This window comes from Copadichromis virginalis, linkage group LG14 (genome assembly GCF_057382275.1).
Source record: "Copadichromis virginalis isolate Kocher_CV1m ecotype Utaka linkage group LG14, C_Virginalis_male_GT1.1, whole genome shotgun sequence".
Classification (NCBI taxonomy): domain Eukaryota; kingdom Metazoa; phylum Chordata; class Actinopteri; order Cichliformes; family Cichlidae; genus Copadichromis; species Copadichromis virginalis.
Genome location: NC_140631.1, coordinates 35,872,642 through 36,158,662, shown reverse-complemented (window position 1 = coordinate 36,158,662; position 286,021 = coordinate 35,872,642). Strand labels below are relative to the sequence as shown.

The 286,021-nt window shown below is 37.7% G+C and overlaps 5 protein-coding genes and 1 long non-coding RNA gene across 11 annotated transcripts in view; 4 read left to right on the top strand and 2 right to left on the bottom strand.

Annotated features, from left to right (window-relative positions):
• Positions 1-32,609: 32,609 nt before the first annotated feature.
• LOC146694475 (uncharacterized) lies at positions 32,610-33,470 on the top strand. Its single transcript, XM_085430670.1, has one exon. The coding sequence runs from the start codon at positions 32,755-32,757 to the stop codon at positions 33,448-33,450; it is 696 nt and encodes a 231-aa protein (XP_085286796.1). The 5' UTR covers positions 32,610-32,754; the 3' UTR covers positions 33,451-33,470.
• A 37,472-nt stretch (positions 33,471-70,942) lies between these two features.
• Positions 70,943-72,470, top strand: ttc36 (tetratricopeptide repeat domain 36). Its single transcript, XM_085430669.1, has 3 exons — positions 70,943-71,147; positions 71,354-71,542; positions 72,134-72,470. Exons 1-3 carry the CDS (start codon positions 71,042-71,044, stop codon positions 72,400-72,402), a joined length of 564 nt encoding a protein of 187 aa, XP_085286795.1. The 5' UTR covers positions 70,943-71,041; the 3' UTR covers positions 72,403-72,470.
• Positions 72,471-72,512: 42 nt separating this feature from the next.
• LOC146694473 (F-box only protein 40) lies at positions 72,513-77,327 on the bottom strand. 2 transcript variants are annotated; one of them, XM_085430667.1, is made up of 4 exons: positions 77,262-77,325; positions 77,044-77,076; positions 75,060-76,931; positions 72,513-73,435 (listed from the first exon to the last, which is right to left on the bottom strand). In XM_085430667.1, the coding sequence occupies exons 2-4, from the start codon at positions 77,044-77,046 to the stop codon at positions 73,253-73,255; spliced, it is 2,058 nt and encodes a 685-aa protein (XP_085286793.1). In that variant the 5' UTR covers positions 77,047-77,076; positions 77,262-77,325; the 3' UTR covers positions 72,513-73,252. The 2 variants fall into 2 exon arrangements, with proteins under 2 accessions (XP_085286793.1, XP_085286794.1); XM_085430668.1 differs by having other exon boundaries at positions 73,252-73,435; positions 75,056-76,931; positions 77,262-77,327.
• Positions 77,328-122,317: 44,990 nt separating this feature from the next.
• LOC146694472 (uncharacterized) lies at positions 122,318-126,292 on the bottom strand. Of its 3 annotated transcripts, none has more exons than XR_014914891.1 (5): positions 125,941-126,292; positions 125,164-125,229; positions 124,664-124,819; positions 124,119-124,211; positions 122,318-123,829 (listed from the first exon to the last, which is right to left on the bottom strand). It is a non-coding gene; the product is annotated as an uncharacterized LOC146694472 (long non-coding RNA). The 3 variants fall into 3 exon arrangements; XR_014914892.1 differs by lacking the exon at positions 125,941-126,292 and adding an exon at positions 125,773-125,813; XR_014914890.1 differs by lacking the exon at positions 125,941-126,292 and having other exon boundaries at positions 125,164-125,815.
• An 8,155-nt stretch (positions 126,293-134,447) lies between these two features.
• On the top strand, positions 134,448-246,326 carry cntn5 (contactin 5). Of its 2 annotated transcripts, none has more exons than XM_085430666.1 (24): positions 134,448-134,923; positions 169,578-169,695; positions 183,753-183,959; positions 192,945-193,068; positions 193,180-193,355; positions 204,119-204,214; positions 207,380-207,583; positions 212,223-212,325; positions 218,572-218,753; positions 222,080-222,216; positions 222,379-222,508; positions 224,974-225,118; positions 228,884-229,011; positions 229,392-229,567; positions 230,982-231,102; positions 233,693-233,851; positions 236,586-236,735; positions 237,417-237,487; positions 243,131-243,365; positions 243,450-243,559; positions 243,668-243,854; positions 244,018-244,130; positions 244,781-244,949; positions 245,415-246,326. In XM_085430666.1, exons 2-24 carry the CDS (start codon positions 169,641-169,643, stop codon positions 245,516-245,518), a joined length of 3,282 nt encoding a protein of 1,093 aa, XP_085286792.1. In that variant the 5' UTR covers positions 134,448-134,923; positions 169,578-169,640; the 3' UTR covers positions 245,519-246,326. The 2 variants fall into 2 exon arrangements, with proteins under 2 accessions (XP_085286792.1, XP_085286790.1); XM_085430664.1 differs by having other exon boundaries at positions 229,392-229,579.
• Positions 246,327-264,268: 17,942 nt separating this feature from the next.
• arhgap42b (Rho GTPase activating protein 42b) overlaps positions 264,269-286,021 on the top strand; it is an 80,374-nt gene continuing 58,621 nt past the window's right edge. For both annotated transcript variants that reach the window (XM_085430660.1, XM_085430659.1), the window contains exon 1: positions 264,269-264,552. In XM_085430660.1, the coding sequence (XP_085286786.1) occupies positions 264,399-264,552 (154 nt within the window). In that variant the 5' untranslated portion in view covers positions 264,269-264,398. The remainder of the gene's footprint in view (positions 264,553-286,021) is intronic.

Genomic DNA, 286,021 nt, shown 5'->3' with positions numbered 1-286,021 from the left:
AATTATGATCCAAAGTTATCCATGCATACACTGCTAGTGAGGTAATGGCTCCTAAATTAAAAACAGAGGAAGTGACAGTGGAGGAATCTGATTTTACTGCAAAAAATGACTCACCATGACTCTGTGTGTCTGGTGGGGTGGGGGTAGAGAGCTAGTTTATATCATGAAGCAACTGTGAGAGCTGACTAACCACACTCAGTAAACCTTTTCCCTTCCGTCTTCCATACTTTCTCATCCTACTCTCAAGAGCAACCAAACAGGAAGGTACTGGCTGTAAATGATTTTGGGGATGAATGTGATAACACTTCCCTCTTGTGGACAGAAGGTCTTTAGATAATTACAACAGATCAGGAGTAACATGGTTAGAATTGCAGATTCGACTGTGTTGTTTGAAGGGTGCTGGTTTGCATGTGGTCCAAATCCTGTCTTTGATCGTGATCTAAGATCAGCTCCACAGAATAATCTGCAGAACAGCAAGAGAAATTGTCTGGCACGACAAAAGAATACCGAGCCAACTGCTTATTAGGGTCAGAGTGGTGGCGACATTATTCATTCTGTATAAAATGGAAAACTACAAACAGCAAAAACTATTCTCTCTAGGTGTACAGTGTGCAGTTTATATACATGCCTGCAGTTCTGTTAAATGTAATAAGAGTAAGACAAGGCATTTCCACAGGGAGCATGCAGATAAACTAAAAAGTTGACATTCTGTTTCGTCAAATAGAAAGAAAAACAAAAGACTCGCTGCTAAAAATTCTGCACACATTTCCTGTGGTAATGGTTTTTACAAAATGTAATCATGCCATCAGAATGTACTGTGTAGTTTGCAGCTAAAATGTTTCGCTGACTATTGATGAGGCACATACTGAAGGTGGAAATTCATGGGTATCACACGAGATAGCAGGAGTATTTTCCAGGGTTATGAATAAAACATGTAATATGAATTAACAATGTCAATTTAACATTACATTTTACCATTGGGAAGATAATCATTTAACTTAATATACCTTGAAAGGTCAGAGCAGCAGGAGAAGCCTGGAGGTATACTGTAGGAATTAGTCTAAATCTGATAGACCTGGAAAATCTGGATCTGGAAGGGAACATAAAATCCTTCCCTTCAAGGCCAACTACCTTAACTTTGCCCTTGAGCAAGGCATTTCATTACTGCAGGTGGCTAAACTTGCCAGCTTGAGTGTTTGTAGCTGTGTGAGTCGAAACTCAGCTGTCAGAAAGCTTCCACACTTGGAACTTCCTACAAGAGATAACAGTTTAAAAAAAGCAACAAAAAAACCTCCGGATTTGCCCCTTGCCTTTGGTGCATTAACTCCGATGCCCCCTTCATCGAGCGGCCGAGGTGATTGATTTACAGGCAAGCTGATGAAATTTGATAAGCTTATTCTGAACTACTGCTTGTGTCAGAGCTCAAGGCGAGGTTTGAGCTGCTGTCGAGACTTAGGAACTGCCCTGCATAATAATTTATGTATGGAGCTGAATCAGAAAAAGTAGCGATGGCTAAAGTACTGAGTAGGTCCAACAAAGGTAACAAGGAAAAAGTTTCTCCACCAAATAAATGGTGATTTGTTTGACTACAGAGACAAAATAATTGACATTATCACAGAATTTTAAAATTGGACATATATTGAGAGGCAGTGATTAATTCAGCTGGACTTTCCGATAAAATTTTCAGATTTAAATTTCACAAGAGTATATAAATGGACAATAGTTCTTAAAACTTGCATGTAAACAATGTAGGTAGTTGGTCCTTTATAGGAGTGTGCATTCTGTGAATTTTGGGCTGATACCAACAGCCAGTGTGGCCACTAGAAGATGCTGATAGTGGTAGTTTTCAACCATAGATGTTAGTCAGTTCAATCGTAGTTGCCAATATGTCAGAGCAGTCAATACCAGTGTTCAGTATTGGTGCGTCCCTAAGGTTTTGTTTCTTTTATGTGTTTTTTCTCAGTATCTTTGTTATCCTTTTTCAGTGTTTACCTTTATTTAAAAGTTTTTAGAAATGACTTAAAGACCCCAAAATTCGTATTCATAATGCTATGGATCAGAATTTGAGGTAAAAACATTCATTTAACTCATAACCACCCAATGATATTCAATTTGCCCCAATTTCAAATTTAAAACCATTGAAAAAGAAATCATTCACTTACATTGTGCCACAGATCAGTACACTATGCACAGGGTGTGTTGCATTTATTTAATGCTTCAATCCCAAATACTGTCGGCACCTCAGGAAGTGATGCAAACACTGATTTATACAGCAAGACATGTGCCGTATTCGTGACCTAATGTAGGCTGTCACAAACTTGCAATTGTGAGCACGAAAAAATATGGCAGCGCATTGGCAATGTGCTGATGAGCAAAACAGAATCCAGGTTTTCTGCAGTCCGTAATAGCATGAAATCTGCATTGGGTCCGACCCAAGTCGGCTTCCCTGGAGAGCAGACAAGTCTTTTGATCCAAAGCTGTTAGTTTGCCTGGCCTGAAAAAAACATCTGATGGAGACATTTTTGCCTAGAAGCAGTCTGAACAAAGGCAAATCTACAGTGCTGCTTTAACATGTGGAAAACTTACATTATATTGTCAAGTAGGATCCGCATGCAGCCACACAGGCAGGTATTCAGGCTGAATACAGCATACTAACATCTGGAAATAAAAAACGCACCTGCTAGGCATCCGTTAACTGATTTCCTTCAAGATTTAATACTGTTCAATTATATAAAAAAGAAGATTATTGATGCATTGCATGATAAAATACTTGAGGAAATAATGACATCAAATCGACATTCTCTAAGCAGAGATGTCCAGGTGGGTATGTTGATAGACAGGTCATAGTGATTATAAATCATTTGTATGTATGTGTATAAGGAAAAAAAAGGCAACTTCCAGAAATCTGTGCTACAAATAGAAAGAAAATACACATAGAACAACTCACTAGTTGAACTTACTTAAAATATAATTCATACATGACCATAATAGAAAGTTTATATTCATGTGCTCTAAAAATGTCACACACCAACACAACATGAAATAAAACATAAGAGGAGAAAAGCTAGCAATGGACATATGAGGCAGCTTATATGTTTTAGAAAAGGTGGGTCAATCTTATAATGTCTTTATTGACAATGCTTCATCTAGTTCTTCAAATATAAACCAGTGGGAGGAGAAAAAGCATTCTCTGGTATGACAAGCATGTAATCCAAATCACTGGGAAAAAAAGCCTTGAAGACTTTAGTTCTCAGCTGAGAAGCCCAGAGAATATCAAACAAGTTTTGCGATATGAAATATGAAGTTAAAGCTGAGATATTTACTAATATGTTTTATGGAAGTCAAAGGAAATGGGACAAAATAAAATCCCAATAGAGAGAAAAAGGGGCATTACAAGATTTTTCAGAGGAATAGAAACTATAGCTCCTAATACCAACCAAAGTTTTCATTCCTATGAAAAATATGGTGAGTTTTCTTTATCAAGCTAAACTCAGTATTCTTCCATGAGGTTGTAAATGTGGCAAGCTTTACCAAAAAACATACAAACAAAAAAAGACTATCCAAAGAAAACAACCAGCCTACAGCATTTCATATTGTGTGTGCCGAGCAGGTATTCAGCCTTTTATTTATGAATCGCGATGTCTTCCATTTACTAGACAAGAAAGGCTGCTGTAATTGTGCACGTGAATTTGCCAATGTGTCCACAGAAAATATAGACTTTGGATTATTCTTCCCTTCAGGGAACATTTAGGAAAATGCCAGCGTTTCCAGCTTAAAGAAGAAATCAATCTCGAACAAAGAAGGCAAATTCATATCCTCTCTCTCACCTAAGATGAGTGAATAGCTGGCAAATGGTAAATGGCAAAACAATGTATCCTGTCACAGACACAAAGTAGAGTGGAAATTATACTTTCAATTGGGTTTCCGAAGCAAACACTTGATTTTTAATACTAATATCCTACATATTACTTACTCTAAAACAATATTTATATATATATATTAAATGATTCTAACTTTAAACAACCACAATCCGGTCCACATTTGTCCCTTAACATTTCTTATTGTCTATATATTCTAATACTAAAAGCTATACTAATCCATTTACGGCTGACTTTTCTGTCTCTGAGCACTAGATGAAACTATGTAGAAGTGTTGTGGATTGCATTATCTTTGGAAATGTGGATCCAACAGCTACGTCTCAGCACGAAGGCGCTTTTGCAGTGGCAGCAGGATAAAATCTCTGCTCTGAGGATAATGAGATGGATCACATGCATGGCAGCACTTGCTAAGTTACATGGCTTTAACTATCTATCAGCACACTCATTTTCAAGCCACTTCTTCCTCCTATAGCTTAGATAGGATGTTTCCACTTTGACTGTCTGCCTTGTTAAAATGTGGCTCTTTCTGCACTTATACACAAGCGACCTGACTTCCCCCCCGACATGAAAACTAAATTATCATACTAAGGGTGCTATCAAGCGTCCCTAAATCACTTGTGGTTCCATAATCACGGCACCTTCCTGATGGCAATAAGCCACATTTATTTCCCTCATCAGTGCTAAAAATAGGCGAGGTTTAGCATAACTGTTTCATCTAAAGCTGTGGAAGGCAGGTTACTGTCAATGATGTCCATGTGCACCAGACAGGGATGATTTGCTTTCAATCCAATCATTGCAAATTGTAAATAGAAACTGCCTCATTTGCTAATGGTCGAGCATTCATTTTGATATCCCCTGGTTTTGTATGACAACCTTTTCATGCCAAAAGCTTTTCAATTTTTTGAATTTTGAAGAATACCCACTTCCCTGAATTGATTGCTGACTGGAGAACGAATTGAATCCAGCCTTTGTGGCAGCATTTAAAGCCGCGGTTTAGCACATGTGCTTTACAAATTTGCAGAAAATGCTCCAGGCCTGTCCTGTCTGATAAAAAGACCTAATATAATTGACATCCTTCTTGCTTCTATACAACAAGGATTTGCTGTGTTGGGAAAGAAAAAACAGCCCCTGTTGTGCTTTAAAATTCCGTGTAGAAAATGGTCTCCATTAGACGCAGTATACCACAGAAATATTTAAAGACAATTTAAAACCGGTTACACCCACAAACTACTCTTCTAGACCCATTATCTAGAGAGCAAAGGAATCAAAGTCAAAAAGTGATGTGAAAAACTTTCACAGTGTTGTCAAAGTACAGGCTACATCAGCAATTTTACAAAGTGATAATGGAAAGAGAATCTCTTTCTCTGAGACTCTGAGGAGGACACCTGAAGGTGACACAGCTGCTCTGTCACCATGCAACTATCACAGTCTCAATCCTCCAGTCGAGATGCTTGATGAATCAGCGTTAAGTTAACTAAATTTCTTGTTTATGTAATTATATTGTCTATCATCTGCTGTGCCACCTATACTGGGATCATTAAATTAGGCCCCTTGTTGAGTGAATGTTTCCAGAGCATTGGACCTCCAAAGCATAATTCTTAAATAACAAATATCAGCTAGTTTGCTTTGCTGTTATATCTTTGACAGGATACCGTTTTTCACTGAAAGCATCCACACACACATACTTGGGCATAGACTTAATAAACCTATAAAAAAACAGACAAAATTGGGCAATGAGAGAGAAAGAACTGGATTTATAAGAAATTTTGTTTTCACTGGACTATGTAAATTAAAGCAGAGTAAATGTACACAAACCTAGATAGGACATTTTGAATGCTGACTGCATCGAGCTCAGGATATTCCCGACTATTGCCTGAGGCGGGTGATTTCATTTTATTTCAAAGGAATGCATCATTAAAAGTGTTTGCAGAGAGACATATGCTTTATGCTGGTGCCTATTAACTTCTATTTATATTTCATGATTTATTTACCAGGAGCTGATTAGCATAAATTTATCAGGGAGAAATGACACAAAAGACTACTTTTGGTTTTCCACTAATGTAAAACAATACCAGCCTAAATAAACTGACACTTCAAAATATAAGAAGTGTATGAAAATGATCTTTTAAGCCCGTCACCATATAGGTAGGGATCATGAAACAGATACCACAGAGGTAAGAATGGTGTACAATGAATGTTCTACTCTTTTTTTTGTTTTTCAGAACTTTAACACCACGCCGTAGAAATGTAGCCTCAAGCTGTCTTTGCAGCATACTCTTGAGCAAAAGTGATAGAACTTTACTTGAATTATAAATGATCTATCTTCGACACAGAAGCATACCTTAATGTAAAATCAACATATTATAGCTTTAAAACCGCAAATGCGTTATCACCATGCGTTCACCTTGTGCATATGTTACGACAGACGAACTCGCTGCGAGCAAGGTTTCTATATGTAAAACTACAAAATTATATGTGCATTTTAATGATTATTATTTTCATTTTTCTATATGGTCGTTTCTGCATTTCAAACAGTATCAACGTGTTTGGTGTTTGTCGTACAGATATGGGATTTTAAGCAATGCATTTTCCAGGGCATCTCATAATGCCATTCTGTCAGTTGCTCATAAAGTGTCTTTTGGCTTGAGTGCTTCGATCCATTAGCTACAGTAATATTAGACATTGAGAGATAATGGTCCTTTTTTAAAGTGTGATGAAATCCACAAATCCACACGAGGAGGTTGGAGGGGTGCCAGTGGAGTAAATCAAGGAAGTCACAGTTTGTGTCCATTTGGGAGCTTTTTTTTTTTCCATCTTTGTTCTACTTTCACTTGCTGCTTTGTCATGTTTAAACACTAAAAACTGCTTGATTACATTTTGGAAAAGATTTCAGTTTTGGTTAGTTTTGGTCCAAAACATTAAGACTGCTGTTTGGAAAAATGCCACTTGCCTAGTGCCTTTAAACATGATTCCAAGAGGTGAGAAGTGGATGAATGGAATGAGAGAATAGAATTTCAATAATCAGATATTTTATATTAATAACAATCTGTTGTTTTGTGCGTGTAGTGCTTTTTAAATCCAGTGTTACAGAATACAAAAACACAGAATACACAAAATCCACTACAATAAAATCATAGGCACAGCAAATAAAGCTTAAAAGGTTAAAATTAAGATGAAACTCTAATGATAAGTGATAAATAGCGTATCAATTTAGCTAGACTATCCACCTCAAGTCCAATTCAAAAATGTCCAAGTCTAAATGTTATAATAAAAGTTAGAAGAAGAGTCTTAAGGTAGCATGCATGTCCTCGTATATCTGCATGGCATCAAGCCACAGTCTAATCTCTCTCTTTTGTTTGTCTCGTTTTACAATAATAACATCATCAGGTTGGGCGAAGGTAAGGTAAAGGCATGATCTGACTTTTTAGAGGCTGTCATCTTGTAATTTATACACATAATAAGGAAGATAGACAATATCTGCACTCCATAAATACTCTTTAATGCTTTTAACAGCATGGCAGCAGACAGAAACTAATTTCACTCCTTGTGTTCTTGCAGATTTCAATGTAATTTTCTGCACCGGCATCAATATTAACAATTACAAAAGCCATCAGATGTGCACCCAAATTCAATCAATAGCTCTTATGTTTAGCTTTCAGGAAATGATCTGCATGCAAGAGATATATTTTATTTTGCCATTTCAGTGGGATTATTATCTCGTGTTAGGGGTTGGAAAGTCAACATATAACAAGGAGAACAAAAAGTTAGTTTGTGCTCATCTAGCCAAAACTTTTAAATTAAAAAACAACAACAACATACTTGTAAAAATTATCATGTGCTGCATAAAACATTTTAGCAGATATTCATTATGCCAACATACACAGTGTGTACTCCAAACACAACCACTCACTTCTGTATTAAAACATGTTTGTAATACAATGAAGTGAATGAATGAAGTGCTATTTAACTCTTTGAAAAATGTAAAAATATTGCAACTTATACTTGTAAATGCTACTGTGCAGAGTGTGTGGAGTTGAAGTGCTAAGTAAGATGGAGAAAAAAGAGTAAAGTGCTGCAAGGAAAGTATTATATCTGGAGATCTTTAATTTCAGTCTTGTGCTTCAAAGGCCTGCTCTGAGAAAATGAGAGAGTCTGTGAGTGACCAGTAGGCTATCAGCAAATGGGTGGGCAGTGACACAGGGCTCATCATTGGTGCTATTCTGGAGGTGCACACAGGACAAAATTACTCTGGCTGTCTGAATAAATTCTAGCTGTAGGCAACAGGAGTTAAATAATATATTTTATTACAGCTGAACCATCAGAAAGTCATGGAACTTATATAATTATAATTTATAAAATGTAATAAAAACCACCAAAGGTAACACATTTATCTATTTATTTTATAAAAGATAAGGAAAAGCACATTTTAGGGGCAGGGATAGCTCAGTAGGTAAAGTGGTCGCCCCATGATCGGAAGGTCGGCGGTTCGAATCCACTTAACGGCTACCCTGAGGTACCCCTGAGCAAGGTACCGTCCCTACACACTGCTCCCCGGGCGCCTGCTTAGTGGGCTGCCCACTGCTTCACTGAGTGAATGGGTCAAATGCAGAGAAAAAACAAGTAATTTCCCCATGGGGATCAATAAAGTATCCATTATTATTATTATTATTTAAGAGAAGGGGGGAGAAGGCTTTTTATACCTCATAAAGTGCATCTTGTTTATTTTCATATTATCACAGAGGGGGCAAGAAATCAGCTCAAGATCAATCCCGTTTAATGCTTATGTGAGAGAAACATCTGGTTTTCAATTAGATATTTAGCAAGCCCCGCAATAGGGAGTTACCTCAAAGTAGCTGTAATGTCACTGGGCCTGCAATAATGATGTGGCTAATGAGCCTATCAAACAACACGTGGATGGAGAGCTGAGCCTGCTGCAGTATCTTAAGATAACTCTGCACAGTCTGTTTCTCCTGATAAGGTGCAATCTGATTCAAAGAGATCAAGCATGCTGCAGGAATATAAGTCATCTAACAGAAAATAAACCCCAGTCAACAGCCCCAGATTAATAAATCCACCTCCCCCAATCACAAAAACATCATCCTGTCATGTTGGTCTCATATTCCTGTTTGAAACCTCAACAGTTCAGGAGCCTATCTCTGCTGCCTTGTGCCTGCATGAGTTTGAATAATACCCTCTGAGCATGCCAGGGGGTTATCAGCATTCACCTCCTGGTAACAACCTGTCTTATAAAGTTGTTGTGTAAAAAAACAGTTTGTTTGGGTTTTTTTTTTTTCAGTCAATGTAGCAACATTTGAGAATACAAAGATAACTGAAATAAAAAAAATTGGATCTGCTGTAGCTGATAACACTTCAGGATGTGGAAATTGATTATAGCCTGTTTTCCTCTGCATTTGGATTTTGCTGATTTAACTAAAATCTACGGGAAAATACTGTAGAAACGGATGGATTTTGACCCGATAACATCCTGTATCTGTGATAGTCAAGTAGCTCAGTTCAAGGGCCTCTTTTGGGACAGAATAGGAACTGAAGGCCAGCTGACGAAGTAGTATCACAACAAGGCTTTAAAACGTATTCTATAGTTGTTGTTGTTTTTTTATTTTGCCATTTGCCGGAAGAAACTCAATTTCTATGATCAACACAGGACTGCAGCAGAACAAGTAGAATGGTGATGTTTTCAATGACTGATGCTACACTGCATCTCTCTTCAGGCATGTGTTTGACACAGGAGAAGTGAGTGTCCCTCAGGCTTGAAACATCAGGAGCGTAAAATGTGACAGTTTTCACATCAGCCTGATATTATGGCCTGATAATAGACTATCATAGACATGTGTTGTCTTATATGCACTGATATGAATACTTGTTTTAAAAGCCCAAAATGGAGAAAAGAGTATAATGCAAAGGAAAAAAATAAACGGTATGAGGATCAGCAGCAAAAAATTTGCAGGCTCTATTTAAAATGCTCATTTTTTCTCACTGCATCGATCTCGATTTGTCTGAAATAATCAGCTCTTGAGATAACAGCAAGATCCAAAAGAAATTTTGTTTGGCTTATAAATGAGCTTGCACATAATCAGAAATTTGTTTCAGTGATGAAATTCAAGTCTCAGCTCCTAGTATTTTATCTCATGCTTTTCGCTGTTTTTCTTGCTTTTCTCAAAGTGGACAGGATAATTTGTCTTATATTGATTTATTCTATGGCTCCTTATTTCTCCTAAAGGGGCGAGGAGGGTGTTCAGAGAAACAGGGAAGAATCCAGTAATCTCCTAATAAGAACATCATTTATTTCTGATGGGACAAAGAAAATACCATTGTGAGCAGCAAAATTTTCCGCTGGGTACTAGGCTCACTCCACTCATCCCAATTTACAGTTGTTTTTCCCCCCACAAGCATTCTTTTTTCTCTTGACTCTTTCTATAAGGTTGAAAGTTGCATGACCCATAGTTTCACAACAGCCACGTTTATGAGGACAATAAATAGATTCTCCCGTTAACTTATTTCTACATTAGTAAGTCCTCCTTCTGCTTTGCCCGACAGCAACCTATCCCACTGAGCTGCCCATCACTGGTGACTTGCTAACCACACAGGCGGTAATAGGTCTGCTGATTATCTTGATGTAGAGGTGAGTGGCTAAAACCTCTTTCCTGTTAGAGAAGGTGCCACTTCCTTTTTAAAACAGACTCTACTTCTCAGTAAAAACAACGTTTTAGACCCTGTATGATAAACGCAGGCATCCTGTCTGTGATAATTGATTGAATAATTTGCAATGCATCATGCTGTGTTTCCAACTTGTTGAACAGAAATGTGCATTTAATGCCTGGTACTGGCATAAAGGGAAATTGGACCATTTTTCTGTAAACACAGAGAACTGTTCCCTGATGGACGATGAACATTTTGTCCTAATGCTTGGATGAAATCTAAAAAATAACACTATTTTATCATTCTTGTAAAATGAGAAATATTGGAATTGATCTAAAATGATTTGAGAAAAAAAGAGAGAAATAGAAGAAAACATTTGTAAATGTAATTTCAGTGCATTTCAATTCAGGGCTTAAAGCAATGTATGAGGTAATACACTGCATATACATTACATAAATGCTTATAGTGTATACAAGGCAATAGTAATTGTGTAAGTGAAAAATACTGCATAACGTCTAGCAAAGTCCTGTAAGTAAAATAAAACCGTGCTGATTAATGAAGCAGTAATTTTAGCTGCTTGTGTGTCTGCAGCAACAATCTGGGTACGACTATAGATCTTCTCAAAAATGGCAGGGTCTTTTATTTGGAAAAAGTAAGGCCCATGTAGAATACTACTAAAGATTTTATACAGATGTCTAAAGGGAACAGTAGACACCATTTACCTCTAACGATAATAAAAAGTAAAGTGGGAGAGATTCTCGTTTGAGAAACAGACAACAGTCACCCTTAAATAATAGCTTCATTAAATGGTACATGTCAGCAATAAAGACATTGCTCCATGATGCTAGCACTTGTGCAAAGAAAAGACCTATGTCAAACTGACCAATAAAGGAAAAAACAATAAGATAAGAAGAAGAACAGAGTGTACAGAGGATGATCCAAATAAAGTGACAGGCAAATCTAGGATATTTTTGAAGTGTTTGGATAAAAATCTAAGAACATTTGTGAGTCACAGAACACCAAAAACATGCTGGAAGAGTGCTTGATGCCATCTTTCAAACAGGGCGGAGGAAATGTGATAGATGCTTTGGCTGCAGTAAAGTGGGAGATTTATAAAGGATGACAGAGATCTTGAACAAGGCTGTAACTTCTTTTTTTTCTATGCCATCCCGTGGAAACCTTTTAACTGAACCATTTTCCTCTCATAATAGAGCAATAACAACAATTTAAGCTAGAAGAAGTGTTTGATTGCTTGATGAATATGGTTGTCATAGCAAACAGAAAGCTGAAATAGCTACAGGGGTCCTACCAGCCTGCCACACTCTGGTCTGAGGTTCTTTTTGATGATAAGCCGACCTGACAATATTTTTACTGTCCCCATAGAAAAAGGAAGAAGCCATCACACTGACTTGATCAAACAAGATCTCAAACATCATTTCACTGCTGGAGACAGGATGGCTTACATTTGAAAACAAAATCTGCTTCGTGACCTTTAAAACCACAAAGAGACTAAAACAGGTATGAGTAAAGTTAAAATTCCCATTATACGAACCAGCAGAAAATAATAAATGCTGATAGCTTGGAAAACAACAAATAAAACAAACGTAATTGCAAGATAGAAAAGTGCAGTTATTTTTGAAAATATGAGAGAATATATTTAAAACGCGTCAGTGCTAATGTAGCAGTCTAACGATCAACATGTACAATTAAATGGGCATATTCTTAAAAAATATATCTATAAATAAATACAGCTGATTACAATTTTCATGTTTTATCCTAATTTCAATTATCAGCTTTAGTTGCTAGTGAAGCTTGAAATACCATCTTTTACTGAACAATAATTCTAATGACAATTTATAACAATATTTAAGTAAATTGCAGCAATGTTTGTAAAAGCTTTGCAAAGTGCTGTACATTTCACTGCAGCAATGCTTTGATGAGTACACACCATGTGCTTATGTGACATGCTATTTGAAGGAGAGGGAACCTGAGGAATCGAAGAAGGTGATGAGCTGCTGTCTGAGTTAAAGCCAGCTTTTGGATGTGTAGGCTATATTATCTATTTGGCCGCCAGAGCACAGGGCTGTGCTTGTGGTGTGATAACACACGACCCACACATAAAACAGGCTTAGTCTCCTAGAAAAGTTCTTTAATCAGCCTGATGCGCTTAGTGAGCAAAGACTGTGGGAATTGAAGTGAAGAAACTCAGGTCAGATAATGAGACTTACATCTGTAACATAGAGAATGTGATTTCCTTGAATCCAGCAGAGGAAGAAGAAAAGCTCATTATCCTTATCACTTGTCAGAGAGGCAAGATATCGATATTATGCATATTTTGTGAGGCTCTTGTCGGAAATTAGCTAAATCCCTTTTTTTTTCTCCACAGTTTGCATTTTATGTGTCCATTTTCATATTTCACGCCTTCAGATGCACGAGGCCACTGTTTCAATTTGTCTCTTGACTTCGTCAGTGTTCTTCATTTTTGCAGCCTGTTCATTCATTTCTGAGAAAGCTGATAGTTAATTGAACAGCTGGATGATAATCATGTGTGTTGCAAATTCTCCCTGGAGACCATCCTCACCCTCTGGAAGGGAACGGCCCAGTTTTTGGTGTCCTCCCAAGCAACAGACAAAATAAAATGTGATGGATGTGGGGGGAGATAGGAAAACAGTTTATCAAACCACGAACACACATTGCAACATGTAATTATAGCTGACATTGATTAGTGCTTAGATTAATCATTGCAACAGTCTGATGCGATTTCCACATTCTCACAGAAACCTTTTCATATTTGAGAAAGATTCCCTTCCATGAATTGAGCTTGGCTGCAGACTGTATATTTTGTATTTTATTCATGTATTATAATAGGAAAGCTGTCACAGTTTGAATTTTCTTTATGCATGAGAGGCTACAGATTCTTGAATAGGAAACTATCTTTTTATTCTTTTCTTTTTTTCTTTTTTTTTTACAGAGGTCAGACTGTGGCTCCAGCTACAAAACAGCATGCCTGGAGCAGTTACAGTGTATGCTCAAGGACACTTCAGTATCTCACATGCTTGCTATTATAGGGACTTGAAACTATTGCAGGGGTGTTCTCCTAACTTGCTATTATGCAAATTTGCCGAGAGACAATGTCATGGTCACTAGAGTCACATCATCAACGCTTGCTGTAAATAAAATGCAAATAAATCTTATGTGTATGCAATTGGGTAATCGAACTTTTAGTGATGTAAGAATGGAGGGCATCATAAAGGGTCAATCAGCAGCATAATAACACTTCATCTACCATAATTTAAGCCCCCTTCTCGCTGATTGGAGCGTACCTTTTAACAAGTACGGGATTTAAAGTTTTACACCAAAGAGTTTCAAAGTAATTTCTGGTTGTTAGTATGTGATTAATGTTATGTTACATTCACAGGCACAGTTAGAGAGCCTGGAACTTCAGATAACAGCTTAACAACAGCACTCGCACAATACTGTATAAATCCATTGACACAGGGTGTAATTATAAACTACGTTTCTGATTTGTCTCACCTCTTTGGGGTGGAAGTCACCTTTATTAAACAAAATAAAAAGGCTCTTTTTGTTTTTATTTACTTCAAAAAAAAAATTGGGTGGATATATAGTATATCATCAGTGCTGGTTGCCCTACAGTTTTGTTGAGTTCAAACCTCCATTTGGCTTTTGAATGAATGTTTTGAATGAGTGCATTACAACCCACACTCTGATCCTGCAGTGCAACATTCAAACACAACCTGCAGTCTTTAAAGAAAATGCCTACTGCGAAACCTGATTTGGGAAAGTGCCAAAAAATTCGATTAATTTTTTTTAGAAGTTTAAGAAAATATAATCACTGTTCCAGTAATGTTCCAGCTCAGGAACTGAACCAAATGATGCTTAGCATGCTGGTCTGAGAGAAATCAAAGCCTCTACACTGTGAAATGTTATTTTTCATCTGTTCCTGCTTTTATTAATTCATGAAAGGCACCATAATGAAACAGTCTGAGAAAGCTACAAAAAGTGCTTAGTGTCTGCTTTAGCTGGGGTTTTGTTTGCCAGTAAAAACACAGTTCTTTTTACAACACAGTCAACACCTAAGGCTCTTCACAATGCAAATGCAGCTTAAAATCAATGATGCATGTGTAATGGATTTCCTACATTCGAAATAACTGACTGAGCAATGAGCACTATGTGCATCTGGTGCAAAGGAGGCGATGCGTTTAAGTCCATTTGGGACACGGGTCGTTCATTTTATTTATGCAAAAAAAGAATAATAAAAGAAATACAGACAATGCAGAATTACCGGGGAGTGGAGCTGGAATATTCTTTATTGAAATAGCTGTGCCCAAGACTGGTTAGAGCCCAACGTAGCGCTCCCTTTTAGCATTATATAAGAGATGTCAAGGCTGGCTTAGCTAACACTCCTCCTGATGCTGCGAGCTACTCATGCTTGTTTTACATCCTGTTATGCTGCTGTGAGATTGGTCTTTAGAATCTCTGGAGACCAAGTGACTTTTCTTGTAGAGGTCAGTGCCTTTGCTCTACATAAAAAAATTATATAATGTATACAATCACTTGCTTGTCAGCATGCGTTTCTGTGCCAGTGGTTGCAAATAGCTTTTGTTTTAAGTACTTAGCAAATGAAAATGACATGCAACATTTGCTATTTCTCTCAACTGGAGCCTCAATGTTGCTCTCAGAGAAACTGAACTGCTTTTTTTTTCAGACAAAAAGGAGGCATAAAAAAGTTCATATTTTTTCTACCAGGTGTGGGATTAGAGCTCTGGGTAGCTCCCCAACTGGGTCTAGACTGGGTCTAGAGAGTATTTTAAATTCAGGGAATTTAAAATAGAAAGTAGCTCGTCCACAGAAGGACTGGTAGCTCCCCTTACGATAAGGGTTCAGATCGCGCGAACAGGTGTGAAATGTGTGTGTTTAGTTAGTTTGTTTGTTTGCTTGTTTTAATTAATTTTAAATCATGCTTTTTATTTGTTTTTGTTTCTAATGTCTCTGTAAAGCACTTTGAATCACCTTGTTGTTGAATTGTGCTATACAAATAAATTTGCCTTGCCTTGCCTTGCCTTGCCTTACCTATATATCTGTAACAAAGACTCTTTCCTTGTGTAGGCTTTGTGGAGTGTTCCAGTTACAGTCATGTCTGCTGCTTTGACATGAAAGAAATTAAGACTATGAGACTAGAGCATATGGGGCAGCAAATATGTCATTTCGAATAAACACGGCTCTAGTGGGGAGATCATATATATTTATGTCTGTGTATGTGTATGTATGTACATATAAGTGTGTGTGTAGGTGTGTGTTAATTCAGTAATGCTGTCAGATTCGTGCAGTTTGGAAAGAATTTAACCCATCCTGCACTCAGAGCCTGTCACAGACTCCTGGTGTGTTTTTATATATACATCTACCCTACGCATCCTCAGTGTATGTGCAGATACTGTGGATAATGAATTACCTCCAGCCAGAGTGGCCACTTGAAGTCTTTGTTCTTAGTTTTAACATTTTGAACCATTTCTTGAACAACATGCTGAATAAGATTTTAGGAGAAATGAAAATTGCAGATGTATCATTAAATATTAAGGGCAGCAGAGTTTTTGAAGGTTGATTTAAGTTTTTAGTTAACTGGGTGAAAGCCTGAAAGGATCAAACTGAAAATGATTCCCAAATCCAACCAATCCAGTTTAGGCACTAAAGTCTCTCTCTCTTTCTTGGCCTCTCTCTCCCTCTCTCCCTCTAAAATACTCTGGGAATACTACAAGCAAGAACGCTCACCTCACTTAATAAGAGACAATCTTTCTGCAAACAATTGCAGTCTGACTTGGATTGACTGCAATCCCTCTCAAAATTTTGCGAACGATTGTTGTCTAGTTTATAAATGCAGTCAGACTGACAACATGTTGCCATCACTGTGAATGAGTCTTTGTCAGTGAGTGCAACTTGAATTGACTCAACCCAACTGGCTGCCAGCTGGTTGTATTCTGGCTATATGACTAAATGTTAAATCTTTGTTAAATGTGAGTTTTTGTCTATGTAGACAGCAACAGATATGTGATTTTATATGATATAACCCATTTAATTGCTATGTTATCACAAACAGATTGCATGTAATTACCAAATTGAAACCATTCAGACTGATATCAAGTCTTGTGGCAAGATTTATGGCAGGTTTTAATGACAGTGTTGGTATTTGATAATCTTATTTTGTAGCAAAAAATTATAAAAAACACTCTGACCAAGTTTAACTTTGAAGACACAAGTTGCAGTTGTAAAAAAGGTGAAAAATCACAAAATGTTAAAAATCACAATGATATCATAGTGTGAGTGAAGTATTGTCAGAATATCGTGTTGTGGAATGTCTGGTGATTCCCACTGCAAATATATATTAAAAAAATATAGTTAGGATCAATTTCAGGTGACTTTTTTGCCTGTTTATAATTGGAAAAAAAATCTACACTATAGCTTACCTAGAGGAGAAATTTCTAGATTCCAGAGTAAGGATGATTTTCTGGCTGCAGATGGCATCAAACTTAATCACGTTATTATTATTATTTATTTCTTTATTTTCTAATTCTGCAGCATGTAATCCTGTCCTCACAACTTTGCATGTTTGGATTTCAAGCTCTTGGTACCGAATGGATTAATACATAAAAGTCAACTCCCACATCAGCCTGAAAAAACACAACTTTTTTGATGCCAGTGAGCTTTTACACTGAACATTTTCAGAGTCTGTGGGAAGCAAAATATCTCTTTTGTTGGCATCAGCTCTGGGTGAGGAAAAGGATAGTGCTTAATGTCATGTGTGTGTCCACCGCTTCCTCCCCGTAGAGAGCTAAGTAATTTTATGCTCTAATTCTTTCCTTTAAATTAGGCAGGAGGCATAAAATATGAAAAAGACAGAGATATTTTAAGAGGTCATGTGATTTGTGGCATAAATACTTAACATCCACTTCAAATGAAACATTTTATTATGTCACGTGGGCAAATAATGTTCAGCTCTGACTTGATTAAATACGATAGTAGTCTCTAATGTGTTCTTGATCCTTTATTTACCCGTGAAATAAGATGTGATGCAGCCATTGGATAATCTGCCAACTGGTTTTGCATGAATCTGGATGTAATCCAATATTCAATCCCCTAACCATTTCTGACAAAAATGAAAGCAACATAACAAAGAATTAAGGGCTCGTCTTATTATAACAACACCTTTAGTAGAAGCGTGTTGTCATTTTAGTTCTCATACATGTTTCTGTTTAATTATGACACTGGGAAATTACAGTACTGCTATTACTAGATGAGTAAAACCACATTTTTTAATTACTGCTTATCTTTGTTTTGGAGATGTTTTCACTTATTATTGACCTCATTATCTGTTTTTACAGTTGATGGTGTGTTTTTTTATCTAAAGGTGTCATATCCAACATCATCTCTCTTTGTTTTGTCTCTTATTTTTTCCTGTTGCGACATGATACACTTGAAAAAGCCTGTTTCACACCTTCTTTCTGTATCATAAGCAACGCGTTGTCGGGAATAAATTAATCGTTGTCAAATATACACTGTCTTCGCCTTACCTACCGACATTTATGAGGTGTTATTTCTCCCATGTATTAATAAATTGCGTGCATGCAATTCATTTCCCCTAAGGCACCTTGTCGTTTTTCTCATCTGAACGAAGTGACTAGGGCAGTGAGCTATATAGGAGATATATTAGTGTCCAGGAGCAAAGCACCGAGAGGGTAACGCCTGTCTTGGTGATTTATTCCAAATCCGAAAGCCCTGCAGGAACGTGTTGTCAATCCCACTGGCATCACCTGAGGGTCACATCAAAGCACTGAGATGGAAAAAACAGAGACAGTTGTTTACAAATTCCATCGCCTGTTTTGTTCTTGGTTGGAAAAAGGAATTAAAAAGTAAATTGGGCTGCTGGTATTAAATATGAAAAGGAGATTGCATGTCTGAGAATCACAGAGCTTTGCAATTAAATCAATCAGTAATGTTTGATTTTTTTTTTTACATTTACATTTTACAGCTAGAATTTCTTAATGCTTTATGGTGATTTACTGAAGAGTATTTTCACGCATATAATGGATGTATGCTGGATTAGGCAGGATACAGTGATTTGTAGAGATGAGCAATTTAAAGGATGGCACGCTTAAACACATATTATAAACTAACAATGCAAACAGGATATTCAGTTCACCCTTAGAGTCACAGTATGCCCTTATTCATCATGCTTGAATGCTTGAGTCATCACATTTTTTTTTTCACACAATGATACCTAGGGGTCAATGGGCTTATTAATCACCACAAACAATACAACAGTGCCTCAGCATTGCTTTTGCTTAAGTCACCACAGCTTAGTTTAGAGTCAAAACAAAATGCTTCAATACAAAGTGCAACTTTAAATAAGGGTTTGGCTGACACAGAGCTTTCAAAGGCAGATAGAAATCGTTACTATGTTTGGGCCCTTTTAGTCGATATCTTGAATTGTTTTACATACTTGCAACATTCTTTGGATGTTATATATTAATGTGATAACAGGAAACCCTTGAAAATACTGTTATTGCTGGCAGAGGATTTCTTCTATTGCATCACGCTTTGCAGAGGACTCCCCTTTGAGTCTGTCTGCTCTGTGGGAGACAAACTTGCATAGAACAGGTCAGAGAGTTGGCATACAGAGTGCTCATACAGAGGTGTGGCAGGTAACTGGAATCCAATTTTCAAGTTATCCAATTAATTCTCAGACTTTTCTGTTGTAAAGTATAAAACAGACACAAAACCCCACAAATTCTTACTTGGCCAAATAATAGAGTTACATTTATGCAGTAATGAGCAACTTTATGATAGGCTACTTTTAATTTATTAAAAAAAACATAATGTATCTTTATTTTATTTTTTGGCAACTGTATTTATTAATAACCTTTTGTCACCTCAAAAGATAAGACTAGATGATTCCCATAGCTTTTTGAGGGGATGGTCTATGGGGAAGTTAGCCAGCAAACTATCCTGTTAGTAAATGAAAAATAAGGAAAATTTAACTTACAGTGGAGGTGCACTGTTCCATTCAGTTACACTTACATAGTGAAAAGTTACAACAACAGTCTCCTCAAAGCATTTTATATCGTAAGGTAAAGACCCTTCAATTCTAGACATAAATACCAAGGGTCAAGAAGAGTCAGTTATTTATGGGGATGAGGAGAAAGCGAAGACAGAAGAGAGACAAGACAAATTATAGAAAAAGCCCAGGTTTAATGATTATTAATGATTAAATACAATAGTGGTATAAACACACAAGAAGTGAAAAGGGGCTGAGGGAAGAAGAACTCCTCAGTACTTCATGGGAAGCCCCCAGTAGCCTAAGCTGGTTCCACTGAAGAGGAGCCTGAAAGCTAAAGGCTCTGCTTCCCATTCTACTTTTAAAAGTCGTAAGAACCACAAGTTCTGCCCAGCTCTATAGTCTGAGAGCTGGGGTGATTATGATACTAACAATAATTAATTTACAATATTACAACCTACAAGTAAGATTCCTCACAGTGAACTAGGGGCCAATGCAATGTCATATAAAGTAAATGTCTAGTTAGACACACTGATTTTTAGGATCAAGTCCACTAACCTCAGTTTCGTCTGAATTTAGAAGTAGGAAATTAGAGGTCAAGGATGTTGCATTTTCTAAACCCCATCTCATCTTTCTCATCTATTTTTCAGTGGTTTGCTGTTTGTCTTACCACTGAAGTCACACAAAACTAATGCATGAACAATTTCATTGAACATTAATGTTGACTGGCTTTTATTGGAACATAGTGTATTATACTGCAGCCTGGATACAAGATGTCACATCATGTCACACAAAATCATATCTACCCTTAATTGGAAAAACTAACAGCTGGACAGGGCAGGTTTAAAAAAAGCGCCTCTTTTTTCTGTTTTTGTGCTTATTCTGCCACTACAAAATTCTGGAAATGTGAGGTGATGTTGGTCATAAAGATTAAAACCTTTTTTTATCATAAAAATTCATCACAACTGTGTGTGGTGTTTATGGCAACTACACATATATATTAACAGCAGTGGGATCCTGCTTAAGCATCCCCCTTTCTGTCATCTCTGGCTCACAAATATGGAGTGCAGTATTGATTAGGTTTTACTTAGGACCAATCTGAAAATGCTGTGAGCAGGACACAAGGCCAGACTGCAAGCAGTAACCAGTGAAAGTCAAAGCTCAGTTGGCTTGGGAGGATAATTGATGAATTAGTCTATGCTGAGGAAAGCTGGCCCTGCTATATAAGTTTTAGGATAAAGTCTTAAAACAAGACATATGTATAAGATAAAAATACAATGTAATGTATTCTTTTATTTATATGCCGTTACATGTAATCATACATGAATTTCAGCATTTAGAGACATGGCCTAATGTGGGAAAAATAAACCCAGTGCACAAAGTAGTGTAGTGAGGCAAAGGAGTCAGCGTTATGCAACCCTTGAAGACCCCCTGGTCACACACAATGTTATGGAGACAGTGAACAGTGCAAAGCTTTGGTGAGCTTGCAGTTACAGAATCAACATACAGGGTTTTCACATGCTGTAAATCATGGTAATAAGATATTTAAAAAAAGGGAACCGCATACAGTTTGTTTTAAATATGAAATAACAAACCTTGTTTATGTTTTAAGTCATCAATAACTGATCCACTTGCAAAAAAACCAAAGGAAGGGTACATGCCCCACCAATTTTCCACCTAAAACACCAGCTGACATTATCCTCCCATTCACTCCCATACTGTAATCCCAGTGGGAAGCATTCATTCCAGTACAGGTTATTCATGAGGACAGGCAAGTGCCCCATGCATTATAAATAGAACTGAGCTCTCAGCCCTCTCAGGATCTGTCTGCATTTCGCCGGTCACTACAGGTTTGCACTCTAAAATGTAGCAATATTGCGAACACATTAACACATCTTAATAAAACAGAAAACAATAAGTTTTGTTTACTGTTTTTCTCAATTACAGATTAGTGATGCTTGATTCGACAATTTGCTCGCTATCTGTGGATTTCCAAATTTCAGTCAATATACAAGTAGTGACATTCACAGTCTCGAAATTATGTTTGCTTTGCTCACATAAAAGCAGATTTACTGTCGGCCCTGTTTATGTTTGAACTACCTCTGTTGGTAATATTTTCTAGTTTTGCTCCAATGATGTGATGAAGAACATTAAAAAATAAAATAAACTCATCCAGAATTCAACACTCCAACATTACAGCCTTCAGTATAAGTGACTGCCTTTGATGCACGCTATCTCAATCTCTAATTTTCCCGCGCTGCTAAAGAAAAGAGAGAGAAAAAAAGGTTCAACTCCAATCTGAAGCAAAACACAGAGCTTTTCAGAAAAGCCCCTTTGATTATTTAAATTCCACCCTGTTTCTTTTAAATGCCAAAAGCTGGTTTTAATCTTCAAGCATATTTTATTCAAATGGTCGTGTCACCAGGACCCTCCTTCTCTATCAGACCTTCAGACCTCTGAAAGACTCCTTTGTGCTGCGTTCTGTGATTTAAACTTTGATACTGAGTCAAACTGATTGCACCATGAGAAACCAAAGGTGATTATCCTGATGGACTAGATAGAAAAATGTGGCCTATTATGTGTGGTGAGAAAAGGTTGATTAAAATGAGTTTCAAGTGAACTCTGCTTTTTTTTTTTTTCCCGAACCTCTCTTTGCCTGATCACCTCCTAAGACTTGAATAGATCAGACACACTTTATATTTCCAGATTATTCACCAAACTGGACAATAATTGAAGTATGTACAACTTGATCAGTCATTTAAACTATTCAGCACGCCTTCTGGCAATGTTCTTGAAGATGATTTTTTTTATATCACAAATGAATTCTGCAATGTTAGTGAAAATGCCACTAACCTCCTGAAATGCAGAAAGAAATTCGTTATCATTTTGTGATCATTCCTAAAAAATGTGCGGATGTAGTGCTATTTTTGCCACTGGACATCACAATGGAAAGGGACCACTTTTTTGTAATGATTACAATATTTGTAGTCTATGCATTGTACTTACAAGTTCCTGTACATATCGTTGGTGGATGTCCAACCTTGAGCATTTGAAACTATCCTACACAAAGCCCCTGTGTCCACAAATAAATAATATTCAAGTGACTGCTGGTCCTCATTGACTTGAAATCCGATTTTGACATGAACTTGTGTTAGTTAGTCATGGTATCTTACATTTGCTGTACTATTTTCTAGTTTCTGAAACAAAACTCCTGTGTCATATATTTCTTATTGTTTTGATTTGGTAGTATATGATTAGGTATATGATTTATTCCAAGTAGTGATGAATGTTGACAAAATAATTCAATTTCTCACTTGCTTCCTCATTAAAGCTTTGAAATTCCGCTAAATGATTTATTTACTCTACACTATCAATTTTGTTGCTGCAAAATACATTTTACTCCCTTTCACTTCTCAGAATTTTATTTCATATTTTTATTTATTTTTTCCTTCCTGAGATAAATAACGGCCAAAATGCATCAGTGAGATTTTCTATCATGAGTAATACAGAGGAAGTGCTGCCCCTAGCAATGTCAGAGTAAGTTACAGTCATCCAGAAATAGGTACTGAGGATAAGAGGTGAACATGTCATCCCGACTTAGGTCAAGCCAACAGGAGCTCTGCAGAAAGAACAAAAGCAGCCTAACTGCTTCCCACAGCCAAAGAAAACCTTTGTTTTATGTAGCAGTCTATAATCGCAGCTCATGTGATCTCCAATCTGATCAAGGTTTCAAATGTCTTATCATTCCCAGACCGCATTTCAAGGGGCATCAATATTTCTGAGACTGGAAAAAAAATGGTGACATTACATTCAGACATTTTACAATTACTTTTCCTTATAGGTGTGAAAAGTTACAAAAAAAAATGTAAGCTAAATGATATATTCACTCTCATTTTTATAATGGCTGTGCGATTGCATCATAAATCTCCAGATATCTGCGACTGACAACATCATGACGGTCCACTGAAAAACTGTCCAAACAGCCAGATTAGATAAAGATACCCAAAACGGAATTATGCCATGTAGAATTTCTATCAACTACTAAAACATGAAAAATAGCTAAAATTTTCCTCAAATATCACGAGACATATACTGTAGGACTCAACTGAAATTGGTTTTCCTTGCCTTTAAAATGCATTACGTTACAGTTACATTTACACTTACACAACTCTTGTAGTTTATTTATTGCTTTTAAGTGTAAAAAATGCCAAATAGGTGTTACACATCATTGTAGCAGTCTTGAAAAACATTCAAAGATAAACGCACTGTGCTTTTGTGCTATACAATGGCAGCGATGTCTCCACTTTTTTAAAATGTGTATTTTGCTCAAACATTACAGCAGTCACATAAAAATATGCTGCAGGTAGTGAGTTATTATAGTTTTATGACGTAAGAATGTATCGATAATTCAAAATTACATGTCGAAGCAGTGTGCGATGTGTTTTCTGATTCAGGGGATATAAAGTTCCTGCTTTTAAACACTGCCAAAACATATCGCTGCCATCCATCATAATCAGAGTGATGCAGAGGTCTAGACCACTAAAGCTAGTTAGCTGCTACAGGACCAATCAAAACAAGTATTCAAAAGTAACTTTGTTAATATAATTACATATTTCCATCCATCATTATCTTAGGGGGGGGGGGCTGGAGCCTATCCTAGGGCGAGAGGCTTTACTCTGTACAGGTCATCAATCATATTATTGTTTCTATTGTTTCTTTCATTTTGGTAGTAGTAATAATGGACATTTGTATTGCTTGGTTGAGTGGGTTGCACTTATGTCACAAGATGTGATATTTACATTGTTTGATGCTGTGGATGTGATACATCCACATGGACTACTGTTAAACTTGTGCCTTTCTGAAAATAAATTAGATTCTTGTTTTTCCTTTCCAAGACACTGAAGCATATTCCCCAGCCGGCAACCCATGTGTGGGCTGCCTAACTCATCTGGTGTGAAAATCTGATGTGTTAAAACTGACACAGTGATGGTTAGAGTAGTATGTTTCTCTAGCAAATAAGCTGATGGCAACTTAAAGCAAAATCAGATGTATTTGTGCTAAAGTAGTCCCATGTCTAATAAATTTAGTTGAGACAACAACGTTGTCACTTTGTTTAGAAATACAATTAGGTGTTAAAATCCACTGAAGCTAGGATCTGAGTGCTTCCAATATGGCTGCCAGAAGTGCATTAAATCACCTGACACTAGAGCACAGCAACAAAAACGAAGAAATGCCAACCTTACTTTATTCTCTCATACTGTTGTCGAATATAATCTTCCAGCTGTAAGTTATTCGGCTAGAAAATAACAGCCACATGATCACAAAACCAGACCCCCTTTCTCCCCTCTCTGTCTCTGACAGCACAGATGCTCAGATGGGCTGGGCCCAGTCATAGAGTGTCACTCACAATCAGCCTGTGAGTGCCAAAGTGCATTCATCCAGAAAATGCCAGATTCCACTATAATCATTTTTTCTTATTCTATCTCCATCTCTTCATACCTTGGCTATCTCAAATTCTGAAGACGGGCTATTGAAAATCTTGACCTTCAGGATGACAGTTATCACTGCTCAGAAATTTGTGTGCGCTGTGAGTTTGTGAAGTACAAATCCTGAAACACAGTTTACTGAAGCTTGCAGATATGTTCGGTATTATTTGGCTTAATGTTGATGTTTGCCCTCAATATTTACATTATGAAAACAACCCCTGGCAATACTTCTCTGTGACGTTTGTCTTTATTTTGTTGTTCGCTTTTATTTATAGTGCCCAATAAGTGTAGTGCAGATCCCTCGATCAAAGTCACGATAGCATCATTAGTTTGAGATGTCATTCATTGGAAGTTTACTTATAAGCTATGCCTCTATGTCATTATATCTGTTTGTTGAAAAAGTCCACTTCTACCACTTTATTTGAAATAGGTTGAAATAGGTTGTCGTGAAAAACCACAAAATGGGCGTAAATTTATACAGAGATTCCTCATTTTTAATGCAATATTAGAACATGTAACCAATTTCATGGGATGGGGGATCATATTTAAAACCAGTTTGGCATCACTGACAAACCTTCTTTCAGAGAATTCTTGCAAGGAATGGCAGCTGAGAGGACATTTTTAATGTGATTATGGGTATGACAGTGATGCTATGAGGCAAGGTTTGCCTGTTCTGACTACATCTAAAGTACTCCCTGAACACATATACTATGTATATTCCAGTTTTTCCTTACAGGGTTACTTTGTGTACCTTTTATCCAAACCTCCTTCAGAAAAGCACTGTGTCTTAGCAATGATCTCATTAACTCTAGCTGTATGAGCTAACAATTCTGCATTGTACTGATACACTATTTGAAAAGGACATTAGGAGGGCAGGGAATTTCATGTTTTTGCATGGATAAATTATTGGAGAACAGTGTCTTAAGCATTCTTCCAAGGTCATTTCCTTAAAAAAAAAAAAAGGGGGGGGGGGGCATTTAAAATGCATAACTCTTGAAACCAAACAGATTGCAATGATCTCTGCAGCCAGGCGTTGCCATGAGTGCTATCCATTCATGTTTAAATGGCCAGTGAGGATGCATGCTTCTTTATGTGATGTCAGGAAGTAACCCCCAGCAGTTACAGTGTGCTTAAAACTAAACTGATGATGCTCCTGCATATTTGATGTTGAATATCTGATGGGAAATGTGAGGATAAAAAAACATGTCTATGCCTGTAACCCAGAATTTGATCAGCATATTAATGCAGGAAAGTCATTATATTTTGTTGGCAATACCTCAAGGCTGGACATCTAATGAAAGAAAGCAACTGACCTTCCAGCCAGGCAGAATCCTGTTTTACCAAAACTGGGGAGTTCACTATCAGCATTAAATCTTAAAATAAAATCACGTTCATTTACATAATTAGAATCTGGATCACCAGAGGAGTCTATCCGTGCAATTTCCTGTTTAGTAATATGTGCTGAGGGACATCAGAAACCTCCACAGAGGACAAGTAAGAGGTATTTTAAAAGGGAGATGAGGCACCATGCTGCAAAGACTTACACACGAGTTCAAACTGAGGAGACACCTTTCTGTCGAGAGGATGCGATTTAATGCAGCTGCTGGGGAGAAATATACTGCCTGCCACTTGCAGTATATAACTGCTGTGTAATTTACCACTTCTTATCTACCCATGTCGCACATGCTGATCTGGGATAATGGCAATGTTTGATGAGGCAGCCAAGAGAGCAGACTGCAGAGTCATAAGATAATGTACATCCTTCACACAGGCCCCATGTGGGGACTGTTTGTTTTTGTTATTTATTTATTTTCTTTCAAATCAGACAACAACACAAGAGGAAATGCCATTTAATATCGCTATTCACTGATTGCTTTGAGTTATCGGCGATATTTTTTTACAGATTTATAGACTTGCCTCAATCTTAAACTACATTTTTGAGTGGCTAGGATAAAAGAACATGTTATTTTCTCTACCCCGAGGAATACTGTGCAGCGGAACGAATCCCATATCAAATCACAAACAAGGTTTGAATAGTGATTGTGTTTGTAACCTTAAAACGTTTGTAAATATATTTTCACAGGCAGGAAATAGTAGAACAGGAAGTCCGCTGAGTTATTGTGGAATAAAAACAGGAGGGTGAACTAAAAGCCTTTCTGTGCTGCATTTTGATGACAATTTATGTGAATTAGAGTAGGCCCACCTTTTCAAATATATAAATGAAATTAATTAATTCCTGAGAGACAGCCATATGGCTCTTAAAATAACAAGCCAGTGCACAATTTATCATCCCATTAAAAGTGGGCAGATTCAGGGCAGATGTTATTAAATACATTATTTAATAGTGCTCATCAACCTGGACTGACTTGCTTTGTCCCATATAGTGTGGAACTATATAAAGTCATCCAACTGGTTTATGTTAGCATTGTCAGGCTAATGATATTATATGCCACTGTTATAAGCATGACTAAAAAAGCAGGAAAGGTGTTAAAACCAGTGAAAAATCACAGTCCAAAGACATGCAGCTAGTGGGGTTAGGTTAACTGGTGAATCTAAATTGCCCATAGGTTGTCTGTCTGTTTGTTTTAGCCCTGGAAAGACTGATAATCTGTCCAAGGGTGTATCCCACATCTTGCCCTGTGGTAACTGGGATAGGCTCCAGCCTTAGCAACCCTGATTACCCAGATTGTTTGCAGACAAGTCATTTTTTGTCATTTTTTAAATAATATCGTAAAGTATAAGTGAAAGTATACCTTAGAAAACACATTCAAATGATTATGCCGTACACATTCAATGTATTGCTGTTCTGCTGAATTACAATGATGAAAAAACTATTAAGATCCTTGTACACGGTGTGGTATGGAGGTGAAGATAGAATTGTATTGTAATCATTTGGAAACCAGGACTCAGAAACTACAACAATACACTACAAAGGAATTACAGCTGCTTTCCAATATTCCAGAGCAGAGCCAAGAACAGAAAATATCACACTGACAGCGGGGTGGGTACTGGTGCGATATAAAAGGAATTTTTAAAACTGGGTACAACATTTCCAATTCCATTCCATCACTGTTATCACAGGTTTGTCATATTTGTATATCATGTCCCAATACTCTTTAATCCCTTGTGACAAGGTCTGCAAAATGTACTTTTTTACATTCCCTCTTATTTCTTCAAAGAGGCACACAGTCAGAGTAAGGAGCAGAAACTCTGACTCTCATGTATTAGACGTGTTTTTGTTTTTTTTCCATTTCTATACTGCAGTCGAGAAACTAAGAAGACAAATCTTGAAGTTTGTTTCTCTTTTTATGTGTAGTGTCAGAAATCATGGTTTCAGGAAAGTTTTACACATTGGTTGGACTATACTGGGTAAACCTTCCTATGGGCTGTCATAACCGCTTGCCTTATACCTTTTTATAGGTTCCTCTGCAATGCAGGACAACAACAGAACAGTCCACCCAACAGCAAAAGCCTTCTAAAGGAAAAGAACAAGGAAGAAATTGAGTGAACGCTCTTAACGGCTAATTTGACGGACACTTGATGGTTTAACTCACTTCAGGCATGTACGTTGTTGCTCCTCTATTTTCAAACATCATTTTCCTCTGGTACTTCTTTGGAAGGGCACTCTTACCATTTCACTGGCTTTGTGCCAGCAATTATGGTGATGACTAAATAACGTCATTTGTTTTTTTAACATGATCAAGTCACAAAAGTGAGTTCTCCAAATTACTCTTCTATGCCAGTACAGTGAACATTAAGTTAATATAGGTTAATACTATAGACGCATTGGACTGGTCCCTCATTTTCCAAGCATACACCACGGCAGATAGAGTCACATATTTGATTTGGCACAGGTTTTATATACCAGATGCCTTCCCTGACGTAATCCTCGGGTTTAAGTGATCCTGGTTTTGCGTCTCCTCCCCTCCCAAAACTGATCCAGGGCTCTTTTGCAAGTTAGGTAAAAATGTTAACGTCATGGAGTAACTATATCATTGCTATTTCACATAGCAAAATGGGTACAAATAAACACTCAAGAATCAACTTAACAAATGCATTTTTATGCTCAATTTACTGTGCGAAATGTTTTCAAACCTGAAAAGGTGCAGGCAGTTACCACTGGAGCAGAAACACTTCATGTGTTAAAAAAAAAAAAAGCAGAAGTGGTTTTCTTCAGGGCTGAGAAGATGAATCTGTTTTATCCGCTTTTATCCTGGCTGTATACTAAGCAACAAAATTGCGCCCAGATATGTTATGTGTTTGGGTTCCACTATTCATCACTTCAAACACATCCTCAGCTCACTGCCAATATAGTACCTGATCCATGATGCAGCTCAAAAGTGTGACTGCCCCCAGGAGCCAAAGCCAGTGATTTACTATCTAGCTGTATTTTGTCTCACTTGGGTGCACTCCGCTAGCCTCACTTTTGCCCTGTCACAAGCTGCCTCACCATATTTGTAATTCTGTGTAAACCTGTACCTGTGAGGTGATATCTCCAACGCATTCATCAGAGGACAGTCTAATCTGCTTCTGTCCTGTCTTGCTCTCCACAACAATGAACAATATGAGTGTGATGAAGCAGAACCAACAGAAAGTTTTGTTTTTTTCTTCTTTTTTTAATATGTGATTTAGTTTTACTTTTAGCTGAACGACTGAGCAGAATGGTCAGGACTACGCTAAATGTCCTGCTGACAAGTCAAAAACTGTGATTATCCCTTTTAACACTTCTGAAAACGTAATGGGTTTAACTATTTATGAAAAGTGTTGAGTGGCTTGAATGCCATTAACTGGCAGCACAGACGCTTTTTCTCATTTCACCCTTTGCTTTTGTCTCCCTGTCTTTTATGCTAACTGGAAACCCAAATGAAAACATGAATGAAAGTGTAATAGGGGTTCTGCCATCTTTGCAAAGTGCATTCTGTACTCAAAATGAGGGATGCACGTTTGAAAAAGCCATTTCATAATTTTACACGTGGACTTTGTTTAATAGCATTTGTAAGTAGTCCCTTTCATTCTAACTTCAAGGGGCCAATTTAGAATTTGATGTAAAGATAGACGTTTTTAGGAAATCCGTTTCTGAATAAATTAAACTTGAATGTTGCAAAATACTTGGTAAACTGCACACAGTCTGCTCATGTTTACCAACCTGAATGGTCTCTGATCACTTTATACCAAAAGATGCCACAAGGCCTCGAGAGGGAAAGAAACTGACAACATCTAAAGTAATCGCTCTAGGCAGCAGTTTTGGATTTCACTCTTTAGTTTTGATTTATTTATTCCTGTGCCTGGAGAAGAGTTCGAGCTTCTCAAGCTTCTCGTGTTCCTTATTCCTGATGTTGTTATGTGCATCTGTCACTACGGCCGTCTTTCTCTGCTTGTCCACCACTACGCTGTCTGGCTGGTTAGTGAACACCAGCTTGTCTGTCTGTATCTGGAAGTCTCACAGGATCTTAGCTCGGTCACCCTAGGAGGTGTATCCCATATTGACTTTGCGATTTCTAGGCCATACTTGGGACAGGTGTTCCTTTAAACTATTCCAGCTGCTTGGTTATGGCATGCCATGTATGCCCTGCCTGCTAGCATCTTGCAACCTGGTGTTATGTGATAGACTGTCTCAGGGGCATCCTTGCTCCTGTGCGGTTCCTGTGCTGACATGATTGTTGATTTTGTGCTGTCTTTCAGCCCAGCTCTGTCCAGCTATTGGTAGAATTTCTCAGTATCATCCCCTTCTTCTATCTGCTGGTGGTACATGGCATGCAGGTACCCATCCTTCTGTAATGGTGCCTCTTCTTCCTCCTCTTTTTTTTTTGGGGGGGGGGGGGGGGGGGGGGGGTTTCTGTTGCCTGAGGTATTCACAAAACATGAGCCAGTCATGGCCCTCTTCCTGATGTACTCATGGATCTTTGTTGTTTCTTGGATTATGATTCTTATGTCTCATCCATGCATGGTAAGGAGCCTCCTTATCTTGATGTCAGTGGCTTCTATCTCCTCCTTTGGCCAGTGTGTTCTTCCCATTGAGCTAACTTATCAGGACTTGCCTTACTCTCTGCAGGTATCTGGTGGTTGTGTCTTTTCTAGCGGCCCGTTCATGGTTCCCCTTTGCATGTGGGATTCCCAGTTACTTGCAATATTGCCTTCTCTGGTAGTGCAATCCCCTCAGTTCCGAGTACCATCCCTTGCGTCCATACGACCACACTTCCACACAGGAATGACATTCCAGTGTCGTTTGTGTAGGATATATATTTGCTTTGGAGTGTAAATATGTGTGCGTGTGTGTAAGGTGTAACTATGAATTTTGCGTTATTTGTTGTTAAGTACTGTAGAACTTTTCATTGCTTGCTATGTCCAGTTCTAATAGAGACATAAAGTTTGTCAGGTCTTGTACATCAAGCGTGATATAAGTCAAACACTTGACTTTTTTCTTTTAAAAGCCTCACATTATGTCCAGCACTCTCTTTCTAGTTTCACACCTGCATACTAACATATTAGGCCATGAACTGTTGAGTCAGAAAAACCCAGGTAATAAATTAAATTGTGTTACTGGTTTCTGAATAACTGAAATGGATATTCAATCTGCAGTTCCTACAAAACAGAGCAAACACGATTTATCCTTCCATTTAGATCTCAGTGTTTTTAATCAGTCAGACTGCAGCCTCCCCACATAAGATGACGTCCGATACATCTCAGGGCAAGCAACTTACATGGATAAAGTTTTGCACCAATAAAAGATAGATAACATCAATATTTTTCCTTTGTCATTAGCTTTGCATCTGGCAAAACTGCTGGCGCAGATAAACAGATTTTCTTATTTCAAATGAAAAACAAAATACATTATTTCATGATTTCCTCAGCCCAAAGTGCAGTGCATCATAAATCATGTCAAATTACTAAACTGTAGATTATGCTCAAATTAATGAGGCAGCTGCATTTACACTGCATATTCAGTTCTTAATATGCCTCTGTCCTATTCAAAACTAAAATGAACTACCTGCTCTTTGCATATCTGTTGACTCACTCTGACAGGCCCAGGCTCTTCCAGCAGCCACTAGGCCCAGGATCCTACTGCTCCACCAGGCCCAGGCTCTTCCAGCAGTCACTAGGCCCAGGATCCTACTGCTCCACCAGGCCCAGGCTCTTCCAGCAGTCACTAGGCCCAGGATCCTACTGCTCCACCAGGCCCAGGATCCTACTGCTCCACCAGGCCCAGGCTCTTCCAGCAGTCACTAGGCCCAGGATCCTACTGCTCCACCAGGCCCAGGCTCTTCCAGCAGTCACTAGGCCCAGGATCCTACTGCTCCACCAGGCCCAGGATCCTACTGCTCCACCAGGCCCAGGCTCTTCCAGCAGTCACTAGGCCCAGGATCCTACTGCTCCACCAGGCCCAGGCTCTTCCAGCAGTCACTAGGCCCAGGATCCTACTGCTCCACCAGGCCCAGGCTCTTCCAGCAGTCACTAGGCCCAGGATCCTACTGCTCCACCAGGCCCAGGATCCTCCAGCAGCCACCAGGCCCAGGCTCTTCCAGCAGCCACTAGGCCCAGGATCCTACTGCTCCACCAGGCCCAGGATCCTCCAGCAGCCACTGGGCCCAGGATCCTCTAGCAAGGCACCAACAAGTAAATCAACAGTGACAAGACGGTGAACGGAGCGAGCAAGACAACAAGCTCAATGGGGCCTAAGAGAACACCGAGCGCCGATGAAATTGAGGACATCAAAAAGTCATTGGACTTTCTAACTGAGGAAACATCGGCTATCAAGCTACAACAGAAATATATCCTAGACTTAGTCGAGGAAATAAGGTCGCTACGTAACCAGAATGCAGAGAAGGAGAAACGGATCGTCTATCTGGAGAGCAGGGTCGCGGACCTGGAGCAATATACCAGAATGAACGACGTGATCATCACAGGGCTGTACATAAAACCCCGGTCATATGCTCGGGCTGTGACTGCTGGCAGTAAAGAGGAGCAAGGAGATCTGGATGGGAGCTCTGCGGAGCAACAAGTAGCTGGTTTCTTGCAGTCGAAAGGGATCGACCTGGACTGTAATAACATCGAGGCATGCCACCCCTTGCCCAGGAGAAATGCTAGTGATAAACCAGCTATCATCATAAGATTTGTAAACAGGAAACACAAGAATGCACTGCTGAAGCAGGGGAGGAAACTAAAAGGATCGAACATCTACATGAATGACCATCTAACCAAATCCAATGCTGACATAGCGAAGAAAGCACGATACCTAAAGAAACTGGGTAAAATTCAGAACACCTGGACTGCAAACTGTAAAATATTTATAAAGCTCAACGGTACGCCGGAGGAAGCCAAGGTGCTGGTCATCAAATGCATCCAGGATCTGGAAAAATATTAACAGGTCACTTGACTACAAAGGCAAGGGGCGGGACAAACAATCTACAGTCATCAAAGCAGGTAATAGAAGACAACAACGGAAGCTAAAGCGTAACGTATTCAAGGATGAAACAATCAATTAATTCATTATCTGGGAATTATACATTGCTACCACAAAGGATTGCTAATCAGGAGATAAATTCACCAGTAAACACGGAATACAAAACACACTTCACAGAGCAGGACATTGATCCAGAACTGAACTTTTTTAACATCAAAAATACCTGCTACTATCATACTGAAGAACAATTCAACAAAACTGTCAAGGTCGACGGCAAAATATCTATAATCCACTTTAATAATAGAAGTTTATATGCAAATTTTCACAAAATAAGGGAATATTTAAGCAAATTTACACATCCATTCAGTGTGATTGCAGTATCTGAAACATGGATTAATAAACAGAAAGGAGAGGACTTTGTAATAGATGGATATGAATTAAATCTTACAAATAGAAAGAATAAGAATGGCGGTGGTGTGGCCTTGTTTGTGGATAAAAATTTAAAATACAAGGTGGTAGAAAAAATGACGATGGCAGTAGATAATATATTAGAGTGTGTAACAATAGAAATTAGTATGGGAAAAGAGAAAAATGTCATTGTAAGCTGTATATATAGAACACCAGGTTCTAATATTGAAATTTTTAAGGAGTGGGTAGATAAAACATTCATTAGGACAAATCAAAAAGTCATGTTCATTTGTGGGGATTTTAACATAGATCTACTAAATCCAAACAAGCAGAGAGCGACAGAGGAATTTATTAATACAATGTATAGCTTGGGACTTTTTCCAGTGATCACTAAGCCCAGCAGGATTACAGCACAGTCGGCAACCCTAATAGACAATATATTTACTAATGAAATAGAAAATAGAACCATAAGTGGTCTCCTAATTAATGACATCAGTGATCATCTACCTGTTTTTATAGTGTATAACAGCAATTACAGGAAGGTTAAACAGCAAAACACAATAAAATACAAACGAGTGAGAACAGAAGAGTCAATAAACGCATTCAAAAGTGATTTACTCAAGCAAGAATGGGAGATGCTGTATAAGGAAAAAAATATTGATAAAGCTTATGAGATTTTTTTAGGAAAATTTAAACTGTTATATAATAGTCATTGCCCAGTAAAGAAATATAGTAAAAAACAAAAATATGCAGAGTGCCCATGGATTACAAAAGGATTGCAAAATGCATGTAAGAAGAAAAATACCTTATACAGAGAATTTATAATGAACAAAAGTACAGAAGCTGAAAATAAATACAAGAAATATAAAAATAAATTAACGAGTATTTTAAGGTCATGTAAAAAGGAATACTATGAAAAATTACTGATTATGAATAAAAATAATATTAAAGGGATCTGGAAAACATTAAATACCATCATCAAAAAGGGCTCGGGGCAGGCAGACTATCCTTCGTATTTTGCAAATAATGATAGAAATATTACTAATATGAGCGATGTGGTAAATGATTTCAACAAATTCTTTGTAAGTGTTGGGCCAGACTTGGCTGAAACAATTCCTGATATAACAGATTCTGTAGAGAAAGAAACTAGACTCATTGACCGCAATCCTCATTCAATGTTCTTAAAGGTGGTGGAAGAAATGGAAATCATTGATATTGTTGGGAAATCACAAACAAAAAACTCTACAGACTCTGACGACATTGATATGGAAATCGTTAAGAGAGTGATAGAGGGCATTTCCAAACCCTTAACACACATTTGCAATTTGTCCTTACAAACTGGTACATTCCCAAAACAAATGAAAACAGCTAAAGTAACACCACTGTTTAAAAATGGTGACAGACACCAATTCACAAATTATAGGCCTGTCTCTCTACTTTCTCAATTTTCAAAAATACTGGAAAAAGTCTTTAGTAATAGACTTGACAAATTTATAGATAAACACAAAATAATAATGGATAGTCAGTATGGTTTCAGATCAAATAGATCAACATCATTGGCATTAATGGAACTGATCGAAAATATCACCAACAATATAGATAAAAGACAATGTATAGTTAGTGTATTCATTGACCTAAAAAAAGCTTTTGACACAATTAATCATGACATATTACTTGATAAACTGGAGTACTACGGCATTAGAGGAGTGGTGTTAGAATGGGTAAAGAGTTATTTGAGAGACAGGCAGCAATTTGTGAAAATTGGGGAATATCAATCAGAGTGTATGGACATTGTTTGTGGAGTTCCGCAGGGGTCAGTATTGGGACCAAAGCTGTTTATCCTCTATATCAATGATATATGCAGAACATCAGATATACTACAGTTTATTCTATTTGCAGATGATACAAATATTTTTTGTACTGGAGAGAACTTACATCAGCTTTTGGAAATTGTCACACAAGAAATGATTAAACTGAAAACATGGTTTGATAGAAATAAGCTATCATTAAATTTGGAAAAAACTACATTTATGTTATTCGGAAATTGTAAAAAAGATGCAGGAGCAAAATTATTAGTAAACAATGTTGAAATAGAGCAAGTTTCGGATACAAAATTTCTGGGTGTGATAATAGATAACAAAATCTGCTGGAAACCTCACATAAAGCATATACAAGCCAAACTGTCAAGAAGCATCTCCGTACTAAGTAAAGTTAAATATTTTTTGCCTTCCAAATCACTCCGGGTACTTTATTGTTCACTTATATTGCCATATTTGGAATACTGTGTGGAAATTTGGGGAAACACATATAAAACTGCACTTCAACCAATATGTAAAATTCAAAAAAAAGCAATCAGGATGATTAATAAAGCAGGATTTAGAGACCATACTAACATCATGTTTTTGAAATTAAAAATACTGAAGTTTATGGATCTTATAAAATATAAAACTGCAAAAATTATGTACAAGGCCAGATACAATATGTTACCAGGAAATATACAGAGGATGTTCTATGACAGAGAAGGAGACTATGAATTGAGGGGGAAATTGAATCTAAGGATTCTTAAAGCACGGTCAAAGGTTAAAACCTTTTGTGTCACTATTTATGGGGTAAAACTGTGGAATAGTTTTACTATAGATCTACAGCAATGCTCAGGAATTAGTAAGTTCATGAAAATACTTCGAAAACTGATTTTGGAAGAATATGATACCGATAAAGATGATCACCCATTGTATGTATAAAAATATCAAATTATATCCAAATTATATCAATCACGGTAGCCAAGTTTATATAGGTTCTCCTCGTGTATCGTGTGGAGTATGTGATGATGGGAATTAGGTGGATTATGTGGGATCAATAAGATGTTGAGCAGGGGTAGGAATTAATAAGTATGTTCATACTTCTTCCTACTCCTTTTCAGACCAAACATTGTTACATTATGTCAGACGATTTTGTTTTATTTCATTATACATTTTTTGTTTATCTGAACACATACGTGTGTGTGTGTGTATATCTACATATATATTCGTATCTGTAAATGAAAATATATGTAGTGTGTATATATTGTTTTTTGTTTTATATGTCTGAAACAAATAAAGATACAATACAATACAATACAAAAGATGCACTGTGTTCAGAGGCAACAAATAAATGGAGATATAGTGTTATGAAGAAACATCCACTGACCGGTATCCAGAAATATACCAGTATCCATTGTTCAATCAATAATATTCATTTTAACAGGGTCAAAACAGGCTGAATGATGTGAAATTAAACAGTTGTTAAATATTCTCTTTCCTTCTTCATGAGCTCAACAGCATCAATGATTTTTCAGGATGCTAAGATATTGGTAGCTTTGAAATGTGGTTTAAAAACAGAAATAATCATAGAGCTCAATATTCAGCCACTTTGTACATAAAGTAGGAGATAATGGAATAGTTAGGTCATCCAACAGAGACACAGTGATATTTCTAAGGTTTACTGTCATAAATGCTTCATTAAATCTTCTTTTCCCTTTGTATCATAAAAAGATAAACCTTGTAGAAACATGCTGTAACTCTGAAAATGGTACGAACTCTGTGAATTCAAAACACTAAAGGTCCAAAATGTTGACTACCCTTGGCTCTTCACACAGAGGACAATCTGAGTAATAACAATAATAGCAGTAAGATATGTAATAACAGTAATACCAGTATTTATATGGTAAAAGCCAACATGTTAGACTGTATGAGAAGCCTGTGGAAAGAAAATTGCGTGTTCCTGTGGAGCATTTTAAAGTTTCATAATGCCCTTTTCTTTGAGGCTGTATGCAAACTTCGACCTCATCTTCACTATCACATTTTATTTTCAGATTTAAGAAGATATTTCTTGATGACAGGTTCTGGTATCATGGATCAGTGCTATTTAGACTTTGAGTGGCTTCCTGTGGATAACCAGTGCACAATAGAAATAATGGAAAACAACATCTGTCCTTGCAAACTGTATAAGGGGATAGTAGCCTGCCACATGCTGTGCTACCCACACACACACACACACACACACACACACACACACACACACACACACACACACACACACACACACACACACACACAGCCTAAAACATGCTCTTTCTTATTGTCCTATAGCCAGTGAGTGTAGTTGTTATTCCATTGACAACATGTCCCATATGCAAAGCTTTTCTTTTGAGTTCTATTTTAATAATTAAGTCTAGCTGAAATGTGCATCAAATAAAGGGACTTCAAAAGCTTCCCATAGCTGAGATTTTAAATCATTTGTGCTGAAGTGCTAAACTTCAACTACAAAGGAAACACAATGAGAAGGCAAACAAATTATTTCTCCACAGATAATGTCTTTTGATGGAGTTCAGAAAAACTCAGCTAAAAGCTCAAATTTGAGCAAAACTGCATACACATCTGCTGATTGTATGACGACCACTGATTCATGCTGACAATCAAATGTTAAAGTTGTTCCTCTACAAAATCTAAAGCCAGCATCTCTGTGGGAGGTGACAGGAGCAGAAAATTGATAAACAGTGTTGTTATATGATTGCAACTGACTATATTAAATAGCTGTCTATCACACATGGGTTATGTTTACACGTTAGTTTCATTTAAGCTGTACTGACACCCGCATAATGACTTTATTTCATGTTCTACTTATCTGGAAGCTTGGTGAAACAACGTAATGATCCTTCCTCACAAATGGGGAAATAAACAAAATTTAAAAAAAAAAACCCAAATACATAAGGCAGTTTTACTGGGTAGCAAATAATTCAATATAAAGTATAAATAAATAACTGTTACACAAATGTTTTATTTTGGTGTTCAAAGAAGCTTGCAAAGTGTTGGTGTTAATCTTGCTTACTGACTTTGTAAGGCTTTATTTTCAATGAAAAATAAAATAAATTTTTGGGACGAACAAGGCAAAGAGTACTGGTTTTCTCTGTAGTTACCTATCAAATTCTCCTGGGCCAACTGCTGCTGGGTAAACAAGCAATGAAAATGATCAAAGAATCAAAAGTATCATCCCATATGAGTCAAGCTTTAGAGAGTTGTATTTTGAGCGTGAACAACTCTTCATATTCTCCTGGAAGCCAATAATTCTTAATTTTTAAAGAGCTGATGTGAAGCTCTCGCTCTCCCGGTTACAAATGGCCTGGGATGTTAAAATGAAGACCTTCATTCTAAAAATCTATTTACTGTATGCAGATGTGAAAGAATCTCAAAAGTAAAATAAATGCATTGCTTGTCTCTTAGAATGAAGAGTCTGGTCTTTCAGTTTGTCCTTTTCAGGTAAAAGTTCAACCAGGTTCCTTCAGCCAGCATGATTTTTATGGTGGTTATTACATTAACTTGGTTCGGCTAGAACGATGTCAATGCAGACACCAAGAGTCACATTTATACATTCATATTGTAGCAGCACGCAAATAAGCTACTTCCAGTCCTTGCTCACAAGGGGTCGTGCGATTGTTGGGGTTTACCTTACAATATAAAGCATCATGAGGTCACTGTTGTTATGATTTGGCACTATATAAATAACATTTCATTGAAAACTGAACCTTTAAAGCATTTTTAAAAATTGCATTCAAATAAATATACCCAAAATAAATATATAGACTGGTGCTTCTCAATCTATGGGTTTGCAACAATCTATCATTATCTATTACCACCTAGCTATTATTAAATCCTTGGATTTTGTGTTTAAATTGCACAATAAAATTATGACTTTTTATTATTGTTGGGAAGTCTACACACTGTGAATCAAAGACAGGAATCCAAAGGGAAGACCTTCAATGAAAGCAAAATCCAATGAGGACTCTCACACGGAACTGATATGAAAAGATTTCCAGTGATAAAATAATCCTTAGCTTTATTTTTTCCATAGCAGAAATTACAATAACAATGTGTTAACTTTATTTAAACATTGTTAATCACACTGCAGCCAATTCAGACTGCACACAATTCATTTGACTTGAACCAGGCAGCATTCAGACAACCTATATGATTATAAGTGTTAATATTTGAGGCAGATTAGGTGCAGATTAAAGGAGAAAAGAAACTAATATTGAACTAATCTAGTGGTTTATGTGGCCTTGGCAGAGCTACATATATCTATGCTTTCCAGTTTTCTTCTGTTGCAGGGCTTTGGGGTTTTGTCAAAACACTCAGTGGAGTCGCTTTGAAAGGCATACTGCTATATTGTTCCTTTTTTCCCTCTTCCTACCACTGCATCTTGGCTCTTGGTTCCTACAAGGTTACTTCATATAATTGCCTGACTACAGGGAAGTCTTCTAGATATCTCTGAGGGTTACATGTGTCAGCAAGTTCATTCTCTTTTCTGTCACGTTTAACAGCCTTCACCACATTCTCGGATATCACTGACAAGTTGGGGGCCACACAAATTAGTGACCTAAATGCCATCTATCTTTTTCTGAAAGTAACCTGATTTATAGGATTAGTGTTTACTTTGTCTGGAACAGTATTCCATCTTTTAGTTACCTCTGTCAGTTAAAACATACTGTATATCTGCTAGTATAATATTTAAAGGACGTGTAAATATTTGTGCTGCTCAAAGAAAGTATGTGTTAAATAAGGTTAGTGTATGACTAATTAAATTCCCTTGTCATGTTTTAATTAAGGGGAATGCAGCAGCTTTACTAGACCTAAAGTATATATGCAATGTCATGAGAGGACTGCCCCTCTCAAAGATAAAAAGGCATAATTAAAAAAATATACTGAAATAAAATGTAATACTTTTTTTTGTTAAAAAGATATATAAAACATATAAAAAATAAACGAAAGGAAATATAAATAGGTCAAACAAAATGACAGGCATTCAGCAAATGTGTACAGCGGCCTTCATGATATTCCTGTTTCGTATGCTAAATGTAAATAACAGAGACTACTCAAGGACAGATTAATTAAAGATGAATCTAGTCCTAGATATCTTAAAAGAGCACTTTTGCTTTGATTCTTTGTGACTTTTTTCATTCAGATGAATAGAGGCCAACACAATAATAGTACGTCTAAATCACAGTCACACTTGAAGACCCCCCATCATAAAACTCAATTAGTCAAATTCAGTGAGTCTCACACTGTTTCCATTATAAAAGTACTTCAGTATTTCAGCACATCTAACAACAGTGTATTTTCCGCCATACTTTCTTGATCACATCCAGACATTCAAATTTGCCACGCCAACACAATCCTGACAACGGGAGCTGACAGCGCTAAGAATGAAACAGGTGAAAATTAGCAGAACATCTAAGCATGCACTTTCATCATAGAAACAGCGCTTTAATCTCAGCGCAGATGATGTTTATGCTAGCTTTGCCTCAAACCACTTTTCATCTTGTTAGCTTAGATGGAAATTTTTTTGAAAGTGAGATCTCAAAAAGGGCTCTCGCAGGAAGACGACAAAACACTGCACATCAAAAGAAGGAAAACGACAACTTATTTGACACATCATACAGGTAAAAGCTTGCTGCACTCGGGTTTTGGGAGAAAATAGTTGGCATAAAAAGTGTACACACTTTCAGGCTTCAGTCACAACCATTGAAAGAGTACATTTTATCTGTGAGCTAAGTTATTGCTGCGAAACCCATCTTTATGGAAGATGACCACTCGTATATTTATTTTGATTTATAGTTTTGAAATAGAGAGATGGAAGATAGATTTCTGGCCAAAGTTAGATGAGATAGCCTCATACAAATGTGTAGCAAAATTTACCCCCCCCCCCCCCTTTTTTTTTTTTTTCTTTTGAGATATATATCATTCAATAAATCTAGATGTTCTCTTTTGTTCTTGGCAGCTCCTGCACCATCTTTCATTTTCAACAGTAAATCCCAGACCCTAATCTTCTCTCCACATTTGTCATTCTTTTTAATAAGAATCACACATCCACATTGTCTGTGCCACACAGCATGTGTGGGGTTTCGCAGGATGTGACAAATGAAAGAGAAAGTTAAGCATCACAAATGAGGACATACTATTGTTCAATTTTGCAAATTTCTTACAAGAGCGCTCCAATAAGCTTTCCAAAAAATATACATATATACGGCTGAGATACTACAGGACCAATAAGGGCTTCTTGGATTGGAAACTATAAAGGGAAAAATGTATTTCAAATAACCTTTATCTTTCACTGTCAAAACTTAGACACAGTCAATCCTTTGAAGTGTAAAATTTCCCTTCGAGTGTAAACAACTCTCTCCCATCCATGACGTTTACCTCTCCTCTTTGTGCTTGCAATTTTCTACATGAATAAAGAAGCTGTGCCTTTCTCCCACTGGCTAGACCCTGACTGGAGTGCAATCTGTTATAATATCAACTCAAGCCCCTATTGGCAAGCACCATTAGCCACCGCTCTCACTTGCATATTTAGTGATGGTAACATTCATGTAGCAATGGATGGCATTGCAATCAATTGTGTAGCAAGACGATTAGTGTTTATGCTGCTGTTCTTTACATAAAAATTTAACTCTTAGCTGACCATTACAATCATCCCGTAAGTTTAGTTATCACTGAAAGGATCTTTTCTTAATGTGAAACTGAATCAAATCCCCAACTCTTTATTTTATTATTGCCAGGGCTCATCCTTAGCTTGTTTTGACACAGCTTTGCTCATAAAAGATAGGTTATTCCTTTTTAACAATCTTGCAGGCTGTAAGTGAAGAAAGCTGTGACAGCGTGTAAAAAGGAAATGCCTCTTCCTCTGCCAGTCAGCTTACTACCCTGATAGCTCTACTGCACTATAGGTAGGGAGGCTGGCTTAAGAATTCACACACATCCCTGTCATGAAAGATTGAGCATGTGGGAGTCATTGAAATGTATTCATGCTCACAATGTAGAAGAAGCACGGGGCCACAGTAATGGTTGTCAGGGGCTGGTATGCCTCAGTGAACTGAAGACGACATTTTCTATCTCACTGGCTTCAGGGATGTTTGAGTTATATAACCCTGCAGGAGGGCACAGATGAGAATATCACATGTGAGCTTAATAAAATGCAGCGTTTAGTCTGCGTGTCGTGAAGAGACTCAAATAGTCCGAGTGATTAATAAAGATGTTTTGTTGCTGCATCTGTAAGAATACGCTAATTTCATACAGAATCACAAGGATTATTCCACGTGTCTCCTTTTGTTTCTAGTTGAGAAACTAAATTGACTGACCAATGTTAAAACACAGAAGCATCTGGGAACTTTTGCTATATTATTACTGTAAACCTTACCTTAAGCTTGGGGTATGTTTTGGCCATATGTGGTTTAGACTTTGTGGACCAGCACAAACCTGTTTAGCAGTCAGAGTTAAAGAGGTCTCAGATAACGGCTAATTTATCCTTTGCAAGAGTCAACAAATTCTCAGCTGAGGGTTGCTTGTCATTTTCAGAGATACGAATGTTGCAAAAATGGGATTAATAATCCACTTTTATTAATGAGGTATAAGGAAGCACATAATATCAGTGATGTATTTTGAAATGAAATAGTCGAATATGTTACTGAAGGTCATTTTGTGGTTTGGAAGGGCTAAAAAAAAACCTATATTATTATAAAGATATTGACAATCAGTTTACAATTTCCTAAGCACAATATCACTGTGTCCTCTAACTGATGAGAGCTAATGAGTCCTTGTTTATTCAACACCCTTAAATAAAACTGGCGGTCCTTGGAGTTGTCCTGACAATTGTCCTTCTGTTTTTCTACATGAAACATCCAAATATAGTTTGCTTTAGACTGATAAGCATGTTATTAAGTCAAATAAAATATATATATTCTCACTTTTGGACTGAAATAATTAGCCAATCATTTGAGTAGTCAACAGAAATCTGATTATTATCCGAGTCCGACAAGCCAGCGGAGATGTCTTGTGAATCTTACTGAGAAGTATTATTACAATATGGCTTCCCCACGGCTAACATAGTAATTGTACTCGCTTCTGTTCCTGTGTTGCATATTTGGAGAAGTTTATTAACAGATAAACCAACTACGTTTGCAATACTGGATTGGATTTAGCTACAACTGCCGGTGGTGATGGCTTTAGATTAAATTTCTGCAGTTTAGTTCTTCTCTCACAAATTAATGTTTTCAGATATTCCCAGCATCTTCCACTGTTGGAATATGGGAGCGGCTAACAGTGGATCTTAATCCTAGCTTGAAGAGAGCGCACGGCTTTAATAAACGGTTGAAACATTAAACTCATTGTTGCTTTATGAAGATGTTCTGTTAAATATTTAAACCTTAAAAGTTAAACTGTGTGCTTGGATGTTTCCCTGCTACCTGTCTCTTCTGTGCTGATACAGTCTGAATCTCCCTGAATGGCTTTGTCAGTGCAAACATTACCCTGCCTGGTGCTGCCGTGCATTTTCTTAAGTACACATTTAGTCACCTGAGTTTCTCTGAACATTTCCATTGCCCCATCCCTGAACCTCCAGGGCAGCTGTGTACTCCTCTTCAGATGTTTTGCATAACCTTTGCTTGTTTAAATAAAACTTAAGCAGTTTCACTTTGGCTTACTGAAAAGGCAAAAGACCTTTTTCTTCTATTTGATCCTGTCCTGTTCCTTTGAATCAGAGTACTCCAAACCTTCGTCCATTTTTTCCCTAAGATCTCATGTGAAATGTCTCATTATGCTAACCTATATAACTCTCATGAGTTATATAGGTTAGTATAATGAGCAGGGCTGCTGACAAATGAAAGCATAATCCTACAGTTAAGGGAATCCCCGCCTGAGTGTTACAGCTTAATGTTGCTCCTATCAGGAGGACAAACAATCTAACATAAAATGATCTACGCACACACTTGCAACAATAAATTACTCTTATTATTGTTGTTTAATCTAGTAATTAGAAGCAGTATCACTATTCATTCTTGCTCCAATTGCATCATGTAAATGCACCATGTGTAAATCCTCATCAAATCTAATACTGTAATAGGCTAGACAGCAGGGTAGTGCTGATGGCCAGAATGAGGTAAACTGAAAAAAGAAAAAAGAAAAATGAAGAAGACAATTGAACCAATGTGGAAGACCTTTACTGAGTTGGGGTCCTAGGCTCCTACACCTCACACCAACCTTAGGTTAAAGCAACCCTAAAGCAAGCCTTAAAGCAAGGAACTGCAAGAAATGAATTTTGACAAATATAACATGAAAGCAGCACAAGAGAGCGATCAGACAGGAAAGTCATGAATGCATGAACGTCCCAGCTCCTAAGTGCAAGAGTGCAAGATGCACAGGGAACATGATGTTTTTTCTCATTGCTTTGCAACTATAGCCTGAAGCACTGTGGCTGATCTAACAATGATACTAAAGTCACTGACAAGGACGTAGACAAGGGAAGTCGTGATTGTTGTGCCTTTTCTCATGAACAGCGTGTTAAAGTTTGATTGTCTCATTCAAAAGCCAAATGGGGCAATCTGCTCTAAATAAGACGTAAATAATTAATAGCCAAGTACATCCACTGAAACCAGGGGCCTAAAAACACCAGATAAAAGTTCACATTCATTCAGGTCATCTATTATAGGTGAGTGTGTTCTTTGAGCTGGTTTCTGACAGTAGGTTTCTGCGTAAACACTTGATGAACAGGACAAATTAAACTTTGGGAACACCCTGAACTGTCAGCTCTTTTAGGGAGAGATAGCTTCTAAAAACTTGAGAAGGTAATTCCAAATCGCATAGAATCTTTCGTTTGATATCAAAATTCAGTGATGTATTTCAGGATATTTATTTATTTATTTTGCTCACATTTTTTTGGATTCCAGTTGATCAACTGTAGCATTTATGAACATTCTGCTTCTACAGACAGGTTTCCTACATTTCTTTTTTTTTTTTTTTTATCTACACAGTGCCATCATTTCGTGCTACACAGCTCGCAGAAAGTTTATTTTAAATTCTCTGCAGACAGTAGGAGAACTCAAGTTTCTGAATCTTCCTGTTATTCACTTTGCCTGAAATAGCCCAGAGATTAATTGCAATCATGAAGAAATCTCTCCCATAGCAGGAAATAAAGCACTTTTGTGTGAGTCAAACCTGTGATGCCATCAGGCTTTAACAGCATAGTTGCTCATTAGAGACAAAAATGCCAAACATTTTTAAAGTGACTGCAAGAATGCCAAGGGCAGAGTCTGGGAATAAAGGAATATTCATTTGGTACAATAAAACAGTCAAACCTGCAGACTCATAATACACACTAGAAACTGTGGCTACCCAGCAAAGCATCCACAAAATGCTAATTATTGGGCCATGACCACAATTACCACAATGCTAACTAGCTTTTATAGATTTTGATTAAAATGAATTTTAAGGACTGTGAGAAATATGTATGAAGGGAGAAGTAATGGAGTAAAAATTGACTTTGCTTGACTCCAAGTTAAAATGCATTGCCTGCAAGCTTTCAGGCATCAATGGATGAATAATCAGATTAGCCTTGTACACTAAAATGTTCCACATGGATAAGACCCAAAACAGGAGAAGAGTTGAACCTCTGTGATGAAAATGATTATTCACTATTCATTTCGACAACCGAATAGTAGGACATCGTCACATCTAAACTCACATCATGTTGCTTTTACAGATCTTTTTGACATTTCTTTTAAGGGTTTTTAGCTGTTCTGATTTCCAATTCTTTTTATGAAGGAAGTTATTATTTTCTGAGATGATGAAGTACAAATTAATTGCATCAAATCTTGAAATCTTGGCGCAAATATCCAATAATGTGCAAAGCATGTGCACATCACAGTCCAAATCAGTGCAACAACTGTTGAAGTCAAACTGATTCACTCACACTGTAGTTGTTAAGAATGCAGTGCAGAGATGTTACAAATAGGTCAGCATGCTCGGGAAGCTATCTTAAACTAATGCTCTGAGAGCAGAGCTGAAGTGAGACAATTCTCAGGTGAAAGTGCCACAATATGAAATCTAACGGCATCCACATAACTGCTGGACACATACTTGACATTAATTTACCAGGAAATATATCTGTAGCTCATCATGGAAGACCTTCAGACAAATGGAGGCGATGCATCATAGTGTCATTTTAATGTATGCCATCAAAATTTTCCACATTATTATAGAAAATGAATCATCATTTCCCATAAAATTCTAAAATAGTATTAGTAGTATAGTGCTGCATTTTGGGTGATGGTAAAATCAGTGAATGAAAGGTCCCACTATTACACAATAGAAAACTAGACATGTGAACTCTGGGCCTTCCTTTCAAGGATTAGCTGTCTGAATCCTGTGCTTTATGGTCAAACCATCAGTTGAATCCACTACTTTGAACACCTGAAGCACTTTTGCATGTTCTTTTTAATATTGCAATAAAATATTGCCATCTTAAAAAATATATAGACTCACTACAGTTTAAAAGCCTGCACCCCACGATTATCTGCCACAATGCCTGATCTCCAGAGGACTACTCTACCCCTCACTCCTCACCTAATGATGCTTGGCATATATTCACTGAATTGGAATCTGATATATTGCATGTTACTTGAACTTTTCAGGTTATCTGTATTCCAGTGAACCAATGGTGTTCTTCAGTCTCGCTTACTTTTACTGAATGTAAAAGTAAGCGAGGCTCCTGAACTCTCTGCCCCCCTCTCACGGACAATAACCATATCCAACTTCTTAATAGCAATGAACTGGTCTGCATTGGTGCATCATATCTTTATTCTCTTCCCCCTCCTGCCCCCCCCCCCCCCTCTTTCTTAAATAGATAACTATCATATCTGATATCATATCTCACAGTACAATAATATTGAATGGGTTGCATTGTTGTATTTTGTCATGTTTCTCAGGTCTTTGTCTGAATTTCTACGAACATTATTGCTAAGGATTGCCTTATTGCATTGGAGTCACACTGGGTTAAATATGTACACTTGGGTTTTGAGGGGTATTTATTATTTTCTTCTTTTTTTTCTTTTTTTTTTTGGGTTGTATGGAAGCCCCAAACGCAATTTCATTGTTCTTGACAATGACAATAAATAAATAAATACTAAATCATGCACATCTCAAACCTCGAGTTCATGACCACTTCACCAAGCAGCAACTTTATTTCTATCCTTTCTCTAATCTCAGTCTGCTAGGGTTTTCAGGTGCTTCATTGCGATCAACACGGGCAAAAAGGCAAAAAGGCCAGACAGGGCAACAGGCAGACTTTCCCTGCTTCTAAGAGGACAGGGAGAGTTGTTCATTATAAGTCTATAAAACTCTATCCTATTTCTCAACTCTTCCAAAGACCTTCATAGACTTTGAGGGGATTTCAAGAGATGATGTGAAGTGCCTGGGCAGACACTTCACATCATCTTAAACATGGTTATTTGTCATTTACAGGACCTTTACAGCACTCTTCACCATTGCAATGACTGCTACAAAATAAAATATTACGTATTAAACAGGAATTGAAGAGCACAACGTGAATAAATGATCAGTGAATTAATAAAAGACCAATTCCATCTAAATTCATGACTTTAAGTTGTGAGATTTTACATCTGACATTTCCTTCTCTAACAAAATGCAAGACACTAGATTTAACTCATCATTACTGCATTATGCACGATGCTTGTGCAACCAGGAAATCAGATGAATCAGAGGAAGCAGGGAAGCAATTTTCAAATGGCACAAGTTAAGTCACTGCAACGGCTTCTTAAACCAACTTGTGTGTTAAACTTTGCAACTGATGACTCCACTAAAGTGTCTAAAGAGAAGAACTATTGATTTGTGTTCACTATCCAAACAAATTTAAATCTTTAATTAGCTCAGTGGCACGAGGCCAAATGTAAATTAGACATTTGACTTGTGATTGTGTCAAGATGTTGATGAAAGGTTCCAATGTTAGCTTCTGGTGGAAACAGCATGGTCTATGGTGAAAATAAATCTGATTACTGAAATTGAATTGCAGGTTTCGTGTGTGTGTGTGTGTGTGTGCGCGCATGTGTGCATGCGTGTGTGCGTAAGAGAGCGTAAGGGGAAAGTAAGGAGAGCAACCCAAATGCAAATCTAATGTCACTAAAAGCTAAGTCATTGCTTATCTTGACTGTAATATTTTAAGTTTAAGTACAGGAAATACATTTGATCCAGTCTGGGGTTTAATCTCAGATAATCTCAAATAAATAATGTTTCCTACAAAGTAATCTACCACTGGCTGCTACACTCCCATTTTGGCTCATTTGCTGTGTTAATGTTATTTTTGATTGGCTGACTAAAGACTGTTAACTTGAATATCTAAAATGCCACCTTTGTAGGCATGTGCAGTCATGTGCCTATAAAAACACTGACTTATCAAATATTTAGCTCCATTTTTAAAATAGAATATCTAATATGTAATAAAGTATTTTTTATTTATTGTCATTGTACAGCTGCCTCCACAGCAAAATTAGCTAGCAAGACCACAAAGGTGCACAATGTGCAAGTTACAAGAAACATTGAGGGGGTGTATACAAAGGCATCATAAAATGAAGAGACTGCTTCTGTGTTTAGAAAACTGTGCAACCTTTGTAAATCCCCCATAAAATACCTATGAATGCTAGTGGAGGATTGTGGTCACATGTTATTTTACCCCATTTAGTAAATCTTCCTCCAACTTTTAGTAGGTTATCTAAATGTAACCAATTACCTAAAATCCAACCAAGTATTTCTGAAGTGCTTGCGTAGCCATACATTTTTTTTGCCAGAACTTTACCACCGAGTAAAAGCCAAAGTAAAATTACAAGGCGAATTTTTGAATATACTGCTTGGTGCTGTTTGAAGTCCTTAGCTGTACAGAGAAAATCTGGCTGCTTCTATTTTTTTTTAATAATCTGTTTTTCTATTGAAATATTAATCCACTTTTGGGACGTTTTTAACAAAGGACTGGACTGGGAACTTCTTGTATGAACCTGTGTGATAGAGAAGTCTAAGGAGAAAAAGCTTACTGTGCATTTATGAGGTCGCCAGCCTGATGGATGCACCTAGGACTAGAGGAAGAGATTGAGAGTTGCACTCCTAGGCCCTAGCCAGAAGACTTCAATGGATTTTATACTTTCTGTGTCTGTGAGTCTGCTAGGGTCCACTTGGGTCGCTGTGATGTAAATTTCATTATCAAACAGTGAGCGTGAGGGTGCCTAGGGGATCTCCTTGGGCCATGGACTGCAGGCAAGAATCACAATCCTGGCCCACTAGGTTGCTTTGAAAAAAAAAAAGTAGTGTAGTGTTCCCTATTACCAGACCGCGTGTCGTGATTTTCTCCTGGTCACTATTAGAATTTATTTGCTTCTTATACCGAGGCAATTCTCACCCTCTTTTTAGCATTGAAACAAAGCAAAAAAAAGGTGCTTTTACATAAAAGTAATCTTATTGGTGCATGACTCATCAACCAGACAATTTGGTCCTAAAAGGGCACATGTAAAGGCAAACCAGTGAGACTGAGTAAACCTAACTGAGCAGCATGTTACATTAAAGGCAAACAGGGACTAAAAAGAAGGGCAAGTTTAAATATAAGAAAAAGGTGAGACTATAAGTAGAACGTGAAATGACTGTACCACACAGGAAACACAAACAAACCGAAAAACTAAAGCTGAATGAAAAATATTACAAAACCAAAACTTAAAATAACACAAAAATAGTAAAGCTACAACAATCTTCTTGTCCTAAGACGGAAGGCAAACAATAAGAGAGAAATACGACCATCTGCAAAGACACAGAGATACTCATGGCCAACTGATAAGTGTCAGTTTGGCAAACAGTAGCTTCAGATTCAAACAAAGAGGAATGAGATTGAAACGGTCTTTCTGTTTGGACAGGATTTCACAAACATCAACACTCTGAATGCAACTGGAGGGCATAAATCTGGGGGGTTAACAAAACCGAGTAAAAAGCTAAATATCCTCATAAACGAGAATCAAACTAAAATATAAAACAAAGAACAATATTTATATACATATAAAAATCCTGTAAATAAATCAATTTATACCATGAGATACGATGACAACACTACCCTAACTTGCCATTTTGGATTGGCCCAAGCAGCTGACTGAGCTAATTTCACTCCTTTGCTTCATGTCCTGCTGAGAAGAAAGGTGAGAACTGCTAATATCTATATCAACACACACTTTTAGTAAACTACTATATGAAACCCAGTATTACAGTCTACAAGACAAGTAATTGCAAGTTGTGAACAATTTTGATTGAGGTTTTCTTTCTGACAGTCGTCCTCTCTGCTATTTTTACCTTCCAAAAACTGCCACTTAAATAATACTCTCAAAATAAACAATAAAGAATAGCCCTAATAAAATGTTGGGCCTTACATATTTAGCTTCCAGGATCAGTCCATCAATCATCAATGAATGAGTAAAATATAGGAACCCTGCGTCTCCATTACAATAAAAGTAAGCAAAAAACCCCAAAACACACAAGCATGTCACAGTTTTAGAACCCTCCCTGTGAAAACGACGTGTTTTGTGTTGTTTACAATCCTAGCTATTACACATTTTAATGTGAGGCAAAGTTACTGCTTTACACCCTTCACGGAGCCAACACCTGTCCACAAATGACAATATACAACCAGCAAGTAAATGTTATCTGACACACTATTAAAGCACTTTACAACTAAGTGCTGTTTTGACATGAAAACAACCAGACCCAGCCACTCAGCCCATTTAATCAAACCCCAAACCCTCAGATGTTTAATAAATGTCCCTGCCAAGTTTCATAAATGGGGGATCAATTATAATTGATTCCACAGTCTGATACATTTATTAAAGTGACATACATCATGTGCTTACCTGTTTTGCCATCAGCCCCTGTTTGCGGGGCATGAGCTGACTACCTCATACTTTATTCAAAGTATCACTTTCAGATTTTTGTTACACTAAAATAATTTCTACAGCGCCAAGGTGGATTCAGCACATGCAGAGGAGCACTTAATTTCTCACACTGGTCAGCCAATGAGACGTCTCTATAATTTGCTAACTACATGATATGTACTGCTGCATGTGTCACAGACAGATGAGAAATGGAATTTCTCTTAAGAGCAGAATAAATTAGTTCCAGGGTGTCACCTCCTGTCACATTAGGTGGCATCCCACGCAGATGAAACCTGCCACTCAGCTGAGAAGGGCACAATCAGAGATTATCTCATCTTATCTCACCAAGGATGCCACCAACAAACTGAAATAACGCCTGAGTAAAAAGCCTCTCGGGGGCTGACTAGTAGATGTTTCTTTTCTTAACAACTTCAAAATTCTGCTCATTGCATCATGTCAGAAGATGTTACCATATATGCTTGTTTGTCCTTTTTTATGGTTTTGTGTGTGACAAAAAACTGGCTACAAGTGAGTCAAGCTACTTGCATCTCAAGGACACCCAGTCTAAGGTTTGTTAAAGAGGGTTGATTTAGAGTAAGTAAAATCACTCAAAAAACACTTTTTGACAAAGGGGATACCTACCTAAATACCTAAAGCGACATGACACAGACCATTCTCTCCTACAGTACAACCCTCATTTTTATTAATATGTGTGCTAATTCAGTCTCTAATCGACCAGCCAGAAGCTAGTTTTCCACAGCAGTGGAAATGATGAAAAAAACTACTCATTATCATAATTACAAAATAATGTACAGATAAGCTACAGTGATAGAATTCCAAAGTTAATGGAGTCGCAAAGGCCCAAGCCACAATAAATGAAAAACTGCAAGCTGACCTGTTGGTCAGATAAAACCTGGCAATGTAGCATCAGTGGTGGCACAGAGATTGAACTTTCCTCACACTTTCTATGAAAGAGAACTGGCTGCGTTTGACTACAGGGAAATAATTCCAATAGTGCTGTGCAGTCATCACATTTACATTTGTTGTCCTTGATGCCTCACCTTCTCTGATTTATTGTACATAGTCCTCTAACTTTTATGTTGCTTGTTCTGCAACCGTAGTCCTCTGGCTCTTATTGCAGGGTCACTTGCTGCTCTGCCCATTAGCATTGTTAATTGTTTTTAAATGTGTGTCTGTACGTATGTTGCAGAAGTTGTTTCTGCTAAATCCAAGTGGTCCTTCATTAGTGTTTCAACACTATGCCATCATCAGGAGCCTTAAGTTAATTATGCCAATACTAAAATATAACTTAATGTAACTTAATTATGTACATAAGTCTATTTTTGCAAAAGTACTGCATCCAAAGGTCTCCCAGATAGGTCCACCTAAATTTCCCTTTTACAGATTACTGCTAGAATGGTGGTATTTGCAGTCAAGCTCTGAGAAGTCTGAAAGAGAATCAGACGATGGATTTTCATTGTTGGAAACCTAATTTGAATCAGGTCTGCTGCATAAGCATTGACTTCCATTACAGATAAAAAGCAAAATGACAAGAATTTAATGAAGAAAAAGTATCAGCTTGAAATTCAGAAATATAAAACTATGCCAAATATGGAAAACAGTGAGTAGCTTTTTTATTTTAAAAAATACGAAGTAGAGCACAAGGTGATGCTTGGCTGATTTTCAGTTTCTTCTGTCTTCTTCTTTTTTTTCTTGCACTTGACAGTGTACCTCCCCCCCTTTTTTTTTTGTTTGCTGTGCACATGGCAAGTTGTATTTTCTCTATTTTCACATCTCCAAACAGAGTACACAAGACAACTGTGAAACAGATGGTTATTTCTCCTGGAGATTCGCTGACCTTTGAAAAACAGACTTGTGACTGGAAGGACTACAGTTTGAATTTAAAAGAAGATTGGAAACTAAATAAGGAAATGTCCTCCTCTCCTGCATAAGTAATGCCTAGGTGAAAGACAAAAAGTATCCAGTGCAACTTCTGGAGCTGCTTGTTGGCAGATTAAAGGGTTGAAGATGTGCACCTAATTACATGAAAGTTAAATCATCTTCAGTATTGCCCTCAGTCATGCCTAAATGACAAAATAGTTTGTCATTGTGTTTAAAAATGACTTGTGCAAGTATTCTGCTAATGTGGCAAGTCACACCAAATGACTTGATAAATGTTGAGAAAAGTTTGTGGTTTGGCAACCAAAACTAAATGATTAGGGTTAGAAAAAAAAAATCACAGTTAAAATAAATCAACAGTGTAAAGCCCACTGTTCCGTTCTGTCCCTTAAAGCTTGCATCATGCTTTAAGGGAACATGCTGGAGCATTTTATACACTGATCATGAATTATTTCTCAGACTACCTTGTGACATACATTAAAAAATAGATTTTAATGTTAAGTAAAGCATAATATACTGATATATAACATCCATTCGAAACATCTTTTGTAAACAATTTAAAATCCTTGGAGACTGTCCCTGTTGTCATAGCAACAGAGGTGGAGGTACACCTTCGACAGTTTGCCAATCTATTAGAAAACAGATTGGAAGAAGCTGGAGTGCCTGGAGAAAACCCATGCAGGGACAAGGACCCTCCTGCTGTGAGGCAACGTGGCTAACCACTGCACCACTGTGCTGCTGCCCACATAACACCATTTTTTTTTGTGTTTTGTTTAACTGTTAACTAAACAAGACGTAAAAGCATTTTTGTTTATGACTATTTAAGAAAACTGCTTTTGAGAGTACAGTCTCCAATGTAAAACAAAAACAGCCTAAACAGGACAAGTTGCTTGCTGGAAACTTACTCTGATGTAACAGTTGAACCAACAGTAGCAGCAGAGGCTGAGTTTATAAAATCACTGGGCTTTATCTCACAGGTCTGGCTTGTGCCTTTTATGATTGTCTCACTCCTAAAAAAGGTTAATGGTGTGGGACGTGGCACTGCTCTGTTGATTAATTAGATTTGGACTGAGGTCAGTGCCTCAAACCTGCAGCAAGAACTATAGCTCATAACAAACAACTGTATTTACATGGGAACTGCAAGTGGGCGGACAGCTCCAAAAAGACCTGCGCCAGATGAAAACAGTGCAGCCTCCAGATACAACTGTTATGAGTCACTAAAGAAGAGACCAGCAAATTTGCCCTTAATGCTTTTCCTTTTTTGTTTCTATTAATACCTTGTTGACTTATAATAATGGAAACTACCTTGGAGCTTTCAATTACCACAATAAAACCTGAGATCTTGCTCTGAGTGATAAGCCCTTGGAATACTCTAATGTGGAAAAAAGAAATCAAATGCAACTTCAGCTAGACGGTGATGAAATGAAGGCTCAGTGCTGTTGTATTGCTGAAGGTGTAAGAGAGGCATCATGTTTTATTCAGTCTCCGTGCATGAACCTCACAGACTGTATCCCTTCAAGTGACCAGCAGCAGGCCCAGGAAGCTCTGTCTTTGGGCTCCATCCTTTGGTCAATATGCATAACTGCATCAGCACACAGGCTTGTTAAGGCTTTCCATAGAACTGAGTAGTCTTGGTGGGAAATAGCAATGAATATGATCTATTTCACAGTTACTACTTTTATGTATATTGTGTATTTATTGCAAGCTTTCTGAGGATAACATAGATTGAACAATATTGCTTTGAAATGAAATGTTTCTCTGAGTTCTATACAGCTATGCCCAGTTTTTCAAACAATCCAGCCTGACACATTAACTAACCGTTTTTGCACCCGGTGAACTGGCTGACAAGAAGTAATCTACAAACCATACAATATTGCGCCCGATTAGATCTCACACATCATTCCAAGGGACTTTTCATTTTCCAAATGAGTTATCCCGCCTGCACAAATGGTGTAGCCGCATGACATCAAGTGTTAAATAAGCTTTGGACCAAGGCTATCCATTCTACTTTGTGGCTAAACTGTAATGTCTACTCCACCATAAAAATCTTATTTTCTATGCAATTCAGGTAAATAATCTCCAGGGATATTCATGTGCCTGTTTAACTTTCTAAAAGGGTACTTTAAAGACATGCAGATGGCACCTTACAAAGATCAACTAGACCTTCTCAAGTGCATCCTGGCATGAGAACAGTTGACTCTAAAAAATGCATGAGAAATGTGATGGTAGGATGATGTGTGCTTTCCAGGGAAAACTGCAAGTGGAGGAGCGTTTTGTATTTATTTTCTGCCTCTGATGTTAAAGGTACAATGTAATACATTGTAGATAAACACTGGAATCAAACTGCAATATTCAGTATCACCAATCTTACCTTAGACAGCAACAGAAAATATTTGCTTGCATACATCTTCTAGCAATCTCGTTCTGTTGTTACTCAATTACAGTAATTTAGGAATGACAGAAGCTTCCGCTTACGTGTTTTGATTCTTAAAGGTGCGTTGCCCCTTAGATTAGATCTTTCAGAATATTTCTATCTTTTCCTTTTTCAAAATAAGCACCTATATAAGTATCTGCACTGTTACCAAATTCATGAACTGACAGAATATCTAATTGTGATGTAACTGTTTAATATAACACTGTTTATTTCACTGTTCCACAGTCAGAACCACCGACTATTACTCTTTCTGCTAAAGAAACCCTCAGCACCAATCAAAATGTCAGCGAGTGCAGTGAAAAACTCTTACTCATGTTTATAAACCCAGACAGAGCTGTCAGATGAGCAGAGGAGTAACACTGATTGAATAGTGTTATATGTGTTCATTGTCAATGCGGTGGAGCGAGCATAATACCTGTTTTGTAGAGGAATACATTTAATAGCAAAATGTAATTTTCTTCACAAATGCAGTTGATATTGCATCATTAATGTGTAATATGAAAAAAGAAAGAAACGCAAACACAGTATAAAAGAGAATACACCCCAAATATACTGAAAATATTATAGTACAAAAGGAAATAAAGATAAAGCATCTTTGTTGCCAAATTTTGAGACTAGAAGTGAATTTGTGGATTATGTGTTCATCTATCATTTATATTTTTCATGGACAAACTGTAATGATATTCCTCTTTGAGACACTGCCTCTAACTATGATATAGTGTTTAATTCCCTGCAGATATCAGACTCACATGCATCAGCTGGAATTGATGTTACCAACTTATCAAGGTTTATTGTTGCCAAAGAAAATGCAGCTACAGAGCTTAACACACTTAACACACTTCTCTGTCTCTCTAAGAAGAAGCAGAGTGGTTTGGGTATTGTTTTTGTCACTGATTTAAACAGGGCTTGGACTTTTGGAACAAAAGGTGGCGTTTCCCTCGCTCCCAGTGGATGAATTTCCTCACTTCCCTTTGAGCTACATACCTTGGTTTGAAAAGAAGAAGCCAATATTACTTAGTGAACCTCAGTGGAAACCATTTTTAAGCAACCAAAACAGCAGACTGCAATGCATCTGGTACTGCATTACCGATTTCCAAGGTAAGTAGTTAAACTATCCCTTCCTTAGCATTATTGGCAGTGGACCTTTGGATCACATGAAGAGTACCTCCATGACTCAGTATCCCAAATGGCTGTACTTCTAGTTCCCTGACTTAGTTACACAATTTTGTATTTTGGTGATTTGTACAAAAGCCTGAAATGTTCTAAAATATTGTAATCTAAAACCTTGTAACCAGGAATTTGGATAGATGGATGGATGAGTGGATACTGATTGGTTGTTTTAACTTTATTTATATTCATACATGCATTGGAATAATTTGACTTATGATTTGCAAATACATGCACTAGCACATACTAGTGCATGTATTTGCTCTTTTGTACTAGCACGTACAACAGAGCTCTGTGCACTAATCTAACATTAGACATCAATAGAAAAAAAATTGAATACATCATTAAGCACTGGTATGTTTGTCTCTCAATAAAGTTAATTATTTAGTGACAAAAGCTTCCACTCATGTTCCTTGTTTAATGTCCCTTCTATATTCTAAATATAGATAGATTACACTTTTAAATTGCATGCTAACACTGTATTAATTCAAGTGCATGCGTTCAGATGTGTTAAATTTCACCTTAAAGACACACATCTGTGCGCATGCACTATGACTCCAAACCGAGATCAAATTTCACTCAACATCTGCAAAACAATCCCAGAAGGGTTGAAATGTACATTAGCCTGGGGAAATCTGTTGGAATGGCTCACCTCACTAGTTTTAGTTCTGTCCTAAAGTTTCAGTGTGTTGTTTTATATCAACAGCTGAGGTGTACACATCACCTCTCTAACAAAGCAACCTGTTCCTCTTAAATCCCACTGTATTTCCCCCTAGTAAAAACCATAAATCATCCTTGGTTCGTTATGACAGTTCCGGCCACGCTCCACCACTTTACTTTGGGAAAACATTACAGTTACATGTCCAGATATCCCGAATCCTAAAATTGCTATTTGGATTTAGTTTTTCCTCTGTGCCTCAGTTGATGCAATCATGATTTTAATCATAGTTGGTTGGTTGGTTGGTTGGTTGGTTGGTTGGTTGGTTGGTTGGAAGCATGAGGGAATGTGTATGCCCACGTGAATCTAATTTTGTTTTAAAACTCAAAAGATAGAGTTGCATTCAAAACACAAACCATGATGGTTCTTAGTCAGTGTATGTCTTGTCCAACATTATATTACAATGTCAATTCTACCATTTAAAAATATATACTCTGCCTATTTTACAGTCAATAATGAATTAGGCCTGGCAGTTTAAAAGTCGAACGTGTGATATACGCTAATGAGCCACAATATTAAAACCACCCCTGTATACCGTCAAAACATCTCCGACCTGTTTGTGTATAGATATGTGACTTCAAATGATGTCTTGTGGTGTGTGACAGACAGCATTATTCAGAAGGCAACTTCTGTGGATTGTGGGGATATCACACGTGTTACAGCAGTCTTTGAATGCCCATGATCTGCAGGATCTGGAGAGTTTGATCGCTGCCTTGAGCTCTTTGTCGTGTTCCAGTTTTGTAGTGTGATGGGACGTGTTGCTAGTTGAGGAAGCAAGTATTCTGGAGGGACATAAAGCAGTGTGCTTGGACTACAACAACTTTCAGGTAGCTGTTCCATTTCAAAGTACATTCATATAAGTGTCAGGCCCCAAGATTGTTACAGCACACTACAACAAGGTGATCAATGTTCACTTCATCAGTTTGGGGTTTTAATGTTTTTACTAACCCATTTATAAATGACATCTCATACAAGAATGACTTGGATGGTAAATGTAATGCATCTCAGCCTGATGGAAGCAGTGCAGTGACAGTTCTAAATATATTAATTTGCATAGTGGAGATGATGTTAACAAAAACCTGGCTAATTAATGCATATGTTTAAGGATTAAAATTAGCATTTAAAATTACTATTGTGTGCCATTTTTGTCAAGTTGCAGCAAATGCAGTAAAGATCTGTCTGCATCACACGTCAGTCAGAGAATAAATATATGTCCACGAGTCCATTGACATTTGCCTATGAAATACAGCATTGCAATATTTAAATCTAAACATGCAAATGGTTTCTTGTCTTATAATCACCCTGATGGTAAAGAGACACAGTCTATGGTTGCTTTTCAAGGCGAGGAGTCACATCATATAGTCGCACAATCACACAAAGAGCCATCAGGGTCATACTATTTTATCCATTTCCTTATCCATCCACATTCTTAACAGCTTATCCAACTTGCTTTGCAAGAATGCTTAAGCTTATCCTAGCTGTCAGTGGCCATGACGCAGGTTACAATCTGGACAAGTTGACACTTCATCCACATCTTCAGCATATTTAGAAATCACCATTTAATCTAACACACAAGTCTTTGGATTCATCAGTTTGGGGTTTGAAAGTTTTGAAACTAGAGCACTCTGAGTAGCCTCTTTGAATAGAAAAACCAAACCACAACATCAATATGAGCTGGTAATAAATTATAATGAGCTTGAATATGGATTCCCCAACATGCAGCACGTTTCACACGTTGTGGGAGACATCAGTGGCGCCTGACAGTGTTTCCACATTGAGCCTGGCTGAAACATGAGGCAAACAGAAGGAATTTCCACATCGGAGCATGTTTATTGGAGCTTGTTTACAAATTCACAAAAGGTCATAGAGTACACAAAGAAGAGTGGATAACTTGATTGAGAACATGGACAACCCATTACAATGTTCAACAAAAGGGCTTTAAGCTGTGAAGTGTTTTCATATTGGTGTTCGGCATTTTGTGCAATTTACAAATTAAAAAAAATGACAAAGGTGGTGGCTAAATTGGGTAGCCATCCATTTTTAGCTTTAAATTAAGCATACAGGATTCAGAAATAATGGATAATATTTTCCCTGCAATTCTGAGACAAGACGATGTAGTACTTATTGAGCTGCAGCACAGACAATGTTAGCAAAGATTTCCCATAAAAGGCGTACATTGTTTATTTACCTAACACAATAAATACCACTGCATTTATTCCCTAACTCTCCGCAGAGCAGATTATTTTGTTTTAATCCAGCTCAGAATGCCCCTGCACAGCACGCAACAGGCCAGGCCACAGAGGCCCCTGTTTACCTCCATAGGGCAGAAGGATTATGAGCACAAGCTTTGATGTCAGATTTACAGACAGTAGTGGAGCAAAGCTAAAGCCTCTCACAGTTATTAGGTTATCCAAGTCAATTTCTCTACCAGACATTAAAAATGAAAGAAGCAGAAGAAAAGAAACATTTCTTACAAAATTTTAATCATCTGTATTTAGCTGCTCAGCTAAACTCAGTGGATATCTTGTAAAAAACAAAATCTCACTGGTGGTGGAAATTTCCATTTTACTAACAATTAATGAGCATTCGCTTTAATTCCCTGTTAGCGCACCAGTTAATGCTGCTCCATTATTTATTCTCTGCTTTTACAGTCAGATTTAATCTATTGTCCTTGCAACTGCTCAGAAGAAATACAAAGAATGCACTCACTGCTGTTTATGTGTGGATTTTACCGCAGTGCTGCCACTGTTGGTCAATGCTTTTAGATTATCTGGCAATTTCCCTGTTGGTCTATGCCAAAGACACCACCACCCTCTGTCTGTTAATACTGTCAATGTGTTTCTCTATTGACATAATCAGGCTAAGTGGTGCTGATGCAATGACATTTGTGGTAATAGGAGACCGATAATCCGCACACAATTGCCTTTCTGCTTTTGCACTATAAGGGAGACCATGGGGAACACACCATGGGTCTGCAGAAAATCTACTTCTTATTGAGTGACCGTGGACATGATAGCCCAGCCCTTACTCTTTAACTTCTATTACCCTGTGGAAAATGGGAGTCCTGCAGGATCAAGCTATGTGTGCTGACTTGGTGGAAGGAGAGCAGGAGGCCCAGCTGAAATAAAAGCAGCAAGAGCTCTCTCAAGTGGCTAAAAATGAAACTTCTCTCAGCTCAGCAATCAAGTCTTTATTTCTCACAGATTTCCCTCATCTAAGAAAGTAACCTTTCTGCCTAAAGGATTTAACTTCAGAAAAAAATGCAGAAGTATAACAGACGTTTAAATCCAGAGCCTCAACTGCAAGTATTTGAATGATTGCTTTTCTTTCTTTCTTTCTTTCTTCAGGGTATGTGCTACAGCCATTCTAACTGAATTAAAATGATAGATATTAAGTACCAAATCTAACCTTTAATTTAAGCATATTTAAATCAACATTCAAAGAAGTGGGAGATGGATCGTTTTGTCCAAAATGTGGAAAAACCATTATATAATCTGCAAACTCTTTGCAGCCATTGCCCTAAATGTTTAAAGCATAAACAGTACATGCTTAAAACTTTTCTCCCAGTCACAGCAGCCACTTTAATCAATGACATGCCACCTCTTTACCCTAAAACAAACTTTGGTCCCTCTAAAAACAGGAAAAAAAACTCCCTAATAATATAATGTTATCAGAGAGTTTCTGGAATCTGTGCACATCCAAAGCTCTTATATACTTCTGTGTGCATCCCATTTCCTTGATCAGCAGTGAATTGAAAATGCTAGTGTGCCAGTTCTACTGGCAGCTTTTAAGCTCAAGCTATCGTGAGATATTCTTGCTTTAGATTTTATCTCATCAGTCTACAGCACTTTGTTCCAGAACTCTAATTCTGTATTTTTTTGTATTTTTTAAATAAACCTTAGCCTGACCTTTCTGTTGTGAGGTCTCCCAGAGGTAGTCTGCCTCTGTGGCTCAGGTCATGAAGTCTTTTCTTGATCACTAATAAATAGGCAAATACGCCTACATCATGTAGAGCCAACAGTAGCCATTGCCTTGCAGCCACAATATTTCACAACATGCACGATTTTGTACATTTCATTTCATTTTTAATACATTAGCTAAAGGGTAAACCTTGTGGATATTCTTTGAATAGAAGCATGCAGCAAAATCCTATACTCCTAGTTGATAATAAATATGTCAGCATAATGCAGCACAACAAGAATATCAGAAAGAAGTGTTTAGCTACAGACCTCAACTCTGAATGCCACAGGATCTGTGTGCCAATTGAAACAGCCACATCATTTGAGTAAAGTAAGATTCACAAAGCTAAAAATGAACCAAAAATGCAGTTCATAATAACCGAGGACCCCCTATCAAGACAAACATTGTGTTTCATCTACTACAGTTCAATGTCAGATCTGCCTTATCCTTTTAAAGGTACCAGAAACTCATACCTCCACAATCTCCCTCTTGTTCCAGATCACTGCTGTCAGTAATTGGAAACCACTGGAAAAGGCTTTGAGCTGGAACCATTTTCATCTCTGGGACTCACTTACAGATATTTGTGGAGATACTTGCAGTTACTTTCTAAGCCAATGAGAACCTTGACAAGCCACAGTGTTTCCATGTTTGATCATCTGGGTATTCCCTGCTGCTGTTATCACCCATTTGTAACACAACGGCACCTCTATTTGAAGCTATTACTTTCAGTCTCCCTATACCCGAGTCTGCTCAGTGCTCTTCATTTCACCAATGACAGTAGCAGTGACATTCTTTTGATACTGTAATCATTTTCCTGCAGTATGGGTATAACCGTTGGTGAACAAGGATGTGCACTACATATTTTTTCCACTTTTAAGAGCTGAGTGTCCCTGATCTGATTTTAGACTAAATGAAAAATGTGCGCTTGGTTATCACCTTTTTTATTTTGCTTTTATTCTGGCTAAATAGCCTGCCCATAGTGATCACAGGTTGTTTAGATGTCACAGGTAAATTACTCATTTACAGGAATTCAGATAGAAAAACAGAGACATCAACTCTGAGACATTTCCAAAGTTAAATTCAAAATCAAAGAGCATACAACTGGCATTGAGAGTATTTGTAACTGAATCAATCATTTGGTGGTAGCCCTAACCTTAGATTTTCTCTTTAAAAAAAGGTGAATAGTTTGTGATGTGCCAGTTAACTATTTTCTTTGTTCCTTTTGCGAAGAACTGAGAAAACAAGTGTGACATTCAGCACTCTTTAAGGCTGTAGTACAATTTTATGAACACGCTAGAAACTAGAGTTCACTCTTATCAGCTGTGCATCTCAAACTGTGGTGAATTCCACTTTCACTTCAGCAGTAAGTTCAACTACACCACTCAGTGCTCCTGTCTAGCAGATGTACTGGAGCAGCACAGAGAACTAGATGAATCTAACCACAGAGCTGTAAGTCAAAATAGCAATAAAAGATCAAGATCAAGTTAGTTTTATGTGTTCAAAGCTTATTCGTGTTTATCAATAACAGATACAGTTTGGCTTTAATTTGTCTGTACATTTTTTGAATTAGCTAAGTTTCAACAAAGGGGTTTGATCATAGCTGATGAAGCTTCAGTATCCTCTTTGCAACTTTGTATTTGTAAGACTGACTATAACAGTTAACATATCACTTCATGACACCCCTTTAAGATAATTACTGTTATCAGCCCTGATAAATCCACTGAATCTATTGGGAGAGTGGGTAAATGGCCATGACTTTAGACCAATATGACAGTCAAAAACAGAACTGAGCATGCAAAATAAAGTTTACATTGCACATTTTAAACAACTGCACCAATTTTCTCCCCTCCCCTCGCTGAACATTTCTATTTCTGTAGAGTGCGCTAATATCTCCCACACAGCAGCTCCATTGAGCATGTCAGTTGAAAGCAATTCAACAGCAGAACTATTACACTGTTTCAAATAGAAAGTTCTCTGTTATCACATATCCATAATAATTATATACATCTTATACATGGTATAAGATGTATATAACCTTGGAGTCATTTTTGACCAGGACATGTCCTTCAACGCACATACTAAACAAATATGTAAGACTGCGTTCTTCCATTTGCGCAACATCTCTAAAATTAGAAATATCCTGTCTCAGAGTGACGCTGAAAAACTAGTTCATGCATTTATTACTTCCAGGCTGGATTACTGTAATTCATTATTATCAGGATGTCCAAAAAACTCACTGAAAAGCCTTCAGCTAATCCAAAATGCTACAACAAGAGTCCTGACAGGGACTAGAAAGAGAGCAGATTTCTCCTGTTTTGACTTCCCTTCATTGGCTTCCTGTTAAATCCAGAATTCAATTCAAAATCCTGCTCCTCACATACAAGGTCTTAAACAATCAGGCCCCATCTTATCTTAATGACCTTGTAGTACCATATCACCCCATTAGAGGACTTTTCTCTTGCACTGCAGGCCTACTTGTTGTTCCTAGAGTATTTAAAAGTAGAATGGGAGGCAGAGCCTTCAGTTTTCAGGCCCTCTTCTGTAGAACCAGCTTCCAGTTTGGATTTGGGAGACAGACACTATCTCTACTTTTAAGATTAGGCTTAAAACATTACTTTTTGCTAAAGCATATAGTTAGGGCTGGACCAGGTGACCCTGAATCCTCTCTTAGTTATGCTGCAATAGACAGGCTGCCGGAGGATTCCCATGATGCATTGAGTTTTTCCTTTCCAGTCACCTTTCTCACTCACTATGTGTTAATAGACCTCTCTGCATTGAATCATATCTGTTATTAATCTATGTCTCTCTTCCACAGCATGTCTTTTATCCTGTCTTCCTTCTCTCAGCCCAACCGGTCGCAGCAGATGGCCGCCCCTCCCTGAGCCTGGTTCTGCCGGAGGTTTCTTCCTGTTAAAAGGGAGTTTTTCCTTCCCACTGTCGCCAAAGTGCTTGCTCATAGGGGGTCATATGATTGTTGGGTTTTTCTCTGTATCATGAAGCGCCTTGAGGCGACTTTTGTTGTGATTTGGCGCTATATAAATAAAATTGAATTGAATTGTATAGGTTTCAAATATTTGTATTTGTCTTCTTTATTATCAGTAATATAGTAATCAGCCCCAGATGGTGCATATCAAGCCCTAGTGTATAGTTTTACTTTCCCAGTCTTGTTTCTGCAGTCAGTTTCAGCTATGTTCCCGGGTGTTTGCATATATCATTAGCACAAATAAACTGCTTGTCTTTTTAAATTCAATCTGCATCTCTGTATTTTGGGCCTCACTCGTTAACACTTGATAATTCCTCTTTCTATAAATGAACTAAGAAGACAAATATTAAACTGAATACTTATACTAAATACTTACTGAATTACTAGACAAATTATAGCATTATTAAAACTCAGAAAAAATAAACTATATGAAGTAAAATAATAAAGTATATTATCTGTCATATCAGTATAATATAAACTAATAAAGTCATAAAAAGGAGCAAAATCACACCTTTCACTATTTATTGCTTGAAAATGTCCAAAATTAGTTACATTACATACATTTATTCCTAAGTATGGCTTAATAGATGCACATGGTATATGTTGAAAATCGGCCTACCATCATTTGCTGTAGTTATAGGTAAACAGGGCATATGATCAAATATGGTGGCGTCATTTTTCATTCCTCAAATTTCACCAATTTCTAGGAATCCTATGCAAACAAAATCTATTTCAACTTTTAGAAGAACTATTTAACCATGTAATGTGTTAGTTTCATCAACTTACCACAGTTAGTTTTGATATTATGACCTTAGGTGTAGGAGTATTGGAAAAAGAACACATTTTCTGACACCCAGAAAAAGTTTGCAATGCTTTGGGCAACTGTTGATGAGCCAGATGCATACTGCTACTTTCTTTCACATAGTCTGATTTTTTCTGATTGGCTTCTGCTGATTGTAGAACTACATGGATTTTTCCATTTAGTTCTACAGCCACAGACAGAGGCGTGATGGAGGCCAATTTTGATGTCTAGTTACCAAATTGCTCCTGTATGCTGCAAATTGAGATTGATATATTATCTTAACTATTTTGGAGAAAAATGTACAAGATCATTATTTGAAATTTGGATAACTTTAATTGATAAAAAGAGTTTAAACTGTGCTGTACTAAATATTGCAATCAAGTGAGTTTTTCCATTTTTTGATTTATTTGATTCACATTAAGTGTATACAATATAAAATATTTAGCAGGATAGAAAAAAATCAGTCAGGGTTGCATAAAGTTATGGTAATTTATTACTGTGCAGAATGAATATTTTCCTTTTATCTCTGCTGCTTCTCTTTGTGGAACATTGAAAAATGTATTCACATGAAACTCTTTGAGCAGGCAAAATCTCCCATTGGTTACACTGTTCATACTGCGACAAAGGTTTTCAAATGGATATTGCTTTGATCGAAGGGGGTCACGAACCACTAATGTTTTTTTATTTGCTATGTTTTATTTACAGTATTGGAAATGATAGTTTATATTGCAAAGTACAGCAAATTTCTGCTGTTGATGTTAAACGATACTATAGGGCTGGGGTCGGCAACCCTAGGCACGCGTGCCACAGTTGGCACACGAAGGGTTAACTGATGGCACGACCATAGCTGGACTGGCCATCGGGCATACCGGGCATTTGCTCGGTGGCCCGGTGACTTTTTTTTTTTCCTTTGTAACAGTATAAATAATGAAAGGTGGTGGATTGGCCAGGTGCTGGCTGGTGTGTAAAATAACTCAGTTGTTTGGTGGTGGCTATGGCGGAGCTTCCACAGATTCAGTAAAATTAACAAGTGGTGGAGGCCAGCAGGTGGATGAGGGAAGGGGAGGCAGGAGAAGGAGAGACCCGAGGCAGCTGCCGGTCCGAGTGTCAGGTGAACTGAACTTCAGGTAAGAAGTTATGACCTGCAGTCTATCTGGGTCAGATATAAACTAAGTTTAGGTGGAGTTTATTTTCGTTGTGCTGACTTTTTACAGTCAGTTACAATAACTCGTACTGGGTACTAGCTAGCATGACAGAGTTTCTATACAGCTGGGTGGGTGCTATGATGTTACTGATAGTGAACTTTATTTTATTCATAAGGTTAGTTAGTAGAGTTGCCAACCGTCCTGTAAAAAACGGAATCGTCCCGCATTCAGAGAAATTATTACGCGTTTCGTGTTGAGCTGAGAAGGGACGCAGTTTGAGACACAAATGTGGATTTATTCTGTGGTTAGGCTGCATAGCTGCCTCTTCTTCATTCTCTCCCCTCTCTCTCCTTTTGCTACTTTAATCATGAAACTGATCAATGATCAGCTGATCGGCTTTTCTTTCTCGTTTGTTTATCGCCCACTTTGCGCCACAAAGAGGAAACCGCCGGATGTCGCGCTAAAAAACAGCAGCATGTTTAAGCTTGATCAGCTGTTGTTAGAATTTATTTAATATTAATTTCTAGTATCAGCTGATGTTTGCTGGAGCCACAGCTGTAAAAGCTGCTGGTCATGATATCGGTTTGTATATCTGGTGAGAGGGAAACATGAAGATGTAACCAGGAGATACTGAATCATCAGAGCTGAACAGGTGATGGAGAAACAGGTTTACCTTTTAGGTGACATGAATGAGTTGAAGGGAAGTTATGAACTGTTTCTGAGAGACAAATAACACCAAGATCCTTTTCTACGTAGCTGACAGCTGGTAACTGTGCAGGGGCGGGTAGGGCATTAACAGGGAAAGGGGGGCACTAAGAAATACTTTCTTATTCTCATTTAAAATGTCTGGCTGTTATTAAATAATTATCTGAAGCTTACAACCAAAGTTTTTGTCAGACATAAAATGTATAGCAATCATACATATACCAACAAGATTGTACATCACTGTCACAACAGCATTTGTTTTCATTTAATGGCTTTAATACCTGGGGGGCCGGTCTCTAGTCTAAATGCCCGGGCCGATTTTTTGTCTCAGTCCAGGCCTGGGCACGACACGCAGTGAATTAATCTGAGAAGGTGCATTAAAAATATAAATGGCCGCGCCAGCGATGCACATCGCAAATCAGCTCGCATAGACACATTAGTTGTACCTCTTCTTAATGACAGTATCTTAACTAACAAACCCAACTACTAGATTCAACTTGTAATTGGCTAAAAATAACTTGGGACGTTGTTAGCTTTCCGCTAAGCACAGCATCAGCACCACGGAAATATATGGATAAATCCGTAGACTCGAGACACAATGCATTTTTGGGACTTTCAGGCGTATGGACCAATGTTTTATTTTCTGATCAAACCAGAAATCTTTAATGAGCAGCTAGATTTGACTCACATTAACTGGCTGAGTTAATGCCAGTTAATGCAACATTAAGGCAGCTGGAATCCATAGCTGTGCGTGTTCATGGAGCTTGCATTTTCACCTGCTGGACATCACTACCTGACAAGTTTAACTGTCTTCAGAACATTGCAGAGGCCTTATTGACAGTATTTGGCTCTACATGTCTGTGTGAGCAGATTTTTTTCTCACATGAGTATCCTCAGGTAGCCATCTGAATGCTGGACACTCGGAGACCTGTGTCTCTGAGTGGGAGACCAGATATCAGATTAACATGTGTGTCTCTGTATTAACAGACATGCCATATTGGCTTAGTTTATTTTTCTTATCATTGTTGTGAGGAGACCATAAATAGCATTTGTATTTTCTGTTGTACAGTTCATTTGCTGTTATGGAGTTCTTGTTATGGATTTGTTTCAAATAGCTGATAACTATTCGCTGATAGCTGCCAACATCTGCAAACAAATCTAATTCTATAAAGTGGTTCTTTATATTGTGTGTGACTTCTGAGGAAATTTTAAATGGCCATCAGAAAGGTTGCCTACCCCTGCACTAAACACATGGAACCACTAACAGAAAAATAAAACAAGAAGTCACTAACACAGAGACGAGGACTGAACACAAGAGAAGACAGAGGAGACAGGAAGGAAAGAGAGACTAACAAACCTGAAGAGTAGAGGTGCAAATAATAAAACAACAGGAAAACATATGATCAATCAAAGTGGTAATGAAATTCATGAACACAAGGAAACACAAAAAACTATTTTAAAAAAACCCCGACAAATATAATCCACTTTCAAAACTAAAAGAAATTATAAACCAACCAAAACTCCAAACTCTGTGTCATTGGCCCACACTGCTGTTGTGCCAGTACATTAAGTACCATAGATTAGCAGAGCTTTATTTGGATATCTACACATGCTCAATTTAGTATTTCTGAAAGCCTTTTGATGACAATTATAAATGTTGAGAAGGTCAGAACTGTGGTAAAACTTGTGTGCCCCAATGTGGGTACATGTGGTTAAAGGATCATTACTGTGGTACCAGCCTGTACTACAACTGAAGGTTCTGGGAAACTTTCAGTTGTACCACTTTACAGCAACTTTACCAAGCACCTAGACTGGATTGGTACGTATATAGTGCTTTTGTTACTCTAATTGAACACTGAGAGTTATTTTTACCTTATCATCTACACATTCATAGAGTGCTTCAATTCTATGCCTAAGCATCTTGTTTAACATGTATAGACTAGCATAAATGCATCAGGGGCTATTCGGGGTATATTATCAGTTTGCAATATGAAAACTGGAAGAGACGGGATCAAAACACCAACCGTATGATTAACAGACAACCCACTGCACTTCTTGAGTCACACTCACCACAAACATGTATTGGAACTTGTTGAAATTGCACTAAATGCAAACCTTTACATAGCTTCTTTACATCAAAAATGAGTTATTATGCAATTGTTTTATTTCTCTACGCAGTAATTTGAGATATACTAAGAGAAGTACTAAAATAAAGCATAAATTCTATGATAAAAGCAGCACAAAGGAGCAGCAATGATATTAATAATCACATACAATAAAGCAACATTTTTTCTTTAGAGGTATAAGAGCTCAGTTACCTGTAGAGAGCACAAGGAGAGTGATGAACAGAACCATCATAGATATTTTTACTGATGGTTCTCAGTTTTCAAATACGCAAGTTGATCAATGTGTATATATACTTTGGTGCAGATATTGCTAAGTGGAGGAACATCTGCAAGCAGTAGGGATGATAGGCAACTATAGCTTCTGATCTGTGTGGATGCGGCATCATCTTCCTTCCTTCCTGTGTTTTTAGTACCACAAACAACTTACTAGAGCTTTCTGAGAAACAACCTCTTGCACAAAATCCACAAACACCCAAATGTGTCTATGCAAGGGTCTCATGTTTTTTACATGAGTTTTTTTTTTCTGTGTTTTTGAGACTAAAATCAAATCATCAGTGGGATTTGATTTTCCTGGAAAAATTTAATAAATTGAATAAAATGAACAGTAAATTTTGGGGCGATAAATTGTTCAAAAATTTAGCAAACCAAAGGAAAATAAAAGCACCCAGTATTTGTTGTAACGGTTATTATTTTATGATAAAGTCCTATGGCCAGCCACTTTATTAAGTAAATCCTGGTCACTTAATTTGGCGCACCTGTGTGCATTCACCTGTGGCCACTCTATTAGGTACACCTACGGTCTTATAAAGTAGCCACTTTGCCACTCATGGCAACAGTTTGTGTGGTTAATAAAATGGCCCACCATGGATAGAGTATGCTTATGGATAAATCAAACAAGCAAACACAAACTATCATATAAAACATTAGGGTTATTCTGTCTCCTTCTACCAAAACAACAAGAGTCAAATGAAGCCAGGCCAACAGTATTTGTATAATACTATTCAAACATGGCAAGAGTGTTTTACAGAGGGGTTGAAAGAGACACTAAACATATGTGAACATGTCATGATATAAAGCAAACACATACAATCATGATAAAAATGAATCTTGATAATATACGAACTGTAATAAAGTGAACAATAAGAGTTTTTCCAATGTTTACAGACGTCCAGTTTATTCTGGTGTACTTATGTCTGTGCTGTGCGGTATGCAGTTTTTACTGGCCTGCATTTCTTAGTTAACAGGATGCAGATGTATTTAGTGCCAGAAAATCTCAAAGTCCACCTCTGCTTCCGCCCCCTTCTCTGATTGGCTAATAGAAATGGCAAAAGTTAGGGGAGGAAGAAATCTCTGTCCTGCTGTAATTTTGGTGGAATGATTTTTTCTTCCTGTCTTTCTCTCCTTGTTTTGCAGACACCAGTAAGACAGTAAGATGGCCTCGGCACATGACAGAGCTGTACTGCAGGCTATATTCAACCCCACCACCCCCTTTGGAGACATTCCCGGCCTAAACCAAGAGGAGGAATTAATTGATGATGGTGAGCATGAGCTTCTGACTGGTGTGTCTCAACATATCATGTCACAGTATATTGAATTTATTTGAACACATTCCATTTCTGGGCTGCGAAAAACATGACATTGTAATCCAAACTGATTTCCGAGTGACATTTCTCTGTTTTCCTTTCCACGGTACCTGTCAATTGAGTTTGAGTCCTTTTTCAACCTGTTTATCTCCTCCTGCCAGACAGTGGCTTTGACAGAGAGTTGCTGAAGCAAGTGAAAGAGCTGGAGATGCAGGGTGTCTCAGCAGCAGAGACTGGGGATTTACAAACTGCGCTTCAGCTGTTCAGCCAGGCAATCCAGATTCTTCCTCAGCGAGCCTCTGCCTATAACAACCGGGCACAGGCCCTGCGACTGAAGGGGGACACAGCAGGTATGTGCAACAAATTCAATAATAACCCTTTCCAGAGATGCCATGGTGTGCCAACTTATCAGACTGCCGAGTCTAAGGCCAGCGTGAATACCGGAGCTTTGTCTAGCTGATGCACTTTGTCAACAGCGATGGTGCTCTGAGATAGTGTGGTGTTTGGTTGCTTTTACCTGCTGCCTGACATAAGAAGGGCAGGTTTGTAGGCAAAAACAACAGTCCTTGACTCACTAATGACTAGCATGTCACTAGCAACTGCAGATTTCTAAAAGAACGTCTATTCATCTGAAAGTCATTGTTATGTGTTGTTGAACCAGTAGAACAAGGATATTACTAATACATATAAAGCTTTTGAATGGATAATGCTCGGTTATGAGCAGTTTACTTGAGAATGACTTTTTGTTTTTTCCTCATTATTTGATTTCCACAGTACTTGAGAGAAAAGTAGTTCAAGCACATTTCAGCTGTGTTTATCAGAATGAATTTTTCAGTAGCCTGACCCAAAGCCAAAGCTGAGTATCTTAGAACATCATGACCTAAAAAAAAAAATCAACTTTCCAGACATGTGTTTGGTTCACGGTGCTGTTCTCTTTGCAGGAGCCCTGGGGGATCTGGACCAAGCGATTGCTCTGAGCGGCAGCACTGGGCGTACTGCCTGCCAGGCGCTGGTGCAACGAGGCCTTTTACATAGACTAGCACGCCAGAATGATGAAGCCAGAGCAGATTTTGAAAAAGCAGCTGCACTTGGAAGTGAATTTGCTCGACAACAAGCTGTGGTCCTTAATCCATATGCTGCCCTGTGTAACAAAATGCTGTCAGAGGTGATCAACAAAATGCGCAACCCTGAAACATCTGACATGCAGTGATGTAAAACATTAGGTGTTCGTCTTCTCTGAAAGTCTGAAATCAATAAATTAACCTTTTTATGATGTTCTTTAAATTCTGTTCATTGTGCTGCTTTAAAAAAAGTCACGAATCCAGCTAAAAATCACATTTATTCACATATGCAGATCACACTTATTTCAAACTGAGTTGTTCTCATCACAAAGCAAGCACTGCTGTATTTTATTAAATATGACACATGCAGCATGTGATGTAATCTCCAGCATTAAAATGCCAAACCACACCATTTGATACAGATGGGATACTTAAGTTTTTATCCACTAGATGTCAGTCTTGTCATACTGAAACAGTCATCAGCGTTTCCCCTTCCTTGATTTTTCTTTCAAACATTGCCTTTCACCATAAGAATGAAATATGCTGGAACAAACAGCACTTGTCATCTCAGTCATGCCAAATGGTTCATCTAATATCATGAGGATGTTCCCCAGGCAAAACATGCCCAAATGCGAAAATTCGAAATGCAAAAAAGACTTTTAGCATTCACGTTTCTCTCCACACTACACTGCATGACAAGATCCATCTCAGAGAATTTTGCACACCAACGAGAAAAATGATCTGAGTAAATGCTTTAAAAAAAAAGGATGATTACATCACCAAGATATCCTGTTACACTAAATTATTCTTATTTCTAATATACGACAGATTGTCTTTCTGCAGGGCTTTAACACACTGCAGCTCTGATTTTATACAGCAGCTCTACATGCGGAGGCTTTTTCCACTTTTCAGATGAGTGCATACATGTTACGTCTCAGTGATTTCAAACAAGGCATAACTCGTGTTGTGGTCTGCCCGCTGTGCTCTGAAACGTGAGCGTTATCTTTTATGCTTTAGTTTCCCATGTTTGTCTCTGACCTCTCCCAGGCAGGGTAAAGCCACCGGCTCAGTGCGATCTTCTCTCTGGTAGAAGGAGCAGGTTCCCAGGTGATTTGACATGGAAGGAGTATCGCTGAAGCTCCATCTGTCCACAGAGGAAAACTGAGAGCTGAATTTCCAAACCTGTAAAACACAGAGGCAGAATTGAAGGAGGTGTGGGAGGCTGTCATGGCATCTATCAACTGTTTTGCAGCTACAGTATACTGCGATGAGGAGGAATGTATTTTTAAATACCATGGAATCTAGATCGCATAATACTTTTATCACATGTTAGGGCATGGTGTTATTTCTGTTTTGATCCGTGACAAATGTATACAAATTATGCAATTCATCTGAGAGCAAATACCCAGCTGTTGCCTACACAGTCTTATTAACATCTTATGTTTCCATGAATGATCACATATCTGACTTGTTATGGTAGCACTCTGTTTACTGGCAGCAAAGTCTCAGGCCATTCCACATCACTGATGTCATCGGCATGCTCTTTGTCTCATGATCACTGCAGTACAGAGATAGTCAATGCAAAAATATACACACGTGCATTGATAGTGTTTTTTGCTTCATTACCTCCAGCAGGGGGGCTTTGATCACACGTTTGTTAGCAGGAAAACTACTTTGTGTAGCTAAAAAATTATGAAAGCAAGTACAACCAAATTGCAACTGAAAAATAGATGTCTTATCTATCCCACCTTCATTTTCGCTGCTCACCAACAACAAGTAATTTTTTTTTACCAGCATATTTAATTTGATCTTCAAAAAATCTGGAACATTATAGTTGTGTTCTCAGTCAAAAGATTTTAATTATTTCATTTTGTTATAACTCCCTAGCTGCCAAATTCAGGTATTTCTGTAAACTACCAAAATTCTTTAATAATAATGATAAGCAGGCATCTACAGAGCCTGAAAAAGTTCTGCACAGCTCAACGTTTGTCCTGAAGAGATGGTACTTTAATGAAACATGCATTTAAATTTCCACAGCTCAGTATTCATAAATCTGAACCACTTAAAATGTGAACCCTTTACTCAGTTCTAATAATTCCAGAGAGGATTTAGTTAATTTCCGGCTCCAGGACCAACAGGCATCCTTGTGGGGTAGTGGCCTGAGCCACCAAGCTAGCTAACTGTGTGACTTTAACCAGGGTTCAATTCTAGTTGTCGTAGGTGAACCTCTAATAATGCCCAATTACAATCGCCTTATTTTTCTTTATATGCTATGTAGTGCTTTTTTTTTTTTTTTTTTTGTTTCTTCTGTTGCTGTTAATTAGCAAACCATTGCTTGGGCACCAACGTCAGGAAAGAAAACTAAATTTCATTTCCTTGTGGTTCCTGACCTTAGAAGAAGCTGATATTTTGCAAGGACACAGACAAAGGCAGTAAATCTCCAGGGTCTGATTCAGTGGGAACTCAATAACTGTTGCCAACACAACTGCGGCTCAGTTTGTAATATTGTTAGAGAGGACTATTGAGAGTCAGGAGTGTTTATAGTGCAGCTGCTGTCATACTGTATGAATGACTCAGATTTTCCAGTGAAAGTTAATAGAATGATGCCAGGTACTAAAGGGAAACTGATAGAGAAGTTTGACATGATGTAAATAAATAGAAATGGTAAAACAATATGGTGCACACACTTATCTGTGAATGCAATCAAATTTACAGGTCAGGGAATATAAAGTGACTATAACAAAAAAAAAAAAAAAACACATTTGCAAAAGAAAACCAATATATCTAGATAAATAAGATTACTTGCTTTCTTTTGGCAAATCCAGGAACTTCCTTCACTGGAGTGTTTCTTTTTCTCCCACTTGAGGGAGACCATCCCTCTCTCCTGCAGCAATGTGGCACACACCTCTCTCAATAGATGGGAGACTTGGGACAACTGAGACAATGTAAAACTGTCAAGGTAACCAGCAATATGCTGAATGATCTCCAAAGGAAGGCTGCTTAGGGGATCCAGATTTTGTGCATCATTCCTTTTAGGACTGAAGGTTTTCCCACCTGCACAGAGTGATGAATTGGCTTTTGGTTGGAGTACCAGAGTGCTGCCATCTTTGGAGAACTTAACTATTGCTTCCTGACCTGTTGGGTGAAACCTCATCTGGGTGAAAGTACAACCAAGGTATGCTAAAGGGCAACGCTGCTGAAACCAGCCATTTAGAGAGGCTTGTATGTCAGAATGCACGTTCTTGAAGTGAAAGCAGTATTCATCACGGCGAAAGTAGTGGCCACACATGTAGCTGAAGGCTGAACTTGTTTTGTTGTGTCTTCTAGTGACAGATTCTGCTTCGATGTATAAATAAAGACAACAAGGTTTACCTGCTATGACATCAGCTAAGGAAGCATCTTGCTTGAAGGGTGCAGAAGAAAAGATGTACGTTTGTGTTCCTATATCTGTGTAAAGACCATCTGTCGACACACTCTCTGAGATCGAATGTCCCTTCAGTTCTTTTTCCAGGGAGCACAGAAGTGTTGTGCTAACCTCTTCACACTTTGGAAGATCCTCAATTGAAATGCCCAGATCTGAAGTGTCAACACTCTGGTGTGTGGTTTGGGCCTTGCGCGAGGGGTCTTTCAAGTGATTGCGCTTTGCTCGATAGCTGGTAGGCACATTAAATGTTCGGACGCTTTTCACCTCAATGGGCTCCAGACTCCCATAGACAAAATCCTTTTCTCTTGGTGTGCAAGCAGCAAGTTGCCCAAAGTTAATCAGCATTACCCCATTGTGCACCAGATACATATTATATTCTGCAATGTTGACTTCTTTGCCTAAACGCTCAAGGACCCCATCTTGCCATGGTGCAAGGCCAGTGGCACCGTCCATGGTTCTGGCAGTTACAGGACATTCTCCACCCTGGTGTAATTCTTTCTGACTCTTTGATGATTCTTGGTCTTCCTTTTCTTTTCCTTTTTCTCCCTTATTCAGGTTTTTGATGGTTTGCTTGCATCCCTCCTTCTCCTTATTGAATATTTTCTCCCAGGAGCTATAATTTTGAATACTTGTCACATCTGTGCACTTTGCCAAAGTATCTCTCTCCTCTTGACTCAGTTCTTCGTCCAACTTTGCACTGCCATTTTCTGTATATTCACCACTGTCTACAGAACAGCAAGCATTATCTGCAGGACTGTTGATTCCAGCAGCAATGTTTTGCACGGCAGAATCCTCCAATATCAACTCGGGAAAAATGTTCTTCATTTTGATTGATTGAAACAGCTGCTCTTGGTCCCTATGAGCCATAGCAACATCAAGATTTTCCTCAGTGTTTACCACAGGGTTTTCAGAAACATTTCTATAAAAGGTCAGGTCACTTTCTGAAATAGGCCAGCGGTTCCACTCCTGAGAGCAACAGACCAAGCTGGCAGGACAGACCTCTAAGTGTTTGGCCAGCCTGTGGCGCAGCATGGTGAGAGGACAGCCATAATAAACATTAAGGCAAGGCACTATCTCATTTGGACAGAGAAGCTGGTGCTCTTCTTGCTTGCACATGTGGAGGCTTGCACCACAGTTTTTGTGACATTTCACGACTATACATGAAACAGAGGTCTGCGCAGGGACTTGACAGTGGACATTGTAACACTTGTCACAATGCTTATGATAGCCCACTGGCATCTTCATGCTTTTTACCTAATGAGAGAGATAACCCAGCACAGAAGGTAGTAACAGTAGTAAAATTTTCAAGTAGAGTAAGACTTAAACATTTCTGATAGTTTTAAAAAGTGAAAATTACTTTACATACCATTTTGGCTTAAGAACACAGCAGCGTGATCATCTAAGAACAAGTCAAACCAGAAACATGTTTACAGTCACATGCTGACCAAAAAACTGAAATTCACAGCTGATAAGTTGAATTATATGTTCAGGTTAAAAAGAAAAAAAATATGAAAACCACAAATCTCAAAGTTTTTCTTTGAAAAAAGCAATAAGAGTGGAGACAATAAGAGAAATATTTCTCACCCTTTGTTCCTTTGTTCACTGGCACCTCTGAATAACCTCGGGCACAGTGTCTGGATAATATAAATAGACACAACAAAGGGGCAGACAGGCCAGTGGGACGGGGCACCATTGTCGCACAGCCATTAAGAGCCAAGGTCAAGTTACAGTCTCTACCACTGCTTCACACTGAGAGGGTGGCAATCAAAGCAGGTCCTCACATTCTTAAAAAAAAAGGTTACCCTGTGCTTAAAAACATAAACATTTCAACTTGTTTGATTTACTGAGTTTCCAACATTATAATGTTAAAACTTTATAATTCTATTCCCACTGATTGAACTTATTTGTTTTGATTTCCTTTCAAAATAACATATTCCATAACTGAATGAATAAATTACTTAATAAATATTTTTTTTATTTGATTTTATAGATCGGTGGCATCTAAAATACCAAATCAGTTTTTAGATTAATTAAAGTTTTTTTTTCAGTGATTATTTAATTAATCAAAATTTGAACAATGCAGTGTGTTGGGTTAGGTTAGGCTCATGTCATGTCTTCCACTAGGTGTCACTCATACACTTTCAGAAACTCTACCAATGTTTCGCCAGCCAATTCTTACTACATATTAGTTACATTTACAAAGAGAAGAGAACATACTGTGTAGAGTTTCCTGCCCCATCTCATCAGGAGGAGATAAAACAGGAAGCCAAGGCCGTCACTTAGGCACCGTAAGATAGAAAGAATATGGTTTAGGCTTTATGGCCCTGGGAAGAAGCTATAAGAGTAACTGTTAGATACTTCGAGATGTTGCCAGACACCCTCCTGTGCACATCTCCTGTCCGGACATTTGTAATGCTCAAAGTGTTGTATGGAATAATGAGAATCGTATGGAATAAAGAGATTGTTGATTGAGCATTTATACACCGAGTGTTGCTCTTCCTTCAGCCCAAAGATCAAAGAATTGGGGTATTTAACACTATACAAATCTTATTGATGTTTTTCGAGGCTTTTTGAACTGGAAACTGATGCAGTTGTGGGAAACATGGTTCTGTCGGGAATTATCTTCATCAAACAAAGCACTGGTTTAATAAATCAAGACTAATCCACTCTAAAAGTCTAGTAAGCAGTAGATCCAAATAGTGCATATTTGAAAATGTTTACATTGTTTCTCCCCCATTCTCTTTCAGAAATACTGTGCTATGGTACAAATTGGGAGACATTAAACTTGTTAACTAACTCTAACTAATTACACTCATTCAAAATGAGACTGGTGGAACTACCCTTTTTTATTTAACAGCACCATCCTATAAACATCTACTGACACCTGTTTTCCACCCTATGTTAAATGTGCTGTAGACTGAATTTCACAACTGGCATCTGGAAGTTTGGAAGTTTATTTTTTCTTTTCACCTGGCACAGATTACAATGCAGAGCTTATCAGAGGCAGCTGGTTCACTCTCTATAGGCTCTGCAATCAGCATACATTACATCGAGCAAGAGACAGAAAGAAAAAGAGAGAAAGAAAGCCTACTCTAAGTAAAATTACTTTTTGCAACAGAACAGCAGCACAGCTGAGACTGGAGTTAGATTAGTTGATTAATGTCTGAAAATTGCTTCCAGTTGAGTTCAGAAATGATTTATCAGCTTTGTAAAATTGCTTCAAAATTTACTAAAACTCTTTTAAATAAAATTCAATCAAATTAAAACTTTGATCGTTGCATTGTTCCCCAGCATTTAGAGTAAGAAAATGCTTTTTATTTTGTCTCTGCACATTGCTGGTGATGTGATTTTCTGTGCTGCACCGTGGAACGACCAGAAACTGTAATTCGAAGGTTAAAAAAATAATTTGCATCATCCAGTCTGTGTTTTCAGTCACATCTGTGTTTTTAAAAACAAGCACCAGGTTTAGATTTTTTGATTTCTGGCATAAAGTTGGTGGAAAAAATAATAAATCAACACCTTCCTCATAAGTGTTTATTTAATATATGCCTGAAGCCAGCAGCTGGTTATGATAATTTAGCATAAAGACTGAAATAGAAAGACTGGCTCTGTCACAATATCTAGCTATTGGCACCTGCAATTTTCAATAATTGCCACACTCTCTTCACTATCTTGTTCTTAGTTGAATAAGACAGTATAAATGTAGCTTTCATTGCATTTTCAAATGAGAGGTACAGTGCTGTAAAAAGTGTTTTTCCCTTCTTGATTTTGTAGGTTTTTTTGCACAGATTTTCACACATGTGTAAGATAAATGAATTTTAATTTTAGACAAAGATAACCTGAGTAAATGACAGTGATTTCATATATTAACTGAAAGACACCCAAACCTACCTGGACCCAGGTGAAAAAGTAATTGCCCTTAAATCTAATAACTAGTTGGGCATCCAGACTTTGACTAGACCACTAATTAACACTTTTTCAAGGCATTGTAGTGTTTTTGTTTGTTTGTTTCATTTTTTGTTTTGTTTGTTAGTTTTTAAAGTTTTTATGTGACCGGGTGACCAATGAGAAAATTAAAAACAACATCCCAATCATGTTTTCAAAAAATGTAATTTTCATACTCAAACTATTCAGTGTCTCTTCTTTACTAATGGATGTGGTCATTGTCAAAGATTTCCAATGACGCAGCTGGAAGGCAGCTGTAGAATGGGCCCAGTCAACATAATTATCAAATTTGCATTACATGGCATGCATATGTATTCACTACGTTTAATATTGGAAGTATTTTAAAAATGTCACTATATGTTTAAGTCATGGTTCTACCTTGTGAACCAAAGCCTAATTTATGCAGTTAAGTTTTTCTTATGAACTGAATTTTAGCTCCACATGCTAAGTCAATTTGAACTGTGCTGATTAAAAGTTTTCTGAAAAGTTTTGATAGTGTTTGGCATACCAGGTAAGTGTATTACTTGTACTTCCTAACTGTGCTGTCATTTATGGAAAATGAGCACAAACCGCACAAACTATGTCACAGTTGGATGTTTGACATGCAGCACAGCACTATAAATTTAGTTAACCAAGCCAAGCAAAAAACAAAACAAAACATGGTGCTTCAAAGTAGAAGAAGGAGAGAAGACAAAACGATGAGAATATTCCCAGGTCTTTGGGCCTCAACAGCATTGTCAATACTTTGTTCAGTAAGAAATGTTGAAAAATATACACTAATGTGTGTGTGTGTGTGTGTGCGTGTGTGTGTGTGTGTGTGTGTGTGTGTGTGTCTGTCTGTCTGTCTGTCTGTCTGTCTCTGTCTGTGTGTGTGTGTGTCTCTGTCTGTGTGTGATTACATTAAGATAAGATGGGTCCTAAATATTCAGGTCCCATCTTATCTTAATGACCTTGTAGTATCACCCCATTGGAGCTCTTCGCTCTCGCACTGCAGGCTTACTTGTTGTTCCTAGAGTATTGAAATGTAGAACGGGAGGGAGAGCCATCAGTTTTCAGCCCCCTCTTCTATGGAACCAGCTTCCAGTTTGGATTTGGGAGACAGACACTATCTCTACTTTTAAGATTAGGCTTAAAACATTACTTTTTGCTATAAGCATATAGGGCTGGATCAGGTGACCCTGAATCCTCCCTTAGTTATGCTGTAATAGACGTAGGCTGCCGGGGGATTCCCATGATGCACTGAGTTTTCCTTTCCAGTCACCTTTCTCACTCACTATGTGTTAATAGACCTCTCTGCATTGAATCATACATGTTATTAATCTCTGTCTCTCTTCCACAGCATGTCTTTCATCCCGTCCTCCTTCTCTCTCTCCAAACGGTTGCAGCAGATGGCCCCGCCCCTCCCTGAGCCTGGTTCTGCCGGAGGTTTCTTCCTGTTAAAAGGGAGTTTTTCCTTCCCACTGTCGCCAAAGTGCTTGCTCATAGGGGGTCATATGATTGTTGCATTTTTCTCTGTATGAATTATTTTTGGGTCTACCTTACAATATAAAGTGCCATGAGGCCACTGTTGTTGTGATTTTCGGCGCTATATAAATAAAATTGAATTGAATTGAACGTTTAGACATCTTTGTGAGGACAGAAAATTGGCACATCACTATACTTGAATTTGAAGGCATTTTTGAGGCTCAATATCTGGTTTTAGTGTCAGGGTTACAATTAGGTTATGGTTAGGTTTAGGCTAAGGGATAGGGCTGGGCTTTCATTTTCGATGGTGTACGGCAAGCAGCGTGGGAAAGCATTATGTCAATTAGATGTCTGATTAAGATATGAAAACAAGTGTGTGTGTTTGAGTGATATATCTAGAAGCTAGTTCTCTGGAAATAATTGTTGAATAAGTAATTTTGTAAATGAGTGTGCTTGTTTGGCACGGTGACCCATCCAGTCTGTCTGTGAGGATCTGTTGTTAATGGGAGTCTCTCTTCTGTTCCATGCTTATAGGCTTTACAGTTGTCTTCATATTACTTTAGTTACACTAAATCTGTTTTGGGCTTGTGGTAGACAAGTTGAACCATGTTTATAGCATAAGCTTTAATAAATGTGTCCATTACCCAACTCCTGTATGTTGTCCATCATGCAGATGAAAAGCTGTACTGATGATACTGATATTGCTTTGTGATCTTATTTTTGCACTCACACAATGTGTATGAAAGAGAGATCGAGCAAGTAAGTGAGTTAGTAAGTAAGAGAGAGGGGGTGAGAAGATGATAAGAGTGGCTGCCCAACACTCCCACTAGATCGCCTCAACGTAGAGATCAGGGATTCAGGAATGTCTAAGGATTTCCTCTGTTCAGTTGAAATATAGATGCCACTCAATAATATGCATAAATAAATATTTTTCTTATTAACTAAAAGTTTCACTAAAAGTTTTCAAAGCAACAAAATGTTTAACAGAACACTGAACTCCCATTTAATGAAACTCAACTGAATACTCAGCTTGAGCTCTTATGCAACCGGGCAGCTCAAGAAGAAGATAATTGCCGCTTGTTCATTTTCTGTGGCATGGATTTGAACAATTCTGAGGCTGTGAGGTTAATGATTCATGGAAGCTCCATGTCATTTAACTCTAATTTAATGTTCTGAAATGTGACTGGACAGGTTTAAATGTTGAAAGAAAAAAAAGTCAAACTTGATTAATATTGAAGACATTCAAAATCTGACAGCACACAGCAGGACTGCTGGAAATATCACAGGTTTCATGTTTTAAAATGAACGTTTGCTTGTTTTCACCAGCACATAAAACAGTGCAAACTTCTACTCTCTGTAGAACTTCCTATAAATCTCATCCATTTTTTGGACATTTTCACTTTTATTACCATTCTTCTTAAAGAATGACTCTATTCCGGGACCTCCATCTAGTTTATTATACCTGGTAAAACTAAGCCTAAACAACTGGGAATGCAGAAAGATAAATGTATTACTGTTGAAATTTCAAAGGCTCGGGAAAATGTGTTGGTACTGTGATTGTTACAGAGCGTGGCCTGGCATAAATAAGCTCTATGCTTTTTTGAAAATCAACAAAAGTGAAAACATGAGGTCTGTATTTAACTGTATTTTAACTTTTAGGCTGATAAACCAAAGACTTTTTGCAGTGTCTGGAACTTACGGAATGATTCGATTTCTCTTATGAATCTCACAAATTAGTTAAAGAGTGAATAAATTTCGTTTATTCTGTGATTCAGCGCTGAAGGAACATTCAAACTCCACAAAGAAGGCACTTCTGTCTTTGAGGTGGTAGTGCTAACCACTACATTACAGTGCTGCATTACATTGCTTATATGAACAGATTTTTAGGTACACCTCAAATCATGTGTAAAATGCTATTTGAGATAAACTGCATTCATCACATGTGATAAAAACCTCTCATACTGTTTTGTAAGCACTTGTTCCCCTTCTGTGCCTGTATCATATTATTTATACATATATACATACATATATACATACATACATATAGCTATGCTTTTTTTCGATTCAAAAAGGTCTATTCAACTCATTAAACCATCTCCATCATTATAATGTACTATAGTCTTTTTAACCTGACACTGCAAATTAGCGTGCAGCTGGAGGATACATTTAATAGTATATGCCTTTGGGTGTGTATTATACTACGAAGCCCTTCTGGACGACATATTGTAGCATATGGTCATCCCAAAATAGAAGAGAAAATGTCTATACTCAACTTCACACCTAGTTTTTACTTTCTCATTATACAGCCCCCCTACTCCCTTCCCACTTAATTAAGAAGGTGTCATACACATTTTCTTTTAAATCCCTCTCCAGTTCAGCTCTCCAGCCTCTTGTCGGATCTGACTGAGTAACGAGATGGTTTGCTAACCCTGACCAATGAACATGCAAATGTTTATAGCCATATCAATTTAGCTTCCGGCCTTTCTGCACCCAATATTCTGCTTTTAATTACGAAGACTAATTAAAAGTACCTTGTAATGAAGTCTGTGTAGGTTCCCCCCGGGGCAGGGTACTTTGTGTCATTTTGCATCATTAATGCAGAATAGGCTGAAGAATGACGAATTTTTAAAAGTTGTAAATGAGACATTTTACTCCACTTGTTCTCCTAATGTCTGGAGCTAATAACTGCAAAGAGAGGGAGGACACAGTGTAGAAGAAGTTTTCAGTACCAAGTCATTTCATGCCCAACATACAGCAATAATAAATGACAGATCATATACAGTAAAATTCATGAAATAAGTAAAACAGTTGTTGTAGACAAGTTAAATAATAAAGTTCACTGAAGCCATTTATCACTTTGTCTCTTCCACAGATCTAAAGTTTTCACACTATTGTTGGTAAAATGACACACGGGGGGGTGTCTTTGTTTGGCTTGTGTGTGTGTGTGTTACATCAAGTGAAAATATGACAGAGGAACAGTTTGCGCTTGCATGATTGACTTAATGCACATGGAACAACTTATGTAGCTATGATGCATATCAGCATCATAGCTATTGAACAGTTATTGTTGGGTCCATTGAGGTGATTTACCATGCATTAATTGATTTCTTGGGCCATATATCTGATTGTATTTCCTTAAAACATTTTAATGGGTGATTGTAATTTTGTGATTCCATCCAACTAATAGCCCATTCCAACTGAACACATCATTTATCATATGAAATTGTGGGCAAATTAAAAACTACTCCAAGCCAGAAATGTCCATATGTAAAAATCTAGGATTCACCCTCTTTGGAATTGAAATGGCATTTCAATGACCCTTGAGGTCAATAAAACGATGAATAGCCAATTAACTTGTGTGAAGTGTAGCATCAGCAATTTTGCATTTAATGTGCATTCCCCATTCTGTGTATATTTTTCTATACTTGCATTGCCATTAAACTGAAAGCACAACAGCTGAACTGTTTTTAAATATGCTGTTTGAATAAAAGTGCTTTGACATGATCTATCTAGCCCTGAGCTGCTCTCCAAAGCTGCATTTAAGTTAAATGGTAAATAGCCTATATTTGTATAGCGCTTTACTCAGTCCCTAAGGAACCTATACCGCTTTACACCACATTCAGTCATTCACACATTGGTGATGGCAAGCTACATTGTAGCCACAGCTGCCCTGGGGCGCACTGACAGAGTCGAGGCTGCCGGACACTGGCGCCACCGGGCCCTCTGACCACCACCAGAAGGCAATGGGTAAAGGCAATGGTCTTGCCCAAGGACACAACGACCAAGACTGTCAAAGCCGGGGCTCAAACCAGCAACCTTCCGATTACAAGACGACCTGCCAACTCTTGAGCCACGATCGCCCGTAGTTAACTTAATTACATGTGTACCTTTAGGTTTTGGGGAAGACTCGTGTAGGGTTGATGATAGCAAATTTGCTGCAATACCACAATGAGCTAACTGTGGTGAAAAGTTCCCATAGAACTGAATGTGATTATAAATAAGTTTTGCATCTATGTTAATCCTTTCTACACAATTAGGCATTGTTAAAAAGGTTCATTGACGTCTCTAAACACTTTCAGTCTCTGAACATTTTTGAAGTATATCATAGCACCAGCCGGTAACATGCATTCATATTTCTTTGGTTTATTTATATTCAGCTAAATGATGATCAACATGTTGAAGCTATTATTAAAACAAAAATCATCTTAAAACACAATCACAAAATGAACTGATGCGTAATGGTGGTTCTGAGTGAAAGAGCCTCTGACGGTTGCTGCTGTTTGTGAAAGTATCAAATAATTTTCACTTATCGCCTCCCCATTTCTGCTGTTTGTTTGCACTGAATAATTTCATCTGTGATCCATAGGAAAAAAAAAAACACACAAGAGAATGTCACGCTATAGACAGTGATAAAGATAATTTCTTGTCAGGTGCAGGTAGAACAGTCTCTGTGTGTTTCAGCTGCTGTGGGGCTGAGTGATAAGCAGCAGACACTGATAAGAGACCTCAACAGACTCACAGGATGTGACTCCCACTGCTAACCTTTTACTTTTCCAACAAGTTTAGTAATGCACTGCAATAGTGTGTTTAAATACACATGTTTCAATTGCAATTATTCTAAAAGCAAGGAAGCTAAGTACTATGAGCGTGCAGCATTTTTCTGTGACCGCTGTGCTTTTAAAACAGCAGTTGGGCATATTTACATAGATTTTTGTGTTCTTTTGTCTTCTGCTAACAACTCCAATGTACAACATGCAAATTGGGTTTTTTTTTAGATAACAGCAAAAGTTATTACTGGGAAATTACACCTGTGTGTCATAAAGTGCATTCTGAATCCTGGAAAATCCAGCTTTCAAAGCTATTTTATATCATGCTTTCGTAATTTTAAGGTGTTCATTTCATCTAATGTTTACACATGTGCCTATAGTTCCTCTATAACCAAGACAGGATTAGGAATTAATGCAAAAAGAAAGCAGCAGACACAGACGGATTGATTGAGAAGGAGTTCTTTAAACAAATGTAATGAAAAGACTAATGATATTGATTCAATACAAATACAGCACTAATAGCTCCATTGGAGCTCCTCTAAATTAGAAAAACTGATGGACAGCTACAGCTTAGTGTGTCTTTTCTTTGTCTACACTTCTATTCACAGGTAGAGTCATTGTATGAAAACGTACTCTGCGCCTCTGAATTTTGTACTCATTCAATCAATGAAATCTTGACCTATAAAACATGGATCATACATCATGGGGGGGAGGTTCACAAGTTTACGTGCAAAAACTGGGAAACACCTCGAGCACACAAACAATCCCCTCTTTTCACCCCAAAAAGCCCACACTCAGTAGATAGTCCATGAAGCCACATGGATCAGAAATGTATGAAATACTCTGCTGTGCTCATCTCCAATTACTGCCATCGATGTTTACCCCCGATTTGGCCCAGACTCTCACAGCATGCCCTGTTGGTCTCAGTCTCCTACAACTGCTGCCTGCAGCTCCTCTCCAAACGGGGGCGTGACTCAGCTACACAACTCCGGGGGAAATGCCACTCTCATGCTCCATTAGTCTCTGCGTCCCCAGTGGATGAAGAAAAATGTATTCACTACTGGGATATTGCTGCCACAGACATCTAAATAGCAACCATTCGTCCTTTCTGCTGTATCCTCAACGCATGGAATGACCTCATAAATGGAAGCATACTTGTGGACAAATCAGTAGAGGAGAAACTAAGTTTATAATCACAGCATGCGAAGATCAGGAGGTTGACAGCAATTATTTTACCCTGAAATTGCGCTACAAGATGAATATGGGTTATTTTCATGCAAAAATGAGCAACTGAAAAGAAGTTGAAGCTGAAAAGAATTTTGTGAGCATCCAGCTGACTATACAACAAAGCAGCACAGTGACCTTCAGACAAGGTTTTTCAAAGGTTTGCTGCAGGAGGATAATGATGGCTTTAGGTATCAGCACATATGTCACCATGGTTTTTTTTCCATTTGGAAATCATGATTTTGTGAATATTTGTCAGTCAGCCAGCCCTGTAGCTCTAAATGGGAGGAATCACGAAGCAAATGCTCAGGTCACTGCTGCAGTATTGATTACCAATGGAAGATGTCTGATTCTCTTTCTCAAGTCTCACTCTTTACCCTGCCACAAACACTCAGGCACACAGAGGCGCACAACTAAATTATACTTTGCTGTTAGTCTGAACTCATTTGCAGTCAAACTACATGCTGGAAATGTTTATGCACAAGCTGTACAACTTACCAAGCAAACAGCACATACTGTACATGGTGTTTGCTTCAAAACCAATTTCCAATTTACAGTTGAAGTGTTGTGCTGTGGGTGTTTGTCGAACATACAGTATCATTCATTTAGCAGACATTAAATCTGAAAGCTTGGTGGGGTGTTTATTGAAGTCCTGACCCCGTCCTCCGCTCATTAAATTGATTCATGGATTCAATAAGTGGGGCACGGGCAGCAGGTGCGCATGTCGGTGCACACACAAGGCTCATAGGCATCCATCACACTGATCAGGTATCTTCAGCTTCTTCGCCATGCAGCACTCTCACACAACCCCTGCAGATGTTGCTGGCTCACAGCCCAGTCACACCACAGGCTAAAGTGTCTACTGTGGCCTACACATACACATTCTTAAAAAAGCTAATAGAGATACAAGAAGATGCAAAAACACGCCCAGAGAAAACAGGTGCGGACGTCTTTATTCTCCAAAACGTTGTGCTTGATGAAAATAGCTGTGTCATTCAGGTCAAATGCCAAATGAAGTTAAATTGTCTTCTGGAAAAAGATCATTCACGCTTCACTGGACATTTAGAGCCTGATTCTAATCCGCACATCTAAAAATAGACGCACATCTTTAAACTCCACCTCAGTGATGCTGGAGATTTTTTGAGGTTTGGTGAAACTATCACATCATCTACGGTTTTGAGGAAAAACAAACAGCCTGAGGTTAAACGCCATCTGATTTTGTCATGGGTAATGTATCTGAACTTGCAAAACTGTGTTATTTTACCTCACTATAACAAACATCTGACTCAATTATACTCTGAAATGGGATAAAAGACTAAGCTAGACAAGATCTTTAGGAATAGTTTATTATTTGACCAATGATAATGATAAAGTGAACATGAATAGATAGCGGGTGAATCTCTCTCTTGCTTAAGAAAGCCTTTGAACTGACGTGTGAATTAATAGTAGGACCATCAAACCCATTTATGACCTTTAGATTCCTTTTAACTAGTTTCAAGTTTTGATGAGCAAAGGGTGAGAAAGAACAAAGAAACCCTTGCATGTTTCCTGAGAACACACGCTGGACAGGGAGTGTTCTTGTGTGTTTGAGAGAGGAAACTGGGACACACTTTGCTCTATACAAAAAAAATTCAACAGAAACCAAACATTTATGGGGACACACACAGCACACACACACATTTAGACTAAGCCTGATTCTATATTCATCTCTTTCCCGCCTACGGCTCACCGAGTTGTAACGCCTTCCATCGTTAGTGTGTATGGATACCTTCAAATGAATTATACTGAATCTGATTTACAATATTTATGAAGGCATTTTTAAGGTTTCCACCAGTGACTTCTGATGTGCCTGATTTCCTTCTGTAATTTGAATTAAATAAATAAAAAGTTACAGTGAATTCAAATAGATGCATTTCTATTTAGCCAGCTTTTTTGCTTATGACATATTATTACTATGAACTCTCAAGATAAAGATAAATAGCACTTAGGATTTAATTCAGTGGTGTATCTTCAAAAATGTGGATTTTGTTTAACCTCATTACATATAATGTTTACAGTGTCTTTCACTTTTCATTGAAATGTGGTCACAATGAATGGGAAGCATGTGATTTGAGCATATAAACCAGTCCATAGAAAAGTGAGTGAAAGTTCCTCTTAAAAGTTTAGTGTAAAATTATCTGAGTAACCAGAACTTTGTAACAGAAAATTCAGTCCCTGCAGCCCAAGTAATAAAAGAGAGTTCTGGGTCATCACTTGGAGTGCTCTGTTTGGGTGTTGCCACCATGGGTCAATCATTGGTTTGTGGACTACCATTTTAAAACCTTGTGTTTGACATTTTGGAAAGCACCGTCTTTATTTTTTAAATTTTATTTTTAAATGAAATGGTGCATGATTTATTTGCTTCCAGAAAATTATGATCCTGACCTTAATCTCTTCACTGAAAGCTTATTTTGTCTGTCAGAAATTCACCTTTTCTAAACCATTAAAAAATATTGGTGACAGGGAAGGGATGGCTATACTCTGCGCTGTTATAGCTTAAATTTGTAGCTGTAGATATATTTAATAAAGTGCTGATAATAGAAGATTATAAGAGATGCAGAGCTTGGGCCTCAGTTCTGTTCAAACGTTACAGCATGCAGTGGAGACTTGGATCCAGACAGTGTATCATTGCAACACTGATACATCACATTTTAACAAGTACATGCTGCCAAAGCAAATTATTCTATTCCAGCATATTTTTCTATAGTCAAATTCTTGGTCAAGTGTTCATTATAGTGGACAAGGTTCAGGTTTCACAGTGAAAACATGCACTGGTGAGAAACCAAATAAATTGCTTCATACCTGGAACACTATCATTTCCCCACGGACTGACTAATGACATACCGAGAGAATTTGCTTGTTATGACCTCATTAGCTTTGGAAAATAATAAGTTTTTGCTAAGGCATTTTGTTTACCCAAGATTTGAACTTATACCTGTGAGAAGAGATAAAATCACCCCCATCCCCCTCAAAAAAAGCATGAAATAAACAAAATAAATAAATAACTAGCACATGATTAATGTTGGATAATGGTACCATTACTTGGTGTTGGTAAACAGGATGAGCCTCATTAACAGGCTGCCATCAAATATGTTTATCATATCTAGCAGAACAGGACTTTTTTTTAAGACAAGAGGAGACTATTTTGAGCGCCACGAAAATGTTTACACGAAACCATTAATATCACACTTGGATCCATTAAATCATTCAAACAGAATGAGGAAAGAATGACAGCAACAAATGCACAGTGAAAAAGAAACTGTTTTAGATGTGAAAACTGAACAGGAGGAAATAGAAAGAAACTCTGAGCCATGGCTTTCAGGTGGAAAGTTTTTTGCTTGTAAACTTTTAATTTTATTTAACTAATTACTCAATGTTTTTGTTTTGTTTTTTGTTAAATTGAATTCTAAATGGAAAAAGTAGTTCTAATTAATCCACACACTCAGCAGTTCTCTTCCTTAGATGAACACTTATTACCACACAATTTCTATTTGTGGCAAAGCTGTGCACTGTCTTTCTTATTTTGCTGTAGCCATTGTTTAGAGTTCAGCCTGTGCTGAGGTGACAGTCTGTAGAATTGTCCAGAGAAAATGTACTGTGCCAAGACTTGGACCTCAAACAAAGCAGTGCGAGATTTCCTTTCTTCTCTGGTGCCCCAAGTACAAATTCACTCTGAGTCAGTTTAATGTCTCTGAGGTAGAAGTTTATTTATAGTTCAGGAGCAATGACATCAAAAGAGAAAAGGGGGAAGTTAAGAGTACTACTCATCCTTAACACTGAAAGGATATTTGAAATCCAGGTTTAAGAGTTTCATCTGGCTTACTGTATGCTGGACCACTGCTGTCACTGCAGTTCACATTCAGAATGCCAAAAGCTCTCAACTCTGCTTAAGGAGGCACGGTTGTAGATGTAGGGGGAAGCCACTAGTGTCCTCATCAACACACAAATACTCCCTGCAACTGCAGCCATGGGCATGAAGCCACAATTAATGGGAAGTGCACGTCCTCTGGTCTCCTCTGAGCATTACATCTCTCACTCGTGCCTTCCTACAGCCTCTCCAAGTTGGTGCTTTATGGCCAAACATTGGCATAGCACTCTGCTTAGAGCTGTGTGCACTCACTGTGACTGACTCTTTTTCTCCTAGTTAGAGGTAAAAAGCACGTCATGCTTCTGACTGTCCCCACATGCACTTTCAAAATTGACAGTTTTCCTCCTTCCACAATCAAAGTTCAGTAAAGATGATGAAGCGGGCAGCTGACAGGTTTTTGTTGCTATGCAGTGTAAATGTCACTGACTGGCCAGGTCATGTAAATATAGATATATATATTTTAAGTGATGAAAACTGGAAAGAAGCATCTCATTTTAGGCATACAGCCCTTCCCACCAGCTCTTTAAAACTTCTGTTTGTAGCAGGCACCCAATCAGAAGAAAGCTCATTTACAGGCAGGGTTTCCTTAAAGAAATCAAAGCTAAAGCTTGTTTGACACAATGAATGAACAGTGAGCGGATACACAAAGGCGTGGGATAAAATTCAGAATTCAAAAGAATTACTGTGAATCACACAAAGCTGCTGCAGCAGACTACAAGGATAAAAATATGGAGCTGAAAATGAACGTTTTAAGCAGAATAATTTACGCTTTTCATCTCAGTTTCCACATCCATAATATTAAGACTACCATATACTATAATGTGCATATGCAAATTTTAAAGATTGCAAAACTAAATATTCGGATCATTTGAATACCCCTCGCATGTTTCATAACATCATAGTACTCTCATTTTTATGACATCTTCTAATTAAACTTTGGAGATGATGTTCCCAACTTGTGATTAACATCAGTGCATGATAATTATAGAGGAGATCCTTAATATGAGAAAATGTATGCAGTACATGTATTCACTTTGAACTGACTGGCTGCAAAAATAAGTATGAAGGAGCAGCAGAGGCCTAAATATATGTTGTTTATTTCTTTTCTACACCAAATTTTGTGATGCACTCTGTGTGTTTGATTGACAAGAAACTAAGAAGGTCTAAAAAAAATATGTAAGGAAAATGCACAACCACATAAACAGCATACAAGTAATCACAGCACTGGCCTAGTATCAGTCTCCCAGCTATCACCACTGAGGCACTGTGGTCAAAATCTGACAAGTCTGTACCTGCTGACTCCTCCGTGGCAGATAAAAAGAAGATAGACTTGAAGCTTGCATCAGTTCTTGAAGCCCTATATTTTTGGGGCTGACAAATTTTAAAACTGCACTGTGAGAAAAGATACACCACATCTACTTGATACAATTGCTTGGACACGATGGCAATGCTATGCACAGACACTAAAAACCATCCAGTTAAGCAAAAGGCAAGCTGCCACTGGTCTGCTTTCACTGCTCTGAGGTCAGTTCAAAATCGGCACTTTGTGTGGAACCACAGCTAGCGTTAGCAAGTAAATGAGCTTCAGTGATTTAGCATTGTAAGAGATGAGCTTCTTCTTGCTAACCACCTTGGCCAACTTGTGTGATGCAGAGAAGATGGAGCATGAAAAAAATGTTAATAACTTTATTAGTTCATCAGCAAGGAAATCTTTTACGATGGAGACAGGACAGCAGCTCTAACCATGTGCAGTGTGTGACAATACAGCCAGATGCAGGCTCAGCATCAGATTGGCATCTATGAGAATGTCTGAATGTAATAAGTCTAACCAGCTGTTTTACCAACACTCCACCTAACATGTTTCATTCATATTTTAATCCCTCCTGTAGATATTGACAGTTAGCCATGTCTACTTAAGCCTTTGACCTCAGTTGTTTTTTGTTTTGTTTTATTTTTCATTATCAATACACTTAAATATACTTTAAAAAATGTGGAAAACATGGAAAGGGATGGGAATGGCCCATAAAGTATAAATATTATAAAATAAATAAAATAAAATATTTCAGGAGGATGTGCAGGTTGTAGTTGAAATTTTAGCTCCCGACAGACCCTAAAATTTTTCCTTCTTGGTTTGAATGTATACGGGGACCATTTCTGGACAGGATATGGACTTATCTGAAGAGAATGTGGACAACATACTGTTAAAAAAGGCAGTCCACAAACACGGCATGTCAGTGATGCAAGAGTTTGTTGTTGTTGTTTGTGTTGGTTTTTTGTTTGTCTGTTTTGTATGTTATGATTAGTAATTTTCTTCTTTTTTGATGAATGAAAAACTCAATGAAGACATTTTTTTTTAAATAAAACCTTTCACTCTATATTGAGCAGATTTGATCTGGTTAGTTAAGTAGCAGAGAGGGTTGTTAATTTCAGCTGCTTTGGTGTGTTAATGGAACTAACAACAGATGCACTAGATGGGCAACAATGAGAAATCTGCAAAACAGGAATAGTTTTGTAAAGCAGAGGCCACTGACATTGTTTCCCTCCTCATCATTTCTGTCTGTTTTTTTACACTTATTTTTGCTTTTTGTTAGGGTCCGTGTTGCAGCAGTGCCTACCCTACAGAGGTTGCACAGGTGTTCCAACTCATCAAGGACAGCAGATCAATATGTGCCATTACCATAAGATTCTCAAGAGAATGGACGAGATTCTGAGAGACAGGCAGTTACCCTAAGAGAGCCAGACAGGGAAGTAGAAGCCCCTTAACCCGTCAGTAGGACTGCTATCTGTTCCTTTGTGTATTGAGAAACAGGGTGAGCATTGCCAGAGCCCTACATAACAATGTCCAGCAAGCCACTTGTTTGAATCTCTCTGAACATACAAACAGTAACAGATTTCACAAGGATGGCCTGAGGGCTTGACATCCTCTAGTGGGCTCTATGTCCACTCCCCGGCACCGTGGTGCATTTGACATAGAATAACAAGTCCACCACTGAAAAGGTCTGGAGAAGCTGAATGTTATGCTGCCTGTAACATCGCATAGCCTCATCAGTCTGGTGGTGGGGCTTCTATGGATGTACAGAGACCTCTGCAGACAAGAGAATGGCACCCTGACTGTGAATCCTTTGATCCATTGTCAGACCCTATGCTGTTTTCACAATTTCCAGGAGCTTAGTGATACCCTGATCCAGATCTGGGAGGCAGCCCTCCCATTGGTTGTCTCATTAGGAGCATGCCCTGATGCTGTCAGGCATGCATACATATAAAAGACAATTTTGGCTTTTGTAAAAAAGGACTAGCCTGCCTCATCATTTTTTTCACTTCGATTTTTGGGGGTTGTATCATTCCCGGTAGATTGATCATTTTCATTTTCATCAAATGATGTGGCATCCTGTTGTTAATACCACATTACCCAGTCTATATCAGTATAGATATCCAGAATGTTTTTTTGTTTGTTTGTTTTTTCCAATTGCAAATTGAAGCATTTTCAAAGTGTTTGTTTATTTTTTTCGAGCAGTACATATATATTTCCCTTCAGTGAGTCAGCATGCCAAACATCTGATTCAATTAATTGTTATTTATATAGCACCAAATCACAACAGCAGTCGCCTTAAGGCACTTTGCATTTCAAGGTAGAGACCCTATAATAATACAGAAAAAACCCAAACAATCAAAAACCCCTTTGAGCAAGCACTTGGAGATGATCTGTACTTGCCTGTGGCAGTCATGACATAAGGGTCAGGGTTGGATTAGAGGCTACGGACTTGTATCAGCATACCAGTTGTGCCAGGAAGATACAGCAACTTGGTCTTCAAAGACTACTCAGGAAATAATAATCCCTTTTTCATTTCTGTAAATTGTTTTTGTTATATTTATTTGCATGGAAAATTTTACATTTTAGTTTTTACTTAAAAAGATCCTCTGTTTGTTCAAGGAAGAGGATTTATCCTTTTAAGGAAAAAAAGCAGCTAAACTGTGTAACAGTGCCCCAGTGATCCTCTATTGTTTTGTTAAGCGAAGAAGATCCTCTCGAGGGAAATCTAGGTACATGATTTGTTTGCTGAATAAAGAGGGACTGGGCCGGGTCATTTTTCATTTCGCCAGTTGAACTGAATTGGATTGAATTGGATTGAATTGAATTCATTAAATTGTCATGGATCGAACTGAAACGCAGGTGTTTTTGTATTTCTTTTTCTTCATTGCTTTTGGTGCTTATTTATCAAATTTTTCCGAGAAAGACTTTTTTATTTTGATGGGCTTGTGTTTATAATACACGTGTTTATAGTAATTGTGTGGACATCTGTTTTGAAATGTGCTTCAAAATGTGAGTGCTTTTGAGTTAACGGAGTTCAAGGGGCCACGAGATCCTAATTCATAAATCCAGGTGGGGAATTAATCCAAAACATCTCTCAGATGAGTGGCGTCTGAAAATAAAAGGACAAAAGAAAGGTCATTTTTGGAAAGGACAGATTATGGCTCTCTTCCTGAATTCAGTGTCCCCTAATAGACAGGATATTCTTTATCTACCAAGATTTGTCTATTAAGCAGCAACCTTACAGAGTCCATGCAAAACTATAGACATCACTGACAAAATGTTTGGAATGGATATCATCAAACCTTTATCCTCTGCATGGTTCTCTCCGCTGGTCCTTATTCCCTGGATAAACAGAAAATGTTTGTCAATTACACAAAGTTTTACACTATAGGTTGCACAGATGTTTATCCATTACCTACTGTTTAAAAAAAATTGGACTCCCTTCTCCAACACTGACAGTGGTTGTTGGCAATGTTAGACAGACATGTACAGCACTGGGGCCAAGAGGAGAGTTTTCCATGTCCTTTTGGCCTTTTCCAACTCAAAGGTATGCCTTTTGGTATTAACAATGTTCCATCTACTTTGCGGAAGGTGATGGATGTGACCATAGGTGATCTCAGAGGCTGGATCTGTATCTTCTGCTTGGATGATAATACCGATACTATATTTTTTTTTTCCCTCCAAGCGATACTGGACATAAATGAGGTATGCCAAACTCACTTTCAAACCCAAACTCTTCCAAATGTCATTCCAGGGCCTCTAGTGACACTGTTGATGGAAAAAAAAAAATGTGGACAAAATTGTCTGTCAAAAATACAAATCTGGAAGTTTTAAGCTGGTGGGAAAAATGGATCAGTCGTTTTAGACAGATACTTGAAACATCTGTCCTAAATGTATTTGTCCACCTCTTTAGAGATTTTGGGATATCTAGAAGATCTGCTTTTTTGTTGTTTTTATTTTTCCCTATCCATTAAATTCCAGGGGGAATTGTATTCATGTATTCGTGGATTACTACTCTCATTGGGTTGAATTGTACACACTGCAGAAAACAGCTGGGGTCCAACACAGATACAAATTTTGGTTCCAGATGCACTGCAGTTATTTTCTGAAATTCTGCAGTGATCTAAAATAATATAAAGGCAACAAAACAGGTAAAAGGTATCACGTGAGTTGTTAGATATTTGATAGGAAAAAGATTTAAGACACGAATGTTCAATAATTTTTGATACTAACTTGGTCTGAAAGGAGCCTGCTTTCCCAGGAAAACATCCCAACCCGAAGAGGACATTTCCCTTTATGGAAGCGTGTCTAACCTTAATATGAATCCCAATATGGATCACTCATAGATGATTTCATCGCAACATACTAAGAACATATCAACAACACTTGGGGAACACAGGAAATATGACAGGAGTAATGCTAATCCAAAAAAAATGATTTTTTTCAATCTTTAAAATGCTCTGTTCATACAGTGTAACATCATAAATATTCATGTATGTTCCCATCTTAAGGATGTTTGTGCCGTGCAGGTAAATTGTCAAAAAAGTGTCACAAAACCAAGGACATATATTTATTGATTTGTTTTTAACTTTTTATCACCGATTCTGTTCATATTTTTTTATGGACAGAATTTCTGGGCGTAGCCAAGTGGCGAAAGGCTTTCATTTCAGTGGCCTCAGGATCTCATCTCTGCTTTTTGCAGGTGATGTGGTCCTGTTGGCTTCATCAGGTGATGGCCTCCAGCTCGCCTCGGAACGGTTCACAGCCGACTGTGAAGTGGTGGGAATGAGAATCAGCACCTCCAAATCTGACGCCATGGTCCTCAGCCGGAAAAAGGTGGAGTGCCCACTTTGGGGACGAGACCCTGCCCCAAATGGAGGAGTTTAAGTATCTCGGGGTCTTGCTCACGAGTGATGGGAGAAGGGAGGGGGAGATTGACAGATGGATTGGTGCAGCGGTTGCAGTGATGCAGACGCTGTACAGGTCTGTTGTGATGAAGAGAGAGCTGAGTGTAAAAGCAAAGCTCTCAAGTTACCGGTCGATCTACGCCCCTACCCTCACCTATGGTCACGAGCTGTGGGTAGTGACCGAAAGAACGAGATCACGAATACAAGCAGCGGAAATGGGCTTCCTCCGAAGGGTGGCTGGTCTCTCCCTTAGAGATAGGGTGAGAAGTTCGGCCATTCGGGAGGGGATCAGAGTAGAGCCGCTGCTCCTCCACATCGAAAGGAGCCAGTTGAGGTGGTTCGGGCATCTGACAAGGATGCCCCCTGGGCGCCCCCTAGGAGAGGTTTCCCGGGCTTGTCCCACTGGTAGGAGGCCCCGGGGCAGACCCAGGACACGCTGGAGAGATTATATCTTTGGGAACGCCCACAGATAAGCTGGAGGAGGTAGCTGGGGAGAGGGAGGTCTGGGCTTCTCTGCCTGGGCTGCTGCCCCCGCGACCCGGCCCTGGATAACCGGAAGAAAATGGATGGATGGATGGATGGATGGATGGATGTAGAATCTTTTTACACTTTGAATTAACAGATCTGTCTAAAATGCCATGCTAATGTCATGCTAAAGTATTTATTTGTATTCAAAGGAGCTTGCAAAGAAAAGTGTCTGGACTTCTTTACACTTAGAGTCCCAGAGAGTAGCCATTTGGCTTTTCTACCTTTAAAGTTACTTGAAGACGTTTCACCTCTCATCCGAGAAGCTTCTTCAGTTCTAAGGTCAAATGGTGGGGAGTCCCAGATTTAAACCTAGTGGGAGTAACCCCCCACAGAGGGACAAAAGGACCCCCTGATGATCCTCTAATCGCCTGAGCCAAGGTGTGAAACTGGGTGTGGGTCCCAATCAGCCAGGGTTTCGGGTGAGCTCATTGTGAAACCTGGCCCCACCTTATCATGCGAATTCCTGAGGTCAGATGGCCCAGGATGTGAGTGGGCGTTAAGGCGTCTGGGGAGGGAAAAATTAAATAAATAAGAGGAGGAATCTAATTTCTTTTTATTAAGAGTAGAAAGCAGCTTCACACAAATCTATATCTTAAAAAATTCAGATGCATAAGATTTAAAACTCCATTTCTGTGCATACATATATGTTATGATCAAAGAGGAATCAATTAAAAATTGATTTGTTTTACTGAGAGCGAGCTGTGGAGCTGAACTCTTGGACTGTATTAAAAAAAAACTATTTTGAATTTACAATGATCACATTACTTTTTGTTGAGGAGAGAGAGAATCAGAATCAGAATCAGAATACTTTATTGATCCCTGGGGGAAATTATTTTGAGATGCAATCAAGTTAGTTTTTAGCTAGTTTTTAGCCATGAAAGTAGCTTTTTTTCTTTAGTGAAATTATTATTTTTTATTTTTAGATGAAAAGGTAAGGAACCTATTAAACTCAGTGGCAATGCCAAGAAATCCCAAAAAGTTCCTTGAGGCTCTTCTGTTTCTTAGACTGTATGTTAAATTAATTTATTTTATTTTATTCATCACATACACAATCATACACAGTACAACATGCAGTGAAATGCTTGTGTCCGAGCAGACAGGCTGCAGACCATCTCAGGGCTTGGTTTAGCAATGGGAGGGTCTAGCCAGGACCCTTACTAGATACCACCCCCAGGTGGGAATCTAAGTTTCAAAGGTGTGTCGTCGTATCACTACGCTATCCAGCTGTAGTTGGATAGCGGGTTTGTTTAGTTCAGACAATATTATTGCTATGACAAGTTTGTCTTTTTATCAATTCATACCCTACTAATTTATAAATTATCATTTTGATACAATTAGACAAGATCATTCCTGGTCTTTACCCATCATTTAGTATTTCATTAACAAAATCAAAAACAAAGCCGAACAGGACCTTTTTAAAACCAGTTTGCAAAGGTTGCCCTCTGACTTAAATGCCTCATTCCTCATCCTTGTAACTGTAACATAAATGTCTGGGTGAACATAATGGTTATTGATGGCTCTGATGGCAGTCATTACACATGCTGTGGGCAGCATATGTTCTTCCAGTGCTCTTGAAAGTCCTGCGGGGTTTAAAGAAGGGCGCTCGTCTAGACCTGAGTGTTTACACCAAACCAATTAAAGTATGTGCCACTACTTTTAAGGCAATCGCGTGTGCATTCATAGTCGATAAATCTGTTGCCATTTTTGCTCATTATTGTGATGTTAAATTCACTTAAGGAAACAGAGCATGAAGAGGTCTCAAAATATCAATAATGTTACCCTTCCTGGGAAAGTGTGTAGCTACCATACATAGTTTAAAGTAGCATTAAGCAATAGTATACTAACAGCACAGCTCAGTAATGTATGAACGTGAAATTTAGTTGAAACATTTCACCTTTGTTGTTTCATGACATGCATCACTATAACACTTTGTGGAGGTGTGAGATCACTGCTTCTCTGTAACATCTCTATGACGAACATCTCACTGTTAAAGGTTACTTATTGATTCAGCCTGAGTTATAAATGCCATGTCTGTAAAGTGTATTTGCGCTCCACAGAAACACCAAAGTGAAAGAAAGAGTCAAGTATGACATCAGAGGAGTAGCTCTCTAAATAAACATGCAGTCCGGATAATTGTTCCAATCTTAAACAATAAAAAAAAGAACAACAATAAGTTTTGAAGGTTGTCATATATTAGTGAATGACATGTGTGACTGCTTTCATGGTTGCGATTTTCCAACACTTGTTCCATTGGGGTGGGGGGCAGCAATTTCAAGCTACATTTATCGCCTTGAATTTAAAAAGAAAAGCTGTGATGTTGCCATGAGTGATGACTGTTTAAGCTAAGATGTGCCACGAGCATGTGTTTCACTCATCTTTCAGAGTAATATCTGAAATTCTGAATTAGATGTCAGAGGTGAGCAGTCGACTGTAGACTAATGGACATAGCTGGAGTGAAGATTCGGAGGGGTATTTTAATCTGACGTCCAGTAGGGGAGAGAAAAAAGGCAAGCTCAGTTTAAAGTTTGCAGATAATGGGCTTCCCCATTACAGAGTGAGCCACATGCAGTTCTTGTTTTAGTATACATTTATTCATAGGCCTCTTCACAAAAACATAGGCTTTATGAAAAAAAACATTTTGGAGGGATTTTAATTCTCTTTTTTTCTGAACCTTAGAACAGGGCTTTTCTTTGTTTTTACTTTCAATTTCCATTGTAACATGCAATGTAAACATACAAAGTCATAATTGATCTATCTATCTATCTATGTATATATGTATATCTATATATATATCTACGTCGGCAGGCAGGCAGGCAGACTAAATGGAAAATACAATAACAAAATAAGAAGAACATTAAAAATTGTCTGAATTTTGCATGGTTGGGCTTTGAATATTTGAAATTCAGTTGTTATTATTGAGCACATCACATCTCAAATCTTGACATTCAGCCAAAGGTTTCACATGGGTTTTGGTGAGCATTGAGTGCAAACATATTCTAAATAGAAATTCAAATAAAATATACAGACAAAAAAGGACACGTTATTCTACTTGGGTTGAGTGTATGATGAGGTCAGATAGACTTTCATTATGGAATCTAGGCTTTGTCCCCATCTAAGAAAAGAAAACACAATGTGTGTATAGTTCTCAAAACTCACACCCACACAGGCCACCTGCTCTCTGCTGTCAGGCCAGTCTTTGAGCTCATCAACCGCCCCCAATGATCAGCTTGAGATGGCGATATAAAAAAAAAAAAAAAAGTGTGAGCACAGAGTGTGTATAAGAGAAAGACATAGCTTCCAGGTCTGAAAAGTGAATGGTGGAAAACTATTAAACATGCATTTTTTGTACTGCCAGACTGATGGTATTACTTTTGTTTTTTGTATTGTATTTATTTACAAAAGTTATTTTTTGTCTTTTCCACATATTCTGGCATATTTGGCTCCTGGTTGTTGACGTTGGTTTGTTAATGCCCTGACAGTGTGTCTATGACTTTAGCCTGTTGATTAAAGATTTGGATCAATTCCTTTGGAGATTGCTTAACATTTTTTCACAAGTCTGGTTGAAACAAAAAACTGCCAAATGTGTTGCCATGACATTTGTTTTATCATGGTCCCTTCAGAACAATGTTTAATAATCCCTCAACTTGTCATCTAGTGTCATTAACAGGTCACAGTTAATTTATCTGCACAACTATTCACAACTAATCCTTTATGCAATGCTTTAGTTTAAATGTTATTTATTTAAAACTGTCATTGAATACATTTTAAAACATCAGTAATAGATGTGACCTCATTGGAAGGTTTTACCTACTAAAAAAGTTTCACATTGTATTGTTAATAGCTCCCCTTATGTTTATGTGTTTCTAGAGTTCTCAATAACCTGTTTATGTCCACATACATTTCTGTCGCCAGGTAACATCAACTCAGTGCAACATAATACAACGTTATAATCAAAGATGCACTATGGGTTTAAAGTATCTCTGTGACAGTTTCATAAGCTTCAAGGTTTTATTTAAAGTTGATTTCATTTTTTTCCTTCAGCAAATATAAAATGCTAAATGCAGCTACTAAATCCTAGAGTGAAACCAGCACAGGTACCTCGATTTCATAGATGCAACAGCTTGCGTTATTAAAGTTAATGCTGTTTATGTTGGTCATTATTGGTTTATACACATGCATTACTTTCCTTAATTGCCATATTGAAACAGAGGGAGTCCAGCGTGATTAATTGTTTTCTGAAAAAAAAAAAAGGACCTAACGCTCAAGAGCATGCATAGTTTAAACACACTTTGATCCAGTGAGCCACTTTTATGCAGCACCATTAAACATTAGCAGTGAGAGTCCAAAATGTTAATAAATTCACCAAAGTGCACATATTAACAATCATAACTTCATGTTTTAACAGATTGCATAATTTTACAGCACATCAGTGGCTTCCAAATGAGTGAAAAACATTTTAATTTCAGAACATTTTGCCAGCTTCGACCAAACAACGCTGTTTAACACTTGTTATTTTTGTGATTCGCTTAAGATGTTTTCTAACTGAATGAGAAGTCTTTTTATATTATATTTACAAAAGGCACTATTCTTCCATTTGTTCACAGTGAAGCAGCTCTCATCTGCTGTGTTCATGTGTTAGGAGTCCATGCAAAACAACCATTGCAACATTAAACATATCACTCAGAAGACAATGAATGCATTTTTTTAACCACATTCCACACAAAGTATAATGTTACAGGCTTGCAAGGTGTTTCTTCCTACTGGTATTTAACACATCAAACAGCAGAACATCTCAGTTAAATTTATTTGTTATTAAAATGACTTAAAGGTCCTTACACCACAGTAGAAAATTATACATCTCTTTGAGATTTCTTGTTTAAAAAAATATGACAGACAAATGTAGAAGCAAGAGACACAGAACTTTCATCTAGATAAAAGCAGAAGATAATAACCGATTAAATGTTGCTTACAGTTTTACAAATTTGAGCTCATTAATCCTGGACATAAGGAAAGAAAATTCCTTCAAGGCTCCCTGACTAGCCTCATATTCTATGTAAAGTTACATTTATTGAGGTAACAGTAGCTGGTAATATCTATGGTGTCTAAATGCTTGTACATCAAAGTTCCATATAATGTGGAGATGATAAAAGAAGAGAAGAAGCTTAAATTAAAATTATTAAATTAAATTATTGATACTTGTGATATTTTTCATGATGCTAAAAAATAAATAAATAGCAAAATAAACAGAGACAGCAAATAATATCCGCTTTCTTTTCATTGGGTAAATTATTATCTTTTATTCAGTCTTGACTTTTGTTGCTGACCTCCTGTTTGAGCCATGGGGTTGTAAGATATAATCCTGTGGCACAGGGCTTGAAATTTTAATCTTGCTTTGATGACTCTATTTTGCTGGTGCATCCACACAATAGGCTCACCTTCCTCTACCGTAGCAGAGAAAAAATGACTTTGCATGTCCGTGAACATACGGTCCAAATAGTGGCAGTTGTTTGTTCAGCTAACAGCTCTTTGAAAGTAGTTATTAGTCATAAAATGCTCCTTTGATATTTGCATGTGTGGTAACATTTTCAGTCCAATAGAGGTGTGATGGTTCCCAAGGAATGGCAGATTTATCCTCCCCTGCCAACATAACAGAGGCCCTATTTTCTTGTTCAGTGAAGTGGAAGTGGGTGGTTCAGCACTGTTTGCCAATGTAATACCAAACAGATCTTCTACAAACGCAATTAGAGCAGTGTTTGGTTCTGTTGTGCATAAAATTGATTGACAATTGGGAAGTAGCATTAGTCAGATGAATTTTGCAGTCTTCTGAGCGATTGTTTTCTTCAGAGGAGAAAGAAGAGGTATTCTTCCTGTGAAGGTGAAGACTTATCCTCAGAGCTGCAGGTTATTATGCTGAAAAATAATCTGCGAGTCCCCAGTGGTTTTAGATTTACAGGGCTGTTTGAGCCAATCCAAATATTCAACTTTTGCTCAATCATCTCACCCGAAAACCCAAAGAGAAAGACATTAGAATATGGTGACTTCATTTGTGAAAAATACATGCAAAATTATACATATTCTTAAAGACTAAAATACACATGAGCACACTGTAATGCAGAGCATTTTTATCTCAGTGCTCTCTGCTGCCCATCTCTCCTTCTTTCCACCATTCTTCACTGCATGATTTGCATTGCGTGAGCCTAGAAGCCCCCTACAGTGGGTCTCTTTGATGTCGGTCGGCAGATGGAAGTAGCGCATATACGTATAGTGATTGCTGTGAACCACAAGTGTACCCCCCGCTGCTCTGCTTTTCTTTTTTTTTTCTGCGCTTAATCTCTGTATTATTATATTAGATAAAAACAGTCTGTGCTGCAAATAGCAAAGACTGCTAAATAAAAAGCCAGATTTGTTAGAGAATTGTGTTTTCTTGGAGATTTTGAAAGCTTTGTTTCCCAAACATGAATGGATGGAGGATTAAATGTGGCTTTCTTTGTATTTAAAATTTGGAACTGATATCATCAATTTACCGTCAACGTGTTTTTGATGTTCTGGGGACCTGTTTATTCCGCCAACGATGGCTTTTTGGGAAGTTATTTTTCATGTCAAATTCATATTAATAAGCTATTAAGCCTTGTCAGAACTTAAACTTCTCTTCCCCAAACAACCTTGGGCTTCATTAACACTTTGAACCTTGGGTGTGTTTTCTTCTCGCTTCAGTGATTCTGCTTCAGTGGCATTTCAAACTTTTTCCGTTGTCCCTTTTGAGGCTCAATAAGATGACTAACCACTGAGAGTTGTGCAGGTTTAGTAAGAATAGTTCTGCTTGAATGACTGAGTGAGACATTATGTGTAATTCACATGCTAAAATGGGTTTTAATGATCTTTTTAATCAGAATTTGTCTAATGCGGTGTTCACAGCAGTAGAGAACATACACCACAGTGATCAGTAAAATCTCATAATCGCACATAAAAGTGTGATGGTCACTTTGCCAGTGACACTTGGATGCTTCAGCTCAGTTTCCGCTCCCCAAAGAAGATGGTGGTCATACTATTTCTGCCAACAAATTTAGATCTCCTGGTAATGTGAAACTTATCTCAAGTCAAATATTTGCCTTTAGATGCTGTCAAGGAGAGTAAAGAGCCAGGGGATGACGGGAGACAGCTCTCTCCAGCCCCTTCTGTTTGCTCAATACTCATGGGAAGTCCTGATACAGACAAGTCAATAATGGAGGAAGCGCCAAAGCAAATGTCTCCTCGGTGGATGAGGCTGGCCTGGCCAATGTCTGTTAGGGATCAGGATTTAGACATATATCTTAAAGGGCTTTTTTCTTCAATTCAGTTTGAATCAGTTTACTTGTATTTTTGGATTTCAACTTTTATCCAGTGTTTGAGTGCTCCTTAATCAATTGCACTGACTCTCTGAATGCCTGAAAACACAATTAGTGTGAGGCTTTCAATAAATGCAAAATCTGCATCTATTTGTTTGAGAGTTTTGAATGTAATTTTCACACAGTCTTATGCCACAGAGCCTCAGAGTTACACTGCTGGTCAGACAAAAAGGATGCACTCCCGGACTGAGCTCTTATCCCTGCACACGTACTGCACCTTAAACCTGTTTGTGCCACTCTTGACAACCAACTTATTCTCATTCCCAGTTTGTTAAAATAATTGGTTTGGTCTAAGATGTTGGCCTTACTGAGATATATGCACAATGTCTGTTGGTGCTCTGACAACTGTCCATGACAATGTTGGATGCAGAAAGTAAAAAGTCTCCAGACAGGTGGCATGTGTTTTTTCAGTTTTGATGAGACAATCCTTTATCTACTAGAAAAATACCTTTCTTGGAGCAAAACATCTTTATACTAGCATACAGAGACAGTCATTTCATTCTGATTCCCTCCACATAAATGTGTATTTTTTTTGTCTCGACAATGGCAGTCCCAGGTGTTGCAGACAGTGTATTTATTCAGCAATATGCTATTGTAAAGAGGAATGCTGAATGGGGATGGATGATCTCAAGTCTTGGCCCAGGAGACACAACAGCTCTAAAATGATCTACAAAGCATTTGATAAATCATTCATTGAGTCGGACCAGTGCATTTATTGATAGAGCACTCAGTCCTATAACACCCCAGACCAGATGATGACTTCATTTGTTGTGGCTGCTTTTAGGAAAAAGCTGTGATATTCTGCACAAAGAGCTATTTAGGCAGCGAAAGGCAGAATGGCTAACAGTTGCCCAGAGGTTGGGTTAAGGGATATAACTCTGTTAGTTCAGGGTGTTCCTCCATCATCTTTAAAATAAGACAGGACAAGAAGACGTGTATGGGAGTATCCACCTTAAAAGAGAGAATAGAAGAAGAGATATTGATTTATGGCCTCCTGCAGCTTTCCTCCCTCATTCATCATGCTGTCTGTGTGCACGCCGCCATCACTCCCCTGTAGGGAGCTTCTCTTCCTCAGCCAGCCACTCATCCACATGTCTGGGTAACAAGCAGTGTGCTCCACTCAGACCCCCAGCAACCCCCTCCAACCCCTTTTCCTCCACCGATTCACTGTCACACACACAGAGACGAACCATGACAGGATTACTCACAACACGCAGGGTTCTGAAACATGGCAGAGCTAGATATGTGCGGACGAATACCTCCTGTCACAGCACATCAAACAGCCTTTTGATTCCAAATTCATGAACAGAATTCTCTGTTTGTCAGCTAACATGTTTGAGGTCACGTTTCTCTTTGACAGACATTAATAGATGATGGAATTATTTTTTTTATGTTGTTATTCCGTCTGAAATAGTAGCTCGGGGGGGGGGGGTCGTACGTAATGCTGCTTTATCATCACTAATTGACACTGATTGTGGGTGGTTGTGCATGAGTGATTATTCAGTCAAAATGAACACAGCATAGAGGAGCGAGCATGACTAGAAGTCAACAAAGTTGTAAAATTTGTAGCATTTAATCAAACATTTTGTTGCCATGAACTTTTGACACAGTCTTCACACTCAGCAGCCTAACAGCGTGTCTCTTATGTTGCTTGTATCATTTTTGTCATTTTGCCACTCCTGAATGAAAGGCCAGCACATTCTCGAACCGGCAGGAAATTGGAGAGCCTCATAATTAGTCATGTTTTTACTTAGTCAAATTAAACTATGATCCACTATGAAGAAGGTGGGCCACTTTGCCACGAGTACAAAATGTGTCTCAGCCTCTTCCACTTATTCATAAATGGGAAATCCTGGTCTGCCTGCACTGTGAGTGCATGATGTGGAAAGAATTTCCATTTGGTGTGAACCAATGACTGCAAGGCACTCACTATGTGCAAGTATGCTCCTACATCTGTGGATATATGCAGTAGAAACTACTATATCTGTTTACAGGTGTGAAATTAAACTGAACATCGGTGCATTGAAATTAAAGATGTATGTATTTGAAGTATGTTTTCTGTTTGCACTGAGATCTGAAGAAAGGGACTTGCATGGCCTGTCCATGGTTGTACTTCAGAAAAGACATCAGACAACATGTCTACAGACATGGAACAATCATACGGCACAGCAGACCACTGGCCTTGGAAAAGTGGAGCGACACTGAGCGGCTGGGTTATTTTTGACTTCCTTTTTGATTGAAGTATTGACCTTTTTAAGTCGTTACAATATTAAAACACCACTAACAGCCTGAGATATTATCTCTTGAATATAAAAATAAACTAAATACTCAAAGCTTTTTGATTTATTTTTTTTGCTTCTTTCTGTTGTATTGCGTATTATGCTGATATTTGCACATGTGGCCTTTCACAGAGCAAGTTTGACTTCTGTGCACAAGTCTTAACAAGCCCTAGAAACAAGTGTCAGCTCCTTCATTATTCAACAAAACAAAGTGACAATTGCACCTGTGTGATACTGGCTCATCTCATCATGCTGAAGTAGTCTAATGCTAATTAGCACCGTTTCTCGCTGTGGGAGGTCTAAATAATTTAATTGCTCAACTCTGTTGCTACATTCAGAATGCTATTTTTCTAAAAGGATGCATTATTGTCTTGAATTTTAATGACCTCCTTCAGAAAGTCATACACTCTTATTGCTTTTTACTGCTGCGTTCTTTTTAAAAAAACATTTTGTGTGTCATTAATGCATTCAAAAACAGAGGTCTACAAAATGAGCCGTTTATGAATATTCAATAGAGGCTTTGCCCTTTTGAGAGAGAAAAAAAAGATGGCCTTTAGTGATGTACTGCCAAGGAAAAAAAGAGGGAGATTTCTCCAGGAATCTTATAACACTGGGCTACGTGGTGGGGTTTTTTGGACTTCTTTTCTTTGTCAAGATCTTGTTTTGAATCTAGAAAAGACAACATAATGATATGAAGCCAGAAACTACATTACAGTATGGTATTATTTTTTTCTCTCCAGTCACTGACAGAAACAAGAGTGTCATCTCAATTTGATCTTTCAGTTTGAGTAAGATCTTCCTTCACAGCAATGCCATTGGCTGGGGTCATCCGTCCTTCACCCATACAAGGGCTTCACGAAGTTGTGCAGCCTACCTCACCTAACATTACCATTGCCTCTCATCTTCCATGAATATTATCCTGCAGCATAGCAACAGCACATTCTCATTCTATTCCCTTTCCCTTCCTTCAAGGCCCTCACAAAGTCAACCCCAATTTATTCGCAAGGGATGGACTCATCATCACTCTGACCTGCCTCGCGAGCCGCTCTCTGCATAGGGATAACAGAGTCCTGCTGCTCATTCACATGCTGCTGTTCGCACTGTATTTCATATAGCTTGACTAAGTCAAACCGATCCCTACTCAGTCAGAGAAAATTAAAAACAGCAACTGCATTTAGATGAATGGGTGTTAAATGCTCACAGTTGAATGGAATATCACATCACTTCAGTATTATTCTTTTTACCGGCTGATCTAATAATCCTGTTCTTCGGAAAACATTTTAAGTGCTGCTTTTATCAAATTACCCAAATAGCCCAGTCAGCCTAGTTTATGGTTGGATTTTACTTTCCTAGACTGAATTTGAATGTTTTGGGGTTGTTGTTTTTTTCAATCCTGTGAGCACAACAAAGGGAAATTTCCCTGACCCTTGTCATTGTGGGGTGAAGGCACAAATCCAAAAGCCAGATTTTTCAAAACGCTAACTCAGAAATATTTTTCATGGGTACATGCAGCTGGGACTAAGTGAGAAAAATGTGCTGTTTGTGTTTGGTTATATCCATCTCCTGTTTACTTACAATTTGCAATTTACTGATGTGGCAGATGTGCCAGAAGAAATAATAGGTCAAAACAAATGTGCATAAAGACAGATCATTTATGTCCAATGTAACACAACATGTGCTTTGACTTTTAGTAATGCAAAGAAACCAGAGAGTTCAGACTTCTAACCATATGGGGATGGCGATGAAACCTGAACATTATGACCATCAATAATACACGAGGCTTTCTTGTTTTGCTTTCGTTTTCATTTTTGAACCGCATCCTAATATCTACATAAATATCTAACATTTCCAAGAACTCATCAGAGGCCAAAATACACACACGAAACTCATCTTTCCAAGAAGGAATAATATGTTTTGAATGTGAAAACTGAATTATCCTATTCTCTGCTTACTCATGCTGTGAGCATTGTCAGTTTTTGATATTTTACTATGAATGGTATCAACCTGGGCTAGCAGCTGCTGGTTTTGGATTTGCTGTGCTGCCTGACTGATTTCAAAGCAAGAAAGAGATTTTACTAGGGCTGAACGATTATGGAAAATAATCTAATTGCGATTTTTTGCCCCAATATTGCGATTGCGATGCGATTATTTTTTAAGGTATTTGTCTTCTGTATTATTAAACAAAGACAAGCAATACATCATATAGTATGGCCAATACTATATTACATTAATTTTAAACTGTTCTTTCCTGGAAGACAGACCTCTGTTATGATGACATGAGGTGGATGCATGAATTGATGACTGACATTTTTATTTAACTTCTTCAATCACAACAGTATATTTGAACATACACAATAGTTTATTTTTAGCTTACAAACATCTGAGCATAAAGTGCTGACAAGGAACCCTGGTGTAAACATTAAAATGAAAGTCAGTACAATGTGCAGATTGCAGAAATATACATAAAAAAAATCAGTGGCTTTACCACACTCAGTTTTTCGACATCTGTGAACTACTAGACAGTCATTCAATTAAAAAATAATATTAAATAAATAAAACTAATAAATAAAAAATACACACATCTTACTGATCTCTGCAGTCAGTAACATTACACATAAAGTGCAAACATAATAGCAATTGTATAAACACACACACAAACACGCCTTTAAAATTTAAAGGCGTGAAATTGGACGGTCTAGCACTGGCAGTCCCAGGCTTCTACCTTTCTACCTTTAAAACCCGCCACCAGCCAAATGGCTGGTAGGCTTTTAGCTAAGCTTTAGCTTCAGGCAAGTGGAAGCTAAATTGGCTAGTCATTCATATGTAAATTGGGTTGTTACCTGGGAATTCTGGAGGGAGGGGAGTGGGGGTGTGTGGATGAGGGGGTGGGGGAGCTGCTAAAAGCTGTGAACTTCCTTTTGTGTTCGTCTTGATGCATTCTCAATCATCCAGGGAAATAAATCTCCAAAAGTCACCAACTTGGAGTGTTTCAGTTTGCCATCTTAGGGAGAAATCAACACACATGGGTGTATGTCCTTTGTTGCTGAGATTTATTGATAAAAACAGTACAAAAAATCAACCATTTGTACACATTTTTACAAATAATTATAAAAAGTGAGTGAGTACATTTCAACATTTTCAGCAATCACTCACAATCCTGGCACTGCCATGGTATCTGTAGTCTGCATTTACCTTGGCTTGGCTTCCTGATCAATTGTCCACTACCAAAAGGAAGCCAAGCCCTGTGATCACACCTTGTTTTGTTGTAAAGGGTGGCAGGGCTTGGCTTCCTTTTGGTAGTGGAGCATTGATCAGTCGTCCATTGTGGCATCAATGTGATCACACCTTGTTTTGTTGTAAAGGGTGGCAGGGCTTGGCTTCCTTTTGGTAGTGGAGCATTGATCAGTCGTCCATTGTGGCATCAATGTGATCACACCTTGTTTTGTTGTAAAGGGTGGCAGGGCTTGGCTTCCTTTTGGTAGTGGAGCATTGATCAGTCGTCCATTGTGGCATCAATGTGATCACACCTTGTTTTGTTGTAAAGGGTGGCAGGGCTTGGCTTCCTTTTGGTAGTGGAGCATTGATCAGTCGTCCATTGTGGCATCAATGTGATCACACCTTGTTTTGTTGTAAAGGGTGGCAGGGCTTGGCTTCCTTTTGGTAGTGGAGCATTGATCAGGAAGCCAAGCCCTATATATATGATACAATCTCACTACACTTAGCCTAATCCTTCATTGCCCTGAAGAATTCTGTGGTGTACGGACCTCCTCTCCAAGGAAAGAAAATGCAGAGAAGACTCACCACTCAGCAGGCCTTGGAAATGATCCTGAGGGAAGTCGACCCTTGTGACTCGGATGGAGAAGACCTACAAGTTCAGCCGGATTCGGACTCAGAGCTGTCTGATCAGTCTTCCGGTTAGTTGCATTTCATGTTATTTCCTATTTCATTTCAAATAAGTAAGTGGATGTAGTTTGTAAGTAAGATATTTCAGACATTATTCTGATACAGAGGAGGAGATACTGGACCTTCCCATTGCTCACAATTTGAATTTGTTCACACTGCAGATGAGGAGACTGCTTCTGCACCTAAAAAGAGAGCTTGTTTGGGGACTGAGACAGCGAAAGATGGCACAGTGTGGCGTGAAGAACAGGTGGGGACCTGTCTCCCTTTCACCCCAATAGAAGCGTACGCTGCAGATGGAGAGCCAACGGCTAAGGCCAGGAGAAATATCACGAGTCGCCTTCGGAGCTTCCTGTGTTTCATCACTCTTGACATGCTTCGTAGCATTCAAGAATGGACTGTTCAACATGCACAGCAAACGGAGCATGTTCATTGGTTCATGGACCTCCCTGAACTAATGGCATTTATTGCAATTGTCATCTTGCGGGGGGTTACCAGGGTTCCATCTCTAAATGACTGCTGGTCAGCAAACCTGGGAAACCCACAGATAATTGGAACTATGGCACGAAACCGCTTCCAAGAAATCATGCAACACCTACGCTTTGATGACAAGTCCACCCGCAGTGATCGAGCAAAGACTGATAAGTTCGCTGCAATTTCCAGTTTGTGGGGATCATTTGTCACCAACTGCATCACGTGCTACAACCCTGGTCTACATATCACCGTTGATGAACAGCTTTTCCCATCAAAGACTCGGTGCAGTTTCCTGCAGTATATTGCAAGTAAGCCGGACAAGTTTGGGATCAAGTTTTGGGTGGCTTGCAACCTAAAATCCAAGTACATTTGCAATGTCTTCCCATATCTTGGCAAGGACCCCAGTCGTCCCACTGGGGAGAGACTTTCTGAAAATGTAGTAATGAGGCTGATGGAACCATTCCTAGACAAGGGCAGAAATGTTACCACGGACAATTTTTTCACATCGCTTTCACTTGCGCAAAAACTTCTTAGACGGAAAACCACCATCCTCGGCACAGTCAACAAGATTCGCAGGGAAATTCCTCAATCCACTAGACAGACAGATCGCAATGAATTCACCACTCAGGTATGTTGCAGGTCTTTTGTGGTTCTATGTTTATGTGTTTCATTGTGTGTAAAAGTGCTATGGAAATAACAATTTATCTTATTTCTTAGGTGTTTTCAACCTCTGCTGCCACGCTGACGGCGTATGCGGCCAAACGGAAGAAGACAGTCTATATTCTTAGCAGCATGCACGGCGTGGTTCAGACTGATAACACTACCAAAAGGAAGCCAAACACTGTCACCCTTTACAACAAAACAAAGTGTGGCGTGGATGTGATGGACCAGATGGTTCGGGAGTACACTGTCCGCAGAGGAACACGGCGCTGGCCAGTTGCCGTGTTTTATAACATGATTGTGTGATCACATTGATGCCACAATGGACGACTGATCAATGCTCCACTACCAAAAGGAAGCCAAGCCCTGCCACCCTTTACAACAAAACAAGGTGTGATCACATTGATGCCACAATGGACGACTGATCAATGCTCCACTACCAAAAGGAAGCCAAGCCCTGCCACCCTTTACAACAAAACAAGGTGTGATCACATTGATGCCACAATGGACGACTGATCAATGCTCCACTACCAAAAGGAAGCCAAGCCCTGCCACCCTTTACAACAAAACAAGGTGTGATCACAGGGCTTGGCTTCCTTTTGGTAGTGGACAATTGATCAGGAAGCCAAGCCAAGGTAAATGCAGACTACAGATACCATGGCAGTGCCAGGATTGTGAGTGATTGCTGAAAATGTTGAAATGTACTCACTCACTTTTTATAATTATTTGTAAAAATGTGTACAAATGGTTGATTTTTTGTACTGTTTTTATCAATAAATCTCAGCAACAAAGGACATACACCCATGTGTGTTGATTTCTCCCTAAGATGGCAAACTGAAACACTCCAAGTTGGTGACTTTTGGAGATTTATTTCCCTGGATGATTGAGAATGCATCAAGACGAACACAAAAGGAAGTTCACAGCTTTTAGCAGCTCCCCCACCCCCTCATCCACACACCCCCACTCCCCTCCCTCCAGAATTCCCAGCTAACAACCTAATATACATATGAATGACTAGCCAATTTAGCTTCCACTTGCCTGAAGCTAAAGCTTAGCTAAAAGCCATTTGGCTGCTCTCCGGGTTTTAAAGGTAGAAAAAGCCAAATGGCAGTCCGTGGTGATGTAAGTGCGCTAGCCTTCTGATTAGCGTCACCGCTGTCTCGGTGGAGTTTAATAAACTCGGCCGTCTGCTTCTCGCTATCTAAAATATAACCAGACACTGGTGTAAATTCTCGACTGTCTCATACTTCTGTTTAATAAGTTTTCTGTTTGACGTTTAGTCAGCTGTGTGAAAACCAAGGAGGAACCCACCCGGGGGATTAATAAAGTTTTATTTTATCTAATCTAATAACTTTAATCTCAGCCAAACCGATTTACTCACGAACAAACAAAACACTGAAAAAAGCCCAACAATAACATTTTTAGGTTGTCTAAGTGACTTATATATTACGTTTAACCCGAGCAGCGAAACTCCGCGGTGATCTGAAAATGATGTGCCGGGAGTTGTGCCGTTCTCGGCCGCATCAGTAACCCTCGAGCTCCCGGCTAGCTGTCGAGCTGGTGGGTAGCAGACGCCTCTGAAAACGTCGAAGCACTTTTGCAAATATGGGATATCTTGATAAACCGAGCAGATATTTGATGTTTACACAACTACTTTCTCGCCTGAAAATATGTTAAAAGTTTATTTTGTGACCCAGAAAGATTAGTATGAGTAATTTTAAAACTTAGTAGCAGCCGCCATTGCTGGAAACTGGAGTTTGGCTGGGCCGCGCTATGAATTCTGGGATATGGTAGTAATTTGGACAGCCTTCGGTGCGTCGCTGTGACGTAATCGGTCTACAAATGCGGCCTCAGGAGGATGCAGCCCATGAATTGTATAATATAATCGCAGTATAATCGCAGCCTTTGCGGTTAGAAAATTGCACTTGATCATGTCGCGATATTATCGCAAATGCGATATATCGTTCAGCCCTAGATTTTACTACCCTCCATCATGTCTGCCTATGTCAGTTTGGAAAGTTTCATGTCCTTCAAGAACAGTTCTAACTAATGAAGCCAAACTGAATCAGAGGCACCCAGGCTGCACAAATTGAGCAGAGGATCTTTTTCATCCCAGCTCATTCCAGGAACAAGTTCTTGTTAGAAAGTACTTTGAGATTTTCCCTGTGCACTGGATATTCTGCTTGCCACATTCATACTAATGCCATATTGAATATGTATATATGCGCTTTTAAAAGTGAAAATCTTGCAGTGGTTTGGAGCTTATAAAGTTTGGGCTGTATCTTAAAGCTAAACAGATATTGTTGTTAACAAATCATTTTCAAAGGTGTGCTTCGTATTCACCATGTCTTAGTTGTCTCCGAGTGATGGAGAGCATGTGTCTGTGACCACGCGTGCTGTTGCGTGCTCCAGATCACCCGCTGCAGGCGTGACCTTCCCTCTCTTGCTGCTTAACCTAATCAATTATGGTTCAGAACAGAGCCAAGGGAGAGGGGAGACAGAAAGCCCACGACCTTGTCAGAGCCCCGAGGAGACTGTGAATAATTCCCTTTGAGCCCCGTAAAGAAGGTTTTTCTGGCAGGGGGAGAAGAGTAAAGGTAGCTTGTTAAGCAAAGACGAAAGAAACTTAAAAATAAATAACATGGTAACAGGTAGAAAGCAAAGATCGGGAGCCACTAGATTATCTGAGGACCTGAGTCAAGTCAACTATCTGAGTTATGGACTGTCAAACAGTGAGAAACATTGAAATTACCCCAAGTATAGTGCCTTCACTTTACTGCAAGCTTCTTTGATCTCCATAAAGAGGATTAAAATTTTTTTTTAGATATGCCTCACATTTCATTTTTGTTTACAAGCGCAATTGTAAACAAAAATCAAATAATAATAATAGCAATGTGTTGATGTGACAGTACAGTTTTTGTGTTTCATTGTTACTGCTGTTTAGTGCTAATCGTTTTCTGATTGTTGTGACTTGACATAAGATTCTTTTGTATCTCTCCAAATTAGAAAATTTCTCATTTCTATTCAGAATATGAGTTCTTACTTGTGACGATGAAAGGCCTTAAGCTGTGCCAGATGTCTGCGACGCAACTCACTGACTTTTTTTTTTATTATTATGTTGGGCATGTACAACAGAAATATTGCTAACAGCTACTTAGCTTTAGTGGCTGTGCTTCACAAAAATTGATTTGAGGCTTTTATAAACACATAAAGACAGAGACACAGAAAATTGTTTTCATTTATCAATACAGTGACGTTTTGATGTTGATGCGGCTTAAAGCTCAGCAGCTGGGGGTCTCCTCTCATTTCTCTGCAGAGGCCTGAAAGTCACCCTGGCTGTCCACTGGGCTGCAGAGCTGCTCCTCAGACAAGTACAGTAATTAGAGAGTGTGTGTAGTAATATGGAAGCTTCCATAATGATTGATGCTTTCCTGATCAGCGGAGAAAGCCTTGCAATGCTAATAGGCTGAGGGGCTTCAGAAGAGGGGCTTCTATAAGAATACCAACTTCACTGATTTCTAAGAGCACTAACTTAGAGGATTAATCTTATCTTTTTTTCCTATTTAGCTCCTATGCTACCAGGATGCAATATGACAGAGTTTTTCTTTAACTGTAGCTTCTGTTAGCTTTTATTGTTAGTGTAAGTCAATTTAAGCTTTTATAGTCAGTGTAAGTCAATTTCGATGGTATCTATTTTTTCATACTGTCATACCCTCATGAAATTGATCCAATACTGTTTTTAAAACTGCCTTACTTTTAACAGATGCCCAGCTGATATCAATCTGTTTACAGCCTCTCTTTCTTTACTGTATGTACAGAAGGTTAATCACTACTTGTAGCATTCCAGCCGGACTTTATTCAGACGATGCACTCAATGATCATTACGGATGGACCATGGTGGGGTATTCCAACCCATTTATTCACAAATTGCCATAGACACATCGTAAGAGCTGTAATCATAACATAAAACAAATAAACATTCACTTGATATAACCACGTTTCTGTTATGCTAATCAATTCACAGAAAAGGCACAGGAGGTGCTAGCATCAGCCTGCTAGATCGCTCATAAACTTATTAACAATCAAGTAATACATTTACAAATTGTCCGAAATGTAAACAACAAGTACAACACACAAACATACCTGTTTGCCTTCCAGCTAGATGCTAATTTTAAGATGGATGGAAAACGATAACCTTCTCATTAATAATCCTTTCTGTGGCAAGCAGTTGCGGTACCATCTTCCTTCCCGGAAGTTGCCCGTTCCGAATTTCAAAATAAGAGTTTAATCTATATTATAAGGTATAATTCGTTCAGGGATTTAACTATTTGAAAAATATCAAATAAACAAATAATCTGGGTCATTTACACTACTACATGCCCTCCCACTGGTACAGCCTACAATATGATAGTTTGTCTTCACACTGCAAGTGGGAAATAAATCTCTGTGTGTGTATATCTCGTGTTTCATTAGCAAAACACAGAAAAAGTTTAGCTAAAAGTGTAGTGGTTTATTGTGCTTTTCTTTCTATGCCACACAAGCTGCATTACAACATGTGGATAGTGCTACATTAACCAATGGATCTGATCTATACGATCATTGAGTATGTATGTAAATATTTTATTGTATATACACTGACTGGGCACATTATCAGGTACACCGTGCTCATACTGGATCCCCTTTTGCCTTCGGAACTTTTTTATTTCTTTTTCCATTAATTCAGCAAGGTGTTGAAAACATTCCTCAGAGATTTAGGCCCATATTGATATGATGCCATCATGCAGTTGCTGCAGATTTGTCAGCTGCACATCCAGACATTTCCTCTTCATCTCTGTAAACCCGAAAGATGGTTGTGAAGGAAAATCGCAGTGTATAATTCTATAAAGCATCTTGTGTGGCAATGTTCAAAGTTCTTCCCAATTAACCAATCATCTTAACCATGTCTAGCATGCGAAAATACATTACTGTCATATTATTATTAACATATTATATATGTGTTAACAATCCATTGGACAGGTGTAAAACAAAGTGACTTGTGACTGTTGCTCGACAGTCAGATGACACTTGTAACTGCAGCAAGCACATCAGTGGGCTGAATGGAGATGATGTGATGGCATAGCTAAAAGAAGTTATGTCAAGAAAAAGTAATTGGCAGTTTTTTGTCTCACCTTTTGTCCTTTATAACTTAACGTTCTCCCAAACAGGCACTGAAGCATTTTTCTTTTCCAGCACTCCTGGTACCCATCTTTCTGTCTCAGCACCTGTTCCACCCATAGAGACTGCTGCCTGCTTGCCAATATTGTGTAGTTCACTGCAGTACATTGTCAGAAAATCCCATCTCTGTATCAGTTTAAGAAATAGGGGTGTATGCATGTTTTTTGACAACACTGGAACTACCACAGCATCAGAATTTTTATAATAATTTATAACTTTTGGATGTTTGGATAATAAATGTCAGAGAAAGCACAGGTATCATTTTAAATCAGCAATGAAATCAGAAACGCATTTTATTGTTCATGTTCATGGTAGAGCATGTAGCATGTGGTAGACTAGCCTTGATAAAATGGCTTAATTGGGCCCGGCTGAGGCCAATTAGAAAGTGCTGCATGTGCCAGCCTAGGGCCACTAGGATGTTGACAAATCTGGCCACTGGGACATTTATTACTATTCGTATTTGTCTAAAAGCCAGCTGGAAATCTTATTCATTCATTTTTCTGCACAAACTGTGGGTAATACCAAATTGTTTCAAACAGGGGTGCAGTTGTTGTAACAGGAACTGCTTTACAGCAAAATTTTCAAGACAAAATTCAACTGAATTATAATATCCATGGTTCTGGTTCTTTAGCTGTCAAAACTTCAGTGTCATAGAGTAATAATATATGACACGTACATGTGAACAGCGAAAATCAGGCAATCATAAATGTTATTTTTATTTTGTTAAAAAAAAGATTTATTCATTCAGAACATGCAAGCACATTTCCTGCAATTCTTATTTCACACTCGGCCAGTTTCACACACAGTTACATCTGGAAGCTGCCCAGTGCAGCCACAGTCTGTGCTGAGATTAGTATTCAGGCCTCAAGAGAGTCATTGTAAAGGACACAGTAGTGGTTTGTGTTGCACAAATTTGTTTGGGTATTTCAACTTGCAACTTTTAATATCATTAGGCTTCGCCTACATCACCCGGGTTAAACATAATCATCTGTAATGGCTGCAGTGCACTCTCCAAGATTTCTGCATTCTATTTCTATGGCACTTTAAAAAGGCTGGGCCAAATTATATGAGGTTATGTTTTACACAGCAGTTATTCATTTGAAATTGTTTTGCTGAAGGGTCGGGTGGTAATGCAACTTAGAGCCATTTCAACAGCTTGTCTCTGCATGAATTCTTGTCTTTAGAGCAGCTTATTACCTTTTCGCTGCTGTATTATAGCCTGGGGAGGGCAAAATGTTGAGTTGGCGTTACTATAAGACATGGTTCTAGAAGGTTTTTACATCCCCTACAGTCTAGTGGGTATTTCAAATCACCAAAGTGTCTTTTGAATAGACAAATGCAATAGCAAATCATGCAGAGTGATGCCGAATATAAAATTTGTTTTCATACGTGCACAAATATGCTGTCAAAAGATTTGTGTCCTCCCACTGTTCAGCTTTCCTCTTCTGCATTTTTGCTTTGTTTGATAGTATAACGTTCAGGAGCTACAGGCAAAACCTGATCCGAACCTAGATCTTAAACTGAGGCTGAGACGATAAAGTATGCATGTTCCCCTTACCAGCCTGACCCGAAGAGCTGCAAACTACTGAAAGAATTTCATTAGTAAATGTTTCAGCTGATGATTTAAGCCTCCCATTACATGAATTTCATAGGCTGTCAAAACACAGCAGAAGCTCAAACTGGTAACTGAGAAAAAGTATCAGAGTAAAACTCTGATGGAGACATCTCATTATTGTTTCACCTTATTACAGTTCATGCTTCTGTTGTCTCGACTGTTGAGACATCAGTTTGAGCTTCTGTTGGCTGATCAGTGGAGATTCCTACACAATTACTCCACAGAGGGGAACCCTGCTGTATGCTCTGTAGCCAGCTGAGTGAGCAGGACAACCTGCTGCCTTTCATATTAATTGGTGATAGCAGTTATGCCTGACCAGTGAAAGTACTGAAATACTTGGAGGTACTTCTGTGAAAGTCGGCTGTTAGAGCTCTAAAACTAATGCTCCACTGAACATCACAGGGGGTCCTTCTTCCTGTGGCTAACCAGTTATACAATTCTTCCTCTTTCTGCTGAATTAGTATATTTTATAAAGCATTTTTGTTACAGAGATTGATGTTTAATTTTGGGTTTTTTTTTATTCTAATTAGCTTCTGCCAAGTCTAAGTATTAGAAACTGATTTTTTTAAAAATCACAGATAAAGATTAACGTTCTGTGAAGGGAGAATTTACTGAACTGCCACATCCAATGCATAATCCCAAAGTTGCACGAAAGACAACCATGTTTAAATAACAAACCGCATATGAACACTTTGTCATCAGGAAGTCAGTGAACATATGGTGAAATGGATGCGCCCTCCGCAGTTGGTTTACCTGCAATTTGCAGTCGAGCCTCCACACTGATTCCTGCAGCAGCCGATGGTAGCTTGTTTGTTTCTAAAACATCAATCATAGTCACCTCCTAATGACTTATTCATTAAGTTCTCCAAAACACACATCTAGATGATGAGACTGGAAGGAGCATGTTTCAAGACACACAGTTGCAGAGTCTGCAGTCAGCATTCTGTGGAATTAAAGCCACTATTAATCAATTTTAGCCGAGCTGGAACAGATCCCAGACGCATGATCCTAAGAGCAAAAGACTGAGAAATGTGCTCTGTGAGTTTCTGTGTGTGTGTGTTGTTGGTGTGTGAAAGAGACAGGGTGGAGGGAGTGCAAATTCAAATACTAATGATGACTTGTAAACCACAGATAAACCATGATGTCAGCACAAAGAGCTTTATAAACTGGAGAACAATTAACTCCAAAAATGTATCTCATTTTCTGGTTGAGTGACTTTCTGATGGTTGCGCACCTTCATATTGCAAGATAATTATTTTTATAATGGTGATTAGGAGCTTATTCCACTGTTGAGTCCACTGCAAATCACTTGAGATGAAAGAGCCAGTTACACGCCCAAAATATTGTGTGATTGGCACCATAGGAAGCGTCATGCCTTACACTTTATGTTTTCCGGTCGGGTAAGGGAATATTACTGTGATCAAGGGTGAATTCAAAGTGTAGCTCTAGGGTACAGAAAGCCTTTCCTGAGCTTCCTGCAGGGAAAGGACGACAACGTGTGTCCAGCTGTCAGGCTGCTGGCCTCTGAAGTGATACCCTGGGAGGGTGCAGTCTGCAGTGGGTGGTTGCAACACAGCTCCTGAGGTGGCCCCGTCAATTGGGTTATGACAGTGCTCTACCCCTATTAAATATCACTGTGTCCTTGGATCGTGCTGCTGTGCTACTATTATTGCTCTTACATAATAGAAACATTATGACTTCGATATTTTCTTCTTTTGAAGTAATCCATGCAATTTGGTGTAGAAATCACATGCGGCTCCAGCAGAATTGAACTGACCACGTTTGGAGGAGGGAAAACAGTTTTTTATGTTGAGGGAAGCAGATTCAAAGCAGCAATTTTTTGTGCGTTGTATGTTTGTGGATTGTTGGTCGTTTTTTTTAACCCCCTTGAAAACACTGACCAGTTTTCTCATTGGCAGTGAAATTTATTTTATTTTTTTTCATCGACAGAAACACATTTTTCATAGTCCAGAATTTTGCCACAGAATCAATTCTGCATTGCGTTCAAGACTCCAAAACACAGCTGGGACATCTTGACTGACATATGATACTTTGCTTTGTGAAAAACTCACACTGGCTGCCACATATTCCTTTGCGTATGCTTGGTTTATCATCTGTGATTTGGAATGAAGACAGGTGGAGTGAGTAGTGATTCTCTCATTTGAGGGGCTCTTGGCTGTGCTATGACACATGGATAATCCAACAAGGAATCAATCATTACATAGTTATTGAGGTAATAGGTGAGCAAATATGTTTCCTGGTGGCTGTCCTTATTATTCTGGGGCTAGTGGGGCCCCAGGAGACTGTAGAGCCAGATGGAATTGAAGTGTTGTCACTACTGACTGAACAGGTAATGAATTACTCCAGGACAAATGGGCCGCCACAAGGGAGATGAAGAATCCTACCACAAAGGGAGAGAGAGTGAGTGGCAGCATCCACCAACACACTTTTCCCCAATTTTATCCCTGTAAATTTTTTTCAGTCTAACAAAGAAGTAGTGAATGGTTTGTGGGTAAAAGAGTGAATGGATGATTCAATTATGGGGAACCCTTAGAGACAAAAACCAAAGGATCAAACTAAATACACTCAAAAAAATGAAACGTTGACTTTAATTAAAATTATTTTGTCAACAGGTTCCACGAAATTGAATTATGTTAGTTTAAAGCAAAAATCTTTAGTTCATCTAATTTAAAAAAACTACTTAAGATTAACAAGACATATTTAAGACTAACTAAATCAAGTTATGTTGTATGAACAAAGATGATATATTTTCAGGTTAGATAGTTTAGATTAGTTACTTCAACACATTTCTTATTTGTGGCAGTAAAATGTTAAATTTAAGTTAGATTAATTCAAATATTATATTTTCAGCCACCTTGTGCTTTATTAATTAGTTTTACATAAATCTATTTTGTCAACAGGTTCCACACAAATGAATTAAGTACATCCAAATTATTTTTTAAAATTTCTTTTATTGCCAACACATTCAGTGAGCATTTGTGTAAACCCAGTCCAAAATAAAACACAACAGCTCATTAGGGTTAGTAATTAACAGTATGTAGACAGATGCAACATCAAGACTTTAAATTAAATGTCTGTATCTACCAGAAATAGAAGAGAGAGAAAAAAAACGCATTGAAGATCACATAACACATTGATAAGATGACACTTGAGTTATGCACATGTGATGCTAGTAAGGTCTGTGAGTGTTTTTTTCTTTTAGTGTCTAAAATGGATAGCAAAGTTGCTATTTGCAATGATTGCTTAGGGTCAGTCCAGTAACACAATGCCAATGAAGTGCTTTCCTTTAACAATGCAAAGTGAAGTGTCCACCTCAACAGCCACAATTTTAAAAAAAAATTATGTAACAACAACAACAACAATAATAATAATAATAATAATAATAATAATAATAATAATAATAATAATAATAATAATAATAATAATAATAATAATAATAAATAGTCCACTGATATTAGCAATCAAAGAAAATTACATCACCATCCCAAATAAAACTTTAACAAAACATGCCAACATTATGGTCTAACAATAAAACAGCTTGTCAGCGTACAGTTTTTTTGCAACAGCACAGCAGTAACCATTTAACACTTGCCACTGTCAACATTTATTTTACTAGTGTTTGGGCAAAAAACTTCAGATGGAAACATTTTAACATGGAAACAATTGTTCGTCTTTAAAAGTCCACAAAATATACATTCATCCTGCATTCCCAACTTGGATGATCTGATATCCTCGTGTTGGTGTTGTTCCCAGACCATCATGAAAATGTTGTCACATTGTTGTGACGTTATTCTTTTGCGCGCCAAGCCATTCGTGCATTTATGAAATTCCAATGTTGCAAGGACAATATCAATTCTGCTTACTGTTTATTAAAGGGTTACGGTTAGGGTTAGGGTCAGTTGATCGGCGGACAGAGGCGGTTTCACGCAGCTTAAGTACAGTTTTTTGTTTTACGCCGGTTTTTCCCGAAGTCGCAAAAGTATGACGTCACAACATTCTGATTGGTCACTTGCAATGTTGATCCTGGAACAACATTTAGTATGATGATCTGGGAACAACACCAACACGAGGATATCAGATCAACCTCCTAACTTACCCTTATTTTTAGTATGTATTGCAATTACCTTTACAATGCACACAATGTAACACAAACTGAATATGAACATATTTCCACCTCATAACAATATGCCTTGAACGCTAATATACACACCACCCTTCAACATTTCTGGTGCAGTATCATCTCTCAATTAAATCCTTTAAATCTCAATACTTTTGATTGTCTCTTACTAGCCCCCCACAACAGTAAAATCTCTCAAATTGTAGTAGTTTACAAACTTTTCAAAATGTTCTAAATTTCTCTTAAATGTAATTTTCCCGTTATCTGTCATTTACAAATTACCATTTTATTCCCATTCAGCCTCCGAAAAACTTCTGTCCATCTGACAGAACATTCATCATCCAAATTAAAGGTTGGCTTATTCATTCAGTGTATTCTTGAGCAACTGTACCTTGGTCAAGAGTATGCTGACATACAGATGAAGGAAGAGCTTCTGAAGTACTTCAAAGAAAGCTTTCAGTCTTGAGGTTAACTGAGATTCAGTGCATATATCCCACCCATTAAGAGTGCACATGCAGAGGCCAGGTCTTCCAGGTCATGCAGGACACACTAGATGGTTATACCCACATCGGCTGGAGGAGTGCTGGCATCAGCTCTTTCGATGGTAAAGATAGCAAGGGTAATTTGTTCCAGCTCCCTCTGAACAGCTGTAGCTTAGACACAAAAACATAGAAAAATGGCATCCAGTTTTAAAAAAAGAAAGAAAAAGGGCCAAAGCTACCCTTTAATGACGTAAACACAATATTAGGAACATGCACCCCAGTGTGCCACTATTTCAGACTACAGATTCAACGATAAATATAAATAGTTTGGGTATACAAGAAGATTTCCCAAAACATTTAAACAGGTTCCATGCAAATTACAACAACAACAACATGCAACAACATTAGTTATTCAAAATTTGGTTTAATACAGATAAAAAACTAAACTAAAATTACCAACCAATTATTCTTTGAAGAGGATGCTTGGGTCTTCATTCAGGTAAAAAGGTAGTGCCCTGAGGACACACTCCCTCCCCTTTTCAATACTTTCCTTCTGTAGAGAGTGGCAGAGATACAGGAAGAGAAAACAGATATACTTTAGGATGACAGAAACTCACATTATACGCAAAATGAATGACATATCCACTGCACAGATAGACATGTACACAAGACCAACTAATCATCACATGGACATGAATAGTTAACCTGTTGGGCAGGGTTTCCACCACATTATATATGTCCATAATGGAGGTAAAGACAAACTAATACATCATCTTTTTTGCATTCAAAACATAACATAAAAACATTCACTTCTGGTTTAACCTAAATCAAGGGATCAGATTTTACATATGTTTAGGTAATTTAAATTTTCCAACGTTTTGAGTACCAAACTTTGTCTTGCTTAATATAAATGTAAGTGCACTGTGCAGCTACCATACACTAGCTGTTTAAATTTGAAAATGATCTTATTAGCCATAATATTTTGCTACCAACAGAATAACGCACCTGTGTGGCTGGGGCCAAAGTTTGTCTAATTTTCTTCCCTGCAACGCCTCCTTTTTTCTTGAAGACTTTTATGAGCTGGTCAGTGTATTGGTCAAGTTGTGTAAAAAGCCTTGGAACATGTGCAGCAGTAGTAATCCTCACATATTCTGCTTCCACCTGAAAATATGTCAACAAACACAACATACTGTACTGTAAATATACATACTATATGTACACATATACAAACTAAAACTAATGTAGTAAGACCTCATTAAAGCTATAATTTTAACACAAACATTTACACAAAATGCTAATGGAGCCATTACAGCTTTTATTGTTATTTATCAAGTTCCAAAAAATATTGATCACAGCTGATCTGAAAAGAATTTCATGCCTCAGGCCCTTGAACTGCAACCATGGTTCAGATGTGGAGAAGAAATAACAGGGGCATGGGATGGGTCACAAAAGAAAACTTAACTTATAAAACAGTTTTGTTTTTAAAAGTATAACAGTTCACATACCACATACAAGCTCAGCAATACCACATACACCACATCAGTATAGGAGGGAGCAGGTAAAGGCAGGATCTGAGATTTATAAAGTAAAACAAGAAATTCATTACTTAATTTCAAGAAGCAAATTATTGTTTGAATTACAACTAAATAAAATACTACTCAGAAGAAAAGCAAGAGATTGACACTGCCATGTGCTAACTTTCTATAGAAGCAATTATCACCAGGTCTGTCGACCTCCATTGTCTGTCCACTCATATGTCTTGAATAATTTTATTAAAAAAATTAAGTGTGTACTTTCACAAACTGTAATTTATAACTACATTGATATGTATAACTCCGCTAGGAAACATGCTGTATTTACAGACCATTTTTACATAATACAGATTACTGATAGAGCAGAACAATGGTGTCACAGTGGCTTTCGCCCTTGACTTTTTGGATTTTAAATGTCACTTTATGCTATCCTTGCTATCCTATTCGATATTTCCGACTCTCGGATTACAGAAAAGGAATCCCAAGAAAGCAAATGGAAAAATAACCCCTTGAAAGAATAACCCCATGAACCCCTGTAGCTAATCCCTTAATAAAACAAAAAACAATAAAAATGTTTCTTACACAGTCCACAAAATAAGCATGTCCAGGACCCAGTAAAACTAATGTAGAACTAATGTAAAACAAGCGCACGCAAACGATATAACATGTCTTGTAAGACAAACGCAAAATATAACCATGCTGGACATATAGATACTACACAACATAGTCAAAGAAAAAAAGTGGTCTTACCTCTCAAAGAAACAGTAGCTTGGCGCCAAAACAGCCTTTTTCAGTTAAATTTGAAGTCTTGCGCATGAGCAGGCACAAGCCGTGAAACCTTCTTGTTCTGCGCGGTTTCATTACAACTGTTTTTGCATTACTGCCACCTTGTGGATATACAAGGTATATCGATCCTAATTGACTTAACTTAAATGTTATGCGATCAAGTAACACATTAGTATTATGTACGTTGAATAATAGACACAATTACGTAGACTTGATTAGAAAAACATATGTTAACTTAACAAAAACATATATTTTAAGTAAAATGAAAATAAATAATTAATATACACTGAACAATCCACCTCATTCATTTTTTTGAGTGTATATTCAGATCCAAGCAAAGAATTGGTGACACAGCATTTTTTTTCCAGAATAAAATTACATGATACACGATAGTCAACCTTTCCAATTATAGAGTCCAACCCTTCCCACCCTCTTCTTTTTCTGGCTCCTGTTCTTGAAACCAGCTGATTTGTTATGACATTAGAGTAATGGTATTTCTCTGGTGACAGTCATTGCTAAGGGATATGATTACGCTGTGGTAATTATGATTGTTATTTCCAATCACAGCTGAATGGAGTCGGAGTGTGTTATTTCAGCAGCGCAGAAAGCACCAGAGTGACTATCTGCACTAGATGATTCTGATGGGGGCGATTCGAGATACAAGCGTTCTGCTGGCACAAGCACTGACAAATGCATTCTGTATTTCTGCAGGGAGACAGCAGACAATCTCACATTCTCTGCAGGTGGATCTACTGGTCGCTGAGACAGCTATATGACTTTGACAACACTTCAGTGGCTAGAGCACAGAGTAGTATGAAAGTAAACAGCAAACTCGGAGTGTGATTTCTTTTTTTTTCCGCCTCTCTCTGTTAAACTAAAAAAAGCACACTGTGAATAATCTAAGAAAATGTTGCAAATTAGTTTTTACTCAAATCATTTGGAAACAATTTTACACCTGAAGAAACATTTATTATGTTGAAGCAGCACTGGCACTCATTTGAATTGTTATGTCTGCCTGATTAATGCAAAACTATCACTGATTCCATTTACTCTTTTGGGAGGGGAGTTTCTAAAATTTTGGTGTTTAGCTGTTAAATGTTCAGAGTCGCAAATCACATTCCTGATGGTTCTGTTCAAACTTTGCTCCAGCGGCCACTTATTATGTACTGTAGTTTGTTTACTTTCAATAAGCTACAGTCATGGAAAAAAGAAAGTACACCCTCTTTAAGTTTTAAAGTTTTTTGCATAACGACATACAAATTAATCAGATGCTTAAGAAGTCTTTCACTTAGGTTGACAACAACGACCAGAGATAAAACATAACACTTGACATGTTACACTGTTTCATAAACATTGCCAAAAAACAGGGTGTATGTAGATTTTCACACATTGCTTCTCACTGTTTTCATAGGGATAAAAAGGGAAAGTAACAGCCAGGTGCTCCTAATAAAATCAACTTGATTAATCAGCAAGTAAAAACGTTTTGGCAGTTTGCTGGTCTTTCTAATTCAGGTGTGTGAGAACACGATGACAAGACAGAAAGACACCGGCAACCTTAAAGAAGCATTTGCTGCTGCTTATCTGTCTTGGAGGGGCTATGAGGCCATTTTCAAACAATTTAAAGTCCATCATTCCAGAGCAGGAAAGATTAGTCACAAGTGGAAAACATTCAAAAGGTTGCCAATCTTTCCAGGAGTGGACATCCCAGAAAACTGATCCCAAGGTTAAACTGTACAATGCTCAGAGAAACTGCAAAAATCCAAGGAGCTGCATATCAGACTCTGAAAGGCTCAGTTAGAATGTAAAATGTTAAAGTTCATGACAGTACAAATAGAAGAAACTGAACAAGTCTGGCTTGCTTGGAAGAATGGCCGTGACAAAGCCTCTTCTCTGCCTGTGCTAAGATGCTCCAAAATGCTGGCAAATCTCGATCAGCTAAAAAAGCAATTTTAAAGAAAAGCCAAAATTCGTCCACAGCAATAGGAGAGACTGATACAGGAAAGCATTACTTCACTGACTTGAGACCATTACTTCAATGTACTTGAAGTAAGGGCTACCTTGTGTATAATGACACTATGTAATATGCCATGTGTTGTTGTTCACCCTAGGTTCTCTTTACCTCATTTAAGACCTGCTAAGAACCAGATTATTTTCATTACCTAAAACATAAAACGATAGAACTGAAGAAAGGTGAACCTTCTTTTTACCAAAACTTTAAGTGCTTATTGCTGATGAAACACACCACATTTCTACGGTAGGTGACCATGTCACTGTTCCTACGCAGCTCTATAAGTTCTTACCAGTGTTGATTAAGTACCATTAGTTTAGTTTTATGTTCAGTGTGTTTCTAGCTCAAGCTGGAAAAAAACAGCTCATATCAGCATTACACTAATTGCAAACTAGGCTTTTAATGTTGTGCTATGTGAAACATAGTTGTTCCCATTAAACAAAAAAATAAATGGTTATCTGAGGTTAATAGCCCAGCAGCCTTTTTGAAATAGAGCGAACACATTAAGACTGAATCACAGCTGATGTGACAGCTCTGTTGTCCCCACCTCACGAGCGAGTGGAACTGCTAACTAGTGCTTAACAAGTGCTAAATGCCAAACTAGTGATCCATTCAGTGACAATGGTGATTCAGTCAATAATGAAACTTCACTGCTAAAGATTTTTCCTGCTGGACACGTTTAATGATCACCAGCTAACTTTGCTTATCTGCCATGTAGTCCTTAGCACTGCTGGCAGAAGCACCAGAAAAATAAAATAAGGGCTGCAAAAGTTAACCAACACAAAGATGTTGAAGTTGATAACTAAACATAGAAGAACCACAACTACAACCAAAAGAGTTTTGTAGCTCTTTGGGAAACTTTTGGGTAATAACTGTCGCATAATCACAATGAGCAAGTGTTTTCATGTTAAACAAAGTGACACACAACATTGATTCATTTTATAAAGAAACTGATTGAAAATATATTAAAGGATGTTTTTTCTGAAAACACATTCTTAAAACATGAATTTATGCATAATACTGTGCAAAGGTTTTGAGCCACTCATCATTTCTTTACATTTTGCTTCCATGGGGCCAGACTTAGTTGTCAATGTTCTCCGGACTAGCAGTTGTCTGGAAATTTTTCTGTGAACATTGGTTACTTTTTCACTCATTTTCAGCCTGGTCCTTGTACAGTAGCAGGAGCAGAATGATGTTGTTGTTGACAGGTGACCTGTTGAGGGTGTCCCCTGCCTGTCGCCCTATGGTAGCTGAGGTAAGCTCCAGCCCTCATCCCGCCAACCTGACAAGGAATTGAGCCATTTGCCAAACATGTTGCATATCTCTGCATGGTGTGCAGTGTGTCCTTAAATTTGAGGAAACTTGTCAAGTGGAGGACAAAAGAAGAAGAATCAGACCAAAAAATGATGAACAGTATCTGAATTTTAAGTCCTTAAAAAGCAGAGAAAACCTGAGCGATGCCTCTGGCCCTGACTCATCTACTGTTCACCAAAACTTCAAAAATGGTTTCAATGGAAGTCATCAGTGTCAGGTAGCCATTCATTACGAAGGGTATGACAGATTACATAAGAACCTAACTAGCATATATCCAAAAATTTTGTTAGTGCGAGGTGTGAAAGATAAATTATAACAGGTGATTTCATACAACAAAAATCATTTATAATTTATTCATTTTTATTTTACTTTACTGTTTTACAAAAACAAAATACTTGAAGACCTGTTTCCCTTTACAGGAGCTGGAGTGGGCAGTTGGCTGCATGTAAAAGGTCGGAATGGCCAAACCTATGAAATGCCTGATGTCCCAGGTCACTCTTTCTTTCCTTATGCTTAGTTTTTGGACATACTTCCAGTTTGACAGAACTGACCACTAGCCAGATCTCCACACCTAATCTCATGTTTATTTGTTTAAATAAACAAATTAGCTTTTAAGTGAATGTGTGTGCGTGGACTGCTTCTCTTGTTACAAGCTTAACCATGTTTGTAACACTACCAGGATACACACTCTGAAACATCCTATGCATTCTGTCATCCGTCTGATCAGTGGACCTGACTATGCCTGCATTCTTGCTTGTATAGTTTATGACAAGTCAGTCCAGTCGCATGTGAAATAGGAATGAGAAAGTGTTGTTTTGAAGCAAACGAAGTGTGGCAAAAAGTGAAAGCTGTTTTAATCAGTTTCCATCCTGCTTTTTCTTGCACGATTGAACAAAGTATGCCAATGAGCACTGCGCTTAATATCACTAGCATACATATAGTAATCATAATATAAGAGAAATACAATTCAGTTCATGTAACCCTTTCATGAAACAGTACTCTGTTTATTACAGTACTCTGTTTATAGTAACCATCGTCCTTAATGTAAATATGTAAGAAAAATTGTGTATGTTTCTGTTCTGTTTCCTGTGTACTGTTTGTTTGTATATGTGTCTTTCTGGCTGCTGTTACAACCAAATTTCCCCTTGTGGGACAATTAAAGGATTATTCTATTCTATTCTAAATACTGTGTTACATGAAAAAAGAAAAGTAATCATAAGCCAAGGTGAGCTTGCAGGTTTTTTCAGGCTTACAGCTTCCATGAACAGCTGGCATCAGACATGTGAACTGCCTCCTTGACCTTCTTTCAGGGATCTTCTGGTCTCTGGTCGATGAACTTCAACCCTTCCCACTTTTGGTGATGTGCGCAGATTTGCTCTGGCGCTGTCCGTTTTTACTGTTCATGCTATTTCTAGTCGTTACTCTTATAAGCAGGGAAGCATTCTGAAAACTCAACCAGACCTTGAGTTGAGATTATTGTGAAGCTAAGAATGCACTATTTGTCCCTTAAGTTGTAAAATCACAGGTACATTCCATTTGTCATTATGTGCCAGGGTAAAATGGGTAGCATTTTAAAATACGGATGAAAAAAATATTCTTGTTTTTTCAAACTCTTTGGTCTGTTCTCAACCATAAGGTGCTATTGGTTTTCTTTTGAATACGTAGTGTCTTTTCGTTGTATCTTAAATCATGCTGTGCTTATATTTGTAGTTTCATTTCATCTCGTTTACATTAAACAGACTTTAAATCTTCAGCCTCTCGCTGTGACTTTTTCCAGCCACTTGCATGCATAAAGACTCTACTCAGCAGATGTTGGTGCTACCAGTAATGAAAAGAATCAGTCTACCAACCAAATAATAATTTACCACCTCTATCCAGTCAGCATCTGCTGAGCAATAAATATAAATTGCTTAAATTTGCTAGGCATGTTAATGTAACTCACCATCTGTACTAGTATACCTTTAGTTTTTTTCTGCAGTTTCTATGGCTGGCACGTGTGAACAGACAGATGCACGACTTACACTTAGCAAATAAAACACAGACAGAGAGATGAACATACGTACACAAATACAGTATAAACTATTTAAAAGAAATGCTCACTCCAGCATTTTTGCTAAATTGAAAGTACTGTCAAATATTGACCCAACAGAAATATCATGTCAGACATTTCCTCTTTTCTGCACCAAAAATATGTGCTCTCTTCTATATTAAAAGCAAAAGTTCCTGCTGCAGACTAAAGCAACGGTGAAGCAGAGAGCAGTGTAGCACAACACAGCTCTCAGAGTGTGTAATGAAGATAAATTAAGACGTTTTGTTCGTGGATACTGCTGTGCTAGTCCAAATGCTGAGGATAGCCATCTCCTTAGCCTTTTCTTGGGAAATTGGGATTCAGTCGGCTGCAACAGAACATACCACGATACAAACTACAGATGTCACATTCTGACAATGTTAGAAGTGCGAAAGTGTTCACTCCAGCACTGACAGAAAGAGACAGACTTGAAGGAAGGAAGATTATGTAAAGAACAGGTCCTGCCAAGTAAAATGACTGATCAGAGACGTGTTCCAGCCATGCTGTTGATTTTACAGCTATAGTACTCCGGCATGTGTCTTAATCATAAATGAGAGTGAGTGAAACCCCTCAGGAATCTGCCCAAAACAATTTAAATCCATCATTCACAGCTTAACATGCTTCCAGCAAGTCCACATCAAAGTTAATTATTGTATTTGGAAGAAGAAGGCAATGTGGCGCTATACTCACAGATTTAACCCACCAGTATTAGTTTGGCTTAACAGTTAAGAAAGTTTTCAAACCTGCCATGCAAATCATGGGACATGTGTGTCAGGTTCTAATTTTTAATCCTTTTCTTGCTGCAAAACACCACCTCTCTAATTACATGGCATGGCTGTCTTCTTAGTGCCAACAGCATGTTGTCATGTTGTCCCCCAAAGCTGTAATTACAGTTCATATGAAAATTAGTTGGTTACCACCTAAATGTCTACTCAAGAAAAGAACAGCTCTATTAGACTGGTGCTAATGGGGACCAAACACAGATTATCAGTACTCTTGAGGTTTGTAAAGACTGGCTGAATGTCTCCTTCCTCCTATATAATCAAACATTCTAATGTTGCGTGTTTGTTCCATAGCTGTAAAGATGCAACATATGCCTCTTTACTGACAAACAAGGCATAAATTTAACTTGTGGTGGTAGAAAGCAGGGTAATAGGGTAATAGGTTACACTACAACAAAATAGTGTAACCGGTAAGATTCAAAAGTGAGGCATTGCTCTTTAAAAAGTTAATTCCATTTGTGTTACTATCAAACTTTGGATCAAAGCGCCTCCTCTACAACCATAATAGCATATTGTTCATACAACACTGAAAAATACTAACTGATTGATATTTCATATCCTCTCATCGAAAATAATCCGCTGACCGGAGGTAACGCTCTAAAATGATGACGTGTAAGGTAGTACACACAAAATATAATGGGCTTATCTTCTGACAATTCATAATGTACACTATCAGGAAAGCTCTCTAAACGATGTAAGTGCCAACAAGTAAAGCTGTAAAAAGGACCCTTAAACTACTTCTTCTCAAAAGATGTGATCTAAAAGCTGATAAGAGCTACAAGCAGCAGAATGGATCAATTGTGCAATAGGAAGAGCATTCACTCATGGGTACTGTTTAATTAATGATGGGGGATATAGATAGGCTGTTAGCTCCATATTGTCAGTCAAACACGCACAGCAGAGGGTGGCAATATGAGCTAAGTAACTGATATGTGAAACAGAAGGCACTAATCTATACTCTCTAGTCTAGAACCATTAATGTTCTGTTGAGAGGATGGGGATGCTGCCACATGACACACAATTTTTTTTTTGTTTTAAATGCAGAAAAACAAACATTATAATAAATAATAAATATATAGAAATAACATTCATTTATTAACGATATAATAAAGTCTTCAAAAAGTATAATTTTAGGTTGTGAAAAGAGCATAAAAGAAGCAGTTGCACAGAAATGAACTGAGAACCCATGTTTAATTTTAAATAGAAGACACGTCCCACCAGACATAACTCAAACAAACGCTCTTTTCCACCAAAGGATTCGCCTGATCTTACTTTGAAGTTCAGTGAGGTAGTAAAGCCTATTGATCCGGGAAGTCTGCATGGATCTGAAGTCAATCATGATCATCAATAAACACTTGTCCTGTCAAACAGTCCCTTGACAAGGAGTCAAACATCACCTTCAGCTCTTTTCTTGGTTTGTTAAATAATTGGTTTTTCATTTTTGTTTTCAGATTCAGTATTAGTTTTACTATTGATATGGTTTTAAAATCTGGCATCAAAGGGTGTGGATCTGAGGGAAAAACCAGGCAACACTACATATCCTTGAACCTGCTTTATTGTCAGTTTGGTCTCTAAATATGACCTGAATTCACAAATGTAAATCCTGGAGTATAAAATAAGACTTTAAAAAATGTGACTGACTTCATAAACTTATCATGAATTTACTAACCTCACAGATCAAGAGAGCATTTTCTATCGACATCTACTAAGACTTCTTTATAGAAGAATCTCCACCTACTGGTCATTACAAAAAAATGCAGCTTTAAGAGGCTCTACATTAGTTTTACTTTTCAGACCCTAAAGTTAACAGGTAACAAATTTTCCTGTTTAAATGAACACAGCGGAACACCAGGTGTTTGATGAAGAAGGAAAAAATAAGCTTCAAGTTAATTTTGTATTTAAAACTTTAATCTGCGAAATCGGTGAAACATGCTAAGCCAAAGTTAGCCATTTGCTACATACAGTAGCTGTTTATTGCTTAATACCTTAACAAGGTGAATGTTAAAAATAACGATGAAAAAAAACATTTTTGTCATATTTCACAATAGGCTAAAAATGGGGAGAAAATTCAGCAGCAAGACTCGACTGGAAATGTATATAAAAATTAGTTTTAATAAATTATCAGTGCCTTACACATGTGTTAATGGGGCTGTAGACGTGTATGTATTACGGTAATGAACAAAAAGGGGAGAAACCCAAGTCAGCATTATATGCGCACTCTTGAAAAGAGGGGGTATATTCAGCCATTTACAAAGCAGGTTTTTTCCACCCCCACTTAATCAACTTCAGCATCAAAGGGACCAGCAGATAGAAAAGCATATTCCGACCAAGATCTTTGTACAGTGGCAGAAACCGATGCACTGATGCAATGCCACTCCTTATAACTATCTAAGGGCCACCTTTTTTTCCTCAGCACCAGGGAGATGGGATGCTGCGCTGCAGACAGAGCCTCAGCCGGCTGCAGCGGTGGAGGCTGACAGAGAAGAGACTAAACCAAAGCTACGTCCAGCACGACGCACGGCACATCCAGTAAGCTCCCCGAAGTCGAGGACGAGCTTTCACGCTTCTAGGGGGTAAAGAGCTCGAGACCGAAAGAAGTGTACCTGTTTCCTGCTGTTTGTGCTTAAGGATGTGCTGTTTGCGCTGACTAACCACATAGAGCGGCAGAGAGGAGGACCCGGACTTCACTGGATATAACCGCTGCCATTCCGTCGTTTGGGTCAGCTACCACAGCAGCTATCACCCGGAGACCGAGGACGACTTTTTTGTATTTCCGTGAGTATTTTAAAGTATTTCACTTTACTCGCATTTCTTTTATTTTTCCCATCGATTGTAGAGCTGGATCTGTAAGAGCGAACGCGGGTTGTCTAAAGAGAGACAAGTTCCGGAGATTACAACCTGGAGATATCCATGAAAAACATAAAAATAAATAAATAAATAAATGAAAACCTGTAAGGAGCTGAATAGTTTTGGGGGGTGCATTTTAGATTTCAGACTGTCCGCTTTGCTTACTTCCAACCACGCTGCTTCAATAACTTCTACCTTTTCCAAAAGAGTGACAGAGTCAAAATTAAGCATGTGGGCGATGGAGCTGTTTCAAGATGCACAAAACACACAACAAAGTGTCAAATTGAACCATTTCAGCTGCTCATCGCGCCTGGGGCTAGCTGAAATAATGACTTCAGTTTTGAAGTCAAATTAGCGGTGTCCTACAGTAAAGCTTCAGCAGTCTTAAAAAGAAAAAACAATGTGTAGATTTTAGCTCTAGCATCTCAAATGGGTCCATTAAATGTTCTTTGTAAGAAAAAGAGCTACACTGTGAGGGCAGGAGAAGATCTGTATTTTTGGAGGGAGGATTGCATTTTTAGGTTAGAATAGAACAGGAGGCTTCTAACACACCACTTACCACACAAGTAGACCCATAGGAATTATCCAATCAGAGATATGCAGATTTGCCAAACTCTAATTTTGCAGCTTGGCTGTGTTGAATGCAAAGTGTAATAGTATGGTCTAAGTGCACTGGTGACAGTTGGTTGTCCACTGTGGCTTTTAGGCTCACAGACTTGTGTTTGGTCTTATTGATGTGTTTGGATGGTGCACAGAAATGAAATGGCTATTATTAAGCAATTACTCAATTAGGATATGTTTTCTTTTCTTTTTTTTCCCCCTTAGAAGTTTGCGTGACTTTCTTCTCAATGACAGTAATTAGCCAAGCGGTGGCAGAAGGAATTAAGTCTGTCAAAGAAAAATGCACCCTTTCAAGGTCTTTCTGCTGTCAGTAACTCCCCTGCTGCTTGGGGTTTTCTTCATTTTTGCCACTCCGAGGCACTAAGAAACAGCATTGTAATAATTTAAGGTCACTAAGTATGTCAATACAATATTTAAGAGTCATAAAGTTTTAAATGATGAGCCTCTGGAACATTTTTTTTTCTAAAAATATAGAAACTAGTTTTTTCTGCATCCTTCAGTGGTTCCCAGAAGCTGACATGTAGTAGCAGATGTTCAGATCTGCTTTGAAGGTGGTAGATGTTCATATGCAGCATGTATCTGTGAAGCTCAAGAAAAAGACAGACATTTTCCAACAGTAAAAAAACAAAAACAATAGTTCTTACTCCATAAATTGTAAAATTGTGAAATATATGGCATTCGCTTTATTGACACCCAGCGTGTTACATACGCAATGGTGTAAGTATAGTTTGTGTATGTGAGAGTGGGATATGCTGAAAGAAAAGTAGCCTTCTCTCTCTGATTTGCCTCATGAATTATTCTAAACTCTGTGGCCTACGTCACATACAATACACCGTGGCAGAGCTACACTGCTTGCAACATGGATGCAGTCAATATGGAGTTTTACTACAATGTCAAAAAATTCAGGCAAATTCAGCAAAACCATTTGTATCTTTGTTTTCTTACAACAGTGGCTTTCTGTTTTATTTTCCCCTGATTCCAACTGGTATATTTCACTCTCAGCATGAGGCTCCACTTTAACAAACATGGAGCATTTATGACTCAAGGAAGCTTTCCATATTTCACCATGAAAAAAAAGGGTAAAAAACAGAAACCTCACCTAAATATAGGTCAAATTTAACACCAATAGCTAAATAGCTTTGAATTATATCTCTAAAACTGTATAGCAGTGTTACAATCATATAACCCACATCACAGTGTGGCTCTATGGTTTTCTGTTAGTGTAATAGAGCATCCATTAAGACTTAATGATGGAAGTATAACTTGGAGGCATGCTTGGGATTTCAAATGTCCTATAATTTGCCTTAATATTATTATAGATGTATATCTATATTTCATAAGCCCTATGTGCTTAAATGATTGCCATATCAGTTCATTGTACAGCTGGGTTTAATTTCCTAAGATTATCTGAAAATGGCTCATCTCACCAAGAGATGTATAGTTCAAGTCACCAGATGCAGTAATCAAAAGGAGATTCACCTGCATATCAGGGGGAAAGGTGGAGGGAACGCACAGCTGTGCTTGTTTCACTTGGCATGAATTAGAGGTTACCCCTATCTTTATCATATGTAAATCAGTTATTTGCTTGCAGCGCATGCTTTAAAATGTTTGTAAATCCACATGGGGGCAGGTGTGAGATGAAATGCAAATTAGTAAATCGGCTAACCTTGATTGAAATGAAAGATGTCTTGATGTTACAGCTGCCCCATCCTCCTAAATTAAATGACTATTGACATGGGCCAACAGACACGCATTTAGGGTATGGCTAATTAAAAACGACAACTCTGGTGAAGGCCTTTGAGACACTTGGGGGAAAAAAAATGCATATCAGCAGTGACAAGAGAGAGGCTAGGGATAGAAACTGTCTCACCACCCAAGGGAATCATATTTTCACTGACAAATCTGCAACTAATAAAGTGAAAACGGACAAAAATGTTGTGCGGAGCACAAGTGGCGCTCAACATGTCCCTGTAGAGTGTTGTGAGCAAAGCTATTCAAAGGATATCGCACTATATCCTGCTTTATTGTATAGAGCACTCTGAAGCTACTTCTATGGTGACAAAAGCGCAGTGAGGCAGTGATAGGAAATTGCTGAGCATCCTCAAATATATAAACAACATGTTTTTCACTGTCCAGAGGATGCAAGGGCTTAATTTTGTGCTCAAAACATAATCGTGACTAACAATGTAGGCCCTGGGAATATTCCATGCAGTGATTTGAGATGACATGCATTTGTTGGATTAAAGAAATTCCTTTTAAGAAGTGTTGGTAATCTTGACAGTGGCAAACTCCTCTTTGGCTGTCTTCCTATCTAGCACTTTGTTTGTAAGGCAGGCTGGTCTAGCACAGCCTGGAAGACAAACATCCCTCATGACCCATCTGACAACTTAATTTATATAATTGCTTAGAAGCATCTGTGTAACAAAGACTGACTTTCAGCACCCTCATCCACTTGTCACGGTTATGAATGACTTGGATTTGATGTCCAATGAGTCAAACAGACAATCTTAAGTCGCACTGACATTGCAATGCTAAAGCGTGTGTGTGAACAAAATAAGTACTGTTAATTTGAGCGCAGTTTTGCATCCTTCAGCCTCGTATCTTCATCTCGTATGTACGTCGCTGCTTTGATCTGACTCGTGCGCTGCAGCCAGGAGGTTGTACAAAAACACCACGCACCATAACAATTGTGTGAGTTAGCAGTGTGTAATTAAAACAAGTGACGTGACTGCATCAACCTGGGGCTTTCCTTTCTTGATTTCTACTGCTTTCAGAATGGCTAAAATAACTTATTTTGGTTTGCTAATATGTCCCACAGCCTCAGGTTGGTTAATTATGCTGCCCTGGTATCATTTGTCTTTGGGCTGTCCTCAGTGTGTTTAATTTGAGCAAGTGATCTGAAGATACCTGCAGGCTTCCTCTGCGCCACAGCTTAAATATGTGCTTTTAAAGTGTTAAAGGTTATTAACTGAAACAAAGCAATGCATTTATGAAGTAGTAGTTGAAATGAAAACAGGAACACACTTGTAATCAAAATATGGGTCTCTCATTAGTTGAAATGGTAAATCTAGTTGATTATCGGGGCAACAAGGCAAACCTTTTGACTACATTGATGAAATCTGCGCAGTAGCACCCTGTACTCAACATGTTACTTGCGTGCTGAAATAGGTGTAAGGAAGGACTTTGTCAGTGAAGCAAACACCAAGTATTTGCAGAGATGGTATGGAGAGAGTAGTGATGATGGTGGGGAATAGCCCGAGGATGGAGTGTTTTTCAGTAGGCAGCTCCTGATTTTATGTGACAGTAAAGGGCCTTATCTACCAGGGCCATGATGAAGCACAACACTCTTTGATTTTTTATCTTCCAAACGTCTAACAATCTCATGCTCTAGACAGATTAGTGAGATGAAGGTGTAAAAACTGGCTATGCAGTTTCATGGGAGTCAAATACAGGGTCTAAGGCTATATCTGCATCATGCTGATAGTACAAAATGAAAGATTAGCTGAATTTAGTGACACTTTTGACTTTCATATGAAAGAAAGTAAAATTTGATTATATAAATAAATAAAACATTTAAAAAAATATATGTAACTGGTAAACGAGTTTGTGTTTGTCAGATTGGGAATGCATTCAAAAGTGTTATAACGACAGACAAAAAGGGGTTGCTTGCAAGCTATGTGTATAATCTTCAATAGAATTTGAGGCATAATAAGTCATTGTTACCTAAGATTCATAATTTTATTTGCATTCTTTTTTATACTGTTATATATTTAATTTTTGTTTCTCATTACCTCAAGCAGGGCATTGATACGCCAAATGATTCCTAGGAGGCAATTTTTTTATGCCTCACTTAAAATTCATTGGAGCTCACACCAGACTTTACAGCTCCATATCTACTCCTGTGGTATCTTAATAAGTCTTACCTCCAAAGACACGGAGAGCATGAGCAGTGTTTATAGAAATCAAAGGAACACTGAGAAACCAGTGATTTTAATGTAACATTTCACAAGTCCTGAGGCCGCGCCCATAAAAGTAATCCAGCGCCACCCCCATCAAAGTAGTTCCCTTCTACACCACTTGCACCTATTAAATGTGCGTGATGCTCTCAGTTATTGGAAAACTGCAACAGTCTCGGAACTTTTTAATCATGTCTTGAACATAATTAGGTCGAATTACCTTTCACATTTTAATCTTTAACCCTAGTGAAAATGTCTTTAGGCCCTGTTGCTTAACGGCTGTTTTCTAGCTCGTTATTGCATTAACGATTTTTATGTGCTGTGTTTTCTCTTGTAAAAGTTTGATTGGAAATGAGGAATCATCTTGAGAACAGTTTTGTTTGACTTGTGCTGTATTTTTATATGCATGTTTACACCATTGATTCTAATTGCAGGTTACTGTCAGCTCTTTCAGAGTGCAGACATATTCTTTCCAGAACAGTAACCTCAGTAGTTCTTGGACACATTTCAAGTCAAGTCCTTCGTAGCGTCTGCTCCTTCATGATGAACCTAATAGTAGGGATTTTTCCAAGGGAATGCTGTCCATTAAAAGAAGAGAGTGTTTTAGGGTCACCTTTCTTGCATGTTGAGTTGTTATATTCCACTCTTATGCCTCTTTCTCCCAAGAGATGAAATGTGTATGGAGGAATCTGTTGGAAAACAACTGAGAAGGCTGTTGTGCTTAGTTGTCTTGTGCAGTACCTCACCATTCGGTCTCCTGTGACAGCAACAGTGAATTTATTCTATTCTTATGAATGCATAAATTCTGAAGTATTGTTTTGTTAGGCTATGATATAATGGTACTCATATGAATGGGCAAGACCTGATCTTGGGTGATTTTCATTTTCTGTACCTAACTTTGAACTTATATAAACACGTTAGTTAAAGTCAATGATCTTGGGATTGTGTGATAAAGGAATTCAATTTAACACACTTCAGTATATAGTATCCATGGTGTTAAAAAAAGGCTTTTTTGTCAGACTTAATAAGAGTAAAATGTCTTCCAGATATTAGGATGATGTGAGGATTCATTAGGTGTTGGGATAAGACAGACCCACTGATGCATTTTACAGGAAATAAAAGAAAGGATGCTGTTCTGTGAAGCATCTATACAAAGCTGCTATTGTGTTGTGAATGCTGATGTTTGGGTTTACACCATTTCTTGATATCAGCTGTCAGCTTGCTGTGAGAAGCATTGTAATGATACTGAAAAAAATACAAGCGAGATTAAATATTTTATTTTTTTCCTTTTTTGCATTTGGTTTCATTTTCATTTCTTTCCCGCATTTCACAGTAGCTATACCATTACTTCAATATGTGCAATTAATTTATATGGTTTATATTTTAATTTTCAAGTCAACGTTATCCATTCTTAATATCTCTTTAAATTGTAATGCTGTTATGCTCTTAATAAAACAATAAGATAGGCAACCTCTGAGCACTGGGTGAGAGGCTGCTGGATTGTTTCATTTTCCAGCAGTTTGTTGGAACAATGAATGCTGCAGTTAACATAATGGGAGATTGATGAGAGATGTGACAGAAAGGGGGGGGCTACACAAAAATGAAAATGCCAAAAGTGCAGCCTGTGAAAATAAAACTGGCCAAACCTTTTTTGAAAAAGTTCCGAACATTCACTAAGCTGTACAACTCTACAATTATTGACTGTAATTCTCATTCTAGCACATCATAAGCAACTCCGATTGTTCGGCAACTGAAGGCTTGTAATTAATCAGCTACAGTACGTAGAACATCTGCTGTGCAGGAGAGAATCTCTGGTCTGAAACGCACACACTTAGATCTACAGTTTCTAGGTAATTGAATTAGTTTAGCTTCAAAGGGAAAACATTTATGGGATGGTTTCAAATGGTTTAAAGGGCCATTCTCTTTTTTTCCAAGTCTTATTCTACTTACCACAAACTGTTCTGTGGTAAACAGATTAATTTGTAATCAAGCCTCAGAGTGTCTAATCTAATTTTCTGCGTTACCTAAGCATATTTAAAAACATGCAGAGAGCCATTATAGTGAAGGAATTTTCAGCCTGTTTCTTTATCTCAAAGACAAGCCCGAGAAAGAGTCATTGCTTACTGTCGTTTGTTGGAAATCTTTTATTGCTCTTACAATTAGAGAGCACACAGTCTTCAATTCGAGCAACATTAAGTTCTAGTAGTATCTCCTTTGTTATTTTCTCACTCTGTGTGGGTGAGGAAAGGATGAACTTTCAACATGGAGTGGAGCACACACTGAAAACAGCTGGAGTGGTGAAATCAGAGCAGAGGAGAGAAAAGCAACTAAAATCACTGATTTTTATTTTTTTTTTTTGCATTGTGCTAAAAAAAAAAAAGAAGTGCATATAAAATTGTTATTTTTTTCTTTTTCCTCATTTAATTTCTTTTTTGTATGTATGTGAATCTACTGTCTGTCTGAGTGATCAGAAAATGTTGTAGTAATAAAATCTGGATTTAGCACTTCAAAACAGCAGCTTGAATTTGATTTGGATGTGTCTGCTGGTTATTACTATTGTCTCAGTGGATCATGTTTCTTGTACTATTTCATTTTTTTCTATTATCTGATAAAAGGAAACATAAATATATGTTAACAATGACCATTTAAAGGGAATATGTACTATATTAAAATATAGTATATGTGAGCAGAGTAATGCAGCAGTCAGATTATTCACCATTCATGTATATTTTAAGACCACTAGCCTTAGCCTTAAAACATTGTGAGCCCAAGATACCTTTGTCAGCAGACAGGTGTTCTCTGTGTTTGACAAAAGTTAAAAACAGACTGCAAAAAGTAAAAGTAAGTGCATTAGGGCGACAGGCACCGTGCACCCTGGACAGGTCTGCAAAAGTCCATACATGGAAAATTTGTGCAAGTTACCTTCTGCAGACTCTCTTGGTTGTGAATGAGCTGACTAAAGTTTTTCTTTCTATTGCAAGTGCAACAGAACAGTTTTTTAACTACACTTGGAGCTGGATATATTTCTCAGGGATTGCGAGACTTACGTTTGTTTCACTTTTCCACTTGGTAAGTAACCAAGAGGACTTAAAGCAACTTAAATGTTACACAATGATAGCTCTGAAATAAGATCCTGTAAATGACAAGTAAAATGTATATTTAAACCAAGTTCTGCAACAGCTAAAAGGTATAGTGAACTTTTAATTGTAAAAGTTGTAATGTAATGCAATGAATGTAAAGTGCCCAGGAGGTTACATCTAAATGAACAGGTTTTCTTTATATATATACTGGCTCAATCAATCACATAGTAGATAAACCATACTAAGCTGAATTCTCCTATACAATAGTTCACGACTGGTTTACAGTCAGGTAAAGCCCTTTACACAACAGACGTGTAAAATCAGTGGAAATCAGACTCACCTATGCCTAATGCAGCTGTTCATAGCGGCGGCATAATTTGGCTGGACAAATATGAAGCATTTGTTTTTTCAAACCATATTCAATTTTTCAGATCCGAATAAAGAGATCTGACAACTGCATTTGGCAATCATCTTTCTGCTGTTTTACCTCAGAAACACAGCTGGATGCAGCTCTGTGTCAATCGACTCTCTAAAATTATTTCTCTGCAAATCACATGTGGTCCCAGCTGTCCCAAGAAGAGCTCAAACTTCCCCACTGACATTCTGAAAAATGTATGAAAGCGTCCACGATACAGCTTCAACTACATGATCAAACCATACAATTCTGCCTGTTGCTGCCTTCCCCTGAGAACTGAATCTTGTTGACTTGATTTTTTTCCACTGTGCATTTTTTAATATGAATTTTCTGCAAACATGCAATCATTTGATGTTTTATATGCGTTACACGATGAGTTTAGATTCAAAAATTTGGGAAATTTGTGCAGTTTTTTTCATAATGAACTTGGTTTGTAATGGTATTCAAATACAAAATAGGACGGAATAATTAGGACTGAAAAATGAAGCCCACCAAAATACCAGTTTATTAAAAGCATTGCCTCATTTTGAATTTAACATGTCTTTAATAAGTTGGGACCAGGACAGCAGAAGGCTGGAGAAGTAAATGGTTAATATAAGAAGCTTTTACTGCATTTACTAAGTTAATTGACAACCGGTGAGTAACACGACTGGACATAAAAAGAGAATCTTAAAGCTGTCTTCCCAAGGTCAAAGCTCATTAACTGGATTGAGACAAAGTGAAAAACAGTTTTTTGGACAGACAAATTGAATTTTTGGTTTGGAAAACATTAACACTACATTCTCTGGACTAAGGAGGAGAGGAACCATCCCACTAACCATCAGCATGGTTTTGTAAAAACTGCATCTCTGATGATATGGGGGTGCATCAGTGCCTATGGAATTAGCAGCTTGCACAGTGGTGAAAGATATATATGTGATTTAGAGCAACATATACTCCCATCTTGATCTGTTTCAGGGAAACCCTGCACAGCAAAATCTCCAGTGTTAATTTAACACTGGAGATTTTGCTGTGTGGCATATTCCAATAAGACATTGCTTTTTAAACAGCATGGCTTTGTAATAGAAAAGTCTGGGTGCTGAACTGGCCTGTCTGTAGTCCAGATCTTTCATCAACTGAACACATTTAATTCAGGACTGTTGATCAGCTAGAATCGATCCTATATCAGACAAAAATGAGATAACATTTCTCTTCCGCTAGTCCAACAGCCGGTTTCCTCAGTTCTCAGATGTTTACCAACCGTTGGTAAAAGAAGAGGTAATGCTATGGTAAATGTGGCCTTGTCCCAACTAAAAACATATTGAATGTTTAAACTCAGACATTGTACTATTTCACAAAAAATATGAGCTCATATTGAATTGAATTGAATTCAATAACATGTCTCAGAAAAGTTAGCGGCGGTGACAGAGGTATGCTATGAAGATATGAAGCTCCCAGTGCATTATTTCTGCTGGTGTTAATGCCAGAGGAGGCAGTTATTGAGTCAGCAGAGTGCTGATGACTTTTGTACAGTAGGAACCTCGGTAAGCTCTTTAGAATAACTCAGACTTTCACAAGTCTTTGGAAAACGAGACTGTGTGGTTAGATGCTTGATTTTATACATCTTTAGCAATGTGTTTGAAAAAAACAAGAATTCTGATGTTAAGACGTGTGGTCCGATACTGTTGTCCATATAGAGAATAAAAGAAAAAAAAATTCCAAGTGGTTAAATTCATTGTTTATATATGAACACATAACTCCAATTTTAGCCAAATTACATTGGCTCCCTGTTAAATATCGCATAGATTTGAAAATTCTTTTGTTCACTTTTAAAATTCTGAATAATTTAGCACCCAGCTATCTTTCTGAACTACTCCACTTATACAATCCCAACAGAGCACTAGGGATGGGGATCGTTTAGGTTTTATCCGATACCAGTACCAAACCGGTACTTTTGAAACTGTGTCGGTGCTTAAATGGTGCTCGAACTGGTGCTTAAAGAATGGAGAACAAAAACTTTGTCATGTTTAGCTGTTTTTTTGTAAAAAGATAACAATGTTAGCCTTTTCTGCAACTATAGGGGATTTATGGCATCACTCTTGGCTGGAAGCAGTGCTTAAACAATGGGGGGGGGGGAAAAAAACACCAACTTTGTCCAAAAACCTCTCATGTTTAGCCGTTTTCCACTTTTTCTTTGGTCATTTTAGCCTTTTTGGCCAGGGTGAAGGGAGTATCTGCCATCAAACATGAAGACGGCCGCATGTAACTATGACGGTGTTTGGTAGTTCACCTTACATGCATTAATTTAATAACGTGGTTAGCCTACTCAATGTAAATTACACACGAACAACATTAAGCTACTCACGCAGAGAAGAACGGCTGCTGCTGCATCATCATCCGTCATCATTTCTGCTACACTGGCAGTGCTAGGGGCCAGGACTCTCCTCTTCGGGTTTTTGGGGGATGTTGCTAACTCCGGGTCCGATAACAGGCAACTCACCCGCAGTAGATCAAATACGGCGCATTTCTCGGCTTTTAACAAAATGCTATACGTCGCCAGGTGTTTCATCAGATTCGAGGTGTTACCTCCTTTGACAGTATCACAGTATCAGCTTAAAGCACTTGTTGCAGGCTGCTGAGTTTGCATCTTTTGCTGTGAAGTACAGCCAGACTTTTGACCGCTTCACCCTGGGCATTTTTAATCTGTAGCTCTGCTCTAAAAGAACGTACGTACCTGGTCCCGCCTACTACGCTCGCAAAGGTAAAATGATTGGCTGGAATCCAAAGTGTATGGCATCTCAGGGAAAAAAAGAGCACCGAAATAAAGCACCGAAATGTGCGCTGCTTTTTGGTCTGGTTACTATCGTTTATGTCAGAACCGGTGCCATAATGGCACTGGATACTGGTACCCATCCCTACAGAACTCTTAAATCGTCCAATCACATGCTCCTAGCACAACCTAGGTCTCGATTGAAGTCGAGAGGTGACCGGGCCTTTGCAACCGTGGCACCTAGGCTCTGGAATAAACTCCCTGTTCATATTCGTACTGCCGAGTCTATCCAGTCTTTTAAATTACGTCTTAAAACGTATCTTTGTACTTTGGCTTTTGATTCTAACTAGTTGGCTGTTCTAGCTTGTTGTGTTGTTACCTATTGTTTGTTGTCCTGTTTTATTGTTTGTTCTAATGGTCTCGTGCTTTTACTGACTGTGAAGCACTATGGTTAACATTGTTGTTTTAATATGTGCTATATAAATAAATAAATTTTGATTTGATAATTTATTATCTGGAAGTAGGGTGTGTGTGCGCGCGCGTGTGTGGCCATTTCTTATTTAGATTTACTGACTGTTCCATATACTTGTGAAAAGCCTTGTGTTTTCAAAGTAGCCAAGACAAAGGCTGAAATGCTTTAATCATGTTGATTATTGTTCATGGTCATCTTACAACATCAGCCTCGGGTTTTCCTACAATACAAATCTATTTTTGAACCACAGTTTCACTGGTGCAACATAATCAAATTTGCATGAACTATTATCTGTAATTTGTTCATTGCGATTAGTGATCCCGCTTTAAAAAAATTAGAAATAGAAATTTAGTTGCTTATATGAACTAGTATATAGCATCACTGTGTTCTCCATAGTAAAAATGAAAGCACTTTATCACTTTAGGATCTGGACTGTTGAGATCAGATTCAAATAAATTGAGGCTTAATTAGGTGTATATATCATTGCCATAAATATTACCATGAGACTGCACTGAGAACTGCACTGGGAATGAATGATGAAGAAATACGTGGCTATGTTTCAGTAGCTGTTGTTTTTAATTTTTAAGTCACGAATCTTCGAAATTGACCACACATTAAAAAATAGTTATTCCTAATCAGACTGTTAATGCAGATTTCTTTTAAAAGCATCTTTACTACCAGCTTCCATTCTGTGGACCACACTATAGTTACCATAGCAACTTGTGCCCCTTGATTTGAGCGAGGAAAATCAGGTCACATTATTGCTATGTTGGAAGCGACCTTTACTTCACATTACAGATCTAATATTTGGATTCCTCTTTCCTGCCCACCATTCACTTTGCATCTCTGCTTAATTGTCTGCATTCAGTCAGAAATCAACATAATCCCAAACATGAATTTTAATCTTGATTAAATGCATTTTGGCTAAATTGCAGAGATTGTACCATCAAAGCAAGATTTTTTAAAATAAAAGCTCATCTTAGCATCTCCTTTATTTTTCTTTTTGTCTTTTAGCAGATAAATCCATTTACACCACTTCTGTTTCAGAGCACCTCATTTAATCATCTGTGTACCAACAAAGAATTTACAACAAAATGCCTTTGCTTTGTATATTTCTTCTCATACATCTATTAAGAGCTACTAATTTATAGAATAAAACATCATTAACACATTAGTTTAGTTGGTTTTATTCAAATGTACCCTGTTACTTTGTTCTTAGCAATACAAGTGGATGCGTTAATTGTGCAGACCTGAGCTCTAGAGATCCAACAATTAGTTTTGAGACAGTCTCCTTCTGTGCCAGATCACATACTCATTAACTCTCAATTTTCAGTAGAGCTCATTTAAAGCATAATTGTGTGACACATGGAAACTGTGGTTCTGCCAGGGAAAATTTAAAGTACAAAGTTTCAGGTCCTCAAAACTGGTGTGTATGTGTGCATTTGTTTGTGTATTTGTGTGTTTATGAAGCAGTCTTGCCCAACTGTATGATACTGCAAAACCGTGTGCAGAGGGTAAACAAATGTAAATGTGGTAATGTTTCCCTCACTATTTACACACACATATATATCCACACACAACCTATTTTTAACAAAGCTGTTAAAACAAGTTGTTTCTGTCCAAAAAGCAGAACAAAAGAGGGATATTCGAGAGGAATATTTCTGGGTGCTGGATTGTTTAGTGCCAGCCAGCCAGTGCATGCAAAGCTGTATTTTTATCGGTGTTTTAAGGTTAGAAGAACGGATTCATTTACATATATTTTCTGATGAAAAAGTAAATATAACCAGATGCTTTAAGAGATTATGCCCTTTGGTATACGTTGGTATTGCGCTAGAAATGTGTTTAATTTATGGTGAGAGAAAGTATTTTAATTAGAGCAGTTAAACAACTGTAAAATATAATTTATACCAAGCAGTGTATAATCTGCAGATCTGCAGTGCTTAGCATTTTATTGAGCATGGAATGATATGCCCCACAACCCATTTCACATCCAGGAGAGGTGTGACCTCTATGCTCCCCCCCAAATCTGCTGGTGGACACTTGTAATGAAACAGAACCAGTGAGCTTTTTCTTTACTACTTTCCACACTTTGATCAAATATTTCTAGTTATTCATTTGATACAAATACACATGAACTTGAAAATTTATTGGACATATTTTTTGTTCAAGACGTTTTAAAAGTTTTTAGAGTTCAGCTGTCTCCTTGATTGTCTCGAATCAGCAACTCTAAACAAATGAAAGCAGTAATTATAGTTTGGGGTGAGTGACATAACCTCAAAATGATATCATGCTATTTCAAGGAAATTTGCCAACATGTTATCAGTAATTGCAGCTTCCAGGCAGCAGCATTTATTAGTGCAAATAAAATGAAGGACAATATTCTTGCATTTTTTTTAGTAATGTGCTTTGCAGGAGGTTGTTGAAGTAGCTCCATTTTTACTAAATCATAATGAGAGGCTACCATGTGGCTCTCACTGTCAGATGTGCCTAGACCTGACTGATTATCATGTGTGCTAGGGAACATAAACACATGGTAGCACTATATTATTGATATTGTAATATTACACTTAAATTTAAAGAACTATACCAGTAGGATTGCAGATGATATGATATGGCACAGCGCTAATTAAAATATTCAGGGCTAAAATGAGTCCTTGACACTATTTCAATATGACCTTTGTTATACTGTCATCTAGATGGATGGTAGAGCTGGAATACATAGATAAGACACTAGATTTCCAACATTCATTAGAGTTGGTGCATTTTACATTAAAATAGTAACTTTTTCAACTAATATATAGTTGACCACTCATTTTACATTCATCAGGAAATTTTGTGAAGATCCGTTAATGGGTGTCTATGCTGTTTATTCTAAAATGTGTTGACTTTGCAGTTTGATTTGGATTTAAAACTCCTTTTGGGAATGCTTTTTAAAAAACTGGAGATCAAAATGCTGTTAGAGCCATTTACTCATGAAATACATCCTTTACAAGGTTAGACACTATTGATTTTTTTTTTAAAAATATAATCATTCACACTAACCTCAGCCAAAAAAAAAATCTTTACATTTTTCAATTGCTTTACTTTCTTAATAGAAGGCCTGAGAAGGCACCACACTGACTGAATTCACAAAGAAAACTTGAATGTTTTTGTATTTTGTTGTTCACCTCGCTGCTAAAAACACAGTGTGAACTAAAGCAAGACTTTTATCAGTATAAGTTACTAGCATGAAAGCAAAAAGATAAACAGGAAAACAGGCTCTCTTTATCTTACTGAACCTTATAAATATGACATGTTCAAAGATCCCTTGAGAAATGTGCACCACTCAGAGAAGTGGGAGACAGGGGAATACATTTCAAATGGCCTAGTATGCGCAGAGAGTATATCTTTTTGGAAAATTGAGTTGAAAATCATTAACATGACAAATTTGTCAAGTCTTACAGTTTAACGATGAAGGGTTTACCCTGCCACTATAACAGTTCTTTCTGAAGCAACAGTCTTATTTGAAGGAAATTAACATATTTATGACTCAGCTTTCATTTTGATGGGGGGAGTAAAGGTTTTCACCAGGATGAAGATGACCTTTTTTATATAGCAAGGAATAATCTAGCCTACATTAGTTGGTGGACATAACTTAATATGTTTTAGTTGTTGCTACATAAGTAAAAACATATCTTGAAGACAGCTCTTTGTTTACTTTGTCTTTTACTTTGTATTTTTTTTTTTCTCAATTTGTTTATTTATGAGTCAAAATGGCTAACAGGACCAGAAGGCTAATATGGTACATTAGCAACTTTAATGGTCAGGTTTTGCCTAAAACCCTGGCGCTTTGATTGAGGGATGTTCACTTAAGACTGGTCTCCCACTGGGCTTGTAATACACTGGCAGAAAACCCACATAACTATTCTTTGTAATGAACTAAATGAGGTAGTTCAGGCCTATGCAGAACAGCAAAAAGAAATCACCAGGTGCTATTTTGATCCAGTCAGCCAGATTAGAGTTTGCTTGATTAGACTCAGGTGTTGGCATTCAGGCTATTGCTGGAGGTTAACACATCATTCACAACATTAAAGGTATTCTGGTGTCCTTACCATTATCACTCTACTCTTGTTTTGCAGTATTACAGATGGAAAATTCATAAAAAAGTCTGCCAAGCACAAAATGATAAAAACTTTCCACTTTTAGCTGTTGAATTGGAAACAATCTGCTTGTTTTAAAGTCTGAACACAAATGTATTTAGAAATGGTGCCTGCTTTAAAGAGGAGATGTCATGAATATGACAATATTTAAATGGTTGTTAACATGCATGTGTCCTTATATATGTTCATGAAGTAAAACTCAGAGTTTCTGTGTGAACCTTGTACAGAATTTTAATGTTTACATGTATTGTTCTTGCCTCTGGATCTCTCGGGGTCTTTTATCCAGACTGCTTTACGTGGAGCGCAACAGCTGGCCTTTTGCTTTGACTCAGTGATGTTCAGCCTGTAGCTGCCATGTTGATCTACCTGGGTCTACTGTCACCTGAGTCTCTCTTTGGCCCCATCTGTACTTGCAGATTTGAAGTTAAGGCAGTTCAACAGGGACTGATGGCGGGCCTTGCAGGACAAGCTTTACAGTAAAAAAAAAAACCCAAAACAAAACGCATAGATAGTGTCTAACTATCACTATTTTCCCCCACTACCTTCCATTATTTCTTTTGTTTTCCATGTATTGTTTTTTCATTTGAATTATATTTAAAGTTTGATGTCATTCCCTTTTAATGATGTTTGTTAACTTCATGAATCATTCATCCATCTATCCATAATGGGGAGGCAGGTGAGTGGGATAAGTCATAGGGTGAGGTGCAAGGTACATCCTGGCCATGTTGCAAGTCCATCACAGAACCCAGACAGACAACCAGTCATGCTCAGATTCACAGCTGTGGCCAATTTAAAATCACCAGGGATCTTAACAAGCATGTCTTTGCACTGTGGGAGAGAGCAAGACTACCCGGGAAAATCCCACAGTCACAGGAAGAACATGCAAACGCAACACAGAAAGGCCCCAGCCAGCAGGTTGCTTTGAAGCATAACCTTGTTGCTGTGGGGTGACAGTACTTACCACTACACTACTTTGCTTATTATGAATACCCATGTTAAATAATCCAGATCAGAAATCCTGATTAGTATTTTTGCCTTACTTGGCAGGCTTCTTGATGCTATGTGCTTCCTTGCAAATATCTGCTGAAGGTCAGTTTAATCTCTAGATGGGCTCTGTAGTAACTCCAACATTAAAATAACATTGAAAACAATGATTATCTGCCACAATACAATATAGGAATAATATGTGATTGTACTGGTTGTATTGCATTAAGTTTATACTTTATACTTTGTCAAATATATTTTCCTTAAACTTAAACTTTTTTTAAAAAAAAATATGTAGAATACATTGTCAGTCTTCTCCTAAAAAAACCCAAAATGGTATTCTTTGCTTTCTGTGTATCCCAGCAGCTGCAGAGACGATAACCACTTGTAGCTTACTCAGTCCAAAAACAGACATTTGAACAGCCTCAGTATGCATCTTTGCTCTGATTTTAAAACAATGGTGGATTTTAACATTCAGTGCATTCATTTCATGATGATGTAAGTTTGTGGAATGTATCACATTTTTACTGTAAGGATTATTTGCATAGTTATCAGCAGACTGCCAAATTCTAAAAAAAAAAAAAAAAAAAAAAAAAAAAAGCTACTTACTTAATAGGAAGGCAATGTCACAATGAAAAATGTCTGTATGGTTGATGCCTCTCTTATCCCATGTTCCAACTCATCTTAGCTTGGCCTGAATTCTTTTACATATCTTCATATATGTGTGCCACGTTGCTCATTTGGCTTAAAAGTGTCAGTATGTTCTCAGATTCAGTCTTCTCTAAGGACATATAAGTATTTCAGGCACACACTTAATTCTCCCTTTTTCATCACAACAGCCAGGCAGCACATGTAATTTTAACACTGTGAAAGGAGGTAGCTCCATTCAGGTGTGCACTATCTCATGGTGGAGACAATAATTGCCTGTGCTCCTCTTCCCTTTGGTAATTGTCTTTTGATTGAGGTCATCGGGACAATTAAAACCATTGAGGGGTGAATAAGTGGAAGCCAGAGACTTTAGAAAGCAATGCTAGGTGGTAGAAAGGATGAACAAAATGTACAGAAGAGATAATTGTGTGTGTGGGAAGACCTAGTGAAGTCAGGATGAAACAGAATGACTTGGCGTGCTTTATCACAATCTATTAATTCTATGCCTTTTTCAAAAATCTGTTAGGGTAATAGGAGAGTGTTCATACGAGTGCAGTTTTCCATTTTTAAGAAGTTATACGTCTGTTATGTAAAGTAGTCACTCAGATTTCAGATCAAGTGACAGAAAGCTGTTGCTTTTTTTTATTAACAACAGACACTTCAGTGCCAAAGGCCAAGATAAAATGAACTCGAATCTGTTGAAGTCAATTTAACGTGAAGTACCTCTTACCTTGATGTCACTCGGCAGTAATGGAAACATCTACTTTGTTTTTACAGTAGGATTTTAAAACGTCAGTTGAGTATATTAGAACATAAAACTTTACAAATTAGCAAAGCTTGAAGATTTACCTATAGTTGAATACTTCCATTTCACTATGCATAATAATGCATTATGCACATGTGTTTTTTTAGAAGCAAAATATAAAGAAATAACAGTGAAGAGTTTTATATGTAGTGTGTGTGTGTGTGTGTGTGTGTGTGTGTGTGTGTGTGTGTGTGTGTGTGTGTGTGTGTGTGTGTGTGTGTACACACATGCATATGTGTAAGTGTAGGTCTGAAAAATTAAATTTGTTTTAAGAACAAATTAAGATATTTTTCTTTAATTATACAAAATTATAAAAACTGTTTTGATTAAAATTTTATTTTTTCCCCTCTTTGCTCATTTAAAATAAAACATTTTAAGTGGTGAGCCTTCAAGCATACTTTGCATTTTTATGTTGAATTAGGCTGGATGATAATTATTATTAGTTGTTGTTATTGTTATTATCATTATTGGTGGCTTTGAAAGCTGACATTTAAATAAAATAAAGTAAGTGCTTTGAGGCGTGATGAGGCGTTGTGATTTGGTGCTATATAAATAAAATTGAATTGATTAAAAAATGTGTACAGAACAAATGCAGAGTGACATTTAAATGCTTCAATTTTACTTTTAGAAATGTGTTTTTTGTTTTAAAATAACATTTACATGTAACCTAAAAGGTAGACCTAGAGCTGGAGAGGTGGCTCAACTGCCATGATTCTTAGACATAAATTCATTTTAGTTAAATCTAGCTATTCTTTGTAATTGTGCATGAGAAGAAAGTGGGTAGAAATAATATTTTCGTATTTTGGTAGTCATGATTTCAAGACTACCAAAATAACTTTAGCTGCATTAATCATGATTTCACATAAACCCGTGGTACCAGAAGAGGTAGCAGCTTATTGCGACTTTAGGGCATACCATAAATATAAAACAGATTAGCAAAAATATTCGTAAATACCAACTTTTGATTTATGTAATTGTGCCAGTATGTTAACAGGGCAAATTACCACATCTTAACTGCAGTTACATTATGATGTTGGAAAAAAAAAAAAAAAGGGGGGGGGACACCTGGTCATACTTCTGAATTAAGTGAAATAACAAGTGCTTTTGCAAGAAGATTGTGAACTATCATTGAAATCATTTCATTTGCATAGATTTCTGCTTGGATTTCCTCAAGACCACGAAATGAAAATAGAATTTTAAAAAAAAAGTTAATTATGGCTAGAAATATACATTATTACTCAGTGGAGAAAGCTTGGTAATGCGAGGATGTCATCTCTGATCTTTGGGAATGTTCATGAGCACTATTGTTCCATACACATTGTCTGTAGTTCTAATCAAAAACAACAGCACACTGATTAGGAACATTCATGTTGTTTTTGTTAAATTTACACCTTTCTCCATCAACGTGAGATTGAGTTGAAGCTGAGACTGATTAGAGTGGAAAAAATATGCCTTTCTTTAAAACAAAAAAAGCAAAAAAAACCTACTTCCATTAATTCAATTTCAATTCAGTTTTATTTATACAGTGCCAGATCACAACAACAGTTGCCTCAAGGCGCTTTATATTGTAAGATAAACCCTACAATGTGTCACTCGATTAGAATTTGTAGTGACAGATTTTTTTTCCTTCTAATTTTGCCCTGTATATAGTGGAATCTACAGCAAACAGTAGTGATTTTTTTAAAGTTGAAGATTTAAGATTAATAAACAAGGTTTACTGTCCAGAAATTACAGCTGTTTTTCTAGTCCCCCATTGGCAGAGGCTCAAACGTAAATGGACAGTTGTTTGAATTCAATGAAGAAGGTAAACTAATGAAACCTCTGGATGTTAGTGCCACATTTATACTTATTGGTAGCTGCTCCCTGGAACTCGCAGTATAACGTACATAGAAATGTTGATGCAGTGATGGAGGCAAAGCAGGTCATCTCTTAATTGGAAGGTTGTTGGTTCGATCCCTGGCTGTTCCAGTCTGCATCCCATGTTTATACAAGATACTAACCCAAAGTTAGGTAACTCCTACAAAGCATAGAATAAAAAGTGTTTATATAACTGGGTGAATGAGGCACGTTGTATAAGCATTGTGTGTACTCAGGTAGAGCTGAAAAGCGCTATATTAGAACCCGATTTACCATTGTAACGTTGGACCCAAGAAACATACGCTGGAGCGAATATGATGACAGCAGAACTTTTATTTAATACTGTGGTTTTTACTGGGACACAGACACTCCCGCTCTCTCTCTCTGCTGTCACGTCCGCTTCCCCCCTCCAGCTGTCACTGCCAACATATAAAGAGACACAATCACTGTCAGATCCCAGGACACCTGTTCACCCCAGGAGCTCACTGCGTCACCCCTCCTCTGCAGCTGGCCAGAGACCACACCCACGCCACAACCATATACTGGAGAATTCAGGAATATCAAAAAGACTGAAAGACCACAAAAGACAACTAAAGTTAGTTAAGAAAAACCCCTGCACGACAATTTCACAAGTCAAGAACACTCACTGACAAGTTCTACAATCTAAAGAGTCCTTTTTATAGCAAGGTGAAAACTGTCAAAAAAAACATTTAAAAGTACTGCAATCCTGCAAATCTGATCAGGTTACCATAAATAAATAAACTTACTGCAAAAGCAGCCCAAGGGTTTTGCAAAGAGTAATTATAATTTCAGTTACTGAAGACAAAACTGAAGGCAGAAAGACCCACAAACAAGCTGCAACTGCTGCTGGCTGCAGTGACGTGGCCTAGCAGAGCGTCTTTGGGGAAAAAGCAGCATTTGGTGATCTCCATGGGATCTAAACTTCAAGCAGTCATTGACTGCAAGGATTAAAATGCTTTTTTTAATATAATGATATTTATTTAATATTATATAAAATAAAATATGGAATTATTTTATGCGTTTAGTGTGTTATATTTCAAACTATCTTTGTCTAATCACTTTTAATCCTCTAAAAATGTCGGTCAGTGGAAAATAAATAGGTGTAACTCATAAACAGATAATGCAACCCTTTGGTTAAAAGCCACATATTCTACCACTTTAAAACATATTCATGTTAGTCTCGTCCGTCCCCAGAATGCACAATTGAAGTTTCACATATATTTTTAATATTGCAACAAATAATGATAATGTTAATTTTTCTGAAACATGACTGGTACTGGTTTGCATTTCTAACAGTTCATTTAAGGAAGAACAGCAAGGACCAGCCAAAAGGAACAGTGCAGCGCACGAGTAGATTACACAGGCCTGAATAAAAAAAATAAGTGTTTATTCTAAATGTGACTGATTGTTTTGCTTTTAAATGTAGCAAATTTCTCAACACGGTCGTTGTTTTAAACATGTGGATAAAGATTTTGTCAGTGTGTCAAAATCCAGATTTCAGCTGTACAGAGTAGCAGCTTGGCAAGTGGCTTGTGTGTTAGCAGTGTTTCCTATGGTTAATGGACTGTGGTAAAGTCCATATTTCATTGTGTTCACAGGATCAGAAAAGGAATATTTATATGATAACAGGTTTATTGTGAATTTGGCTGTATTAAAGAGAGAAGGAAAGAGCGGAGGAGAGACACAAACAGATGCAAATGAATGAAACAGAAACCCAGCTGGGTTTAGCAGCACTCAAGCACTTAGAATGACATGAAATGAGAGAAACACATACCCCATACTACTATTGGTTATAAACTGGACATTAACATTTTCAAAATTCATTGTTCTCCCTCAGCATTTGATTTCCATCAGACCTAAGAACACTGACGCTATCAGCAATGATTGGTAGCTAATTCCTATTCCTGTGTGGACATGGTTGTTTGAAGTATTCACTACACTTTCAGTTCTTAGACTGATGGAAAAACATGAAAGTGTTAATTTAAATTGAATTCTAATTTGAAGTCTAAATTTTGAGTATTTTCAGTATAGCTAAAAACTCATCTTTTTAAACTTGCTTTTGGTTGATTTATTTTTATGTTTTAGCTTCTGTGAAGCACTTTGTGATTTTTATCTTGAAAGGTGATATATAAATAAAATTTTACTTATTTATTTGCTGTCACTTAACCCTTCTTTGATACACTGATTTTTTTTAAAAATTAAAGGATTTGAGCAATTGGCTCGGGTCAGCGTCACTACCAGTGGTATGATGTGATACAGCACCTGGACCCTACAGAGGTTGCACAGGTTTCCTTTTTCATCCAGGTTTCCTTTTGTTTGTTTATTTATTTGGGGCAGGGCCTTCAGTTACTTCAATTACAGCCTCAATTTAAAAATCATAGTGCTTTTTGCTACTATCAGCATCACATCTAACATGTGTTTTTACCACACGCTATTATACTCTGCTTAGCACTAATATAGGAAGACCTAAGCAATGAGGAGACTGAACACCTTTTAATGTCAGCTAACATTAGTTACCTACTTTAGTTTAAGGCTTGAATGTCATAAAAACCTCACAATGCAATGGAATTTTATTCCATTGGAACCTTTAAAGCTGAAAATCTAAAATGTAGTTATATCTGGATTGTTTGATTTAAAATCTACTGTAGTGGTGTACAGAGGCAAAAGTAGAAAGTAGTCTTATTCTTCAAATACTTACACACCTAACTGTATATTAACAAATTCAGTGTCTAATTCAGTTTTTGTTTTTTCTGATGCTGTCATGGTGCACATCAAGACTTGAAACCTGATGTCATGAAGTGACCTTTCTGGATTCATTATCATTCATTCATTCATTATTTCAGCCTTTCTGGAGCCAAACCAGTGAGACTGAAATAATGAATGACAATGACAATGCGGGCTCGGATGATGGTATTTTTGCATAGTGTATCAAAATGAGTCTTATTTTAATGTAGTTCTATGATTCAGGGATTGTCCCCATGTCCCAGTGAAGGCATTGTGGATGCTGTTCATGTGTCAGGAGTAATGTTATGACTATAGCAGCTCCAGGATTTGTCTGTAGATGTCTAACTGTCTGTTCATTTGTGAACAAGACGGTGATCAGATTTACTTGTTGATGATATTGGTCAGGATTGGCTGATAATAGATGTTATGGTATCAGCATTATAATTTGTATTTGTATCATAATGCAGGAAAAGAATGATAGTGGAGTGTCTATCATGTGACTGTGGTCTTGATAGTCTTCATCTTAAGTTGCTTACTATTGTAGTTCGTGCAGATACATTTTTAGCAATGTATTCCACAGTCACTCACAACATTAAAATCACAGACTGGTGAAGTGTACTATTCTTTTGACAAACCATAGATCTTCTTCTTAATACAATTTGTTGGGCTTCAGAGCTTTAATAGTGAAAACAGGAGATAAATCAAAACTTTACACGGGTGACTGTGACTCTTGTACAACAAAATCACCAAAAATATGAGTTAAAAATGTCTTTGCTGTGTTTGGCTCTATTTACTTTCAAAATTATCACTATCTGAGGCTTCACTGCTCACTTACCCAAGGCGTGGGGATTGCATGTTTGTTGGCGCGGAGGGGGCATGGTTCCTGTACCATCAGTGGAATGTCATTGGCTGATATCTTTGCTAAGCAGTAGGATACTGTAAAATTAAAAAAAAAAAAAATCTGCTAAAGTTAGCAACAGTGAGATGAGCTCAAGCATGACAGTCTCTGCTGTAAAAGAGAAGGATGTCAAGTGGACAAGGTGACCTAGTATCCATTTCAAAAATGCAGGAAAAAAAATCTGATTCCCAGAATTGAAAACAAAATACTTACCCAGTAAAAAAAGAACTAAAACCAAAACCACAAAAAAACTTAACATGAGCACTTAAGCAGCATCAAAAAGAACCCAATCCTTCTAACTGAGTCTCCATCAAGCAACCCACAAGCACCCAAAGTTAAGCAGCATGCCCTCTGAAGACACCACAGGATGTCTGCTTGGGTCCTGTGTCCTGTGTATACTTCTTCCCACTCCCTTTCAACATGTAAATTAATCAGAATGTTTTTTTGTATGTAATTTGTATAGTATATTTTTTTTCTCTCATTTCTTTTCTAAATGTACTTGTATATTGTTCACATGTTGAAATAAATTACCAATCAATCAATCAATCAATCAGATGGGTTATTGCAGGATATGAGGCACTTGCAAAATATTAGGCACCTGCCTAGTATTTTGTATGCCATAAATACTGTTAATGATCAATAGATTTTGTACCCTAACTGGTTCATACTGACACATTTAGGATTCACTGGTAAACATTCACATACTGTCAACAATATGGGATCAAACATAGAAAGCCTTAAGCTTACTTTATCTAGCAAACACTAGATCCCCATTGTAAATTTGCACAATTCTTTAACTTAGTTTTTGCTTTAATTTGCTGTATATAATTATCAAGTTTAATGAGTTTTACATGTTTTTTTCTCTCTTCATTAGTGGAACAGGTTTTGTTTTGTTTCACCAAGCTATTCTTTTTTTTTTTTTTTTTTTTTTTTATTCACACTCACAAAAAGGTTAGAATTGGCACATGTAGATGCACTGTTAAATGTTAAATGAGTCACTTATTACACTGCTTCGTGTACTACGTGAGGCAGCTGAAAAAAAAAATCTTGAAAAATGTTGCTGTTATAATTTGGTGCATGTTCTATAGTAGTGTTTTGCATTAGATTAAGACTTCTGTATGAGTTTATGGTCCCGGTGGAGTTGTGAGTAATATATGCTTTAATAGCTGTCGATGTCGGGGTGCTCCGGTTATAATGAAATAATAATGAATGTAGTTGACATGGAGACTGTGAGATGTTTAATTGATACATTGGTTCACAGTCAGGCGCAAGTAGAACGGGATGGCTTTATTTCTATTGTGGGTGCAGTCAAGGAGTCTGCTTGCCCCTGTTAGAGCAACAGCCTCAGGAAAGGAGAAACTCAGCAAGACTCTGTGACTGCAGTATACTGATAGAATACAGAAAGCAAGTGGGGTGGGCGAAGAGAAGAGGTACAAAAGGGCATGTAATAGCCACAATGTAGACAACAGTGGTAAAACACTAAAAAACGCAACAGAGCAGAATATGTAAACGCGCAGTTGGCAGGAGGTGTTCTAAAACAACCTGAACACTGACATGGCTCGCAGATTGATTCCTTTTGTTGCATTTGCCACCTGCTTCACCCTTAATAGTGTTATGCATACTGCTTACCTCACCCTGAGGTTCCATGTTATTTCTAAGCACACATCTCATTGAAACGAGTGGCAGGACCAGGAACTTACCAACTAAGGGGCTCGACAACAGGACAAATAAAACACTGTCTGCCTCAAAGCAAAAAAGAACCATTTGTTTGTTTTTTAATGGGGTTTTTTTTACACTTCAATCTAGTAGAGGGGTTTGTTTTCAGGACACATTTTCTTAATGCTGCTTACTTTCTAATGTAATGCAGTTTTGTTCGACTGCACATTATGTGTAGGTCCATAGACACAAATGCAGGCAAAGTGGGTTGCTCAAGGGCACATTCAGTGATATTAGTTGAGGGGATTCATCTGCAATGTATTTAGTATATATTCCAAACATTCCAATTCAGGGACCAAAAATTTAAGTCTAATCAAAAGTTTGCTTCTCTAACATTCATCATTATCCTCTCTTGTAAATGGTCCAGCTTATTAGTTGTTTTTAAGAGTTTGCCTCGGCTTTAACGTTTACAAATGGCTTGTCTTGGTCAAAGGAGTGAAACGGTGGCAAGATTAATCCCAGTATTATCATGTTTTAACCTCACCCTCTGCTTTCGGATTAAAACCTCTAGAGTGTGTAACGAGACATTTTAAAGAGCTTAGTAGTTTGTCTTGGCGGAAATACAAATATATCACTAAGCTGTGTTTTCTGTTATACTTATCTAGATTTATTTTACCACAGCAAATGCATGAATATGAACATGTAAAAGAGATGATTTAGCTGAAGCATATCTAACTCCAAATTTTTCTGTACATATTATATACTTTAAGTCCTGTAGTGTAGTATCAGAAGAGGAACCAGGATGCATATGGACAACAGATTAATAAATGGGTGAATAAAATACAACTGAGTCATTCAGCTGTATATAATTAAGTTTGTTTTAGTCTGTTTTCGGAGTTGCTTCCAGACCTCTTATAGGAAGAAGCTTGTCACTATCTGCTGTGTGGCAGGCAGGAGGAGGACCCAAAAGCAGGGCTCGGAAAACAGAAGGGTAAACTAAAGATGGCAGCTTTATTGCTGGAGAACCCCAGTACTTGTACAGAAAACTAGATACATTAAACTCAAACCACAGAATTAGTGAACCCAGAACTAGGAAATACTGGGGTTAGGCAGGACACACAGACAGCACATGGGAGTGGTACGACATGACAACAGATAGAGGAAAACACAGGGCTTAATACACCAGGGAGTAACGAGGGGATGGGAAACAGGAGGGAAGCACAGCTGGGGCTAATCTGACATAATGAGATAAGGAAACAAAGCAGAATACGCTGACATAGGACACAGACTGTCAAAATAAAACAGGAAGCATGAGGCATTCACAAGGACGTGGACTTGACACTGAGACAGACTGGAGAGACAGAGGGAACGTGGAGACAAGAGTGACTAGATGTGGAGCGTGGGACACGGGAAAGTACAGCGTAGACATGGGAACCGAGAATAAACACAGGCTAAGATAAATACTAAGGGAGGAAGAACTACAATCACTAAGAACTAAAGAAAACCAAAACTGAACAACAATAAATCAAAGAATCAAATAATATAATTACAAAGTTTGAAACAGAACTACTCAGTCGCAAACCCAGAACTCTGACAAAGCTGATCCAGAGGGTTTAATCTCTATGAATCTGCTGGTAGAACCTGTGGAGGGAGCCCGTTTTTGGATGCTGACAGACATGTGATCTTGGTCGTGTTTTAAGGATTTTTAAAACTAAAACCAGAAATGTTCAGCTGGAGCCTCCATTGGCCCCCTAGCTGCTCCGAGCATCCCACAGTGTCATTGCTGCAATCCCAGTCTACATCCCACAGATATAAAAAGGTGATGGGGTCGGTCAAAAAAGGAAGCATGAAAAAGATGATGATGTAAGGTTGGGATTTGGAGTAGCTTTGGAAATTCACTTAGTCCAGTATGATAATAATATTTAATCACAACAACAACAACAACAACAATAATAATAATAATAATAATAATAATAATAATAATAATAATAATAATAATAATAATAATAATTTGACAATAATAACAATAAAAATAATACAAATATGGAGAATAGAGTAAAGGAATAACAAAAAAGCATCAAAAACTCAATTTTAGCAATAAAAATAGTAATCGTAAACAGAAGAGGAAGGTTTTTATGCTGGAAAAAATTATCAATCGTGGTTAATAAACTATATCAGAACCATGGTTATGGTAAATTAAATAAATAATGACCTAATCTTACCTTTCATACATTTCCCACTCCTCATTCCCACATTCATTTCAGTCTAATCCAATTAGTAAAAAAAAGAAAATAGTTTAGCATATATATATATATATATATATATATATATATATATATATATATTGTTGTATAAAAACATTTGTGGTTCTGGTACAATGTGTACATGTAATGTTACAATAAGGTTCAGCATTATCATTCTTTGATAATTACAGGAGCAAATGAATATGAGTATGATCAGTTCAGTCCACTAAATATGAGCAAAAGTCTTGCTCATATTTATAAAGTTGTAAAAACTTTATAAAGTGGTCTTAATTTTTAAAAAATAGTTCTACAGGCTTTCTGAAGGTCTTTCAAAGTCTTTCTTTGGACACTGACTACTTTTTGATCACTTGCAGTCCAGTCCTTACACTTGACTACATTCAAAATAATGTTAAGCTACTTAGCACTGACCTATGAATCATTCAAGAATTACAGTGAAAGGCACCTAACTCAAGACATGAACCACTGTTGTCTCTACACAAAACAGCCAATATTGCAAGCAACCAATTGTAAATCATATAGTTTACTTTTACCTTGCTACTAGCAACATTATTCAAAAACACATTATTGGTTCCCATTTCTTTAGTTGAATCTAAGAAAAAATGGGATGGGTGTAAAATAGTATTTTTGCTACAGATTACAGAAAACATACACAAGTATTTTTGTACCTAGCAGCTCTTTGATTCCCAATTAGCTATTAGCTGAAAACTTGGCGCATCTTGGCATGTTGTGCAGTATGTCCTTAAAAAGTCTGAGGAAACTGGACAAGTAAAGGACAACAGAAAAAGTGTCTTTAAAGAAAGATCAATAGCAGATGAATAGGATCTGGAGGTCTTGTCCTTTAAACTGAGGAAAATAGCTTAACTGAGACCTGACAAAGGACCTGCCTGAGAGATACATGTGACCCTAAAGTTGATCTTCCTTCCGTTCACTGAAGCCTCATCAGACATGGTCTCACTGGAAGGGTTCCCTGTCTTATGAAAAACTGAATTATGAACTAAATTTGAATCAAAAATTTAATTAATAATATCTTCAACATATAGAAATGAGGTCAGAAAAGCAGTTGAGTGAAGAAGAAAAGGAGTAAAAGGTAAAAGAGTGGAGGTTCTGTCATGTCACACACACACACACACACACACACACACACACACACACACACACACACACACACACACACACACACACACACACACACACACACACACACACACACACACTGAACACTCTCAGTCATGGATTGGCCTCCCCAGAGCCCAGACCTCAACATTATTGAAACATTGCGGGATCATCTTGATAAAGAGCTGAACAAAAGGAGCTTTGGGATATCTTTTAAGAAAGCAAGAACGATTGTGTTCTTGTTCTTGAGTTTTATTGAAGAATAAAGGGGGTCATGCCAAATACTGACTTTGAAGCCTGTTAGAATTGTGCAAAAAAGCCTTTATATACATTTCCATTTATGATTTTATTCATTAAATCTTTGCACTTATTTCCCATTTTCCTTGAAAACTATAAAATAATAAAGGGTGGCTCAAGACTTTTGCATAGTGCTGTATATAATATATAGACACCAAGTGTTTATATGACAGTATCCACAAATGAGTGAGCAAGTGCAGCAGAGATGAGCATCATAGACATGTGAAGTGGCTTCACTCATCACCTCTTAAACATATTTTTAGCATGATTATAGTCAGATGTTTGCAGAGGAGCAGGCAGATGTTTGTGGCTGCCAGTGTCCTGAGTATTTGTGCTTCTGCTGTTGGTATATTCTACTGATGCAGATGCTACTGGAACTACTTTGTGTATACTACAGCTACAATTAGTTTTGTACATGTACAAAACTAATTGTTGCCCAGTTGTTTTATTACTTTATTTACTCAGCGTGTTGACAGACTCTGAGAGTAAGATGACAAGTTACACACTGCTTTTTGCAGGGCTGGAGAATGTATCTGATTGCATACATCTGTTAAATTTCAGCAAATAAACATTTTGTGTGTGCGTGTGCGTGCGTGCGCGTGTGTGTGTGTGTGTGTGTGTGTGTGTGTGTGTGTGTGTGTGTGTGTGTGTGTGTGTGTGTGTGTGTGTGTGTGTGTGTGTGTATTTGAATGTGTTCCTATCAGTGACAAATGCTGTAATATACTATTGTGGCACTGATTACATTTCTGGTCTCAGCATTTGGTAGACTTACCTTTCCTGATCCACAAAATGTATGCTAATTGAAACAGGTGACAAGGTGAGGCAAGGGAGCGTGAAAATGATCATTACAACCACAATCTGGATATCTGTGGTAGCACATTTGCCATCATGGCTTTCATTTTCCTGAATGACTCAATATTTGTTGATACCTTTGTTAAAAAATACAAAGGTTACATCCAAGACATCATTGTTTTCAAGCAAAAATATAAACATGTCCAAGTTGTTGAATAATCCATAACAAATTGATGAATTTCAGGGGGGGCTTAATATTTCTGGTGACAAAAAAACTACAAGCATACAACAACAACAGGTCCCGTCAAAATACATAAGTGTCACGCTACATTGTAATTGAATCATCATAATTCATTCCATTTTTAGAAGGCTGTCGGAAGCATCTAAATTATGTGCTTGTCCTTCATTGTGTAAAATTCCACAATATCCTGCAATAAGCAGTTAATGAGAATATAGCTACCTGGGGAATGTTTTCAGGCAATGTTTGCGACTGGTGTTGTTCAGACTCAGCCTGACAAACAATGTCTGCGCATATTTAATGGAATTCGTCTTGTGAAAACACAAAGTAGAAGCATCACAATGAGGACTGTCAGTGGACATTGTTGTAACCTCTGCACCACCTCATTAATGCTCCTCTAGCTAAGCTGTGATCGGCTGGACAGAAGTGTTGCAGGATTCAGCTCCACAGCCCCCTAATGTATATAAATGAAAAGTTGCAGGCTACTGTGGAGTACTGAATATTCACTCTTTTTGTAGATCACTTTGTTATGTAGAAAACAAAATATTTGTCTTTTAGTAAAATACAAACTCTTAGAATTCTTCAGCATATGATAAGAGTGGCTAAATAAAATCTTTGAGTAAAATGTCAAATTAAGCGTACATTAATTTTATGCTTGTGAATTATTTAATTTTTTTGGGCCCAGTTTCTGTTTGTACAATATCCATTGTATTGGCTTGTGAATCAAAGGCTATCTAAAATTGTTTTTCTCCCATGTGAAATTTACGGTTAACTGGAAAATGAAAGCTGATTCAACAAATGGCATGTCTGGCAGAATTCCGTGAAACACAGAGCAGTTGAGTTGGTTAAACCTTAGGTTGTCTAATTACCAACACACTTTACTTGATACATACAAAAAGGACCCGTGATCTCTTAAAATGACAAATACCTGACAAAAAAAAAATATATATGTATTGACATTCCACTTCCTGTTAATCACAGGTCACAGGTGATGCTAAATACTTTAGATTTCTTTAAAGAACCCTATTCATTCATTAGTATATTTTGATGCCTAAACTAAAGTGATGATCTTTATTTCGTCCTGCAAATATGAATAAGCCATTTATATCTGACTTACAGCAGAACCAAGAAACATTTTAGCTTATATTCCACTTATTGAAGGATTACACTTCAAACTCATTGTGCTATCAGACAGCTGCCTAATCAGAGTCTAAGCCTAGATAAATGCGCTCTGCTGGAATTTAAAACTGTGACATTTATAAAAATGTCCTTCTCATATACTCATACGCTTTAGTTTCTCTGGTACAACATACCAAATACCCCGCTACAGCAATATTATGTTTGCATCATAAGACATCAGCGCTTTAAGAAATCTTTTAAAATAGGCCATGATGACGTGCTAGCTCTTCTCTACTAAATTCTATTAAGGACAAATGAACAACAACTCACACAAGCAATTAAAAAAAAAATGTAAACAGTTTTCTACTGCAACTGAAAACATAAGATAAAATGACCAGAGACACGTCCCAGCCATTCCCAGACAGCAGAAGCTGTCCTATTGAAAGTACACAGGTTTGAGGAAAAGCAACCCAGTGTCTCTCATCAACTTAAGTGTGCAGTGGACTGATGTGAATTTTACTCCTCAGTGACTCTCACTACAACTGAAGCAGTTTCTGGGCTCACATACCAGACAAGCTATAGCATGAATAGTATTCAAAGGCACTGCACCTTTTTCTAGTAGAATTACTGCGCTATATTTTAAATAGTCTTATTACACTACCTGCAAATGTAAGTGTAAACAGTATGAAATGGTGTGGGATATGAAGTTTACTTAAGACTGCTACTAAGGCAACCTGATACAGAGTATCATCTTTTTTTCCTCTAATATCCACAAAAAAGAAAGACACTTCTGGTTTCACTTATCACCTGGGGAGTAATGTGGGAGTAGTTCAGTCCAACGCTTGTCCAGGAGTTTGTGTGTCAATGAGCTGACCCATGTGTTCAAGAAAGAAGAGAAACTGCTTGGCTGTCTTAGGTGATTTTCTGTTTTTTAATGTATGCAGAATCCTTCTGCTCATGTTCTCTTACGCTGCTTTTGTATGATCTATTTTTACTCCCTTGTATTCATGTGAGACGCACAAAAGGTCAGAGAGAGGTGAAGGAGGGTGAACACTTTTTTTCCAAAAAGAAGAGAAATTTTCAACAGCCTGTGCAGACAACTGTCTAGACAGCATACAATCAGTTTTTTAATTTATTATTTTTTTATATTACCAAGCATAGAAAGGAATAAGAAATGGCTAAGAAATAGGAACATAAAAACATATTCCTCATTTTGAGTCTGAGTTTGACATTGTTTTTCACCTGTAAAGAAAAAAACTTTACAGGTGCCTTATTTATAGGGAAAATAGCTGATTGCTTGCAGTGAACAAGCTGAGGACAAAAAAAAAACTGCATATATTACGAGTAAGAATAATCTGTTTACCTTGCTTTCTTCTTTCTCTTTCATTTCCTTATGTTTTTCTCTCTTTCTCTCTCTAAATAACAGCCTAATTTCTGTGTTACTAATTATTTAACCCAGCAGTACTGCTGCTGCATTGTGCATTGCAGGGGAGTGAATGAGGTGAAGCAAAGACAAGGACGGATAAATAATGAATGTGACATAACTCCTACTGGATCTGGACATGCTTCCCTCAACCCTCAGAGCTGTCTGTGCAGCTGTGTTAATGATCTAAATGACACAGACTTAAATAAAGATAAGAGACACTGTCACTGAGATAAAAGTGGAGGGGAGAGGGAGGGGAAACAGGAGGACAAAGGAGGGAACAACTAAGCTGTAGTGCCTCTTCACCTCACTGTGCAATACCTTTTGTGCAATACTTTTGTAAATAGTCAACGGTGCAATAGACTCAATACTTGAAATGTGCAATTCACTTGTATTTTTATTTTTATTCCTATTTATTCTATTTATCCCCTTCGTATATTTTATTTATATTGTCTCTGTATTTATATATATGTGTGTGTGTGTATAACTCTGTAACTTCTGTCGGTGCTGTGCTTTTTTGGAAATCGAATTTCCCAGAGGAACCCACCCGAGGGATTAATAAAGTTCTATCTTATCTTATCTTATCTTATCTTAAGTGGAAGAGAGCAAAATAAAAAAAAGAGATTTTAAATGAATGCACTCCTGTCAGATAACTGGAGAAATACCACTTTTTAATATAGAGATTATTGACAATGAGCATGAATAACAAGGTCAGCAAACCTTATTCTTTTCAAAGCACAGGCCCACAAAAACTGTATATTATGCAATATATATCCTGTTAGCACTGTAGACTCATCCGTAAGTTGAGGTGCAGTGGATATTTTATTAGTGTTTGCTATTGTGATCATGTTTTATGCTTAACTTATAACTGATGGTACTGAATGGAAAAAAGGACATTTGTGCAGGAATGAAACATACTCCAGTATTTTTATTTTTATTTTTATTTTATTTTTTATTTTTATTATTTTATTTTTTATGTTTATATTTGTTAAAAAATGCACTGGGAATGATCTTTTAATAGATCAAGCAAAGCAATCATTAAGTTTGAACAAGTCTACATTACCACTTTGGCTTCCAACAATTATAAAAACAAGATAACTGAGATTAAACGATTATTGTGTCACATCAGATAATGCAGTAAAGCCCCAGTTTGCTCTGCATTATCAATCCATTTTTTGAATATTCACCCACTGAAAAGAGAAAGGTGAGCTTGGGCTTTTACCGTCTTAAGGTAGGTCAGATTTACTCTACTGATGATGTGTTTTGGAGTAGTAAAACGCTCAGTACGAGAGGAACCGCTGGTTCAGACGTTAAGTGGATGTGCTTGGATGAGAAGCCAATGGTGCGAAGCTACCATCTGTGGAATTATGACTCAATGCCTGTAAGTCATAATCCTGGCTAGATGTGATGATATCATAGTGCCATGAAAAGTTGGTGCAGGGAGCTGTTCACAACGCAGCTGGGGCAAAGCGCTGGATGATGGTCAGCTCTCTGCTGTGTTGCGTCACCTGTTTGTGGAGAATCTAGTGTTAAATCACCTGCAGATGACACAGTTATTACTATTCACATATTATTGTGTATTTTAGTTTGAAGCTTAAAATAGGTTTAGCTGGTCGTTGAATTTTGTGTATAAGAATTGGTTTATAAGGTTTGTTTACTTAACAAAAAAGCCTCTTTTCTCTAAATACAGCTGAAAATAATTACAGACTTATAAAACACGCTCCTTTTAAGCGTTAAGCAAAAAAGTTAAGCAAAAGGCGAACGTAGTGCTTTCAAAGAGTCCTTTATATATTGTAGCTGCAAAACATTCTTTATCGTGAAATTTCAAGGATTTTGTTGCTATTCACAAACTATTCACACTGTGTAACTGCAGCATGCATTTGTCACTTCAGTAGCCAAGTTGGTGTCAGTCACTATCTGATTACATGATGCATGTTGGATTTTTCTCAGTACAAGATGTACAGCAGTTCTGTGGTATAATGGGAATTTAATAGCCGTGATAGACTGCATGCAATTAGAGAGGGTGTGAAGAGCCCAGGATGGGATAGTAGTCTTGCCCACTGTATAAATTTTTCATGAAATTATGGAGTGGGAGCAATCTTGTCATGTGTAACCCCCCTGAAGTCCAGATTGTGTGGTGTGAAACATCCCTGTGATCATGTGATAAGAAAATAAATGCACGCTCTATTCAGTGAGATTCTCACAGGGATTTTTGATTGACAGCTGTTGTGTTCTACAGGGTTCTTCTGGTTGTATGTGATAAACAGAGGTACATCCTCCCACCAACTGATTTGTTTCCTAATGTTTGTAGGCGCAGCTTTAATGAAGAAGCAGACCTGCTAACATTCTTGCAGAAGGGACCTCTTCAACAAGTATGGGGTCACCATGGAAACCATTCCTCCTCCTGTCTGTCATCAGTGGCCTTTCAGGTAAGAAATTCAAGAGCTAGTGTTCAGAGACTATTTAGAAAATATGTACAGAATAATTTAAAGTATTAATATTACAAAAAGAAAATGATACAGTAATATCTAAAATGATAACTTGCCGGGGATAAATGTGCCACATGTAGGATAATTTATTTATTCATTCATTTATCGGTGTCAAATATCGGGGATATTTTTTTCACTTTCACATCTTTAAAAAGACACGTTTTGTATTTAAATCCAAGAATTTATGTGCCAGGTTCTTCTTGGTTTCTAAAGGAGATAAAATTGGGAACACCTTTGCACACCTTCTGTGGCTGCTGTACAAAGTAATTACTCATTACCAAGTTTTATTTTATACATACCTTTCTACCTAATTAATAAAGAAAGAATAAAAGTAAATTTACGTAACATGAATGTATATCCAATTACCTTTAAAGTATAGGCAGGCTTAACTGGCTTAGTAGTAATTAGTTTCAACATACCAGTGCTCCGCTTTATCTGTCTGCTATCCATTATCTTCCCATGCTACATCTTCACTAGTGTGTTTAGCAGTGAGCGCAAAATTTCAAGTTACGGATCAAGCGACTCCCTCAGTCAGTCTAGAACATGGATTTGCCGGTCTAATGGATTCTGCCCTTTTAACAGTTCTTTCAACCCACCAGAGAAAGGTTTGTGCACTCTGGGCCTTTCTCTGAGCTTCATTTATGGAAGTCAGAGAAGCTGCACTGACCTCACTGGTCTGCCTGTTAAACCATAATAATAAATGGAAACAACTGTTTTTTGAGTTTTAAACATTGTCTCTTGAGGCTGTTTGCTTCTGAATAAATTGTGGGCATATTTTTTAAAGTTAGGTATACTGCTGTAGAGCAGTATTGTACATTACAACCTTACAAAGTAACAAAGTGAGATATAATTTATTTTTAGCTGCTAAAAAAATTATTTAACTTGTATAGAAGTGACATGAAGCAACAAAGAAAAAAACCCACAAATCTTTCTTTTCACTTTTCTCATTTTATGGTTCGAATGAAAATAGCTCATCCTGTATAAAACAACCATTGTTGTTCAGGCAACTATTCCTGATTCAGTATTGTGTGTTGTTAGCCCACATTTGCCACAGACAGAATTTAGGGTGGGCCACTCAGATATATTAATGGTCAATTTGGTGACAAATTCAAAAATGTCTAGCTCCAACCCACTTCCTCTCATTTTCCCACCAACGGGCTGGCTGGACAAGTTGCCTCTGTGATGGTCCTTGATATCACTCAGCTCCCTCTCCAGAGAGCCTTTAATCTTGTGGTCAGACAGACTCCCACTCCACTGTCTTGGACTGATTATATTTCTTAGTTAATGATTTTTCACAGGGTACTTGGCAATTTAAGTATTTGCATAGGAGCACTAAACATAATTCTGTGGGGGGAAAAAAACGCTTGAATTATTATTCAATAAAAAAATTTAACATTAAAATTCGTTTCTTGGGACTGTCACATAGGAAATATCTTTTATACCTTTGATTGTGACCCACTGTTTTGCATTCATTAGATTGTGAATATATTTTATTTTATATATTGACATAAATCTATTACACATGGTTTTTTGTAGACAGTACAGTTTGTACCACAGAATGCCAATTATTCACAGTGCTGCGTTAACATTACAGCAAACCAGACATTTACCACAATTTGAAAATGTTAACATCCCAGCAACTACTGTATACTGTTCAAGAAAGCCAAAGTGTGGGCTCCCAAACCTCTGCTACTGGTATTAGCAGGGAAGCTGCCTAACAAGCCTCCAGTGGTAATTTGAGCTTGAACTCCATCAGCTGACAGGCCTGAGCTTGTATTTCAAAAGCACCATAAGGTTTGATGTAGTCTAATCATAAGCATTTTGAACTGCTGTCTGTAAACTGTAATCATTGCTTCCCCAGGGATTTTGTAAAAGCAATGCATGGAGCGCGTGGGAATGTGTGAAGGAGATGGTAAAGCTGATGACTGACAATTTTGAGTTAGTTTTTAATCAAGCTGTTTTTCGTCACAAAGTGTCCAATTTTCAACTTTTAAATGCAATGCTTTTACAATACTTTTGAGTCCCATTTAAAACCTTTGAAAGCAATGGTCTCAGTAGAGCTTTATGATACACAAATAGAAGCATAAATATAAAAGGAGTTGTTTAACAAACTGTGGAACACTCATGTTTGGTAGCATTTGACAGCTGACCATCACTGACAGTGCTGACCACTGTCCATCACAAAGTGTGAAGGAGGATAATTATAGTGAGTTCCTGTTTTCTAATTTCTGTATAGCTTTTTAATGTGCCCTAAAGGCATGAAGAAATGTAAGAGTTTATTCTCCCTTTAAAAAAAAAAAAAAAAGTAGAAGAATCACTGCAAAGTGCAGTGACTATTGAAAGCTTTTCAGCCCAACATGAGCACTTAAGAAATTTCTCATAAATGGCTTGTGTGTCTCTATGTGGGTGTCTCTTTGCTTTATGTGCGATAACAGAACAGGCCACGGTTGCTATAGAAGATTCTGATTTTTCAAACATGAATAGAGAAATAGGAAAACTGGTTGGAGAGTCAACAGACTCTGGTTCACTAAGGTCTACTATGGGACTTAACAATGAACCGAATCTTACAGTAGTAGTAGTACATTTGGCACCAATTCCCAATGAAAGCAATACTACAAGGTATTGGTGTATGTATGAAGGTGGTAAGAAGATATCAATACTAACAGAAATTCCACTATTAAGTAACTGTGACTTGGACTTTTTAAAATTAGCTGACAGGAAGTTACTGTGGAAAAGAGAAGAGTTTTCAGTAATTCTTTTTCTGTTTGTCAAGACTTCAACAGTTTATCAAGTTTATGGACAGGGACTTAGCGGCTTGTGTAGTTAATTTGGTTCAGTTGAGCCAATTCTGTCCATTGATTTTTGATCTCAGGATTTGGTTTCCTGGTTCCTTAGATGTGTACAGTTGACAGAATTTGCTCTGCTTGCTCATTATGGGTGTCTCATCTCAGTACTACTACAATGACTTCTGTTGTCTTCCTGCTTTGTAAACTAGCTTCCTTTCAGAAAAAAAAGAATGCAAGGTTGTTTCTCCTTCTGGAATATAGGTGAACATATGTTCACATATACTGTTATGTACAACAAACTCAAGTATTTAAATGCTGTATATTTTTGCTATATTATTTTTAACTTGGTATTTTTTGCACTACACATATAGTGACATAGAAAGAAGGAAATACAAAGAATGTCATCAATTCCCCTACACTGATGGCTGCAGTATTCACTGAACATATCTATGCAATTCAGCTGAAAATTGGATACAGGAAATGCAGTCTTTGTTTCATTCTTGTGTGATTTAGTTGAATGACAATGCCAGGAGATTTATCACAGTGTAAACAAAAGTATTTCATGATTGCATAAAAATCTAAAAATAAGACACCTACTGTTATGCATGTGCATATTTTTCATTTTCTTTAACCTTTATTTAACAGCATGATATGACTTTAGATTAAATTGTCTTTTGCATGTGTGTACAGGCTACAATAGACAGCAATACCACCAACAGAGTAGTAGTGCACGCACGCACACACACACAACAAAACATCTAAATTACACAAAACACATATGCCAATAGAGAAAAATACAAAAACAGCCAAAATGTATGAATTATAGCATCTGTAAAGCATAAACCAGTAAACACATTGTCTTGAGCCAAAATATGGGGGTAGTAATATTGAGTCAAGACATTGTTTTGCAACCTGAATAACATCCTAAAAATCACAAATTCAGTTTGTGAGACCAGCTCCATTTAGTTGAGGACTCCAGGAGGACAGAGCTTTAACTCAGAATACCCTTTTCCAAATATTTGGGGCAGATATTGTTGCTTGACAATGACAAGTTTTTAAATTTGTTTGCCTTCATTCTTCTTCAGCCAAACTTTTCAAGGGACTTGAATGCATCATTCATCCATACATTAACACTAATTTTTGTCTTGAAGGTAACTGAAATGAATAGAGTCCAATTGTTGCAAATTTGTTGCAAATTGTTGTTGCCTGAAAACTGTGATACCACAAATAGTTTGGGTCATAATGACGTTGAAGTTGAATCTTCCATATGTGGACTCTGAGGAAGAGCTGTTCAATTTATACAACACGTATTTGACTAATGTTGTAATAATATATATATATATATATATATGAGAGAGAGAGTTGTAGTTCTCCATTTTAGTCAGAACAGCACTGTGAACTAAGTGTGCTTTTAGTACTCACAACTATCAGAGACGTGTCACATTTTAGTAAGAGTGCCACACTTCAAACTGGTTTTCAATATTATCAGCAGTAGGAGCCGTGAGCAGCTGTTCCCACGGGTGTGATGCTGTCTTTGTCTAGTATAATACTTTTGACACAATGGTTTGTATAATGGATTTTTGACCCACTGTTCTCCATGAGAACAGAAAATACTCAGTTTGAAGACAGTAGTTGCTCCATTCTATTTTACTTTCCCCTGTGCCTCTCTTCGTTGTCATAGAAGGGTGTGGACCCTTCTATGACATAGAAGGGAGAGGGCACTAACAAAGTGGGTTGGGCAGGCATAATGTCTGGGGCCATTTTTTTTTCTTTTTTTCCCCACCTCAGTCCACCAGTGATTGAAATATAATATTTCTTGGAGTGTTAAGTGTGGAATGGTAATTCAGCTTTTCCTTGGTTAACTCAGAGGTATCTCAATATTAAAAGTGGGTTGCAGGGAATATAGATGTGTAGTGCCGTATAAGTGATGCATGAAGTAATTTTCACCAAGGGCAAAAGAGTCAAATGACAGAAATATGGCTGTGTGTGGGGAAACGAATGAGTATTTGCATGCAGTACACAGAGCCGGACCATGCAATGAATATATATTGCTGTAATTGTATACCTTGAAAAATAAACTTTAAAATATGGAGTTGTTATAAAAAGTGACACCCCCATTCCATAACTGCATCTCCCACTAGCCTAGCATTCCAATAATCCAAAAGTCATGGTCTGTTAGTCAGTGTACAGGAAAAGCAGTCATCAGTAATCACAAACCTGTGCTAACCTGGTACATTTAAACCGTATTGAATACAAGGAATGTGGATGTCATGTTCCTGTGTTTCCTGTACATTATTTGATCAGTTTAAAATGTTTCAAGATTAATTAATTTCAACATGTTGGACTTCACCATCACACTTTGAACAAGTTGTTTTTAACTTACTTGTGTTTCCTATTTGTTAATTCCTCTTCTATTTTCACTGTCTCTTGTGCTTTGTATTTCATTTCATTTCCACCTCTGTCTCATTACACCAGCTGTGTTCACTTCCCCTAATTGCCCTCTTGTGTGTGTGTGTGTGTGTGTGTGTGTGTGTGTGTGTGTGTGTGTGTATATATATATATATATATATATATATATATATATATATATATATATATATATATATATATATATATATATATATATATATATATATACATATAAATTGTCGAGTCCTATATGAACCTTGCTATTTGGATTTTGGGATTTTCCATCAGTTTGAATAAAAGTGTTTCCCGTTTGTTCGATTGTCTACAGAGTCTGCATTTTAAGTTCTGCAAATGCATGACAGTGGAGTCTATTTTTGGTCCAACCATCAGGATAAAGAAAACGTATAACCTCTGACTTTTTTTTTTTTGTCCGATTATTATGCATCTTCAATATGAATTTTATGTTAAGAAAAAAAAAGGAACAAGTACAAGCAGCATACTGAATTTACTCCCACACTTGCCATCAGGAGGTATGACACATTAATACCATAAATCATACAGTACCATTGCGGTTTCATTGTTACTGTGGCAAGGTTGAAGCAACTCATACAATCCCCACCGTACGCCAAGGATCATGAAAAAAGACTGGGTTTTAGTAAGTAGTCCACTGTGATATGAGGTGAAGTGAGGTTGCATATGATGTATGGATTGTTCTATCTGTAATGATATTCCACTGAATAAATGGTCTCAAGCATAATCAGCTTCAGTCAATATAATCTTCCTGTGAAGGTCTTCATTAATCTTACAGGCTATGCCTAATCATGTCCATCTACTTGAGCACCCACGAATGTCTCACCTACTTACTGTATGTTATTCTAATTAATTTTTCACACCATTGTCCAGAGGCTGCCGACAAAGCCCCACAAGACTCGCATATTGTGCCCTGCACAGTGTCAGCCCAACGGCCTAATACAAGTGGATAGGTTTTCAGTGTTTCCCCAGTGTTTGTTTCTCCAGATCTCACCTCTGTTAACTCGAAACGTGTCATCCTCCTTTAGCCTCACCTTCACCTCTGTTGTTGTTTTGTTTGCATGTTAAGTCCCTTGTCTCAAATCCATGTACGTGTCCTTTGTAGGCACACTGCATAATAATTTAGAGTAGCTTATTACAGAAAGGTGATCTCCATTAAAGTAAACGTACAGTCTAGTAGTTTAAAACACACGTCATAATAAAGACAAGGTAACAGGAATGTTTGACTTTTGTTCTTTGTTCAAGTATAGAATGGCTGTTGCCTCCTTTGTTGATGTTATCATGAAGGTGGTGTTAAGACCTGAAACGATCACCGATGGCATTGCTCTGGAGCTCCCTGAAATACAGCAAGTGCAGGCCTTTCAGCAACAATGAGTGTGACTGATTTTGCACCCACTGAAAGATAGGGATCAGCAGGATCTGCAAGGGTCATTGCTTTTATCAGATGAAGGTGACAGCTGACAAGTGCAAGTGCCCGTTGGCTTCAGCAGTCAAACAAATAAAAAAAGTTATTTGTCTGACTGCTGTGTTTGTCAGGATTTAGGAATGCTATTTTTCCTGAGAAAAGACAGTGATACGTTTTATAACCTCCACCACATATTATGTCAATTAAAGCATACATGCAGTTTGTACAACATCCCTTTAACGTTATGTTATGTTTCTTATAATAGTAACTTTTTGTTTGTCTGCTTGTCTGGTACCTAGGATGCCAGTGTATAATTTTGCATAGTTTTTCCAAACAAGCCAGGGAGCATGCATGTCTCTGTTAAAATCAAATATGTATAGTTTTATTTTAGTAGCAGCATCAAGATATCTGTTTATAGGCTCTGCTTTTTTCTTGTTAAAATTTCCTTGGTGGTGCCAGAGGTCAGACAAAAAGGGCTACACTGCTTCAAGCTGACAGGAGGCAACAGTAACTCAAATAACAACTTGTTGTCCAAGATATGCAGAAGATCATTTTTGAATGCACAACACATCCTACCTTGAAGCAATGACTGTAGAGCAGATCAGCTATAGGAGGAGAAGACTGCACTGGGTGCCACTCAGCCAAGAACAGAAAACTGAGGCCACAGTTCATAAGGAACCACCAAAATGTGACAATTCAAGATTGATAAAATGTTTCCCGGTCTGATGAGTCTCAATTTCTGCTGCGGTATTTGGATGGTAGGGTCACAATGTGGCATAAAAAACATAAAAACACAGATCCATTCCGCCGTGTGTCAACACTTCAGGCTGGTGATGGTGCTGTAGTGAGTATATTTTTTTGGTATACTTTAGGCCCCTTTGTACAAACTGAGCATCATTTATATCCCACAGCCTACCTGAGTGTTGTTGCTGACCATGTGCATCCCTTTATAACTACAATGTACTCATGCTCTGATGGCTGTTTCCTGAAGGATAAAGCAGCATGCCCCAAAGCTCAAGTAATCTGAGAATGACAATATATGTAATAGCACCTTGTTAGATGTGGTTGAATAGGAGTTTCACACCATAGGAGTACAGCAAACAAATCTGCATTAACTGCATTATGCTATCATGTTGATATGGACTAAAATCTCATAGGAATGTTTCAGCACCTTTTATATATAATATAATACCTAAAGAGTGGCTTGTGAGTGTATATCTTTTTTATGAAGTCAGTGGAAACAATAAATAATATTTGGATGGCTGTTACAATATAAATTCATTGAAATGACAGTAGCTTAATCACCACTGTTGTTATGTACTTTACAGGCACTGCACTTTTACTATTGCATTAAGTGGTAAAGCTGTGTTAGTAATTCACAGTATTTTATTGTACCATCTTGAACCCCTGGCATAATGAGCAACGACTATGTACTAAACTCAGGTGTGTCTGCATTACTCATCCATAATGGGTGAAACTAAGCTGTTCATGTGTGACTTAGAACTAGTTTACTGATATGAAGGAGAAAAAGGCTTCATCGCTGCTTCTTCTCTAAACACCAGATGCATAAAATCCATGCCAATATTTCATGAGTTGAAAATATTTTTCTTACTCATCTACTCTTAATGCAACCATTCACACCAACCATGTAATTTAACTGGACAAATTTGCAACATTTTTTTTTTTAAATCAAGCTCAATTTTTCTGATTTTTTTTAGATTTTTGGGGGGATCTGACTAAACAGATCGGACAAATCAGATCACTGAATTTCTGTAGATGTGCAGTGAACACACAATGAGGTGGAAATAGTAAAATATTAGTCTTTTACGTCAGACACAGCGAGATGCTGATCCGGGTCAATCGGCTCTCTGAAATGATTTCTCTGCCTTTTCAGATGTGATCTCAGCCCTGCCAACAAGACCTCAAACTGCCCTACTTACATCATGCAGTATGTACAAAAGCATGATACAGTTTCAACTCCTGGATCAAACTACGAAATTCTCCCTACTGCTGCCTTCTCGTGAGAATTGGATGAACCAGAATCTCAGTTTCTTAGTTTTATTGTTAAGAGAAATCAGAACCAGCTCATCATGCCTCTATGTTGACGTAATTTTTTTCATAATGCATTTTTTTGATGACTAATTCATCACAAAAATGCAACACGTTCAGTGTCTACATACGTTACACGGCAACTTTCGATTTGGAAATTCGTTTGGTTTTTTTTTCACAGTGCATTCAGTGTGTAACAGTCTAATGCTTGATTTAGTCTTCTGCAGGAAATATGTACATCCCAACTCAGGTTACCTAAATCATGTAACCAGAAACTCCTTTTATCCCTACACTGCAACCTTCCATGACATTCAAAGTCATTGTGGTATGCCTCAGCCAAACTAGTAGTACATACAGACATTTCTCAGGAGATGCACTCCAAGTTACACAGAAGGTTGTGGCATTGGGTTAAAATGGGGTTCCCGTTATGGCGAAAGTTACGATGTAGATCTGACGCAGAAGTATAATTCACGTGCTAAGTCTATATATGTATTGTAAAAGCTATTAAAACAATTAATAATACAATTAGACCTATAAAAGCAATGACAAGTATTATATTGTTTCACAAAGGGCAAGACAAGATAGGATATAAAAAATGCTTTATTTATTCCAACGGTTAGGAAATTACTGTGTTACAGTTATTTAGCTACACAGTAGCTTATGCCGTTGATTTAACAAAAGTCGCACACGGGATAGCACAAATTCACAAAGCCACCAATCCAAAAGTTTTTCAGAAAATCCTTCAAAAAATACCTAGTAACCAGTTTCTTTAGCTTGTATCAACCTGACTGTCAGGAGTTATGACTGTCTTACTGGTTTATTACTTTAGGGACACTTAGGTACATCAAGTATAATACAATGTCAAAAAAATGAAAGCTACTTAGACCTTAATATTTAAAAAACACTAGATTATCATATCTGAGTGTATCAGAATTGTGATAGTCCTACAATAGCTACAGTATGTTATATATTAAATGAAACCATAATGTTGCTCAAGCTCATGAGTATTTTAAAATCCCATGCTCCCAATAAGTATGACTCATTTTGTACTGTGAAAAACACTTCTAGGCTATTTTTTATGGTTCCGGCCCAGTCTGAATTTGCATCAAAGGCTTGTGTTAATACTCTTGGGGTAAGCTTTTATTTGATTCACTAGTCCTTTGGTAAAAATTACCCCTCATAGTTTTGTACTCTCTCAGGTATCCTAATGATTTGATTCTGATTTTAGGTGCTGTGGTTTGGTTACAAAATGATACATCCGTTTCTATATATGCACATTCATAGTGTTGTAGTCATTATTATTTATCACCTTTAAAGTCTGATGAATCTAGTAACATTATTATTTATTTCCACTGCAGGAAGTATGCCAAATGGCATTGATGAGATACGGCATGTTTACGTGGAGATGTCCTGTTTAGCGAGAGAAATTAGCTGTATGTCCTGACAGTATTTTAAATCTTGACTAAATGAAGTCATTGCAGCTGTCATCTTTTAACAGATCAACCTGTTTTATTACAAGCTGTTTCCTTGTAATCATTCAGCTTCTTTCAACCATTACATCTTAGCTGTCAGTCAAAGATACTAAGTTGCTTTATACATTTTTGCATCAAATATGCTTAACACCAGTCTGCTTCTGATAGCTTGGCCTCAGCTCAGTTATAAAAAATTCAGTTATATATTATGTTCTGAGCTCTGCTTGAATTGCAAAAAAAAAAAATCAGTGTGACAAACACGATCATAAGCAGAACTTTGTGTGACTCACTCTGTATTCCTGTGTGACTCTAAATGTTCATTGCAGGGCATGGCAGATCTTTCTAGTTTTTCTCCAGGGTTTCTTTACCCTACACCAGGCCTACAGGGTCATGTTGCCAGGCTGCATACCCATCATCTCATACATAAGTAACTACAATACTGTGCAAAAGTACACCTCATGTCTATATATTTTGTCTACTAAAGAGTCAAACTTCTTTGCTATATTTTTAAAGTGGTCTCGAACAATTGTCTTCAAGCGCTTTCAAAGTTTTTCACCCGTTTCCAATGATTGGATTTAAAATACACTGACCTGACCATTTTCATAGATTTATTGGCACTGACCTGTGAATCCTTGAAGGCCCCTAACTCTAAGGATGAGACACTTTTGTGTCTACACATTATAGATAACTTAGCAAAAAATGAAATTTAAATCATATCTTTAGGCACTTTGTTACTAGTAGCCTGTCACAAAGAGAGCATCTCTCGTGACTGAGGGCCCTCGTCTGTGTGGTAACAACTGGGTTTTCAAAGCTCATTTTTCTGAGGGTGAATGTGTCACTGCTGGAAACTACACCTAATACCATGGGTCAGTTTCTCAAGCAGCCTTGACACATGAGACCCACATTCCATCTCTACAATTCCTTCCCTCCGTAACTGTGAAAGCATGCTGACCAGTAATCGTACCTTTAGACCAAATATCCTGAAGGTCTTGGTATCTCCTGATATGAGAAGTTGCCTGTCCATTAACTCTGCAATACGCTGACGGGTCAGCTATCCATACTGCTGGTTGAGGGCATCCATTGTGTTGGTATAAGGGAACCTAAAGTTGCTACAGGAGTCGGCAATAAGCAGCTTAAGGTGATCCAATAATATCTGGAAACTGAAGCGTTTTGTTGCATCTGCTGGGAGAATATTTTCCTGGGCCATCCTCAACCATGCAAATTCCACTGGATTTGGGTATACAAAATCTAGGATGGTAGGTATGGGACCCTGTAGTAGCGCTTCTGACCCCCACTGGACTCTGATGGGGGACCATGCTCCTCCCATGCAGGTAATGCATGGGATGACAGGATATGGCATTATTTTTGTGCCTCTATTCTGGGCGCACATTTAAAAAAAATTGCAAGTGCAAATGTTGCATTTTGAGGAGAAAATTATTTTGAGCAAAGAAAAGCTTAATTTGAGCAAACAAAATTCATTGCTGCGTGCAAGAAATGTATTTCAGTGTTTGCTATTATCCATATACACACACAATAACAGCCCCTCTCGCTCAGTTGTTGCATTTGCTCTTGCTCAGATTTCTGCTCTGTGTGCTGACAGATATCTGCGGACCTGCTCTCAGTGTGTTGCTCAACATCTCTGCACCCTACACGCTCAACTCTTTCTGTACACATTATAAATGTTCCACAAAACCAACCATTCACAGACTTGGATGCGAAGATTGTGATTAGCTGTTTTGTTCTCCAATCAGCTCACTAGCTACTCTATTCCGGAAGCACTGTCCAAAATGTAGCCAAATCCAGTGGAGTGGTTTGCTTTAAGCTAGATTAAAACCAACAATGGGCTTAAAAATTATAAATTTTTAAAACAAATAACATACTAACCAAAAATAGGTTTAGCTACACTAATACATTTCTTGTACGCAGCAGAATTTTGTTCGCTCAAATTAAACTTTTCTTCGCTCAAAATAATTTTCTCCTCAAAATGCAACACTTGCATTTGCAAAGTCTTTTTATGTGCACTCAGAATAGCAGCACAAAAATAACGTCATAACAGGAGCGCTTTTTAACAAATACTGCATTTAAAATATTTATGTTGAACATTACAAACAGTGCTAATATAAATGCATTGCATTATTACAATGCCATTAAGCCGTATTACTGAGGCTCTAAAAAGTAGCTAAAATTTTATTTTGGAATTCTCTCTCAAGTTAATACGATTTGTACCTTTCCAGGTGTTAAAGGCACATTTAATGAAGTACTGAAAGGTACTGTTGCAGGCATCAGCAGTGAGAATATGATTTATACCACAAACTAAGCTGATTTTTGGCAGGATAAATGGTTTAACTGACTACCAACCATCTACTAATTGCTTTGCTTTTCAATGTTCAAACTCACAGTATCTTTAATTTCAAATGGAGTTCCATATCCTGTTTCTCAGCAGAATATGTAATACTGTAATTGCCTGCTCTCCATTTGTAGATTGCTTTTTTTTTTCTTTTCTTTTTTTGCAGCTGACAAGTCCCCAAGGACACATAATTATTTCTCAGTTTTGTTCAGTTCTTTCACAGCACTTTATCATGTAGGGTAAGAAACTCCCACCCTTCTTTGCAGATATCTGATTAAGTTCTTCTTGAGCTTTAAGATTATAGTCTTATGCATTTTAGTTTGAGCCATATATTTGCACAGGATTGGTTCCATAGTACCAATAATTTTAGCTATTCCTTAGCTGTATCGTGCAGTTGCTTTGAAACGTGTGAAACGAGGATTAAATTTCAAGCAGAAAAATACACTAATTGTTTATGTTTTCTTGAGTTATATTAATAGTATCACAAAAGTAAAACGAATTGGAACAATACCATTAAAAAAGTGGACTGAATTCTTCAGAAATATGCTGCAGACATTTATGGTGACAGCGATGACTAGTGACAGCCTCGACATCTTTTTTCAGAGAGGATATTATTCTGAACCTCCACGGTCTCTTTGACTTTAAAGGAATCTGTTTCTCTCCTGTTCTGTTACACTTACCATTTTATTCAATTTGAGACTTTGATGACAGTAATCTCCAGAATATGCAGTGTGTCTGTGGTTCCTTTTAAGAACTGCATGTTTTCACCTAAGGCATCATAAGTGCCTTTTTAGTCAGTACATCAAATGGTGCTACGCAGCAGATGCTCCAAAAAAAAACAAAAAACAGACTGTATGAGAGGCAAATGGGAAAACAGACTCCTAGATTAAAATTGTAGAATAAAAAAAATGTTTAAAAAAGAAATTAGAATCTTTATGGGTAATTTCACACCTTTTTAACAGGTGCTGTGGTAGTGATTTTGAAAATGACTTTTATATTAGGTGGATATTGGGACTTTAACAGACAGATATTTAATCTTACACAAATCTCTTAGACCTTGTGGTTACAATTTTACTCAGAAATTAGATCAACTATATCATTTCTATGCATTTTTTAGACATTGTAAGTTGTTTTTTTCTGTTTATTTCACTGTCTGAGTTTTACGACACACCTGCTTTCTCCTTTATTTTTGCCTGTGTGCTATGCCTCGTTTGTAAGCACTAGTTTGCTCCAAATTATTCTATTCCTTGCAGAATGAAAACTGACTAGAGTTGTTTTATACTATACACTACACTGGAGTACTTTTCTCTTTGTTATTTATTAAAAAGGTTAGTGCTTTCATAATTTGTTCTTTCAATTTGGACATCGACTTGCTGCAACAAATATCCACTAAAACTGAATTTGTTGTTATTGTTGACAAATTTAACTTCAGTTTCAGTTAACATCCTGAACATAAATGATTTATCCTTAAACTGTGTTCCACATTTTTTCCCCCCCAGATTTTGCAAGAGCTGTTGCAGCACGGCCTATATCATATGCAGCAGTATTACGAATGAAGCCAGACAGCTCTTCTTCAGTGGTCAACTCACGCGGCAGACCTCAACACTACAGCAGTGGGCTGGTGACTCCTGACTGGCCTGCTTTCTCCAGTCACCCCCTGTCAGCCCTGAGTCTGCATAGCTCTCAGGAGGACTATAGAAGCGAAGGTAAAACTAATGGAGCAGTCAAAATCTCAGTTTGTTTTCTCTCAAAAGCTTTTGATTTGTTAGAGTTTGCGTTCATACTTGCATATATACAAGCAAATGTTTCAACAGGGATACATATATATAAACACAAAAGCTTATTAATGGGAGAATTTGGACAATTGTTTTGCTGCATAGAAGTCATCTCCCATTTTATCCATGGATACTTAATATTTGGATCCCTTTTGACTTAATTTACACTTTATAGTATACATTGTTTAGCAAAGTAGGAAGAGAAAGCTGAGTATGTTTTTTCTTTTATGGCATAGTATGTCTTACTAGCTATCAATGTCAGCTTCTAACTCCTTATAAGTAGAGAGCACCACTTTTTCACGCTATTTTCTGTTGTTAGTTCTGGATTACATTCTCAGTCGGGGTCAACTACTTTCAAGTCACCCTATACAGGAGTGAGACCTGAATTGTGAAGTTCAGATGACAGTGTTCTCACCCGCCAAAATGAGCCTAACCAAAAGGGAAGGCACTCCAGAGTTTGACTGAGCTCCTCCAAAAGTAATTGGTGTGAATGCACTCTGCTATGTCTGCACTCTGGCAAGAGTTTGCCATATTAGGTTAGACTTTATATGTTTCTCTCTGTTCAGGTTTGGTCTGGAAATGAATTGTACCTATCCGTTATCACCGCATTCTCCGGGGAGACCAGGGTCATGCCCTTTGTAAAATTGAAGTGGGATCATTGCAATATTGTGCTCACTGTGCTTCTGCCAGCATAGAAAGAAATAATGGATAGCTATGTCAAAGACAAGATGTAATACCCAAAATGCACAATGGAAACACAACATCATAAATTTACATGGGTCACTTAGTGTCCTGATTTCAAGAATTAATAAGTCTTGAGGATCTAATGACACATTGATGCTTTGATGTGATTAATTACATCATGCTTATTGCATCTGGAAGGCTCATTAATGGAAATCTGAAGCAGTTTCTCTATTGTCAAACCGGATCAGTAGTTCCTAATAAAGTGAGTCATATTAGAAGCAGGCATAAAATTATAATATCTATCCTTTTTTTTTCATTTTTTGTTTCCTTTGTTACCTTCTTTTCTGTTCCAGGCGCTTGTCTATTCCTTTCTGCCTATCTTTCTGCCTTTTTTACTTTCTGACAGCATTATCACTAGGTAGCCATAAAATGACTTACATCTATATAACCAAGGTGAAGGTAATGCCTCTCCACTGTCAGTGTTGACAGGACCATTATACCATTGCACCGGATTGATGTTCAGTGGATGAAATGGATGCCAACAAGTAATGTACCGTTGGTGGATTGAAGGGGGTATTGCGTTTTTTGACTCTGACTGACAGATGGCCATGACACTCGAAGTTGAATGACACATATGCTTGTGTATGTGTTTGTATTTTCTACAGACAAACACATAAACAAATACAAATGCACTTAAAGAATGATATGGGTTTTTTTTTTTTATCCAACTCTCAAGTGTTTTCAAATTATCACAAACATGTTGGTTGAACAGCTCTTCAGTATTGCTGTGAAGAAGTAATTGTCCCATTCCTGATTAGTAATTTGTTTGCATATTTGTCATACTTAAATGTTTTAGACACATCAAACAGATTCTCCTATTAGACTAAGATACCGAGTGTAAAAAAAAATATATAGATTTTAATTGAAAATAGAAAAAAGCTATCCAAATCTACCTGGCAAAAGTCATTGCCCCCTAAACCTAATAACTGGTTGTGCCACCATTGGCAGCAAACCTGCAATCAAGCATTTGGCTGTTAAGTTAATTGGGATTCCTAGATTGGCTGTAGGTGTAAATATGAGCACGAGTAGCCATCTGTCTCATGTCTGTTTCTTTGTTAAACCTGTGATGCACTAGCAACCTATCCAGGAGGCTGTCTTTGGAGTGTGACTAGAAGCCTCAGAGGGAACCCACACAGACACAGGGAGAACATACAAACACACTGAAAGGCTCCAGCCAGATGGTGGATTCGAACACAGGACATTCTTCCTGTGAGACAACAGTGTTAGCTACAGCATCACCATGCTGCCCCTAAATAAAAATAAATGCATTTAAAAAGTGTTTAATCACAGTTAATTAATTATTTAACAAGCAGGGTAGTTACTTTTTCCCTTAGTAAGTTAAATCAGCAATTAAAAGATAAGATAACTTTTATTAGTCCCACATGTGGAAAATTTGTTATCTTACAGCAGAAAGTGGAGAGTACAAAGTTACAGTAGCAAAAACGTTTGAATAAGATAAGAGAATAAGAATAAGATACTGTACACAATAGAATAAGATACTATATACAATAGAATAAAATACAATGTTGTCAGAACAGAATTTTGTATTTACTCAGGTTGTCAGGTTTCTTTTCATATAAATGTCATTAAATTGTGTCAAATAATTGAGGAAAAAATTGTCCTTGAAGCGCAGATTCTTTCCCAGAAGCCTTGAAAATTGAGGGAAGTCTGGAGCCTGTTTATTTCTCCTTAATTGAGTATGTGGGTTGCACCCATGAAAAACTTTAGACAAATTGACATTCAACAAATGTATTAATTTAACAAGCAGGTACCTTGGTAGCATCTGGAACAACCATGCACAGCTGCAAAAGCCTGGCCTTTCATCCTCATGCTAGTGACCAGCATAGTACCACACTGCCGTGGGATGGCATCTCATTCTTCATCCAGCATTTGCAGCAAGTCAGCCAGTGTGATTGTGTGTTTCTGACATAAACAGCATGCGAAAGCTGATCCCACAAGTGTTCAGTAGGGTTAAGATCAGCACTGTAGGCAGGCCATTCCAACCTCTACACTCACAAGGGAGTCTGGAGGGAGTCCCTGATAAACCCTGCTCTGTGAGGACGAGTGTTGTCATGTTGGAGGATAGAGTTCAGTCTCAGACTGTGGAGATATGGGATTGCCACTTGTTGCAGATTCTCAAGTTGATCTCTCAGTGTCGGGATTGGCTCCAGTGATGACAAACGTTGCCAGTGAGGGATATGCTGCCCAACACCATCACACTGCATCCACCAAAATCCACCAGCTGCCAGTGTACCCTGTCTTTGACATCCCATATTATATGGAACTTGGCCTTCAAATTGGAGAGAGTACTAGGACACACTAAAATAATGCTGCAACCTGGGTTTTGCAGAACATTAGCTTGAAGTTGCCCTGTCCAGATCTTTGGAGCAGACACCAACTGACCACTCTAGCTCTTTCTATCAGTCTATCAATCAATAATTCAATCATTCTTTTTGCAATGTGTCCTGGTGGATTTCTGTGTGGATGTTCTCCATGTGCGTGTGTACTCCATCAGAGTACTCTGGCTTCTTGTCACACTCCAAAGACAAACTCTTGAGATAAGTTGCTAGTGCATCACAGGGTTAACAAAGAGATAGCCAAGAGACAGACAGCCACTGACGCTCACATGTAGACCTAAAACCAATTTAGAATGCTGTAGGAGGATAGAGTTCAGTCTCAGACTGTTAACAGTCATGCCTTAGACTGTGGGAGGAAACTGGACCGCTTGGAAAAAACCCAAACAATCACCAAAAGAACATTCAAACACCATATAGAAAAGTGCCAGTCATTCAGTGGTTCAAACCCTGAGGCGACTGTATATAGCACTGCCCCACCGTACCCATAGTAAAGTCAGTTAAATCCATATTATGTTTGCCTTTGAGCGCTAACAGAATGCATATGAATTTTTCCTGTGGCTGTCTGCACAATAATGCATTGTAAATAATATACTGTGTACCAGAATTACAGTGTTGCCAAGAAAGACAGTGATAGTCATTTATTGTTTAGGCTCCAGCATACTGGATTTAAACTTAAACACTAAGTGTGAAGCTTAAGTGTTAATTTTCTGCTTTAATCTGAAGGTGTTTACATCCTCACTGATTGAACACTGTAGGAATTCTCTTCCTTGTTAAACATATTTCCCTCACTTAAGGGGATGAAACTTAATTTAAATATTCAATACTGCTGGATGTTATTATATATTATATATTATTATCAGATGTAATAATATATCATTCTTATAATAATATGATTTAGACTGATGAATTAGGTCCACATATTTGTATGCTGATTGACATCACAATAAAAATGGGTGCTGCTCAGCTCGATATTATCTAATATCACTTCCTGAGTTTAATTATGTTTTTTAGGTTGTCTGTCCCTATGTTTTTCTGTTCCTGCAATATATAAATATAAATATAAATATCATATAAATTCCATGTGAATGTATATTATGATAAGTCAATTCTGGCATTTCCTGCACCTTTTAGCAACATATATTATATGTTATGACATGGACTCACCTGAAACTTGATTGTGTTTGAAATACAAATATTTTAATAATTTTCAGTGGCCCATTCGCTAAACTAAGCAGGACAGGTGCAGCACACTGATATTGCTGAGTTTATGTCTGAATGTGCAGACAGAGAGCCGTGTAAATAAGATGCAGAAAATGTAAAGACCTGATGGGCTTCTTTTATTTTTAGAACTAGTAACACTGCAAGGACTGACATCAGTTGCTTTATATGCACTGTAAGGTTTGCAACTTAATATTGATTCATTTTCCTCCAGTGATGAGGATATTACTTCAAAAGCTATTTATTTCCCTGTAGAACAATGAATTGCTGACAGTATGAAAGAGATTATATACAGCACGGGAAGAAAAAACAACATGATTCCCATTTTGTCATTGGATTATTTCTAAATAGCGGCAAATACTCAAGGTTGAGTCACTCGTATTGTTGCATTGCTGACATTATGTACCAGATCAAATGCAGTGTCAGCTAGTGATGAATGCCCTAAGTGTATTAAAATGGGTTCTGGGGATAATTCTCTGATTGTTATTGCCATGTTTATCTTCCAAATGTTATCTCTCCAACTCTCACACACGATGATGCTCTGCTCTTAATGACAACGGTTAACTGAACTAAATCTATGGTTACAGTTGTGGCCACAAATGTGACAAATATTTTGGATGTCAGAGCCAAAACATGGAGACTGTAAAAAACAATCTTGAGAAAGTGGCTCACATCCAAACTGGGTGCTGCAAGAATTTCAGTTCAGTAGTAGAGAATTCAATTGAGGATTGTTATGTAAGTTAACTAAATTATAAAAATTACATTTTACACTAGCAAAGTTGCCATTGACTGAATGTACTGATAGATTCTGAAACTGTTAGTGTTATCAGGGGGAAAAAAATCATTTTTTGTGACAAAATAAAGCAGAGTTACTTCTGTTATTTGTTTCTCTTTTCTCTCCTAAACCAATTCAAAAGTATCACATAAATAAACAGTATTGCAAAATATAGGATAAAAACCTTCCCTAAGGCCAACTAAAGCAAAATGCTCAGTGTAATTATGTCTGTTAACCAGTTGGTTGTTAAGCTGGCTGTCCCATTGGCATTGCATGGAGCCACTGCAGGTTGGAAGTTCAATGATTATGAAGTTAACAAAAATAGCTGATATTATCATGCTTAGCTTTGAGTTTTTTAATGTCAATGAAAGGTAGGGAAGGTACGTGTTAGTCTCTGACGAGGGCATGCTGCTGCTTAAACTACTGATTTAAACGGCAGCATGCATGACTTGCATATATATATATATATATTCAGCTACTATATTCTCCTGTGTCACATGCAAACTTCAAAGAAGCTCTGTTTACAGAGCTTAGAATATCCCTAAATGTGCAATTCTTTTGAAGAACACAAGATTCAGCTGTCTTTTGCAATGTCTGTAAATCTGATGTGTAATGCAACTAGGAAGCCTGCCGTACAAGGTGCATCACTTTTCTGTTACCAGCCGAATGAAACAAAGAGCACTCGGAAGAAACAACACAACTGCAACAGGGACTGTCAAGCAGAAAACTCCAGGGCTGAATGATACTGAAATAAATAAAAAAATTACTGACATTTCGCTTCTGTCTATTATATATTTCTTTTTTTTTTAAAGGCAGGCTTTTTCCCCGGCTGACTTGAGAAGCTCTGTTTGATAATAATTAATTATTCTACAAACTTTGGGATGATTTTTTTTAGGAATGTGCACCAGTATAGAAAAACTGAAAAATATTTTTTGGGCGTAAAAACGATCAATTCGTATACTTACTTACTTACTTACCGCTACAATACACCGAACACTAGAGGAGACGCCCCTCTGAAGGCCCATCATTATTGCTCCCTTCCTCAGGAGTGAGACTATTTTCTCCAGCACCATGCTTGTCGCCGAAAGGTGGATGCTCATGGCAGAATGTGTAACCCCTCCTTAACAGGTCCCATTTTGTGGGAGGGAGGAGTTGCAATCTGTTCAGAGAAAAGCAGAAGACTGGCACATTGAGAGAGGATGTACCCATGTGCCCTGTCCTGCTTGCTGGCAAGAAGGCTGCAAGGACGCCTGCACAGTTTTGTTTGGCCTGCACCCCAAACTCAAATGTTGCCTTTTTGTTAGATGCTCATTTTGCAGTCTGCCGCTCAATAGGTAACAAACTGGGTGTTTTGTAAATGGATTTTAAAATCTATGCACCAAAGAACCCTTCAGTTGAAGTAAATCAACTTATATGTGTCATAACAATTTAGTTTTCCTTGTCTGACACATATCCTCTGATGTGATTATTGACACATTACTGTGTCAGAGCTAGAAGGACATTGAAAACATTATACCTCCAAAAAACATTGATGTCTGGGTAAGTTTTTTGTAACCTGTAGTTCAGTGGCGTTTACAACTAAAGTTTTCTCTGTACTGTTGTAAAACAATCGTGTCTTGTATATATTGGTATAGCAAATTGGTTGACAGTTTCATCTTAGCTCTTTCATTAAAATCTATTTAATGAGGTCACACTGTAGGTACCTCTGGACTCCTAACAACCCATGTGTCCCCCATGTATGCTGCACGCTTTCAACTAAAAGAACAAAAGTATGACAGTTTTCCCTTTGAACCGCGCACATGCATTTGATGACAGTTGTGCTCTGTGCCTTAAAATGAAAGATCAAAAGTGTTCAAAATGTCATATTTCTTTGCTTTTGGGATATCCTATGAGTTAGGAAGTCAGTGATGTGGTAACGCATGGCTGGTAATTTTCTAGTGCGCATTATGCATTTATAAGTTTAATAGTTCATTTACCTACTGCTTACTAATAACAGAGGCTAAAATAATGATCTAAGATAGATTTTTAACTTGAGGTCACAAAAGTAACAGAGTAGTAAATGCCTCTAAACAATGTGCAGTTATTAATTTGGTGTAAGAAATAAAGATACAAGATAACTGATGTCAATAAAAAATAAACAGAATATAAAATGAACTGTGGAACAATGGTCAGAATTCCCATTGTTCCAGCTTCAAGTCTTCTTCCTGGAAGACTTGAAGCTTGTATAGCTGCAAAGGGCGGGCTGATATTAAACCCTATGGATTAATAACGGGATGCCACTCAAGTTCCTATGCATATTAAGGCAGACAAGCAAATACTATTTTCAATACAGCGTATTTGAAATGAGCTTGTGTTCCCATTTAAACGCAATGGTCTGTCTTATTACATTTGTTTGTATATAGCAATTGATTAATACCATATTAAAGCACTTATATTAGAGTTACATACAGTAAATAATTTTGCTGAATATCAGATAAGGTCCTTTTAGTGTGTGTGTGTGTGTGTGTGTGTGTGTGTGTGTGTGTGTGTTGTTTTTTTATTTTTTTTTATGTATTCTTCTGCTTGCCAAGAGTGTTATTTTAAAAAAGAAAGAAAGAAATAGAGGCCTGGTATCCACCATAGCAAAGAAGGTGAACACTGCAGAAAGATTGACAGAAAAAATAATGCTTGTGTTATAATATTCCCTCCAACAAATAAAAAAAATGCCTGTTTTCTGCTCAGTGGCAGCATCTTTAAATTATTCTGTAAAAGGACAGAAACAAATCTGTAAGAAGAGAAGATGGATAACAATATCGTACTAATGTTATCAGTCCCCTAACATGGTTGTTTACCATTTGATACCTTTGTTTAGCAAACTGTATGTGCTTGGATATCAAGTGCAAAGCCCAAAGAGATAGAAGATGTACACTCCCTGCTTTGCACTCCCAAGCCAGGGCAACAAAAATACTTTAGTAAATAGCAAAGTCAGGACCATCACTTGTCTTTCGTTAATCACTCGCCCATTTAGTCAAACAGCAGTGTGTCCAAAAACGTCTAAAAGAAATGGGATAAAAGCTTAATGGATAATCTTAAAGGTTTAACTTATATCATCATTCATTTTTAACATAAGAAACCTAAAAGATTACCCTGAGGAAAGGATCACTTCTAACTTCAAAAGCTGTTATAGCTCTTGGAAGGACAATGCTTTTCAGGTGTTCTTGCTCAAAATTCAGTTTAGAGTGCCATTTTGAGGATTACTCAGTTCTTTGTAATGTTAGAACTAACAGATTAGTTATAAAATATATCGCTCAATCTGGAATGCACTAATTAGCCACAATATTAAAAAACAGACAGGTGAAGGGAATATTTTGTCCATAGTGCAGTGATCTTCCCTCAGGTCCTCACATATATCTAACTGTTACTTTGACATGGACTAACCACTGGCAGCAACCTCCCTCAGCAGGAAAATGTAACCTGATGGCTTAAGAATCACAACAAGGAGTCCATCAACCTAGCCTTCAAGCTCTCTAGATCCCAATCTTGGTGACCATCAAAAATGCACCAAAGCAAGTCCAGTCCACAGCGCCCCATCTTGTAACCTAAAGTCCCCAAATCCCACAGTGCACCCCAGACTTGTCATGTCCTTGCCCTGACTTGTCAGAGCTGCTTTTACAGAATAAAAGTGATACACACAATATTAAGCAGGTGGTTTTAATGTTGTGAAAAATTGCAAATTTCCTACTGTTTCATGCACAAATCAAATTCCAGAGTTCATAGAAAGCCCCCTGGCACTCTGTTATGATAATTATAATCATCTTCTCTCCATCTCTTCTTTTGTTGTAGAAAGTGAAGAGTTTGGGCCTGTTTTTATCCAGGAGCCAGATGATGTTATTTTTCCTTTGGATTCTGATGAAAAGAAAGTGCTGATGCACTGTGAGGCACGGGGGAATCCACCACCCACATACAGGTGTGGCATTCGTTTGTCTGTGTGCTAATTGAAATTTCAGCTTTAACTCGAAAATAAGTTGGTCATTCATCACAAATATAACAAAAACCTTATTCCTCTTATGTTTTTCAGTTGGTACATCAATGGGACGCAGGTAGATTCAGAGGCAGATTACCGCTACACATTCATCGACGGAAACTTAATTATTTCCAATGCAAGTGAGATCACTGACTATGGAAAGTACCAGTGCAAAGCAGAGAACAGCATTGGGATTGTCCTCAGTCGAGATGCTTTATTACAGTTTGCATGTGAGTATGATTTCTCTGCTTTATTACACCAACTTTCTACCTAGTAAAGTTCAGATAACCGCACTGTAAGTCAGTATTTATTAAAACAAATGGAAAGTGCATTTCATTTTTGTCAGACTAAGAACTTCTATGAAGCAAATACTTAGCTTTAAGCCCTTTTGTCTCTCTGAGTCAAAATAGCCCTGTTTGGTTCTAGGGATAAATAAACACTATGCTTTGTTTTGTTTTGTTGCTGAATATAGTTCCCACAAGCTCCATCTGATACTGCTAAAGGGGTTGGAGCTTTAGAGTTCCTACAGAATTACTTAAGAGGCATCACTAGATTGGCCTGCAGCTGTGTAGCAGGCAAAATGGATGAACTTCTCTATAAAAACACAGCATTTCTTGACGCCCAGAGAACCAAGTGCTTTCTTTACTTTTGGTTGCATTCATTCACAAAGTTTCATATATATCAATATGATCCAAGTGAATAAAAATCAAAAGAGGACCAGTCCTAATTTAAGTGTAAGGCAGATTGCTTGGCAGGCTGGAATGCCCAGATGGTAAAGCACAGGCTTCAAAAAAGTTGTGCCTGTTTGTGTGGAACGCAAGATGTACCTCAACATGTACCCTCATCTGTGTTCTCAAACATATCCAGATCTTTTTCTCCTCCTTTTTAAACTTAAGGGTCATGTACAAATTTATGCTTGAGTTTTTTACTTCTAAAAAAAACAAACTAATCTACAACCAATTTATCAGGTTGCATTATCTATACCTAATATTAGCATTATTTTACTGCTATGCTCTTATTATCCCATTTAAGCACCTAGTGTATTTATAAGTCTAAGCCCAAAGCATAAAGATGTTGAACGTGGCAAACATGGGAAAGTATAGAAGGTGTTTCCTTAGGTTTCACAGTGGAGGACCCTGACAGCTAATGCTGTTGACTATCTCAAAGTAGTTCTCATATCCGAGGCAATGGGTATAAGAATAGATACATGTGAGTGAAAATTTAAAAGGTAAACATGAACCTTCATCCTCTATATTCAGGGAATCAAGTGGCTATGTTATACTACTGTGGGTATTTTGCTGGCGTTCTCATGATCCACTCGGTTCCTCTTGGAGGAACTGATGATTTTAAATTAATACAAAGTTAAACAAAGTTTCAGTTGGAACTGAAACTTTGTTCAACTATTTACCATACTTCCCATACTAACACACTCTGTTAATTCATTTAGGTTGTTTTCCCCCTTTTAGGGTATTTGTTTTTTCTTAGAAGATGGTTAGTAGTGTGCTTCTGAAGTTTTAGGCCTTACACAACAACTTCAGACAGCACTGAATGACAGCAAATGTCTGTAATCCCCAGTAAAATTAAGTAGAGTACCAAATAAAACTGTAGAGTCCACCATTGTTTCGATAAATTTAAACTGTCTTGGCCTGACTCTGTATCAACCATCATATTTAAAGAGGCACATTTGTTGTTTTTCAGCATTGTGTTTTAAAGAATCAGTTTTCTGTTTTGCAATGGACTCTTTATGTATAGCTTTTTTAGTTTTGTGTAAATACTTTTTAAGTTTCATTTCTATTGATCTAAAATCAGTAAAGATGCATTTTTTGGGCAACCTCCAGAGCATATGATTTGATTTGAAGCAAATAAGGGTTTGTGAGATTTGCAAATCATTCAATTTTTATTCACACAGCATTCCAACTTTTTTTGGAACTGGGGTTGTGGATCATATTTTGGTCACTCTTTGTTTACTGTTGCAGTTCTTCAAGTGTGTGCATTTTGCTTTGGTAATCATATTGAAAAAAATGTGGTTTGAGCAGATAGTGAGGTTAGGGATATGTTGTGTTGATTGGCAGGTGTGTCAGGTGAGATGATGGCCAACTGTCACACATCAACTTCATCCAAACAACCTTTCCACAAAATTGGATTTTCTAGTTTCAATAACAGGCAGGTCATCATGTTGTTACTATAGATATATCTATAGATATATAGATATATCTATATAGATATATATAGATATAAAATTCAATGAGTATCAAACACTGCAAGTACTGCTGTTTGATACAATCCTTACACATAGTTCATTATGCTAAACTGTTATACCTGAGAGCAATAAAAAATATGTATGCACAGAAAACAAAATTCATATGTTTTGTTATGATGTAATTAAAAAAATAAGCTCTAATAAGAGAAACTTTCTAAAAAATTTCAATGTGTTTCAGTGTACTATGTTTAACAGCTGCTTTGCTGTTTATTTAATAATGATATTTAACATGGGATTTGTGTGACTGAAGCTGCCTTTGCTAAACCATGAGCAGAAATAGTAGTCCAATCATTTCTTCTCTTCACTAGATTCATTCCAGGGTTTTTTCTACCATGTAAAATAACACATCTGTGTGACTGTTTCTTTTGCTTCGTGCACTACAAATATTCAGCAGCGTGAATGTGCAGTAGGCTACATTTCTTTAAAGTGCAGCCCTTCAAAAGGCTAGCCACAGAAACAAAGAAAGGTGCCCTGCAGCACACATTTAAATGCAGAACCTTCCTTCGCTCTTTCAGCATATCAAATGGTGGGTATTTATCACTCAGCATGAAGCTCAACTTTTCCTTCCCTTTTCATGTTAGCACTGCACATTTTTATGCAGTAGCACAGTGGTTGATTGCTTTACCTGGTTCAGATTCATATGGGTACTTCTTTTCCATGTAAACTGAACGTTTTAATGGAGTAATTGATGCTTTATTGAACTAGAAATCAGTGTTCAAGCTATGTGACTTGTGGAATGCATTACACGCATATTAAACAGCATATAGAAACCTGGCTTCTTGTAACTTTGACTTTAGATTGGAACATGATTACCCCAGTTAGATTGTAGAATTTAAAGCACAGCGCTGTAAATACTAAAGTCCTTTACCTGGTCTGAAAGAAGCCTCCAACTTCTATATAGTACCTGCAGCAGGTTGAGTTTGATTCACGCCTACTTAAAATACTAAAGGTTAATGGGCTTGATATTGTTTTGCACAAAAACTTAATAAGTACTATCAGAGAACATCTTGAAAGCCTCATCATAATATCATCATAATAAACATTCACAGCCCTTGTGTGTGTGTCAGTTCACCTAAATGTTTTTGCTACTTTATATGACTCAGGAAACTTTTGTTCTCTATTTCACACATTACAGTAATGTGTGAATTGTAATGGATAGTGAGTCAGATGAGCTATTGCATCTCTGGTTATGTTATATAATAGTAATAATAATAATAATAATAATAGTAATAATAATTAATCTTATTATTCGTTTAAATTTATTTTAAATAAATACATTTTTTTAACTTATTGGACTGAATCAATTTGAGTAGGCTGTCAGTGTCCCTCATTTATGGTGGTGGCTCTATGTTAATGCACTGTATTCATTTATCTCGCTATAGATAGCGGCCATACTGATCACAGCCCTGCTTCACTGAGTCATGAGAGAGTAAAGAGTGGACAAGGCAGAGTGCATGGGGAAAGGTTGAGTCAAGGCTCTATATATTCTATCCACTGGTCGTGTACTCTGTTCGAAAGATGTTTCAGTAGGATGCTTTTTTTCTCTTTGTTTTGAAATTCTGAGCTACTGAACTCACACTTGGGCTGCTTTTCAGCCGTGACTTTGAAGGCAGCAGGCAGAAAGGAGGCGTCAGATCTTTCTCTCCGAAGAGTCCTTCTCCCCCTCTCTCTTTTTGCGGACGTGAGGCTGGCCAAGGCTCAAGTCACTCCAAGCTGTACAGTAGTAATGAAATTATCAGGATGCTTTAAATCAAGCACTGGAAGAGCCACACACACCACTCTGATATGTTCTACATTATCAGATGTAAAGCTCATTGATTGAATTGATTCATACTGACCTTGAAATATCGGATTTACATTAAGCACCTGTTCCTTTGCTTGCTGCAGATTTCATCACTGACTTGGATTTTAAACATTTATATGGACATATGTTGACTTGTAATTTTTCTGGAAGCTTTAATGGCCATGTTTTTTGTTTTTGTTTTTACGTTATTGAAAAAGTCAATAATATTAACTCGGGTACATAGCTTTAGCTTGTAAAAGGACGTTATATTTTCTTCTGGTTTCATACCATATTTAATGACTGAAGCACCCACTTGGTCTTAATTTGTCCTGTATGTTAAATGATCATTCTGTCTATATAGCTTTTTGCACTTGTTAATCAAATAGTACTTCAGATTTCTTAGTGCTTACCTGATATCCCCCTTGTGTTGCTTCTTCCTGTAAAATGTTGAATTTCCTGTGTGCCTGGAGTTGTTTCCCAGGAATTGTCTACCTTTACCGTGTGTTTCAGACACACAGGGCAAGTGTAGGCCCTTAAAGTAAATATACTAAGGTCTGGAATATCATTCATTATTGACAAATTTAGGCAAGCTGCCCAAGAAGACCCTTCTCTCCACAACATGTAGCCTGGCAGAATTTATTAAAGGGAGAGAATATACTGAAACGCTCATATCCACATCTGGTTGCTGCCAACTCCCGCAGCCACGTTGTAGGTCTGTAATTACTGTGGCTGTACTCGTGTCTGTGTTATTTACTCACCAATTACTCACTCAGTCATTTCATATTTTATCCTATTTTATCATTAGATAAAAAATCAATGTAGCTTCCTCATTGTCTGCTTACTAATTAAAGACATTGATCAAAGATAATGCATGAGTTATGTTGGAATAAAAAAGGGAAAAGATGTAGAGCAAAGCTACACTGACAATAGAAGACAGGGTGGTGACAGCTGCGGGTGAATCAATAGGGAGCGCAGAGACAATCATTTCCATCCGTGCTCTGGTGGCATGCTGTTTCCAAATGGGCCAAGGTGTTATGACAGAGTATCTCTAGGATAGCTGTCCAAGACAATTAAAACAGGAAAAAATGGCAAGACAGCTACGGATGGGAATCAGAAATTGGTTCCGGTTCAAGACCTGTTCCAATCTATCGGAACTGTATTACTCCTGCTTTTTTCTTTTATCAGTGCTGGCATGTTTTCTGACATGAGCACATTGCACAACAGTGACATCAAAGTCATAACTGTGAAGCATGTGCAAATGTGCAAACTTTTTTCTTTTTCTTCTTTTATTGTTTTTATTATTATCTCTTTTATTGGGACAGCTGTTGAACATAACAGTAGTTTGCCTTTTTACATTTTCTTTGCTGTCACATTTTAACTTATAATTGAAAAATAAAGAAGACGGAAAAAGAAGAGAAAAGAAAAGAAGAAAAAAACAAAAACAAACAAAAACACCCCCCCCAAAAAACAACAACAACAACAACAAACAAACAAACAAACAAACAAACAAACAAACAAAAAACTAGGGTTAGGAGGCAACAGGGCAGGTAGGTTTACGTAGAACTCAGGGTTGTAACATCATACACAAAATCACACCTCATATGCTTAACATAGTCTGTCCATTTAGACCATATTCCGTAGAAGGTATCCCTCTGAAGTTTAAGATAAAATGACACTTTTTCCATCGTATAGATCTCTTGTACAGAATGTATCCAGTCTTCTATCGTTGGTGGTTCAGGCTTAAGCCATCTTCTCGTAAGAGGCTTTTTACTTGCGGCCAGAAGGATATACAGGAGTCTTCTGTCGTTGGAATTCAGTTTATCCACTGGTGCATTGCACAAAAACATGGTCTCAAAAGTTGAAGGAAAAACAAATGAAAAAACATTTTGTAAATGATCATGGATTAGAGACCAATACTGGCGAATATCTTTACAGTCCCAAAAGATGTGGAAATGGTTAGCTCCATCTCCCCCACATCTCCAACATTTATCACCAATTCCTCGATATCTTTGTTGAGCAGGGGTAATGAAAAATCTCATAATGCTTTTCCAGCAAAATTCACGCCAAACATTAGACCCAGTGGTAGCCCACTGTATCTTGCATGCGTGAGCCCAACACTTCTCTGTAATTGTCAAATTACCCTCCTTTTCCCACTTCGCTTTAATATGTCGTTTTTACACCGCCAGATGCTGTTATATAATTTAGAAATAATTTTACTTTGCACTTCAGATTTGGTTAGTAATAAGAATGTTTCTACAAATTGTAATTCGTTTAGGTTCACTTTTAAGTTTTGATTAAAATAATTTCTGATCTGTAGATATCTAAAAAAATCATCAGATCCCAAGTCATGTTTACTCCTTAAAGATTCAAAGCTTTGAAATGCACCCTTATGGACAAATGAATAATAATTGGTTATACCTTTTGAAATCCAGCTTTTGAATCTATTATCATATTGATTTGGAGTAAAATCCGAATCATATGCACACCATCTTAAAACCTTAGAGGCATTTTCCAAACCACCAATTTTTATTACTTCTTTCCAAGCTGATATCATTATTTGCAGTATAGGTTTATCTGCCATATGTATTTTATTCTGCAATTTTATGTCCGATATTAAAGCTGAAACTGGTATTTCTTTTACTATTGTTCCTTCAACATCTTTCCATCCGGCGGTGTAGTTTGGACAACAGAGACAAATCAGCGGTCTTAACTGAGCTGCACAATAATATTCTCGTAGACAGGGAAGCCCACGACCTCCCTTTTCTTTCTTTAATTGAAGCGTTTTATATTTAACTCTAGCTTTTTTCCCATTCCAGATATATTTTGACAATGTTCTATCCCATACTGCAAACTGTTTTTGTGGTATGGTAATCGGTAGAGACTGAAACAAATACAGCAGTCGGGGAAGAATATTTAATCTGATTGATTCAATCCTGGAGTGTAGGTCCAGAAATGGAATAGTGTTCCATCTTTGTATATCTGATTTTATGGGTTCATTTAGAGGGGCATAGTTGGCATTGAACTTTTTGGTGAAGTCTCGATGTATTACCACCCCTAAATACCTAATGCTATCTGCATCCCATTTCCATTTATAACGATTCTTGATTTCAACTGGTGGTTCGTAATTTAAAGTTAATACCTGCGTTTTATTTATATTGACCTTATATCCCGATAAAGAACCATACTGTGATAGTGCTTCCATGAGATGGGGGAGTGCCTGTGAGGGACAAGTTAATGTTAAAAGTAAGTCGTCAGCAAATAATGCTAATTTCTGTTCCCCTCCTGGCGTTCGTACTCATGTTATATGCTGACTCTGCCTAATCCACTGACTTAATGGTTCTATAAACAAAGCAAAAAGCAGCGGTGAAATGCAGCAACCCTGTCGTGTACCTCGTTCCAGTATAAATGATTCGGTGAGGTCCCCATTGATTTGGATTTTAGCTGTTGGTTTGTTGTATAACTCTGAGATAATATCAATTATAGATTTATCAAAATTAAACTTCTCAAGCACTTTGTATAAAAAGGACCATCTCACTGAGTCAAACGCCTTCTCAGCATCTAAGCTTAACACTAAGGTCTCTAATTTTTGTTTGTCAACTTGCCGCAATATATGCAAAACCTTTCTGATGTTGTCCTGGGCCTGCCTATGTTTAATAAAACCCGTTTGGTCATTATGTATTAACCTAGGTAATATCATTTCTAATCTCTTAGAGATAATAGATGTGAACAACTTGTAGTCAATATTCAACACACTGATTGGGCGATAGTTGCTACATTCTAATTGATCTTTTCCTTCTTTTGGTATAATGGAAATTATTGCTTCCCTCCATGAAGGAGGGATAATTTTCTTTTCCATTACCCAATTAAATGTCTTTATCGTGGTGGGGATCAAATGATCCTGCATTATTTTATACCATTCAGGGCCGAACCCATCTGGCCCCGCCATTTTCCCTCCCTTTAATCTTTTAATTGCCAAGTAAATTTCTTCTTTAGTTATTGTGGACAACAGCATTTTATTTTGTTCCTCTGTCACACCTTGCAACTTTAGACCTGAAAAGAAAGTATTGACAATAGAGTTGTTATCTACAGGAGATTGGGAGTAAAGTTTTCTGTAGTAATTCTGGAAGCATAGTTTAATTTTCCCCAGTTCAGTTTCTATTTGTCCATTAAGAGGATTCTTTATTCTATGTATAGTCCTCTCTGCTTGTTGCTTCCTAAGTTTAAGAGACAGAAGTCTTAGTGATTTCCTCCCTACCTCGCATTGCTGTTGTTTAATAAAAACGATTTTCTTTTGTATATCTATCATATTTAAATCATCTATTTTTTTCCTAAGTTTTATTATGTCAGATTTGATATCATCACAGAATGTAGATGTTGTAGCTCAGGTAAGAGGATATACTAATTATTTTTCCTCTAATTACTGCCTTCAATGCATCCCATAATATTCCTGGAGATACCTCCTCATTTTCATTATACTCTAAATAAGTTTCTATTTCCTCTTTCAAACTCTCTTTAATATTTGGATAATTTAAAATGTTTGTATTCAGCCTCCATAAGGTTGATCTATTTTTGCTATTCAGGCAGATCTGAGATGGTACAAGCGCCTATTTCACAGCTTTTAATTCTAAATAGGTCATTCTTAAACATGAGAATATAATCTAGCCTAGAATATACATTGTGTGGAATTGAGAAGTGGGTATACTTTCTGTCATTTGGGTGTAAATCTCTCCACACATCTAGTAGTCCAAAATCGTCCATAAAATGCACCATTCTTCTTCCAATACTCCTCTGATCGCCTTTTCCATTTGAAGAGTCTAACTTGGCATTTAATGTGATGTTAAAGTCACCACCGCAAATGAAAATTCCCTGACTCCTTGTTGTTGCCAAATTCAAAATCTGCTCATATAAGGACCAGTCACTGCCTGGGGGAATATACACATTTAAGAGAGTAGTCATTATACCCTGAATTTTACCCATTATCAATATATATCTGCCTTCTTTATCTTTAAATTCCGAAATATGTTCATAGTTCAAAGTTGAGGATATCAAAACTGCCACCCCCCTTCGCCTCCCAGAACTATGGGAGGAATAGAAGACATGTTTGAAACCTAATTTGTTAAGTTTTGCATGATCTTTGTCAGCTAGATGTGTTTCCTGCATCAGAACAATTTCTTTTTCTTCTTTTAGCAAATTTTATTTAAAATAAAACAGTTGCATTAATTCTAAAACCCCAAGAAAAAAAAATACAGGAATCAATAAGCAGTTGGTAAATCATCCAAATTGTAAGTAGGTACTAGCAGTATTCCATCCATTTGCTTCCGCTTATCCTTTTCAGGGTTGTGGGGGGCACTGGAGCCTATCCCAGCTGTCATAGGGTGTGAGGCAGGGTACACCCTGGACAGGTCGCCAGTCTGTCGCAGGGCTAACACACAGAGACAGACAACCATTCGCACTCACATTCACACCTATGGGCAATTTAGATTGTTCAATTAACCTATCCCCACAAAGTGCATGTCTTTGGACGGTGGGAGGAAGCCGGAGTAGCCGGGGCGAACCCACGCAAACACGGGGAGAACATGCAAACTCCACACAGAAAGACCCCGGCCAGATGGTAGAATTGAACTCAGGACCTTCTTGCTGTGAGGCAACAGTGCTAACCACCGTGCCACCATGCTGCCCCACTGGCAGTATTAGCTGTACAACTCATAGAAATACCTATCTCTAAAGTCAACAACAGTGAAAAACATTGAAATGTGGACAAGCCAATTGTCTCCATCTAACACTGAATTGAATGTAAAATGTGACTGGAATCAATTTTAGATAAAAGATCAATCACAGTTGTTTGTAAAAGACATTAGACATTAAAAGAAGCTATCTTCAGTCATTGGGATTCCAGGATTTTTAATTTTGTGTGTTGTTGTTCCAAGATTGCTCACTGTCAGGAGCTGATAAACTGTCCATTTAGTGCTGGATCTGTCTCTTTCTAGGCACAGGAAATGGTGGGCATAGCAAATTGATTGGTGGTGTGGACTGAGTGCTTGCAAATCCGAGTTGTGTGGCAGGTCATTCTATTGGGTGTTTAAATGAAAAAGTGCCGTATACCCAATGTTTTTTCTTTTGTTTTGTTTTTTTTTCTTAATCTTTCAGTGTGGTCACTACCTGAACTATCCTTTAGTTATTTCACCAAAACAAAGTTCAGTAATCCAGTGAGGGTTTTTTTATTTCAGTTTTTAAAGACACTGACTATGCTGTGTATATATAAACATGATATTTAAAGGGCATGTACCACAATTTTCATTAAATGTGCCACAAAGTCGGTTTCACAAGTCACTCTGAGGCATAATTGTGAAGACTATGGAATGAAGGCCATGAAGACCTAATCACCTGCCCCAGGTTAGAGGTCTGTCACTTGATCTCCACACTTTGCCATTGCTTCAGCTAAATGTTAGCAGCCATCGTTATGCTCCAAAAAGCTACAATTCTGGAATGAAACATCCATTGTTCTAGTCATGAACAGTAACAACAGGGTCAAAAAAACATACTTGGACACATAACTCTATAATTGTAAAGTTCCATGTGATTTAAATTAGAACTTATTAAAAAAGTAAAATAGAAAAGAAAATGCAACTTTCTGGTTTTTACTGGCTTTTAACATTTTCCTGTTGTTGTTTTTTACCACTGTAGTGGTTCAAAGTACGTAGTTTCAAAAGAAATACATAAGCTGTCTGTTCTTTGTCTCTCGCTGAGTACAGCATGTTTTTGTGGAGGTACTATCACTCGGGGAGAACAAAAGCTTTATTGTTACCTCACCAAATCAAAATTACTTCCCTCATCAAATGATGAAGTCAAAGGCTATCAGCAGAAATAATGATGGTTCTGTATAAATTCATTATATCTTACTGTATTTGTTTTTATTTGCACTGAAAGCTTTCGTTTCCATGCTGTTCTAGATCTTGGTGCTTTCAGTACAAAGGCCCGGGGTGGGGTTTCTGTGCGTGAAGGCCAAGGTGTGGTACTCATGTGTACCCCTCCTCCCCATTCACCAGGTAAGAGTTTAGTTTTTCAATCACAGGCAGAAGAAGAAATTCATTTTTTGCTTTTATTACCACTCCAGTGTGAGTTATTGCTCCCACTGTTTATTTTTATGTTATGCATTGTATTTTGATTATTTATATTTCATAGCTGTTCACTGTCCTGTCTATCCATCTATCCATGCTGTTCATATTAGTGTGCCAAGTTACAGTGACCAAAGAGCCAGAACTCCACTTATGAAAGATTAAATTTACTGGATCATTACAACTAGAAAGAAATGTTACACGGCCAATTATTTCACACAGCCACCATCTTTAATGCCATATATTTAATATCCCTCTCTATAGTCGTCCTTAAATATAAGCTCTTATGGGGTTTTCTGTTTGCATCAGCTCTGTCATTCTCCTGCACTGCACCCATGGGAACGTTTGCCAAGTGCTCTTCAGCACCCATACACATTTCTAGATGCCATTTTGCATCTCATGGTAGCAACCAGAGAGTCGGTGACAAAATAGCTTGTTTAAAAGAGACGCAGTCAATAATTAATGTTGCGTAATGACTGACAGATGTAAGTGTAGTACAGAGTTTTCTCAACCTTAAAGTTTTTCATCAGTCATAGTGCAGATGTTGCCCTTGCTCAAGGAGTATGTGTGAATATGAATTTTTCACAGGGAGTTTGAAAATCAACCCCTCATACATACATGCATTTAATTTTTTGACCAAGGTCTCTTCTTGAATGCTTGGAACTCTGATTGGCATGTGATTGAAATCAAACACTGGCGATGATGTTAGCATGATGACAGCATAATGGAAATAGTGATTTTCTGTCTTTTGAAATTTGTTGCAGTCTTACTACTATAAACTGTAAAATTGACCCAGGTTTCATAATGACATACTTTAAGTCCCCTGTGTTGAATTGCTTGCATTATATTCATTATGCGGGCCAAGTGGATCAATACAGAATATATTATACAATCACTCAGCCGTTAAATGCGTAATTCAGGGCAACTGCATTAGATTTAAAATTTATTAGTCTAACAGAAAATCAGCATTTAAAGAGTAAATAAGAAAATCCATTGAAAATTTAATCTACAAAATACATTTGTGCTACACAGAATAATTGAAGGACCTTAGCTTGTTGATTAAGAAATTTCTGGTTTCCTGTACCTGTTCCTTGTATATATGTGGTTAAATGATACAGTAAGATACAAACTGCTTGTCAGGGAACAAGCTTGGATATTGTTGTCTTGATTTCTATTTTATAAGCTTACCTTCCCTCAACTATAAACCTAAGCTTCTAAGCTTTTACAGCATTGCATTTATCCACAAAAAGCGTTGCTACACTAATCATACTTTAGGCCAAAAATGAATAGTACTTGATCTCCCCTTTTTATGTTGTGATATTAACTTTTAGGTTTAAAAGGGATATGAGAGGCCAGTCTCAACATGTTGTTGAGCCTTTATTTTGATGCTTATTTTTTCATATTTACAGATTATACTCAAAAACACAATACACGTAAGATTATGATTTATTTCTTCGGCATTGCTTACACGAAATGAAAAATGATCTCAAAAAACTTTGATTAGATGCCTCATCCATAGAATATCCTACTGTGATGAATGCTTTGGTGTGTCACAGTTCAAATTCATATTGAAGAGGGAGTGCTAAAAAATGTTTGGGCTAAAATGGCTGTGGGAGGATTCAAAGACATTAAAATGCCACTTATTTTGCAAAGGCCTTGTGAGTAAAAATAGCTGTGAGTCACTGAGATATGAAAAATTGATCATCTTCCGTTTGATGGTTTTGAGAAGTTTCTGTGTGTTTTGGGTAAATGCTGCGTATAAAGAATAGAAAGAGTGTAATGAAACTCTGGCGTCTTTGACAATGCTTATTGTCTAGAACAAGGTCTGTTATCTTTTATATCAGCAATGATATTCTGTGTTAAGTTATTCTTTTTAGTTTTACAGGGTCCTGTTTGACTTGTGGACCAGAATCTGGAATATCACTATTTTACCTGTTCTTCCCTCTTCGGGGAAGAATAGCAACATATGATGCTAACTTTGGACAGTAATCTGTTAAAATACAGTATTTAGGAGTCCACTAACACTGAGCTTAAATTGAGTGTTGAATTTAGTCATAAGATCTGTGCACTAATAATGTTGCATCTTTAAAACATCAGTTATTCATTATTTACCAAGAAGACAAGAAGCTTATCCTTTCTTTGTCTGTTTCTTTCATGGATTATGGATCCAGATCGAAGAGTTGTAGCACAAAAGTTCAATGTTCAATGGGATGCAGCGTTCCACAGATTGAATTTAATTGTGTTTCACACTTTAATATTGATCTTGGCTATGTATAAATGTGTAACACATGGAAATATGTCACAGTTTAGCTCTGTATTTACCATATTCATCTATCCATTTATCCATACATTAAACTGTCACTTCTGCCACATTCATAAGGTACAAATGGCTAAAATACAATACATCTTACCAAGTACTTTATTACAGGTATCAGGTATTTATATCTTCTACTCTTACTGCATTTTGTTTGAAATCTAAAAAAGATTGTGATCCATCTACATCGATAATCATTCAGAATTATTTGCTATAAAAGCCAGCTAAATCTGTTTTTAATGACTCTGAATACATTCATAAGCACGTTCATACACATGACCAAGCTTATTGGAATCACTCTGTCCTGGAATGATACCCTATCATATGCTAGTTTTACCTTTCTGATAATCACCGGTTAATTAGATTAACCTCCCTGCAAATAACAGGGTCTTTAAAGTCTTCTTCTCTGAACTTTAAGCACCTTAATATTATTTTTTAGATTAATTTAGTCTGTGATGATCAATTGGCTTTGTTGCTACATAAAATCCATACTCATGACTCCTTTAAATCATCACTGTTTCAGTATTATATTGAGCATTAAGCAGTGTTAGGCAATAAGCAGTAATGCAAAATGCGTCTATACAGTACTTTAGACCATTTCATAACCAGTGTATTTTTAGTATATAAATGTTATATTTCAGTACATTGCAATAGTTTATTTGTTAAAGAGGTTAAGAAGACCTTTTTGGGTACTCTTACACAGATAAAGAGCTGATCAAAATTCATACATGTAAAAGTTTTTTTCCTAATGTGTACAGTATCTGTCTTAACTTGCTTTTCAGAGATTATCTACAGCTGGGTGTTTAATGAATTCCCCTCGTTTGTCGCCGAGGACAGTCGACGCTTCATTTCCCAGGACACGGGAAACCTCTATATTTCGAAGGTGCAGCCCTCTGATGTAGGAAGTTACATCTGTCTGGTGAAAAACACAGTGACAAATGCAAGAGTTCTTAGTCCCCCAACACCTCTGACACTGAAAACCGACGGTGAGTGTTTTTTTGGGTACATAACACAGAAAATTTTAAAGTTCAATGTTTGTTTGACAGTAACAGAAAGCTAAAACTACATTTTATATTCTGTGTGTGTACAATATTGTGTAGAAATGCATTTGGAGGAAAATTTCAGATCAGATAGGTTAATAAAGTCGGGTGTTCTTCTGCTTTCCACTGAGCCTCATGTTTGTAGAGGGCGTTTTGAATTCCATACACACCATAAATAGATAGTGAGCAATGCTTTAACATTAGTGCGGGGAGCCTTCTTAGCTCACAATGTGCTTTGGTGAAACTGGCCATCGGGGAAATCATTTTCCTGCATAAAATTAACTGAATCAATGGCCCTTGCTGTGGATGGGAATTTGCTCTTTTATACTAGCCTCTCAGGAGCCATGGTGTGGAGCTGTTTGTTGGATACAGGTGTGGATTTCACCTACAGGCTTTTTTACATCCGACTACACAGAGAAACGTCCATCACTTCACGCAGGTGCCTGTCTTTGTCAAGGTTTCAAAGAGCCACTGAGATTACATCCCCAGTGAATCTGTGAAATGGCCTCTGTGCCTCAGAAACACGTTTGTTCCAAATGTTACAACGCAAATTTACCTCTTTACAATTACATGCCTTCCGGCAAGATTCTTGCTCTGTATTTGCATAACCTTGTGTGAAGTGGCCCCCTGAGACATACAAAACACTTTGCACATAACAGTGCTAAATTGGTTTGTGTCTCTGTAACTGAGCTGCAAAATGTAGTCATAAGGGCATATGGTCAGTCGGCTATTAGCATTTTAATATTTTTCATGGTTGGATAAAGAAACAGAAGATTAGTTGTTGCTGTGTTTTTTTTTTCAAATAGTGAATGAACGAAGGAAAATTAGTTCTGCACCAACCGTGTCCTATTTGGTAATGACACATGGGTTGAAGAACAGCACCCTCACCTGCAACACAACACGGCCAAATCTAATCACTACACCTGTAGGTCCATTACGCCAAAGAACGTCTTGGCATCTCTTGCTCAAATCTCATGATGCTTAGCAGCCTCTTATGTTGTGAATTTGGGTGTAAAATTCTGAAAATTACATTGGCGCACCTCACAGCAGTCGCCCAAATGTTGCCGTGCTGTTCCCACCCTTCAGTCATTGGAGTCTGACCAATTAGACACTGCAATCTGTGCCTCAGTAAAAATGAGTGATTATTACACAGCAGACAGTTCAAGCTGGATCTGTGCGTGGCTCACCACTGTCAGCTCCAGCCCTCACTCTCTTAATCAAAACAAGCATCTGGGTTCCATTATACCCAGCTGGAGGCCATTGATCGTCAGATCACAATCCACCTTCAGCAGAACGGGGCTAAACGCTAAACTCCAGACTAATACACCTTTTAAAAACAGTTCATCTCAGAAACACCTCTTTGATTTTCTGCTTTAGTGAATTTCGAAGCAATTGCACTTTTTTTGCTATATCATGGTGTTTATGATATCGCATTTGATACATTGGTTGTTTTTGGCAACTTTTTGTTAACAACAATTTTAGACAAAAAAAAAGAGTTTAGTATTGATCATGTTGATGAGATAGAGGTCTCAGAAACTCATGTATTAAATATGATACAAATGGCATTATAGGGATAAACAGTAGCTAAATCTGAGGTAATAAAACAAAATTCAAGAAACTGGACTAAAAATTGCAGATATATTCATGTCTTATGGTTAGTGAAAAATAAGGAATTTATCCATCAATAAATCTCATGTAGCTGGGAGAGTACCTTATAAATACAGAAATGCAACCAAAATCTATGGTGTATTTTTATCGTTTATACAGATAAGTGCTGCAATTTTTATTTGGGCTTCGGCAGCACAGCTGTCATTAATGTCATAACATATTTTCTGTCTCACTACTGTGTCAATAATATCAGTGAAAGACAATGTTTGCAGGCACATCTACGCATGGGCATGTTTTTCTCTGCTTCACTTTACTAAATTATTATTGAAGACCTCTGGTTCATAGATATATCGGATGTCAGAATGATTTTTTTGGCCAACATACTGTAGAGGCATAGTCAAAACAACTCCCTGTCCTTGAATGAATACACATTTGAAAAGGAAAGAAAATAATTGTCATTGTTCTTAATAGCACATTGTATACGTCTATGTTCTTTTTGAAGTTTAAAAACATTTAATTTAAAGAGCGTTAAATGTGCTATTTTTAATGAAAACAAATATATAATGTGCATATAATGCATATAATCTGTACATGCACAGATTAATTAATCAAGTGCATATATGACCCGGAGTTGTCAATTTATTATTTCCTTTTATTTTATTTTCAATTAAAGTTTCAGAAGTTTTGATTTTGATCGGCATCATAAAACCTATCTGTTGCTGGGTCAGAGGCCTAATAATACATTCTTTTAAATTTGTATTAACTTGGATTTTCGGTAAAAGTTAACAGGCATTATAGTTTGAAATTGGTTGGCAGAAGAATGAAATACAACGAGAAAATAATCAAATTTTCATGTGATTAATAAATGAAATTGGAACATAAAATATAATGCTACGCTGTAGGGTTGGTAATGTTTTAGCACACCGAGTCTACACATTAGTTCTTCCAATTCTATCAAGTCCAGCCACTGAGACTGAATATGATATTGAATATACTATGGCAAGAGCCAGTGAAATATTGCAAATTCATTATATGTGAAGGGCTGCTTTGGAGCCATAAATGTTGAGAATGAGATTGAAATTGAAAAGTTCTTTGGAACAAATATCATAAAACTCCTTTTCCATGCATAGTGGGCCACAATTCAATAACCCCACTCCCTTTCTTCATTCATTTTATCACATAAAAAGTGTCAGGTGCATGTAGTAGAAGGTGTAATTATGGTTTCTCAAATGTCAAGCGGGTCATTTGTCCTGGTGCTCATGTACTTTATAATGCATGTGGAGTCGTGCTACACATGCTCTGATATGTTTTGATGTGTATTCAAGTTCAGCTGTGGATGTGTGATGTTCAAATGCAATGATTGTGTATTTAACATTACCGTATGTCACCGTTCTCTTCACGCTGCTGCTAAGCGGCTCTCTTTGTATGCCTGCAGACTTTCCTGTTGGTTGTTTATATATGTATACACTGTTAATCTCTGTGTAAAAAGTAGTCAGTATTGCCTTCACTGGCACAATATTTTGGAAATCGTTGCCAGAGTCAGAACACAGTTTGGAGAAAGAGCTTTAAAGTATGTCACCCCCCTTTTTTTCCTGGAATCATTTACAGAAGAACCTGAAATTGGCAGAATAGATTTTCTTTGAGGGGTTTTATATCATTTTTTAAGGATCAAAAAATGGTTCTCTTGGTCAGTGTGAATGCTCCTGAGGATGCGTTTGTTCTCATATTATTGCATGTGAACTGGATGCTGTATTTGCTTGCTCGTTGCTTGTTGTGTGTCAGTTATATTTGCTCATTTATATTTGTATTTGTTACAAATGCTGCTTCTATCCTGGCCTTGGCTCTTGAAAAAGAGATTTTAATCTCAGTGAGACTTTTACCTGGATAAATAAAGGATTTAAATATAACACATATTTTCCTTTGCGAAAAGTAAAACATTCAGATAATATTCGTATTGCAAACACCCATTTAATAAGACAGATAACAGTAAATCCCTTTAAATGATGATGTTTTTCTTTGTTACACTTTTTTTCTTTTTTGTTTATTACCATCTCTGACACATCATCCTAGTAAATGAAAATAAATAGCCGGCTTAACATACAGATGAATAAACAAAGGAAACGTCCTCTGGCGATGGCTTAGAACAGAGGTGTTAGTCATAGTGGCACTTAGCAAGACTGATAACATGTTATCACTTGTGTCCTTCACAATGTGTTTGTGAATTGTTGAGCGGATTACTAATTCTTGAGGACAATAGTAGGAGTCATTTTGTCTCTTCTGCTGGAGAATGTTTGTTTTTTGTTTGTACGTCATCTTAATGTGCTGTTTGTGTTTTCGTATAAAGCTAATATGTCACCTACAGACTTTTCCTTACATTCCCACATCTTCCAAGTATCTGCGACATATTAAGACAAATTAAATTGCAATCTACCAAAGTGCTAACCCTAGCTAATCTTGCTCATGCTTTAACCCACTGTTTTTGTAGGGATTCAAAATATAATTATTAAGTTGTGTGCTTTACAGCTCTGTCAATTAAATAGTCTTATTAAAATAACACTGTATAAACTTAAGGTTCATGGTTAAAATGATTTTCCAGATGGTGTGCACAATGTGCATTCCACACCTAAACACTGCTTTGATTTAACATACTGTTCATTTTAAGAGGTTTAACCAACACAAATCTCTAGGAAGAATACATTTATAGCATATAATTTTATCCTTCAGTTGTTACTCTTATTTTGAAAAAATTGCAGGTGAAAGAGGAAATGGGTGCCTAAATTATTTTTATTTCTTTGTTTGTCTGTATATGGGCAACAAAGTTGAACAAATCGCCATAACATCAAATTGTTAAATCACTGCAGTCTGTTTTTGTGTCCACACTGCAAGACGCAAAGGAATAATAGCAAACTGGAGACCAACCAGCTATTGCAATACCTGCTTCTAATGAGTACAATTTCTCTTTCTTAACCCTTTTCAGGTGTCATGGGTGAATATGAGCCCAAAATTGAAGTGCATTTCCCTACATCTGTTCTGGTTGCCAAAGGAGTCACTGTCAGACTGGAGTGCTTCGCTCTAGGAAAGTAAGTAAACAAGGACATATTGCGCAAATATTGGTAGTTGTTTATTACAGCACTATCATATTAATCACCAGGAACAGTAAAGTACAGCTTATCGCTGCTCTGTTGCTGAGAGATCCTTTAGATAATCCTGCCTGTGTTTTTTTTTTTCTTTCTTCCTTAAATTACATTATTCCATTACCTGAATGGGAAGCAGGCATATCTTGTCTTCAGGCAGTATGTTAAGTGAGTGTAGAGAAGTGCTGCATCGTAGCTTGGCTGTTAGATGGCATGTTAGTGCATGGTGGGGGGGGGGACTGAATGGGGAATTCAGCCCTAGGGACCCATGTGTTCTTATAATTGAGAGCCCTAATGTAGCTGTGTTTCCTGGGTGCTTTCAGGGTCCATTATGAATGTAGAAAGCCAAGGTTATGTGTTTGGAAGGAAAAAAAAAGGGAAATTGGTAATAGTTGTCTGCCAGGAGGGAACACTCTTTATTCCACAGAGACTAAATCCAAACCACTCTCCACAGTTACTAAAGTTAGTGCTACTGGCTTCAATATTGCCTTTTGGAATATTTATTTTCTTTGTCAAAGTTCTGAAATTGGGAAAGACTTTATCTCTAAACACAGGTAGGCTAGATGACGAAAAGCGGAACTTTATTGGTAAAATCAGTCTAATCAGCAAGATTGCAAAACCATTGCAGTGGTGTTTTTTTTATGACACAAAATAATTCTGGTAATAATTTATCAGCTTTGCTCTTTATTTAGTATTTATGCAGTATAAATTATTCATTCCTATCTTAAGTGCAAACAGTCTCTAATCTGCGGATGACTAAGGGCCTCATAATTGTTTACTTTGATTTAATTTAATTATCCACATTATGGTGGTCATTCCCTAAATATATAGACACTGTATTATAATCTCACTCCCCTTGGCTTTTTCTATCAAGCAAAGCAGGAGTTTCTGAACAGTCTGCTTGATGGGAAACCCACTGAACAGCCAAACAGCTTGAATTCTTGCCCTGTGCCTCCCTCAATGAAGTAATTTGTGCATGATAGCTTTCAGTCAGACAGTGATCCCAGTGACTTACCCTTTTACGCAGAGATGAATGATTTATCAATGCACCCCATTAAGAAATGCCAATCTTTATATAGCACTGAAAATGAAGTTAAAATGGGTTTTGTACTCCTGTTGATCAATATGTATGATGGCACTGCTATCTAGTACAGGGCAGAAAAGCTCTTTGTGTGAATGCCAAAGCTCCTTGATGTGATTGTCTGAAGGGCGAAGAGAACAATGAGACAATGAAAACAAAAACAATATGAATACTGCTCTTAACTTGAAGGAATTTTGAACTATGTTCACATCATGAGCTATTTTAGTGATGTCTGTAGGAATTAATCAAGATTTTTGTTTAACTGCACCATGTAGAATTAGTAATCACTGTGGTTCCTGAGTTCCTTCATCCATAAAAAAGGTAAATTACAGCTTTGACTAGAAATAATAAGCAAAATACATATTACAGTTATACAGTAATTCCAGAGTCCAGTGACTTTGAAAGAACCTTTGAAAAATAATTTCAAAGGTATTTTTAAAAGCAGAAATTTAGATAAAGTAAAAATCTAACTAATTAAAAAGACATTTTTGGTTTCAAGCTCCACTCATAAATATTTGGCCTTTTGGAAGTTTTTATCAATGATGTGCTGATTTTAATGTTGCCTCCCTGAAAAGTCTGAGGCCTTTTTGAGGTTCTCTTAGAGAACGCTGTGGACTGAGGGAGGCCTTTGGATCATAGTCATGAGTGATGGGAAGGTGGGCTGGCAGATTAGTGCAGCAATAGCAATAGGACTGTTGTGCTGAGGAGAGAGTTGAGACGAAAGGCAAGGCTTTCAGTTTACCAGTCCATCTTTGTTTCAACCCTTACCTTTGATCACAAAATCTGTGTAATGGCCGTAAAAATAAGTTCAGAAAAACAAACAGCCAGATAAGATTCCTCCGTAGGATGGCTGTGCTGAACTTTAGAGATATGGTGAAAAGCTCAGACATCCAGAAGGAGCTTGGATTAAAGCCTCCGTGTCAAAAGGAGAGTTAGGTAGTTCAGTAGGTTAGGTAGTTAGGTTGCCTCCTGGGTGCTTTCCTCTGGAGGTGTTCCAGGCACACCCAGCTGGGAAGAGATCCCAGGATAAACCCAGAACCCACTGACAGATTATACATCTCATCTAGCTCTAGAACACCCAAGGATCCCCCGGGAGGTACTAGAAAATGTTGCTAGAGAGAAGAACATGTAAAAACAATGCTCAGCCTGTTATTACTGTGACCTAACTTTGGATAATTGTACATTAGATGGATTGATAATTATAAATGCCAGAACCACGCACCCTCAAGTTGAAATCCTGCCTTCACAGGATCATCTATAAGTAACTCTGGAAAGTGCAATTCTGTTAGCTGCTTTTATTTCAAGGGTTACTAGACTATGAAGTTCATTGTAGTTCAAAAAGCCTTGTACATTCGATGGGTTACACATTCAACCCACTCATTTCCACTTAAAATATAATATGTAGCATGTGTTAGAAGGTTTCATCCAAATTGCTTTAGAGTAGTAGATATACTTTTTAGTTTCAGTGATCCCAGAGGGAATCAAGCTCTTGAAGCCCTGCTGTTAAAGCTGACCACTTAGTCAGCATGAAACTGTACCTCTTAACACAGCACATTTTATACTCTCTGTGCTGTTGTTAATGTTTGTGCTCTGATACAAACGTTAATAAAAACACCTTTGTCTTTCGTTTGGATACTTCTTTTAAAATGGTTTGGAAATTATTTTTTTTTAAAGAAGAAATTGAGAGTTAGCAAATTAGCTAAATAGTGAGGCATTATCTAGGAATCAAGTTCTTTATTATATTTTGGTATTAGATTTAATTTTGCACCTTTATTATGGAACAAGTCCAGATGAGGGCGCATCAATTGTGTGGATTGCTAATTAATATGTAATCTGCAGAGCTTGCCTTTAGGTACATTTTTCAATTGAAAACCATAACACCTCACATAAACTCCAGTGTGTGACTCATTCAAAATGTTAGGGTATGAAATGCTTACTTTTAGAGTTTGATGAAACAGACCACAATCACCAGGGTTTCAGAGTCTACTGTCTACCTGTCTGCAGCTTCAGGAAGATGCTGACAGGAAGACTTCATACAATGAATGAACCTGTTCCCTTCCAGTCCAGCAAACATGTGCAGGCCCAGTGCTTATTATTCAGTCTCCAAAGCAAAATCCTTCCATGGACTCAGGAAGTTTTACCCCCATCGTCCAACCTCTCATAGTCCCTACAGATTTCCTTTGTTATCTGACTTGTCAACAGTTTAGTTGGAGCAAAGGTCTCCAGAAAATTGTCCATCAATAACATACAATGAAGTGCATCACAGCAACTCAATGGCATATTCATGAATACTGATTAAGTCTTTGTGACTCTTTCTAGTAAAGATAAGAGTATACTCATGTTCAGAAATCTGGGGTTTTGGTAATTCTAACATGTTCTTTCTGGAAACTATAAACTATTCCTATTCACAAGTCACGAACATCACACGGAGGTTCTGTCCAAAATGAAAAAGAAACATTTGTTTAATAAAACGTGATATGAATCCTAATTTGAGTCCATTGCAGCTCAAGGGAGTAACATTTCTGTCTTGACTAAATGATTGATGGGTTCAGTGGAGCTTTGTATGGTGTCACTTTTCTATCTTTCACAAAACTGTCAAATCTAGTCATATAGTCACTACTGATACTGTGCTTATACATAGGATGACATTCACTCTCTGCATGTGCAAGTAATCTATCAAAGGGCTCTTTAGGGGAATACATGAATAAACAGGCGTTGATAATGGTTGCTGGAATATCAATTATTTAAAAAGAAAAAACCCTGATCTTGTAATAACCTCATTTGAATAATGTCCCTTTTCCTCGAATGTCTGGTATCTGTTATATCTATTATATATATAATTACTGTAACAAGTGAGACACATCTATCGTGGGTGGTCAAAGGGTCATTGTTTGATATGCAGAGCAGAACATTAAATTACTATCATGGGTTTTCATGACTTATGTGCAAATGAAAGATGACAGCCAAAGTTGTCTTTTACCTCAAGATCTTGATAGAAATTATACAGCATAGTGATGGAACTAATTATTCAATCCCCTGCTGTATTTAGAAACACGCTCAATTAAATGAGTGAGTTTGTTCATCAATAAAATAAATAAAATGAGCAGTCTCTAATTTTTATGGTAGTTACAGAGAGACATGATATGAACCAAAAATACAGGAAAAAACATGTAACATGAAAAAGTATTTGATCTGCCACAAACCAGCCAGAATTCTGGCTTCCACAGATTGGAATCATTCAGTCAATTATAAATACTCCTAATCTCAGTGTGTATGAAGCACATCTGTCCACAGAATCAATTTTTGCCTTTCCAACCTCTCAACCTCACCTCACCAACCTCTTCACCGCCAAAGGAGCTGTCAAAGGACAGAAACTGTAGACCTGCAGAAGGCTGGAATTAGGGCTGTTCGATATAACGATATATATCAGATGACGATATAAAAACATCTATCGTTTGTTTCGTGGTGTCGCAAAATAAACTGTTTACGGCAATATTTTTTCATCGTTTTGATGGTCACTGTAGTGGCTATATTAATTTCTTAAAGTTCTCTCTTTCTCTTATATTTAATATAACCACACTACAGGCGGACAAGCGCCTGTTTTTATGCGTTGTGGTTAGCAACAACAACGGTAACAGCATTACTATGGCGTTATTTTTATGCCACTATTCTGAGCACACGCAAAAGAAATTTGCAGGTGCAAGTGTTGCATTTTGAGGAGAAATTTATTTTGAGTGAAGAAAAGCTATTTCAAACACTGAAATACATTTTTTTGCACGCAGCAATGAAGTTTGTTCACTCAAATTTAGCTTTTCTTTGCTCAAAATAAATTTCTCCTCAAAATGCAACACTTGCACCTGCAAATTTTTTTTACGTGTGCTCAGAATAGTGGCACCAAAATAACGCCATACATCGCGTGTCCGCTTGTTTATGTTCCACATAAACCTTTCGCAATAAAGCTCAAGATCCTGTTGAGACTTTTCAAAATAAATGGAATCACGTGAAAGAGCAGATTATTTACGGATGAGAATTAAAAAAGAGCCGCCAGGTGCTAAAAAATAAACCTTACACGCAGACGTTAGGACAGGCTTTTCCCCGCAGCACGCCGTGTAATAAATACTCACAAAGGAAACGGCAGCCTTTACAACTTATGTTTAAAAATGTATCGTTTCATGCATCGGTTAAAACACTCGACTCCAGGTACATGACGCGCAGCTGAAAACACTTCCCGCAAGACGAGCTGCCCGAGATTCACAGAATTTACAGAAAATTTTACATTTTTGTGATTTATATCGTTATCGGGACGATAGAATTCTTATATCGGGATATGAGATTTTGGTCATATCGCACAGCCCTAGCTGGAATGGCCTGCAAGAAGGTGATTAATGTTGCTGCAATTATTTAGAAGTGGAAGAAATATAACATGGTCATAAATCACCCTTGATCCAGAGCTTCATACAAAATCTTGCCTCATGGAGTGTTGATGATCACGTGGTGAATCAGCCCAAAAAATATGGCAGGAGTTTCAGAAGACAGTTGGGACGATACCCACCAAGAACAGCAGAGGTAACACAAACTGCGTTGTGATGGATTTTAGTCTTGCAGTGTCTGCAAGGTCCCCCTGCTAAAGCTCTTTACATAAAGTTTGTATTTGTATACATTTTTATGAGTCAAAAAAAGTTCAATGCAAAAGCACCATAAAGATTCTTACTTCAAACTTTTAAACCACTTGTTTTCATCATTCAAAAGTCAATGATCATTAAAGAGGGATATCAGTGATGGAGAGTTGAAGATGCAAAAGGTTTAAATATCTTTTAAAGCTTTCACAGGCTGCATATATTTAAAATTTATTAAAGACAAGTCCTAAATTTCTTGGAGCATTTGAAAGTGTCATTACAAGATCATTTATCTGTGAGTATATGGTACATGTTATTCTAGTCCCTTTTCTTAAGGAAGCCCTGAGTTTGAATTTCTTTAAATGATTATTTCTGAATTGAATCATGATCGTACTGTATGTAATTCTGCTTGTACACTTTATACTGTAGTTCAGTATTATTTATGCTACTGTATTACATGCTGTGGTGTGCCATGCTACTTTCTTCTTCTCGCAGCCCAGTGCCAACCATCACGTGGAGGAAGATAAATGGCAACATCCCCAAGAAAGCAAGACTCCGTAAATCTCAGGCTGTGCTAGAGATTCCCAATATTCAACTAGAGGACTCGGGAACTTATGAATGCAAAGCTGAGAATCCAAGAGGAAGCACTGCTTTCAAGGGACATCTGCAGGTCTACAGTGAGTCTAAGTATTTTTACATGTTTTTGTCTTCACTGGTTTAGGGAAAAAAATGGCACATTTTGATTATGTGGTGTTGGCAAACACCCCACCACTACCACACACACACACACACTCCATTATTATGCATTATCTAAGAATGTGCTTGTATTAGAACAAGTGTTCATTCATTCCAGGAATGACAGTCTAACCAGCAGCTCTGCTATTTTGGTCCTTCTGAATTTCTTACTCATTTTTCATAAAGTAATCTTTGCCACTTAGTGTTTTCAAATTGAAGACTGTTCCTTAGGAATTTGCTGAACAGCCCGTGCTATAATTATGTATTGATCTACCCAAGATAATCCAAGAGCAAGGATTCATCACAGCAAGGAATGTGTTGTTTTGTTTGAGCTGAGAGAGAACTTAATAAGTGTGTCTTCTTCTAAACTACATCCCTGTTCATTTGATGCTTAATAGACTTCTGTGTTTGCTCCCAGGTGCATAATTTGATTTTTTTTCTGTATTGTTTATATTATTAACAATTATTATTTATTTATTGATGATACATCTCATCTAAAAAATACTGAAGAACTGCAAAATTTAATCAAGAATTTTCATTATCTGTTTTGTATTTGTGTATGATTATTCATTTTGGAGTGAATTTCACCTAAGAACAGTTTTTAGTTTTCTAATAATGAATTTCTGCCTGGTTTGTCGCCTTCTGTGATCATAAACTTATCTTTGAGGCTGCATGACTCCCAGTTCCTCAGTATTTGTGCCATGTGCTAGGCCCAAGATAATGGACTGCTTCAACCTTGGTAGGACACGTTTTCAAGGCCCTGTTCTTCTTGGCAACCTCCATTCTCTTGACATCACAAGGAGAATAGTGAGCCTAATTTGTAGCAGCCTCACACTAAATGTAATTTACACAGGTTAGCTGGTAGTTTGCACTTTTATTGTGAGGGAGACCTTTCTGACCATAATCATTCAATCAAACCACACAAAAAAAGTATTCTACTGAAGGTGCCATATGGAAAGAATAGAACGTGCTTGGCATGTTATTGTGAGAGAAACAGCTCAATAATGCGGGTGTCACACTGTCTGCACAAGAAATAAACCACAGTGAAATGTGCACCATTTAAGTTGGGAAGGTGTGTCATAGTATACGCTAATATGGACATTATTTGGAGGATTTAATTTCTTAAACAAAAACATGCCAGAAATATATGTATAAGCTTTGGCTAAGCTAAGTAAAATATATTTAAAGTGAGTTCTAAAGCCAAAAACATCATCAAAAAGTTGTCACAAGAAGCATTACAACTTTTTGGTTAGACTTACACACACACACACACACACACACACACACACACACACACACACACACACACACACACATTATATATATATATATATATATAAAAAACACCCAGCACGCCCCTGCGGGCGGTTTATCCTTCAAGCTCGGGTCCTCTACCAGAGGCCTGGGAGCTTGAGGGTCCTGCGCAGTATCTTAGCTGTTCCCCGGACTGCGCTCTTCTGGACAGAGATCTCCGATGTTATTCCCGGGATCTGTTGGAGCCACTCGCCTAGCTTGGGAGTCACCGCACCTAGTGCTCCGATTACCACGGGGACCACCGTTACCTTCACCCTCCACATCCTCTCGAGCTCTTCTCTGAGCCCTTGGTATTTCTCCAGCTTCTCGTGTTCCTTCTTCCTGATATTGCTGTCATTCGGAACCGCTACATCGATCACTACGGCCGTCTTCTTCTGTTTGTCTACCACCACTATGTCCGGTTGGTTAGCCACCACCATTTTGTCCGTCTGTATCTGGAAGTCCCACAGAATCTTAGCTCGGTCATTCTCCACCACCCTTGGGGGCATCTCCCATTTTGACCTCGGGACTTAAATGACAAATTAAAAAAGCATGAACATTTTTTTTGTATCGAAAAAATATCGACCTGTGACACCGAAGTATCGAACCGAACCGTGAATTTTGTGTATCGTTGCACCCCTAATATATATATATATTGATGTTTGCCTATAAGGTCTTGTTTGAGAGTGAAAGACATTCAAGCTAAAAGGGATTAAAATAAACTAGAAATACTCTGGATTTGTGACTCGCTGATTAGCATTTTCTTTCCCGCACAAGACTGACAGAATGTTCCTGCCCCAGTAAAAGGTTCTTGTATATTTTATAATCTTGTAAATGTACAAGAATTTAAAAAAGTCACAACCACAGATCAGAGGTGCAAGATGGAAAGAGACTAGAAGATAAAAAGAAAAACCTACAGCCTATACAGTGTTAAGATCTTGAGTTGTGAGAGAGATTTTCTGCAGTATGTGGAGTTGAACAGGAAATGTGGATGGAGCCTTGGGAACACAAGAAAGTAGGCTGTGGAGAAAAAGAGAAAAGTCTGATGGTGAGTCCCCAGGAAGGGCAGTTGCTTATTGCATAGTTTGCCTTGGCCTTGGACCAGCAGTGAAGTGGAAGGAAAGATAGAAGATTTTGACATACATGATACAAATAAGTGTAGCGAACAAACAAGCAAAATTGCTTCAGTGCTTACTCACTTGGGATTTGATTTGATTCAGTGCAAAAGTGCTCCTGCCTCTTGACATAAGTTTTAGTTCTTGATTTCCTTCAGTTACTATCACCTCCCTACAGTTTTGAGCATGTTAGCTTGACAATAACACAAAAACATGAAAGTGATCCCTACGAGAGTGGCTTTCTACACATCGGAGCCCCAATAAAAAGCTGGGCTTGAAATTTTTTTTCTTGCAAAATACATGCAAAAACAATTTGCATGGTCTGTAGTACTAATTAATATAAAGGTTTAATACACTTACTTCTTGTCCCCAAAATAAGCTATAGATCTGTTGTGCAGTACATGAATCAAAACTTCTATTTTGCTTTTTCATGCTATTCTGTTTCATGTTACCAAAAACCATTAAGGAGTGCCCAGATTTGAGGACTTTTGTGTTAAGTGATAAACAACAAATAAAAAACATTAGTGTACATGAAAGAGAATGCAAAAACAAAAGACTTGATGGTTTTAAAGATTAAAATGCTCAAATTAACTAATTAAAACATAAAATATTACTGAGATTAATAAAAGCAACATGTACACAAACATCAAATACATGGCACATCTGATTTGAAACTTAATTTATAAATTAGTAATCGTAATAGTTTATTTTTAATCAGTGACTGATTTTATTCAACTCTAATACAAAATTCAGCCTTTTACGTTGTACGTTGACGATGTATTCATGCATGCACGTTCTTGTACCTGGTGTGCACTTCAAGGATACATTACTTATTCGTAATCTTTTTTTCTATCTTCAAGCCCTCCCGCAGTGGGTCAGAATGATTAATGATACTCAGATGGATAGTGGAGAGAAGCTCCAATGGGAGTGCAAGGCCATTGGGAGGCCCCGGCCCACCTATCGCTGGCTTCGTAATGGTTTGCCCTTGACATCGCAGGTACCCATTTTACTTCACAGTACCCTTTCTTTTGCTCTATGGAACATCTGAATCATCCTTGTGAATCTTCACATCGACTATATGCAGTACAATCCTGCAAATTATCTCCGCATCCAGGAGGGATATTCCTTTATTCTTTTTCTTTTTTTTTTTTTGTTCCAGGGTCGACTTGAAATAGTGAATGGGGAACTGACCATTCACAAAGTGCAGCAGGCGGACTCGGGAATGTACCAGTGTGTTGCAGAAAACAAATATGCGGCCATCTACTCTAATGCTGAACTCCAGATTTTAGGTATCAGCTAAATGGATTTAAGTTGAGCAAAAGAATGTATCAAAAACAGAAAGGGTTGGTGTGAATTACTTTAATTATGTTACTTTCCCTTTCTGCATATTGTTTTATTGAATGTCTGCAAAGAATAAATTGCAGACATTCAGTATTGACAGTTGAATAAGGTACTACATGATAGGTAAGGGCGGGTTGCTGAAATGCAAGCGGAGAACACTGAACTGTGAGATGTGCTGATTGCCAATCAATGGTCCCTGATTTAACCCAGGCGGTGGGTGGCATGAATAAAAGAACGCCTCTTATAGTTATATTCAGTGAGGTGTCTGCAAGCATTAAGCTTAGGAGAGTCCTGAATAATTCTACCTTATTCTGAAAACAAAAACCAATGACTTGTAGGTATAGATTTATACTAATGGGAGCAAACACTAAGAGGAAGACATCAATGGTTTCTTTGATGGAGTTTAATGACTCCATTAGAATCTTATCTTCGCTCTATCGTTTGTCATCAAAGCCCAGACTACATTACTTCTCCCATTACTTAGGAAAACAAATCTTCGATCCGGACATGACTTTCATCGGCCATTTATTAGTCAGTCATTACTATTATCACTTAATAATCACTTATAACCATTAATATATCAGCCTACATGGTCTATATATTGATGGTGAAGTTTTCTCATCATTTCTAACAGAGTATCAGAGTATATGTATCTTTTTCTTGTTGCTGGTTTGGTTTTTTGTACATAACAAAACCTCCATCAGAAGCACTTTAATGATATTAAAGGCCAAAGAAGCTGTGTGCTTTCTTGAGGCTCCTGGGTAAAAAACATAACAGTCATACTGAATAGCTGTCCACTGTTCTGTCTTGATGCAGTATTTTCTCCCTGTCATTTTCTATACTGGGACACATCTGTGACACCCATTCCCCTTTCATGTTTCCCTGAGGGACAGTTTGATTTACTGTCTGTATGGCTTGCCCTTTTTTGAAGGCAAGTCTGTGGCCTTTTGAAAATCTTACTGCAAGTGGATATGTTTTGTTTTTTTTTTTGCCCAATATTTAAAAGATTAGTATAAAACCAGTGTAAAACAATCACTGCTCAGTTGATTTAAATTCAAAGGCTTGCCTGCAAGAACCAAAAGTGCTGTTTTTCTAAAAAGTTTTATCTGTGCTGACGAGGAGGTGCTTTTTGCCCTCCTTGGAGACAGAGTCACACTTGTGATATTTAGAGACTGTTGACGAATGTTTTCATAAGTATAACCCCCAGGCACATCTTCCTGGTGACCTGTGCTCTGTGGAGATGTCCACAAGCAAACACTATCAGGACAGATTACATGACTAATAACAGCCTGCAGATGAGCGATCACTAGAGGCTATGTGGGGGCAGCGGCTGCTCTCACGTCTGTGATCTTGTCCTCGATCCAGCTCTTATGGGAGCGTGGCGGGTGAAGTAATACGGGTACTGCCACCAGCAGCTGTAGGCCTGCTCTTATTTTGATTAAAACAAATACGCACAGCAACTGCTCTGTTTTCTGCTACTTTCGTGTCTAGAGGGACCTCTGCCACTCAGACAGCTACTGAGGCTCAAAGACACAAGTGTCACAAGGAGAGAGGGGGTCAGCCTGTAGCTACAGATGGGATTGAATTGTCATTGTGTATAATGTCACCTATGAAGCATCATTCAGAATTTGAATAATCACAGTTGACTAAGCCCTGTAGCCTGTAGATGGCCTTGATTTGTAACTAAGCTATATGCTAGCGCCACAACGTTAATGCCTGAAGCCTTTTTCTTACAAAATTATTGCTTCATTTGTTTTTGCAAGGCACTTATATTAATTGAAATTTCATATATATATATGTATGTGTGTGTGATTATAATACATAGCCAAAGTGGCTCATTTCACAGTAAATAAAAGAATACATGTATGCATAAAAGCTCTCCTTGTAATACTTGTTATGAAAATTGTAGTTATTTGCAGTAAATTTCGATTAACACAGTGTTCTGAGTCATGATGTGCCAGCCTGAACCCTCTAGCATTTTTAAAATAATTACTTTGAAATACCACAGCTGAAAAGTCAGAACTGCATTATGCTTTTAACTTTTTTAAGTTTCAGCAATCGCACAGTAATTAAAACAGCAATAAGCATCAGGTATATGGGGGTTTTTTTTGTTTTGTTTTGTTTATTTAGTTTTATTTCTTAAGTAAGCAGGTGAATTTGAAAACAGTTTCAGATGAAATAAAATAAAACAAGAATCCAAATTTCCACTGAACAGATTATTCAGCTAGCTTGTGGAATTTTGCTGTAAGTGGGGGCTTACATTCTGGTAGAAGATGGTAATACTGCATTTTGTTAGAAGTCATTTGATTCATAGATTGTTTTAAAGCTACATCCACGATCAAATGGCCCTTAAAATAAGCACTTAAAGTAGTGAATCTTTATTAAAGAAATATTTGTCGTTTGTCTTACACAGCATCAGCACCCGTTTTTCTCCCCAATCCCATACGGGTCATAGCCACACTTGGAAAAGATGTGTCATTAGATTGCAAACCAAAGGCATCACCCAAACCACGGATAACATGGAAGAGAGGAGACCGGAGGATAATACCAAATAAAAGGTACAAACATGACCACTCTCAAATGAAAGTAACTTTTAACATACTGGATATCTTATTTTGATCTTGTTTATTAGAATGCATGGAGTTTTTAAATTGTTTTTGTGCATTTGTCCCTTTACATGCAACTTGCAAGAACCTCAGAGCTAATAGCTCTGCTTAGGATATTTGAGTGTGTAATGTGTGTGTCATCATGTTAAACTTAGAAATGTGACATATGTTCAACACGGTGTATGGTGTGATATGGTTGTTTTCAAAAACCACTGTAGATACATGTCGTGTGCACTGTGTACAGGGGCTCAATGTTACAGGCGTGTCTATTAGTAGGGTAGATTTCTACTCTTAATTATGATTTTTGCTTTTAAACAGTATATCACCACAAGCCTAAGATTATGTACAAGTATTTGTGTAAAAACTAAGATAAACATGTAAAACACATAATCTATCTTAAGTAGAGCATCCTGTATAATAATATGTTGTTAGAATTGTTTCAGTGTTTGGAAAGAAATCTTTTAGACTTGACAAAGGATTCATTTCCACTTTTATCACTGGGAGAGGCAGCATACATTTTCTTTGAATAGTCGTAGATTTACAGTGCCGCAGCTCTTTTTTGTAATAGAATCTGATTTTTAGTTCATCTGTACAGTTTAGAGAATAAAATATTATGAGAGAAAGTTAATTGCTCTGTAAAATATGTATGAAGTCATGAAAAGTTTGTCTCCCTCGATATCTTTATATTGTTATTCATCCTAGTTTTATGGCATAAATTCCACTGTTATCATTGGAGCTCAGGCCCTTGAGGAATTGTCTACATGTCTTGTTGTAACACATCACAGTTTCATTACTGTAACTGAAATAAAGTGTCACTGTTAAAATAAAACACCTTAGGTACTGGCAAAGCTCTGGAGACTCATACTCAACCCCACCTCCTTCTCAAGGATGCTGACAATTTAGACCACACAATTGCATTTGGAATTCACATGCAGTTTGATGCATCATCTTTTATGAGAAACATCTCTCCATTGCACCTAGAGGGGGCTGAGCAAGGCGCGGGTCTATCAATCAAACTGAGCGATGCCGCTGAAATTATCAGTCATGGCTGAGCATCTCAAGTTTTGAGTGAGAGAATGGAACCTTTGTTTATCGGCCAAGATTCAGCAGTCTGTTGAACAGCCTCACAGCAAGGACAGCCAGTTGATAATCAGATCCTCAGTATGTGGCTCCTTCAAACAGGCAGGGACAAATCTTCCTTTCTCTAACAGGTGGAAGAATATTCAGGGATTAGTTTATCAGGACCGTTTCAGAGGTTAGTGGAAGTTTGTGCTATTTATTTCATTTTCGATTAAATTTAAAATAGTCTTCATAGGGTTCTTTTTGACATTTTTCTTGCAACTGATGGATGGGTCGTGATTAATGGCGCTAAGGTTTTTGTCAAACCTTTGCAGATGTTTTTCATATCACAACACAACCTTAATCTTGTTTAATATCTAACTTCAAATAAACTGTCTGAAATTGCTAATCTCTCCCCTCCTAGTAATATATAATTCACTATAAAGTGCGATCTTTAGATTTGTGAGGTGTTGTTTTTTTTCTTTATAAGCTCTACAATCAGTGTTTCACATTTACGTATAGATTTTCTCTTAACATATTCAGCGTTTTGATAATCGCAGACTCAGATCTAATTACAATTTGACATCTTATGCATTGCAACTTAAGGTCGCTATAGTAGGTTAAGCAGGTAATTGTGTGTTTGTGGGAGGTGCTGTTCAAATGGAGATCAATCTTGTGAGAGGACGATTTCTATCTGAAAAATCCAAAATAGAGACGAGGAGATATGCGTTTGCAGGTCTTGGTCAGAGTGACTCCTGTAAGGATTTTCTGCCATTTCCAATAGTAAAGAGTTTATGGGTGTAGAGACGTCCTATTCATGAAAGACCGGGAGGAATCGAGCGTCACGTTTATCTGGCATTGACAGCTGTGTTGACTTAATGAAGGTTTGTAATTAACATGGATTTCCACTAATGTTCAGGGCTTTTGTCTCTTAAATAGAAAGTATTAATCCTATTAGTTTGAAAGCACATGGCAGACTCATTTGAAATCTACAAACACTTTGTTTGAGAGCCAATCAGGAAGAGCATAATTTCACCATTTTTTTATTATTGCAAAATGTTTTCCACAAATAATTTAAATAGGTTACTAATTTCATATGTGAATTAGTATATTGTTGCAATCTGTTTTATTTCACTTCAGAGATCTTTCTTTAGATGAAGTTTTCAAATCCTATAGTTTAGCTGTGATCTTCTTATGTTTACATCACATATTCTGTTTACCCAGCATTCCCTATCTTGTCCTTTCTGCCTCAGTGTCCTTGTCAGATGTAAATTTTTTTACGCTAATTTGAAAAATGTCTCCTGGCTGCAGATTGCCACAGAATTGTGTATGTGTGGCAAGATTTTAGTCACGCCCTCGTGAAGATCCCCTTGCCAATTTTAATCACCTTGCCCATGATGAAAGTGCTCAGTGTTGTAAATGTGAATGCCAAATAATGTGAATTAAATTACGGCAAAAGACCGGAAAACCTCACACCCCCTTGTTATTTTTGACAAGTGAAATTAATTTTCTAATTAAAAAGAAAAAGTACGTGGATGCACCTCAGTTGCCAATTGGTGCGAGTTCATACACTTTTATATATCTTGCCTCAAAGGCAAGAATTTGAAAAAACAAAACTAACAATAATTTCAAAGTATTAACCACCTCCCCGTTTAAAATTAGACATAACATAAACATCACAAAGGAATCGGTTTGCCCTAGAGAGCAGCGTGACATGATCACAACATGGTCACAATGCCATACTTTAACATGAATCCTGCTCTATAGCCATCTGCTCACACACCTGCTCTCAGGCTTTTTGTATATAGTTACAGCCACAGCTATCTTATGTCAACCAATGCATTTTCCAGCTGTTATTTACAACTCAGAGAGAAATGTTAAAACCTAATTACTATTGTCTTTCAACTGGAGACGGGAAAGCTGTGGGATTGTGGCTGTTTCTTTTTGTGTCTCCGGTGTGTATTTAAGGAGGGCAGCTTGGTGACATGTACATCTGCATTTGACAGTTTTTGCTTTAGATACATTAAATGAACATTTAAGGTTTCTCTGGCGCTACCATGAGCAGTCTGTAAGATGAATGCACTATTTATGTATACCTAACAAAGAATCTTGTCATCTATTCTTATTATTTTACTTTGTGTAGTGTTCTCTGCAGATTTTGTACTGAAATGTTTCATCAGTGACTTTTAAATTATTCTGCAATTAGAATAAATTGCAGCTGATTGTGTTCTTTTAAAGATTAAATATAGCAAAGCATTGTAGTGGAATTGAAAGTCAGAGAAATAACTTTCTCTGTTCTTGACATCAAAACCTTGTCCTCATTATCTTTAAAAGCATTTCCCTTTAATCCTGTGCATGGTGGAGCTATTTAGTGGTATCAAAAAATCAAATTCATTTTCACATTTTTACTATGATTAATCTTTATTTCATGTGTTTATTTTCATAGTTTGTTGAAATTGAGTTATATAAACAACTTTAAGATGTAGATCTAGTTGTTAGTATTTCAAGCATATCTCATGAGATTGCATATGCTCTTACCGATAGTGAATGTTACTATTCTTGTAACCCGAACAACCCCAAAACATATAACCTCATGCTTGAACTTGTTATTTGAATTGTTTCTCATACCAGTATTGATTTTTGTGTCCTTTCTTATAGGATTATGCTGTTACGGAACAACACTCTGAAAATTGTTAACTCCAGCCGAGCGGATGAGGGGAACTATGTGTGCCGGGCAGAGAATCAGTTGGGCTCGGCAGAGATGACTGCCATACTGTGGGTAAAAGGTAAGTGATGCCCTGAAGGCCTTTATTTTCTGCCAAATTAGCACAAGTCGGCCACCAGTAAACAGTCCCCAATGTCATTTTTTCCTCCCCACCTTTGCTCGGGTGCCAGGGAATTTATTGTGCTTGCTCAGCCGTGAAGAAGGCCTCTCACATTCAAGAATCATATTACAAGGACACACTCTAGCAGTGTAATAGTATGTCTCATAGCTGCACTGCGCACAGTTTAGAACAGAGCTAACCAGGATATTTATCTGACAAAGGTGAGTGTTTTTGCCCAGGTTAGGCTTGGGTTCCCGTGATTGCTCTGCCTCTGATGTCACAGCTAAATGCACTGCCTTCTGTTAGCCTGAGGTGACAGTGCAGCAGCTTTGTGCTTTCAGAGGCCATGCGTGTGGTGCTTAGCCCGAGCAGAGTGGAGGTGACTGTCGGGGAGAGTGTGGTGCTGAGCTGCAAGGCGACACATGACACGTCACTGGATGTGGCTTTCCAGTGGTTCTTCAACCAGAAACCAATCAACTTTCAGTATGACGGTGGCCACTTTGAATACATCCAAACAGTAAGAGCCCGAGTAAGAGCAATAGTACTATTAACAGCAATTTTAACACATTTGCTTTTGTTCCTATCTAACTATTTATCTCTGTCTATCTAATTATCTGCATAAATATCCATATGTTCTGTGTAAACAGAAGGCTTTTTTCCCTTTTGTTTAATTTTAATTTTTCCACATTCATTGAGCCTGTCAACCAACCTATTTAAGTTAATTTTCCTACTAGTATTCTTATTGAACCGAACACTTGTTACACCTGAAAAAGAATCAGGTCCGCCAAAGGTCAGACACCCTTGTGGTATCATCAAAGCGAGTCAATAAATAACCCATTTATGCATATCAAAGACAGTCCTTTTGTTTTGAATTTCACCTGTGAACTGTGAAAATGAGACACTGACTCATACTGGCTCAGCTTTGAAGGTTTATCAGGGTCACCAGTGATTTAGTATGAGAGGTAAGGCTATTGTCAGCTTTTCTTCAAAGCTGACAAGCTTGGCTTGGTTATGGCAAAGTCTAAGATTCTGCTCACAACAAGTACACGGTAGTTATTCCCATCTAGAGTTAATATAGCACAGTATCTCCTCTTTGACTTTTATCCTCTAGAATTGACCAGGGTATACAGGATCAATGATCCTTTATATGCGATGTACCAGCAAAAGCAGAATATACACAGAAAGAAATGTAACCTTTGGCTTCCCTCAGCTACAGGACTGTTTCACTAACCTTGTCTTTTCACCTTCTTCATATTTATCTTTGTTATTTTTGCTGGACCGCTTCTGACCTCTATGTTTCACTTGTTTGTTTAGGACCAGCAGATCAATTGATGATCAATAGATCAATATATAATTTTCTGCCTCAAGGTGCAACATTTTTATACAAGTTAATTTAGTTTTGTGTTTTTTCAGAGGTGCTATTTTCCCTCTCTGCAAAAAAATAATTGGTCACCATAATTGTGACCAACCATAAAATGTTAAAGTTGAAAACAAATCAGCAAGCTACTAGCAGGGAGTCCTGTTTATGTCACTATTCCTTTATCAACAGAGGATGTTAAAAACACATCTGCCCTGATATGTCCTCTGCTACAACCTGTCCTCTAGGGAGGAAGTATTTGCAGTGAGAATTCTTTACAGGCACAACAGAAGCCTGGCTGATGCATGGTTTGTAATTTTAATCAGGTTTCCTGCTAAACAGCTGCCTGTAGACTTTGAATTATTCCCAGTCTTGCCTTAGGCATTTCTCATTTCAGCAGAGAGAAAATACGGGTAGCTGAAGAATGTAGCACCAAGCAAGCACCTGAATTAAACAGGAATTTTTCAAGCCACATGAGCCTCTACAAGATGTAAAGGAATCACACTTTTTGTGTCGAGCACATTTAGGCTTGCCTAATACCTAACTTTTTAATGCTTTCCTTTCCCAATTGCAGCAGTCTTCAACAGTGGATCTGATGATTAGGAACATTTTGTTGAAGCATGCTGGGAAATACGGGTGCAGAGCCCAGACCAGCGCTGACACTGTATTTGCAGAGGCAGAACTTCTTGTGCGAGGTAAGCTTGTTATCTGGCAGTAAACTGTGACGTCTTGCGCGCTCTTTATTGCTGGCGACTTACTGCTTCTCTTGAACTAATCCACAACTGCAGTACAGAATTACCGTATTGCACACTCTTGGAGAATTTAGTCCAAGTCACTGTGCCACTTGGCTAGCTTTTAGGTGAACAGGAACATTGACATAATGAAAAACTATCTCGGTGAACATATGGGCATTGGGCACATGTGGGCCCAAGACAGACTTTCAAATTTAGTGAGCCAGTGCTTTAAAGCTATTAGTAATTCTCTGAAATAATGTTAACAATTTCTTGGAATCTATTAAATTAGCCCAATTTGTTACAAGTGCAGCTCATCTGGGAAGTTGGTTAATTACAGTGATCATTAGAGATTTGCTCCTGCTGGGGACAATTGCGCCAAGACTACTTCCACATTATTGCCCCTTTTTGATCATTTCTACTAATTTTACATTATCATGGTGAATGTCCTCAGCAGATGTTGCATCTGCATGAACAGGTTTGCTATGTGCTGTTAAATAGATTGACTGAAATGTCTAGTGATCAAATGCGTTGGTTATTTTTTGATTGTTGCTGAAAATTGCCCATGCAAGTTCTGGGCTTTTTGGTTTTTTTTGACTGTTGTAATGACACATTAACGCATTGTCAGGCTAATCATCATTTTATGAGTGACACTATTTAAGCCTCATTGCCTGGGGAGTTTTCATGGGAGATGGCAGGAATATTTATAATGAAAGCAAATCTATGTCAAGTTAAGCTTTGCCTGTTGATTGTCTGTGTTATAATCGGGCAATACTTTAATATCAGTGGTTGGTGAGTGACACTGGAATACTGTTGTGCAGGTAGACTCAAACTGTTAGTGTTGGGGTTTAAAGTAAACCTCGAATGTGTTTCATTTTCTCTCATATATAACAATTATAATTTCATAATTTCAAGTAATGAAGTCATCTTTTTAACCTTCAGCTAAAAAAATTATTACTACGCTTATATGTAAAGATGTCACTGAGTAGGGATGCTGTGGCATTAATATGGTCATCTCAGGCTTATAGCAGTAACCCATACCAGTTGTGTGACATTTTTGACAGCCAGCCAATCAGAGGGGAGATAGGTTGAAAGAAAGTTACTCTTTAAGGGAGAGGAACTATGAACAGAAACTCCACTAAAACCCAGTACAACAAAAATAGTTTTGTTTGTCGTTATTTTACTTCTTTTTTTTTTCATTTGACATTGTGGATTTTTCACTTTTATTAGAAAACCTATGGTGAGCAATCAGACAGGTAACTTGGGATGAAAAACGGTGGGGGGATTTGCAACACAGCTCCCTAGAAATGAATTATTATCTGTGCTATTATTAGCAGAGTATGTAAAGTATGCAATTTAATATGCACCTCTAGTTATGAGCCACAGTTTAATATGTTTTCATTACAGCTGACAAAACAAAACAAATGCATTAGTTAATAACAAAAAATATAAAACATGGTAGAGAAGCACGAATGCATCCCCCGGACATCATTATAGGTGGATATTTGTCATGTCAACTGCACATCTGCAGAAAGGATGGTATTTATCACTGGCAATGGCTAGCATGTATCGTTCACATTAATTTTGAGTTGATGCAGTTATTTGCATGCAGACTTCAGTTTTTTTTATATATAATGAAGATATCTTTGTTTCCAAGATACAAAACATCTACAATTCAAATTGTTATTTTAAGCATCTGCATCATCTGCAGATACAACATTTAAATACCATATACTATTAATAAGAAAGGACATAAAATAAACAGTAAGTTGTCTCCTACCTGTCAAAGCTTAAGCTGCTAACTAGCTGTAGCTAATAGAAATCAACTCATTCACTGCCCAAACACTGGCAAAACATTCCATATAGACGCCTATGACAGTAATTATTTGGATCCCACAGTGCAAAGAAATGGCCCTTGCAGTGTAGCTTTCTCATGGGCACTTTTGGGGGGACACAGTAGATTGATTTTCACTGAGCGCGCCACCTGTCTGCTTTTTCATTTACAGCTGTTCCCTCTAGAGTCCTTAGATGTTTGCTTTAGCTGCAGTATACGTTTACCTCTGAAGACTTAGGTAAACATATGTTCAGCTGTATTAAAACAGAGGAAGGCCTGCCGTCCAGTCACGCTGAGCAGAACTGGCAATTCCCTCCAAAAATCCAAAAAAGGAAGCGTCGCTATCCCTTAATCATCGTCAAATCCTTGGCAATGAATCTGTGTCAACCTGCATCCTGCTTAACTTTAGTCAGTTTAGTATGTTGTGTTCTTGTCTGGTGTCTGTTTGTGTAAAGATTACAACAGGGAGCTGGTTTTGTCACCATACACGCACAGCTGCATTTCCCTCCTAATGCTTCCGCAGTTGCATCCATTAGTGTATCTAATTGTAACAGCCCATAATGAAAACATCACAATGGGCCAGCTTAAAAATTGATTCAAACAGCAGCAAAGATTGATGATTGTTTGTTTTTTTCCTTTTTTGCGTGGCCATTTCAGAAGCGTTTTTTTCTTTTAAACTTTCAAACATGTTTTATCTGTGTCTCCTTTTTCTTCCACCAGGCCCCCCCGGACCACCTGGAGTGGTGATAGTGGAGGAGATCACAGACACCACAGCCACTCTGTCGTGGACACGTGGCGTCGACAACCACAGCCCTATCAGCACTTATAATATACAGGCCCGAAGCCCATTTTCATTAGGTTGGCAAACTGTCAAAACAGGTAATCAATAAGGAGCAAATTGCAGCCTGTAGATCTGGGAGGTTAATGTGAGGATATATAAAGGTCGTAATCCTGCCCAAAGTTCTATACCAAGATAGAGAATCAATCCAACCTGATCAAGGTTACTGTTTTCAAGAGAAACAAATACAATTTTCTTTGGCAATCTTCTCTTACTTATATTAAAAGTTTGAATTCCTCGTTTTAAACAGTTGCTATAGAAAAAACTATGAAAACAGTGCTCTCTGATGCCCATGTAAACATTGCCTTCTACATGTGAGATTTTTAACAGTAGGAATAGGATACGATAGGATAAATAAGAAGCAAATTGATCGTATTCACTGTTTCATTCATTCAAGTGTTTGAATGAAGGCTATGCCTAACAGAGTATGAAGTCACTCCAGTGCAGTCTGAGTTTATTTTAGTTCTAGTTTATCTGCTTGTCCATGTGAGTCATGAATATGCAGCTGAACTTACCTCTACGTCTCCTTGCACCTTGGAAGTTGGTGAATTTGTTTCTAGATAACCTGGTTAGCAAGTGCATTTTTAACTAACTGTAATATTAAATATTAAATTTTTTAATTTTAGAAGGCTTTAAAAATGCTCTTGTCGTGTATAGTAGTACAATTAAACAAATCACAAGAAGATATGTTAAAAGTCGATATCTATGAAGTTGTCTTAGGCTAAAATTAACTATGGGGATCATTTATGTCAAGTTTTAAACATGCTTATTTTTTCCAGTAAAGTTAAAATGAGACTCTGTTGGAATTGACTATTTTTTGAAACTGCAGTTTCCAACAAAATAGCACTGTCATATCCCGACAATGCTTATGGCTTTAAAAAAATACTGTCTTACCAAGTAGTAGTACAGTAGTACAAGTTTAAATAAGAACACTTATTAACTAATACAACATATTACCCTTCCCTCTTGCACTCATACCACTGTTCTCAAAAGGGTAATTTCATTTTGCTCCTTGCCTTGTGCGTGTTGAGCAAGAGTCACTTCATCTTCCTGCAGACACTAAGCGAAGGAGGAGATGTGGCTGATGCGCCCGTTTGTTTCAGTCTTTGAGGCTGGTGCTGTAGTGCGACAGCTAGTCGGTCTTAATAAAGAACATGAAACACAGTTTTCTGTCATTTTCTAGTTGAATTCGGCTATTGTTCAGAGGTGCTCAGCAGAAAGTAATTTGAGCACATATCAAATGTCACTGGTGTGAATTTTAGTCAGTGTCATGTCAGCAGTAAGTAGGAAATTAACCTTTTGGGCTTGAATTATAAAACCGATCTATGTTCATTTAGTAAAAAACGCACTTTCAGTGCTTAGAAAGAAATCCTTTTCTTCTGTAACTACATGGAATAGCCATCAATTACTATCACTTAGCATTAAAGAATGAAGGCTTGCTAAGCGTCGTGTGTAATCCATCTTAATATGGCGTGTGATAATTATAGCAGAGTTTAAGGTGTGATAATGATTCATCCCCACAGATATATAAATCATACTTTGTATACCCTCCTCTCACATCATGTCTGTTCAACTACATTTAATTTGATAAAGCACAATTAGGTCTCTCTGATATATTGTCAGTGTTGAACTTGTTAAGATTAGCGTGAAGGGGATTGGGTTTTTAGCTCCTGCTCCTTACAAACAGAGTTATCAGCTCATGTTTGGAGAGCAGCCTGCTTGACAGAGTGATCTCATTGTGAGCCGCTGTGAATGATAAGAGTGTAAGCTCCACTGCTTTAGAGACCTCTGGTTCATTTGTGACATGGATATGCTTTCAGTCAATGTTTGTTTGTTATTGCAGGATCAATATTGACAACGCTTGATTATGGCAGTGCTGAAGCAACTAGATTAGTTGCATTATCTCCTTGTAATTCTATTCTAAATACATTCATAAAATCAGATTTTTTTTCCTTTAGTCTGAGGCTGTAATTTAATTGCATTGGTTTGTTCTGCTGAAACTGCAAAAAATGGTTGAAATCACCTTCACTCTGTAACGTTTTAAGCTGTTGTTCATGCGTCAAAATGCCATATATCACCTTTAAAGCAAATTGTGTAACATCACCACCTGCTGTGAAAATATAACAAGTCACAGTGAATCTGTGAGGATGATAAAGAAGTTGTACAGTCCATAAGAACAAAGGAATCTTTTGTTGGCTCAGTTCACACTAGTTTTTAACTGAAAGGCAGGTTAAAATCTCCCAACACTGACATTTTGCATGCAGGCATAAATTGTGACCCTTTTTTATGTCATTCTACAGTTTGACAGGATTAGATTTAAGAAATGTTATGCACAGTATGTTTTCATATGTAGACTATGTCAACAGACTTTGTAAAAAAAAAAAATTTGTAGGCCACAATCCAGGCTGTGTTGCTCTTCCAGATCTGTTCCACTTCTTGCCTGTTTCAGTGGCTTTTCACAGTGAAACACTTACTTAGTTGCATGATTGAAGTCAAAACCTTTGATTGTTTGGCCATAAAAAAAACCTCTGGCCTCTCCTGGTTGCATTTTATTTCTGTTTATTGCATGCTATACTATTCTTTGGAGAGGATTTTAGAAAAGGCATATGATACCTTACTGATTTATTCAATGTGCTTTCCGCAAACACCTTTAAAGCGCTAAGCTGGCACTTAGGGTACTTACCTATTATATACTGTACATAAGGAAAACTGAAGTGCTATAACTGCAACGTTGTTCTGAATAAATAAACGCACAGGAAATACTCTTGTGTGCAGACCCAGAGCCAGTGACAGGAGACATGGAGTCAGCCATGGCTGTGGAGCTCAACCCCTGGGTGGAATATGAATTTAGAGTGGTGGCCACCAATGCAATTGGGACCGGAGATCCTAGTGCACCTTCGAGAGGAGTTAGAACTAAAGAAGCAGGTAATACAGATTTTGACAGACATCAGCTGTAAGAGCACAATTATATTTATTATAGTCAATTCAAAATCCAGTTGATAACTTATTGCTGTTAGAGAGCTTAGCTGTTGCCCCCATATGCCACTTCAGAACCATGTTGTATTCCCACTGTTTATGTACTCTATTTTAATTGGGGAGGACGTTGAAAGTAAGCTGCTTATGAATGTGAATTTCAACAAGTCTAGTGTTTCTGTAAAAGCAGCCAGGCTTTTAAAGCCCCAAGGCAACAACACAGCAAAATATAGCATTTATGGTGAGCAAAAATTCACTGTGCTGCTTCACTAACTGCTCATTTTCCGTCTACAAAATGCAATAATTATAAAGGTCAGTGGTCATTTCAAAGTGGCTTATTTAATCTGTCCCATCTCTTCAGCGTAATTAACAGACTAATAGCTGTATCTACGCACAGTTGTGGTAATCCATCCCAAAGTTACAATACGTGATCTAAATGTCAACAAATAGGTTCCAGTTCAAAACACAGCACTGGAAACCTACAATAGCGCTCACTTTGATTGACAGATGTTTCAGTGAAGGCACAGCCACCAAATAAGGTAGTTTTTTTTTTTTAGCTGTTTTCTGATGCTTTGACTATAGTTTTAAAAAAGGAGATTTTGTAGTCAGTGTTAACCTCTCTGTTTTCCACAGTCCCATCAGTGGCACCATCAAACGTTAGTGGAGGAAATGGGCGCAGACATGAACTGGTCATCTCGTGGGAGGTAGGTTTTCTGTCCAATTTCATTCAAGTTTGACAATGTGCAAAAAAAAAACCCGTTGAATTAAATGTGTTAAAGGCAAATCCCTTAATTTAAAAATAATACTTCTCACGAGCACAAGATCCAAACATTGGAATTCCTCTGAGACCGTATAATCATAAGCAGAAATAGCACATAAATAACATATAGAAGGGTTTTTCTTTGAAATTCAAGATGCTAAATATATAAACATATTCCTGTTTTTACAGAATCTTATAAAAAGCTTGTCAATGTCTTGAGGCCAGATTGAAGATAGAAGAACAAGGAATAATGACTGCAATAATCAGTGCAAGTCAAAGTTACCCTGATAATAAATGTTACCCCAAAAGGATTTAGAAATACTAATACCATTTTTATTATCTTATCTCCGATTACTTTTATTCTCTGGATTCATAAAATAGTGCCTCTCGTTTTCTCTTGTGACCCTGTAGAACAAAGCAGTGCCTCTGGTAGTGGAAACCCACATGCATAAAGGCACATCATGATGATTATTTTTAGGATCATTTACATGAGTAAACATAAGAAGACATCTATAGCCTGTAAATATTCATCATTTAACTTGAGGAAGTATTACTCACTAGGATTAAAAATGTGATAATGGGACTCTGTGTAAGGAAATTTATCATCGCCTAGACGCGTCTGAAACAGCATGATGAGAATCAGTAATGTAATCCGAGAGTAAAAACGAGCCCACTGCAAGAAGGTTTATTGTAAACATCACTAAGTACATTTCTGACTTTATTCACTGTTTAACAGTGACTACTAAAAAGAAAAAAAATGCATATCATCTAATAATCATGTAGATGTTGCCATCACATGAGCTGCATGTGCTGCTCATCCTAAAAAACTTCACTTCCTGGGAATACTTGTCAGACATTATTAAGGAGGATAAAGCATGGTTGATGGATGACGGTAGTCCTTGTGGTTCTAAGCTTGAAGGAAATGGTCTGATGGTTTCACGATACACAGATGATTGCATTCGTTTCCAGTCAGTTGCATTCACTTGAGGTGAGATGCGATGACTAGCTGCAGTAACGCTCGGTGTGTTTTTAGGGACTTGCATTTGATTGTCATGCTATTCCCAGAACCATCAGCGGGAGATCTAATTAACACATAGACAAAAGTTTCAGCAGCTCGAAAAAATAAAACGAGATCTTAGAGAAGTTGTGACTCTTGTATAGAACAAATTAATAGTACCTGTGATTACACTATCCTGCTAATACAAGGTTTTACATTTCCTTTTGTAAGAACCAAGTTTGGGATACAGCACTGTGCAAAAGTGGAGAGTCAACTCTCATTTCTTTATATTTTCCTTGTGACCAACCAAAATACACAAGAGAACATCAGGAGAGACAGGAGGCAAAGGAATACACAAGCTAAGAAATATAGAACAGAAACCAAAACACCAGTAGTCATAAGCCAAGAACCAAAAGGAAAACAGCCCAATAAACAATAATATAGAATCAAAACACTGGGCCACAGGCCCAGGACCGTGACAGAATGGTGTCAAACATGAGTGTGTTTTACCCACAATCAAGGCTTACCTGCTGAGAGCGCAAGTGTCGAGTTCACATAAGTTTTTATCGTTTCCTTTTGTGAAATACAAAGCTCTTGAAACCTGAATTATTTATTCATTGTTCATCTGTCCACTTTCAGCACATCACAAAAATAACACATACAGTTTCTTATCATGGCATTGTTGCTTTTATTGGCCCACTACACCTTCTGTGTGTACACGTTATAAAGTTTCTAACAAGCAGTGTTTCCCAGTGTCAAGCCACAAATACAGGCATTCACTCCAAAAGTTATTAATCAAACACCTGACTGTTGCAAAATACCCAAACCTGTTTTTTTATGTTCACCAACCTTTTCATTTTGATTAATTATTATTTCTCCACTGATAATTTCCTCAAAACAAACCATTCATGTCAGTTTCCCCCTTGTGTCTCCATTCACAACACCGGGCAACCAGGGAAAACAGCTGCACACTCCATCTTCTTCTGAACATGTCTGGCCACAGTAACACCTGGAGGTGTGCAGTTCTAATTACAGTCCAGGTGTGCATAGTCTGTATGCTTGATTGCAGCGATGTTTTGGAAAAAATGTAAATAATGTTCCTAAAAACTAGAAAATGAATTTTGATAACCCTAAGTTATATATTTTTTATATAAGAATACACTTTTATTTCTACTTCCATTCTACATGTGGCACGACAGTGGGACTGATTTGCAAACCAAATACAATTGTGCACTGTTGCATAGAGAAGACATAACTGTAAGATTATCTATTTTTTTATTGAACACCAGAAACAAAGAGGTAAACCACATTTAACTATACTACCGTGACATAAGCTGTAGCACTACAGAATTCTTTCTCATCAGCTGTGTCAGGTGTAGGTGGTCAAAAGCAGACCAAAGTGCGCTTTTACACCCTAAACTCAAAAGTTCTTGAAGCTTGGGCCCTCGGTGTGTTGCTGATTGAAAAGAATTTCTCTACTTCTTTGTTGCTGTAACTTACTGCAGCTGTCATTTCCAACAAACACGACAGTTTGCACTACATACTGGAAAGTTCCTCAGCTGTAGAAACAAAGATAAAATAACCCAGGTGGTGATGCACTGAACTCCAAGGCAGCATTGACCCTTTTATTAGGAAAGGCAAGGGAGATGCACATTATCTCCCTTGCCTTTCCTAGAGGGGTATATCACATAGGATGCCATGTGAGCTGTGAGGGGCTCAGGTGAACATTCATCATTAGGGCAAAGTGACCTTTTTCCATTTAGACACAGAGACGTGGGAGACCCATCTGCTGTGATATACTGGATGATTTTCTCTGACTTTCATTGAATTTATACTCAGATATGGAAAGTCATTGGCCCACTGGGACAGAACAGTTTTCCTCAGGACCAACCGTTGAACTGGCTGTTGTACAAAGGCAGAACATACACGAGATAACAGACTAAACATCTGTCTACAGTCATTTCCAGCACATGTGCAGATTGTGGTTATAAATGGCTCTGCATTTCAACATGTATAGATGATGTGTTGGGAGCTGTGGCAATATTACCATGTTTATTACAAGCTTATTATTAACAGTGGCCAAGGAGTGGCTCAAGATCATAGCTCATTGCATTTTAAACAGGGTTCTAATTTAGCCTTGAGAAATTTGCTTAAACATCACGGATCTTAAAGTTAGAGGGCGCAACTTGGTAATAATTGCAAAAATTGCTGACACGGTTCAAAGACGGCCAGCTGGGCCATTTACTACACAGAGCTACATCAGTCTGGCAAGTGATTAAGATGTACTGAATTTAAAATTTGGTCCCACCAGAGAGGCGCAGTAAAGATTAACCTTGACTCTTAGCGTCATTCTCTCTAAATCCAGAGGTGTTTATGAAAATCTGTTTGTAATCTCAAGCTACAATAGTTGTAGAAAATATAATAAGTTTCACAACAAGTAAGCGGGATATTAGTATGAACCATTTCCAAGTGGACAGCCTGGCTCTCAGCCAGATTCAGGCCAATGCAGCTACTGAATTGCTATGAGCAGAGCTGAGAATTTGCAATTGAGATCAGCTGAGGGATACATTAACAGGGGACCAGTGAACAGATGTAGAGGCAACTGACAGTTATTCTTGTAGTTATTAAGTATGGGAGCCCAACTGCCACTGGGAAGATAACCTTCACATCAGGAGATGTGCACCTCCATGGCACATTATGGGGGATAATGTCCATTCCAGATGGGATGCTGTTTGGTGGTAGACCATTTCCTATTTATAACTCAAGAGTGTCATTAGCTTGGCTAGTATAGCACAATGACATCCATCTTATAAATACCATAGCGCCCCATGTTGAGGGACACATAAAGCTCATAAAATAACGATTGATGCTTGGTATGACACAAAAGCCTAATAAAGAGCCCTTATGAGTCATGCGTGAATTTAAATAATTACAAACAGCAATTTCTTGCTCACGATTCTCCTCATAAGGTTTATAGCTGTGACTTTCGTTCACGCACATCCATGATCTGAAGAATTAGGTTCTTCCACGAGTGGCTCAGCATAAAAGTGAGAGCGAACATTATTCAGTCTCCTCATTTGTTTTCATTCAGACATTTTCTCCAGTCAGATCAAGTCACTTGTGAAGTAGTGAGCCTACAACAGTGAAAAATTTAAGTGCTTCTTCAAGAATTATATTGTCTCTCTGCCAATTTTGAGGTACAAGAATTGGTCACCCATCAGGAAGTGTGTCAGTTTTCGAGAGAATCACAGCACAATGCTGAGACACTTCACTTTGATACAGTAGCCTCCTTCTGGTTCTTGGCATTTTAAGTAGTTTTAGCTCTACCCTATTTGTTCTTGCTTCTGCTAAATGCTTTTGGAAATAAATCAAGACTCTGTCAGTGATCAATGGAGATGGATATTAGAGGAGACGGAGCAGGAATGTTAGCCCTTTTTGGCAGTCAGGGCATGTGAGCGCATAGCAGTTCAGCCTTTCCAATCATCTGTGGAAAGTTGTCAGAGCCTGGACAGCCATGGTGGGCAGGGTTATTAAGCAGGATGAATGACTAAACAGTCTCTGCAGCTTCATTCAGCCATCTCTTTAGAGGCGACTGCGAGAGACTGCTTTTACACTTGTAGCCAAAGGGAGGACCATTAGTGATGCCTCCATAGTCCCCATCACTGAGCCTTAAGACTTACCTCAGTTCAAACTGTGTCCACGCTTATCTGTGACTATCTCACATCCCAAAGTCTTTCTGAACTTAACTAGCTAATTTGTTCACGCTGTTTTGTAAAGACCTGTGTTCCTTGGAATCTCTTTCAAATCTCTGCCAGCCGTGAGAATAATTTTGATGGAAGCTAATTCATTTCCACTGATCATCCCTGTAATTAGGCAGTCACGGTGATTGGTCATTGTCGAATGAAATGTGAACTACATCTCTATTCCCACGCAATCCCCCTACAGACTAGATAGCTAATGCGGGTGATGCCTTCAGGGGACTGTATCACTCTGAAGCTTATGCAAATCAACACATTACAGCAAATGCAGCATACTTGCCAAAAACAGGTGTACAGGTGTTTGTCATTTATTAAATTTAGCCAAAGATTTAATCCCTGCTGCTCATATTTTAATTAGATTCTAGCTCACTTAATAAATTGGCACTTGATTTGATTAAGTACAGAGCAGCTGTGGAAGACACTTCCCAGTTTCACCACTATAGGAAAACCACAGATAATCACTGGAAACCCGTGTCCCCAAAATCCTCCTGTCAGACATGGAAAGATAAATAGCTACATAATGGGCACAACTGAGCCAGATATGATTTGTTTCCATTGCTCAAGACTGACTGCATCTTTATTAATACTGGCAGACAGTTGCAGTAAATGGGTAGGAAATTGAAAGCTGGTTAAACGGGATTACCGCAGAGGAGAAACTTCTTTTTTCATTCAATGAGATCCTTGCTTTCAATGATGAAGCTGTCCAGATTGGAAATTGTGAAAATGATGCACTTTCAGTCAAAGAGTTTAAGTGCTGCTGAGCTGCTTTTGTATTCTTATACCAGTGAAATACACTCCATGGTGATTGAGTCTCCTCTTTCTGTGTTTTCAGCCTGTATCTGAGGAGTTCCAAAATGGTGAAGGTTTTGGGTATATTGTTGCATTTCGTGCCAACGGGACACGAGGGTGGAAGGAGAAGATGGTGACTTCCGCAGACTCTACGATGTACAAATACAGGGACGAGACCTTCCCTCCTCTTACCCCCTTTGAAGTGAAGGTTGGTGTCTACAACAATAAGGGAGATGGGCCATTTAGCAAAGTTGTCATCATCCACTCTGCTGAGGGGGGTAAGTTAATATTCATGGTAGTATGAATTTTAAAGACAGAGGAGGAGTTGTTTTCTCCATTAGATCTTCACTGTTGTTTTACAGAGCCAAGGGAAGCGCCGTCTGATGTGAAAGCTTACGGCATTTCTTCCTCAGAAATTAGAGTGACTTGGAAATCGCCCACGCCTGGTCCTGGAAAACCAAGAGGATATGAGGTTTGTATAAATTATGTCTGTGATTGTTTCTTTGCACACTTTTGGTGTGTGACATTTTGTAAAACGTTCTCCTTCTTGCATTTTTCTGTCCTTAATTTCTATTAACAGGTCAGCTACTGGAAGGATATGGAGCTGGAGGAGTCAGGAAAAAAACAACAAACTGTAAAAAATGAGACATCGATGGTCTTGACAGGATTAGAGGGGAACAGTGTGTATGCCATTACAGTAAAAGGCTTCAACAGCATTGGCCAAGGTCCTGGCAGTACTGCTGTCACAGCCAAGACCAGGAAACCCCGTGAGTACAGCACTGACACTAATCTCATAATACTATATATGGAATACAGGCTACTTGTTAAGTTTGCTTGCCTGTAGAAAGTGTAGTAATTGACCTAGTTGGCTGAAGCTCTCTTTTAAAGTCTTTTTAAATTTGGACTTTGGGTGTTGTGTTATATCCATAGCTCCTGCTCAGCCACCAGCCAACCTTCACTGGCTTCAGGAGGGCAACAACGTGTCCTTAAGCTGGGACCCCGTGAAGGCAAAAGACAATGAGTCTGATGTCATCGGGTACATGGTAATGATCCATCCTTATATTGTTCAGTTACATAAAATCTGGTAAATTGTTAATGCAGGGAGGAAAAGTTCCCAAACAAAGTATCCTATCCTCGATTTTGCTAAAGATTGATCTCAAACTCTGCTCGTCTCCACATGAGTAGCCATGTTTATAGTTTATACACTGTGGCAAATAATTATTTGATCCCCTGCTGAATGCGTATGTTTGCTAACTCGCAAAGAAATAAACAGTCTTTAATGTTTATGGTCGTTTCATTTTAATGGAGAGAGACGGGATATCAACGAAAACAAAAACACATTACATAAAAGTTGAATAATTATTAGGATCAAATAATTATTTCCCCGACTGTATCTTAGAGAAATGATACCTCTCGAAAAGATTGAAAAATGACCTATGATACACAACTATATAAATGCAATAGGTATTACCATTACCTTCAGCAGGGTTTACATTCAAACTACTACTTTCTCATAAAGATTGGCTTGCTGCATTTCTACTGACCTAGTTTTGTAACAAATAAGAATATATCTGCAAATACACTTAGCTTATTTGACCATTTTTTTCTTTCATAGGGGTCTGAATGCACTTTTAGTGTGATATACGGGGAAATAAAAAGTGAAGTAAACCTTCAATGTGCATATGTAATGCAGGTGTTACTGAAACAGGAGGGCAGAGGCCACAACCAGGTGACAAGAACCATTAACCCTTCAACCATGCTCTCACTGCCAGAGGGAGGCACTTATGTCATCGAGGTGCGGGCGCTCAGTGAAGGGGGAGAGGGAGCCTTCAGCTCCCAAGTTCGACTTGTCACTTCCTCTGGTAAGCTGGAAGCTGCTTAGTTGCCTCTCTTCTCACTCACATTACATGACCTCTGAAATCCAATTTCTATGCACAAGCTGTTTTCTCTTTGTAGCAATCTTATGTCCTGCCCTTAATTTAGTCACCACAGCTGTTCAGCGAGCCAAGTTTTCTTTGGCTAATACTGTTTTAATTACCTCGCCCACACAAACCTTCCTACTCCTGCACAGCCAATTAACTTCTAAGCAACAGAATGAACCGAAACTTTGCAGTGTTACGTGTGACCAGCCAGATTTTAAAGGCAGTTGCAGTTTTCCTCTTTGTCTCTATATTCCACCACTCATTTTCCACCCTTCAGGAAAAAGATTATTTCCATGCAGCTACACGCTCCCGATATATAGACCACTATATTGAATACATAATTTAGCATTAAAAAAAGAATTCATCTTTGTATTGACTCTCCTCTCATCCACTTGCTTTCCTTAGGTGTCCGAGCAAAAAGCAACCAGTGCTCAGTGCACTGCCTGCCACGGAGCCTAACATGGACTGCGATCCTCCTGGTTCTTCTGGTGCCTTCAGCTTCCTGGTGAGGCCACGGTGGTGTCCTCACTTTCATGAAGGGAGCCACCAGTCTTCTGCTCCCTTTTTCTCTCTGACTGCCTGCTTGCTTCGGCCTTACCCATCTCAAAGGGCCTGAGGTGTGCTGAAGGGGTTTGATTCTGCCAGTTCACATGCAGCTCTTCAGAGTCCCTCCTTTTCAATTCAGTTTTCTTTGAGACATTTGAGTTGCGCCATTCTTTCCAACATCACAATAGTGTTGTACTGTAGTATACATTATGTGGAAGGATTTGTTTAATCACTTAATTTAACATTATGTGTTCCTCTCAATGACTGGCATCTAACTACTTCCAGACGGCTCCTACAGCTCCGGGGCTCTACAGAGCATGAACAATTCCTTGAAAGCTGCTGTGGTAGTAATACAGGGATCAGCCGACCTGTTTCTTTTCATTACTTATCTGCATCAATTTACCCCTTGGCTGCCTAACAAGCAATGCAGCAGAGGCTCAGTAGAGATAAGTGCATTGTTTTCTTATTCACACATTGAGGAGAAAAAAGTTTTTTTTATGGAACCAAGAATCTTACTATTTCCAGACTTGCTTTTTGTACATTGTGTTACCTTTAGAGAAAAACAGTGGTGTGTGTCAGCTATGTCAAACTCTGTTTTTTGGTAGCAATTAAGCAATGCTTGGTGATACAGTTTGTTAACTGTTGGATGTATGGAAGTAGGAAACAGTGGTTTGGGTACATGCTGTGCCCAAACACATTAATAGACAAAGATAGCTCTGTACGGACTCCTGGTGTCAGTACAAATAAATGTGATGTATATTTTTTAAATGATTGTTTTTGGAATTTCTGACTTTCAGAATGTCTGTTCGTATAGGTGTGTGTGCGTGTGTGTCCGTGAAATAACTCTAATATCCAGTAGCTACACCCAAGGTATCCAGAAAACCATCTCTGAACACAAAAATGACACAAAAGGTCAAACATTGAAGCAGACGGACTACAACATCAGGTGCTCATCTTCTGATGACTGCTTCCATCAGGACAACAGGCCATTCATTCACATATTTAAACTAAAACTCAAATCATATAGAACCTTGCTGAGCTATCACACAGGTTTGCATTTTAAGGAGTCTTGGCCATGTGTCATGTAAGATATGGGTAGATTAAATTTCACATGCGTGGCATTAGAGGCCGCAAAACTTTGTGTGATAAAAGACACTCTGCAGAGCCAAATAGGACAGCATCAAGAGTATTTCTCCTTCCTCCTGGGCTTCTCTCTTGCCTTGTCTGCAGTAAAAGCTTATCTTACAGGGCAGAAATCCAAATGAATTTGCCTCAAGTGTAATTAATGTTAGTATGGAGATCTATAGTCCTAAAGCCTTCTTGCCTGAACCGACCTTTTGCTTCCTCTGCCTCTAGCTCTGTGGACTCTATTACAGAGTCAGAGTAACCTGGCTCACCCGCGCAGGTTCAGACAAGGGTGCTGGCTCAACCACAAGAGATACGACCACACAGCAGAACAGAGGACGAACACTGCTCCGAGCAGTGTCTATCCCATAGATACTCTTCTTTCGGACTCTGTTTTGGTTACGTTCAAAAGGGGAGGATGGTGAGAGTGGTCTCCTCTTTCTAACTTGTACATCATTTCTGTCTGTAGTGCTAAGCATTAAGCTGTTTAATGTCAATGGAGGGGTTTTGTGGTGCTTTTAGCCTGTTCAATGATGTCGGCTCAAACACATGCCTCCACACAAGTGCTAATGTACCAACCTTTAATTATTCATGCAGCACCTGACTGTGTTGGCGCATCTGATTTATGATAATGGATTATGTATCCAGCAAGGGGACCCATTTGGTTCAGAGAGCCAGAAGCTATAGTGTCAGCAATTAAAACATGAACTCCCCCTAGGTTAATGTCAGTGTGTGTGTGCATGCATGTGGATGTGTGCAGGATATACTGTGCTTTTTAGTAATCTACAGTATATTCAATGGTATTGGGTCTAATTCATATTGCTTGAGATTAAAAAAACAATATTTTTTGCCGTTTTTGATGACACTACTTGTAGTTACATTTTGTATGTTAAAAATAAGCTGCTATTACTGTAGTATTTGAATATTTTTAATGACTTGGCCATAGAAATAGACATAAAAATATTACCTTAGGTACATTTTTCTAACGTGTGTATAACCTGGCCTACCTGTCTGTAGTGTGACTAAAGGAGTCACACTACACTGGTTTTGATTGGGTTAGCCACACACCGACTAAAATGTCAAACCGAAAGCGGAGCAACCTTGCTCCGAAAACAATACTTTTGGAATTTAAATTTCAAAACAGATTGGATGATTTGAAGCTAGCATGCCACGTGTAAAGGTTGTCCCCTTGTCATTCTGAGTTAGCTTTCTCTGACACTTGCATCATGCACACAAGGAGGGTGACTCTGCTGTGTCAAAAACAGCCTTTCAAAAAACAACCAGCCAATATCTTCATACTGCCGCTTCATGCATTCCCTACTGTCCTTCCATTTTATAAAACTTACAGAGTCAAGTATTAAATTGTCTTTGCAGCGTTGTTGTTCAGGGAATCGCTTTGTGATTTAGAACTGAGTGATCCCTGTGACTTTGCTTTTGAGGCAGGTCACAGTTTAACACTCGTCCTGAAATTGCCAGAGAAGAACTGCAAAGAAGGGTCCTCCAACAGATGCAGCCGCTACAGTAAGAGGTAAACTGTAATATCATACAGTAAGAGATTTTCACATGCACTTCCATGTTTTTTCACTTAAAAAAAGGTCTTAAATCATACAGTTTTGGACAGATTTATCATGGGAATATGTTTGTTTTCTGAATCTTCTTTTAGGACAATTAGCAGATGCTACTAAATTGAAGGAAATATTTGGTTATTTTTACAGTAGTATGTTTTTACAGGCTTATATGTGATATAAATCTGATGTAATATAAAATTGTATATATAAATCATTTATTAGCTGTTGAGTCTGCTTTACAGGTCACGCTGTATGTTTTGGTATTTAAATGTAAAAATATGACTCTTGGGACTTCTGATTCTGCAAGCTAATTTGAATTTGTTATTCGAGGTTTCTGTGATGTTTGGATTTTCAGCCTATTGGCCCCCCCGGCAGTGACAGGAATGGCAGAAAATGAGAATTAGGGAAGAATGTGAACAGAAGGATTAAAGGAAGCGCTTTGTAGTGAGAGTCAACAGAAAGCATTGTATTGCATCAGTCCACTAATCATCAAACACGATGTCTTTTGTCCTCTAAAATCATCTTCTTGACCATTTATTCTGAGGAAACCAAAATGCACAGTATGTGCAATATTTTTGACCTTTACATGACATAAAATTGTTTTCCTATTTTTTTCTTGCATCATAATTTATTTTCAGATTGTTATCCTTCCTATTAGCTGTAAATTAATGTCACTTGGTTTGCCGGTTAAGTCTCCAGGTTAAGTAATGTTAAGATATTTGAACAAGTGTTGTTCAATTCAGAATTCAAAAACAAGTACAAGTGTAGTGTATAAAGTATACCCTCTTCAGAACTAAACCCTGCCTGTGTGCTGGCAGATGGTGTACTATTAAAGGGGAACTTCTTGAAATACGCCAGTTAATCTGATATACTGTGAATCCTCACTCATAAGAAATTAAAGCAAAAGGGCCCCGCAGTGAGGCCTCATTAGGGAGACACATTTAAGAGTAAATCTAAGAAACGAGATGACAAATCTGGTTGATTAAACTTTCTTCTTGTTCTTCACACTTTGTGTTTTTCCTCTGTTTCTACTCTAAACATTTACCACTGAAATATAGTAATGAGATATGGGAAAATGTCTGGCGCTTGCTAAATCACATGATGTCTGCCTGCAAATAGTTTCCAAATATGATGTCTCATGCTGCTCAACAGAGAAAAAAATCAACATTTCCTAGATTTTTGCCTGCAGGTGTATTTCCTTTCAGGAAGTAAGAGTCACATATGGTGATTTGTTTATACAGATCTTGGAATTCAGCCAAATCCCTGCAGATTGGAGACAGTGGTGATTCAGTTTTGGAGATCCGAGCTACTTTTCTCAAGACCCATTGTGTGAGGAAATATAATGGGATGGATGTGTAAATCTGGGGATAAGGAAGGAGCAGTCTGTATAGGAAGATTTAAAGGTCAAGCAAGAAAGCAGTCAGCTTAGTTTAGACCTCTGCCAAGACCTTATAATCTACCCAGTTAGCAGTTACTTTCACAATTGCACTGTGCAGATAGCTGAATATATAAAAGTAGACTAAATTTGACCCAAAGGTGACACATGCATGAAGGTCAGGGGGTCACCAATTTCATAATATCTGTTTCTAAGGGAAGCAATAACAAACACAATGAATTATCTATAAGAGTAATCCATGACACATACATTGTTGCAATGGTCTAAGGGTAATAGTGTTCATGAGGAGCTCATATCTAAAGTTGTCTGTAACTCTGTATGGCACACTGTCATTAAAATTTCACATTAAAAAGTAACATCGGGCAGAGGTTAGGACTGATAGGAATTCAGCTATTTAATCTAGAGGCATTTCACAATATTCTTACTTACTTGTGGATTTAGCATGATCTGAAATCATTAAAAGCATATATTATATGCCCCATAGAGCTATGTTCAAGTCAATCCAGTAGGCATGCATGAAAGTACTTGACTGCCCAGCAATCATTTTATAAGTTCTTAGTTTAAACCCCAGTTATTTTATTTCTCGTTGCTTAAATAGAAATGAAAAGTAGTTTCAGAAAGACTCTCAAAAATTAAACATTTTAAGGCTATAGGGAATGTAGAGTGAATCCACACGATAATATCTAATTGTTTCTAAATTGCAGAACAGAAAAAGAGCAGTCATCACTTCCTTTTCAAAGAGGTAACTATTAGTAGTAGTATTTTTTTTTTTTCATTGGCCATCAATGGGCCATTCATTAAAACTACACAGGTGACATTTATTGCTGGATCTGTGGGATTAAACATGTTGAAAGTTCTACCAAAAATGATCTGAAATGTATTGTTTCCTTGTAAATTGTATGTAATTTCATTAGTATAACCTTCTGGTTTTTTGTCTAGGTTATGGGTATAATGTGCTACTTTTTTACAATCTTCATAGTAAGTAGATTCAAAGATAATACCTAATGTTTTATTCATTGCTTTTAGAATCAGATGAATCAAAGTCCTATCGGTGTCTTTAATGCACTGGCTTCTTTCCTGATTGAACTGTCCTGTCCTGCCACTAAGACCTTGCTGCAGCCCCCATTCTCTATTTTCCATGACAGAAGGAGACAAAGGTAAATGTGGGGTTTATCCTTGGTCTGAAGTCTGGCTGTGCAAGCATCCAGTTCATCGCTTGGCCTTTTACTGCATCATTGCCTACTTTATAGTAAAGCCAGGTGCAGCGAACCTTTCGTAGAGCTGACATATTGCCTGATTTAAAGATTCCCTGGGTGGCAGGCCACAGTAAAACCTGGATCAGTTGAGGGAATCTGAGGGTTCCTTTAAAGTGAAATTAAGTCACAAAACAGTAAAGAGGTCACACTATTCTGCTTCTTTTTGGTATTCCTCCGTAAGTTTAAATTGGCTGGATTATCTCAAAGCTCCATATTTGCTCATTCTGCTGCTGCACTGAAACACGTGTGAATTTCCATGACTGATAGAATAAAGTTGAATCCGTGTCTGGCAGCTTCTTTCTTCATCTGGCTTGACTGAAATATTGATTTTCAAAAGTTTCACAATGTTCAAATCTTCAGTGTACAAATTGCTCATATATTCAGTTATGGAACCACTTGAGGAAGGATTTCAAATAATTTCATGTTGCACTTCTTACTTGAGTGACTGTTAATTTCATCTGGATATTTGAAAAATGAAAACCCACTACCCCTTGACTGCACCTAGAAATTCTGTCCATAAAAAAAATCAGAGTTGTGGCAGAGTTCAACACCCACCAGGAACCAGCCTGACTTGTTGTTGGAAATGTGAACTAGCATCTCGATGTTATATGGGGACTGCATAGCCCATAACAATAGCCCATACTCTGAAAGCAACTCCTCAGGACACAGGTCAAATGCCTCCTGCATTCAAGCTTGGACTCTCCAGGTGGACTCTCCTCGTCTGTTCCCTGGCATAGACCTTCACATGGAGGCTGAGGAGTGTGAACTGCTAGAAGTTGGAACACATCCACCAGTCCCCATTCTTAAGGTGAGAACCAATACCGTGGTCCAAATTTCCATGCAATGTTATAGAGGTGTGTCACAAAAAGAGGGCACATCATCCATCCCGTGGGCTCTGCCACCATGGAGTTCTTTAACTACCTCAGGGACTCTTCCCACATCCCCAGAGTCTGCTTCCTGAAAGTGTAAGTGGATTTGAGGAGAACCTCAAAATATTCTTTCTAATTCCTAACTTTCCTTTTAATTGCAGACAACAGCACATCATCCCAAATGAATATAGTGTGAGTACAGCATAGCTTCACCCTTCTGAATCACCTGACAGTTTCAGAGTCACTACTAGGCTAACCAAAAGTTTTGCTCCACGGCCTCAATGAACTGCTCCCACAACAACGTTTTCAGGTTTTGTTTTTTCCTGTTTGCAAGAGTGCTAACCACTCTGCCACACTTGGCCTGCAGGTACCCACTACCTGACTCTGAAATCCCACAAGCCAACCGATTAAAAAAAAAAAAAAGACTTCCTCTTCAGCTTAACAGCTCAATTTACTTCTGGTGGGTGTGTCCACCATCTAGTTATTGCCAGGCAGAAAAATTACAGTCACAGCTCAGTGCATCATCCTCAGCAACGGAGGTTCAGAACATGGTTCACTCAGACTGAACATCCACAGCCTCCCTCAGAGTGCTGTCCCTCAGATTTCTGCCAGAGGTTGAAGTTGAAGATATCTTGGACTGGAGTCTCTGCCAGACACTCTGAGTCTCACTGTATATGTGGGCACACCAGGTCTGTCCAGCATCCTCCCCCACCAGCTGATCCATCTCACCACCAGGTGAGTCAGCGCCTCTTTTCACCCGAGTGTCCAAGACAGAGAGTGAGAAAAATCATTTATTAGTTTAAAGTAGGTTTAAGTTCACACTTTCTATGCAGGACTTTTGTGATATCCCCCTCTGATAATTCTGCTTCCACCCAAATGAATTGGATGTTAATACATTTTGTTTGTGGTACTTGCAGTATTAAAAATCTCAGCATCGGTGCTTTAATGACAACAATGTCATGTGCTCTGGATATTTTACAGGTTTTTATGTGAAACAGTGTCTACTAAGAAAAGGGCACGCGGTCTAGTGGACCAGAGCTGGCCAGCCAAAGCAACAAATCTGACCCCACTTGATGGTTTTCCAAAGAGTGTTTTTTTTTTTTGTCATAAAAATGAGCTGCTGTTTCTATTTTAATGATACCAGCTTTACTTCACAGTAAACATCTAAATGTCCACAAGTTGAATAAATTTCAGTTCAATAAAGTAAAACACTATTGTTTACTTTACCCTACATGCGAATACTTGTGCTGTTGTAGATTCACTGTGATCTAAAATGTACATTTTTATCTGCAGGTAGTATCTGATCTTTATAGCAGCAAAAATTAAATTAAACTAATATAACTACAGCAGTGCGAGAGTTTATTTTAATTTAGTCTACTCTGCAGAATAAAATAGCTATTGACAATCGCTGGTCATTTTGGTGTATACTTCATATGGCCTGCAGGCAATCAACATCTAAAGGGTGGCTACAACAATGATACTTGTAGAATCAATACCTGGATCAATACTGTACATAGTGTCAATACGCTCAGGGCTTTAATCATTCATCTCTGATGTCTTGCACAAGGTTCTGTCAATGCGTCTTTCCGGTATAACAGCTTCACATCCTCAAAGCCCAACAGTAACCTGAGGTATAGTCCAACATGAGCGTTGGCATCCTCCTAGATTTTTGAGTGAAACCAGACATACACATATGCTACAGAATCAATATACAGGGAGTGCAGCTGTTGTAAGGCCATGATAAATGGGACAGACTTGAGGTGATTGAGCATGTCTGCTCCGATGGTGGTGCATTTAAATTGGGCTGTGCGTGTAAATGTTTTCCCTTAATTGGTAGCCAGAAGAGGTTTATCACCCGAGGCGAATACAGATTTGCAACATGGCAACTGAAAAGAAATTCAATTCAGATTTAATGAGCTTAAGACTGAATATCTAAGTTCACATTGATAGGCTGAGGAGAAAGAAACTTCTTGTTTTACTGACAGTTATATATATACCTTTTCTTCTTAGTTTTTTAACTGTGATTAATTTTCTAGGTTTGACCAATTGACTTTAAGCTGAAATGAAGAAATTGCTCTTTACCCTTCATCGTGCTACGTGTTTCCCTGTGTGGTAGGTTTAGCAGACTGATTTTATTTTCCCTTTCTTTAAAAAAAGGGGCCAAGTTTAATTCTAAAAATGTCCTAAAAGCAGCTGTGGTGGACCATAGATCACAGCAATCGCCGTTCAGGTGAACTAGACACAAAGTCTGTAGTGCTGAGGAGTTTTCTTGATTAACGTGTCCTCTCAGACAAATAGGTGCATTAGACAGCTTAGGGACTTTGGTGAGGGAAAAGAAAAATAAACTAAAGGAAACAGCTGCAGGAATCTAGAAAGACAAAGCAGAGACAAGAATTACAAGAAGCCATCAAATAATAGCGGGAGCTAAGATCTTTGCACATGGCAACAGGAAAACTTCTCACAGTAAATGATTTTTTAAAAATGGCCATGCACAGAATGTCGATACTGCTCATGAGAAGATATTGTTGAGAGAGCATTTGACAGTTTTAACAACTGAAAATTCTTGTCAAGATTAGAAAAACAATTTTACTGCTCAAAGAAAAACGATTCAAGGAATTTCTCGTTATGTTAGAAAAATCGAAATAATCTGATGCTGTGGTGAAATTATTGGGAAGGCACTGCATGGAAGCACCGACATCAAGCTCGTGTACTGATAGATGGCTGCAATAAAGTGCAGCTATCATTGCATTTTTCAGCCTATGTTGATGATTCTGGGGGTAATGGGTAAAAAGGAGATTTTACATGAATGCACTTGGTATCAAGAACGCCATTGATAGAAAAAACATCCACTGAAATCAATTGAGTCACTGATGTGTTTGCGGTAGTGCATACTGGCATCAAATCAATATAATATGGGCTTCAGAACATCCTGCTGGACGTCTTAACTGGTGCAATTGGTGGATAATCTTCTGAGATTTCCTCTGGGTTTCTGTTTCAGCAGCTGCACAGTTTGTTTTAAAGGGTTCAGTTTCGGGGTTTTCCATGCCATCAGAGCAACTGCGTGATTACTGTGTTTTCTTCAGAGGCTCCATGTATAGCCTCCTTGCCTGCTGGAGCTAATCTCAGTTTAGCATTTCCAAACAAAAGCTGCCTTTGTGGTTACTCAAACAATTGTAGACCACTAGAAGCCTCTGATCATGCCGTTTGTGAAAACAAAGACATGCAGTTTTCTGTTTGACTCTTTCTCAAATGGTAGTTTATACATGTAAGCCACATCTCCCACGTGGTCACCGGCTGGCCTGTCCCTAAGACCTAGGAACCTTTGGCATTAACACTTCTGTCTTTATGAGGCAAATGTCTCGCAGACATGCGTTAGAATATGCAAAAGAATGTAAAACTTTGAAGTGTTATTAGTGCATTTTAACAAAAACAACAACAAAATCTAAAGGAACATTTAATAAAATTCAAGCATACAGAAACTGTTCCCTGACCTCTCTGTCTCTGTCTTCATATTACTACTGGATCAGTCTTTCTGTCTCTTATGATATTATATATAAACATATTATGAAAGATTTTTCTTTTACATGTAGTCTGGTCTATCTACGAAAACCTAAACTGATTAAATATATTTTCACCAAAATTATATTCTAATATTACATACATCGTTACTAGAATTTATTTATAGATTTTAATAACATTTTAAATGTTTTATTTAAAATTATGAATAAAATATTTAACACATAAACTACAAGCTAATTTACCCATTCTCTGAGAAAGACAAAACGTAGAAGCCGCTTTTTAAAATTCTTTTTAAGGTTGTTTATGATGTCCTAAGAAGGTAAAAAATAATAATAATTTAGATCTAAATAACTTTATTGCTTTGTGACATTGAGCAATGTCACATCACAGCCTGTTTACAATCTGCAGATGTTTTATGACAGAGGGATTTGTTACAGCTGAGCATCCAAATATCAGATGTCCCTTTTCCCCTCCTTCCTATAATACCTTGCATTTAACAGGCAGAGATGTTTGGCAAATCACATTGCACATGAAAGCTATGGGTATAATCTGCTTTCAAGAAAAAAAGATAAGTGAGATTAAACCAGGCATACATGAGCTGAAAGTTTGGGCTGTGTTGATAGTGTGGTAACTCTGATGCCTTATCTGTGTGCAATATATATAAACATCCAAGTGTTGAAAACAGAAGTTATACCTACCCTTTCTTCTTCGGGGTAGCAATTTTTTTTTTTATCTTACTGTAAATAAATTTTCTTGTATAGAACTTGACACTATAACAGCAGAATACCTGAAGGCAACCATTTAGAATTAGAATAAATCTTTAAAGTGGAAGCTGTCACTCACTTGGTTTGACTGACATAACTTCTGATGTGAGGCAAACGGAAAGTGGTTAGATAAGCCTTTTGTCTTTGTCTGTTAAATGCCTCGACCTTGGATTATTGAGCTTCTGTCAGCTGCAGTCTCCAATCCATGTTGCTTATTTGCCACCATTGTGCTTGTGTAAGGACATTCTGCAGAGGAGATAGATGGCACTTTTAAAAGTGTCTTTACAGACACTCAAGACAGTCATTAGTTGTGACCTCACCTGGCACGCAGGCGTAGGCTGGGAGGCTTATTTTGTGATGTTTAGCGTTATGTTTGTGAGTGTGAAAATAATAACTTGACATTTGCAAGCAGCATCTGCTGCACAGTGAGTGCTGTGATGGAAAAATGTGGGAATGTGGTCTTACTCATCCATTTTGGGAAAGTGTTTTGGACACATTGAGAAATGACTCGGTCCAAATGTCACTATGGGTAGTTTACTAAAGTTATGCCTGCTTGGATACCAAACTAATTTAACTAATGTACCAAAACATGACTGTGTGCTCATAAATCTGGGGATTGTTGCAGCAGCCTGTTGGTTTCCAAAGCTGTGGAAAAAGTCCATAATCTCCAAATATTAAACACTTCATTTGCACATTGTTATAAATGGCACTACATGAAGTTTGTGTTTTAAATGTTCATTTAGATCATTTCTGCCTGGTAATGAGTGGGCAATTTCTGCTTACATATTAGGCATTTTATTGTGTTTTACAATTTTGTGTGCGTGCGTGTTTGCTTTTCATTGTGCGTTATAAAAAGATGATGTATATTAAGTAAAGTATATTAATCGCAATAACTCATTGTCAACTATTTTAGGTATGCCGTGTCCAACTCGCTGCCAGACAAAACCTTTCATCTTGAGTGACACGGGGCAATAACCCTTTGAATTAGCAGGGCATTACGGCCAGACTGTTTAACTTTTGAGAATACACACATCCATTCAGTTTCCTAACTGCTCACCCAACTTAGCAGGACACACACATTACATTTGAATCAATAAGTAACAAAGCATTTTAGCTCAATTATGTGCACTTAGTAATTTGGCCACTGGTGGGTAAACAGAGCAGGCTTGACATAGACATTGCTTAGTTTGCTGCGTGTATTATTTGTGCTGCTGTTACACGGCATGCTTACTAATCCAGATTGTCTAATAATGACTTCTCAAAGCAACAGAATCTTTGCTATTCTTGTGTAATTAATTACCATATTTGGCCGGTATTACTGCTATTCTGTAAAGGTTACCTAATCTTTATCTTTATTTATTTTATTTTTATTTTCCATTTTTCGTTATGAGCATCTCAGTCTCATGTGGCCTTTGTGGCTGTACAGAATATGTTGATTTTGCATCAACACTGCCTCCTGGCTGCATGCCAAATATCCTTGGGCAAGATACTAACCCCGTGTTTGCCTACTGGTGGTGGTCAGAGGGCCCGGTGGCGCCAGTGTCCGGCAGCCTCGCCTCTGTCAGTGCGCCCCAGGGCAGCTGTGGCTACAATGTAGCTTGCCGTCACCAGTGTGTGAATGTGTGTGTGAATGGGTGAATGACTGAATGTAGTGTAAAGCGCTTTGGGGTCCTTAGGGACTGAGTAAAGCGCTATACAAATGCAGGCCATTTACCATTTACCATTTAACACAAACATGTAATAATGGCAGACAAAAGTACAATTCCTTGAAAAGGAATTTCAGTTAGAAGCAGTATAAAGTAGTATAAGCCGTTGTTGTTGACTGCTTGGACAGCATATCTGTCTGCAATTATTTTTTTTCTTTCTGGGCCTCATAAAATGTCCGGAGAAGCTTGATTGAAAGGCGCAGCTGTGATGCAGCATGGCATATTGAATATGGTCTGTGAGGCATGAGTCTATGAGCCCTTGCTGAATTATATAATGGTTGATGAGGCTGGTAGTGTTTTGGATGTGTTGTCTCTCATGTGTGCCAGTGCTTAGGATTTGGCTTTTCTCTGTGCTCTGTGGCAGCATTTAACCTGTCAAATGATATTCTATGCATCATGCTGATGGACTGTGAAAATCTTAACTTAATCTTAATCCATTATAACCATGGAAACGTGGGCTATATTGATATCGTTGCCGAACATAAAAACAGCAATGACTGAACCACTCAACCATACAGTGCTTTTAGTAGTGTGGGATCTTTTTAGGTATGACCCACACAAAGACCCTTTTTTCCCTTTTCAATTACCTGGCACAAAGCTTTAAGGATCCCAGAGAGAGCAAACAAAGCTTCTATCACTCAATCACTGTGTGCTTTTAAAATGGAAAGCCACGCAGTTATTAAGCCTTTCCTTCAAAACACATTCCTCTTCAAGAAAAGTGATTTCTTCTGAGAAAGCTTTCTTCAACTCACTGGTATTTTCCAAACATGAAATTGCCCCAATAACAGTTATTCAGCCTGAACTCTACAGATATTTTTGTTTCATCTCCAATAGACAAAGATTGCCTTTATGCCTTTATAGTGAATGTGACATACACTTAGAATGTGTTGTTTGCATTTATATAGAAAATGCCTGACAACTTGGACATCTTAAACAGTGTGTTTCTATGAGGTTACCGAAGTAGTTTATCTTATGGGGAAGAAAATAAATACTCAGCAGCTCAGTGACACTCAGTGTCACCAGTTGTAACTTCTCACTTATATTTACTCACTTATATACAGTATATTGGTTCACCAAAGAACATAATACTCCTTCTTTGCCTCTGGGATATTGCCATATCACAGTGAGGCAATTTAAAAATTTCAAAGAATTGTTTGTGTGATTTCTCCTTTATAATACGCTCTGGGAGTTAATCTCTTTGGCCACTTTCTCCGTGTCAGCAGAAATATTGGCTAGATTGAATAGAGAAACTTCAGGTGACATCGGACTAATGGGCTTTAAATTTAACCATGAGAAGTGAAGATGATTGGAAAAGTTTTTGAAGGAGGTAAAATTATAATACAGCCTCCCTGAGGATGAGTCAAAAGCATCGGAAGACCTGTGTAATTCTCTCTCTGATGGCAACCCTTAATACTGATTTATCTGATCAAGAATGTCTCAACAGCTTTCTCAGTTCTGCTCATGGAATACTAATAAACCATTTAATGAAGGCTAAGTACAGCAAGAACTGAACACGACTGGGGCCTTACATACAGCTGTGACCTCTTTTCATTTTTTTCTCTGCTAAAAATGTGCTTATTTTGTAGTAACTTTAAGCCATAATTATTTCTATTAAAATAATACATACTGTGGGAAATGGTAATACCACCGCTCACATTGCAAACCTTACTTAAATTCCCCCAATCCACAAAACTTACTAAAGCCTGGTGTTTGATGAAAAACATATAAGCAGTGGCACCATTTCCAACCAAAGTGGCAATCAAACAGGATGTCTGGTCAAAAGCATTGGGTCCAGATGGAATAAGCTACAAAGAGAAAATTATCCAGTTTTACATGCAATCTGTTGTTTTCTGGTGGGACTAGAATATTGATGGGATCCTATGCTGTTTACTCCCAGATGGTTGAAACGAATTGTCTAATAAATTACACCAGTTAGTAGATATGTCTCAGAATTTAACCATAGTTCCTTGAAAGTGCCATTTTTTAAAAGTAATGAACAAGTATTTGTGATACGGGGTTTCATGTTTTGCTACAGAAAAAATGCAGTGGAAGAGTGTGTTTTCATATTGTACCATTATAAAAGCTTCCTCTCATTTTGACTTTAGATTTTTTCCTTCCTACAAATAGATTTGGAGTTTTCCTGGTCAAAGGGTACGTGATAAGAATATAAAGAGCAGCGGATCCTTCATTTTTCAGTGACATATTAGATGCGAACTATTCTTCTTTGAGCTAAAATAGAATCAAAGTCTTTTCTCAGATATGGAGGAAATCAAAAGCAGCTGCCAGCAGTTGAAGCTCTAACCTGCATATATCTGGTTTTAAAAATAAGAACAAAGGTTTCTCTTTAGTGTAGTAACACTAAAATCTTTTAAGTACTATTCTCTGCTCCAAAGTTTAGCCACAGATTTTCACATCCACAGTAGTGATTGTCGATGTACCAAAACATCTTCACAGTGTGGGGGCAAGATGAAAATTTTCAAAGGGTAGTTTATTTGGCTCGATGGAGGCATGCTGCGGCTGAGAGGCTTGTTTTTTTGAATATCTGCTGTTCCAAATTAAAGCCAAAGTCCCAGTGAAGCACACAAACTGTTTGCTTACAAAGCTGGTGGAGCAGCTCTTGTAATTTATCACCCAGACTTAAATTTGTGCCTGGGGTCTACCTGGACAAGTGTGACCTTATGAAGGTCAATGAGGTAAAAAATAAAACCGCTTTGCTCCCGAGAACAACCCTTCTTATGTATACTGAGAAGATTTGTAAGTCAAAAGCTACACATGCAGAGACACAAGGCAGCTTTCATGTGTGCTGGACTGTATTTACTCTTTGGATCTAACATTTTCCAGAAGATGTGTCCTTTACCTGACACCGGATTCAACTCATATGTGACCGTGGCATTTCAAAGTTTAAAAAAAAGAAAAAAAAGCTTACCATCCTAGTTTTCACTGTGCAGAGAAAAGCAATAAATTGAATCCCTGTGGACACTCCATGCTTTAGAGATGTCTCTTTCTGTAAAGAGGAGGTAATCACGCATAACTGCTCAAACATCATATGGACACAGGAGTCATAAATGAGAGAATGGCACTTGCCACTTTGGCAGATTGCATTGTCAGGAGGTAAACAATGGAAAGAATGAGGAAGGACTCATCTGATAGGAAATGTCAGAGCATGATTGGATTAAAAAAAACCTTCTAAATTAGGCTCATTAATCACGAGCTAGGAAAACAGTGACAGGTCTTGTTCTCAAAAGCTCTCCTCTGGAACTAAGCTGAGTGCCACCCGGAAATTGCGCAATTACCTTAATACCTGATTTAAATGAAGAGTATGCATGGTGGTGTCAATTGTTAATTGGGGAAAACAGCTCATATTATTTAGAGGTAATTGCCATCACAAGAAGTCTAGTTATCTAATCCTATCTTTTTTTGCATAATTAACAAGACAGCATTGCCTTGAATTCACTCAGATCTGATGGTTCCCTTTTGTGCAGGAATGTGACTGAATGCTTTCTATAGCATAGTCATAAATGTAAGCTGCATCCCGACCAGTAATACATGTCAAGTGTGACATCTTAAACTCTATCATCTCTGCACTTTCAGACGGAAAATTGAGAGCTGTGTATTGAGCAGATTTTTTTTTCATAGTCCTTCTCAGTTATCATATTTCACCCAATAACCCAGTTCAGTACTGCAGAGTGCACACAGCAATTAACTTGAAGCAACAGGGTTTCCACTAATGTATCACATCTCTCTGCTCACTGTGTCAATGTAACAAACTGCACCCCCGAGGGCTGCTGCTGCAGAATGATGGCACAAGAGCTGGAATTGACGGGAGCATGTTAGGACCCAAAAACACCCCCCACCTCTCCCACCACAATGAGACCAGACAACTTCTCACAGCAACTGACTATCCCGCTGTGCGATGCAGCAATATTAGAGGAAATCTAATCAGAAGACCCCTGACTTGTGCATAATTTATTGCAGAGCTAATTCACGCTTATTCTGCATGGATTAATGATATTTGTTGTGAAATCCAAGTCTTTTTTTTCCCCATTTGAGCTGCCCATTCTCAATCAGGCAACATCATTGTAGCCCTGTTTAATGCAGTGAGAAAAAGGATGAGGATGTGGGAAAAGAGTGTCTCACATATAAATTATTTCCCCACTTGTATGATAATGCGAAAGATGTCTCACTCACTAGTGTGTGCAACAAGCTTGTATTGCTCAAGCATGACTGGCTTGTATATGCGTGTGCAAATGCTCCAAGACTGTCCTTTAATGGGTCATAGTTGGTCTCCTTAGGTGAATTCACGGAAAACGATATGTGCACCGCCTCTCAATAGACTCATGTTGGCATGACTAATATGAATGTGCGAATGCCTTCATGAGTGAGGAGTACAGGGGCACAGTTCTCTATTGAGTCTCATCTTAATTAAACCAAATTTACCTCAAAGACTCTACAGGCGGCTATTTTAGATTGCAATTAGCCATGCTTCATACAGCTAACCACTCGTCCTCAAGTCTCCACTGGTGTGTTGTTAAGGCGGTATTTTTGACCACTTTTTTTTTTGCAAGATTTCTACAAATGTAGCATATGGCTGGAAACCAGCACATATTTATCTTTATTTTTGTGGAATTACTTGTTCATTGAACCACTTGCTTTTCTACAACAATATACCAGAAAACATTATTATAGCTAATCACATATCCCCAGGGAAACTGGGCTCTCTGGACTTTTTTATCACATGCAAATGAAATATTTTAATGTTGGCCACAATGAGTGTTACACCTCTAAATGAATCCCTCCAGGATCCTGTTGAGTTTCATTCCCAGACTTGAGATTTCATCACCGTAAATGCACACGTGTAAGGACACACATGCGCCCACTGTTTTTGATTCCTCAGGTGCAGCCAGAGGCCAGTCCTTGTTCCGGTTCCACATGCTTGCAGCTGTTTGAGTGTAACTCACTTCTGCTATAAGTGAGGCATTTTCATCTGTGAGTTGCAGTCAGAGGAAAGTTAACTGTCAACCCTACAGATAATCACAGCTGAAAGAGTAACCCACAGAGGGTAATAGGGATCGATCTTTTTCAGGTGGTAAAAGCTTGAACTTATATCGCTCACCTATGGATTGCAGTGCATTGTGCACTTTAGTTTTATGGTTCTCAGTGAAAAACTTTTACATTGCTCACATCTCAGAAACACTCATATGTATCATTTTGATATTGAGATTAATTATTATTATTTTTTTTATCTTACTGTATTTGAAAATATAGTTTGACTACAGACCTACTGGCCATTGCTGGAATCTGATGGTAACACACAGTAACAATTCAGCTGCAGTCACATGACTTTGCCTGTAAAGGTTATCTGTCTCTGCTGATTTACCTCACTGCTACCTAGAGTAAGATCAGGTTTGTTGTTAGGAACGGTTGCTAGTTAGTTACCAAGGCAGAAATGTACAAGGCCACAGGGTGAAACTTAGAAAAAGCTTGTCTCTACTTACAGAGCTCCAGTCTGCTCTTAATTTTGAAGCATTAGGTTGTTATTGCTTTTTCATTTGTGGGTTTTGATTATAGTCATTGCTGCAGTATCTGCATCTTCGTGTAGTTATTACTTTAATCTTTGCTCAGAGATAAAGCCTCTTTCTCTCCCTCTGGCACTGTAAAGCATCAAAGGTAAAAACAGTCATCCAAAGGATTTAGTGTGACTGGTGACAAAGCCTGTGCTTCACACCTACCAAGATATTTACCTGGAGTGTAAAATCATTATTACTAACCTTTAGCATGAAGAGAATGTGACAAATTCCTGCCTCCAACTAGGCTCTAGCTTAATTACTTCCATTTACCAAGGTATTAGTTTAGATCCCTCTTCTTAAGCTCTCGATGATGCCAGTGAGATGCCATGGACATCTGCAGAGTTTACAGTTCACAATATTAGAAAGCAGCACCACTGGCATAAATTGACCAAAAAACAGTATATTTGGTGCAGTAGACGCTTTAAGTGTGTGCTAAGATATCGTAAAATAACAAAAGTGAAAGAGGTCATTTAAGAAATAAATTGATTTTTTTTAATGCAAAAGATTTCTATAGCATTGCATACTGTGGTTGTATCTGAGGCAAAACAAAAATTAGTTCCAAAATCCTTGCAATTGGCAATTCTTGTTTGTATTTCCACAGAAACTGAATTCAAATTTTAATCTCTCTATATATTTTCTCTTTTCAGTCATTTGTAGTTGATATAGAGATAAGTAGGTTGATTTTTTTTTGTTTTTCGCTTCTTATTCTTCTTATTCATTATTATTATTATCATTATTATTATTAACGTAATTAGGAGGTTTAGTGTGAAACGCAGAAATCAGCTCAATTTTTCAAAATAACTTTTTTCGTTGCTTAAGTTAATGATGGACCTACCACATTTGTTGTAATCTGTCCAAAACTAACCAGCAGGAGTCATACGACCACTGTTTTTTAAGGTAGCCGACAAAAAAAGCGAAGAAAATCAAAGCGGAAGTGAGGAACTAAGCGGAGCAGGAAAAGTTTTTAGGGGGAACTTAGAAGTGGCTATTACATCGGAACTACGTGATGAAAAGTAAAAACCTTTGTATGCCTAGTTACAGAGTTTAAAAGCCAGCGTTGCCGTTGAGGGACAATGGGACTCCCCACTTTGGAGTTCAGTGACTCTTTCCTGGACAGTCCGGACTTCAGAGAGCGTCTGAAATGCCATGAAATAGAACTGGAGCGGACAAATAAATTCATCAAAGACCTCATTAAGGATGGGAATATGCTAATCACTGCGCTCAAGAGTAAGTAGCCCAGCGTGGCCTTTTTTTTTAATTCTTTCAGTCCACAAATAAAACTACCTAAAACCTAGAGGCGACTTTCAATTAGCGGACACATTCATTATATTTATTTTAAGACTTTTGTGCTAGTGTTTGAATGGTCCAGTCTCTCTTTGAACTGAAGCCACCGGGGGCTGAATAATTGTTGTCCTACTGGGAAACATTTATATTACTAGGAAAAAGCTTAAATCTATACAAAAGCCACATAATTCATTATTAAGGTTGTTGCAATGCAAGGGATTTGTTTGCTTTGTGTCTGCTTCCCTGGCTTCAATGCATGCATGCAGAGGCTTGTCTAACAAATCCCAGTGTCAGAACTGTTAGTGTCATATAAGTGGGTTTCCTCTGCTTTAATATTCAATCATAAAGCCACTTTCTGACATATGGATAACAATACTGGGGGTTAATTCATTGATAGAAAACGTTTTTTCTCTGAAGAGTCACCGCTCAAAAGTAAGGAAAATACATATTGTGGGCTTTAATGTCTGCATGAGGATGTCAGTGAGGATGCCAGCATTCAATTTGAGAGGTCATTGTCCTCTCAAATTCCAAGTTAGGTCTCAGATTCCACCGTGCTGATTAAAGTCGACTTCCTGCTCTTTCCCTGTGGGGAAGGAGTTTGGTCTGTTAACGTCAGAAGTGTGTCTGTGAAATGGAGAAAGATTAGAAATATAGGTCTAATAAAAATGGAAAACAGCTGGGTTGAAATAGAATGGGAAGGGCACAGCATTGTGCCACACTGCGCACACTAACCCATCACTCACCACTGTATTTTTTTTTCCACAGTTAAACTCAACATGGGTCTGTCAGACTTTGCTGTGAGACGGCATCATTCTTGTCACGCTCTTGCCTTTTTAATCACCATTCCTGTATGTTTTGCTTTTTGCTGCTCTTGTGCTTGAGGCAGCGAAGCTGAAATTGCACCTTAAGCAGGGAGTAAGGTTGCAATATCCAACAATTTACACATTTAAGCGGATCTATTATGCAATTTAACAATTTTTTTGTGTATTTCTTCTTGGACTCTGTTAGAGTCCAAGTGTGATTCACAGTTCAGAGTTATCTTGTACTACTTGGTGCAGACCCCAAATTCATAGGGTTTTTTTGAGACAAGATTTTCACCCTTCCTTTTAGCAAACTTTCTTCTGACTGGGTGGCCCTGACAAGCCAAAGGTTTCAATGGCAAGTGAGCGGTGCTCCTGTGCTCACAGCCATTGACTGTTAATATACCATACCATGGGATAGTAAGTAAAACTAGGCTTGTGTCTGCTGTGTATTGAGCACTGAACTGAATTTTAATAAAGCACAGTCATGGCCTAAATTATAATAGTCCAAAACAAATTAATTTGATCTCACAAATGACACGTCTTGACTTAATTAACTCTTCTGGACTAATCAGCCAATTTGAAAAACAGGACACTGATGCTTATAATAACCACATCTTTGTTTTTTCAGTATCTAGTCTGGCAGAATGAGTTTAATGGAAATTTATATTGATAAATGAACACAAAGGCATACAGTGTTTAACAAAGTAACTTTTAAGTTTAAGCTCTTTGCGGTGTTGTGCTGTATTTCTTGCTTCTGGTTTCAGTTCCACATATTTGTACTAAGCGTACATCAGATCAACAAAAGTGAGGAGCACTTAGTATTTGTATCACCCTACCATACCGTTGTATTGCTGACTCTAGTATTTCTCAGGGCAGCTGAAGGCCAAACCTATTTCATACCTTTTTTGCAGGAAAACTGTTCCGTCAGTGGACAGGGCATCATAGGTGGACAGTAACACCCTTCTCAATGTTTTATTCACAACAGGGAGGATATGTCAAAGGCCTGCGCAAATTGTTTAATACCAAATAAGACATTAAGACTTCAAGATAGACTATGCAGTGGCAAGACAGTGGCAAGTGGTTTGAGACTTTGATTGCCTTTGATGGTTTTATTGATGTAGAAACACTGCATAGTTAAGGTTTTAATAGATCCCAACCTACACACCCCTCCATCTAGCTGATCTGTTGCTATATTGAAGTTTGAAATGAGAAATTCTTATTAACCAGTGTTTCGTGTTAGTGCGTCATCTTCCACAGTAAATAATCCTTAAACATGACCACAACATTACCAGTGTTTGAGCTACTTGGAAGGAATTTTCCATTGTGTTTGTCTTTCCTTTGTAGTCATGAGTGTCTCAGTCCTTTAACTGAATGCCCAGTTTCAGTCAGGAGTAGGGAGAGAGTGCAGGAAGTGAAGAGACGGAAGTAAATTATTGATGGTCTTTAACTTGGGACGCCGTAGAGGTTTATGACCCTTTATGACCTGTCATCAGCGGTGACATTACTGGAAGATATTTAATGGATCTTTTTTCCTGTTATCATCTCATGTTTCACAGCTGTAAAGTATCCTATAATGTATTTTTCTTTAAATGCTGTCTGAGTGAATGAGGTCTGTTGAGCCAGGTTGTTAATGTATTACCTGCAAAGTGGTTTGACATGTGCTGAAACTGCACTAACTGGCTCCATATAAAGTCAGGCATATGTTTGTTATGGGTAACTAAAGAGGGTGATTTTCTGGCTTTTAGAATTAGTAAAGAAATTTTGTGACTACCATTGTTGCAGTAGTGAAGGAAACACTTTCGTCTGGAGTCTGTGACGTTTTCACATTTTAGATGCACTCTATTAGTTGGGCCAAAGTTTAAGTCATTTTAAATGTTTAAATACTTACCTCACACAATATCTTTAACTTTCTGTCATCAGCTGAAAATTAATTCTGTAATCTGGTAACAACCCCAAACATCCAGCCAAAGTCGTAAAAAACGATTTCTAGTCATATGTAGAACAAGAAGACTAACAGATGGTATGGCCCCCTCAGAGCTCTGGTCTCAACACGGAGGTGGTCTGGGATTACATAAAGAAACAGAAAACAGTGAGACAGAAGGACTTTGACTAGTTCTCAAAGATACTTTAAAGAAAATACCAGCCAAATACCTTGAACTGCTCCACTTGCTACATCTTAATCTCTGTGATGACTGTTAAAATATACCTGTAATGTGCATATGAATGTGCAAATGTTTCCGTATGCTCACGAACCAGCCTTGATCGTGCAGTTACTTTATGCAAATACACAGATAAAAGAAACTGTAGCTTTTCATGAATCAATCACCATTTAGATATTACAAATCTCTGTACCTTTGGTACTTTATATAGGCTCAGTTTCATGAAGATTGGAAAGGCTGTCTAAGCTGAGGTCAGGAACAAACATGACACGCATATATTACGATCATTATGTTATGATATGCAAGATACAATCAAAAGGTTCTTTGACTGTGAATATACAACTCAAAGACCTTACCAATCATCTCTAACTAGTGACTTGTTGCAGGGATACACAGCTCCCAGCACTCCAGCCACTTTTGAAGCTATTCTTGAGGTCCTGTTCGTTAAGCTCATCAAGGACAATTCGTCATAAACCCTGGATCACTTCCAATCTGACAAAATGGCAATACTTCAGCATAAATGTTTTGGGGCAGTCGCTGAAATCTGATGGGATATGACTGCATTGTAGTAGTCAAAAGGTTGCCATCTCACCACAATTCAGATACCTTTAGGTAGAGCAGGGCGATATGACCAAAAATATTTATCACGATATACATTTGAAAATTTGTGATAACGATATAACTGACGATATAATTTACACTAGACAAAATACTTTACAACTCCACAACTTTATTAGTGCAAAAAAAACCCCATCAATGTATTTTCATTTAATAAACAAGCAGCTGTTTTTTTATGTGCATTAAAGTTATATAAAAATGTAACAGTTCAAATGCAAATTCCTTGCTGACAGTTTAACCAAAAGGCATTTCCAGTGGAAATTGGCTGACATATCCTCAGCATAACCATGTATAATATCCAACGACGGCCCGCTAGCATGCGCTACCAAAAATAGTGCTTTGTTGTGTATCTGACGGACGAAAGCTAACCCAGTTCCACACTACTGAAGTTGCAGCATTTTTACAAACCAATTCTGGTTCATCCGTTTCATTCAACAATCCGCTTTCGCCGCCATGCTTTTTCCGACGTGTGCGTATGAAAACAAAGGCACTGCGCATGCGCGTTTTACCCATATTCTATCACGATATTTAATTTTTCCCAAAATTATACCGGTATTGCCGTGAACGGTATGATATGGCCCAGCTCTACCTTTAGGAGCCTGAGGACATTACAGTAAAACTTGCTATTGATAGTTTAACTTTGTAAAACCCTGCTAATGTCCAAGAAAACAGAGTAGATTCTCATCCTACTCCTAAGGTAATGTGCCTTCAGTTTTAGAGATTGTGACTTCGTCTATTTTTAAGCCCAACTCTCCTCACTAGGAATGATTCTTGACGTCAAGGTTGTCTGAGAATCCATGCTCTATTGTGAAAAATCTGTGTTACACAAGTGGTGACATTACATAGAATACATACTGACACATGTTGCTCGCATGTGTCAGTGCTATTCCCAATTTATCACTAAGAGAAAAAAATGTAAACTTCTTTGTCCCTCTTCATATTAATACTAATGATGAAGGTTGTGGTTTAAAGATTTCTGAAACACGCTGTTTAAACAGTGTTATGTATCAACAGTGATTTGGTCAGGCGGATGTAAGTTGCACGGTTTACACCTGTTGTAAATTACTAGTATTTATTATACCCTATACTTAACTGTATTAATTCACTAATTATCACTTTGGGAGAAGGGTGGGAGAACCACAGATACGAGGTAAATTATCATACATTTAACATGTGGTTGGCAAGTTTATTTTAAGAGTATAAGAGCAGAAAGCCACAGAATTGGAGGCTAGTGTCTCTTATATGAAATCTATTTGGTACCTTCTGTAACTTATGTGATGACAGTGTCTTTACTATGCAGCAAATTGTTTGATTAACATTACAGGTTCTACAACATCCTTTAAGAAATTTGGACACAGATACTCTTGCTGTATTTTCTATAGAATGAGTTAAACCATGCTGCAGTAACAGAAAAAAGTGAATAGTTACAGTTACAGAGAATATACTCATGGTTGACAGGCTAGTGACATTTATAAATATGTATGAAGAACATGAAAAATGATGAGCCATAGCTGGTCATACTTTGGCAAGGGGATCTCTAAAGACCTACGTAGACACACATTCTTTTGGGTGACAGCTTGTATCCGTCATACATAATTTGTACGTATTTGTAACACAGTGAACAAACAGTTTGTTCCTTGCACTTAGTGTCATCAGAATGTACTTTGGTTAATTGTGCATCACCACACATCCTCCAGATATCCACTGTTCTGGCCCGGAGCTTGGGGTTCCCAAAAAATTCAATCCAAAATTCCAGGTGTTCCAGATGCTGTCTAATGTTATCTTCCTGCAAGATAACAAGTTCTAATTGAAAGAAAAAAAGATTTCTAGATCTTAAGTATTAACTTTTGTGACATCTAATGCGTTTCAGTGAGTGGAGACAGATGAGCTTAGTATAAAGTGGAAGACATGGTTTTATTATGCTACCTGATAATATATCTCTGCCACCGCCCCATATCCATGCCTTTCAGCAGTGACGGAGTGATGCTTCCTCCTTAGGATATACAATAATGAATGGCTGACACGCACGGGGACTGTTATTAAAAGAAATCTGTATTTAAAAAATATGTAAACAGCAATTCTTCCAACTGTGCTTAAATAATTTAATGCTTTTATGTAACTCAATATAGTTATAATTAGTTGCTGCTATTTTATTAAATAAAAAGATGACTTGTAGGCTTTTGTCAAAAGTGATTTCACAATAGCTTTCAGCTTTGGGAACTCTAAGTGTTTGTTTGTCTGAGGACAGATGATGCTCCCAAGGCTCAGCCACAGGAAATGTCCTGTAAACATGCTTGTATAACCATCCCCCATCCGCCCTCAGATAGCATTTGGCCTGACATCATTCTGCTTTACTGTGTGGGTGTGTGTATCTGCTTTCTTAGTGTCTGTGTCTGTTGGACTGTGACTAAGGCAGACTGTGTGTTGCCGGATTATGCCATTTATAATATATTGGTGCTACTTTGACTACATTGATGAATTTTAACTCATGTAATGGAAATGAAATGTAGAGGTAAATTATGCGACTTGTTTAGCAATAAAGCTGAGAGAAGCGGTAAGCATAGCTGCTGGAGACGTGGATAATATGTGAACAGATTTTGATAAAAGGATTAGACGTTGTATTCCTAAAAGCTGCTTCCCTTCAGACTGTGCAAGAAAATGTGTTAGACTTCATATTGAGGTCTGTTCTGAAGCACTCTGTTGTTAGTCTGTCAGTCAAACTGATTGTCACAAAGAGTACACCGTTCTCAAGTTCACAGTTAGCTGACTTACACTGAATGCCAGGTATTGTGGTTATGTATTTCACCTCCATAACATTCAAAATTCAATAATTAATCATTCAATATTTTTTTGTGTGTGTCATCCTGAATACAAACTGAAATATATAAATGTATATATAATACTGTGTAAAATGTTTCCGAATCCCCAGGCAAGTTAAGATTTTGCTTGGAAAATTTGAAAGTAGGTGCAGTGATTTATTCAAATGTGTAATACATGGAAATACAATATAATACAGTGAAAACGGAGTTTGTACAATTCTAGTGAGCTTGAAAGTCAATATTTGGTAGGGCAACCTTCCCTCCTCAACTCAGCCTGAACTCTCATAAACAAGGTTTCTAATAATTTCTTTAAGAGCATTCAGGAAGTGTTCTCAAGGATTCTTGAGGAAATTCAAAGCTTTTCTTTGGATGCTGGCTGCCTTTTGTTCCATTCTGTCAAGAAGGACCCACACTGCTTCCATAATTTTGTGGTTGGGGCTCTTAAAAGGCCAAGAGGCAGTCATGACTAAGTGTTCCATTGGATGGTTTTCCTATAGCAAGTGCTTTTAATGCATTAGAAGTGTGTTTGAGATCATTGTCACATTTGGTCATAATTTTGTCATTCACACTGTGTCAACTGAATAGCTGGTTTAGGGTTGAAATTAGAGCTGGGCGACAGAACGATAACGATATGTATCGCGATATAACTTTTACTCGATAGAGAAATTAAACTATCGCGTTAGACCTCGCCGCTCTTGTCCTCTTAAAGAAAAAAAAAAAAAAAGCAGAGCCGAACCAATCACAGCCGCAGTGTCACGTCACGTGACTTGTTACATACAGCACAAGTGCCAAGCCGCACATGTGTATTTGTTTGTGAAGCAGCCAGCGGGTAATGGAGGAAATGAGTGTGCCGACTAGAAAAATCAACCGAGCGTGACCGAAGGTTACCGAAGAGAAAACAGATGATGGTTCCAATGCCGGAGAGATTGTCGAACGGAAGAGCCATAGAAGTTCCGTAGTGTGAAGGTATTTCGGCTATTTCAAGTCTGACAAAAAACAGAGTAGCGTGCACTGTAAATTGTGCCGAAAGCAAGTCTGGAAATACAATAAACTGGTGCATGCGTCACACTGTGCGCCACGTTATTGTTTCGGTGAAATGGATTTCTACAATACTGTTACTGTTAATTCTACTCTCTGCAGTGTTTAAATGCTTACATATACACACAGTTACTGTCCCTCCACACATACGACTGGGTTCTGCTTCTATGCCCCAGCTTTGTTTACTTTTTCCCACCGAGGCTTCTAGACTTCTGATTGGCCAACATTTCTGCACGGTTAGGAATCTAGCGCCACCTGCTGCTTTGGCATGTTCATAGCAGCGTTTTCCTTCATTTCTGCCTTTATGTGTGGACGGGATTATTTTTTAAAACGAAAACGGAAAATCTCCGTTTTCAAAAATACCCGTGTACATGTGGACGTAGCCTCAGTCTCTGACTGGAAGCGCTAATTCGTCATTCGGCTTTTGTCAGACTAAAGTAACTGTTAAAACTGTTTGAAAAGCTAAGCTATACAACAAGGAGAGATTGAGAATTTCCTTTTAGTTCTCAGTTTATTTGATATTGACAAAAGTTAGTCAGTTTTGTCTGTTCTTCTGTAAAACAAACTAAGATTTATTTTTAGAATTAATATTTTGTTTCTAAGTGGAATTGACAATTTAGTCGTCTGTTTCGTTTGTTCTATTTTGAAACTTAAACGCTTTAGCGGCTGCCTTTTGTGTAGTTTGCAATATTTGCCTTTATTTATCTGAAAAAGTCTCATGTTCCTTAAGTACATCTACCCTGTTGAACTTCATCCATCCATTCGCGTCCGCTTAATGGATGAACTTATTATGGGAAATAAATATTTAAATAAAAACAAGCTGCTGATTATTTCACATTTTACTTGTGAGCAACGGCACATTTAAATCTTACAACTATAGTTATTTGGCTTATATCGTGATAGATATCGTTATCGCCTGAAATGAAAAAAACATATTGTGATATGAAAAAATCTTATATCGCCCAGCTCTAGTTGAAATGCAGCCCTATTACAAAAACCACCATGATTTACAGATGGCTCTAGATACACACTGTGGTACCGCTTTTATTGGTGACATTTTGAACCAAAAATGTCATCACATCATAAGACATTTTGCCACGTATTGTCGTATGTAGTTTGGTATTCTTCAGCCTTTTACCTCTTCCTTTTCTTAAGACTGGGTTCTTGACCGCCACACTTCAAGTGAGGCTGCTTCTGGGGCGTTGGTGAACAGTAGATCAGCTGAAGAGAGGGGTACATCTCTTGGGGCCTGTGTCAGATATTTGCTGGGGGATTTTTTCTTAAGGATTTGACTTTCAGATACTGTTCATCTGTTGTAGATAGTTTTTTAGACCTGACATTTCATTTTCTGTCCTCTACTTGTCCAGTTTTCTCAAACTGTTTTGTCATGTTTTGAATGACTAACTGTTCACCGTGCTGAAATATGCCACTCTTTTGAAACCACCTTGTTGGTGGTCCTTTTCGTTGTCCTTTTTCATAGATTGAGCTAAACAAATGGGAACAAATTGTGTTTTTGGAATAGGCTGCATTTAACAATTTTTTTAAAAATATAATTTAAAATTGGTGCCTGTTGTGCGTTGACATAACACTGGTTCATCCTTGGAGTAAGGTGTCTTTTATCCGCTTGAATCGTTCATAGGTCAGTGTTTAGTGACAAGGCCTAAACTGTAAAAAAGCTAAAAGGCTAAAAAGCTAAATGTCCTTCGGAAAACTTGGAGGACAACTCAAGACCGCTTTAGAAAAATGACAAGAAAGTCTGACTCCTTGGAAGCAAAATGTAAAGAAATGATGGGTGGACTTTTTCACAGCAAATGTATACTAAATGTGTACCAGTATATACTGACTAAAAAGATGTGTCCTTTATATTTGTCCTCAGTGGGTTGAAATAAATAAAAAAAAGTGATATTTTTGCAAACTGAATTATCTTTCTTTAAAGTCTGTACTTAGCTGTTCTTTTACTAAATACATGCTTTGTTAAGTCTTATATTGAAAAAGGCCTTTGAGAACTGTTACTACTGTTACTACAAAGTAGTAATCGAGCTGATTTTATCAGAACTTTTTTGAGAAATAAGTTCATCTCTGTTAGAATTTGTACCAGATGTGTTCTCGATGTGTCTTCTGAAAGAAAATCTCTCAACTCAGTCTAAAGGCAGTAGACCTGGTGATAAATGGTAGGTGCTGGCCTGTCTGCCTTTCTTTTTTTTTTTCAGTCCCGCAGAATTGCAGGGGTAATAACTCTGATCTTTTTCTTTCGCGCTAAAGAATAGGCTGTAGCATTGCATCAGCCTCACATCAAAGACTCAGTGTCAGTATCTTCCATCTTCTAAGTTGTTTTCAGCAATTTAGATAGCTGAAAATGATGTAGATGTGTATTCTGCATGAATATGTGGGGAAAGATGGTGTTTTTCCTCTTTCATTCTGTGAACTCTAACAAATTTGTTGAAAGAATTAATTAGCCAATACTTAATAGGCATAAAAGCAGATTTTTGGATATAAGTCATTGTAAATGACAAATTCACTTTAGTGCATAAAATAATTGAGACATACCTAGCTTCACAATAATGACGTGCAGTTCTTCTAAAAAATACTAAATTGCTGGATTAACTTCCTTTGTTTTGAAATGAGAAAACAACTGTTGTAATTGGAACATGGGGGACTACCACGTAGGATTTTAACTGTGAAGTATTTTGTAGATATGCTGTGGTTTCTAAACCCAAGATTTCAAACTGAATCTCTTCCATTAGTGCTTAATACATTCATATTAAGACCTCTCATGAGTTGCCAATTTATTATCCCATCTTAAACCACATTAGGGGGTTGAATCTGCTAAAAATACTAGAGTTACTGTGTGACTACTACAAATGCAAGTTACAGTCATTGCTATGTATCGCTGACAATGCCATTAATGGCACATGATGTCAACATTTGAGAGCTATGTTTTTCACCATTCACCAGTAACAACAGACTATCCATGAATCCCATTTATCTCTAATGAACACGTAAAAGTAAACAACAATCTGCTGGAAATTGTAATTACATAGCCATGTGTTTGTGGAAATCCTAAGCTCTCTATTAGTGTGGGGAGTTTTGTTACATAAATAAACTATTACATTTTGGTTACAAAGCTATATTGTTAGGCAGGGTTTATTCTAAGTAGGCTAAGATACAGCTGATTACCATGCCATGTTAATGACCTGATCCAAAAAGGCCTGAACAAAAACTAGTAGTAAACACTTTAACTGCCGAACTCCAGAATTGAGTAAAACTGCCTGTTAAAGGTGTTGCTTGATGCTACAGCTGGATATATTAGATGAGGCTTTGTTTCGAACAACAGCTTGCGGTGGGAAAGTTTCGGTATGCTCCGTGAGTGCAAAGGACTGTCTGCTGGCTCTCCCCTGCTGGGTGACTGACAGGCAAACGTAATAGTAAGCAGGTGGAAGAGGCCTTACCTGAAGGGCCGCTCTTCCATTACAATCCCTCCAAATGGAATCAAAGTGGCACAATGCACCCCACTGTTGCATCAAATAGATCTCCCCATCTCTCATTAAGCTTGGTGTGCAAAAGCTTTCCCCTTTGAAGACCTTCTCATCTGAAATCAGCAGTGTCTCACTGACAAGATAAAGTAGCTACGGTGTTTCTCATTGCAATGTTGATATATAGGCAAAGAGTGAGCTGTCTCTACAAAAAAAGAACATTATTGCAGATTGCTTTTTTTTTGTATATGTGCCTCAAGGAAGGCAAAGATGTATAGCAAAGTCAAGGAATGTAGCTTGTAAATGTGACACAGAATATCTTAAACTCACTGTGAGTCATTTGGGGGAAGTGAAAACTTGTAGCTATTTAGCACAAACTGGAGACGAGTGCATAGTAAAGCTTTTTAATGGAACACATTTATTCCTGCGACTTAAGGTTTTAAAAGCTTTTCTGAATTAATTTGTGTTAAGGTACTTCATTATAACCCCAAAGAATTATTTAGAGGAGTGAAAGCACAACAAGGATGCTGCTGTGTAATTAGTGTTATAATGAGTATGTCAGTCACATTGTACGGTGAACCGGGAGTGCTGCAGACAGATGTTGTAATATGCCTGAAATTTAGCAGGTCAATTGGATAGTTTCTAAGATTCTTTTGAGATATGTTTCTTGAGTTTGCAGGGATTTTTGTGTAGAGGAAGTCTGTCAACTTTAAAACTTATTTTGAACTTAGTGAGGGTTTCAGAAATGTAATTGTTTCATAACCACCATCTTTGTGACTTGGGTTTAAAAGCTTGACATACTAGGAGGAAGTTTCTTGTATTAAACTGAAGCCTGGATCAACTAGAAATTGCTTAATGGATTTTAACATAGTATCAGTGCGTTTTACAGAAAATGAAGTAATAATGTTTGATTTCCTGCTGGGGAAATTGTTTCTTTTTCATGCTTTGGATACTAAAACCCAGGAGGGTGTTAATTTGGTACCTTACATATAAAAGTACCATAATCATGATTATGTGGTTCAACCAGACATAGAAACTATATGTTTTATTGACTGAGATATAGTTGCCACCCCAAAACTAAAAATAACTGAATTGCTCTTGTAGAGTGTATGACTGCTATGACTATCCGTATTAGTCAAGTCCTAATAGTGAAATAAGTATGCAGTGTTTGCAGGAAGACTTTCAGGTTCAAATGTAGTGTTGTCTGTGCTTTGTCAGGCGCTGTCAGCAGATGGAATTTGGTAGTATGAGGTTGCCCTGGAGATGAGATAAAGGTTGTACCCAGGGGGTTTTGTTGTGCGATGACTGACAGCCATAGTCCTTTCTCATATCTCTCACACTGGGCACTAACTGGCGTAGCTTTTCCATCCAGTAACGTCTTGCCTGGGTGGTCAGACTTCTGCTCTTTGATTAAAACCTATACAGGAGGATGGTACACAATACTATTGTTCCTTCAGTTACCTCTTACTGCATTCTCACTCTGAGAAGAATCATTGCTGCAAGTTAAATACTCTAATAGGAAAATTCAGTGCAGTGCAGACTGAGCCAGCTGTTCTAGGATGCCCTCTGGACCCAGTGGAGGTGGTGAGTGACAGGAGAACGGCGGCTAAGCTGTCATCCCTGTTGGACAACATCTCCCACCCCATGCAGCAGACTGTGACAGCACTGAGCAGCTCCTTCAGTGGGAGACTGCGGCACCCACGGTGTGGGACGGAGAGATTTCGCAGGTCTTTCCTCCCCACTGCTGTCAGACTCCATAATAAAGACTTTAACTGATCAAGCACACACATCCATACATATGCAATAATACTAAGTGCAATAATCCTTTCTGTCATCGTTGTATTTTTACTCAGTTGTATATAGTATTTGTATTTGTATTCTATTTTTATCTTATTGTATATTTATTTTATTTTATTCTACTGTATATAGTATTTCATTTTATTCTATTCTGTACAGTTGTGTACTGTATTTATTCTTATTGTATTCTAATTTTTGCCTCATAACTTTTGCACTGTCCACTTCCTGCTGTGACAAAACAAATTTCCCACGTGTGGGACTAATAAAGGTTATCTTATCTTATCTTATCTTATCTTAAAATGTGTGCTGAGTATATAATTAGACAACAATATTTTAAGGTGTTTAATGTAATGAGTAAAATCAGAAGTGGGTTGCTTCCTTTTTTCACCTCCCTTACTCAGGCATCAGTATTTTTTTCTTATACCAGTGTTTCACTTCATGTGGTAACATTTTCAGATTCACGCCTTATACGAGTTAGGCTTGTTCCTCTCATTACTTCTGTGAAAAACATAGCACCATTTCGCTACACAAATTGAAAGCAGAATGCACCAAATTCTTGTTCCTGACAGAATAGGTGTATAAGAATAAGATGAAATATTCAGGGAACCACAGAGACTATAGTTCCTATATACAATGTGTCCTTTGTTCCATATTTCTTCCTTTCTTACAGAATGAACTACTGATGTTTGGTAACAGTGTTACATGTGATGCATATTATTATATTTTCTTGATATGACCAATACAGAAACTGAATTGCTTTTTGAAGTTGTGAAGACTTTGCATTTATTGTATTTAGTGACAGTCCATTATGCATTGGAGGCTACAACTGCCTTAATTATTCATAGCATGCATTCAACAAAGTGCTGGTAGCATTCCTTAGAGTTTTTGATACTTATTGATATATGATAGCTTCACAAAATTGTTACAGATTTGTAACCAACACCTTCATGATGGATCTTGAAATATATGGTACATGGTTGCTTTTCTACTCTACCTGAGTACTCAAAGTACTTTTTACAACTTGTCTCATTCAGCCAAGCACTTCTTTCTGTGCTTTCTAGTACTTTCTATCTAACATTCACACACATTCATACTCAGAGAGCAGCTTGAGGTTAGTATTATGCCAAAGGCATGCAAAGTGGAGCAGCTGAGGATCGGACCACCAACCTTCTGATTAGTATATGACATGCCCTACCTCCTGAGCTACATTCACCCTAATCTAGTGACTGTGGAGGACATTTAAGTTGCAAACTCTGTTTAAGACTATATGAGTTATGTGACACAGCACATTATCCTGCTGAAAGTGCCCATTAGAACATAACAACACTGTAGGTATAAAGCAGGGGTGCCCAATCCCAGTCCTCGAGAGCTACTATCCTGCAGCTTTTAGATGCATCCCTACTCCAACACAGCTGAATCAAATGAATGGCTTGTTATCAGGCCTTTGCCAAACATGATGGCATGCTGAAGAGGTAATCAAACCATTTGATTCAGCTGTGTTGGAGTAGGGATGCATCTAAAAGCTGCAGGATAGTAGCTCTCGAGGACTGGGATTGGGCAGCCCTGGTATAAAGGGATGGACACAGTCAGCAACTGCCCAGTTAGGCTGCTGTGTGTAAATGATGTTCAAATTGGCCCAAGAGGCTTAAAGTGGACCAGAAAGCAGCCCTTGTCATTATACCACTAGGAGCAGCTCAAACTGTTCAAGGTACATGTTAGGAGAGATTCGTGCTTTCTACCTCCACCATATGAATGTTACAGCACAAATCAACACCGATGTCATTACCCATATTACAAATTAACATGTTTCCAATGTTCTAATACTATATATATATATATATATATATATATATATATATATATATATATATATATATATATATATCCTGGCCAAAATAGACTGTCTATTTACCAGAATGCCTTATCACTACCCAGTGGTACTACCCTGCCAATTTTGTGAGCCTGTGCCCACTGTAACCTCAATTTTTCTAATCTTAGGTGACAGCAGCCTATTGGGCACCAGTAGCAATGGAGTGTTCATGAAGTCTCTTGACTGGTCTTTTAATTCTTTAGCAGAGTAGATTTTCTTAGCCATGTCTGCATGCCAGATGCATTGAGTTTGCACAGGTGTAACAAATAAACTGCCCAGTGAGTCTGTGCATTTAGATGCAGATTTCCAACAGTAAACATTCATGTTCAAACCAATAAAGCCTGGAATATGTTATGCTGATTACACCTTTACTGTTTCCCTGGGGATAAAACAATTAAGCTGTTCATTTATCTTCCTTTATACTGATCCCCCTGCCATTTATCTTTGCTGCTGCTAGTTTCAGTGGGATGGTTTCTTTGTAAGTGGTTGTGCTATATTTTCTGGAATATACATAGTTATTTGTGCTAATTCCTGACCTTAGTAAATAATGCATTTAAATAGAAAATAAATACATAATTGTTGCGCTAGCTCTCGTTTAAACATTGCCCAAAGTAAAATGTGGTACATTTGTTTTCCCATTGAGGTATAGTTATAAGCAAATCTTACCAGAAAGACTCAAAAGACTCAAATCTTGTTCTTCTACTTCTTTGAGCTGCTTCCTTTAGCGGTTGCCACAGTGGATCAATTGCCTCCATCTCACCCTATGCCTATCATCCACCTCTGTCACACCAACCCTCTGCATGTTCTGCTTGTCTATATCCATGAACCTCCTCAGTGGTCTTCTTCTTTTCCTCCTGCCCGGCAGTTCCTTATTCTATATTCTTTGTTCAATATATCACAATTCCCTCCCCTGCACATGTCTAAACCATCTCAGCCTTGCCTCTCTCTTTGTCTCCAAACCACTCAACCTCAGCTGTCCTTCTGATATACTCATTTCTAACCCTGTCCGTTCTGGTCATTCCTAGTAAAAACCTTAACTTCTTCAAACCTGCTACCTCTCTGCTAGCTCAGCTTCCTGTCTTTTTGTTAGTGCTACTGAATCCAAACCATAAATCATAGCAGGCCTCACTACCATCTAGTAAGCCTTCCCTTTCACATGTGCTGCTATCCCTTAACCACAAATCACCCCTGACACTCATCTCCACCTTGCGCTCTCTTCTTCCATTCTCTTGTGCACTGTCCATCTCCACACCTTGTACCTTCATGGTTACAATTACTCATTCACACACACGTATGTATATTAAAATCTATTTTCACAAGCACATTTATACAAATATCTAATTTATTATAAGATCTAAAGTGTAAATCAATCAATCTTCATATCAATGTTCATTATATGTGGGTATAAAAAACTGTCAGTCACCTCACCTATAAATATTATACTGAAATACACACAATCACACATATTACACTCTGGTTTCAAAAAGAGCAGTGAAATCAGGTTTATTATATAGACCTTATATTGTTTCCCTAGTCTTTACTTTCTTTGTGCCCACGTAATTCATAACACAGCTGCAGAAACTGAATTGCGAGTTTGACTGCTTTGCGAGTAATAACAATACACACTTTTTAGAGGATATTATTGGTTCACCAGTGGTTTCTTTTTCAGTACTAATTAGAGTGAGTGAGTAACGAACAAAAGTATTGTAATTTTTATTAGCTATTCAAGCTATTCAGGAAAAGCGCTAAAGTATTGACCAACTTCTGAACTAGTTTGTGCCCAACTACTATGCTTATTATGGGTAATCTAGTAGTTTGAAAAAGGTTGAAATGAAGGACATTTTTTTACCTTTAAGAAAAACCTTAAAAATTGGGAGCTGCTTTATTTATTTACATTGCTGCTCATTTGCTGAGGTATAGTTTTGAGGAGATGCATAACTTGAATGCTAATGCTGAAAATATCCCTTTTTGTTTCAGTTTCATAATTATATATTTTTTTCTACAAAGCTCATTCAAAACCCTTCTTTTTAAGAAGAGCACCCAATCTTTTTAACAGTTTAATGTTTCCCATGAGCAGCCCATAACTCTGTGATTAAAGAATAGGAAATCAATACAAACTGACTCCATCACATTTACTTTTGATAATATAAAGATTTCAAGTCTGTGTCGACTCTTTCATTTGTTATTAAGCTGAAGTCTGTGAAGTCAGCTCAAGTCAATTTATTTGTACAGGCCAAAATTACATGCAATGGTTTACAGAGATATGAAACATAAAAACACATTAAAAACACGAAATGAAACAGAATCATCAACATGTCAAAGAGACAAAAATGAAAAGAGAAAAAAAATGAAGTACAATGAGCTAAATAAAACCCGTTAAACAGAGACACAGAGAACAAGAGAGAGAGATGGAATGAGAAAACATGCTTGCAAATAATAGTCACTGCAGCTGCATAATTAACATTTCTCTCCCCCATTATGAAACCATTGGACTGAGTAACTGAACATTACCTTTCTGAGCGACAGAAACGCCACCATTTCCTAAACCTTGAGCTCTTCTGAACCTATATTATTTGTAAATTCAGTTATTTTGAGGAGAGAGGAGATTTAGTATTGTTCAAATAAAAGTACATTTGTTCTATAACTATTAAGATTACTCAAGATGTGCCGTATAGTACTAAGGCATCAATCAATGTCAATTACCTGTGCAAATATTATTCAGCTATCAATATTAAGCAAAATGTTTAAAGAAGAACCTCTCTGAAAGTTTCTTGAAAGTATCCACTGACTTTGCTTCCTTAATATTTTGAGGTAGACTGAGTTTGGGGGCAGATTTAATGGATGTCTACAAATTTGGCAGTGGAATATCTAAGAGTGCAGATAAGGTGATATTTTGGTAATATTGCTGAGATGAAAGGCACACTTAATGCGCAGCTTTATGCTCAGTCACTCCTAAATAAGCATGACTCTTAACGTCTGGTTTTATCCTGTATGTTTACTTGCCAAATGAGCGCCTTCAATTTCATTGAGGTAAAATAATTTCCTTTTATCTTCATTAACTTTTATTTATTTATTTATTAATGCCAGTTAAATCCAGGGCTAGAGTTCAGCATATATAGTTGTGTGTCATTGCGTTACAGCAATGGCAACGTTATGGCAATGAATATCGCAGTAGCAGACCAACACACCTGAATTTTTCATCACCCCAAGAAGTGCCATTGGATTCCTGATCTCCACAGCTGAAAAAGAATTTCCTACTGGAGATATTTAATCCGATTCAGGAAATAGCATCATATTAGGAAAAACCTACAAGTAGTCATGATGGTGAATAAAGTAATCAAATTTGCCAAAAGCTAATCATAAATTAAAAACAGCCTTAGCATCATAGTTGGGTGTTAAATCTCTAATTATTATTTTGTTTTATTTATTTTTGTGTGAGGACAGGCTTGAATGCCTTCTGTTTAATGATTGTTGAGACAAAGAAAATAAATACAGTTAAAAAATATACTTTAACCTGGAGAGTGAAGGTTTGCGTTTTATTTCAGCCACACAATTATATTAAAAACAGGAGTGAAATTTGAGAATTGTCTTTAGTGCAGATGAAGAATGTGGTAGGTTAAAAAAAATTTTCTGATATATATATATATATATATATATATATATATGTATTCCTCACATTTTCCAGAGGTGTGATGTTCCTCATCTCAAGAGAACAATAGTCTAGGGTTGCCTTCATTATCAGCAGTAATTTTTCAGAAATAATTTCCTCTGGCTTTTCTGACAGCTTTGTTATAAGATGCAACACTTTCTTTACAAGCTAGTAGATGGACTTCTAATTGAGTTTTTCTCCATCTCCTCTAAGCTACTCTGCAGACCCTTTTGAGCTCCTAGATAGAGGTGGTCAACCATGGGGATGATTTAACAGAGCACTTTTTTCCTACTTTGATTGGCATAATCAAATCTAGTAAATTAATTAAAGTGCTATTTCTTGTTAGTCATATCATCAACTGAAGAGTTAGTATTAATTTTGATGTCTGAGAAAATGAGTTCAGATATATTAAGTTCGGTGCTGCTATAAAAGACCCTTTACTTGATACTTTTATGGGTTTTTGACCACAAGGAAAAATAGCACCAAAACACTGTAGAGCAGTATCAGAGAGTGGAATGTTGTAGATATGTACAGCACATATTAAAAACAGAACTGTGTGACCAGGCTCATTAACCAAAATATCCCATGACGTTTTGGCCATTGCTGTTGCCATAGATATAAAGCAATATCAAAAATAATTTTGTCGAGGATTTAAATTCTATTATTTCAGAGTATTCTGATAAGCAGTGAGTAGCTTTTTGAATTGTGGTTTGTGGTTTATTAATTTTAGAAATGAGAACATTGGTTTTGCAAATGAACCAAGAGTAACAACATTGATGTTGAAGCTGAAGAATTAAGACAAAAGGCAAAGACCATATCCTGTAATACCAAAACTTTTGTTGTAATTTTAATGTTGCATTTTCCTGGGTTTTGATAAAGGCTGTTAGGAAACATTACATTCAGGTGACTGTAACATTGGTAGGTTTGGTAAAGGTTGGGTTAATCTGAGCATCAGAGTTAAAAGATCATCCATTATTGATGGTCCTGTGAGCACACCCAGACAACTGCAGCAGGGCATCGATCTGAAATCTGCAGTTTTAGAGTCAAAGTGGGAACGATAGTAGCGCATCAATGGCACAATACATTTTCTGAGTTCCTCTCAGTGCTGTTCAGTGCAGCCTCTGCAATATTTACAAGTGGTCGGTCAAACTTAAAACAACATATTTTTATGAACACTTCAGTGTGTGGTCTATTCGAGAAGAGAAGCCTTGCAGTTGTCTTTCTTAAATAGATTGAAATTGAATGACTCAGTGCTGACTGTTAGGGTTAGAATAATATCAGACCTGTCAAGCAATTTCTGTTCCTGTGAAGTTTAGACCCTTTTAGTGAGGATACGCTATTTTGTTCTGGGTAGCCACTATATCTTTTATAAACTGTCAAGCATCCTCTTACAGGCAATTTGCAGCAGAAAATGAAACTCAAAGGTTTGCAACTTTGTAACTTGATGGTTGCTCTTAAACTTTTTTAATTGTATTAAAGATAATTTGGATCCTTCTTAACGAGCAAAATTCAAAGCTTTTTCAAGTATAAGAACAAACTGTATGCAAGCATGTAACCATAAACCTACGTGTGCCATTTACACTTGAGACCTGTAAAACCGCTGGTACTTAATAGTACTTAATGAGTCTTTTATATTTTTAATGAGTCTATTACATAAACACAGTTACTGTATCTGTGTCAAATTTATTTTTCTTTTAACTTTTGAGGGGTTTTTTTTAGGTAAAGACTGTTGAAGAGAGAATAATTAAGGTAAGAAGCAATTAGTGAGTCATTGTCAACAATAGATATGAGAACACTGCATACATTTGAACTGAGTGGGCTGGCAAATAAAAGGCAAAAGGCATTTTAGAATCTTTGCCTTGTTTTGTTTTTAATTATAAATCCAAAAGAAAGTTGAAATGTTGAAATATTCCCTCACGTGCCCGATCTTCACTCATTATTAAAATTTCACCTCAGCAGGCCCACACGTTAACCTTTACGTAACTGAGATATGAAACATATTAGCTTCAGTTGCACAATTAAAAACAGAGTAAAAATAACAACTGCAAGCAGGAATGAGGGAGCCAAGTACTTCCCAATAACAACTTCATGTGATCATGTCAAAAGTAAGGCTTTTTCAATTGGCTACATAATGCTTCTAAGGCTTAACCTGAAGATTATCAGGACTAGTTATGATGGCAAGTCAATTAGGCTGACATGACTAGTTGACATATCTTGACCTTGACACCCCCGCACTTTTACCAGATGCAAGCGCTACTAATTATAAGCAGAAATGTTGAACATTATTTAGCAATACCTTTTTCTTCTAAAATGTATAATATGATCACTTTCAATTTTCTTTGTGCTGTTTCTGCTGCTTGTTAATGTTGGTGACAGGGCTGCAGTTTACCGGATTTCCTTAAAAGCTTGACTTGTATGGTACTTGTTCTGGTGAGGAGCAGAGCCAAAGTTTAACAATATAATGGGTAAAGTAGATTAGATGAAAAGTTGTTGAAAAATGCAATAAACACTGCCACATATATACAGATATACGCAGCAGTGTTCATTGCCATATATGGCATACATGAGATTGCATCTAATTATAACATGACTGTGCAGTTTAGCGCAGCTACCAGGTTCCTCCACAATCACTAATCCAACGACACGAGGGTGTGACTGAAGTCGTTCTTTACAGAGCATATTCCAATACAAAATATTGTATTCACGTCTTTTGATTTATTTGTTCCTGTTTCATTTAGGCATTCAGTCTGAGAATTTCTTCACTTTTTTCCTGCTTTTTATGGATGCACTTCCTTTTATTCTGTCTCCACTGCCTGTGTCAACCCGTCTGTAATTCCCTCCCCCCACAGAAAGCGCAGAGTGGAGGAGTACTGGTAAATGAAAGATTTTTACCAGAAATACTTTTTATACTTAAAAGTCGACTGACTTGGGTCCACAGGAATTTCCTCAGTCTGAAGATCAGATGAATGATTATTAAGTAAACCACCGAACACACAGATAGAAGTTACTGAATTCATTGAAAAGTTAAGTTTGACGCATCGTGGCATGCTCAAGAAGTAGACATTAAAATGAAGTGACTGCCCCCAGTTGGTGTTCAGAGCTACAAACCAGTCAATTTGATTGGTTGGCATAGATTCTTACAGCAAAGAGACAAATAAGAAGATGGATAAGAACTCTTCTGGTGTC

Coding starts and splice junctions, on each gene's coding strand:
- LOC146694475 (XM_085430670.1), top strand. CDS start 32,755: ATGGGGCCTAAGAGAACACCGAGCGCCGATGAAATTGAGGACATCAAA.
- ttc36 (XM_085430669.1), top strand. CDS start 71,042: ATGGCCTCGGCACATGACAGAGCTGTACTGCAGGCTATATTCAACCCC. Junction 71,148..71,353: donor GGAGGAATTAATTGATGATG/GTGAGCATGAGC, acceptor TCCTCCTGCCAG/ACAGTGGCTTTGACAGAGAG. Junction 71,543..72,133: donor ACTGAAGGGGGACACAGCAG/GTATGTGCAACA, acceptor TTCTCTTTGCAG/GAGCCCTGGGGGATCTGGAC.
- LOC146694473 (XM_085430667.1), bottom strand. Junction 73,436..75,059: donor CCTGGATTTGCCAAAAGAAA/GCAAGTAATCTT, acceptor TGTGTTTTACAG/GTTTGGAAATTCAGCTCTCA.
- cntn5 (XM_085430664.1), top strand. CDS start 169,641: ATGGGGTCACCATGGAAACCATTCCTCCTCCTGTCTGTCATCAGTGGC. Junction 204,215..207,379: donor CCCTCCTCCCCATTCACCAG/GTAAGAGTTTAG, acceptor CTTGCTTTTCAG/AGATTATCTACAGCTGGGTG. Junction 243,560..243,667: donor GAAAACCAAGAGGATATGAG/GTTTGTATAAAT, acceptor TTCTATTAACAG/GTCAGCTACTGGAAGGATAT.